The sequence below is a fragment of the Pseudophryne corroboree genome, chromosome 4 (genome assembly GCF_028390025.1).
Source record: "Pseudophryne corroboree isolate aPseCor3 chromosome 4, aPseCor3.hap2, whole genome shotgun sequence".
NCBI lineage: Eukaryota > Metazoa > Chordata > Amphibia > Anura > Myobatrachidae > Pseudophryne > Pseudophryne corroboree.
This window is the reverse complement of record NC_086447.1, coordinates 20,886,928-21,157,217: the sequence shown is the minus strand read 5'-3', so window position 1 is coordinate 21,157,217 and position 270,290 is coordinate 20,886,928. Positions and strand designations below refer to the sequence as shown.

Sequence of the window (270,290 nt, the reverse complement as noted above, 5' to 3'; positions counted from 1 at the left end):
CTTCATCTCTGTTCTCCAAATTACTCTGACTTACTACAGAAACCCTGATAATCTCATTCATATCTCTCTCACTAACTCTGTCCCTCTGCTCTGTGCCTTATGGAATGCCAGATCTGTCTGTAATAAATTGTTACCCACCAATTACCATTTTTCCTCTAACTTCCTGAACCTCCTAGCTATCTCTCAAACTTGGACTTCCCACTCTGACACCTTCTCCTGCAGCTCTCTCCTTTGGGGCTTCACATTCCCTCATACCCAATTGGCCAAAGGTAACCGCAGTGCTGATGTGGGGATCCTTCTATCACCCTGTTACTCTTACCACCACATACCCTCAGAACCACCCCTCTCATTCTCTACTTTTGAGGTTAATGCTATCTGCCTCTTCATCTTCGAGTAGCTGTTATGTATTGTCCCCCTGGCCCTATCTCCATATTCCTGGAAAACTTTGCTTCCTTGATGCACTACTGCTTCTGTTCAGACCTTCCCTCACCCTACGTTTCTTCAGTATCCCTATTGATGTCCCCACTCTCCCCTCAAACTGCTTACCCTCACATCATCATTTGATCTCTCTCAATGGACCTCCTAACTCTCCAATGTAAGTGGACACTTATCTGGTTTTCACTCACTGTTGTGGTATTTTTTTATTTCACTAACTTCACATTCCCCTTTTCTGACCATCATCTTTTAACTTATCCTTCACTCCTTCTTTATCATCTTTAAGTATAACTTTGAGGCTGTCAATGCTGTATCCTTTTCCTCCTTGCTCAACTCAGTTCTCTACCCCATTGTCTCACTCTCCTGCCCTGATCAAGCCATTTCTTTATACAATGTCTCTCTTACATTTGCTCTTGATTACATTGCTCCAGCAGTCATGCCTTACCCTTGCAGATCACCCTCAGCCATGGCATTCCAAATGCACAAAATACCTGCAAAAATATACAAGAATTGTTGAGCAACAGTGGGGGAAATTGTGCTTCTATGTAGACTTCATTTTGAAATATGTGCTCTCAACCTACCATGTTTCCCTCTCCCTCTCTAAACAGTGGTATGTCAAGGAACTTACCTCCTCCCAGTCCTCAAACCACTGCCATCTCTTTGCCACTTTTAATGCCACTTCTGTCCCTTCCTCCTCCCCTCACTCTTTGCCCTTGACTTTGCCACTCATTTCACATCTAATGTTAACTCCCTATGCCAGTAAATTACATCCTACAAGTCACTCAGCACCCCTCCCCATACATTTTACCAACTCTGACTTCTTTCTCCCCAGTATCTGGAGATGAAGTATTCCTCCGGTCTTCCCACCTTTTGACCTACACCTTTGACCTAACCCCCTCCTGCCTCCTCAGTTACCTCTCTTCTATTGCCTGTTGCCATCTTGACCATCTATTTAATCTGTCCCTTTCAACATGCACTATCCCCTCTGCATTTAAGCATCCCCCATTTTTTAAATTCCACTAACGCTTTATAGAACAACAGCCTCATTTATTTCCTCACATTTGCTTCCTAGTCAACCTGGGCCTGCACTACATTCTACAGCACCTAGACATTCCCGGTACCTACGCGAGGGTCCTGTTTGTCGATTTCAGCTCGGCCTTCAATACAATCGTCCCCAGCATCCTCCACCCCAAATTACTTCACCTAGGGGTCCCAGAAGCTACCTGTTCCTGGATAATAGACTTCCTGACAGATAGGACACAGGTGGTGAAAGCGGGGGAATTCACCTCTCAAGCGCGGTCCATCAGTACAGGGGCCCCTCAGGGCTGTGTCCTCTCACCCCTGCTCTTCTCCCTGTACACAAATGACTGTACCTCAGAGGCGCAATCAGTAAGGATCATCAAATTCGCAGATGACACCACCGTCATCGGCCTCATCAAGGATGGGGACGAATCGGCCTATAGACGGGAAGTAGACCGGCTGGCTCAGTGGTGCATCCACAACAACCTTGACCTCAACCCCCTCAAAACTGTCGAGATGATAGTGGACTTCAGGAAGAAGTCATCTAGTGCACCTCCGCTAACGATTGCTGACAGTGTGGTATCGCTAGTGGACTCCTTCAAGTTTCTAGGGACCACAATCTCCAGGGACCTTAAATGGGGGTCCAACACTGACGCCACTGTTGGGAAAGCGCAGCAGAGGTTGTTCTTCCTCAGGCAACTAAGGAAGTTCAACATCCCACAGAAGTTCCTGCTCCTCTTCTACTCCGCGATTGTGGAGTCGGTACTGTGCTCCTCGATACTCGTATGGTACAGCTCCGCCAGCGCGAGGGACATATGCAGGCTCCAAAAGGTGGTCAGAACCGCAGAGAAGATCATCGGGGCCGACCTTCCCTCAGTCCAGGACCTGTACTTGTCCAGAGCTAAAAAGCGGGCAATGAAGATAGTAAAAGACCAGCTACACCCCGGCCACAGCATGTTTAACTTGCTTCCTTCAGGCAGGCGTTACAGGGCTGTCCCCGCCAGATCCACCAGAAGCCTCAAAAGTTTCTTTCCCCAAGCTGTCCGCCTGCTGAACTCCTGAACATTGACTGACTAGACGTACATGTAACTCACTTGTGTCCCTACGGTATACCTATCTGTGTAACTTTACTTGCCCCCCCCCACACACACACACACACACACACACACACACACCTGCTTACCTGTTACCTACTTGGCTGTTGTATAGCAAACCGAAGACAAATTCCTAGTATACGTAAGTATACCTGGCCAATAAAGCTGATTCTGATTCTGATTCTGATTCTAACTCCTTGAGCAAATACACTACATCTGCTTTACTGCCTTTCTATCATTCTACTCCCTGCTTGATCCATTTCAGTCTGGTTTTCATGCCCTCCACTCCACAGAAAGTACCCTCACTAAAGTCAGCAATTACCTGCTTACTGCCATATCCAAAGGTCATTACTCTTTGTTCATTCTTCTCAGTCTCTCTTCTACTTTTTACACTGTGGACCACCCTCTTCTCCTGAATTTCCTTTACTTCCTCAATCTGCATGATACTGCACTTTACTGGTTTATCCTACCTCTATGACCATTCTTTCTCCATCTTCTATCATGACTCCATTCCCCACCTTTCTCTAACTGTAAGTTTCCTCTGAAGTTCTGATTTTGGACCTCTTCAATTCTTACTCTATGAATCCTCTGTAAGTGAGATCATCCACTGTTTTGGCTTCCACAATCATCTGTATGCCAATGACACCCACATCTTACTCTCCTCTGTATTCCCTTGACTCCGCACTTGTATCTCCAACTGCCTCTCTGCTATTTCTTCCTGTATGGTCCTCCACTTTCTTAAACTCAACATGTCTAAGACTGAGCTGATCATCTTCCCACTCTCACCTCCCACAATTCCAATATGTATTAACAGCATCACCATCTCCTACAGCCCACATGTGCACTGTGTTGGATTTTTCCTTGTTTCCTCCCTGTCCTTCAAGCCACACATCCACAGTCCTGCCATTTCCATCTCAGAAATATTCCTTTCAAAATCCGATTCAAACTTCTCTCACTAGTTTTCAAAGTCCTCTCCCATTTTTCTCATATTTACATCTCTGACCTTATTTAACTTAACACTCCCTCACACCCACTTCACTCCACAAAAAATTAGAGATGAGCGGGTTCGGTTTCTCTGAATCCGAACCCGCCAGAACTTCATGTTTTTTTTCACGGGTCCGAGCGACTCGGATCTTCCCGCCTTGCTCGGTTAACCCGAGCGCGCCCGAACGTCATCATGACGCTGTCGGATTCTCGCGAGGCTCGGATTCTATCGCGAGACTCGGATTCTATATAAGGAGCCGCGCGTCGCCGCCATTTTCACACGTGCATTGAGATTGATAGGGAGAGGACGTGGCTGGCGTCCTCTCCGTTTAGAATTAGAATAGATTAGAGAGACACTTGATTTACTAATTTTGGGGAGCATTAGGAGTACTCAGTAGTGTACAGTGCAGAGTTTTGCTGATAGTGACCAGTGACCACCACTTTTATTTATAATCCGTTCTCTGCCTGAAAAAAGCGATACACAGCACACAGTGACTCAGTCACATACCATATCTGTGTGCACTGCTCAGGCTCAGGCCAGTGTGCTGCATCATCTATTATCTATCTATATATAATATTATATATATCTGTCTGACTGCTCAGCTCACACAGCTTATAATTGTGGGGGAGACTGGGGAGCACTACTGCAGTGCCAGTTATAGGTTATAGCAGGAGCCAGGAGTACATAATATATTATATAGTGAGTGACCACCAGACACACAGTGCAGTTTATTTAATATATCCGTTCTCTGCCTGAAAAAAGCGATACACACAGTGACTCAGTCAGTCACATACCATATCTGTGTGCACTGCTCAGGCTCAGGCCAGTGTGCTGCATCATCTATATATATTATATATCTGTCTGACTGCTCAGCTCACACAGCTTATAATTGTGGGGGAGACTGGGGAGCACTACTGCAGTGCCAGTTATAGGTTATAGCAGGAGCCAGGAGTACATAATATTATATTAAAATTAAACAGTGCACACTTTTGCTGCAGGAGTGCCACTGCCAGTGTGACTAGTGACCAGTGACCTGACCACCAGTATATAATATTAGTAGTATACTATCTCTTTATCAACCAGTCTATATTAGCAGCAGACACAGTACAGTGCGGTAGTTCACGGCTGTGGCTACCTCTGTGTCGGCACTCGGCAGCCCGTCCATAATTGTATATACCACCTAACCGTGGTTTTTTTTTCTTTCTTTATACATACATACTAGTTACGAGTATACTATCTCTTTATCAACCAGTCTATATATTAGCAGCAGACACAGTACAGTGCGGTAGTTCACGGCTGTGGCTACCTCTGTGTCGGCACTCGGCAGCCCGTCCATAATTGTATATACCACCTAACCGTGGTTTTTTTTTCTTTCTTTATACATACATACTAGTTACGAGTATACTATCTCTTTATCAACCAGTCTATATATTAGCAGCAGACACAGTACAGTGCGGTAGTTCACGGCTGTGGCTACCTCTGTGTCGGCACTCGGCAGCCCGTCCATAATTGTATATACCACCTAACCGTGGTTTTTTTTTCTTTCTTTATACATACATACTAGTTACGAGTATACTATCTCTTTATCAACCAGTCTATATTAGCAGCAGACACAGTACAGTGCGGTAGTTCACGGCTGTGGCTACCTCTGTGTCGGCACTCGGCAGCCCGTCCATAATTGTATATACCACCTAACCGTGGTTTTTTTTTCTTTCTTTATACATACATACTAGTTACGAGTATACTATCTCTTTATCAACCAGTCTATATATTAGCAGCAGACACAGTACAGTGCGGTAGTTCACGGCTGTGGCTACCTCTGTGTCGGCACTCGGCAGCCCGTCCATAATTGTATATACCACCTAACCGTGTTTTTTTTTTCTTTCTTTATACATACATACTAGTTACGAGTATACTATCTCTTTATCAACCAGTCTATATATTAGCAGCAGACACAGTACAGTGCGGTAGTTCACGGCTGTGGCTACCTCTGTGTCGGCACTCGGCAGCCCGTCCATAATTGTATATACCACCTAACCGTGGTTTTTTTTTCTTTCTTTATACATACATACTAGTTACGAGTATACTATCTCTTTATCAACCAGTCTATATATTAGCAGCAGACACAGTACAGTGCGGTAGTTCACGGCTGTGGCTACCTCTGTGTCGGCACTCGGCAGCCCGTCCATAATTGTATATACCACCTAACCGTGGTTTTTTTTTTTTTCTTTATACATACATACTAGTTACGAGTATACTATCTCTTTATCAACCAGTCTATATATTAGCAGCAGACACAGTACAGTGCGGTAGTTCACGGCTGTGGCTACCTCTGTGTCGGCACTCGGCAGCCCGTCCATAATTGTATATACCACCTAACCGTGGTTTTTTTTTCTTTCTTTATACATACATACTAGTTACGAGTATACTATCTCTTTATCAACCAGTCTATATATTAGCAGCAGACACAGTACAGTGCGGTAGTTCACGGCTGTGGCTACCTCTGTGTCGGCACTCGGCAGCCCGTCCATAATTGTATATACCACCTAACCGTGGTTTTTTTTTCTTTCTTTATACATACATACTAGTTACGAGTATACTATCTCTTTATCAACCAGTCTATATATTAGCAGCAGACACAGTACAGTGCGGTAGTTCACGGCTGTGGCTACCTCTGTGTCGGCACTCGGCAGCCCGTCCATAATTGTATATACCACCTAACCGTGGTTTTTTTTTCTTTCTTTATACATACATACTAGTTACGAGTATACTATCTCTTTATCAACCAGTCTATATTAGCAGCAGACACAGTACAGTGCGGTAGTTCACGGCTGTGGCTACCTCTGTGTCGGCACTCGGCAGCCCGTCCATAATTGTATATACCACCTAACCGTGTTTTTTTTTTCTTTCTTTATACATACATACTAGTTACGAGTATACTATCTCTTTATCAACCAGTCTATATATTAGCAGCAGACACAGTACAGTGCGGTAGTTCACGGCTGTGGCTACCTCTGTGTCGGCACTCGGCAGCCCGTCCATAATTGTATATACCACCTAACCGTGGTTTTTTTTTCTTTCTTTATACATACATACTAGTTACGAGTATACTATCTCTTTATCAACCAGTCTATATATTAGCAGCAGACACAGTACAGTGCGGTAGTTCACGGCTGTGGCTACCTCTGTGTCCGCACTCGGCAGCCCGTCCATAATTGTATATACCACCTAACCGTGGTTTTTTTTTCTTTCTTTATACATACATACTAGTTACGAGTATACTATCTCTTTATCAACCAGTCTATATATTAGCAGCAGACACAGTACAGTGCGGTAGTTCACGGCTGTGGCTACCTCTGTGTCGGCACTCGGCAGCCCGTCCATAATTGTATATACCACCTAACCGTGGTTTTTTTTTCTTTCTTTATACATACATACTAGTTACGAGTATACTATCTCTTTATCAACCAGTCTATATATTAGCAGCAGACACAGTACAGTGCGGTAGTTCACGGCTGTGGCTACCTCTGTGTCGGCACTCGGCAGCCCGTCCATAATTGTATACTAGTATCCAATCCATCCATCTCCATTGTTTACCTGAGGTGCCTTTTAGTTGTGCCTATTAAAATATGGAGAACAAAAATGTTGAGGTTCCAAAATTAGGGAAAGATCAAGATCCACTTCCACCTCGTGCTGAAGCTGCTGCCACTAGTCATGGCCGAGACGATGAAATGCCAGCAACGTCGTCTGCCAAGGCCGATGCCCAATGGCATAGTACAGAGCATGTCAAAACCAAAACACCAAATATCAGTAAAAAAAGGACTCCAAAACCTAAAATAAAATTGTCGGAGGAGAAGCGTAAACTTGCCAATATGCCATTTACCACACGGAGTGGCAAGGAACGGCTGAGGCCCTGGCCTATGTTCATGGCTAGTGGTTCAGCTTCACATGAGGATGGAAGCACTCAGCCTCTCGCTAGAAAACTGAAAAGACTCAAGCTGGCAAAAGCACCGCAAAGAACTGTGCGTTCTTTGAAATCCCAAATCCACAAGGAGAGTCCAATTGTGTCGGTTGCGATGCCTGACCTTCCCAACACTGGACGTGAAGAGCATGCGCCTTCCACCATTTGCACGCCCCCTGCAAGTGCTGGAAGGAGCACCCGCAGTCCAGTTCCTGATAGTCAGATTGAAGATGTCAGTGTTGAAGTACACCAGGATGAGGAGGATATGGGTGTTGCTGGCGCTGGGGAGGAAATTGACCAGGAGGATTCTGATGGTGAGGTGGTTTGTTTAAGTCAGGCACCCGGGGAGACACCTGTTGTCCGTGGGAGGAATATGGCCGTTGACATGCCAGGTGAAAATACCAAAAAAATCAGCTCTTCGGTGTGGAGGTATTTCACCAGAAATGCGGACAACAGGTGTCAAGCCGTGTGTTCCCTTTGTCAAGCTGTAATAAGTAGGGGTAAGGACGTTAACCACCTCGGAACATCCTCCCTTATACGTCACCTGCAGCGCATTCATAATAAGTCAGTGACAAGTTCAAAAACTTTGGGTGACAGCGGAAGCAGTCCACTGACCAGTAAATCCCTTCCTCTTGTAACCAAGCTCACGCAAACCACCCCACCAACTCCCTCAGTGTCAATTTCCTCCTTCCCCAGGAATGCCAATAGTCCTGCAGGCCATGTCACTGGCAAGTCTGACGAGTCCTCTCCTGCCTGGGATTCCTCCGATGCATCCTTGCGTGTAACGCCTACTGCTGCTGGCGCTGCTGTTGTTGCCGCTGGGAGTCGATGGTCATCCCAGAGGGGAAGTCGTAAGCCCACTTGTACTACTTCCAGTAAGCAATTGACTGTTCAACAGTCCTTTGCGAGGAAGATGAAATATCACAGCAGTCATCCTACTGCAAAGCGGATAACTGAGTCCTTGACAACTATGTTGGTGTTAGACGTGCGTCCGGTATCCGCCGTTAGTTCACAGGGAACTAGACAATTTATTGAGGCAGTGTGCCCCCGTTACCAAATACCATCTAGGTTCCACTTCTCTAGGCAGGCGATACCGAGAATGTACACGGACGTCAGAAAAAGACTCACCAGTCTCCTAAAAAATGCAGTTGTACCCAATGTCCACTTAACCACGGACATGTGGACAAGTGGAGCAGGGCAGGGTCAGGACTATATGACTGTGACAGCCCACTGGGTAGATGTATGGACTCCCGCCGCAAGAACAGCAGCGGCGGCACCAGTAGCAGCATCTCGCAAACGCCAATTCTTTCCTAGGCAGGCTACGCTTTGTATCACCGCTTTCCAGAATACGCACACAGCTGAAAACCTCTTACGGCAACTGAGGAAGATCATCGCGGAATGGCTTACCCCAATTGGACTATCCTGTGGATTTGTGGCATCGGACAACGCCAGCAATATTGTGTGTGCATTAAATATGGGCAAATTCCAGCACGTCCCATGTTTTGCACATACCTTGAATTTGGTGGTGCAGAATTTTTTAAAAAACGACAGGGGCGTGCAAGAGATGCTGTCGGTGGCCAGAAAAATTGCGGGACACTTTCGGCGTACAGGCACCACGTACAGAAGACTGGAGCACCACCAAAAACTACTGAACCTGCCCTGCCATCATCTGAAGCAAGAAGTGGTAACGAGGTGGAATTCAACCCTCTATATGCTTCAGAGGTTGGAGGAGCAGCAAAAGGCCATTCAAGCCTATACAATTGAGCACGATATAGTAGGTGGAATGCACCTGTCTCAAGTGCAGTGGAGAATGATTTCAACGTTGTGCAAGGTTCTGATGCCCTTTGAACTTGCCACACGTGAAGTCAGTTCAGACACTGCCAGCCTGAGTCAGGTCATTCCCCTCATCAGGCTTTTGCAGAAGAAGCTGGAGGCATTGAAGAAGGAGCTAAAAGGGAGCGATTCCGCTAGGCATGTGGGACTTGTGGATGCAGCCCTTAATTCGCTTAACAAGGATTCACGGGTGGTCAATCTGTTGAAATCAGAGCACTACATTTTGGCCACCGTGCTCGATCCTAGATTTAAAGCCTACCTTGGATCTCTCTTTCCGGCAGACACAGGTCTGCTGGGGTTGAAAGACCTGCTGGTGACAAAATTGTCAAGTCAAGCGGAACGCGACCTGTCAACATCTCCTCCTTCACATTCTCCCGCAACTGGGGGTGCGAGGAAAAGGCTCTGAATTCCGAGCCCACCCGCTGGCGGTGATGCAGGGCAGTCTGGAGCGACTGCTGATGCTGACATCTGGTCCGGACTGAAGGACCTGACAACGATTACGGACATGTCGTCTACTGTCACTGCATATGATTCTCTCAACATTGATAGAATGGTGGAGGATTATATGAGTGACCGCATCCAAGTAGGCACGTCACACAGTCCGTACTTATACTGGCAGGAAAAAGAGGCAATTTGGAGGCCCTTGCACAAACTGGCTTTATTCTACCTAAGTTGCCCTCCCACAAGTGTGTACTCCGAAAGAGTGTTTAGTGCCGCCGCTCACCTTGTCAGCAATCGGCGTACGAGGTTACATCCAGAAAATGTGGAGAAGATGATGTTCATTAAAATGAATTATAATCAATTCCTCCGCGGAGACATTGACCAGCAGCAATTGCCTCCACAAAGTACACAGGGAGCTGAGATGGTGGATTCCAGTGGGGACGAATTGATAATCTGTGAGGAGGGGGATGTACACGGTGATATATCGGAGGGTGAAGATGAGGTGGACATCTTGCCTCTGTAGAGCCAGTTTGTGCAAGGAGAGATTAATTGCTTCTTTTTTGGGGGGGGTCCAAACCAACCCGTCATATCAGTCACAGTCGTGTGGCAGACCCTGTCACTGAAATGATGGGTTGGTTAAAGTGTGCATGTCCTGTTTTGTTTATACAACATAAGGGTGGGTGGGAGGGCCCAAGGACAATTCCATCTTGCACCTCTTTTTTCTTTTCTTTTTCTTTGCATCATGTGCTGATTGGGGAGGGTTTTTTTGGAAGGGACATCCTGCGTGACACTGCAGTGCCACTCCTAGATGGGCCCGGTGTTTGTGTCGGCCACTAGGGTCGCTAATCTTACTCACACAGTCAGCTACCTCATTGCGCCTCTTTTTTTCTTTGCGTCATGTGCTGTTTGGGGAGGGTTTTTTGGAAGGGACATCCTGCGTGACACTGCAGTGCCACTCCTAGATGGGCCCGGTGTTTGTGTCGGCCACTAGGGTCGCTAATCTTACTCACACAGCTACCTCATTGCGCCTCTTTTTTTCTTTGCGTCATGTGCTGTTTGGGGAGGGTTTTTTGGAAGGGACATCCTGCGTGACACTGCAGTGCCACTCCTAGATGGGCCCGGTGTTTGTGTCGGCCACTAGGGTCGCTAATCTTACTCACACAGCTACCTCATTGCGCCTCTTTTTTTCTTTGCGTCATGTGCTGTTTGGGGAGGGTTTTTTGGAAGGGACATCCTGCGTGACACTGCAGTGCCACTCCTAGATGGGCCCGGTGTTTGTGTCGGCCACTAGGGTCGCTAATCTTACTCACACAGCTACCTCATTGCGCCTCTTTTTTTCTTTGCGTCATGTGCTGTTTGGGGAGGGTTTTTTGGAAGGGACATCCTGCGTGACACTGCAGTGCCACTCCTAGATGGGCCCGGTGTTTGTGTCGGCCACTAGGGTCGCTTATCTTACTCACACAGCGACCTCGGTGCAAATTTTAGGACTAAAAATAATATTGTGAGGTGTGAGGTATTCAGAATAGACTGAAAATGAGTGTAAATTATGGTTTTTGAGGTTAATAATACTTTGGGATCAAAATGACCCCCAAATTCTATGATTTAAGCTGTTTTTTAGTGTTTTTTGAAAAAAACACCCGAATCCAAAACACACCCGAATCCGACAAAAAAAATTCGGTGAGGTTTTGCCAAAACGCGTTCGAACCCAAAACACGGCCGCGGAACCGAACCCAAAACCAAAACACAAAACCCGAAAAATTTCAGGCGCTCATCTCTACAAAAAATGCTGCCTCTCCTTCCAACGTATTTCTTCCAAACCATTCACTGTACTAAGATTTTGCATGTGCTGCTCCCTACCTTGTTATTCTCTACATCCCAATAAGACTGTCCACCTCTTTACAAAACATCAAATGGACTCTTCACTACCTCTGTCAGTTGGAGTACCGCAAGGCTCAGTTTAGGTCCTCTGCTTTTCTCAACCTATACCACATCTCTTGGCAACCTAATCAACTCTTTCAGATTTAGGTATTATCTGCATGCAGATGATACTCAAATCTACATATCCTCCCCACATGCATCACCATCTGTATTGGTCCACATCACTGAATGTCTTTCTTCCATTTCATCTTGGACAGCATCTCATTACCTCATATTATATATTTTCAAAACAGAATTAATTATATGTCCACTGGCCAATAATACTGTATTTAACAGCCTGATATCTCTATCACTATTGATAACTCAACAATCAACCTTACCCCTTCGCTGCCTAGGTGTCATTCTTGACTCTGAACTGTCCTTTGTTCCTTACATTCAATCTGTCTCAAAATCTAGTTACATACTTCAAAAAAACGGTTGTAGTAGGAAATGTTGGCGGCCGGGCTCCCGGCGGCCAGCATACCAGGGCCGGAATCCCGACCACCGGCATGCCGACAGTGTGGTGAGTGCAAATGAGCCCCTTGTGGGCTCACTGCGCTTGCCATGCTGCAGGCACGGTGGCGTGCTATGCATGCCACACTATCTATTCTCCCTCCAGGGGGTCATGGACCCCCAAGATGGAGAATAGGTGTCGGTATGCCAGCTGTCAGGATTCCGGCGCCGGTATACTGTGCGCCGGGATTCCGACAGCCGGCAAACTGAAGACCACCCCTAAAAAACATATCCAAAATATGACCATATCTTACACAAGACACTGCAGAAACTTTAATCCATGCACTCATTAGCCGGGATGTAATGTGAGCCGATATTGCCGGCCGGGGGGGCACTCACTCCCACTCAAATTGACAAGATTTTTTCTGGGCTGGACCCACTCTGTGGAATGCCCTCAAACACACAATAAGACTCTTCTCCAAACCCTCAAGCATTCAAATTCCCTATCTAAGTACATCCCCTCAGTACAGTCCACACATAGCCTCACATATTTTGTCTTTCTTCACCAACATTGGCCAACATTGCTGGGTGACAAAACAGTATCTGTAATACACCAATCTTAAGCCATTTTAGGAAGAATCATCTTTTTTGCAAGTTAGAAAAGTGCACCTTTGAGGTACAGTAGGTAGCACCAATCCTTGTATATCAATGCCTACTTCTCTGTAGAGTGTATGCTTGTGAGCAGGGCCCTCCTACCTCTATGTCTGTCTGTTATTACCCATTTGTGTTCTATTACTGTTGTTCCAACTAAAAAGCACAACTGAATATGCTGCCCTTTATAAAAAAAACTTATGAAATAATAATAATAATAATAATAGTAAAATCTGGGCTCATTGTCTTTACCATTTAACCCAGCACCCCCAGGATGACTGCAATCTCTTTCTTTGTCCCCAAGACCCCTGCCTTGATAACATAATAACATAATTGTTTTTCCTTAGATTCACTCCACACATCCGCTCTTTCTCTCAGTCCTCTAACCAAAACCTAGAGAACCTTCTCATCCTCACTTGCCTCAATAAGCACAGTGGAAAGATTAATCTTACTCTTGCATCATTCATCTTTTTACACCTGTGTAACAAAACCAGTTGAATATTTATTTTTATACCCCATATCAGGTTGCTGCTCACCCCATACTGTGCATGAATCAGCCATAATATTGTTAATATATGAGATTGTGTAATGTTATCTATTACACTGTATGTTGGCTATTTATGTTAGCATTACAGCTTCCAATTGTTTTTCTTATACCAAAGTGTGGCCGGAGAGCCCCAGCCACGAGGGAAATGGCCGCCGCGGCACTGAAGGGGTTAACCCCTAGTGCCCGGCGCCATTTTAAGAGACAATGGGCGCTTGGCGCCAGGTTTAAATAGTGTGGGCGCTAGGCGCCGTGTGTATAAAGTGTAAAAAAGTACCTTTAAAATGTGCCGTGGTCCCGGACCTCTCCGGAGACAACGGCAGTGAGGACAGCCCCCGGCGCGCTCAGCAGTGTGTGCCACTGAGTAGTGCCACACTGGGGGGACAGGGAGAGCCAGCTCCCTGGACCCCAGTGGCAGGCAGGCAGGCTGGAGGGTGGGGGAAGCCAGCCCCATACCTCCAGCACTGAGAGAGCCCTAGCAGCCAGGCTGCAGGGCTAGGGGAGCCAGCACTGGGCACAGGGTTTAACAAACCAGATATTGTGTAAAAAATGTAAAACATGTACAGTGTGATCCAAATGTAATGTATTTAAAGGTAAATTGCACTTACTTGGTTGTGTGTCCCAGGAGGGGGGAATCCATGGCTGTGTAGGCTGATGGATTCTCCCAGACCTTTTCCCCAAAAACGGAATGCTTTCCCATCCAGCCTCACACTTCCAAGGGGCACAGGGAGAGAGAGAAGCAGCTCAGCTATGAAACAAGCTGAGTGGTTTCTTGGAGCTCCATGGAGATCACCCGTAGTGGCCAAGAGACCTGGACTGGGGAGCCAGGCTGCCCAGCTCTGGAGCCCAAATCCAGGCTGCAGGCAGTGAGCTGGGTCCCGGGCAGGTTTCTGGAAGTCAGATTTAGGAGGGAAAACTTCCCCCAGCCAGACTGAACGGCACCGGGGCGTATCCTGATCCTCCAAGATGGGAGAGTCAAAGGAGACCGACCACTCCCCACTGTCCATAGGGGACAATGTAAGCTGTGCATGAGACCAAGGCATGCACAGCTCATGGGTAAACATTGATTGGTTGTGCACCACAGGGCGGGCTTACCCCCTGTGGTAAGGGGTCTTGGAGAGGGATAAAAGGAGGGCAGTTGGCCCATAGGATTGTGTATTGTAACATCTTATTCTGCTGAAAACATCTGATTGTATGCTGTTGCCCCTAGCAATAGGGAGGAGCCTTTTTAAAGGTTATTTATCATTGAGCAAATAAACATCATTGCCTCAAGAAGACTGCTTCATCTTGTGACCAACAGGGTTAGGCCAAACCTAGCCCCGTCCTCCGGCTGTCCAGGGAAGCACCTAACGTCTCCAAGCTCCGCCTTCTGCCAGCTACCGGTAGAGGCCTAGCAAGTGGCTAGTGGGGATTCGTCAGCACCACACAGCTGTGGTAAAGCAGTGCGTCGGCACATACAGAGCAGAACCATGGTTCCAAACGCCACGGCAGGTTAGGAGTTTGGTGGTGGCAGCGAGAACCCGCCCACAGCGCAGTGGGTGGAGTCAGTAACAGGCGGTTACTGGCGGTAAGCGGGAATCCCCTATGTGGTCAGGCCTCGTGCGGCTTGACCTTCCATTCTGTGCGCAGCCAACGGGACGCGAAAACGGCGAGTGCTTTCGTACGGGACCGTTCTGTCACAGAAATTGCACCGACCGCTGCCGGGAGCGGAGCTCCCGGACTCCGGCGGTCAGCGGCTCCCTCTCCCCCGGCGTGCACACACTGCTGAGCGCGCCGGGGCTGTCCTCACTGCCGTGGTCTCCGGAGAGGTCCGGGACCACGGCACATTTTAAAGGTACATTTTTACACTTTATACACACGGCACCTAGCGCTCACACTATTTAAACCTGGCGCCAAGCACCCATTGTCTCTTAAAATGGCGCTGGGCACTAGGGGTTAACCCCTTCAGTGCCGCGGCAGCCATTTCCCTCGTGGCTGGGGCTCTCCGGCCACACAAAGGAACAAGTCTGTACATCAATAATTAGATAGCCAGGTCAATTATCCCAGACTACTGATCAACAAAAGTGATCTTTGTTTACTTAAACTACAGGGGACACTCAAAGGTTGAGTGATGACAGGTCCCAGTGTCCCTTTTGTTTACTCCCTATTGTCCAACAGTGAGCTATGGAGACAGCCATGAGTCGGTCACCTGAGAGAGGTACTGTAGTGGGGGCTGGATATTGCAAACATCCTACCAAACTCTAAACCTTTGGTAACTCCCCTGGGCAAAATAATCCCTTGGGGCAGATTAAGAGTGTGATAAAGGTGGACTATTGTGAGGGCTGGGGAGTTGAGTGACAGTCCCTAGACAAAGAGGTGATGGTCTGCCAGGGATCGGCTGTGGAACTCTTTTTAGTTGATTATCTGGGACCCTGTATTGCTGGAGAAGATCACTGACCTAGGCTAAGAGATGATGGTCTGCCAGGGATTCATTGTGGGGCTGCCATTTTAGATTGTATTACTGAAGAGTGATAAGCTCTTTATTACCCATTCTGTTCAATAAACTACAATTGCTCTTCACCTACTGTCATGCCTGAGTGATCTAAAACCCTGTATTGTCACAACCTTCTCTCAAAATTACGTCACTGATTCTCCAATTTCTCCAAATCTCAATTCAAGTTGCCCGAGAACACTTACAAAGCCCTTATCAATGTGTCCTGTTCCTACATCGATAATCTTGTTTTTAGCTATGCTCAGTCTCTCCATGACCTGTGACCTATGCTTCATCTCCACTCATTTAGTCTTCTGTCATTCCTCCTCACCTGTGGAACTCCCTTCCTTGTCCAAACTACAACCTCAAGCAATCTATCTAAATATATCTGTTTACTTTTGGCTTCTCTACCCACTCCCAGACCATTCCTGAGCAGAGCCTCTGCTTTGCAAATCTACCATGTACCAATTGCTCCTACTGACTCCTGTACCTCCTTCTAGACTGTGAGCTCTTACGAGCCTGTCCCTATACATGCCATATCACATATCTACACTTTCTTTGTTTCTTGCATATATCAAGTATGTTTTGTGCCATATTTTTTAATGTGAATATCATGCTGTTATGTTCACCTTCCAAGTTCAGCCGCCATCCCGCCAGGCCGCCAAAATTGGACTTCATTACATCCCGCCCATGGAATTTTAATTGTGTTTCTGCAAGTTCTAGTTGTTTACATGTGACCTGTATTTGTACCATGTCTTAATATCATTTTTAAATTATATTCTTGTGATTAGTATGTTAACTGTCTGGTAAATCATCATTTGTAGTACCTTACAAATACATGAGCAAAATGATGACAATTACAGAAATTTCCTCTGATATCCCGCTCTCGTAGGAGAAGTGTTTCTCTGATTCTGTTCATCTGATCTAAATAAAAAATATCAATAAACCCTTATGCAGTTTTTTGTACGTGGTGCGACTACTTCAGCTGGCAAAATGTTACATTCATGAAACTGAACTTCTCTATATTGGGGGTCATTCCGAGTTGTTCGCTCGTTATTTTTCTGTCGCAACGGAGCGATTAGTCGCTAATGCGCATGCGCAATGTCCGCAGTGCGACTGCGCCAAGTAAATTTGCTATGCAGTTAGGAATTTTACTCACGGCATTACGAGGTTTTTTCTTCGTTCTGGCGATCGTAATGTGATTGACAGGAAGTGGGTGTTTCTGGGCGGAAACTGGCCGTTTTATGGGTGTGTGTGAAAAAACGCTACCATTTCTGGGAAAAATGCGGGAGTGGCTGGAGAAACGGAGGAGTGTCTGGGCGAACGCTGGGTGTGTTTGTGACGTCAAACCAGGAACGACAAGCACTGAACTGATCGCAGATGCCGAGTAAGTTTGGAGCTACTCAGAAACTGCTAAGAAGTGTCTATTCGCAATATTGCTAATCTTTCGTTCGCAATTTTGATAAGCTAAGATTCACTCCCAGTAGGCGGCGGCTTAGCGTGTGCAAAGCTGCTAAAAGCGACTTGCGAGCGAACAACTCGGAATGACCACCATAGATTGCTCATTAATAATAAATGCCAACAGATGTATGAATTTCATTAGCATTCAACATAGTCCAAAAAAAAACCCAAACAAATTCTAAATGGATATAGATGCAAACCTTATATCTCATATGTGCATGAGTGCTACACAGATTAAATAAAATATTGTACTATGGGTACTTAATATACAATTATTATGGTACCTAAACAAAATGTAGAAGAGTCTGTTTTGTAAGTGAAATCCTAGCATCTATACTAAAAATTATATTTATAACAATGCACTGTGGTCTACAACTGACGTCACATAAAACTCTTGAATATTCAATAAGAATCATATACTGACTGAGTGTATCTCCAGCTCATCCTAAAATTCTAATGATAGTAATGGTCCTTTTTATGTACAGGTGTTTTCAGAGGTACCAGCAAATATGAATTAGCCCCCAAATTGTATGTACAGGGGACCACAATGGATGTGAGATACAGTATCTACAGTAATCCCCCATTTCTAATCACAAAACCATCCCCCACAGATACCTATGTGGGCTGCTTGTTTGCTAAATTTACCAAGCTTGACCCCTGTGGCTAATGCCATCTGCAGATGGCATTAGCTATTGGAGCCTATGTGCTACTTTCTATAGTAATTACCAAAAAGGGAGCCATATGATCCTTCCTTGGCACTCTATACTCGGGCATGGTTGACCAGCAGACAGCACATCGGCACAATGACACTGGGTCCCGAAGGAGAAGTGGGATTATCTGATTATTTGTCACTTCTAATACCCCTTTCAAATTTCCCGGGTTATTGCACCTGAACGCGCATCATCCTGGGAAATTGCTCAGTGTGAAAGGGTACAGGAACATTATCCCAGGATGAGCGTCCTGGGATTTCATCCCAGGTCTTGATCAGGGTTGAATCCGGGATCGTCCCGGGATGCAGTGTAGTGTGAATGGGCCCTACCGGGTATTCAGTACCCGGGACTGTTAAAAGGCCTTTCATTGGAGCTTCTGCAGGCTCAGAAAAGATGATGTCATCACCAGAGCCCGGGGAAGCGTCCAGGAAGCGGAGGAGACAGTCATGGCGACCTGGACAGATCAGGAGGTGAAAGAGCTGCTCAGCATAAGGGGTGAGGAGGAAATTAAAAAACAGATCACAGGCACAGTGACGGATGCAGTCATTTATAAAAATATTGCAAAGCTGCTTGAAGCAAGAGGCATTATACGTACACAACAGCAATGAGCAGGCCCCACCCCTCCCTTTGCTTTCCTATTGTGATCTCATCTATGTGAGCCAGAAAAATGTTCACTTCTAATGACATACATATGCATTTGCAGGGATTTCCCGGGATCAGTGTGAATGGGGCTGTCCCGGGTCGATCCCAGGTCTAATGCTAGCCATACATCAGACCAACTTTTCTCCAACACTCCAAACTTCCAACCATCCAACTTGTCTGTTCAACTAAAACAGTGCCCCACACATCTCACCAACTTTTTACCAGTGCTCCACACATCTAACCAACTTTTCATCAGACCAACCAACCTTCCAACTTCTGTCCAACTTGTGATGTCACCGAAGTAGGCGGACAGTGCCTGCCTACAGTTCTTCAGTTTTGTTTTGTTTTTGTTTGCTCCCACACACTGCCAGATTATCTTTCCAACCAGCCAACTAGTTGGCTGGTTGGAAAGATATCGTCCTGATGTATGGCCAGCTTAAGTGCAGTCTGAAAGGGGTCAATCCCGGGATGCATCCCGTAACACATTCCCGGGTGTGACCCGGCTCTGTCAGTCTGAAAGGGGTATAACATACATCGCAGGGAAGGGCTCCATTCAGAGCAGTTGCTTGTTATCACACCAGTGACTCTGGCAACAAGTGCTAGAGGGGTCCTTCTCTGAATCACACCCTGAAATTAGTTCTTACATGACAAAAATATATACTGGTGACAGAGAAACATGATAGTGAGACAGGGAGCAGAAACGGGTCTCACTAACATTCACCAGCACTGAGACAGAAGAGCAAATGTGCCAAGCTCCTCAAGAAGGGTATAGCGAAATGAGGTAGCAGGACAGGCAGGAGAGGGTACAGTAGGGGTCATTCTGAGTTGATCGCTCGTTATTTTTTTCGCTACGGAACGATTAGTTGCAAACTGCCCATGCGCAATGTACGCAGTGCGCCTGCGCCAAGTAAATTAGCACAAAAGTTTGGTATTTTACTCACGGCGTAACAAAGTTTTTTCATCGTTGAAGTGATCGTAGTGTGATTGACAGGAAGTGGGTGTTTCTGGGCGGAAACTGGCTGTTTTCTGGGAGTGTGCGGAAAAATGCAGGCGTTTCAGGGAAAAATGCGTGAGTGTCTGGAGGAACGGGGGAGTGGCTGGGCGAACGCTGTGCGTGTGTGTGACATCAAACCAGGAACTAAACTGACTGAACTGATCGCTATTTGTGAGTAGGTCTGGAGCTACTCAGAAACTGCTAAGAAATTTCTATTCGCAATTCTGCTAATCTTTCGTTCGCAATTCTGCTAAGCTAAGATACACTCCCAGAGGGCGGCGGCTTAGCGTGTGCAATGCTGCTAAAAGCAGCTAGCGAGCGAACAACTCGGAATCACCCCCCGTGTTCAGGCCAGGGTCAGTGCAGATGGCTCGTAGACCAGTGGATATTTAGGATTCTGTTACCACCTATAAGTGATTTTTTTTATGAATGTATTATTATCATTAACTAGTCTGGCTTCACACATGTTACTCATTTGAACAAAATCAAATCAAATACACTGAAAGGGATATTTAAGTGCTGATAAATAGACCAATGGATACCACCTAAAAATAAATAAAAAATACATTGTAGTGTGACAACAGAAATAAAATGTGCATATTTGTGTCATATGATGCACTTGTCACAGGGTTTATGTGTTGAAGCTCTATACAGACAATAATGAATTCTGTGGTGGTATAGGTAGGAACCAGGGCCGTTCTTGGGCCAGGCAAGCTGTGCGATTGCATGGGGAGCAGCATCCACTATTTGCAGCTGTTTGTCTGTGGACTGGCCATCCGCATGCAGTACAGCTAAAAATTTCCATGCCAAAATGGCGCCTGCCTCATTGGAGACATGCTAGAAGTTCTGCTGGACCTCTAGTTACATGTACATGATGCAAAAGCTCACAGCACTACCCGGAAGTGCTGGGATCGCACTCACCCACCAGCAGCTGGGAGAAAGAATGAGGGGGGACAGTGTCACCAACCCCTGGCAATGAGCTGGGGGAATGGGTGGAAAGATGCTGACACCAACCCCTGACAATGATCTGGGAGAATTGGGGAAGACACGGGCACCAAGCCAACAATGAGCAGACAGTTTACAAGTAAGTAGGCTCATTGTGTGTGTCATAATGCATAAGCGGCATTACAGTGTGGGGCATATTATGGTGTCAGGGGCATAACTGTATGCCATAATTTGTAAGGGGCATTACTGTGTAGGGCTTAATATGGTGTCAGGGGCATAACTGGTATGTAATGTAGACTTTTCCTGCAAGAACACACCACTTTTGTTGAGACCACACACCCTTTTGCATGCGAACTTTAGGCACACACAATTGTATTTATTTTTAAATGTTTTGGGGGAAGGTAACTATTTTACTGTTCGCACTGGGAACTAAATTGTCTGAAAACTGCCCTGGTAGGAATTACAGTACATCTAACCTGAAATATCACTGTGACCTAATTTTGCCTCAATGCCAGATATAACAAGCAAAAAATGGAAACAATAAAGATTCACCATATATTTGGTCATAAAAGGAGTGTAAATGTAATAACAACATTCAGATATCAAGCAAAAACAAATCAAAACTATCCACTATGACTTCAAACACTGTTTATAGCACTGTAGTAAAAAGTCTCGGGAACAGGCTTTTCTGGTAATTTATCAGGAACAAATAAAAGTTCCTAGTCCAGGTCCCTCTAGGAATAAATGGGTGCTGTATGATTTGAACAGACGTGCCATGTGCCACTGAAGTCGGAAGCAGTGCTTTGCATGATGTTGTATTTGTCTGTTGCGCACAGTTCTTTCACAATCTCGTTCCAAAAAAGACAGCACATATAAATAGTTGCGCAAAAAACAGATAGAGCAGCTCGTATTACTGTTAACAAAGGTTTCTCAATTAACCTCCAAATACAATATACAAAAAGAAGATGTAACAGAGATACAACAGCGCTAATCCATAATTAAAACTCGCGCCGTCATAACCGGAACCGGAACTCCTTGCGTTCCGCTATGCATTCCACAATCCATGCGCATATGGGGGATGTTCGTATTGGACACCATGGGATCATTTTAATCACTAAATCAAAGGTTTATGTGATTCCTATTATCGGAATATATTAGTGAACACTTATTTGGCATGGTGGAACCAATATGAAATGTAATCTATTTCCCCTATTGTGAAGCGCGTATTGAAACGCAAGAACTTCCGGTTCCGGTCGAGATTGTCATGTCGTAAGATACTTCCGCATATATGCGAGGACGGTGGAACGCAAAAACTTCCGTTTCCGGCGATGACGATTATGCTGTATGATGTAAATGGACACTTCCGCATATGCGCATGGATTGTGGAACGCATAGCGGAACGCAAGGAGTTCCGGTTCCGGTTATGACGGCGCGAGTTTTAATTATGGATTGTAATTGATTCTGATTAGTTTTGGGTATAAAAAGAGGGTATTGTAGAGTTACCACACATGCTTCTGATGAAGGATCGAGGAGGATCCGAAACGCGTTAAGCACGGTGTGGTCTGTGAGTCCAGGACGGTTTTGCTGTGGTGATCCCCGGTGGTTGACACTTTTCACCCGGGTTGTGTCAAATCCCTTTTCCATCTTGGGAGCACCGGAGAGAATCCCCCTCCGGACCAGAAAGGACCCTATGTGGAGTGATGTATTATATGCTTTCATTCATTTTTTACATTGTGAGTGCGGTATTGTAAATAAAAACTATCCTTTTAATATAAAAGGTATTGCACTATGATCTTTTTTCTGTGTATCCACTTTATCCTACTTTGAAACGGTGGACGCAGATTTCTGTTTTATCAGGTTTTTATGAAAACCAAAGGAATATTCATAAATTGGCTATCCTGATCTGGGGAGACATCTGAGGATGGATTGATGATATGCTCTTAAAACACTTCATTATTGTGAGTGCAATGGTCTATTAACAAAGTAATATTCCCTATACTTGCGTTACTGCACGATCATCTGTCCTCTGTGCCTATAACACATTTTGCCTCAAATTGAGTTTTGATGCTGTGGGCACAGTTTTTTCTTATTTTATTAGAGTTCAGAATTTCGTATGGACTGCCTTCCCTCATTTGAGAACTGACCTACGTTGAAGAATAATATAAGGGTGATTATCCGTATTGCTCTTTATGGTTCAGATTTAGCGCTGTTGTATCTCTGTTACATCTTCTTTTTGTATATTGTATTTGGAGGTTAATTGAGAAACCTTTGTTAACAGTAATACGAGCTGCTCTATCTGTTTATTGCGCAACTATTTATATGTGCTGTCTTTTTTGATCTATTGTCTTTTCTCAAATTTCATATATTGTTGCTGCAACCATGTTTTCATATAGAGAAAATAGAAAAGAATTGGCTAAAAGAACCTTCTCACATGTTAGAGATAACACAGATATTGTTCTATGTGATGAAGATCTTGGTTCAGTTTTTAAAAAACTAGAAACCATTATGGTGAAAGAAAATAAAATCTGGTGGGAGGTCTTAGCCTTAGAACACTATCAGGCGGAGGGTATTATCCCTAAAGGGTTAAAATTAATAAAACCACCCTCTTTTACCTCTTCAGGGGAAGAATTCAAAGTTGAGTGGAATTCAATTTTGGATAAATGCTCCCTTGCTCTCATTGATTTAATAATTCGGGAGAGAAGAGGAACATTATTTACCCTGAATGATCAGATCAATGAATTGCAATTATTGGTTTTACCTTTCAAGGATTTAGAGGACTTTAGAGAGGCAGAAAAAGAACTCCTTAATAAAATCAAGAGGAATACAAAAGAACTAAGAGATAAGAAACAAAAAAAGTACATAAGAGATACAGGATATCACTGACCTGATTTGGGAGTGTTGTGGACTCGGGGCTTCTTCCGATGACCGGGAAGAGGAACCGCTACTGGGTCGCAGTAGAGATGGCCGGATGTAGGTCTTCCTCATGCAGGATTAAGACGGCAGGCAGGAAGCACGGAAGAATTATTGAAGGTTTCCTGAAAGACAAGACTTGTAGAAATACTGAATGCTGAGGTGTTGGAGGCACTGTGGTGTTGGAGGCACTGTGGTGTTGGAGGCACTGAGGTGCTGGTAGTACAGGTACTGAGACACACAGGTGCCGGGAGCACAGTGAGACTGAATGCTGAGGCACTGGAGGCACTGAAGTGCTGGAGGCACAGAGGTGCTTGGAGGCACGGAGGTGCTTGGAGGCACGAGGTACTTGGAGGCACGGAGGTGCTTGGAGGCACGAGGTGCTTGGAGGCACGGAGGTGCTTGGAGGCACGAGGTGCTTGGAGGCACGAGGTGCTTGGAGGCACGGAGGTGCTTGGAGGCACGGAGGTGCTTGGAGGCACGAGGTGCTTGGAGGCATGGAGGTGCTTGGAGGCACAAGGTGCTTGGAGGCACGGAGGTGCTTGGAGGCACGGAGGTGCTTGGAGGCACGGAGATCACAGGAACGTGGGAGCTCTGGAATCACAGCTTCTGCGGGAGAAACGAAGATACTCAGGCACCGGATCTCTGCCTGGCGTCTGGTTTTGAATTCCCCGCCCTTGCCTGATTGGCGGAGCAGGCAGGTGACGTCAGTCCTGCTCCGCCTCCTTGACCTCACTATGATGGCGGCGCCCTCGCTCCGGGAAGCCGCCGGAGGAACGCGCCGACCCGCCGCTGGAACCGGAGATCGCCGGGAGAAGAGAGGCGCCGGGCAGACCAGGTGACCCGCAGGGACAAGCGCGGCCGCCGCTGCCCGCGGTGAGTGACAGTACCCCCTCCTCCAGGAGTGGCCCCTGGACACTTTCCGGGCTTAGTTGGATGTCTGGAGTGGAAGATCCGAACCAGTCGAGGAGCCGTTACTTCAGTAGCCTTAATCCAACTTCTCTCCTCAGGACCATAACCCTTCCAGTCCACCAAGTACTGTAATTTTTTATGAAGATAACGAGAGTCAAGAATAGCTTTGATTTCAAACTCCGCTCCAGCTTCTGTCACTACAGACGTTGGCCTAGGGGATGCTGAGTGGAACCGATTCAGAATGAGGGGACGGAGTAGAGAAACATGAAAGGCGTTAGGTATTCGAAGGTGGGAAGGCAAACCCAGTTTACAGACCACAGGATTTAAGACTTGTAGCACAGGGTAAGGACCGATGAACCTTGGAGCGAACTTCATGGTGGGCACCTTCAACCGGAGATTACGTGTGGACAGCCATACCCTGTCCCCAACTTTATATTGAGGTGCGGCTCGCCGTTTCTTATCTGCGAAGAACTTGTACTGGACTGAAACCTTCTTAAGATTAGCATGAACCCTTCTCCAAATTTGTCCGAAGTGTCGTAGAGTGGACGTTACAGCTGGAACCTCTTCTATCGGAAGGCTTGGAAATTCTGGAACACATGGATGGAACCCGTAGTTGACGAAGAATGGTGATTCCCCAGTGGAAGAATGAAACAAATGGTTATGGGCAAACTCCGCCCAAGGCAACAACTCCACCCAGTTGTCCTGTGAAGGGGAGAGATACAAACGAAGGAAAGTCTCTAGATCTTGATTGACTTGTTCCGTTTGACCATTTGTTTGGGGATGATAAGCGGACGAAAACTTAAGTTTAATTTGTAGAGTTGAACAGAGGGCTTTCCAAAACCTGGCGGTGAACTGTACTCCACGGTCAGAAACAATTTCTTGTGGCAACCCATGCAATCGAAAATGTTCTTGGATGAACAGTAGAGCCAGTTTCAGAGCTGTCGGGAGACCAGTCAAAGGCACGAAGTGTGCCATCTTCGAAAAACGGTCAACGATTACCCAAACGGTGTTGCAACCCTTGGAACAGGGCAAGTCAGTGATGAAGTCCATGGAAATGTGAGTCCATGGTCTCACAGGGATAGGCAAAGGACGAAGTAACCCTGCAGGAGGCAGACGAGGAGATTTATGTTGTGTACATTGTGGGCAAGAATTAACGCAATCTTGTACATCCTTCCTCATGGTGTTCCACCAGTAAGACCTTTGCAGAAACTTGTACATCTTCTGGGCACCGGGATGACCGGAAAACTTGGAGTTATGGACCCACTGTAGTATTCTTGGCCGGAATCTAGCTGGTACGGACATTCTTCCAGGAGGAGGAGCTGGAGTAGTTAAAGCAGCAGAGACAGAAACTGGATTTAGAATTAAACCCCGCTCAGGAGATTAATCCTCGTCTGTGGAAGCTTGTGAACGGGAAAGCGCATCTGCTTTAATATTGAGAGTCCCGGCCCGGTACTTGATAACAAACGAGAATCGAGAAAAGAAAAGTGCCCATCTCGCTTGGCGAGGATTCAAGCATTGTGCAGATTTGATGTACAGCAAATTTTTGTGATCCGTGTAGATGGTAAACACATGTTTAGCCCCTTCCAAAAGATATCTCCACTCTTCCAAGGTGGATTTAATTGCCAAGAGTTCCTGGTCTCCAATAGTGTAATTTCGTTCGGCCGGAGAGAATTTACGAGAATGGAAGCCACACGGATGTAATTTCTATTCAGAGGAGTACTGAGAGAGAACAGCCCCAACCCCGACTGAAGATGCATCAACCTCTAGGAAGAAAGGTTCATCGAAATTTGGTTGTTGGAGAACTGGAGCCGTCATGAAAGCTAACTTTAAGTGGGAAAAAGCCTCAATGGCTTCCGGAGGCCACAAACTTGGATTAGAACCCTTTCTCATCAGGGCAGTAATGGGCGCAACAATGGTGGAGAAACCCCTAATGAATTTCCTGTAGTAGTTCGCAAAGCCCAGGAACCTTTGTATTGCTTTCAAAGAAAGAGGCTGAGTCCAGTCACAAATGGCAGACAGCTTTTCCGGATCCATGCAAAGCTCCGTCCCCGAGATGATATAACCGAGGAACGGAATTGATGTTACTTCAAAGGTACATTTGGAAAGCTTGGCATAGAGATGATTCTCTCGTAAACGGTGGAGCACCTCTTTGACTTGAGTCCTGTGTTCGACAAGATTCTTGGAAAAGATCAGTATGTCGTCCAAATATACCACAACACTCTGATATAACATGTCACGAAAGATTTCATTGACAAATCCCTGGAAAACAGCGGGAGCATTACTGAGACCGAACGGCATCACCAAGTATTCGTAATGCCCATCTCGGGTATTGAAGGCAGTCTTCCATTCATCCCCTTCTCGGATGCGTATAAGATTATAAGCTCCCCTCAAGTCGAGTTTGGAAAAAATGCGGGCACCACGAACCCTATCAAATAACTCTGTGATTAGTGGCAAGGGGTATTTATTCTTGATAGTAATATCGTTTAAGCCGCGGTAGTCGATGCATGGTCTCAACCCCCCGTCCTTTTTCTTCACGAAAAAGAAGCCCGCTCCAGCAGGGGAGGAAGAGGGGCAAATAAATCCCTTGAGCAGATTGGACTTAATATACTCCGACATAGCTTGAGTCTCGGGAAGTGACAGAGGATATGTGCGACCACGGGGTGGCGTCTTCCCTGGGACAAGGTCAATAGGGCAGTCCCAAGGCCTATGAGGTGGTAACAGATCAGCTGCTTGTTCCGAAAATACATCCTTGTACCCTTGATACGCCTCCGGAATGTGCTCTTCATCCGTCTTGGAGGAGACACGGAGCGGACAAACAGGAGTGAGACAATTAGTGTGACAAAAGGAACTCCAGGACAGAATTTGTGAAGACTTCCAGTCGATGTGCGGATTATGACTTTTTAGCCAAGGCATTCCAAGAACCAGATCATGGTGCATTTCTGGGATTACCAGGAGTTCCAGACCTTCCTGATGTAGAGCCCCGACCTGCAGCTTAACTGGCCCCGTGCGCCACATTATAAGACCTTTGGAAATTCTAGTCCCGTTGATAGCCATCAGTGAAATTGGCCGCTCGATAGGCCGTAACTTTAAACCCAAGCTTTGGGCACAGAAGGAAGATACGAAGTTCCCCGCAGCCCCGGAATCCAACAGGGCTTCACAAGACTTGGAGACTGAATCGGAGACTAGAGTTACAGGAAGCAAACAGTCCGAAGTTGGAGAAGCTTTTGTCGTAACTCCCAGCTTGACTCCTCCGGAACAAGCTAGGCCTGCCCGTTTCCCGGACGGGATTTACAAGATTTAAGAAAATGATCTGCGGCTCCACAGTAAAGGCAGAGTTTACCCTCACGACGACGCTGTCGTTCTTCCGGAGACAGTCGGTATCGGTTAATTTGCATGGGCTCGTCCGAGCTAGGTGAGGCCACTGGTCTAGGAGTAGGATTCCGGAACCTGGAACGATCCGAACGGCTACGTTCCCTTCCACGCTCCTGCATCCAAAGATCCACCTTGACGCAAAGGGAAATCAAATCTTCTAATGGATCCGGCAGATCTCTGGAAACCAGCTCATCTTTCAGCCGGTCGGAAAGACCGTTCCAGAAGGCAGCTCTCAGGGCATCATTATTCCAGCGTAGTTCGGAGGCAATGGTCTGGAAATGAACCACGTACTGACCCACGGAACGGGCGCCCTGTCGAACAGGGAGCAAGTCGGAAGAAGCAGTGGTCATTCTGCCGGGTTCGTCGAAAATTCTTCGAAAGGACGTGATGAAGTTGGTATAGTTGGAAACCATGGGATCAGATCGTTCCTATAATGGAGACACCCAATCCAAGGCAGACCCTTCCAGCAGAGAAATAATATATGCTACCTTGGACTGGTCTGTAGGAAAGTTGTGTGCAAGTAGCTCGAAATGTACCTCGCATTGGTTTAAGAAACCACGACAATTTTTAGGATTCCCATTATAGCGGGACGGAGTAAGCAGCTGAAGGCGTGGGGTGATACCGGCCGATGGTTGAACATTGCTGGCAACGGCAACTGGTGCGACTACTGGAACAGGTGCCGGAATTACAGAGGCTAGAGACGCCTGAATCTGATCCAGACGCCCGGACAACTGCTGGAGGTACTGCATCACCTGGCCTTGTGCCGCTTCCTGACTTTGTACTCGGAAAGCCAGATTCTGGATGGCACTTGAGTCCGTGTTCCGATTCCCCGGGTCCATCTGGCCTGAGTATACTATCACTGACCTGATTTGGGAGTGTTGTGGACTCAGGGCTTCTTCCGATGACCGGGAAGAGGAACCGCTACTGGGTCGCAGTAGAGATGGCCGGATGTAGGTCTTCCTCATGCAGGATTAAGACGGCAGGCAGGAAGCACGGAAGAATTCTTGAAGGTTTCCTGAAAGACAAGACTTGTAGAAATACTGAATGCTGAGGTGTTGGAGGCACTGTGGTGTTGGAGGCACTGTGGTGTTGGAGGCACTGAGGTGCTGGTAGTACAGGTACTGAGACACACAGGTGCCGGGAGCACAGTGAGACTGAATGCTGAGGCACTGGAGGCACTGAAGTGCTGGAGGCACGGAGGTGCTTGGAGGCACGGTGGTCTTTGGAGGCACGGAGGTGCCTGGAGGCACGGAGGTGCTTGGAGGCACGGAGGTGCTTGGAGGCATGAGGTGCTTGGAGGCACAGAGGTGCTTGGAGGCACGAGGTGCTTGGAGGCACGGAGATGCTTGGAGGCACGAGGTGCTTGGAGGCACTGAGGTGCTTGGAGGCACGGAGGTGCTTGGAGGCACGAGGTGCTTGGAGGCACAGAGGTGCTTGGAGGCATGGAGGTGCTTGGAGGCACGAGGTGCTTGGAGGCACGGAGGTGCTTGGAGGCACGGAGATCACAGGAACGTTGGAGCTCTGGAATCACAGCTTCTGCGGGAGAAAAGAAGATACTCAGGCACCGGATCTCTGCCCGGCGTCTGGTTTTGAATTCCCCGCCCTTGCCTGATTGGCGGAGCAGGCAGGTGACGTCAGTCCTGCTCCGCCTCCTTGACCTCACTATGATGGCGGCGCCCTCGCTCCGGGAAGCCGCCGGAGGAACGCGCCGACCCGTCGCTGGAACCGGAGATCGCCGGGAGAAGAGAGGCACCGGACAGACCAGGTCACCCGCAGGGACAAGCGCGGCCGCCGCTGCTCGCGGTGAGTGACACAGGAGGTTTATCTTAGGTAGAGGATTCACAAAATATGGTGAATCCTCAATTACAAAAGGAAAGTAAAGTTCCTAAATGGAGGAGGAGAGATAATTCAAGGACCAATAAGATAGGAATCCATAATCAAGTAAATGAAACCCCACCACAAAATCCTAGAAGGAGATGGATAGAATATCCTAGAAATCATCAAGGTGATGGGACCCCATTCCAGTACCCTCAAAGGAAGTGGAGGGAACGTCATTTTGATGGAAAGGATACTTCCTATGGGAATAATTACCATAGGAATAATAGGTTTAACTATCATCAGGGGAGACCCAAGATAAGGACTTTACCTAATGTGGATCATTCTATTGAGGTCAGAAACAGATTTTCTCACATGAATCCAGATGTCCATTTGGGAGTATCCCCCGATTTTTTAGATTGGGACCCGAGAACCCCCAGAGGAATCTAAAGGTTAAGAAAACAAGGAGGGGAGTGAGAGCAGGTAATACTAATAAAATATTGCATAAAAAGACAAAGAAATTATGTGCTAATAATAATAAAAAAAATGGACAGGCAAATAATGATGAGAAAAAAGAGATTCAAATATTTAATTTGAGTTCGCATAAACTTACCATTGATGAAGAGAAGGTTTTGAAAAAAGGCTTAAAATTCGCCCCCTCAAAATCAATGAATAGTTTTGACCTGTTTGTAGACATACAAAAGTTTATGAGGAAGTTGACTGTGAAAAGGTTCTTTAAAAACAAAAAGGATGGTATTGAGACCCCAATTTGTGATGAAGAGAGATCAAAATTCAAACCTGTATCCACTTTCTATCCGACACATTGTAAGGGTAGCCAGATAGACTGTTTTTCAAAACTAGTGGTTGAAGAAACAGAATTAGCCTTAAAAGAAAGGAATGGTAGGAAGAAAAAACTTAACTTAACGAAAAAGGAATATGAAGCTATGAAAGCACTTAAGGACAATAAAGATTTAATAATTAAACCGGCAGACAAGGGGGGAGGTGTGGTTCTTGTGGATCGAGATAAATATATTGAAGGTATAAATAAGCAATTACATAGTGATGGTACCTATAAGAAATTAAAAGGGGATCCAACTTCAAGGATTGCAAAATCCTTGAGGGAACTAACATCAAAGGCATATGAAAAAGGCACCATAACAAAGAAAGAATTTGATTATTTAAATATTACTGAACCATCGATTCCTACTATTTATACACTGCCGAAGATCCACAAGAGCCAGACCGACCCCCCGGGCAGACCCATAATTTCAGGCTGTAATAGTTTGACAAGTAATTTGTCCGCATTTATAGATTTTCACTTGCAGCCCATTGTGAGTACCACTAAGGCTTACCTCAAAGACACAGGGGATATATTAAGGAAGTTAAGTACTGTCCAATGGAATGACAGTTATACATTGTGTAGTGCAGATGTTAGCACATTATACACAATCATAGACCATGATCAAGGTTTACTTGCTGTCTCTCATTTTCTTAATAAAAGTGACTTGGGGGAGGATTTGAAATTGTTTATTTTAGAAGGTATCAGTTTCATCCTGAGAAATAATTATTTTAGTTTTGATGGATCCTTTTATTTGCAGTTGATCGGGACTGCCATGGGGACCAGGTTTGCCCCCAGTTATGCTAATTTATTTATGTACTTCTGGGAAGAAATGAATGTATATACACCGGATGGACAACTGGGGATAGACCTGGTCCTATGGCATAGATTTATTGATGATATTATATTTATAAAGGCAGGAAATATGGAAGTCATGGATTCCTTTTGTAATACATTAAACAACAATCCATTTAATATTAAATTAACGTTTGATAGAAGTAAAGAGAAAATTGTTTTTTTAGATTTAAATATTTATATCGAAGAAGGACAAATAAAAACCAAAACCCATAGAAAAGAGACGGATGTGAATGGATATATAGAAAGATCAAGTCAACATCATTCAAGCTGGTTAGATGGAATTCCATTCAGCCAATGTCCGTATAAAAAGAAACTGCTCAGATGCAAACATATGTAAGGAACAAATGGCAAATGTTACAGAAATATTTAAGGGTAAAGGATATATGGAAGATGTATTATTAAAAACAAAAGATAGAGTTATACAAATGGAGAGAAGTGATTTACTTAAAGAGAAAAGAAAGGGAAGTAAAAACGAACCGAATAAATATGATTGGGCATTCATCAGCCAATATAGTTCTGATTTTAAGGTTATAGAAAAGATTTTTTCGAATAACTGGAAAATATTAAAACAGGATCCAGTAATTGGTAATGATCTACCAGAGAAACCGGTTTTTATATATAAAAAGGCACCATCCATTAAGTCTCATTTGGTTAGAAGTTCAATAGATAGTGATATAAGACAAAGCATTCGCACTTTAGGTTTTCACAGGTGTGGTACCTGCCTTATGTGCAGGACCATACCATCAGAAGACAGAGTTGTAAAGAATTTTATGGTTAATGGGGTAGTTTATCCCATATGGGAATTCATTACATGTCATTCAAAAAACATCATTTATCTATTGGAGTGTACCTGTGGTTTACATTATATAGGAAAGACCACAAGAAATTTAAAGGTACGTTTGGCTGAACACATTTATAATATCCGTAAGGGGTTGTTAACCCATTCGGTATCTGCACATTTTAAAACTACACATGGGTCTAAAGAATGTCATATTAAGAGATTTTGCGGTATACAACAAATATTACCAAAATGGAGAACGAGAGACATAGATTCTCGCCTCTCAAAATCTGAAATGAAGTGGATCCATTCTCTCAAAACCCTAGTACCGAATGGCCTTAATACAGATTTTGAAGTGTCCTGTTTTTTAAAGTAAAATATGTTTTAAAGTTTATATTATTATATCTTTTATATTACATTTATTTATTTTGAACATTGATGCTGCTTTTTCTTCTTTTTCTTTGAGGGGATGTTCGTATTGGACACCATGGGATCATTTTAATCACTAAATCAAAGGTTTATGTGATTCCTATTATCGGAATATATTAGTGAACACTTATTTGGCATGGTGGAACCAATATGAAATGTAATCTATTTCCCCTATTGTGAAGCGCGTATTGAAACGCAAGAACTTCCGGTTCCGGTCGAGATCGTCATGTCGTAAGATACTTCCGCATATATGCGAGGACGGTGGAACGCAAAAACTTCCGTTTCCGGCGATGACGATTATGCTGTATGATGTAAATGGACACTTCCGCATATGCGCATGGATTGTGGAACGCATAGCGGAACGCAAGGAGTTCCGGTTCCGGTTATGACGGCGCAAGTTTTAATTATGGATTGTAATTGATTCTGATCAGTTTTGGGTATAAAAAGAGGGTATTGTAGAGTTACCACACATGCTTCTGATGAAGGATCGAGGAGGATCCGAAACGCGTTAAGCACGGTGTGGTCTGTGAGTCCAGGACGGTTTTGCTGTGGTGATCCCCGGTGGTTGACACTTTTCACCCGGGTTGTGTCAAATCCCTTTTCCATCTTGGGAGCACCGGAGATTCCCCCTCCAGACCAGAAAGGACCCTATGTGGAGTGATGTATTATATGCTTTCATTCATTTTTTACATTGTGAGTGCGGTATTGTAAATAAAAACTATCCTTTTAATATAAAAGGTATTGCACTATGATCTTTTTTCTGTGTATCCACTTTATCCTACTTTGAAACGGTGGACGCAGATTTCTGTTTTATCAGGTTTTTATGAAAACCAAAGGAATATTCATAAATTGGCTATCCTGATCTGGGGAGACATCTGAGGATGGATTGATGATATGCTCTTAAAACACTTCATTATTGTGAGTGCAATGGTCTATTAACAAAGTAATATTCCCTATACTTGCGTTACTGCACGATCATCTGTCCTCTGTGCCTATAACACATTTTGCCTCAAATTGAGTTTTGATGCTGTGGGCACAGTTTTTTCTTATTTTATTAGAGTTCAGAATTTCGTATGGACTGCCTTCCCTCATTTGAGAACTGACCTACTTTGAAGAATAATATAAGGGTGATTATCCGTATTGCTCTTTATGGTTCAGATTTAGCGCTGTTGTATCTCTGTTACATCTTCTTTTTGTACAATCTCGTTCCAGACAGTGGCACAGGAGATTTTTAGTCACGGGGACCAATATCATACAGCGATGTACCATAATGCAAGGTTTACCGGTATTCCGACCAGTGATGAAACAAACTAGAGGTCATAATTCTGATGCGTTTCCCAGTTAGTATATTACTGCTTCTACAGGGATTAACAACATATCTCTGAACAAGCCGCAGTGGTCAATAAAAGATTTCAGCATGAAACAACCAAACATAGAAAATATATTTTACTGTGTATTGTTACAAGAAAAGAATTGATTAGACACTGTGAATTATGCACCACTTTTGTAAACTGTGACTGGTAATAATCTCTTGAAGTTTTCTGTATCTAATCTTGAGGACATGTCCGTGGTCATCCCAGGCAGTAACCAGAAAGGTAAAGAAAACTACAGAGTACACTGATGTGATAAGATAATAATGGGGTACAGCCTTACTTACCCACGAGAGGCGATAGACAAGCCTTTGTAATATTTTTTTTTTTGTAAAGAGATTTTATTAATTTCCACAAATAAAGATACAAAACACCTTGTACAGCATTATACTGCAAATCAAATTACAATTGGTAAAGTAATTCATAAGAAGAGAACATGAAGATGTCCATCTTCTGGAAAGAGTCAATCAGTTTGTACGAAAATCAACTCCATTTTACACATCAATGTAAAGTAATACAACTCTCTGCGGATGAAAAATGAATAAACTAGACATTGAATGAAATTCCAACTTAGTATAATGCCCATCAATTATCATTAAAGGAAGCCTTTGTAATATTTAAAGCATTAGACCACAGTACGTTCATGATAGTGACATTTGTGAAAATCAGAATTTTTTTAACAAAAATGTCTAAAACTGCTGGTGGTATATTATGTAAATTACTCATTGGAATACATTGATACAGTATAAAATCATGAATTTATCATTACAATTTCATCAAAATACTGTAATTTTTCGTTATTATTCCAACATTAAGGTTTACCGTGTTGTATGCAAATTGAATATAGAAGTGGACAGGTATACTCACAAACGTTATTTGAAATAAGTGTCTTGAACAAATGCCAGTGTGGATATAATACCATGGGCCCTTCTATTTTCTATGAATCTGACAACCAGTCCTTGTATTTAATTACATTCAACATGTTTAACAGATACTGAACTGCCTGCGTCTTCAGGAAAGCTAGAAAGATTAAGAGTCCTCGGTTTAAATAATGAGTGACGATCTGTAATTAATTTGCTGAAGAATTATTAGCCTCATCACTGAACCAAAGTTTTAATGTTCTATACTTTGTTAATTTACCTAATAGGCAATCAATATAAATGACACAAACAGATAAATGAAATCATCAAACAATACATGTCATAGTGTAACCATGACAGTTCTAATTTTAGCATACTTTGTGTCACAGATATGATTTTATTAAATTACAAGCGTCTGGACTACCTGTGATCCCCCAGTGGTTAAAAATTATTAAAAATAATTAACAAAACTACCGTTAAAAAAAAACTTCATAGTGTGTAAAATCCTGGCCCTTAATTACATGAATCGGAGTGACAGATTCATGTTATTAAGAGGGATATATGCACTAGGTACTCCTTTTGATTGGATTACAGCACCAACATGATGTAACATGGACTACACAAGCTCTCTGAAGTCCTATGTAGATAGTGTACACCATGCCTCCAGAATAATGGTCTATAATTGATTAATATTCGTGAGTAGCGTAACCCTGCCATTGTACGAGTACTAGATTACATAAATAAAAAAGCAATATATAATGTATGTATAAAAATATATGCACTATAGACTCATCAACTAAAATTAAAGTAAGATAAATTATAAATAATATGATAATATATTAGCAAAAAATAAAATAAAAAATTAATAAGATACAATTATTTATTATTATTATTATTATTATTATTATTATTATTATCCTCCTTTATTTATATGGTACCACAAGGGTTCCGCAGCACCCAGTTACAGAGTACATATGCACATAATCAAAACAGGAAAACAGTGACTTACAGTTGAAGACAATATAGGACAAGTACAGGGTAACTAAGCATAACTACACCAGTAAATGACATAGAGATAAGTTATAAGGTGGCCGAAAAACTGTGGGATCTGGACAGTTGAGGATTATTAAAGTAAGAAAAGGATAAGCACTAAAGTAAGAAAAGGATAAGCACATTAGGGAAGAGGGCCCTACTCGTGAGAGCTTACATTATAAGGGGAAGGGTAGACAGACAGCGGTGACTCAGAAGGGGTACATAGAGAGTGTGGAACAGAGGGTTAAGATGAGATTTGGCTGGGTTTGGTAAAGAAGTGGGTCTTAAGAGCCCGTTTGAAGTTCTGTAGAGAGGTGGAGAGTCTGAAGGGGAGAGGTAAAAAATTCCAGAGAAAGGGAGCAGCACGTAAAAAATCTTGGATATAGGCGTGGGAGGAAGTAATCAGAAGACAGGAGAGTCGACATGCATTAGCAGAGCGAAGAGGACGGGTGGGAGAGTAAAGGGAGATAAGGTCAGAGATGTAACTGGGAGAGGAGTGGGTGAGGGCTTTGTAAGTAAGTGTGAGAAGTTTGAATTGGATTATGAAAGGGAATGGAAGCCAGTGAAGGGCATGTAGGAGAGGGGAGGTGGATGTAGTGTGTTTGGTGAGGAAGATGAACCGGGCAGCAGCATTGGGGATAGATTGGAGTGGAGAGAGGTAATTGTCAGGGAGGATAGTTAGGAGGAGATTACAGTAATCCAGTCTGGAAATAATCAGTGAGTGAATAATGGTCTTAGTGGCATCCTGGGTGAGAAAAGGTCTGATCCTGGAAATGTTTTTGAGATGAAAATGACAGAGTTTTTGAGAGGTGATGAATGTGTGGTTTGAAGGAGAGGAGGATTATGCCAAGACAGCGCACTTGTGGGCTAGAGGAGATAGTCATGCCATCAATGGATAATGAGATCGTGGGAGGTGAGGTTGTGCGGGAGGGTGGGAAGATGATCAGCTCAGTCTTAGACATGTTGAGTTTAAGAAAGTGCTGGGACATCCAGGAAGAGATAGCAGAAAGTTGGAGGTACGAGTGAGGAGAGCTGTGGAGAGATCAGGGCAGGAAAGGTGGATTTGAGTGTCATCAGCACAGAGGTGGTATTGGAAGTTAAATGAATTAATGAGTTCACCTAAAGAGGACGTATAGAGAGAGAAAAGGAGAGGACCAAGAACAGAGCCTTGGGGGACACCAACAGTTAGTGGAAGTGGGGGGTAGGTAGCATCATGAGGGGAGACAGAGAAGGAACGATCAGAGAGGTAGGAGGACAGCTAGGAGAGGACAGTATCATGCAAACCAAGAGAGTGAAGGATTTGCAGAAGGAGAGGGTGGTCCACAGTGTCAAAAGCAGCAGAGAGGTCAAGAAGAATAAGCAGAGAGTAGTGGCCCTTAGATTTGGCTGCATGGAGGTCAATGCAGACTTTTGTGAGGGCAGTTTCAGTGGAGTGGAGAGAACGGAAAGCAGACTGGAATGGGTCAAGTAGTGAGTGAGAGGAAAGAAAGGCTGTGAGGCGATTATAGACAATACGCTCAAGAAGTGGCAAAATGGAGGAGAGAGATGGGTCGATAGTTGGAGAGAGCATTTGGATCAAGGGTAGTTTTTTTAAGAATAGGGGAGACAAAAGCATGCTTGAAGGCAGAGGGGACAGTGCCTGATGAGAGGGAGAGATTGAGAAGGTGGGCAAGATGGGAACAGGCAGAAGGAGAGAGGTAGCGGAGGAGGTGGGAGGGGATAGGGTCAAGTGGGGAGGTTGTGGGGTGGAGGAACGGATGAGGGCCATGACTTCCTCACCATATACAAGGGAGAAAGATGTCAGAGTTGGTAAGAGGGAAGGGGAGGGGTGGCAAGGGATGGGTGGTGGCTGTTTGCTGGTCTGGTGGGATGTGATGTCCTGACATATGGAGTCAATCATGGATGTGAAATAAGTGGCAAAGTCAAGATCAGACAATGAGGAAGGGAAAGGACGTGGTGTTGGGCAGAGAAGGGAGTTAACAGTGGCAAAGAGGCGCCTGGGGTTGGAAGACTGGGTAGAGATGAGGATTTTGAAGTATGATTGTTTAGCGAGGGAAAGGGCAATACTGAAGGATGAGAGCATGAATTTGAAATGGGGGAAGTCTGCTTGAGAGCGTGATTTCCTCCACTGTTTCTCTGCAGAACGTGAGCATTTTTGAAGATATCTGGTGCATTTGGTGTGCCAGGATTGAGGTGTTGTTCTGCGAGGGTGAATAGTGGTTGGCAGAGCAACAGAGCCAAGGGCAGAAGTAAGAGATGCATTGTATAGGGCTGTACCTTGTTCAGGGCATGTGAGAGAGAGAAGAGGAGAGAGAAGTGAGTCAAACAGGGAGGATAGAGATGAGGTGTCAATAGCCACAATGTTACGCTTAGTGATGGTAGCCTTAGGAGGGAGAGATGGGGAAGCAGATATAGAAAAGTTGAAAGAGGGCAGGTGGTGATCAGAGAGGGCAAAATGGGAATTGGAGAAATCAGAAATATCACAGCAGTGAGTGAAAACCAGATCCAGTGAACTCCCGTTCACATGGGAGGGTGAGGTGGTCCACTGGGAGAGACCAAGTGAAGAGGTGAGGTTAAGGAGTTTAGAGGCAGGTGATTTTGTAGGGTTATCGATAGAGATGTTGAAATCACCTAGGATAATGGAGGGAATGTCAGAAGAGAGGAAGTGAGGAAGCCAGGAAGCAAAGAAAGTTGTCGAGGAATTTGGAGGAAATGCCAGGTGGACAGTAAATGACAGCAACTCGAAGATTAGTAGGTTGGTAGAGGCGTATTGCATGGACCTCAAATGTAGAGAATGTAAAGGATGGTTCTGGAGGTATAAGTTGGTATGTGTAGCTTGAGGGTAAAAGGATCCCAACACCACCCCCATGGTGACCCCCGGGTTAGTTAATTATTAACTGATGCATTAAATATGATTACCTTATCTCTCCCAACAAGATTACAAAAACTCTATTCAATTACTTTAAGTCCATTACAGACACTGTTAGAGTTTCTGAAGGTATTTTTGAATGTTTCTTAAGTGCATTTATTTATTTTATGCAATTTTTATGACATTAATTTTTATCACACTTAAAAGACATAAATCTTATAATAAGACTGACAAGTAATACTGTTCTTTATTTTATAATTGTACAAATATTGCAATAAATGTAAATAAAATGATTTAAAATATAAAGTTTAACCAATTCTTGGTTCCATTTTTAGTAAACTTAGTATATATTTAAATTAGGTGCTCCTTTTAAAAAGTAGCTTTAGATCTGGAAGGCATGGCAGTATTTAAAAGTCAGTTATTTCGTACATTTGATGTCATTTGTGTATATATTTGTTTCATTCACATTGGATGATGGAAACTTGTAGGAATCAAATAGTATTTTGAATTTATTGCATTAAATTAGATTTTAATTTCAGTACTGTTACCATTTGAATATACTTCCAAATATAGGAACACACATTTCTCATAATCACTATTGGATTCAGATTTTCTAATTAAGGAAATGTATTTACATCCAGTAAACAGATAGCAATGTATTTTTACAAAAGCTCAATGTAAGCATATTTTCTGGTATACCTGGTATGTAAACTGGATCTTTGTGGAATTTAGGTAAACAATGAAAATATGTGATTTGTCAGTGAATAATATGTTGAAAGTCAAAATCTCCATTACTGAGAATTTCAGAATGTAATGCTATCTTTATTTAAACATATTAGTGGCAAATATAGGAAATCATGTCATAATAATGTGTTATGTATAAATTGTCAGTATGTTTAATGATAATTATGTAATTCATAATCATTTCATTTAAGGTTTCTTTTTGTTTTCATTGACTTTTATTCTCTAAAATAATGATTTATGTTTTATTCGTTTTTTCATGTGTCCTGTATTAGATAATAAAATGTATCAAACTGTTCCATTTATATGGATTTATTTTAATATTTGTGTTAGAAAATCAATCCAGTGTTTTCACAGCTGTAGCACTATAATAAACAATCTGTGTGGTTGCAACATTTTATAAAAGATCATTTCTTTAAGCTATTCTTTTATCCTAATTAAGATTATAGATGTTCTAAATGGAGTTAAAGTACTGCATATCACAAAAATGGACAATAGAGAGTTTTTATTAACAAAAATGTAAATTATTTAGGGTGAAATCAGTGAGTTTAGAAATTATATATTAGAACTAATCTGAACTAAGTCTTTTCTTTTTTTCTTTATTTAGTAATTTATTTTTAAGCATCTGTTTTATTTTTGACTCTTCATTTTTTCCATGCAGATGCATACATGCAAGGGTTCATTTTGTTGGAAGCCAATTAACCTACCACTATATTATTGGATTGTGGGAGGAAACTAGATTAAACAGAGGAACTCATGCTAGCACGGAGAGAATATACAAACTCCACACAGTTAGGACCATGGTGGGAGTGAGAATCTACTCCTCATGGTAAAGATTGCCCTCCTCTAATAAATGGGTTTCATTATATCTATTATTTCTCATAGGTTTATTATCAAACTTACAAACAAAGAGGAAGGGGGGTGCAAATCCCCACCCCCAAATTCCCTTCCGCACACTGAAAATTACCTGTAACCATCCCTGAATCTATCTGGTAATAAAATTCAGAGAATTTGTCACAAATGTTTGCAAACACATGTTTAGCTGCTGGCCACTTCACGGCTTCTCTGATACAGCAGTCCTAACTACTTGATAGCAGTGCCCACATTGGGCTATGTAATTTGCCACAGTATGCCTCATAATAAAGGCCATTACTAAAACAGTTCCAGACTGAGAGCTAACTTACCAGGGAGCCACCCCCAGGATTTCCCATTGGCACTACAAGGAACAGCATGCCTTCCAAATGCTGCTCCCATTCAATGCCTCATGCACACAAGCAGACAACCAATTTGGAAGCTGCTCAATCATACCTGGAGATAATTATATATCAGGTGCTGGAAGGGGGAGGGGTCACAGACAAACAAACAAAGAGGAAGGGGGGTGCAAATCCCCACCCCCAAATTCCCTTCCGCACACTGAAAATTACCTGTAACCATCCCTGAATCTATCTGGTAATAAAATTCAGAGAATTTGTCACAAATGTTTGCAAACACATGTTTAGCTGCTGGCCACTTCACGGCTTCTCTGATACAGCAGTCCTAACTACTTGATAGCAGTGCCCACATTGGGCTATGTAATTTGCCACAGTATGCCTCATAATAAAGGCCATTACTAAAACAGTTCCAGACTGAGAGCTAACTTACCAGGGAGCCACCCCCAGGATCTCCCATTGGTACTACAAGGAACAGTTCCAGACTGAGAGCTAACTTACCAGGGAGCCACCCCCAGGATCTCCCATTGGCACTACAAGGAACAGCATGCCTTCCAAATGCTGCTCCCATTCAATGCCTCATGCATATAATTATCTCCAGGTATGATTGAGCAGCTTCCAAATTGGTTGTCTGCTTGTGTGCATGAGGCATTGAATGGGAGCAGCATTTGGAAGGCATGCTGTTCCTTGTAGTGCCAATGGGAGATCCTGGGGGTGGCTCCCTGGTAAGTTAGCTCTCAGTCTGGAACTGTTTTAGTAATGGCCTTTATTATGAGGCATACTGTGGCAAATTACATAGCCCAATGTGGGCACTGCTATCAAGTAGTTAGGACTGCTGTATCAGAGAAGCCGTGAAGTGGCCAGCAGCTAAACATGTGTTTGCAAACATTTGTGACAAATTCTCTGAATTTTATTACCAGATAGATTCAGGGATGGTTACAGGTAATTTTCAGTGTGCGGAAGGGAATTTGGGGGTGGGGATTTGCACCCCCCTTCCTCTTTGTTTGTTTGTCTGTGACCCCTCCCCCTTCCAGCACCTGATATATAATTATCTCCAGGTATGATTGAGCAGCTTCCAAATTGGTTGTCTTATTATCAAACTTTCAATGTTTTTTTGTATTTTATTCTTTTTTGCGTTTTTTAATTTATAATCTGTACCATAGGATTTATTATTAAAATGATTATCGATAAATAAACTTTGAACATTTGTAATAAATGTAAAGAAGCGTATGTAATTTAATAGTTTTAAAATGGAATAATAAAGACTTGATACAGTATTTTAAATAATTTATTTTTTAATCCCAAATTTACCATTGAAAATAATTAACTTTTATCTTTTTGATTTTGATGTAATCACATACAATAGTGCAGAAATATTTGTCCAACACCTGAACACCAATATATAATAAAAAATGTATGATCGGGAAAAAAATGCATTTGACTTAATTCTTAAGCAATATCAAAAAACGAAAAGACAAATGACTCAGCATCACAACACTATAAAGCGATTCATAACTCTTCAGATAATATACTTGTGTTGACATGCAATGATTACATCAATAGTTCATGGAGAATTAAAAATATAGAAAGTTAACTACCAAAAATATAGGGGAAGTGGATATTTAATTTAAAATCATAAAATCCTTAAGGTCTGAACTCTGAGTTTGAAGTAAAATAGTTTAAATTCTCTTTAAGTATGTTGCGCTTTATTCTCAGAGATAAGGAAAAAATAAGTAATGACTAAAATATATAATAGTTAACTTCTGTCTAGTGTATATAGATATAAAGTGGGCGCTACAAATTAATAAATTAAATACAAAATACGTTAATAGATGGCTGCTCACACACAGAGGATCTGGATATCCTCCAAAATAAGGGGACACTACACCTAGAAAATTTATGTTTCAAGTGTGAGCGCACAGAAGATTATGGATTTTTCACTTAATAGAAAGCTGCTGGTTTAATAAAATAATCCTTTATTTCTTAAAAACAAGCACTGTATAGGCATTACCAGAAAAAAGACATCACAATTGAAATCACAATAAAAATATAAGATAAAATACATAATATATATAGCTCTGGCCAGTTAGACTTTTTGGTCAATTAGTAATTGGCATGCATACCGGTAGGTTAGTAATTGATTTAAGCAAAGCACAGTCTTTTAATGCAGTGTTAATGGTTAGTAATCTGTTATCTCCCTCCAGGGAATTTTTGATGTCAGTGTTAGCATTGGTTAGAAAAGTTGTTAGGACTGCATATTTAGCACTCTCAGAGGAAGTCACAATCCTATGATGAAAGTTGGTAACACAGTTCATTAATGTGTGACAGCTCCGTTTAGGTAATAGTGTGTAGTACTAATTCACACTGGTCAAGGGATGCAGTGCTGGTGAGCTTTGTGGTCACTTGTTCCCCGGCATGACACTCATGTGGGGAGTGCTTACCCTACCACTCTGCGGTGGTTATGGTGTCTCCGGCTGGGCAAGATACCACTGGTAGCGTGCAGCTATCTACGGCTGAGCGATGGCACGCCGGAAGCGTGTAGTGGAGCAGGGAGCGCTTGGCAGCGTGCCGTGACTTCTGGGTTGGTCGGAGCTTCCGGTCTTCGGTACGTTCCACCTGACATCTTTTGATCACCGGATGTGTTTCTCCGCCTTTGTGGGTGCCGGTTTCCTCAGAGGTTTGAAAGTCCATTAGCACAATCTCTATTTATCCCCCTCGGGGACTCCTCATTGGCCAAAGATTTATTAACCATTAGTGGTAACATCTATTTGGTTCTTCCTTGAAGTACCATGATTAGACCAGCTGTTTTGATTCAATCGTACCATTTTAATATAGTCTTTTGTGATAAGTATATATAACATTAAAAAAAAATATATATATATATATAGATTATATATAGAAAGTATACAGGAACTATAATATATTCTAATGACCACATTGAGGTGTCTTATCGGTCCTAAAATATATATCTTGTTTATACAAATTCATCTAAATTATCATTCAGATGATTTAGACCATTACTTATAATCAATTATAATTATAATTATATTACAGAGGGAGAAATAGAATACTTTCAAACCTTAATGGCCAAAAAATATTTTAAACCCATTTGGTCCTCAATAAGCGACTATAGATATACCAAGACTAAAATAGCATAAGGACATACACATTAACACACATATAGATATGTATAGGATATAGAGATATATTTAAAGGGACATAGTACAAATATGTAGATCTATAATAAAAACATATATAATATATATATATATATATATATATATATATAAGTAAAAATCATAGGGTTATATATAGTTTATAATAAGATAACCTATTAATATGCATGGAATTAATAATTTATAACTACCCCCTCTAATTTTCTACCCCAAAGGTAGTATTATCCATACAATCTGGAGAATCATCAATTCAGTGTAGGAAATAATGTGTACCACAGAATGCCTGCCATTGAAGTATAGAGGATGCAATATTTGATGAACGGGAAGATATGGGACAAAGGATTATCAACAAAGGATTATGACTACCCCCTCTGGTTCTCTACCCCAAGGATAGCATTATCCACACAATCTAGAGCATCAACATATCCTATGTAGAAGATAGTATGTACTATGCAGTACTTGTTATCAAAGTATGGGGGATACAGTATTTTATAGACGAAAAGATATAAGACAAAGAATTATCAACCTAGTATTTAGAGTTGAGGAGTTCTAGAGGACACATCTTTATACAGAATATTTAGTTGAAGTAACACATGGAGAGACAGTTTATATATACCATTATAACTACTATATATTATTAAGCTCTATATTTTTGTTTAAGCCATAGGGCTCCAGAGTTTTCAGATGAAAAATCCAAAAGGCTTCTTTTCTGCATAGGGCGTTGAATCTATTGCCTCCTCTTTCTGTTAGCCCAATCTGTTCAAGAGCCTTTAGTCGAATATTGGAAATTTCTCCTTCTTTGCACTGATTTGTGTGTTGTGATACACTATGTGAAATGCTCTTATTTATAATGTTTCTTCGATGCTCAAGAAACCGTACCTTCAGTTTTCTAATGGTACCTCCTACATATTGACACCCACAACCACATTCGACAAGATAAACCACATACATGGATTTGCAGTTCAAAAAACCATCTATAACAAAAGATTCACCTGTCACCCTGGATTTAAATGTCTTATTGCATGAATTCACATTCATGCAAGTAAGACATTTTGTTCTGGCACACCTAAAGAAACCCCTGGGTTTTTCTCTCAATCCATCTAAGGGGTTACCTGTTGTTAATGGTCGTATCGCCCTATTTTGTATCGGGAATCTTTTCTTTTTGTCTATATTAAACATACTTGGTGCTAGTTTCACCGGTAATGTCTCAGATTTCTTATATAAATTTTTTATATTTTTCCCTATTTCTGGTTCTAACAAGGGATCTATTAATAGAAGTGGATTGTTTTTCATTATTATTTGATTAATCTTAGTGGCATGGGCATTATATTGTGCTACAAAGACACATTTTTCATTATGTGTCTCCCTTTTCAAATTTTCGTTTTCTTTTTGGAGATTTCTTAGTCAACAGACAATTCCTATCCTGTTTTTCCACATCCTTCAATGCTTTTCCAAGGATATGATCTGCATAGCCCTGTTCCTCAAAAGAAGAATGTACCCTCATAACTTGTTCTTGGTATCTATGATCTCTAGAGCAATTTCTTTTTATTCTCAGAAATTGCCTCTTTGGGATATTGTCCCGCCAAGCCCTTAGATGACTACTACTGTATTTTAGGAAGTTATTGGTATCGACCGGTTTAAAGTAGGTTTCTGTATGTATGTTTTCGCCATCGGACAGGAGAGCAATATCCAGGAACGTGATGTGGTGAGGATCACATGTGTAAGTAAATTTTAATCCATAGGTGTTGTTATTCAAATGTGATAAAAGTGATGTGATAGAATTAAGATCCCCATCCCAAATAAAGAATAAATCAACTATATATGTGCCATAGAGGACCAGGCTCCCCCAGAGGTCCGCCCCCCAAATGAGCTCATCCTCAAGTGCACCCATATAGAGGTTGGCGTAACTCGGGGCAAACCTGGTCCCCATGGCAGTCCCCCGTGACTGTAAATAAAATTTGTGATTAAACGTGAAATAATTGTGCTCAAGGATAAATTTTATGGATGTCACCACCAGGGTTTTCAGATTATCGTCAACCAATTTGTCTTTTTCCAAAACATCGGTTATGACCTGTAGTCCTTTCTCATGTGGTATGTTGGAATATAAAGACTCTACAACACATGTTAGAAAATAATATGTACTTTTCCACCTAACTGTCTTCAACATATTTAAAAATTGTGTGATGTCTTTAATATATGATTTCAATTGGACTACATACCCCTGGGGGTGAGCATCCACAAAGTGCGACAAATTAAAAGTGATTGACCCTATATCAGAAATAATAGGGTGCCCCGGGGGTGATGTGAGTGATTTCTGCAGTTTGGGCAAATTATAATAAACCGGAGTGATGGGATAAGGTGTAAACAGAAATTGCCATGTGTCCTTGGATATTGCTCCCCTGCCCAATGCCTCATCTAACATGACCTTTAATTCACCTTGGAATTTGGCAGTGGGGTTGGAGGGTAAGACCTTATAAAAAAGGATGTTATTCAACTGTGTATTAGCCTCCTTAATGTAGTCTACTGTGTCTTGCAGTACTACACCACCCCCTTTGTCCTCTATTTTGATAGTAAGATTCTCATCTGCCATCAGAATTTTAAGAGCTCTCCATTCGTCATGAGTTATATTATCCCTTAGGGGTTCTCACTCTGTGGTCTCACAAAACTTCTTGAAGTCTTCCATGGTTATATTATAAAAACCCTCAATAGAGGGACCCCTAAATTGTAGGGGGTAAAAATCTGATTTCTTTTTGAAAATGTTATCATCTTTTTTGGCTTTATCTATATTGTATAACTGAATGGTCCCTTCATTCGTGCTCTCCAATTTTAACTCCTCTAGAATGTCTAACGCACCTTTGTCATCCTCATCTAAAAGTATGGGCATTAAATCCTCACTACTATTCAACTTTTTTAGTTTTTTTGTTGCAAAGTAACGTTTACGACATAGATTCCTAGTGAACCTATTAAGGTCCACAAATAATCCAAACAGATTAGGGTTTTTTTTGCAGGGGCATATTTTAATGCCTTGCTAAGTAACTGTTTCTCTGCTAAAGTTAATTCTCTAGAGGACAAATTAAAGATTCCCTTACCACTTATACTTTTATTTGAATTTTTTCTTTTTTGTTGTAGTCTTCCACCCCTGCATCCTCTTAAATCAATTTCCCTTACTCTTTTTATGTAGTTGGTATTCAGTCTGCTGGTATGGTTTTGTCTTATTGGACTTTTCTCTAAAATATTATTTTGTTCATCGTCTTTACAGTTGTCATGTGAAGGCCTCTTGGGTTTGGCCCCTCCCCTTTTTAGGGTTTCTGGTGAATGATCAACCCTAGTTTGTCTATCATTTTTATGATTGTCCCAATGGTGGGGTGGCCTGTTGGGTTTAGCCCCTCCCCTTTCTATGGTTTCTGGTGAAAAATCTTCCCTATTGAGACATTCATACCTATTTTGTGAATGAAACCTCCCAGATCTTTCTGTGGAGTAATGGGCTGGGGAACCTTTTCCCATTTGTAGTCCATCTATTTTGTTTACTTCTTGATCTATTTCGTGTGTTGCTATTCCATCTTTTATTAGAACAATCTCTATACCATTGTCTATTTTGGGATCTGGAATAATCTCCCCTTTTCCTACTATAAGTCCTCACTGTATCTGTTTCATAGATATAGCTATAGATATAGCTATATATAACCATATAATTTTTACTTATATATATGATATATGTTTTTATTATAGATCTCCATATTTGTACTATGTATATCCTATACATATCTATATGTGTGTTCATGTGTATGTCCTTATGCTATTTTACTCTTGGTATATCTGTAGTCGCTTATTGAGGACCAAATGGGTTTAAAATATTTTTTGGCCATTAAGGTTTGAAAGTATTCTATTTCTCCCTCTGTAATATAATTATAATTGATTATAAGTAATGGTCTAAATCATCTGAATGATAATTTAGATGAATTTATATAAACAAGATATATATTTTAGGACCGATAAGACACCTCAATGTGGTCATTAGAATATATTATAGTTCCTGTATACTTTCTATACATAATCTATATATATATTTTTATGTTATATACACTTATCACAAAAGATTATTTTAAAATGGTACGATTGAATCGAAACAGCTGGTCTAATCATGGTACTTCAAAGAAGAACCAAATAGATGTTACCAATAATGGTTAATAAATGTTTGGCCAATGAGGAGACCCCGAGGGGGATAAATAGAGACTGTGCTAATGGACTTTGAAACCTCTGAGGAAACCGGCACCCACAAAGGCGGAGAAACACATCAGGTGATCAAAAGACGTCAGGTGGAATGCAGGTGGAACGTACCGAAAAACCAGAAGCTCCGACCAACCCAGAAGTCGCGGCACGCTGCCAAGCGCTCCCTGCTCCACTACACGCTTCCGGCATGCCATCGCTCAGCCGGAGATAGCTGCACGCTACCAGTGGTGTCTAGCCCAGCCGGAGACACCATAACCGCCGCAGAGTGGTAGGGTAAGCACTCCCCACATGAGTGTCATGCCGGGGAACAAGTGACCACAAAGCTCACCAGCACTGCATCCCTTGACCAGTGTGAATTAGTACTACACACTATTACCTAAACGGAGCTGTCACACATTAATGAACTGTGTTACCAACTTTCATCATAGGATTGTGACTTCCTCTGAGAGTGCTAAATATGCAGTCCTAACAACTTTTCTAACCAATACTAACACTGATATCAAAAATTCCCTGGAGGGAGATAACAGATTACTAAACATTAACACTGCATTAAAAGACTGTGCTTTGCTTAAATCAATTACTAACCTAGCGGTATGCATGCCAATTACTAATTGACCAAAAACTCTAACTGGCCAGAGCTATATATATTATATATTTTATCTTATATTTTTATTGTGATTTCCATTGTGATGTCTTTTTTCTGGTAATGCCTATACAGTTGGTTGTTTTTAAGAAATAAAGGATTATTTTATTAAACCAGCAGCTTTCTATTAAGTGAAAAATCCATAATCTTCTGTGCGCTCACACTTAAAACATAAATTGTCTAGTGTATATAGCAAATCAAAATCAGTATGCTATATTAGTCTATGTTTATATTAGAGCTCTTGTTCTTGAAAGATTGTTGAATATCAATATAACTGTACATTTGAGATTATGTAATCCCTATATAGGGATAAAAAAAAACTATTGAAATACAGTAGTCTTCTTTTCTTTATTTTTCCTATTCTTTTCCAAGACCCCGTCATATAGTGTACTTACCAAATCCCAGTTAGACCAGTGTATTGTATGCAAACAAAGGTTCAAGGTAACAGGAGCCAATACTCCCATGATATCGTACTCCCCATCTGACCTTGCAACCTAAAGGATGCATTCCTTATTTGGGAAAAAATGTAAACAAAGAAGAGTATCTCTAGGGAGAAACCCAGAAACCAAACAGGGTCTAGGGAAATAGACAACAAACATCTTAAAATATAAAAAATTGCTTATTAAAAACAATGTTAATTGTGTTAATATAGGAAGAAGCACAAAAAATCAGTCTTTGTTAGTATTAATGGGGTACCTTAATTAGAGCAGCATGTAACATGCAATTAATAGAGTTAGATCTCACACAGTTCAAAACCGCTGTTTGGCCACAGTGTTAGTAAAAAGCATTCCAATATACAGCCTTAGAGGGAATTTGTAGCAGTTTCTCACCCATATCATTTACCACATTGCCAGTTTTTTTTTTAAAAGCTCCTTTTTGCAAATTGCACTGTTCCTCGGTATTGCACTAGCACTGCATCTGAGGTCCACTAAAAGGTGTCTATCTGACTGGAGTCATACGTGGGACATATTTTGCTTCCTCCGGTCTTTATAACTGAACCCCCTGTGAGAGATCATTAGCACAGGGTCTTCTTCAAAGTTTGTTTGATCTATCTACCCATATTCAGTGGTTCCTACTTCTCCTCATTACCTTCTTTGCTCCATGAGTAGAAACTGATTTTAACCACCTAGCTTCCAACACACTACCTCTAAGTCTGCTCCAGCCACTTACGCCACTCCTAACCAAACCCAAACCTAACTCATGTCAGTTTGTACTGGCCATATGGAACCAACGAGGGATCAAGCTCAGTCTGCAGTTTCTGTACAAGATTTAGTGAACTGACTCAAAAATCAGAAGTCTACAAATGGGCATGTGATGCAGTTTCTGCAAGAGCTGTCTGCATGCCTGGATAGCATTCAAGCTTTATCAGCTGAATCATTATTTTAAATGCAATATATAATAAATGTTATGTTTTAATAGCAATTTTGTCCCCATATTGACTTTAGGGGAGTAGGGTGCCCCAAACAAAAGAGTACCTTTCTTTCCTTTTCAAAACTTAGTATTCAATCTTCTCAAGAGCTCAGGAGCACTGTCTACAGCAGCTCAAAATATTCCTGCATCAGTTACAGTAGCTTTCCCTTGTCTTCATTTAATAACCCCAGCTAAATTTGATGGGAATCTGAAAGCATGTAAAGGTTTCTTAAACCAATGTGGGATCAACTTCAAACTCCAGCCTAATAACTTTCCTACTGACAGAACTTGAGTGGTTTACATGATCTATCTCCTCTCCGAGTCTGCCTTAGCTTGGGTGTCACCTTTCTTGGGAGAGATCAAATTAAGTTTGTATGAGCCTTCCGACACATCTTTGATATACTAGGGAGAACCACATCAGCCTCTGCTGACATTCTGCATTTGGAACAAAGCTCTCAGTAGGACAATATTTGATTCAATACAAAATATTGGCATCCAAACTGAGATAGAATGATGAAGCTCTGTATGCAGTCTTCTGGAATGGATTGTACAACAAGATAAAAGATAATTAATTTACTCAGGAGCTACCCTCAAAACTTTGTCAGTCTTGTGAGGAACTGATGCAAGTTAATCGCTCTGGACTGACACAGGAGGAAAATCAAAGATGCCACTAAGAATACCTCTGTCTCTTTTGTGTGGCTTGACCCCTGTCCCAAGCATCCGGGGAACTCCCATCCCTAACCTGTTACAACCTGCTATAACCTAACTTGCTATACATCATTGTAGTCATGTATCTAGATGATATTTGAATCTTTGTCAATAATCTGGAAGAACCTCATCTACAAGTCAAATAGGTTCCCCCCTTGTCCATGTTATTCAGTTTTTTGTAATTTGGAAAAATTTACCTTTTTAGGCATCCTCCATTCCTTTCCTGGGGTACATCATATCAGGAACAGATCTTAAAATGGATATAGAGAAACTCCAGGCCATATTGTATTGGCCACTACCAATGTCTCTTAAGGCAGTACAGTAATTCCTCAGATCACTAATTACTACAGCAAATGTATTAAAAACTTTTTTCCTATCAATGCTCCCATTACTGCTCTCACCCGACAGAGCTCCACCCCATCTCATTGGACAGAAAATGCTAAAGCTGCATTTCATTGCATCAAGCAGAGATTCATTTCAGCACCTGTTCGACAACCTGATGTGTCTCAATCATTTATTCTAGAGGTGGATGCTTCCACAATGGGAGTAGGGGCAGTACACTCGCAAGGCTTCAGTGAAGGACATCTCTATCCTTGTAGATTTTACTCTCACAAGTATACTCCTTCAGAAAGAAACTACTCCATTGGGGATCAAGAACTCTTCGCTATCAAGTTAGCCTTGCAGGAATGGTGGTAATTGATGGAGGTTGCTGAACATCCAATCTGCATTCTAACTGACCACTAAATTGTTTTTGTATCTTAAATCAGCACACTGTCGTAACCCAAGACAGGCCAGATGGGCAATATTTTTTCTAACTTTAACTTCAAGATGTCCTACCATCCTGGATCTCAAGATGGAGAGTTTGTGTTCTCCAAAAAACATCCCATTATTGACTTAAAAACATAGAAACATATAATTTGACAACAGATAAGAACCACTTGGTGCATCTAATCTGACCCTTTTATAACCATATTGTTGATTCTTATTTCATTATAAGGATATCCTTATGTCTATCCCATGCATGTTTAAATTTGTCTACTGTCTTAGTCTCTACCACCTCTGATGGGAGGCTATTCCATTTGTCCAATACCCTTTCTGTGAAGTAATTTTTCCTCAACTTTCCCCTGAACCTCCCCCCCTCCAGTTTTATGTACATGTCCTCGTGTTCTAATACTTCTCTTACTTTGAAGAATGTTTCTCTCCTGGACCTTGTTAAAACCCTTGATATTGTATATTAAAAAATTTATATCATGACCCCCCTTTCCCTTCTCTGCTCCAAACGATACATAATAACTACTTAACTGATGATTTTTCCCGAACAAAACCGTTCATAAAATATTTTTTTTGTTTTTTTTTATTTAATATAGTTTCAAAAGTATTTTTTTAAATATTTAAATATAATATTATGCACATCTGCAGAATGGATCTCCTTGTCAAAACTGGGGGACACAGTCTAGTGGCGCTGCCGCATGTGATCTGACCATGTCAGTTAAGTGGTTTCGATTTTTTAGTCTTTCTGGGTAAGTTTTGTGATGTAGGCCATGCACCATTTTAGTTGCCCTTCTTTGTACAGTTTCTAATGTATTAATATCCTTTTGAAGCTATGGCCTCTGGAATTGAACACAGTATTCTAGATGTGGCCGTACCAATGACCTATACAGTGGCATCATTACTTCTCTTCTCTCTGCTGCTTATTCCTCTCTCTATGCACCAAGCATCTGACTAGCCTTCCTCATTGCTGTGCTACATTGCTTACCTGCCTTTATGTCACCTGAAATAGTGACTCCTAGATCCCTTTCCTCCTCAGTAGTTTCCAGTATAGTGCCATTAATACTATATTTATCCTTTATGTCACCTGATATAGTGACTCATAGATCCCTTTCCTCCTCAGTAGTTTCCAGTATAGTGCCATTAATACTATATTTATCCTTTATGTCACCTGAAATAGTGACTCCTAGATCCCTTTCCTCCTCAGTAGTTCCCAGTATAGTGCCATTAATACTATATTTATCCTTTATGTCACCTGAAATAGTGACTCCTAGATCCCTTTCCTCCTCAGTAGTTTCCAGTATAGTGCCATTAATACTATATTTATCCTTTATGTCACCTGAAATAGTGACTCCTAGATCCCTTTCCTCTTCAGTAGTTTCCAGTATAGCACCATTAATACTATATTTATCCTTTATGTCACCTGAGATAGTGACTCCTAGATCCCTTTCCTCCTCAGTAGTTTCCAGTATAGTGCCATTAATACTATATTTATCCATTATGTTACCTGAAATAGTGACACCTAGATCCCTTTCCTCCTCAGTAGTTTCCAGTATAGTGCCATTAATACTATATTTATCCTTTATGTCACCTGAAATAGTGACTCCTAGATCCCTTTCCTCCTCAGTAGTTTCCAGTATAGTGCCATTAATACTATATTTATCCTTTATGTCACCTGAAATAGTGACTCCTAGATCCCTTTCCTCCTCAGTAGTTTCCAGTATAGTGCCATTAATACTATATTTATCCTTTATGTCACCTGAAATAGTGACTCCTAGATCCCTTTCCTCCTCAGTAGTTCCCAGTATAGAGCCAGTAATACTATATTTATCCTTTATGTCACCTGAAATAGTGGCTCCTAGATCCCTTTCCTCCTCAGTAGTTCCCAGTATAGTGTCATTAATACTATATTTATCCTTTATGTCACCTGAAATAGTGACTCCTAGATCCCTTTCCTCCTCAGTAGTTTCCAGTATAGTGCCATTAATATTATATTTATCCTTTATGTCACCTGAGATAGTGACTCCTAGATCCCTTTCCTCCTCAGTAGTTCCCAGTATAGTGCCGTTAATACTATATTTATCCTTTATGTCACCTGAGATAGTGACTCCTAGATCCCTTTCCTCCTCAGTAGTTCCCAGTATAGCGCCATTAATACTATATTTATCCTATATGTCACCTGAAATAGTGACTCCTAGATCCCTTTCCTCCTCAGTAGTCTCCAGTATAGTGCCATTAATACTATATTTATCCTTTATGTTACCTGAAATTGTGACTCCTAGATCCCTTTCCTCCTCAGTAGTTTCCAATGGGTGTAGCATGTTATGCCAGCGCTTGAAATTCCGGTGCCCAGCATACCAGCACCAGGATCCTGACCGCTGGCATGCAGGCAGCAGGGTGAATGCAAAAGAGCCCTTTGCAGGCTCGCTGCGCTCACCATGCTGCGGGCACGGTGGCATGCTATGCGCGCCACGCTATTTATTCTCCCTCCAGGGGTGTCGTGGACACCCCAAGAGGGAAAATAGTTGTCGGTAGGCCAGCTGTCGGGATTCCGGCATCGGTATGGTGAGCGCCGGGATCCCGACAGCTGGCATATCAAATGCCTCCTGTTTCCAGTATAGTGCCATTAATACTATATTTAGCCTTTGGATTTTTGAGACCCAAGTGCATGATTTTGCATTTTTTGGCATTAAACTGTAATTGCCACACTCTTGATCATTCCTCTAGTCTACTTAGATCCTCATTCATTTGTTTCACCCTTTTTGGTGTGTCTACCCTGTTGCATAACTTTGTGTCATCTGCAAATAGACATACTTTACCTTCAATAACCTTTCCAATAATGATATTAAAAGCACTGGTCCACATAAAGATCCCTGGGGTGCTCTACTGGTAACATCTCCCTCCTGTGAATGCACTCTATTTACTACAACTCTCTGTTTCTCTCTATTTTCTATCCTGCAACCAAGATCTTATCCATTCAACCAACTTAGTATTCAGTCTTATACTTTTGAGTTTATTTAGCAGTCTGCAATGTGAGGCAGTGCCAAAAGCTTTACTAAAGTCTAGATAAGCTTTATTTACAGCCTCCCCATTTATCTATGGGTTATCCAAAATGCTTGGGACCAGAAGTATTTTGGATATCAGATTTTTCCGTATTTTGGAATAATTGTATACCATAATAAGATATCATGGCGATGGGACCCAAGTCTAGGCACAGAATGCATTTATGTTTCATATACACATTATACACACAGCCTGAAGGTAATTTTTGCCAATATTTTTAATAACTTTGCGTATTAAACAAAATTGTTTACATTGAGCCATCAGAATACAAAGGTTTCACTATCCCAGTCTCTGTATTTCGGAATATTTGGATATGGGATACTCAACCTGTATTACTTTAGTCACACAGTGAAAAAAGTCAAAAAGGATTTTTTTTTACATGATCTCCCCCCAGTGAATCCATGCTGTTTGGGATCCTGTAAATTGCTGGATTTGAGATGATCTAGAACTCTTTCTTTTAAGAGTGTTTCCATCAATTTCCCTACTACTGATGTAAGGCTCACTGGTAGGTAGTTGTTTGCCTCTTCCTTACTTCCACTTTTGTGCAGTGGGACTACATTTGCTCTTTTCCAGTCCTCTGGAATTACTCCTGTAGCTAGTGGCTGGTTGAATAATTCTGTCAATGGTGCTACCAACATCCCTTTAAGCTTTTTTAGTATCATTGGATGTATCCCATCTGGCCCTATTGATTTATCCACTTTCAGTTTTGAGAGTTTTGTTAGGACCTTCTCCTCTGTAAATGTACTTGTTTGTACCTAATTTTTCTGAATATCCCTGCAATTTAACTGTGGCCCTTTCCCCTCTCTTTCAGTAGTGAATACTGAGCAAAAATAATTATTAAGGTGATTTTCTATTACAGTGTCTCCCTCAACAAGATTCCCAGTCTCTGTCTTTAGTCTTATTTTTCTGCCTTTTGTTTTTCTCCTTTCGCTCACATACCTAAAAAAAAGTTTTGCCTCCTTTACCCACTGACTGGGCCATTTTCTCTTCAGCTTGTGCCTTTGCACATCTCATTACCTTCTTATACTTCTTCTGTTTAACACGATACATCTGTTTGTCTTCATTATTTTGCATTTGCTTATATTTCCTAAAGACCCAGGGCTTTCTTAGCACTTTATGTAGTCCCTGAACAGGGAAAACCTTTATGAAACCTGCTCTTTTCAAGAATTACTGAATAAGGCACATGCCTCTTCATTTGCTGGATACCCAGTAGTTCAAAAGACTCTCAAGTACATCAACCCTGGACTCACTAGTTTAGAGTTTTTATTACAGACCTACCTGCCTCTATTAAAATCACTGCTATTTGGGTTGTAATTGACCAGTTCCTTTTTATTTAGGACATTTTCAGGCTCCTTTGATTACCCACAGAAATTATATCTGACTGTGAAGTCCATTCATCACCAAGTTCTGTATGGATTCTGTTCCAATTAAATAAGGTGATCTATTTATTCTGTTAGTCCAGACCATACATATGGGCTAGTCCTCACAAATCTACTTCACAATTATTCTGATCTATCTACCCATATCCTATGACTCTTATTCCTCCTCATTATCTTCATTGTTCCATGAGTAGAAACTGAATTCGATTCCCTAGCTTCCAACACACTGCCTCTAAGTCTGCTTAGCTAATCATGCCACTTCTAACCAAACCCAATGCTCAGGGATGACAACAATGTTTTGACAGTGAGCCAAGCATTGGAGTACAGATCTACCTCAGAATACAGCAGCAGACCTGAAGCACCTCTCTATCCAGGACTGGCAGCAGAAGCAGCTAATGAGACACCAGCAGAAAAGCCGGTAGAGCAGACAAACTTATAACTTGGGAAAGCCACTGGAAGAGGGAGGGCGAATTTGAATATTTAAGAGGCATGATGTAGTAAGCACACTTGACCCAGCAATTCAAGCATAGAATCCATAGCACAACTTTCACCCAGACTACCAGCAAAAGGGAAAGGCTGTGTTAGCTATATAGATGTGAGTTGACTAGGAGATATGATGGGTGGTGAGAATGAATGAGAGTGGATCACATCTGTATCAGATGAAATCAGAGCATCTTTCACAGCAGGAATGCCATCTAGCAAAGCCCAACTAAGTGGAAATTGAGGAAAGGTTCAGGCAATCAGTAACATATGTTGCCATGAGGTATCTAAATCTAGCTGTGATAATCCCTCCATGAAAAGTGTGAGACACAATGGATAAAATCAGGATTTAATATGCAGCAGGCACAGAAGTGGTGGATGCAGGGTGGACTGCACAAGGGAAGTTGGGAACCTAACAGCAGCTGGAGAGTCAGAGACCCTCCAGTAGATGAGAAGAGGGGATATTGGTACCTTTTGGTGTTCAATATAGATAGAAGCTAGAGGAACACAAAAGATTATGTCCACTCACTAGCCACGCCTCCCTTAATCAACATCTTAAAGTATTAACCAAAGAAGGTACACTTATATAGAAGTTATCTCATGCCAAGAGTGGATGCGTCCAGGCTGAAGTCTGTGCATTGATCAAATAAATAGTGTAATCAACATTTGCTTTCTCTTAAGCAAAGCTGATTGGCAAAACTTCAAACTGAATAGAAGATTTATTTATAAAGCTCCTGCAAACTTTTGTATCACTATCAGATTTTGGTTGAGTGGGATTCTGCAAGTAAGAGGAGAATCCCAAAGCCGGGTTGTGATTCCCTGGATATGTATTAGTAACTGGGACTGCAGCTAAAACAGGCAGTGCTTCAACATGATACACAAGGGTCTGTAATCAGTGCATTATCTCTGCTTCTTCATTTTATTGTTTCTCAATATGGGTAACCAAAACTGCAAAAGCTCTGTAGAAGAAGGACTTCCAGTGAATGAATTCTATTTAACAAGAGTATGCTGTCACAGACCTGTAGAGAATGCTGGATTCTTAAACTCCCAGCTAGTATTTGTGCTAAGACACAGTCTAATGCACTAGTGACTTTCCCCAGGGACCACACAAGAAGTTTTGGGTTTCAATGTGTCCAGTACACAGTTTGCAGACCCCAGCCCTGTTTCTTTCTATTATAGGATGATAGGGGTATATGCTAAGAGAAATCAGCAAGCTAACGTCTGGTATACTTAAATAAAGAGATCAGCCACAGCGAATTTGCAATGAAGACCCATGAACAATACCACAGTCAGGACAGTAGGAAGTCTCAGATAAGCCACAGGTAACAAGCCATGTCGTACACTGTGCAATTACTAATATAGGGTAGCTGGGGTAAGGTAATGATCATAATACTGTGGCAGCTTGTGCAGCCAGAAATGGGCCTACATACGCTAGCCTCGCTTGCCTTGACCACCTTAATGATCCCAGTGGTTACATGGCCATATGAATAACGTTACAGAAGTGCGGTGTGACAGCCCTATAGAAGAGGAGAATAGAGCAAACAATGTGGAGAACAAGGAAGTTGCAAGGAGAACAACAAGGGATGGAAGCAACAAGAGCATTTTAAGTGCCGAATGTTGTGTTTCGTGATAGTATCTTGCTAATGGCCTCAGATTTTATAGAATGGTTAAAGAAGAAAGACATTGGTTTTTGGACTATGGGGGTTATTCCGACCCATTCGCACACAGCAGTTCTACGCTGCTGTGCAAACGGGTCTGGAATGCGCATGCGCGGCATGCGCATTGCGCATGCGTGTCGATGTCTGGCGACAGAGGTCACCGGGCAATGATGCTGACAGAGAAGAAAATGGTCGCAGCGGCGACCGCAAGAAGATGGACAGCAAGAAGGCGTTCCGGGGCATCAACTTACCGTTTCCTGACATTTTCAGGGAGTAGTAAGTAAAATGCAGGCGTGTCCATGTGAACGGAGGGCAGAGGTGTGACGTCAAAGCTGGCCCCATCATCGCTGGATTCGTCACACAGGTTAAGAATGGCCAGGGCTGGTCTTGTTTTGAGTGAAACTTTTCTGCACCAGCGAACGCAGCCCTGCTATGCTAAAATACAGTCCCCCATAAGCGGAGATTAGTTGATCGCACCAGCAGCAAAAAGTTGCTTGGGGCGATCAACTCGGAATGAGGGCCTATGTGTTAAGATGGCATATAAAGAGTGGATAATGTATTTGAATTATTGTTTTATTTCATGTGACAAAAATAAAGTATATGTCACTTGTTTTTCCCTCTCAGAATACAAGCGACAATTAGAAACCTTAAATAAATCACCTAATTCATTATGATGTCAGTGACATGTCTCGTTCATTTATTCCCTGGTCAGTGTGAGGATCTTCCAAAACACAAACACTAGAATTTATAAGGAGATGGAGTTGAGGGACCTGTCTCAGTGTCAGAAGACTCCACGGAACACCTGCTGACGCTGCCAGAGATCCATCACACGTAAGTCACATCTCATCCTGTATGTATGTGAGGCGCAGAGGTAGTGTGTGTGTGTGTGTGTGTGTGTGTGTGTTTGAGGAGCAGAGGTGGTGTGTGTGTGTGTGTGGGGGGGGGGGGGGAGTCCTGCACGGAGGTCCTACAGAGTTCTCATCCATGGTACTGTCTTATTAAGTGTCACACATCTGGGGGTCTCAGGCTCCTTACTGACTGCAGACTAACATTACATTAATAGCAGAATATTTAGATAACATACAGTAGCCATAGGTTAGACTAGGACATTGCAGCTTGTACAGACACCCGTTTCTTGTGTCATTCAGTAACTCTGAGCCTTGAGATGGGAGAGTGTGATGCACTATGGAGCCTGATTCACGTTTGTACGCAAAGCAAAAAAAGACAGTTTGTGTCTGGAAGAAACCATGCCGCCATGCAATGGGAGTGAATACAGTAATATTTTTCTGTGAAGGGTAAATGCTGGCTTGTTTTGCATGCAGCCCACACATGTTAGACAGCTTTATTTTTATGCTGCAATTTAGCTTTCAGTTTGCACACCCCACCCAAATCTAACTCTCTCTGCACATGTTACATCTGCCCCACCTGCAGTGATTTTTTTGCTTTGCCTAGAAACCTGAATCAGGCCCAGTGGGGGGTAGTCAGTAATATCTGCACCTGGCAGTGTGTGATAGTGTGTGTGTGTGTGTGTGTGTGTGTGTGTGTGTGTGTGTGTGTGTCAGTGTAAGCAGTGAGATGGGAGAGTGTGAGACACTGTATCAGGTAGTCAGTAATATCTGCGCCTGGCAGTGTGTGACAGTGTGTGTGCGTCAGTGTAAGCAGTGAGATGGGAGAGTGTGAGACACTGTATCAGATAGTCAGTAATATCTGCGCCTGGCAGTGTGTGACAGTGTATGTGCGGCAGTGTTAGCAGAGGGATGGGAGAGTGTGAGGTGCTGTGTCAGGTAGTCAGTAATATCTGTGCCTGGCAGTGTGTGACAGTGTGTGTGTCAGTGTAAGCAGTGAGATGGGAGAGTGTGATGTCAGGTAGTTAGTAATATCTGCACCTGGCAGTGTGTGACAGTGTGTGTGCGGCAGTGTAAGCAGAGAGATGGGAGAGTGTGAGATACTGTATCAGATAGTCAGTAATATCTGCGCCTGGCAGTGTGTGACAGTGTATGTGTGTCAGTGTTAGCAGAGGGATGGGAGAGTGTGAGTAGCTGTGTCAGGTAGTCAGTAATATCTGCACCTGGCAGTGTGTGACAGTGTATGTGCAGCAGTGTAAGCAGTGAGATGGGAGAGTGTGATGTCAGGTAGTCAGTAATATCTGTGCCTGGCAGTGTGTGACAGTGTGTGTGTGTCCGTGTAAGCAGTGAGATGGGAGAGTGTGATGTCAGGTAGTTAGTAATATCTGCACCTGGCAGTGTGTGACAGTGTATGTGTGTCAGTGTAAGCAGTGAGATGGGAGAGTGTGATGTCAGGTAGTCAGTAATATCTGTGCCTGGCAGTGTGTGACAATGTATGTGTGTCAGTGTAAGCAGTGAGATGGGAGAGTGTGATGTCAGGTAGTTAGTAATATCTGTGCCTGGCAGTGTGTGACAGTGTATGTGTGTCAGTGTAAGCAGTGAGATGGGAGAGTGTGATGTCAGGTAGTCAGTAATATCTGTGCCTGGCAGTGTGTGACAGTGTGTGTGTGTCAGTGTAAGCAGTGAGATGGGAGAGTGTGATGTCAGGTAGTCAGTAATATCCGTGCCTAGCAGTGTGTGACAGTGTGTGTGCGGCAGTGTAAGCAGTGAGATGGGAGAGTGTGATGTCAGGTAGTCAGTAATATCTGCGCCTAGCAGTGTGTGACAGTGTATGTGCGGCAGTGTAAGCAGTGAGATGGGAGAGTGTGATGTCAGGTAGTCAGTAATATCTGTGCCTGGCAGTGTGTGACAGTGTGTGTGGGTTAGTGTAAGCAGTGAGATGGGAGAGTGTGATGTCAGGTAGTCAGTAATATCTGTGCCTGGCAGTGTGTGACAGTGTGTGTGTGTCAGTGTAAGCAGTGAGATGGGAGAGTGTGATGTCAGGTAGTCAGTAATATCTGTGCCTGGCAGTGTGTGACAGTGTATGTGCGGCAGTGTAAGCAGTGAGATGGGAGAGTGTGAGACACTGTGTCAGGTAGTCAGTAATATCTGCGTCTGGCAGTGTGTGACAGTGTATATGCGGCAGTGTAAGCAGTGAGATGGGAGAGTGTGATGTCAGGTAGTCAGTAATATCTGCGCCCGGCAGTGTGTGACAGTGTGTGTGTGTCAGTGTAAGCAGTGAGATGGGAGAGTGTGATGTCAGGTAGTCAGTAATATCTGTGCCTGGCAGTGTGTGACAGTGTATGTGCGGCAGTGTAAGCAGTGAGATGGGAGAGTGTGATGTCAGGCAGTTAGTAATATCTGCACCTGGCAGTGTGCGACAGTGTGTGTGCGTCAGTGTAAGCAGTGAGATGGGAGAGTGTGATGTCAGGTAGTCAGTATTATCTGCACCTGGCAGTGTGTGACAGTGTGTGTGCGGCAGTGTAAGCAGTGAGATGGGAGAGTGTGATGTCAGGTAGTCAGTAATATCTGCACCTGGCAGTGTGTGACAGTGTGTGTGCGGCAGTGTAAGCAGTGAGATGGGAGAGTGTGATGTCAGGTAGTCAGTAATATCTGCGCCTGGCAGTGTGTGACAGTGTGTGTGCGGCAGTGTAAGCAGTGAGATGGGAGAGTGTGATGTCAGGTAGTTAGTAATATCTGCACCTGGCAGTGTGTGACAGTGTGTGTGTGTCCGTGTAAGCAGTGAGATGGGAGAGTGTGATGTCAGGTAGTTAGTAATATCTGCACCTGGCAGTGTGTGACAGTGTGTGTGCGGCAGTGTAAGCAGTGAGATGGGAGAGTGTGATGTCAGGTAGTCAGTAATATCTGCGCCTGGCAGTGTGTGACAGTGTATGTGCGGCAGTGTAAGCAGTGAGATGGGAGAGTGTGATGTCAGGTAGTCAGTAATATCTGCACCTGGCAGTGTGTGACAGTGTGTGTGTGTCAGTGTAAGCAGTGAGATGGGAGAGTGTGATGTCAGGTAGTTAGTAATATCTGCACCTGGCAGTGTGTGACAGTGTGTGTGTGTGTCAGTGTAAGCAGTGAGATGGGAGAGTGTGATGTCAGGTAGTCAGTAATATCTGCACCTGGCAGTGTGTGACAGTGTGTGTGCGGCAGTGTAAGCAGTGAGATGGGAGAGTGTGATGTCAGGTAGTCAGCTTTATCTGCGTCAGGCAGTGTGTGACAGTGTGTGTGCGCGCAGTGTAAGCAGTGAGATGGGAGAGTGTGATGTCAGGTAGTCAGAAATATCTGCACCTGGCAGTGTGTGACAGTGTATGTGTGTCAGTGTAAGCAGTGAGATGGGAGAGTGTGATGTCAGGTAGTTAGTAATATCTGCACCTGGCAGTGTGTGACAGTGTATGTGTGTCAGTGTAAGCAGTGAGATGGGAGAGTGTGATGTCAGGTAGTCAGTAATATCTGTGCCTGCCAGTGTGTGACAGTGTATGTGCGGCAGTGTAAGCAGTGAGATGGGAGAGTGTGATGTCAGGTAGTCAGTAATATCTGCACCTGGCAGTGTGTGACAGTGTGTGTGCGGCAGTGTAAGCAGTGAGATGGGAGAGTGTGATGTCAGGTAGTAAGTAATATCTGCGCCTGGCAGTGTGTGACAGTGTGTGTGCGGCAGTGTAAGCAGTGAGATGGGAGAGTGTGATGTCAGGTAGTTAGTAATATCTGCACCTGGCAGTGTGTGACAGTGTGTGTGTGTCTGTGTAAGCAGTGAGATGGGAGAGTGTGATGTCAGGTAGTTAGTAATATCTGCACCTGGCAGTGTGTGACAGTGTGTGTGCGGCAGTGTAAGCAGTGAGATGGGAGAGTGTGATGTCAGGTAGTCAGTAATATCTGCGCCTGGCAGTGTGTGACAGTGTATGTGCGGCAGTGTAAGCAGTGAGATGGGAGAGTGTGATGTCAGGTAGTTAGTAATATCTGCACCTGGCAGTGTGTGACAGTGTGTGTGTGTCAGTGTAAGCAGTGAGATGGGAGAGTGTGATGTCAGGTAGTTAGTAATATCTGCACCTGGCAGTGTGTGACAGTGTGTGTGTGTCAGTGTAAGCAGTGAGATGGGAGAGTGTGATGTCAGGTAGTCAGTAATATCTGCACCTGGCAGTGTGTGACAGTGTGTGTGCGGCAGTGTAAGCAGTGAGATGGGAGAGTGTGATGTCAGGTAGTTAGTAATATCTGCACCTGGCAGTGTGTGACAGTGTATGTGTGTCAGTGTAAGCAGTGAGATGGGAGAGTGTGATGTCAGGTAGTCAGTAATATCTGTGCCTGCCAGTGTGTGACAGTGTATGTGCGGCAGTGTAAGCAGTGAGATGGGAGAGTGTGATGTCAGGTAGTCTCGTAATATCTGTGCCTGCCAGTGTGTGACAGTGTGTGTGGGTTAGTGTAAGCAGTGAGATGGGAGAGTGTGATGTCAGGTAGTTAGTAATATCTGCACCTGGCAGTGTGTGACAGTGTATGTGTGTCAGTGTAAGCAGTGAGATGGGAGAGTGTGATGTCAGGTAGTCAGTAATATCTGTGCCTGGCAGTGTGTGACAATGTATGTGTGTCAGTGTAAGCAGTGAGATGGGAGAGTGTGATGTCAGGTAGTTAGTAATATCTGTGCCTGGCAGTGTGTGACAGTGTATGTGTGTCAGTGTTTGCAGTGAGATGGGAGAGTGTGATGTCAGGTAGTCAGTAATATCTGTGCCTGGCAGTGTGTGACAGTGTGTGTGTGTCAGTGTAAGCAGTGAGATGGGAGAGTGTGATGTCAGGTAGTCAGTAATATCCGTGCCTAGCAGTGTGTGACAGTGTGTGTGCGGCAGTGTAAGCAGTGAGATGGGAGAGTGTGATGTCAGGTAGTCAGTAATATCTGCGCCTAGCAGTGTGTGACAGTGTATGTGCGGCAGTGTAAGCAGTGAGATGGGAGAGTGTGATGTCAGGTAGTCAGTAATATCTGTGCCTGGCAGTGTGTGACAGTGTGTGTGGGTTAGTGTAAGCAGTGAGATGGGAGAGTGTGATGTCAGGTAGTCAGTAATATCTGTGCCTGGCAGTGTGTGACAGTGTGTGTGTGTCAGTGTAAGCAGTGAGATGGGAGAGTGTGATGTCAGGTAGTCAGTAATATCTGTGCCTGGCAGTGTGTGACAGTGTATGTGCGGCAGTGTAAGCAGTGAGATGGGAGAGTGTGAGACACTGTGTCAGGTAGTCAGTAATATCTGCGTCTGGCAGTGTGTGACAGTGTATGTGCGGCAGTGTAAGCAGTGAGATGGGAGAGTGTGATGTCAGGTAGTCAGTAATATCTGCGCCTGGCAGTGTGTGACAGTGTGTGTGTGTCAGTGTAAGCAGTGAGATGGGAGAGTGTGATGTCAGGTAGTCAGTAATATCTGTGCCTGGCAGTGTGTGACAGTGTATGTGCGGCAGTGTAAGCAGTGAGATGGGAGAGTGTGATGTCAGGCAGTTAGTAATATCTGCACCTGGCAGTGTGCGACAGTGTGTGTGCGTCAGTGTAAGCAGTGAGATGGGAGAGTGTGATGTCAGGTAGTCAGTATTATCTGCACCTGGCAGTGTGTGACAGTGTGTGTGCGGCAGTGTAAGCAGTGAGATGGGAGAGTGTGATGTCAGGTAGTCAGTAATATCTGCACCTGGCAGTGTGTGACAGTGTGTGTGCGGCAGTGTAAGCAGTGAGATGGGAGAGTGTGATGTCAGGTAGTCAGTAATATCTGCGCCTGGCAGTGTGTGACAGTGTGTGTGCGGCAGTGTAAGCAGTGAGATGGGAGAGTGTGATGTCAGGTAGTTAGTAATATCTGCACCTGGCAGTGTGTGACAGTGTGTGTGTGTCCGTGTAAGCAGTGAGATGGGAGAGTGTGATGTCAGGTAGTTAGTAATATCTGCACCTGGCAGTGTGTGACAGTGTGTGTGCGGCAGTGTAAGCAGTGAGATGGGAGAGTGTGATGTCAGGTAGTCAGTAATATCTGCGCCTGGCAGTGTGTGACAGTGTATGTGCGGCAGTGTAAGCAGTGAGATGGGAGAGTGTGATGTCAGGTAGTCAGTAATATCTGCACCTGGCAGTGTGTGACAGTGTGTGTGTGTCAGTGTAAGCAGTGAGATGGGAGAGTGTGATGTCAGGTAGTTAGTAATATCTGCACCTGGCAGTGTGTGACAGTGTGTGTGTGTGTGTCAGTGTAAGCAGTGAGATGGGAGAGTGTGATGTCAGGTAGTCAGTAATATCTGCACCTGGCAGTGTGTGACAGTGTGTGTGCGGCAGTGTAAGCAGTGAGATGGGAGAGTGTGATGTCAGGTAGTCAGCTTTATCTGCGTCAGGCAGTGTGTGACAGTGTGTGTGCGCGCAGTGTAAGCAGTGAGATGGGAGAGTGTGATGTCAGGTAGTCAGAAATATCTGCACCTGGCAGTGTGTGACAGTGTATGTGTGTCAGTGTAAGCAGTGAGATGGGAGAGTGTGATGTCAGGTAGTTAGTAATATCTGCACCTGGCAGTGTGTGACAGTGTATGTGTGTCAGTGTAAGCAGTGAGATGGGAGAGTGTGATGTCAGGTAGTCAGTAATATCTGTGCCTGCCAGTGTGTGACAGTGTATGTGCGGCAGTGTAAGCAGTGAGATGGGAGAGTGTGATGTCAGGTAGTCAGTAATATCTGCACCTGGCAGTGTGTGACAGTGTGTGTGCGGCAGTGTAAGCAGTGAGATGGGAGAGTGTGATGTCAGGTAGTAAGTAATATCTGCGCCTGGCAGTGTGTGACAGTGTGTGTGCGGCAGTGTAAGCAGTGAGATGGGAGAGTGTGATGTCAGGTAGTTAGTAATATCTGCACCTGGCAGTGTGTGACAGTGTGTGTGTGTCTGTGTAAGCAGTGAGATGGGAGAGTGTGATGTCAGGTAGTTAGTAATATCTGCACCTGGCAGTGTGTGACAGTGTGTGTGCGGCAGTGTAAGCAGTGAGATGGGAGAGTGTGATGTCAGGTAGTCAGTAATATCTGCGCCTGGCAGTGTGTGACAGTGTATGTGCGGCAGTGTAAGCAGTGAGATGGGAGAGTGTGATGTCAGGTAGTTAGTAATATCTGCACCTGGCAGTGTGTGACAGTGTGTGTGTGTCAGTGTAAGCAGTGAGATGGGAGAGTGTGATGTCAGGTAGTTAGTAATATCTGCACCTGGCAGTGTGTGACAGTGTGTGTGTGTCAGTGTAAGCAGTGAGATGGGAGAGTGTGATGTCAGGTAGTCAGTAATATCTGCACCTGGCAGTGTGTGACAGTGTGTGTGCGGCAGTGTAAGCAGTGAGATGGGAGAGTGTGATGTCAGGTAGTTAGTAATATCTGCACCTGGCAGTGTGTGACAGTGTATGTGTGTCAGTGTAAGCAGTGAGATGGGAGAGTGTGATGTCAGGTAGTCAGTAATATCTGTGCCTGCCAGTGTGTGACAGTGTATGTGCGGCAGTGTAAGCAGTGAGATGGGAGAGTGTGATGTCAGGTAGTCTCGTAATATCTGTGCCTGCCAGTGTGTGACAGTGTGTGTGGGTTAGTGTAAGCAGTGAGATGGGAGAGTGTGATGTCAGGTAGTTAGTAATATCTGCACCTGGCAGTGTGTGACAGTGTGTGTGTGTCCGTGTAAGCAGTGAGATGGGAGAGTGTGATGTCAGGTAGTCAGTAATATCTGCACCTGGCAGTGTGTGACAGTGTATGTGTCAGTGTAAGCAGTGAGATGGGAGAGTGTGATGTCAGGTAGTCAGTAATATCTGCACCTGGCAGTGTGTGACAGTGTGTGTGTGTCCGTGTAAGCAGTGAGATGGGAGAGTGTGATGTCAGGTAGTCAGTAATATCTGCACCTGGCAGTATGTGACAGTGTGTGTGTGTCCGTGTAAGCAGTGAGATGGGAGAGTGTGATGTCAGGTAGTTAGTAATATCTGCACCTGGCAGTGTGTGACAGTGTGTGTGTGTCAGTGTAAGCAGTGAGATGGGAGAGTGTGATGTCAGGTAGTCAGTAATATCCGTGCCTAGCAGTGTGTGACAGTGTGTGTGCGGCAGTGTAAGCAGTGAGATGGGAGAGTGTGATGTCAGGTAGTCAGTAATATCTGCGCCTAGCAGTGTGTGACAGTGTGTGTGCGGCAGTGTAAGCAGTGAGATGGGAGAGTGTGATGTCAGGTAGTCAGTAATATCTGTGCCTGGCAGTGTGTGACAGTGTGTGTGTCCGTGTAAGCAGTGAGATGGGAGAGTGTGATGTCAGGTAGTTAGTAATATCTGCACCTGGCAGTGTGTGACAGTGTGTGTGTGTCAGTGTAAGCAGTGAGATGGGAGAGTGTGATGTCAGGTAGTCAGTAATATCCGTGCCTAGCAGTGTGTGACAGTGTGTGTGCGGCAGTGTAAGCAGTGAGATGGGAGAGTGTGATGTCAGGTAGTCAGTAATATCTGCGCCTAGCAGTGTGTGACAGTGTGTGTGCGGCAGTGTAAGCAGTGAGATGGGAGAGTGTGATGTCAGGTAGTCAGTAATATCTGTGCCTGGCAGTGTGTGACAGTGTGTGTGTCCGTGTAAGCAGTGAGATGGGAGAGTGTGATGTCAGGTAGTTAGTAATATCTGCACCTGGCAGTGTGTGACAGTGTGTGTGTGTCAGTGTAAGCAGTGAGATGGGAGAGTGTGATGTCAGGTAGTCAGTAATATCTGCACCTGGCAGTGTGTGACAGTGTGTGTGCTGCCGCAGTGTGTAAGCAGTGAGATAGGAGAGTGTGATGTCAGGTAGTCAGTAATATCTGCGCCTGGCAGTGTGTGACAGTGTGTGTGCGGCAGTGTAAGCAGTGAGATGGGAGAGTGTGATGTCAGATAGTCAGTAATATCTGCGCCTGGCAGTGTGTGACAGTGTGTGTGCGGCAGTGTAAGCAGTGAGATTGGAGAGTGTGATGTCAGGTAGTCAGTAATATCTGCGTCTGGCAGTGTGTGACAGTGTATGTGCGGCAGTGTAAGCAGTGAGATGGGAGAGTGTGATGCCCTGTGTTACCTATAGATTGCCAGCTCATATCTATTCCACTATTTCTTACCTATAGATTGTCAGCTCTTCACCACCCCACTGCCTTACTTATGGTATATTAAATTGTCAGCATTGTCCAATGCACTATAGTCTATAAGTTTTTTTTATCTACTGCCTGTCCACTAAGCTGTGTCTCTAGTTAGATTGTCAGCTCTTGTCCTCCCTGCTCTCTCGCCTATACTCTCTTTGTTTATAATCTCCGTTGTTCCCCATTTTCTGTAATTTATGGTCTATTAGAATGTCAGCTCTTGCTCCCAACACTATCTCTAACCTATAGTCTATAAGAGTGTCAGCTCTCATTTATATCTCTGTCTCTTAGCAAGTATCATTTATACTGTCACCTCCTTTAAATTGCACTCTCTTTTATCTATTGTTTATTAGAGTTCTAGCTCTTGTTCGCCCAACTGCAATATCTATCTTAGAGTGATAATTATTGTATACCCACCTATCCCTCAACTTTTATTTTATTACAGTAATAACTGATGTCTGTCCACTCTCACTCACCTATAATGTATTAGATTGTCCACACTCCTATGTCTCACCTGGAGTATATCAGACTATCAGCTTATGTGTATTTCATTATACTGTATTTTACCAATTGTCTATTAGACTGCCAACTCTTGTCCTACTCATTAGAGAAGTGAGAGAGGTGAGGGAAAAAAGAGACAGAGAGAGAGAGAGGTGAAGACTAGAGAGAGTGAGAGCTGAGGACTGAAGAGAGAGAGGGGGTGAGGACTAAAGAGCAAGGTGAGGACAAGAGAAAGATAGGTGAAGATGAGAGAGAGAGAGAGAGAGAGAGAGAGAGAGACTAAAGATAGAGAAAGGTGAGGACTAAAGAGAGAGAAAGAGGATGAGAGAGAGGTGAGGACAAGAGATAGATAGGTGAAGATGAGAGAGAGAGAGAGAGAGAGAGAGAGAGGTGCAGACTAAAGAAAGAGAAAGGTGAGGACTAAAGAGAGAGAAAGAGGATGAGAGAGATGTGAGGATTAAAAAGAGAGAGCGGATGAGAAAGAGAGGCGAGGACAAAAGAGAGAGAGGATGAGAAAGAGAGGTGAGGACAAAAGAGAGAGGATGAGAGAGAGAGGCGAGGATGAAAAAGAGAGAGCATGAGAGAGAGAGAGAGAGAGAAGAGGACAACAGAGAAAGAGAGGACGAGAGAGAGAGAATCCTTAAGCCCATAGGAAGAGCGGGCCATGAGCCAGATAATCAATAGGCAGTTAGGAAAACATTGTTTTTTATTTTGATAGTGCAGGAAGTTACATCTATAATGTCTAAGTGTGTCACACTGGTGCTGTAACCCTAAGTGTGCCACACTGGTGCTGTAACCCTAAGTGTGTCACACTGGTGCTGTAACCCTAAGTGTGTCACACTGGTGCTGTAACCCTAAGTGTGCCACACTGGTGCTGTAACCCTAAGTGTGCCACACTGGTGCTGTAACCCTAAGTGTGTCACACTGGTGCTGTAACCCTAAGTGTGTCACACTGGTGCTGTAACCCTAAGTGTGTCACACTGGTGCTGTAACCCTAAGTGTGTCACACTGGTGCTGTAACCCCAAGTGTGTCACACTGGTGCTGTAACCCTAAGTGTGCCACACTGGTGCTGTAACCCTAAGTGTGTCACACTGGTGTTGTAACCCTAAGTGTGTCACAATTGTGCTGTAACCCTAAGTGTGCCCCACTGGTGCTGTAACCCTAAGTGTGCCACACTGGTGCTGTAACCCTAAGTGTGCCACACTGGTGCTGTAACCCTAAGTGTGCCACACTGGTGCTGTAACCCTAAGTGTGCCACAATGGTGCTGTAACCCTAAGTGTGTCACACTGGTGCTGTAACCCTATGTGTGTCACACTGGTGCTGTAACCCTAAGTGTGTCACACTGGTGCTGTAACCCTAAGTGTGCCCCACTGGTGCTGTAACCCTAAGTGTGCCACACTGGTGCTGTAACCCTAAGTGTGCCCCACTGGTGCTGTAACCCTGAGTGTGCCACACTGGTGCTGCAACCCTAAGTGTGTCACACTGGTGCTGTAACCCTAAGTGTGTCACACTGGTGCTGTAACCCTAAGTGTGTCACACTGGTGCTGTAACCCTAAGTGTGTCACACTGGTGCTGTAACCCTAAGTGTGTCACACTGGTGCTGTAACCCTAAGTGTGCCACACTGGTGCTGTAACCCTAAGTGTGTCACACTGGTGTTGTAACCCTAAGTGTGTCACAATTGTGCTGTAATCCTAAGTGTGTCACACTGGTGCTGTAACCCTAAGTGTGCCACACTGGTGCTGTAACCCTAAGTGTGTCACACTGGTGCTCTAATCCTAAGTGCTTCACCCTGCTGCTGTAACCCTAAGTGTGCCACACTGGTGCTGTAACCCTAAGTGTGCCCCACTGGTGCTGTAACCCTAAGTGTGCCACACTGGTGCTGTAACCCTAAGTGTGCCACACTGGTGCTGTAACCCTAAGTGTGCCACACTGGTGCTGTAACCCTAAGTGTGCCACAATGGTGCTGTAACCCTAAGTGTGTCACACTGGTGCTGTAACCCTATGTGTGTCACACTGGTGCTGTAACCCTAAGTGTGTCACACTGGTGCTGTAACCCTAAGTGTGCCCCACTGGTGCTGTAACCCTAAGTGTGCCACACTGGTGCTGTAACCCTAAGTGTGCCCCACTGGTGCTGTAACCCTGAGTGTGCCACACTGGTGCTGCAACCCTAAGTGTGTCACACTGGTGCTGTAACCCTAAGTGTGCCACACTGGTGCTGTAACCCTAAGTGCTTCACCCTGCTGCTGTAACCCTAAGTGTGTCACACTGGTGCTGTAACCCTAAGTGTGCCACACTGGTGCTGTAACCCTAAGTGTGCCCCACTGGTGCTGTAACCCTAAGTGTGCCACACTGGTGCTGTAACCCTAAGTGTGCCCCACTGGTGCTGTAACCCTAAGTGTGCCAGACTGGTGCTGTAACCCTAAGTGTGCCACACTGGTGCTGTAACCCTAAGTGTGCCACAATGGTGCTGTAACCCTAAGTGTGCCCCACTGGTGCTGTAACCCTAAGTGTGTCACACTGGTGCTGTAACCCTAAGTGTGCCACACTGGTGCTGTAACCCTAAGTGTGCCACACTGGTGCTGTAACCCTAAGTGTGCCACACTGGTGCTGTAACCCTAAGTGTGCCACAATGGTGCTGTAACCCTAAGTGTGTCACACTGGTGCTGTAACCCTATGTGTGTCACACTGGTGATGTAACCCTAAGTGTGCCACACTGGTGCTGTAACCCTAAGTGTGCCCCACTGGTGCTGTAACCCTAAGTGTGCCACACTGGTGCTGTAACCCTAAGTGTGCCACACTGGTGCTGTAACCCTAAGTGTGCCCCACTGGTGCTGTAACCCTAAGTGTGCCCCACTGGTGCTGTAACCCTAAGTGTGCCACACTGGTGCTGTAACCCTAAGTGTGCCACACTGGTGCTGTAACCCTAAGTGTGCCACACTGGTGCTGTAACCCTAAGTGTGTCACACTGGTGCTGTAACCCTAAGTGTGCCACACTGGTGCTGTAACCCTAAGTTTGCCACACTGGTGCTGTAACCCTAAGTGTGTCACACTGGTGCTGTAACCCTAAGTGTGCCCCACTGGTGCTGTAACCCTAAGTGTGCCACACTGGTGCTGTAACCCTAAGTGTGCCCCACTGGTGCTGTAACCCTGAGTGTGCCACACTGGTGCTGTAACCCTAAGTGTGTCACACTGGTGCTGTAACCCTAAGTGTGCCACACTGGTGCTGTAACCCTAAGTGTGCCACACTGGTGCTGTAACCCTAAGTGTGCCACACTGGTGCTGTAACCCTAAGTGTGTCACACTGGTGCTGTAACCCTGAGTGTGTCACACTGGTGCTGTAACCCTGAGTGTGTCACACTGGTGCTGTAACCCTAAGTGTGTCACACTGGTGCTGTAACCCTAAGTGTGCCACACTGGTGCTGTAACCCTAAGTGTGTCACACTGGTGCTGTAACCCTGAGTGTGTCACACTGGTGCTGTAACCCTAAGTGTGTCACACTGGTGCTGTAACCCTAAGTGTGTCACACTGGTGCTGTAACCCTGAGTGTGTCACACTGGTGCTGTAAACCTGAGTGTGCCACACTGGTGCTGTAACCCTTAGTGTGCCACACTGGTGCTGTAACCCTTAGTGTGCCACACTGGTGCTGTAACCCTAAGTGTGCCACACTGGTGCTGTAACCCTAAGTGTGCCACACTGGTGCTGTAACCCTAAGTGTGTCACACTGGTGCTGTAACCCTAAGTGTGTCACACGGGTGCTGTAACCCTAAGTGTGTCACACTGGTGCTTTAACTTTAAAGGTGCCCACACACGGAGTGATGTGTCCTCCAGGGATACATCGCGAGCAATGGGACCCGGTGGGGTACCGACATCAGCAAGTGTGCACACACTTGCCTATGAGTGAAAGTGGAGGGGGAGCAAGGCTATGCTGCATTCGGCAGCATGGCATCATTTGCCACCTTCTCAGATCCTTCTGCATGTTCGAGAAATCTGGAGAAGTGATGAACTATCGCCAGGTGCGCACATCGCATCATTGACATGCCCACACACAGACTGTTTTTAAATGATTTGTTATTCAGATTGGTCAGAAATGCCCACATTGTTTAAAAAATAATTCTGTGTCTGGGCACCTTAAGTGTTTCAGACTGGTGTTGTAACCTTAAGTGTGTCACACTGGTGCTGTAACCTTAAGTGTGTCACACTGGTGCTGAGACTTAACCCTTGGTGCAACCGCACACTGGTGTTTTTTGTCACTGCCTACATTGCAGCCCAGAGTTCCTAATACAGGGCAGCATTAACCCTTTATTGTTGTAGAGTGCACACTGGTGAAGTTGTAATTTGTGAAAAAAAACAGAAAAGTGTTTTTCTTTGTAAAACTCTTGTGTGTTTAATAATGTTCAGTAGGTGTGTGCTACTTCATTAATAAATATAAGCACTGAGTCTATATGGATCACGATTAGTCAATCGAAGAGCAGGAGCAGCAACCAAGTACTAGTGCTGTGTCTGTTGCCAGTCCTGATGATTGTGATCAGCGGTGGCTGCAGCCCCTGGGCTGCAGTGCTGACTACCTTGTGCAGGGGGAGTGCTGCTAAGCACATATAAGCATACATGTGTAGATGTATGTAATATATGTGCTGAGCCTGACAGTGTGTCCTAATTGTCAACTGCGCTGTGTGCCATAGCTGCCATGATGAATCCGGGACTCGGCATTAGGCTTTACTCTCCTGAATCCACCCCCAGACTCTTATTGGCTACTTTAACAGGAGTCTAGTGGTGGTTTTAGGAGTGTGAATTCTAATGCAGAGTCCCGGGTTCACCAGCTATTGTACACAGTGAAGACGCCAATCTAGACTCACTGCCAGCACATATAATACATACATCTACACATGTATGTTCATATGTGTTTAGTGGCACCCCCTTTCACAAGTTAGTCACCGCTGCAGCTCAGGGGCTGCATCCACTGCTGATTGTGATAGTAGTACTTCAGCATCTACTAAAACCAGTGCTCAAGGGCATAGGCGGTTTTAAGAAAACGCACCTGAAAACAACACAATACTTTAAAATGCTAAAATAACATGACCTCTAATGCAGGGAAAGTTTACCACCAAAAACATAAAATTTCCACTATACCATATACCACACGCAGTGACAAAGAAAGGCTCAGACCTTGGACTTTATTTCTGAGCGGTGGTTCTGCAACTCAGTCAGGTATCTTCTTTTGCCTCACATGACAATGCAAGACCTTCTCATTCAGAGTTTAGAAGAGGTGTAAAAAAAATGAAAATCAGAAAATCAGTGGTGAAAAAAACACTAAGGCATTAGAACACACTGTGTGTTCAAAAACATCACAAATCCCTGAGGAGAATCTGTGTCCACAAGTGCAACAGATGGAGCCGCGTTCATCTGAGGCGGCTTCATCGCAAACGAGCACTCCCGGTGTGACTAGGCGATCCGTCCACCTAGTCACGCCGGGAGTGCACAGAGACGCTCCCATTCACAATGTCTTTGTCTGGGCGCGCGGACGGAGACGCCCTCCATTCAAGTGAATGGGGCACATTTCCATCACTGACGTGCGCGCCCAGGCGGACGGGGACACTGTAGGCAATAGGGGCGCCCGGGCAGGTGCACCTAGTCACAGATGGAGCCACAACTAGCGTGGTTCCATCTGTATGTGTGAGCCTGACCTTTCTGATACTGTACTCATAAAGAAGCCTTCTTCTACCATTTCTGCAGCCTCTGAAAATGTGGGGATGTGCAGCAGAAGTCCACATGCTGACAGAGAAATTGAGGATGTTATTGTGGAAGTGCAACAGGATGAGGGGGATGTTTGCGTAGCTGACACTAAATTTTGATGATGAGGATGTTGTTTGTGTAAGACAGGTACCATTGCAGGCAGTTGTTGCCTGTGATAAGAAGTCCTTGTCATGCCTAGGCATGAGACCACAAAATCCACCTCTTACAGTATGTGTGGAAATATTTGTACCCATATTTTGAGAACAATTGTTAAGCCATTGTTTGTAAAGCCACAGTAAGTAGAGGTTATGTAATTTCTAGTGAGTTCATGGAATGTTTGTGGTAAAATCAGAAAATTATGCTAAAAAGATAACAAGCAGTAACACCCTTCTCTCAGCTAGATCCCAGCACCTGCAATCTCCACCGCCAACACCTTCATCATCCATATACTTGCTAATGACCAGAGGATTGACAGCTGTAACCCAGTCACACAGCAGATCACTGATGCCATGACAGCTATGCTAGTATTAGATCTGTGTACGATATCCACCATTAATGTAGTGGGTTTTAGACAGTTAATTGAGGTCCTGTATCTCCGCTGCCAAATTCCATCTCTATTCCATTTTACTAGAAAACCAATTCCTCAGGATGTTAAAAATTAATTATTAGCCTAGAAAATAACATTGTAGCCACAGTCCACTTAATCACAGATATGTGGACAAGCAGAACTGGGCAAAATAAAGATTACATGACTGTGACAATATCTAATAAACATCACCAGATCAGGCTACTCTATATCACCGTCATTAGTAAGAGGCAAACCTCTGACAAACTCTTCGAAATACTAAGGGATGTCATAACAAATTGGCTTATCCCGCATGGACTCTCCTCAGGATTTATATTTTCTGATAACATCACAAATTCTGTGATAGCATTACAGCTGGGGGAATTCCAACGTGTCCCATGTTTTGCTCAAACAATCAACTTGGGGGTACAGAGTTTTTTTATTTTAATGACAGGGACGTGCAGGAGATGCTGTCTGTGGCCCCCAAAAATTCTGGATATTTGAAGCATTCGGTTATAGAAGATAGGGCTGACCCTGCACCAATATAGTATGTATAAAAAAATATTTAGACCAACAGTAGTATTTCGTGGTAAGATAGCAAAATTTCTCATAGTTGGTGGTGTTCCTCAGAGGTAAATATGACAATTTGTATCACATAGGGTTCTTTTGCAAGAGAGCAAAGACTACAAAGTTACCTCTGTTTGGGGGACACTCTTTATCTCAATGTTTATGGTTTAAAATATAATATTTATTTAGCATGTATTAAAATAATGTTAAAAATGGTTAACTCCTTTTGTGTGTCAAATAAAGAGCAGGGCTATTTCTTGACCAATTCCACTTCTATATTCAAAGAGAGCAAAATGAGTATAAAGTGTATTAACCTCTCACCTAATGTTAGTGTCATGGAGGTATAGTATTTAATTATATATCACTGGGTGAAAATGTCTTCTATTTGGCTATATTCAATATACAGTATGGTCAGTAATACCAGTAGCCATAAAACAATAGGCACTTTAATAACTTATCAATTCATTGTAAGAGTTTTGTGTATCTATCACCAATTTATCAAATAAATAATCATCAGAGGATTCAGTTTTTTATATATAATGATAAAATTCTAATTTCTTATAGAATACAGTTCATACTTCACCTATGTAGTCTGCTTTTTGCATCTTAAAATATTCTCAGATATCAACACATTTCTTTTCCCTTTGACAAATGTAAATGTTTTTTAATTATTCAAATTCATATTAACTCTGTATCGTACAAGCAGTGGTTCATACTCAATTTTGTGCACAACAGGTTTTCACACCAAATATATCCTGGACAGTTGTAGTCGATTTGCTCAATTAAAAAACATGCGCTGTCACCTCTGAGCGGATATCAGACCTCACAAACCATGCGTAGGTAGCCCAGTGTATGTCAGGTACTGTTTCTCAACGCTATATGGAGCAATTAATCAGATTATTACTTGCAGTCAGTACATACAGAGAAATATAAGACAATGGATGTTGGTCTACTCGTTCAGAGACCATGCGTTTTCTCCTATAAGTTGTTGTATATAACACTAAGGGTTCTTACACTGGGCTACCTAAGCTGAGAGGTCTGATATCCGCTAAGAGGTGACAGCGCATGTTTTCTAATTGAGCAAATCGACTACAACTGTCCAGGATATAATTGGTGTGAAAACCTGTTGTGCACAAAATTGAGTATGAACCACTGCTTGTACGACTACTGATTATACAGAGTTAATATGAATTTGAATAATTCAAAAACATTTTCATTTGTCAAAGGGAAAATAAATGTATTGAAATCTGAGAATATTTGACATCCAAAAAGCAGACCCCATAGGTGAAGCATGAACTGTTTTCGATAAGAAATTCAAACATATAAATATAAAAAAACTGAATCCTCCTCCGATAACTTATTTGATAAATTGGTGATAGATACACAAAACTCTTTACAATTAATTGACAAGTTATCAAAGTGTCTTTTGTTTTATGGCTACTGGTATTACTGACCATATATTGAATATAGCCAAATAGAAGATATTTTCACCCAGTGATATATAATTAAATACTATACCTCCACGACACTAACATTAGGTGAGAGGTTAACACACTCTTTTTTTTTGACACACAAAAGGAGTTAACCATTTATAACATTATTTTAGTACATACTAAATAAAGATTATATTTTAAACCATAAACATTGAGATAAAGAGTGCCCCCCCCAAAAAAGAGGTAACTTTCTAGTCTTTGCTCTCTTGCAAAAGAACCCTATGTGATACATATTTTAAGCATTCAGCAACTGTGTGAAGAAGATTGGAGCACCTGCAAGAACATTTCAACTTGCCCTGACATGAAGCAAGAGGTGGTAACCAGTTAGAATTCCACCATTTATATGCTTCATTGGATGGAGTAACAGCAAAAAGCCAACCGAACCTATACAACAAACCATGACATTGTGAGACGAGGGGGAATTTACCTTAGTTCAGCTCAGTGGAGAATACTTTTCATCTTGTGCAAGATGCTGAAATCATTCAAAATAGTCACCTGTGAAGTGAGTTCAGCCTCAGACATATGATTCTCCTAATAAGACTTCTGGAAAAGCAGAGGTAGAGGTGAAATGATGCAATTCAGGTATGTCGGATTTGTAGATGAAGTCCTTTATTCACTTTGCCAGGATCCAAGGGTTGTCATTATCTTGAAATTGGATCACTACATTTTGGTCCACTCCATACATACTCCACCTCCCTCTGGCCTCTGATTTAGTTCTTGATTAATGAAAACATTCTTGGTTTCACTTTTCTGTGGGGTCATATAGTTTATTAAACTGCCATCTAGTCTGCCACTGCAGTGTCACTCTGTTTCCTAGATGTGCCATGTTTGAAGTTGTACTGCCATGTGTCTGTGGCGCCCATAGCTGTTAGCTTAGTCAGCCAGCTACTGTAGCTTGGTGTAACGTTTGCCTAAACTGGATGAAAACAACATTGTGAACCGTGAGGTGGTCAAAATTGACTGAAAATGACAGGAAATTAATGCTATTGAGGTTAATAATACTGCAAGAACAAAAATGTTTCCAAATTATGTGATTTTAGCTGTTTCTATCAATTTTTGAAGAAAAAAAAATCAGACCCAAAACTATAACCTGTGAGGGCAGTTTTGGCAAAACCAAAACCTGACAATAAATTAGAACAAAAAAACAAAACAAGGGAGTCAGCACACATCTCTAATGACAATTCAAACAATGTGAACAATGAAAACCATCAAATAAACTAAACACATTAAACTAAAAACATAAATCACTTCCCTTCTTAAAGAGGAGTCCATGTTTTAGAATCCTTCCAATGTAAGGGTTCTCCGTTCATATTGGATATTTTGGGGGGTACAACTCCCATGTGTATAAAAAAGAAATATTAAAATAGCATAGTATATGGGGATAAAATCACATTTATTTCCAACTTCCAGAAAAGAACAACAGACGATCATAGTAAGCAGTGGGAGCTTTACTAGAATATCTGTTGATTAAGGCATGTATATATTATTAGTGGAGGCTCCGAAACCAGATTCACCATTTCTTGTATAGCACATATCCAGGCTCTTCGTTGTCCACTACTTACAGATCATAATATCCCTTTAAATGGGGTCACTCATACATAACAGAGGTTCTTTAGCTTACCAAAACTAGGCTTGCTAATTATTAATTATAAATTATGAATGAATTAATTATGAATTACAGTGGTTCTTTAGCTTACTAAAATCATGCTTGCTTACCTAGGGCCTAAATCAGAGTTGATCGCAGCAGCAAATTTGTTAGCAGTTAGGCAAAACCATGTGCACTGCAGTTGGGCAGATGTAACATGTGCAGAGAGAGTTCGATTTGGGTGGGGGGTGTTCAAACTGAAATCTAAATTGCAGTGTAAAAATAAAGCAGCCAGTATTTACCCTGCACAGAAACAATATAACCCACCCAAATCTAACTCTCTTTGCACATGTTATATCTGCTCCCTTGCACTGCACATGGTTTTGCCCAACTGCTAACAAATTTGCTACTGTGATCAACTCTGAGTTACCCCCCTAGTGTTGACCCTGAACATAGCCCTCTGTCTGATCCTTTTCACAGTTGTACAGCGTTCCTCTAAGCAGCATTTATGGCTGACAAAGAGATTATATATTAGTGTTACAATAATCTTTATTTTTACTAATAAAGTATCCCATAATGATACGCTATCGAGCTGATTCAGAGTTGCATGAAAAGTCTAATTTGTAGATGGATCAGGATATGTTTACTGCTGTGTATGCTCTGTTGCTGAGCACATGCAACATCGAGCAACTAATACCCCTTTTCCACTGCCACAATAACCCTGGTGAGTGCCTTGTTAACCCTGGTTGTGGCTCAGTAGAAACGGGTAAACCTGGATCTTGTGAGCTTGCAGGGTTGGTCCCAGGAAAGGCCCAGGTCATGGTGCAGTGTAAATGCGACCCCGGACCTGTTTCAAGCATAGGAAGAGCCAGTGCTAGGAGATTATCTCAACTCCTAGCACCCTGCTCTACACGTGGCAATAAGATGGTTAAAGCCGCCAGTCTGAAAGGGATCTCAGCCCGGTCGTATCAGAGTTGGAGCCGCGTACAAAACCCCAAGTGCAACCTGGCATTTTGATCTAAAAGGGGCATAAAATAGATAGCCATACTATGTTATCTCATAAGGGTGATTTTAAAGGAATTGCTGAGGGAGATTTTATCTGTGTAGCTGAATATTGTGAAAGTATAGGATGAAAATCTTGAATTTCCATTAATGAAATTAGAAATATGCATCTGAAAAGAAAATCGGGTGTGGTGGGCGATATCTTACTGATACTTTTTCTTCAATACTATTGTAACAAAATAAATTGAATATTCACTTTTATATCTCACTGACCCCATCACATGTTGCTGCTCACCCACTTACTGCTTTTTAACCAGCTTTAATATTGGTAATATATACAATTGTGTTATGTTATCTGTTACACTGTAGGTGACATACTCATATTAGACCTAGTTTTCTACTGCTTACTTAAGCCAAACGAGCAAGTCTGTACACCAACAATTAGATTATCAGGTCAGGAGGACCAGACTTTGTGCAACAGAAGCAATACTTATTTACTTAAACCAGAGGGGACCCTCAAAGGTTGAGTGATTTATGGTGCCATTGTCTCTTCTGTGTACTACCTAGAGTTAGGCCTAGTAGGGGAACACCTGAGAGATGGCACATGGGGTATGGAGTGGGGGCTCGATATTGCAAAGACTCCACCAATCTGAGCCTTTGGTAACTCCCCTGGGCAGGACATTCCAATGGGGGGATAGGAGTGTGATAAAGGTGGGCTATTGTGAGAGATGAGTCACTGACCCTTGGCTGAGAGGTAATACTCTACCAGGGATTCAGTATGGGAGTGTGGAATTGTGTTACTGAAAGTGTGCTGTGCTGTTTATCACCTATTCTGTTCAGTAAACCACCACAGTTCTCATCTACCATCATGCCCAAGTGATCTCAAACCTCTTATCTTACCAACTATGATCCTTTATGGGTTAAAAATAATTCAACTTCCATTCTTCTCCACAGCATCACAATATTTTGAAGAGCAATGGGATAACATTTTCAAATCTTGTTCTTTCTCAGTTATGGATTTATTTGTGAATGAATAAAGGGCAGAATTGAAGAGAGTGAATGAAAAACAAATAGCCAAATTAGTTAGTCCTTTACTGAATTGGATTATTTTTACGGTTAAAAATAAAATAATAGCACAGTGTGTAGAAAGAACATGATAAAGGTGAACCCAGGAAAGGGCACCCTTTGCTTAACCAAGTTCAAGCACGCATTCAGTCAGTCAGCATCAGGTTCATACACGGCTGCAGCCAGTGACCAGTCAACAAATTAACATTTGTAATAACTAGCCACGTGTGTTCAGTGAGGAATAATAGTGCAGAGCTGCTTTATTTCCTGAAAACATTACATTATAAAGAGGTACATATTTGCATACAGTGGCGTAGCTTCCTTACACAAAACATAATCCTATTGGTTAATGATCTCTTTAATTCTATTGGTTAACATACTTTTCTTATCCTATTGGTTAATAAACTGCTATCTTCTTAGCAAAGCTATAATTCCAGTTTGCGGTTTGATGTGGGGCAACAGAGGACTTTTGTTAAACTCATAATCTACATATGTCTGGTTTTGCTTCCATTCCTGTTATACCGCAAACTGACAAATGCCTTTGAAGCCTTCACATTTAGCTGCTGACAATATAATTGTGCAAGGAAAGTATATCTTAGATAAAGATCATAGCTTCACAATATGGGTTCAAACAAAGTACAGGTCTATACTCTTTCCTGTGTCAGTTCTAAGCTGAAAAACAATTTGAAACAGCTTGTAAGATGTCAATTATAAAATGGAGTCCTATGAACAAATATGGCTTCCATCTTTACCAACTTCCCCTCTTTGTTTCTAATTTTATTTTACCCTTCCTTTACCTGGTCATTGATTCTATAGGGACACCTACTTTCACAACTGGTGTACCATAAGGGCACTCCAGGCATGGGCTAGTCCATTCAACATCCCTATGCTCGGGTAGAACCAATGTTCCCTATCCTCTTATTCCTAACCACAAGAGAAAGTTCACAAAAGAGAAGCGGTTTCTCAAGATGAGATTATTATAATTGTTCATAGTCCTTGAAAATGTTAATAACTTCATATTGTGACAGCAATGTTCCTTTAGATCACATCATCATAGCAATAGGGACAGCTGGAAGCTTCTGTGTATCTGGTGTGGCAGGTATCACAGTAGAAGAATGTGGAATTGTATATTATAGCTCCTCCAATAAGTTTCATATAAATTGGTTGCGGTTTAGCAGTTTCAGCAATGCCTTAGGTAGAAAAACATTTTAGTGTCAGTATCCACATAATAAGCCTTACCATAAAATATGCAATTAACAGCAAAACAAGTCCCTTAGCAACAATAGATAATATTCTTGAAAAGCAATTGGTTGTATAGTGTTTATAAAACCAAGAAAAGAAAGAATCTTGAAATACACTGGTATAATTATGATTAGTAGCAAACTGATTTTTCAACTGTATTACTTCATTCATCTTTTCATCAATAATATCTTCTGGGTTAGTATCATTAGTTAAATAAGTGCAACATTTAACTACATATACAGTTTGTAACGTGACACAATAGCCTGCAGATACAGTAAACAATTGGTGACAACTGTTTATATTGGTCCTGTTTTACATTCAATGACTAGCATCTTCTATGCCTATTTGTCTTTACCTGGGTAATTGTTGACATCCTATGTGTATTCCCTTTTGTTCTGTTATTTTTGGCATAGTTACTGATTATTGCACTATCACTTGACTCCTCATATAAGTAAGATTCAATCATTACTGTTTATATAAGAATAACCATGCTAACAAGAAGAACTAAGTTACACATTATACATCCGCCAGACCCTTATATGGCCTGGGGCCTATTAAATTGTATCTATATATTTTGATTGTGTATCGTGATTGGATAATACTTCCTTTGTCACTTTCTTGCAATGAGATGCGTTTATTTACGAGTTTCTTTCACTCAACGTGACTGAAGTGGCGGTAGTCAACAGAACTTAAAACGGTCCTTTGAATTTGGGTTCAAGAGACTTTCTCTTTCTTAGTGGACACCCAATCACCTTGCTTTAGTTCATGTGAGTCTTGGGAACAGTTGGAATCTGGGAATAGAATCAAAAACTTGCCATGCAATTTGGTTAGTTGCTGTTGTATATGCATTACATAATAAGTTAAGTCACCATGTTCATGTTGCAGTTGCTGTGGAAAATAGCATACTGTCCTAGCAACAATACCAAAATAAGATTTCATATGGTATTAACCCATGCTTTTCACTTGAAGTATTTGTGAGAACAAAGCAATGGGTAAACCTTCTAGTCATGTTTTGCCTGTTTCTGTAACTTATTTTTATAGCTTTAGTTTTAAGGTAATAAGTTTTTATACATGTTTACTACTTTGCCTATAGGGAGTGTAAAAGGCCTGAGTAACACCTAAATCTGACAGAATTTTGCCTAATACTTTTCCTGTGAAATGGGTACCTCTGTTGCTTTCAATAACTTAAGGTACTCCATATCTACATATTACTTTTTGCATTAACTTCTTTGCAACTGTTTTTGGCGTTTGCTGCTCTACAAGGCCAAGCTTCAACCCAATTTGAGAATAGGTCTTTGCACACAAGTACATTTTCATACCCAGAACATTTAGGTAACTGGATAAAGTCTATTTGTAATCTCTGAAAGGGGTAGCAAGTTTGTGGGGTACTTTTTGCTGGTACCTTTACAACCTTTCCTGGGTTATGTAAAGCACAAGCTACACACCCTGCAACATAAGCCTGTGCTGCTTGTGTGAAATCTTGTGCTACCCAATGCTGGTTCAGAATCCTCACCATTGCATCTCTGGATTGGTGCGTTTTTCCATGCAATATTTGGGCTAAGACTGGGTAAAGTGAGCGTGGTAAACAGATACGGTTTTCCACCATCCATCTGTCACCGTGTATTCGCCCACCTAATTTTTCACAATCTTTTTCTCCTTGCCTAAGGCTTGTGCTTGTAATTTGCACAATAACTGTAAGTCTAATGACTCTGGTGTGACAGTTAACATCACCTGAGTGTCTGGCAGAGGCTGGACTGCTGCAGCTTTTGCAGCCTGATCAGCTAGAGCGTTTCCTCTGACCTCTGCAGTATCCTCTTTAGTGTGCGCTTTGACCGTTATAATGGCTAATTTCTTTGGCAATTGAAAGGCAGCAAATAATGCCCTAATACAGTCTGCATGTTTTATTGGTTTTCCTGAAGAGCCTATAAAATCTCTGCTCTTCCAGATAACCACATAGTCATGAGCAATACCAAAGCAGTACCTTGAGTCTGTATAAACATTAACTGTTTGACCTTCAGCATAAATACAGGCTGCTATCAGTGCCCTAAGTTCTGCCTCCTGAGCTGAACTACCTGATGGCAAGGGTTCCTGTATTAAGATGTCTGTTTCTGTGGTAACTGCAAAACCTGTATGAGGTTCCCCATCCACATAGTACCTGTAGCCATCCACAAATAAATGTAAATCTGCATTTAGTAGAGGATGTTCCTGTATTTCTGGTGTACTTGCAGTTTAAAGATTCATAACAAATCCAGGTTTATCCTGCACCAGTCTAAGTATAATTAATTGACTGAATAATGATAACCAACTAAACAAGGAAAAAAATGTAAGCCCCAATGAGCGACAATTCTTGCGATGGAGGTGCTCCAAGGAATAGTGTATCAAATACAAATTGGTTTGGTGGGTGTAGAAAAACCCACACCTCACCAAAAGAAAAGAAATTCCTTTGTTTGGAGCACTCTTTTAAATGATGTATATGAATAATGAAAAAAAAAAATTTGATTAAAACTTAACTTTTATTTTTCAATACTTGACTAAAAAATGAAAGGGGTATAATACATATATCAATTGGTAAATCCCCTTATGAACAGTGGTAAAAATCTATGAGTGAGAGCAAATACTATCGTTTTAAAATTATGTATTTTGCTCAAAAATAATAAAAAGGGACAATGATAGTGATCTATCAGACTTTTGAACAAGCAGCAGTAATGATATTTTTTATATCTGTTCGCATTTAATCAGACAATTCATTGGTATTCAAGTATTAAACCTTAAATATTTCATATAAGGTCCAGACCAATAATATGTGTCTGGATTTTACCAAGCAGTATGAGTGGTACTGAAAGTCTTCTTAGGATCGGCTTCTCCCCATACTTCAGTAAAACGTATGCATATAAGACTGATACCTCTTCCATAAAAATGAATCAGTAATAATGTCCATGTCTGTGTTGATGAAAAAAGAATGAAAGAAAGAATACATGGTTGCAGTTAGACTATAATGGGCACCTCATCTGCATTGTTAGTTCAATATAACTTTTTTATCTCCTAAGGCAGGGACCTGTCACATAGGTATTTGTATCCAATTGTATGTGTGACAGATGCAGTTGCCTAGGCAGCCACCTTATGTTTGACCAAAATCTAGTCACAGTATAGCAAACTACGTAAATCAATCAACACTTAATCATATTCAGAATAAGGTGACGATACACATAGCAAATCCTGTGCATCTTAGTAATTATCTGTATTCTGAGATCACATTAATTCATATAGGAAAAAATTATATTGTGATGTAACATGGGCAGTGGCGCGTCTAGTCACAGTATAGCGAACCACATAAATCAGTCAACACATAATTATATCCAGAAAAAGGTGACAATATGCATAACGAATCTTGTACATCTTGGTGATTATCTGTCTTCTGGAATCTCATAAATTCATGTAGAAGAAATTATATTGTGATATAACATAGACAGTGAAAAGAATAAATAAATAGTATAGACACTCTAGTAAACTAATCCCATCTGCTGTCTGACCTCATCCATGAGCTGAGGAAAGATAAGAGTAGGACCGTCGACTGTGTCATAGAAATAAGAAAGACAAGCGCACTGGCTGAAGACCCCGTTGTGGTGTTAGATGGGCCCTGGTGCTTATAGGCCTTGCAGGGTCTAAATGCGCCACTTGGGTCTGAGCCAGAGTCCGAAATGAAAAAAAGACAATAAACAGGGATCAATTTAAATTGTGCTGTCAATTTTATAATCTACGAAATGAGATAATTAATTCTTAATCTTAAAGAAAAAAAGAGGGGTTTAAATTTACACTGCAATTGCTCACACCAAAATTGCTCCTTGTAGATAGTATTGTTGTTAGAGAATAATGGTGGTGTATATATTTGTGAGCACAGACTAAATGATATCACAGGTATTGATATGTCCACATTGGTTACACATTGCACATTGCCATACTGCTCAAAAAGATTGATACCTATTAGCAAATATATACTGATAAATCCTATCTAGTGAGAGACTGAAAAAAAGGGATATTGGGCACTCCAGTTCACTGATCCCATCTGCTGTCTGACCTCATCATTTGAGCGGAGGACAGATGAGAGTAGGATCGTGGGTAGTGCCGTTGAAAAAAGGAGAAGACGGGTGGTAACTTGAGAAGCCGTAAGTGGTGTTAGGCGGACACTGGTGCAGATGGCCTTGCAGGGTCCGGATGCGCCACCGGAAACCAAATGTCCGTCCGTTGAGGGGAGAAGAGAGAGGGGGGGAGAGAGTATCGGGAGTACCGGACTGTTGTATCTGAAGCGCAAGTTACTGTATGTCACCGCTGTTGACCGCGGTATCTCCAGATTCAATCGATCCAAGCCGCTCATCCACTGTGAAATTACTGCTGCTGATCACGGCTCCCCCTGCAGTGGGGAGTCCGTGCGTTGGGCCGTTATTGGACGTACGTTTCACCACCTGGGCTTGCTCACCTGGCAGCCCTGGATTGTATGGTTTCAAGATTAATTAACTCTATACAATCATGTTCTTGATCGTGTATAGAAATTGAAAAATTTGATTGGTTTTCTGTGCCTGTCATTTCATCATCACTCGCACCATTCCCCTTTTTTGAAACCAGCGGCAATAATGTAGCTGGGTTCAAAGAAGTACAACGTTTGATAGTGACATTGGATGGTGTAAGCAATGCTACTTCATATTTGGTTAGTCTAGCAGCAGATAAATGTTTAGTCTGCGCTTGGTTAAGAATTTCAGTCACTGAGTGAGGCACCTGTACAGTTAAGGGATGACCCAGAACAATATCAGCAGCCTTGTCTAACAGTAACGCTGCTGCTGCTACTGACTTGACACAGGTTGGTGCTGCCCGTATGACTGGGTCTAACTGTACTGAGTAATACGCTGGGGGTCGCTGTTTGTCACAATGTACCTGCGTTAATATTCCTTGCGCATGGCCTGAAATTTCACAACAAAACAAATTGAAAGGCCTTGCATAATCAGGAAGTCCTAATGCTGGTGCTGATATTATGTCTGTTTTTAGCTGACAAAAAGCATTTAGCTGTTCTTGTGTCATGAGTAATGCACCTTGTGCATTTTGTCCCTTTAGGGCATCATATAACACTTGTAGTTTCTGTGATGCGCCTACAATCCACTCTCTGCAATAAGTGATTAGTCCTAAAAGGATATGAGTTGTTTACATGTTTGAGGAGGTTTAACTTCTGAAATAATTTTCCTCCTTTTTGTAGTGATATGCTTACTATAAGCAGAAATGCAGTGCCCTAGAAATTGTACTTTGTCTTGTGCATATTATAGCTTATTTTTATGTACCCTACATTTCTTTTTTATATATGAATAGCAATAAGGCATGACATTTGGGTTCTATTTAAAAATACCTTACACTTGTTGTTATGATGGCATCATATAAAACTTAGTTTTCTGTGATGCCCTTGGAATGTATTTTGTACAATAGGTGATTAATTCTAGAAATGACTTAAGCTGTTGTAAGGCGCGTCATAGAGATATTTCTAAAATAAACCTCCCTCCTTTACTGTTATATGCCAAGCATCAGCAGTAATGCAATGTTAATGTATGTTCACCTAACATCTTTCAGAGGTATCATTTATGCATTGTTACAGTTTACAGTTACAATCTTGATTTTATACCATGTAAATGTAATTGTATCATGAGGGCAGACTTCTATCTTAGGGGTATGGACTATGACTACAGTTCTGCCCACTTCTCATACCTAGTTTACTTCATTACTTGTCCCCACCCCTTGTAATAGTTACCCAAACACTTCCTGATTCTCTGACATTTCATTACACACTGTACCTGGAACAGTAACGAGCTGTACATTAAAGAAAATATTTTCTTACATCTGTAACATGTTTCTAATTATTTGCCTATGAACTGATACTGTTTTAGACACAGAGATATTAATGTTACTGTGGAGATTTTTTTTTTAATGCAAATACATGTCATATTTGTAGTCTTATGACAGCCCTTTGCTATTGGCTGGGGCAATATTCATTTGGCCACAACACATTTTATTATACTTGTCCAAAACTTTATATTAAGATAATACTATTTTACACACACAAATAAAACACTGAGAGTGAGCCAGCACTCTCCCAACTCCGAACAGGGGTTAGCTGGAGACAGAAAAATGTACAGATGGCGCTTCAAATCAAAGGTGCTGCAGTCCTCCAACCGGGATGGTCACCACTATCCCAAGAAAGTTCAGTTAATGTTCTAAGGTTTTGTTGGGGTGCGCAAAATCCTCCGTCCAGACAGAAAATTGAAGAGCTCTCTATTCAGCAACACTTCCCCGCTCCAATTTCAACGGTGTTCCCAAAATAGAAAGAGAGCAATATATAGTGAAGTGAACAGGGGTTAGCTGGAGTTTAATGATAAACCATTAGAACTTACATAATACACTATATTACACACTTCCATTGAAGTCTACAAGTCATTTGTAGCCACTGATTCAAAACATATTTACCAATGTAATTAACAGACTATATATTTTGCTATTCTGTGGCACAAAATGACAGAAAAGTGCAAACACACTGATTACAATTTATGAATAATTTCTTTACACAATTTGATAAGTATGCAGTTTCAGAGACAAAAGCAGCCTGAAACTGAGACTTTTGGACCCCAGTTTTACCTAATGACGGACCAGACCAGCCCACATGGGAAGGCAAATAGGAGTAAAGAATAGATTACCCACCAGCTGGTTTTATGTTTGCATTTCCATGCCACCTGAGTCCAATTGTCCATCACTAAGCAGGATCCAGAAAACTTATAACCCTTTTTGGATTCTATTTCTAGGTTTAAATTATTTTTAATTTTTTTAACATGTTTAATGAACTTCATAAATTGTTGTTTAACATCAGGGAGTTCTGTAACTGTTATGTTAACAGTTCTGAATTTGTTTATGGCTTGTACCATGTTGTGGTTTTGCGCCACTCTGCCTGCGCTGCGTTACCATCCGCAGCTGCTACAGCAGTTGTGATTGAATCTTGTGTACATACTGGATACAATCCATAGGGGACTGGTCCCTCGGGTTCAGTATATGCTGGAGGTGCAGATGCCAATGTATAAGTTTAGGGCATCCGCATCTCCAAGTATATTTTGTAGGTTTGTTATTTTTAAGTAATGGCAACCATTCAATGATTAACTTTTTAGATTTAACAGATTTCCTAACATTTGGTCTTTTACAGGGTTTACATTTGTAAGACCAGGGTGTCTGACAAACTGGACATATTGTGTCTGGTGGGTTACAATGTCCACAATTTGGACATGCCCAGTAAGGATACCCTTTGGTTTTCTTGGGACCTCTATGTATCATTGTTTCCTGTCCAAATATGTCTGCATCTTTAAAATCATCCATATTAATTAGAGCCAACTTTTTCTTATACTGAAGTAATTTACCTGTTTTAATCCACAAATCAAGACTCCAGATTATTATCCTTCACATATCTCCCATAGGTTACTCTAATTTGTTTCAACCTATCCGGGTCTAGAGTGCCATTAGTAGTCACTTTTGCCCATTGAAACAATCGTCTCATACCCTTCAAGCATTGCTCACCATGTACATTCTTCATAATGTCCATGGCACTCCGAGGTGCTTCATCCGAAGGATACGTATTTGTATATCCCATTCTTATGGCCAGTAAGAATTCAAAAATCCGGGAAATATCAGTAGCCTGGATCTAACGGATCCTCAGAGATACAACTGTGAGGATAATTGCCTGAAACAGAGGTGATTTGTAACCAATTTTTACCTATGTCACTATCCTTTGGAATGAAATGACATCCCATCAATATGAACACATCATCTGGGTTTTCTCTATTTTCCCAAACCCCTTCTTCTGCAAAGTACACTACTGCTTTTAAAACAAATGGATGTCCCTCTCCTAACCTATGTATAATAGCTATGCAGACACAATTCTGACAGGACATTCAACTTGCATTTATTGCTTGCAGCAGTCTGTGGTTACAGCTCACGGAAGAGAGAAAAAAAAAAGGAAATTTTAAACGGCTTCCGTTTCTGATTTTTTTTTCTTAACTCTGTACGCTATAATTTTTAAAGCGACAGGACGTGGTTTTATGGTACTAACAAGGTATGCAAGTCAGATGCAATGATATTCTACTGTGAGTACAACTTAGACTTTTATATTATGTACAATATATTGTTCTGAACCTTCCAATTCAGTATACCTGACCAATGATTTCCAATATTTCTTACTTTAAGAATAAAATGACAACCTATTGGTACAAAAATGTTAAACCCCTCTTCCCACGGTTCAGAGAATAAGGGTGATTCTCCTGGATTACAAATATAATGTAGATAAAATTTCTGAGTGTGGTGTGCCTTTACTAAGAGTACTACACACTTACAAACGGGACATGTCTGTTTCATAACTCTGACTTATTTTTTTTAAAGTCCTTCTACAATATTTTACATATATAGACTGCAGTAACACAAACTTAACCTACGTTCTAATTTTCAATATAAGACAAAACAAGACAGTGGTCGCAGCAACGTTTAGTTTAACAACCCATCAGTTGGTTATATGCAGACACACTCTAAATACTCAGAATCCATTTACTTCCAAATTCATTCATTGTTACACCTTTATAACACATATATAAGCACATATAAGCAAGAGATAGAATGAAAATGAGAAAAACCTGTTTACTGAGTGAACTTTGTGCGTGCGATCCCGATGCCTGTCTCCCAGCGGAACAGAGTGGACAGTTAGCAGGAATGATAGTCTACAGAGAAATATCTCTACGTACCATGCATGGGTTTTGAGTCTCAGTCTAGGAACCATACGCTCAGTCGTCCACTGTTCAACAGGTGATGTGGGATCTCGGATTCGGAACCTCCATATGATAAAGGTGAACCCAGGAAAGGGCACCCTTTGCTTAACCAAGTTCAAGCACGCATTCAGTCAGTCAGCATCAGGTTCATACACGGCTGCAGCCAGTGACCAGTCAACAAATTGACATTTGTAATAACTAGCCACGTGTGTTCAGTGAGGAATAATAGTGCAGAGCTGCTTTATTTCCTGAAAACATTACATTATAAAGAGGTACATATTTGCATACAGTGGCGTAGCTTCCTTACACAATACATAATCCTATTGGTTAATGATCTCTTTAATTCTATTGGTTAACATTACTTTTCTTATCCTATTGGTTAATAAACTGCTATCTTCTTAGCAACGCTATAATTCCAGTTTGCGGTTTGATGTGGGGCAACAGAGGACTTTTGTTAAACTCATAATCTACATATGTCTGGTTCTGCTTCCGTTCCTGTTATACCGCAAACTGACAAATGCCTTTGAAGCCTTCACATTTAGCTGCTGACAATATAATTGTGCAAGGAAAGTATATCTTAGATAAAGATCATAGCTTCACAATATGGGTTCATACAAAGTACAGGTCTATACTCTTTCCTGTGTCAGTTCTAAGCTGAAAAACAATTTGAAACAGCTTGTAAGATGTCAATTATAAAATGGAGTCCTATGAACAAATATGGCTTCCATTTTTATCAAACACAAGGTAAAAATTATGGCTGAAAACAGAAGAAATATATTCAGTATTGAAATCCATGAGTTGTAGAGAAATCTTCAAAATGTAGAAACAAGATTAAGTCTTATATTGACTATATTGAGGATTATCCAACAGGAAAAAAAGAAAAAAAAAACATTTGACATTCCCAAAAAGGGACTATCAAAAAAGTAGGTAGTGGTCTATTGGACTCAGAAGATATGAAAATAAGAAATATGGGAAATAACTTTATGCACATCTAAGAGATAAAACATATTGGTGAATATGTAAAAGGCTCAGTGTAAGATTCTGGTGAGTAAGGCCATATTTTTCAAGTGACATTCATCTTAACTATATCTCCAGGTTGGAATTGCCCTTTAAATAATTGTCACTTTAAAAATATGTCCAGATTCCCCAGAATATCATCATTACCTGCATCTTGCAGCCTATTACATGAGCCCCTTAAACATTTTGGAGAAAGAAATTGGAAAAACAGAAAAAAATGATTTTCATTTGTTCTTTTTCCCATCATCTGAAAATTCTTTATGAGGTTTACACAAAAATAGATACATTACATTGAAAGACCAAGAAGAGGTAAACAGGGAGATAGACAGAGTTACTGTAATTAGCAGAAAACTAAAAATGTAAGATGAATTAAAAAAGTGAAAACTCTTGAAAAAAGAGTTTGAAAAAATACAAATTTCAATACTGAATAAATGAAAGACATCTATAATTTGATTTCAGAGTACTTTCTAAAGATGAAAAGGAGTTTCTTTAAAAAAGACCAAACCTCTCTCCATACTCTCTTATAAGATCCCTTTTCAGTGTGTATAGAGCTTCAGAACTACATTCAAAATGTTATAATATGTTTTTCTTATAGCAATGGATAAAAAAATATTCATCAAATTTAATTTAAAAAATCTAAATTTGTTTCTTTATTATAAGAAAAGTATTTTCTGGAAACTTAAAATTTTAACAAAATAGTGGAGAATGATGAAGAAAAATTAGGAATGGTTACTAACAATAAAAAGAAAATGATTTGTAACTTTACAAAAGGTAAAAATGAATAAAATAAACTAAGGGATGATACAAATTAAAGAATTAAGCTGGCAGGAAAAGGGGTTGCATTCTTGGATATGGAATTGTAAAATATGAGGAAACAATATAATCTCACCACTAAAGCCTTAGAAGGTAGTATTATTATAAAGAGCTATAAAATATTGCCTAATGCCAGTAATTTATAATACAGGTGCCTCAAAATCCCACGGTAGGTCATTCATTTCAGATGGTACAATTATAACTAGTAAATGTACTGCTTACATCAATTTTAATTTGCAGTCTTCGGTTTTGAAAAATCCATCTTATATTATAGGTAAACATCAAGAACTTAAGTAGAAAAAGAGGCATTTTTTTGGTTCAGCAGATATAGTTTATAATTATTGAATCCTGTCAATGAGGTCATTTAATTAGTCAATTTTGTTCTCTATTACAGAATGAGGCATAACTAATTATATATCCTCTAATAACAGTCTTGTGTACTTCCCATACCAATGGAGAGCAGAAATATTGTTGGAGAAATAATCAGTGATAGCCACCTTAATTATTATCCTGAAATAAGAGGACCTTTAAGATGTTCTCGATCCCCACAATGGCTGGTCAATCATGGAATTTAAGAGATTAAACGAGGAAGTGATCCGACCAAATATTGGGTTTAATGGTGGTGTGAACAAGATGTTTAGAAATGAGAGGCCGTCTAAGTAATTCTAGAGTACGACTCATGATGGTAAGAGTAGAATGAAAGATAGTAATAACATCCATATAGTAATTTGATTTCAGATTACTTTCTAAAGATGAAAATTAGTTTCTTTAAAAGATACCAAACCTTTCTCCATACTCTCTTATAAGATCCCTTTTCAGTGTGTATAGAGCTTCAGAACAACATTCAAAATGTTATAATATGTTTTGCCTATAGCAATGGATAAAAAAATATTCAACAAATTGAATTAAAAAACTCTAAATTTGTTTCTTTATTATAAGAAAAGTAATTTTCTGGGAAACTTTTAACAAAATGGTGGAGAATAATGAAGAAAAATTAGGAGAGGTTACTAAAAAGAAAAAAAGAAAATAATTTGTAGCTTTACAAAAGGTGAAAAAATTAATAAAATAAACTAAGGGGAAATATTATTTAAATAATTAAGCTGGCAGGAAAGGGGCGTTGTATAATTGGAATTTAAGAGATTTAAGAGATTAAGGGCTAGACGTGTCATCGCTTGGAGAGTGATAAAATTAAAAGAGAAAAAGTACCAGCCAATCAGCTCCTAACTGCCATGTTACAGGCTGTGTTAGGAGAATGACAGGAGCTGATAGACTGGTACTTCTTCTCTTTCCATTTTATCACTATCCAATCAATGATGCATCTAGCACTCTATGAGGAAGTGATCTGACCAAATATTGGGTTTGATGGTGGTGTAAGCAAGATGTTTAGAAATGAGAGGGCATCTAAGTAATTCTAGAGTATGACTGAAGATGGTAAGAGTAGAATGTATAGTCTCTGGATGTTTGATTTTGGGCACACACCAGGTATCAAAAAGGTTAGATTCCTTTACATGTTTATTCAGAGCTCTAGTGTCTGCAAAACAAGTGCAGTGTGTCGAGTCACTGGACCAGATTTCTGTCAAACTCACTGCCTATCAAGAGGTTACTTTTCGGATCTTGTTTAATGAAACAAAAAATGTGTTAAAAAATGGAGGTTGGGATATTTTGGGAGCATACAGAATGTAGGAAGGTATGTCAGTGTGTATAAGTTTACCTGTCAGAATGACAAAGTGTCAATCCATGTCCACACATATGTATGTAGGGTAATTTGTTGTGTATTAGTATGTCTATTCCATAGTGCTTTGAAGGGCCAGAATAATACTGTAGAATACAGTTGGAAATTGTTGAGAGATGATGGAAGAATGGTTTAAACATTTAAAATGGGTTCTGTAAGAAACAGGTAATCAGCTTTGATAACACAGATTGTGTGAAACATGAGGGATCTTTTTGTACAGGGTTGAGACTCTTTAAATTCAGAGTGGCAATGATCAAAGGCATCATGCAAATTACAGTAAGCCACGGACAATGTGTGGACACTGGCTCCTAGCATGCACAGTGTAAAGGAAGTAGGATAGCGAGAACTTAAGGAGGAAGGGAAGGGACACAGGGAAGGATATAACTGTGAGGAAGTATATTGAGCACAAGGGTTAGAAGAGAAGACATGATTCAATAAAGTAGGAAGGTATTGTCCATAGAAGTGAGTCCAGATATAACATGACAGTAAGTGGCTGCTAAACATTTTAAAGGAAGTATGTAGAGTGAGACCAATAAATGGCTTGAAAAAGTCCACTGTCAGAATGGAGTGAGTAAATGTATATGAGGACATACAGTACATAGAAATTACATGGCAAACCATAATTAAACATAGCCCAAGCAGCCCGATACTGCAGAATTTTGAAGGGGAGGTAGAGGGTGAAAAAGGGTGAGAGGAAAGGGTGACCAGAGTATGAGAAACCAAAGGTCATAGCATGCAAAACAGTGTGCGGGAAATGTGTGAGAATCCAAAGGAAGTGCTTGTGAGGAGCATCAATAGGTACCACATGTATATAAGAAAGATTGCATGGAGTGTGGATGGAGGGAGAGCAAAAAGCATAAATATATATCTCGCATTTCCTACCACCCACTCCCATAACAGCCAAGGATATGGACATGGAAACTCAGACAGATGTCATGTAATAAAGAGCATGGTACAATTTAGTCATAGTGAGACATAAATATAGTCAATAAACAGAACTTTGCCAACCCCCACATGAGTGCCAAAAGGAGTTATAGAAACTAAAGAACATCAATATCATAGAGTAGGATATAATTACTGCCTTACTGCCAGTGACTTTGCCTCCTTTCTCACTTCCAAAATTAAGGCCATCCATCATTAAATGTACTCCTTCTATGACTCTTCTTCTGCCCTTACCACACCACCCACCCCTCCTTCCTGCCAACTGCCCTTCTGCTCCATCCACCCCACCACAGATGAAGCCCATTCCCTTATTATATCCTCTACACCCTCTACCTGTCCCTTTGATCCTATCCCCTCTAACCTCTTTTATCCCTCTCCAACATTGCTTGCTCCCACGTTTCTCACCTATTTAATCTATCCCTCTCCACTGACATCTTCCTGTCATGATTCCGAATTGATCTTGTCTCACCCAATCTAAAAAAAAACAACCTGGATCCCTTTTTATAATCTAATTATGATCTCATTTAGCTTCTCCTTTTTGCCTCTAAATTACATGAATGGCTTGTATACAACCTTCTAACTTGCTAACTCTCTGATAACTCTATCCTTGATCCTCTCCAATCTGGCTTCTGCCATCTCCACTCCACTGAAACTGCTCTACCCAACCTCACCAACCACTACTTTTCTGTCTTTACCTCTGGTTTCACCTGCGAAAACCCAGAGTATTGGAGCCTAAACTCACAGAGTGTACCCTGGGACTTCTGGGTCAGGTCATGCAGACAGGAGACATATAAAGATAAGTCAATATATTTATAAGAGGTTTACTTAAAACAAGTTCTTCAAATCAGTTAAAAGATTAACACATTTGAAATTAAAACTAGAACAACAAACACCAGTTTGCTGTTAGACTCCCCAGCACCCACACTGTCATGTCCGGATGCAATATAATTGTGAAGGATCACAGGAGTTTGATAAAGTTTCTGTATAGCAGAGCCATCATGTCTGCAAGTCTACAATTGTAGCATTAACCAGGCAGAGCCAACAAGTCTGAAAATCCCAAAGAAGTTTGAAATCCAGTACCCACAATGCTCCCAGGCACAATCCTCAGCTTCTTCCAATCCTGGATGAAGCTGATATTCCACAACCAGTAGCTTTCAGAAACAAAATTACACACCCCTTGGAGCTCTCGTGCATCCTCTTCTTAGAAAGGATTCCAATTTCCACCACTAAAGTCACTCCTGCAAAGGGTGATCTTAGGAAAAGTTCTCTCCTGACTAGTAGAGCTGACTAGATAGCTAGTATCTAATTGGTTGCCATGGGAAACATCTCCACTTTTAAAAACTCATACCTTAGTAAATATACCTCTTGTAGTAATTTGTGACATAGGGCCTCCAGCTGCTCCCAGCTTCCTGTTCTTAGTGTCTTTGCAGGAAGTGACTGACTCAGAATAAAACATCACACCTGGCCCTGTTTAAGAACAATAGCTGACTGCTGACTGCTCAATTCTGTACTACAACATTGTCAGATTAGGTGTGGGACAGTCCATTCTGTCAGTCCTCCTCCAGTGCATCCATCTTTCCCATGGGTGTCCCTCTATGTCTATGACACTCAATACTAAATGATAACTACTTACTTCAACTAATTGAGGAACCAACTAGGTACAATGCAATCTTAGACCTGTTATTAACAAACAATGGGGATTTAATATCAAATATTAGTAGGGGAGCCCAGAGCCGGATTAAGGGGGGGGCACAGGGGGTAAATACCCCGGGCCCCCCTCTCTGACAGGGCCCCCCATTATCCACCACAGATCAGACCTTTTGCTGTTCCGATCTGCAGCGCTACAGCCATCAGCCGCTATCTCTCTGACAGCCGTCATACCGTCAGCACCACAGAGCAGTGGCAGAATACCGGCAGCTGTCCAATGGGATGCCAGCGAGTGTCTGTATCAGCCGCGTGGGACACTGAGAGGAAGGGGGAGGGCAGATGGAATACGCTGTTGTTTGCTTCATCAGCAGCCCTACATCTGTTACTTCATCACCTGGGTGGCGGGTGCTGGCTTTTGTGCTGTCCTGCATCAAGCCACTTCTCTCCATGGCTCAGGCAAGACCCCCTATATATACTAATATATGTGTGTGTGTATATATATATATATATATAGTGTTTAGATGTAGATGTGTATACATCTATTTATTTGTATATGTATGTAAATGTATGTATCTCACTATATGTATATATATATATATATTTCCAAAAGCATCGCTCCTCAAACCTTAATAAATGTAGCATACTGCTTTAAAAATCAGTGCCCTCCAAAATAGGCTGTATGATTCCATGCAGCATAATACAACGTCTTCCAATGGTGGCACTCAAAATAACCACACCAGGTAGTACACTTCTACCAACTTTTCAATGCTCCATGTTTGGTATTTTCGTTATACACCCTGACGAAAATGGCAAACATGGAGCATTGAAATGTTGGTAGAAATCTATATGCCTGGTGTGGTTATTTTGAGTGCCGCCGTTGGAAGACATTTTATATATATATATATATATATATATATATAGACACAAACTGGTGGCCTTCTAGAGAGGGGTATGCATCCTTCCACTCTCAATCCATAAAGAACCAGGCGGCACTCCAGAGGACTTGTGAATAACAAAGTGTAATGAGCAAATTAGTCAAAGAGGTGGCATAACTCCGCCAACGTTTCAGCGCCACGCAGGGCGCTTTTCTCAAGGCTGTATGCAGTGGTACAAACTTCATACAGCCTTGAGAAAAGCGCCCTGCGTGGCGCTGAAACGTTGGCGGAGTTATGCCACCTCTTTGACTAATTTGCTCATTACACTTTGTTATTCACAAGTCCTCTGGAGTGCCGCCTGGTTCTTTATGGATTGAGAGTGGAAGGATGCATACCCCTCTCTAGAAGACCTCCAGTTTGTATATATATATATATATATATATATATATATAAAAACAATACATCAAACACGCAGTGACACTCGGAGACGTAATGAAGAAATAACGGTATATTTATAACATCACTTCAATCCATCCAACATTTTGGGTTTTGCCTTGTAAGTGACTGACCCTTTAAAAAACGTCCGAGATCGGCCAGCATCCCGCACCTCCGACGAGCTTGCACTACATTACATCCCACCCATAGAGAGAGAGAGAGAGAGAGAGAGTCACAAACACACACACACACGATATGAAAATACAATAGGCAATTCAAAAAGCACTACCTAGGTGGCAACCAGAATAGGAGCACTTGAGGGGGATCCTCAAAAACCCCTAAGGATAAACACTGTAATACAAAGGTAAGTGATCTTTTTTTCTGGCGCTCACAGAAAACCAGGTCTTATTTCTCCTTTATAAATGGAATGTCCTTCTGTTCTTTATGGGATGTCCACTAGGACCAAAGTTCCAGAATTCAGTCTATGCTTGACTGTGTGTGTAAACATACACGTTGGTCCATTCTCATGCAATTTCCTCCAGTACATATGAAAAAAAGCAAGAGAGAAAGGACCATGGCATAGTACATTCTTTTAATGGCACACACAAATTGTTATAACACACAAGTGATATAAAAACACTTTAAAATATGTGACAACACTCAGATTTAGATCAGGGTTATAGGGGTGTGTTTATAGGACAATTACCGGATTTGCATGGAACTGGTGTTTGTGCAGTTCCTTTGGGGCATAAGAGATTGAATCCTCAGGTGGTCTCCTGGGTTAGACTCCTGGTCTCCAGCGCCTTTCTGGAATTGCCCACTCCACAGCCTCTGCGTCCCCTGTCTCTACCGACCGGTTTCAATGAACTCATTGTCTTACCTGCATCTAGAGCAGGCATTCCTCAAGGATATCCATGTAATATCCATGCTTTAGCACAGGTGACTTAATTAGTACCTCAGTTACTTTGATTTAATAATTGGAGCTGAAGCCTGGATATCACTAAAACCTGGTCTGTTAGTGGGACATGAAGACCAAGGTTGGGAATACCTAAACTAGAGTGTCCACCCTTCCCGACCTCTCAATCATTGTCAACAACAACCCATCTCCTCTGTTCCCCAACTCCGATGTCTGGGAGTAATCTTTTGCTCTTCCCTCTCCTTTGCATTGCACATTCATTCTGTTGCCCTGTCAGTTCCAGAGCTGCAACACCACTTGAATCGGATCTTCCTTTTCCAGGATGCCACCAAAACCAATGTCCACTCACTGGTCATCTCTAACCTTGACTACTGCAACCTTCTCCTCACTGGAATCCTCTACTCCTATATTGGTCCTCTCCAATCTGTAGTCAATGCTGCAACGAGACTTATAGTATCTTCGTCTCTAATTGCTCCAAATCTGCCAAGACATTCACTAGCTTCCCTTCTACTACAGAATCCTCTGCATACTCATCACCATCATGTTCAAGGCACTCTAATACTCCAAAGTTTTGGGATAAATTGGGCTGTTTTCTGCAAATCACGAGAGCTGCACTCTGACCTGCATTATGTCTTGTAACAGTAGCCAGTATGCTTTCAGATACTTTCACTGTGACTCAAAAAATATTCTTTTAGCCCATTGTTTCAATAAAACTACAATAAACAGCTTTCCAGGAGTAGTGTTGTTTCCGGTACATATCTGCCATATCAATATTAGGCTGCTTGCTCCACACTAAGGAAACCATTCTCTACATACTGCTGCCAGAAGGGCTACTACTTACAAGACACCCTTAGCCCATCCACTTTAATTTTCTATGCCATCACCAGAACACAAAAACCCCAATCTGAGGCCAACGGTAGAATTAATATGATAGTAATTAAATAAAGTTTAGAAAATGTACTTATGTCTAGGCAGATCTAAGAAAACGTGTGCAATAATTGGAGTTTTTTGTCCTTGGTCCTGATTAGAATTCCATTTTGCAGACCTCAATTTCCAACTTGTACATATCATCCTGGAGCTTCAAATCCATTGCAGTGTTGATGGTAACATCAAGCTCCCCACTGACCATGGATAAAATATGAATGAGCATGATCTTGAAGAAATGTGAGTGGCAGGCACTTGGGGGCCATTAGGTAAGAGGCCATATTGAGCTACTTAGCCCAGTCGCAGTGGCCACCCCTGAAACCCCAGAAGTTACACCACTGATTTCAGTATTTTTTTTAACTAGACATAATTTCTTCCAGATAAAAATGCTGAAGAAGATAATTCCATCTTTATTACTCCTGTATATACATCCAGTTGTTGAAAACAATTATGGCAAAAGACCTGCATGTAGTTTGGAGGCAAGTCAAAAAACACACCTTTCCTATATTAAAGGAGGGGACCTGATTATTGGAGGCATACTACAAACATCTCTAATGAGAGAAAAAACTGTTGTACATTTTGGTGATAGACGCAGACCTACAGAAGATAGGTGTGTGACGTAAGTATTTTATGTAATTTCTATAAAAAACACTACTCGTCATAAAAATGATCCTGCTGAGAGTTGTTGGTATTGAATTTTTTTTACAGTTTTCATGGGAATATTACACACATGATGTTGTATACTGTATATTATAAACATGTACTTATACTTTTACAGCATGCAGTAAATATTTCTGTGCATATACTCTAATTTCACGTCTGTTGTCTTTCCGCAGTCCCTCCTTTTCCTACCTGAGACATCTGCTGGTGTTCATGTTTGCCATAGAGGAAATAAATAATAGATCAGACTTGTTACCAAATGTCACACTGGGATTCCAGATTCATGACACCTGCAGTAGAGAATATAAAGCTCTGCAGAGTGCGATGAATATACTATCGGGGCTGAAGAATGCCGTTCCAAACTACGATTGCTATGAGAAGAGGAAAGTGGTCGGGTTTATAGGTCACAGGCTTACTGCTCCTTCCATCTCATTGGCTACACTGACCGGAGTCTACCACTATCCTCAGGTAGTGGGGGTGATGTTACCTTTATATGGCTTATTTACTACTATAATCAATGTTTAATTTTGGTCATATTGTCATAGCACCTTCTGTAGTTCAGCTCACAAGACTTTAATTAAACTGTTCTTGCAGCTGTTACCTTACTCACTCTGCTAATGAAATATATCACTGGGTGGCCCGAAGTCTGAGGAGAAATCTGTACATGCCCAAGAACAGTCCAAGGAAGTGGTGGCTCTCTGATGGTGTGGGTCGTTTTCTTCTGATATGCATTAGCACCCCTGATACATCTGGGTACTTCAATGATTGGCAGGCACTATGTAACCATGTATGTGTATCATGTCATGCATTCACTAAAATGGGAGCAGGTTTTTTCAGCACCCCTGAGGTCTGTAATAATAAGATTGTGGCTGAATGGGCATTCTCTTAGTTTCTCCCTCTTGGTCTTGAGATATGAACCCAACAGAACACATGTATGGTGCAGTTCAATGTGCCATGAATGACAGGGAGGTCCACCACCGCAGCAATTTTAGGGATTTGTGGACTTGTATCTATGTGACTTGTGTTATGGATGATGTTCAATAGATTTATACGCAATAGGTATGTGCGTGACAGGAATTTATTTAGGTGCAATAAAACATCAAAAGTTTACACAGTAACACAAAGTTATATGGTGTGGTAAGCAACAACAAAAAGTAAAAGTAAAAAAGAAAAGAAAATGGCAAAATAAAAAACAGAGAGTAAAGCAAGTTTATCCATTTCAAGTTCATAAAGGAAATTTCAAAGTTACAATGTCAGGGTTGGAATCCGGTAGGATGATACTGGTGGCAGTTATCTTCCATGGATTAATAATGGTTATGAGGGTGGATGGTATGGGTTCTGTGTGGGAAGACCAGCATCTCATACCCTCCACTCTCCACATACCTTACCCCCTCTGATGTACAGGATGTACGTTTCCTGGATATTATTGATGTTAGCCATGATTTGTTATCCTCTGTCCACCAGGCATCCGGTGAGTGTCTCTTCTTGTGTGGCTGGTTGCCTGTCTCTGCACTGACTTCCGGAAACTCACACTATCGCGAGATCATGCTGGTCCTGTGGTCAGTCACCTGCTGGTGAGTCGAGTACTCACCAGCAGGCGAGGAGACTTGCGGGGCTAGCGGTCGGTGGTTGGTGTTAATTTGTGCTCCAACGCATTTCTGCCTTAGCAGGCCTGCCTCAGGTAGTAGTATCATTGTAACATATAGTAACAAAGTTTCTGAGATTGAAAAAAGACAATTTGTTCATCGAGTTCAATCTATTTGTTTTCCTTCTCTGTATTATTTTTAGGACTAATTTTGTCTGCTGCTAATGTCGGCCGTTGTGTTTATTCCTCATTTTTTTTTATAACTATAGTGCATGACTATACGCATCTTAACCCTGTATATCCTTATCCATTAGGAATTTATCTAGCCCATTCTGAAAAGTGTTGACCGAGTCTACCATTACAACTCTCTCAGTTAGGGAATTCCAAACACGTATTGTCCTTACTGTGAAGAAACTTTTTCACCTCTGTGTGCGAAATCTCCTCTCCTCTAACCTAAGTGGGTGTCCACGTGTCCTCTGTGTTGATCTTACCAAAAACAAATCCCCTGCAATATCTGTGTATTGTCCCCTCATATATGTGTAAATGTTGATCATGTTCCCTCTTTGTCTTCTCTTTTCCAGTGTAAACATGCCTAGCCTTGCAAGCCTTTCTTCGTATTCCAGCTTGTCCATCACCTTAATTAGTTTGGTCGCCCGCCTCTGAGCATTTTCTACTTCCAAGATATTTTTTTGTAGTATGGTGCCCAAAATTGTGCACAGTATTCAAGATGTGGCCTCACTAGTGATTTATATAATGGGAGTATAACACTCTGGTCCCTTGCATCAATTCCCCATTTTATGCATGTTAATATCTTATTATCCTTCTTTGCCGCAATCCTACTTTGGGTACTGCTGCTTAGTTTGCTATCTATGTGAACACCTAAGTCTTTTTCCAGTACAGAATCCCCTAATTTTACCCCATTTAGTATATAGATGTTATTTTTGTTCTTGCTACCACAGTGCATTACCTTACACTTTTCTGTATTGAAGCTCATTCTCCATTTGGCTTCCCATGCTTCCAGTTTAACTAAGTTGTTCTGAAGAGACTCAGCATCCCCCTGCGTATTTATAAAATTACACAATTTGGTATCGTCTACAAAAATTGACACCATGCTCTCTAGACCTACTGTTAGGTCATTTATGAAAATATTGAACAAGAGTGGTCCAAGTACAGACCCTTGTGGCACACCACTTAGTACTTCAGTCCAATTTGAAAAAGTTCCGTTAACCACAACAAGCTACTCTCTATTATCTAACCAATTTCTGACCCAGATGCATATTGTGCTCCCTAACCCTAGTTCTTGTAACTTATAGATAAGTCTCCTGTGCGGTACTGTCTAAAGCTTTAGCAAAGAGCTTGCATTCTGACATAAGGGGGGGTTAAGAGGCCATCTTGGTTCCAGTGCTTGTTCTTGATTGGTCAGAATTGTAGGTTTCCTATTGGTCAGTTAGGTTGTCAGTCTTTGCTGGGTTGCTGTTGCCATGTGTAGGTTTCCCATTGGTCAGTTAGGTTGTCAATCTTTGATGGGTTGTTGTTGCCATGTATAGGTTTCCCATTGATCAGTTAGGTTGTCAATCTTTGCTGGGTTGCTGTTGCCATGGCTACAGTTCCTGTTTATGTTGCTGTTGATTTGAAAAGGGCTTTGCTGAATGCTCATTGCTTTGTGTTTTCTAAGTTAAACTCTGCACCTCCATACTCTTTAACATCGGGAATTAAGCAACTCATAGAGTGCTATGTGAGGTTAAACCATTAATAATGCTAATTATTTCTAGGTGAGCAGAATGAAGATATTGCTTTGTTTGCCATAATGTAATGTTAATGTTGTTTCGAGGTTCTTATGTGTTTATGTAGTATTCCAGGGTTCTAGATAGGGTTTATTGAAATGAAATAAGATCGATTTAATGCAAATAGTATACATCATTGATTCTTAGACATGCTAGAAATCTTAGAAATGTTAGCAATCCAGACACCACTTCCTGTCATAAACCCTCCCAGCCAATCACTCTGATCAAAAAAAACCCACATACATTACTCCACATCTAGAACCCTGGAATACTACATACACACCCACACACACATAAGAACCCTGAAGATATCAAGGGACTTCACTCTCTTCCGTGACTTGGACCACAGCCAAAAGTTTCAAAAAATCGTCTAGTCCCTTCTTCTCCTGTCTGTCTAACAGTCTGAACAGATGACAGCATTGCTGCAGAATGAGTCCAGAAAAGTTCCATATTGGAGGAGTGGGCAGCACCATAATCCATGAACCAATACTGCTCTCTGTCCTTAGGTTCCTCCTTATATACTGTAGACAGTTTTAGTATAGGTTCCTCCTTCACAAGCCCATAAAATACCTGCCACACTCCAAGTAAAACAGAAGGGTCATGTCCGTCCATGTATGCCCTTTCTTGTGAGTACAATCTTCTGTCGATTGATATCTTTCCTGTCAGTGAATTTGCTTTGTACGTCAGCTGTTGCAGGAGAAGTGACTGAGAAAGTTATGGGAAATACACTGGTGTCTGAGCTTTCTTACCACTCACAATTGGCATTGACTGAACTGCAATACAAAAAAAGTGTTTGCAACCCAATTGTTTTATCTGTTATCAAACAGAAATCCCCCAATCAGTTTGTCTGTTATTCGTATGTTGATGCTCATCTTTTTTTCATGGTAGAAAGCAGTATTGCTGCATTTATAGTTATAACTAGACAATAACATATCGTTTCATGTATTTACCTGTTCTCAAGGCCACTTTGTTATGAGAAGTATCTTGTTACTAATTCAGCAATCTCTATGATCAATAACAACCCATCTGTGCATGTCTGAACAGCACCCATGGGAACGGGCAAATTATTTACTGAACAAAAAACATATGCAGCCTTATACAGGCAATAAATGTGGGGCAAAGGTCCTATGAATTTTAACATTAACCCTACTGGTTACACTCCCCTGCTGCACTTCATCTTTGTATCTGCTCTAAAAATTACCCCGTCCCTCTCTTTTCATTACATTTGATCAGCTCAATTGATTATATGTTTCATATATTTGTTTCCACATATCTATTTATATCTACTTAAGTTTGATTAAAAAGATTAAAACACTTTATGTTGATTTCATTATTGGCTTATATCTAAATAATCTTCCCTGCATTATTTTGCAATGATTTGCTGAACTATGGGGGTCATTCCGAGTTGATCGCTCGCTGCTGTTTTTAGCAGAATTGCGATTAGGCTAAAAACCGGCAGTTCTGCACATACGTATGGGCCGCAGGGCGCACGCGCTAAGTAATTTCACACAAAACTATGCAATTTTACACAGGGGCAAGCAACGCTTTTCAGTCGCTCTGCTGATCGGTGAGTGATTGACAGGAAGTGGGTGTTTCTGGGCAGAAACTGAGTATTTTCCGGGAGTGTGCTAAAAAACGCAGGCGTGCCAGCCAAAAACGCAGGAGTGGCTGGGGAAACGAGGGAGTGGCTGGCCGAACGCAGGGCGTGTTTGTGACGTCAAACCAGGAACCAAACAGTCTGCAGTGATCGCAATCTAGGAGTAGGTCTGGAGCTACTCAGAAACTGTAGGGAAATGTTTAATAGCAGAACTGCTAACCTTTCGTTAGTAATTCTGCTAAGATACACTCCCAGAGGGCGGCGGCCTAGCATGTGCAATGCTGCTAAAAGCAGCTAGAGAGCGAACAACTCGGAATGAGGGCCTATATGAAGGAGTTGAGGCACTAGATTTATGGAACATTTGGCCAATAATCTTCTAGTTCATTTGCAGTCTGTTCTCAGTATTGGTATATGGTTAATATAAGGAAATTTTAATTTTAGTCCGTTTTCTTTTACCCAATAATTTATAATGCATTTACAATGTATTAAAAATAAATTATTTGTTGTCAAGTTTTATTAACTCTAAATCTTGTGAAGTTAAGTATAATCCACCAATATCAGGTGATTGTTTGATGTTATATTGCAGATCAGCTATGGAGCGATGGATCCGGTATTTAATGATGAGATCCGGTTTCCCTCCTTTTACCGCACGGTCCCTGATGAGACAGCCCAGTACAGGGCAGTTGTCCTCTTATTACAGCACTTTGGCTGGACCTGGGTGGGGATTGTGTCCTCAGATGATGAGAACAGCCAACGAGCTAGTATGGGATTGCAACGTGTGATGTCCCAGAGCAGAATCTGCATTGAGTATTCAATCATGATCAAAGAGAAATGTATAATGTCCAATAATTTAGAAACTTCTCATATCATTTCTCATTCATCCTCCAATATAGTGATACTTTGTGGCAGCTCGGATAATTCTAGGTTGCTCAAGTTTCTAAGAAAATTTCCAAACTTCTGGAAAGTATTTATAACATTTGGAACTTTTCAATTATTTCAAAATGTTGAAGACACAATCGTTCTTAATGGGTCACTGCTGCTTCACTTGCACAGAGGGGAGATCCCGGGTCTGAAGGATTATCTGCTCAATGTGAACCTCGAGAGGTACCCAGAGAACCAGATTTTACATGATTTTTGGATGAGCCACTTTGATTGTTTACCTAAAATGCTTGAAAATGTCTCAGGTTCGGGAGTATCCCCATGCGAAGAGGCGGACAACCTCCGAGCGGTCAGTCCCTCTCTGTATGACGTGGACAATTTCCGGTACACCTTCAGTGTGTACTCTGCAGTCTACTCTCTGGCTCACGCCCTGCATGCGATGTATTCCCACAGGAGAGGACAAGGTGTGGAGAAACGGGCGGCATGGCAGGTAAAGACACTATAAACAGCTGCCTCATGTGCGATCTGCACTTGCTAGGACTATACAGCTGCAAACTGTACAAATGGTGTCTTTTTTTTAATTAAACTCACTTTATTTCTGAAAATTTTTATAGCTAATCATTATAAATCAAATAAAAATAAAAGGTTCAGGCAAAGTATAGTATTATATTGAACTGTAGTTATTTTTCTACGGGTTTGTGCTGTCCTCCAATCTACAAATAAAATAGTATAATAATAATAATAATAATAATAATAATATGTAGTGGTATATTTGAATAAGATAAACACCCAAGCGACAGGTGTAAAATATTTGGAAAGAGAATATACACACTGCACCCCCATACCCCTCCATATAGTGCTCCCTATACACAGGGCTCCCGCCATATACTGCATACTCTGCACCCCCTCCTCCATACACCATGCTGCAACCCCAGTTTACTTGCCTTCCTGGCACTTGGCAATAAGTAGCAGCAGTAACCAGGAAACAGATGCAGGAACAACAGCAATGCCCTGCAGCGCTCAGAACGGAGGCACCGGGGACACGTGTGGCCACTTGCTGGTGGGGGGAGAAGGTGAATCAGTCTGGCAGGAAGGGGTGAGATCCAGTGTGAGGTGAGCAGTGTGGTGACTAGGAAGAGGAGGGGGTCGGTGCTGGGGCTGCAGATGAAGAGTAGGCAGATAACCGGCTCTAATAGCAAAGGAGATGAAGTTCCCAACAGTGCGCAAAGGCAGCTAGTAATACAGTACACCACAGGAGACTTCTCCCACCTCCTACAGAGAATACAAGCAAAACGTTTTAGATACGTGGGATACCGCTCAACCAGCGCCTTACTGAACATCAACAGCTTTTTTGTTCAGCTTGTCGGAATCCATGCACCTCCTTCAATATTTCCGTGTGAAGTGGGGTTTTCAGACCTCAATCACGCAGTAAGTACCGGAAAGAGAAATTGGTGCATAATAGTGTAATACTGTTTAAAAATTTAATAACATATAATACATAAAACTGGAAACAACAGGTATTGCACAGTGAACCACAAATGTGGTGAATGAGAATTGTAGGGGCTGACACTCTGGGTATCGACAGAAGGTAGGCTAATTACCGGCTCATGGAAAAAAACAGGCTCATAGATGTTACTGGATAACAGTCCATACAGGGTGTATCACCAGGCTGCAGCACCGGGATTCCTCAATGGCAAGATTCTCACGTCAGCCGGGTCAGTCTCCACTCCTCGTCATCCACACCAGGGGTAAGTCCCAAACAGAGCACCTACGCGTTACGACCCTCCCCGGGTCTTTCTCAAGGTCAGCTCAAATGTGAATATCTCTCAAGGTTCTCTGTTCCGGTTTAAAAAGTCCCGCAATTGGATCCTATTGGTCCCAGCACAGCTGATCCCTATACATACTCCAGCTAAAAGTCCGTGGATACAAGTGCTAGGACAGCCTCTCATTATCCCCCGGAGTCCCTAGCAACCCCAATCATGATCTGTATATCGGATGACACGTCCTTCCGGTTCCGCCCAAGCGTGTTCTCATTTAGTGACGTGCATAAGCTCACGTCATGCGTTCCACTAGTTTTGCGTTCCAGCCGTATTTACTGTGGGGATCTCTTCACACGCTGTCATTGCCGTTGTTGTCGGAATCCCCTCCTGGTTTGCCGGTCATGCGACCTTTTACTCTCACAGGTCGTAGTCAGGGAGAGGCACGCGTCATCCGTTGTCATGGAGACGTATTTGTAATCCCTAAACACGGGATGTGGCATCATGCAGAAGGGATGCTGGCCTCCATAGTTAAGATGTTTACCAATCTATCATGATAAAACAATTGTACACATCAGAACAAATACATATAACTTAAATAAAATAAGCATATGAATAAATAAGCATACTAATAAAAGTAAGGATTGTAAGGCTGTGACAGAATAGATAAGAACCACTAGACGGGGTCTATAGGAACCACTTGACCTCAAATTCTAAATTCAGGCCTTTTGGTTGGAGGGTCCCCCATTCGTAAATGGCCCTCATTTCTGCTTTAGCCAGTTGGCTCGGAAGGTCTCGCCTTCTCCAGTGCCCTCTCACCCATTTAACACCTACAAAACGTCTAATGGCTGCCGTGGAGCATCCATGTTGTTTTTTGAAGTGATTTGACAGGGCATGGGTTTCGAGGCCCTTCTTGATGTTCCTTAGGTGTTCTCCTAAGCGCACCTTAAGGGCCCTTGAAGTTCTCCCTGTATAAAAGAGACCACAGTCGCATTCTATCACATACACAACACTTTTGGTGTTGCATGTTATGAAATACCTGATGGTTAGTTTTTTACCATTAATGGTGATATCACTGGTCTTGCTTTGGTTCTCCATTTTAATCTCCCTACATGCTATGCAACTCATGCATCTGTGGAACCCCTTAGATGTAATTCCCACTGGTATGGTTGGGGGCATCGCACTGCGGACAAGACAGTTACCTAAGTTGGGGGCTTTTCTATAAATGCACCTGGGTTTAGTTGGGAGGCATTTTCCCAAAACAGGGTCCTTCTGTAGCACCCCCCAATGTTTGGAAAAGATCTTTTCTATTGTCTTAAACTGGCTGCAAAAAGTAGTCACAAAAGCCCATTCAAATTTATTCTGCTCCCCCCTTTGGTCCCTTCTCTGCTTTCTTTCTAAAAGGGACTTCCTCTCGATCCTATCTGTATCTTCTGCTGCTCTGTGAACTGCGCTTTCTTTATATCCACACGCAACAAAATTAGATTGCATCTCTTTGGCCTGCTCATGGTATACAGCTGTTTTGGAACAATTCCTTTTCACCCTCTTAAGTTGTCCAAGTGGGATGGTCTGAAGCCAGTTGGGGTGATGACAGCTGGTAGCATTGATATAGCTGAGGCAATCGGTGGGTTTAGTAAAGGTTTTTGTCTGGATGGAGCCTCCTTCTATGTAGATCGTAATATCCAGGAAGTTAATGGATTCTTTACTACTTGTAAAACTGAATTCGATGTTTAATGAATTGTCATTCAAATACATACAGAATTCTTTTAAAGAACTCTCATCCCCTTTCCACAGGAAAAGAACATCATCTATGTATCGGGACCGCGCAACCAGGTTCGCCCCAAACTGATGGTCGTTCCAAATATGCTCTGCCTCCCAGCTGCCCATGAACATATTGGCATAGCTTGGGGCGAACCTGGTGCCCATCGCGGTCCCGACCTTCTGTAGGTATAAATCATTTTCAAATGAGAAGTAGTTGTTATTCAATATGAAAGCTACTCCTTCCAGGATGAATTCTTGCAAGCCTCTGTTCAGATCGCTTTTCTGTAAGAAATTCCTGACGGCTTTAATTCCTTCCTGGTGGTCTATGATTGTGTACAGAGACCGAACATCGGCCGTCACCAGGTATGTCTCCCACCAGATGATCCCTAAGGGACTTGTCATTACCAAAAATGCTTCGTTTACCATGGCAAGTGAGAGTTTCAAGAAAGGGTGGCAGTCAATTCTTAAGGAATGCTCTATCTCCTTAATGAACTTGATTATTGGAGACAGAAAGGAGGAGTTAGGTAGATTAGAAGAAGAGATTAGAACTTTGAGAGATTTGACTATACCTTTTTGGATATGCAGGAGTACAAAGATCAGGAGAAAAGGATAGAGACTAATATCATCAAAAACAAAAGGGTCTTAGTTGACCGCAAAGTCAAAAAATTTAAAAGGGACGAAGTACTTACCAAAGAACGTGAAATAATCAAAGATACGGGGAAAAAAGGAGATCCAAGTGAGAGGCTCTCAACTTATGGGAGGAGACTTCCTGAAAGGGTGTTGAGGACCCCTGCACAGGATAAAAATTGGACCCCACGACCTATAAAAAAAGGAAATTCCCCAGCCAAAAGGTACAGACCCCCTTATAGACAACTTAGGGAGAGACCCCGACATTATAGTGGCAACCCTAAAGAAGGTACCTCCTGGTATAGAGAGGAAGGGGGATCTGATCATAGGCCAAAAAACACCTACGGAAGGGAGGAACCACGTTCCCATTGGAGAGGGAGAAATGTGGATTTTGGAGGCGAGATAGAAAATAAGACTCCCAGAAGGGGAATGTGGGGGACCAACAGATTCAAAGAGTTAAGGGAGGAAAATGAAATCCCACAGACCTCTTTTTTAGAATGGGACAGGAACAGGAACAGATAGAGATGATCACACGCAGACAAAGAGGGAAGAGGGGGGAGGGGATAAGGAAAAAGTTCAAACAACAGTCCAGAAGAAGAAAATTTAAAAAGGATAGAATTAAACGAAAAAAGGAGAGGGCTAAGGATAAGGAAATCATCAATACTACTCTGGAGAAGGGGAAGGTGAGGATTTTCAATCTTAGTTCTCACCTTTTGACAAGGGAAGAGAACTCGGTTCTGGAAAAGGGCTTAAAATACGCCCCCTCCAACACCATTAATAAGTTTGCTACTTTTGTTGATTTACAAAAATATATAAGAAAATTAACTGTAAAAAAGTTCTTCTTAAGCAAGGAGACTGACACACACATGGTGGAAGAGCAAGAGGTAGCAACCCCCTTTAAACCCAGATCTGTTTTCTACCCAGCCCATATGAAAGGCAATTTTTTGGAAACCTTCTTTACATTGGTACATGATGACCTGACCAAATTAGATGCCAGCAGTGGCAAATTCAATCTCACTTATAAAGAGAGACAGGCGCTTAAAAACCTAAAGGACCTTCCAAATTTGGTCATCAAACCCGCCGACAAAGGCAGGGGGGGTGGTCATAATGGATAAGATCAAATATGAGATGGAAGTGTTACGCCAATTGGGTGATAGAACCACCTACCACAGACTAAGGTCCGATCCAACTGGGAATATTATGGACAAACTTAACATTTTGGTAGAGAGATTTGTATCACGGGGAGTTTTAACTGAGAAAGAACAAAAATTCCTCATTATTCCTGAACCTGTGATCCCGGTGCTGTATGTTCTCCCCAAGGTCCATAAGGATAGTAATAATCCTCCGGGGAGACCTATAGTGTCCGGGATACATTCTATTACATCAGGATTGTCAGAATTAATTGACTACTATCTCCAACCCCTGGTGTTAACTAACAAATCTCATTTAAAAGACACCACTGATGCTTTGAGGTCATTGGAAGGGATCATGTGGCATGATGATTATATCCTGGTGACGGCCGATGTTCGGTCTCTGTACACAATCATAGACCACCAGGAAGGAATTAAAGCCGTCAGGAATTTCTTACAGAAAAGCGATCTGAACAGAGGCTTGCAAGAATTCATCCTGGAAGGAGTAGCTTTCATATTGAATAACAACTACTTCTCATTTGAAAATGATTTCTACCTACAGAAGGTTGGGACCGCGATGGGCACCAGGTTCGCCCCAAGCTATGCCAATATGTTCATGGGCAGCTGGGAGGCAGAGCATATTTGGAACGACCATCAGTTTGGGGCGAACCTGGTTGCGCGGTCCCGATACATAGATGATGTTCTTTTCCTGTGGAAAGGGGATGAGAGTTCTTTAATAGAATTCTGTATGTATTTGAATGACAATTCATTAAACATCGAATTCAGTTTTACAAGTAGTAAAGAATCCATTAACTTCCTGGATATTACGATCTACATAGAAGGAGGCTCCATCCAGACAAAAACCTTTACTAAACCCACCGATTGCCTCAGCTATATCAATGCTACCAGCTGTCATCACCCCAACTGGCTTCAGACCATCCCACTTGGACAACTTAAGAGGGTGAAAAGGAATTGTTCCAAAACAGCTGTATACCATGAGCAGGCCAAAGAGATGCAATCTAATTTTGTTGCGTGTGGATATAAAGAAAGCGCAGTTCACAGAGCAGCAGAAGATACAGATAGGATCGAGAGGAAGTCCCTTTTAGAAAGAAAGCAGAGAAGGGACCAAAGGGGGGAGCAGAATAAATTTGAATGGGCTTTTGTGACTACTTTTTCCAGCCAGTTTAAGACAATAGAAAAGATCTTTTCCAAACATTGGGGGGTGCTACAGAAGGACCCTGTTTTGGGAAAATGCCTCCCAACTAAACCCAGGTGCATTTATAGAAAAGCCCTCAACTTAGGTAACTGTCTTGTCCGCAGTGCGATGCCCCCAACCATACCAGTGGGAATTACATCTAAGGGGTTCCACAGATGCATGAGTTGCATAGCATGTAGGGAGATTAAAATGGAGAACCAAAGCAAGACCAGTGATATCACCATTAATGGTAAAAAACTAACCATCAGGGATTTCATAACATGCAACACCAAAAGTGTTGTGTATGTGATAGAATGCGACTGTGGTCTCTTTTATACAGGGAGAACTTCAAGGGCCCTTAAGGTGCGCTTAGGAGAACACCTAAGGAACATCAAGAAGGGCCTCGAAACCCATGCCCTGTCAAATCACTTCAAAAAACAACATGGATGCTCCACGGCAGCCATTAGACGTTTTGTAGGTGTTAAATGGGTGAGAGGGCACTGGAGAAGGCGAGACCTTCCGAGCCAACTGGCTAAAGCAGAAATGAGGGCCATTTACGAATGGGGGACCCTCCAACCAAAAGGCCTGAATTTAGAATTTGAGGTCAAGTGGTTCCTATAGACCCCGTCTAGTGGTTCTTATCTATTCTGTCACAGCCTTACAATCCTTACTTTTATTAGTATGCTTATTTATTCATATGCTTATTTTATTTAAGTTATATGTATTTGTTCTGATGTGTACAATTGTTTTATCATGATAGATTGGTAAACATCTTAACTATGGAGGCCAGCATCCCTTCTGCATGATGCCACATCCCGTGTTTAGGGATTACAAATACGTCTCCATGACAACGGATGACGCGTGCCTCTCCCTGACTACCGGCCGTAAGACGACCTGTGAGAGTAAAAGGTCGCATGACCGGCAAACCAGGAGGGGATTCCGACAACAACGGCAATGACAGCGTGTGAAGAGATCCCCACAGTAAATACGGCTGGAACGCAAAACTAGTGTAACGCATGACGTGGGCTTATGCACGTCACTAAATGAGAACACGCTTGGGCGGAACCGGAAGGACGTGTCATCCGATATACAGATCATGATTGGGGTTGCTAGGGACTCCGGGGGATAATGAGAGGCTGTCCTAGCACTTGTATCCACAGACTTTTAGCTGGAGTATGTATAGGGATCAGCTGTGCTGGGACCAATAGGATCCAATTGCGGGACTTTTTAAACCGGAACAGAGAACCTTGAGAGATATTCACATTTGAGCTGACCTTGAGAAAGACCCGGGGAGGGTCGTAACGCGTAGGTGCTCTGTTTGGGACTTACCCCTGGTGTGGATGACGAGGAGTGGAGACTGACCCGGCTGACGTGAGAATCTTGCCATTGAGGAATCCCGGTGCTGCAGCCTGGTGATACACCCTGTATGGACTGTTATCCAGTAACATCTATGAGCCTGTTTTTTCCATGAGCCGGTAATTAGCCTACCTTCTGTCGATACCCAGAGTGTCAGCCCCTACAATTCTCATTCACCACATTTGTGGTTCACTGTGCAATACCTGTTGTTTCCAGTTTTATGTATTATATGTTATTAAATTTTTAAACAGTATTACACTATTATGCACCAATTTCTCTTTCCGGTACTTACTGCGTGATTGAGGTCTGAAAACCCCACTTCACACGGAAATATTGAAGGAGGTGCATGGATTCCGACAAGCTGAACAAAAAAGCTGTTGATGTTCAGTAAGGCGCTGGTTGAGCGGTATCCCACGTATCTAAAACGTTTTTCAGATAACTGGCTCAGCTGCTTTACATATACTGCATGCTGGCGGAGGGGCGGGGTCCTGTGCTCACCCCTCCCACACCCCACAAAGGCCATGCCCAAAGCCCTCCACCCAGCTGCTGGTGACTACTGGTGTCCTCTATCCCCCAGACTGGCCGGGAGCTGTGCAGGGACTGGTGAGCTTACACATGCCAGTACTGGTGTATATAGTGCAACATCATTATAGCCTGCCCAGTACACATATACAGCATCTATACATTTTTCTCTATAATTGGGTTTGTGAGTGTTCCTACCAGAAACTCAAATAAAACCAGCGTGCCATGCCCAAGATGGTCCAGCTACTGGGACACCTACTATTTATATATATATATATATATATATATATATATATATATACATACAGTAGAAGGTCCGGCTCTCCCTTCATTAGTGTCTGTGCGCCGGGTGCCCGAACGAGGAAGTGATAGCAACAGAAGGTAGATGGTATGGCACTCCAAGCGTCTTTAATAATTCAATCTTACACCAGCATGAAGATAGACAACGTTTCAGGGCTTTTATTATAGCCCTTTCGTCAGGTCAGCATGAGAACAAGTGAATAAAACATACCTTTATAGCAGCCATAAATCACCCAGTGACTGGCGTCTTCCGGAAAGCGGATCACCCGCCCGCTCCGGCCGGCGCTCTAACGATGACGTGCACCTAGGCTCCGTCATCATTGTGCTCCCCATCACCACGGAAACGCGATACAATCTATTGAAACACAATCGGAAGCTAAGCAATAATTGTAACATATCATCCAAGATCTAGATTGATTTAACACTGGCTGATAACCATCCCATATATGAAGATGAATAAGATTATATGCCATACATGCGTATACCAATTAACATACAGACGATATGTGCATTGTTATGTACAACTAACAAACCCTGCTAGCGCCTAACACTTTAACATGAAATTTCCCAATTATATGCGGATATTAGACAATAGATGTACTACCAATACTACTAAAGCATCATGAGTACCAGGAAAATGAAATCACTAAAAAAAGGGCACTAAAAAATATACTAAAAAAAGCAGCTAAGGCCAATGTGATCATTCAGGCCTCTTGGATGCACTGTATCTAATCTATGAATCCATTGGGATTCCAGTTGCAGCAATCGCCTGCCGCGATCCCCTCCCCTAGGCAAAGGTTGGACCTGATCAATCATTCTATAGCGCAATGACGCCAGGGGGTGGCGCACCTGGCAATATTGTCTAATATCCGCATATAATTGGGAAATTTCATGTTAAAGTGTTAGGCGCTAGCAGGGTTTGTTAGCTGTACATAACAATGCACATATCGTCTGTATGTTAATTGGTATACGCATGTATGGCATATAATCTTATTCATCTTCATATATGGGATGGTTATCAGCCAGTGTTAAGTCAATCTAGATCTTGGATGATATGTTACAATTATTGCTTAGCTTCCGATTGTGTTTCAATAGATTGTATCGCGTTTCCGTGGTGATGGGGAGCACAATGATGACGGAGCCTAGGTGCACGTCATTGTTAGAGCGCCGGCCGGAGCGGGCGGGTGATCCGCTTTCCGGAAGAAGCCAATCACTGGGGGATTTATGGCTGCTATAAAGGTATGTTTTATTCACTTGTTCTCATGCTGACCTGACGAAAGGGCTATAATAAAAGCCCTGAAACGTTGTCTATCTTCATGCTGGTGTAAGATTGAATTATTCAAGACGCTTGGAGTGCCATACCATCTACCTTCTATATATATATATATATATATATTTTTTTTTTTTTCAAGGCAGAGGGGGAAAGGGCAGGATTCATGGTATTTAAAGTGCCAATAACTAACTAGAGCCAACCAGATAAGTATAGAATAAATGACCAAAATATTCCATACATTACAAATTCCCCAAAACGGAACTGCATCATAAGTGTAGATCCCAGCACATCTAATAGAACTACCATGTACTCCTACACAGAGGGGAGTGGACAGCGTTTGGAGTCCCAAGACCTTCTTGCATATCACTCTCTTTTCTGTATTTCCAGTAGGAAGACTTAATATAACCAGTTATAGAAATATGGATGCTATGACCACTATGTTTTTATAGCATACTTTCCAACATTTCAATTCCTCGGACCGGAGAGAACAAGCTAGTGGGCAGTGATGGGGGCGGAGCTGGACCAAGCGTGTCATTAGGTCCCGATCCTTCATGGTAAAATGCCATGATTCACAAAGATTTGCATAGAGGGTGGGGCAAAAACGATGCAATTGCATAATTACGCCCCACCCCATCCAGCTGTATTCAAGGTATTTATCTCCCCCATACTGTCCACTGCACTAAGAAGTGGGCGGGATGCCGGAGGGATACCCACTCTTCCGGGGGTGTAGGGGATTACCTAAAAAAAAAATCAGGTGTCTCTCGCAGGATCCGGGAAAGTAGGCAAGTATGTTTTATAGGCATTCATGTTCTATTAATCTTGTAACTCAATACGTAATAAACTTTGTGTTCTAAATGGTGTCCTTAAAGAAAATGAAGATGTGCTGATGTCACCTCAAAAGAATGTTCCAAACCAGTGCATCAATATATTCCATTTATATAGTGTATTTCACAAAATCACATACTGTACAAACACAAAACATTTATTTGGTCACTTTTCAACAGGTCTTCCCCTAACATTGCTATAAATCAATCACAAAAAAAAAAATGGTATTTGAAATACTATAAGAGTATCAATGTGTTGGGTACACAGTATGTATCTTGTTACTGTACAACATAAGGAGCGGTCAACTGAAACCTGTATGTAGCACACAGTAATTGATTGATTGATTGATTGGTTGGTTGTTTGGTTGGTGTTAGGCGCCGGGGTCCGCTTGTCTGCGCGGCCCGGCGCCTAGCAACTAGAGAAGCCGTGCGCGTACAGCCGCTGGCTCCCTAGCAACGCTAGACGCCGGGCGCGCTGAGCCGCACGGACCCTAGCAACGGGGACGCCACTGGCGGACCGCGTTCCCCGTTGCTAGGCTTTAGGAAATTAAGATATTCACCTGCTCTCTGGCCGTGCAGCAAGGCAGCTGCACGGCATTTATTCTAATCAGCCTTTAGCAGCTGATTGGAGGACTCCTTGTTAAATACACTCCCAGGGCTTCTCACAGACGCCGGTAATAGCTTCCTGCATGCTGCCTTTGTTTGCTGAGAGTCTGTTTCCAGTCCTGCTGTATCCGGTCATTCCAGTCCTCTCAAGTCCGGTATTCGGGAGTTGTCATCTCATCCCAAGAGGTCGTTTGGTTCCCTGGAGTCCTGACTGATCACCGTTTTATATCCAGTGGTGTTCGTGAGTTGCGGCTCTGCCGTGTGTTGCGGCTCAGCCGCTTTACCTTTTATATTTTGTGTTTGGAGCATTTGCGGAGGGTTCCGCTTCCACAAGTCCTCTCTGGTACCCGGCGGTGCCGGGTAGGAGAATTGGACAAGTGGATATTTTGGTTGTCCTTTTCCCTGGCGGTTTCTCCGCACATATTATAGTTTTGAGTTTGCTTAGCCCCTGGCCTGGTTGTTTAGTTAGAGGGCCTCTTGTTATTACCCTGTCTCGGGTTTCCCTTTGTCTCTCATTAAGACCGGGGGGCATCGAAGTTGGGCAGACATAATCCGCCCTTCAAACGCGGCTGCCAAGGGCTCAAGAAACCATAGTCTCGCAGGGGATTTCTGACAACACGGGTGAGACAACAGAGTTAGGGCGCCAGGGGCTATTTTCCTGTCCTGCTCCCTTTCCCAGCATTCCGTTCCAGTGCTCCAGTCCTTGCCATAAGATCTCCTCTGACCAGAGTGCTGGAATCATAACAGTTGGTTGGTTGGTTGGTTGGATGGTTGTTTGGTTGGTTGGAGAACTAATTTAGTGTCCAGAGCAGGATAAAAACATACATATTTTATAGCTTGTTATTCGGTACAGTATTCAGAAATATATGTTATCCTTGTCTTCTGGATTTTTCTAAATAAATTGCGTAATAGATTCTGATCCACTTGGAATAAATATTGCAGTTTCCTGGAGTCCGGTAAGATGTATTATCCATCGTGACTTTTAGCACAATTGCATATAGATAAATCCTGGCCAGGTTCTCTGTATAGCCAGCCATACTTTCCTGCAGGACATTCGGAAACTACTAAAGTATGGTGCTAGACCCGTGTGCTGCCTCTAACTGGTCTGCTCCATGGGACCTGATGGATTAGCCGGGAGACAGTACTGTAGGTAGCAGGAGGCACACGTTACTCCATCCTCTGGCTACAAGAGACAGACTTGTGGTGTCCTAATCAATATACAGCAGAGTGGTAATAGAGAAGTTCCATCAGTAAGAGGGCATCCACATGTTTCGTCCACTACTGTGGACCTTTTCAAGTTAAATGCCCTGGTTCTCCTTTACTAGATTAAATAGCACTAACCATACTGTCATTGGTTAAATGGTTTATTCATGCATCACCCTTTATATGCTGGAAACATTTTTGGAGACTGCTTTAGGAAAAGTCCATTTAAAGGAATATGAGCATTATCCTTACATATTACTCAATAAATCTAAGCAACTTGCACCCCAGCTCTGCAGCTTAGTGCACAGTCAGGAGCACTAGTTCTTTGAATATAGAACATAAGCATGTCCAATAATTAGCATTATTCCCTGAATAGGATGTGTCATCTTTACATTCTGGTGTCCTTGTTGTTGGAGTTAGCATTCCTCTCAGGAAACAAGAAAAGACAACAGAGCTTGCAGTTATTCCACAATAGATCAAACCACGATTTAAGGGATAAACCCTTTCTAAACTCACCTAATATCAGTGAGATGCGTGCACATAAAGATAACATTTTAGGGCTTCAGAAAATTTTAGCGCTCAGGTCTCATTTAGCCATGAACCTGGCAGATCCCTTTTTAGATATTGACTCATCTGGAAACAGGTATAGACGTTCCTCAAAAGGTTTCTTTAACACCGGGACAAGGCACCTCTACCAGCACGCTCCAAATTATTGAATACAATGGTAAGAGAACACTCTAGAGATTGACTACATATGAATAATCAATACAGCATATGAGCGGTCCAATAATAATCGCTGCCCCTTGGATAGGCTGTAGATGTCCTCTTTAAAATCTGGTGTCCTTGTTGTTGGAGTTAACGTTCCTCTCAGGAAACAAGTCTGTGCTGTTGGAATTAATGTTCCCCTCAGGATCACACTCCGAGGAAGGTCAGAAATGCATTGGTGGTGATTAATGAACACTCTCTGACTGTGGATTTGTGAATTTTACATCTTTAAGCACATTCTTGATCCTGCTCATTCCGGGTGAGAAGGTTTTAGTTTGTTTGTTGTGTCCACATAGTTATTGAATGTTGATTCTGGGAATTGCTTTTATTCTGTTTTATTCTGTGTCTGGGATAAATTTTATGTTTGGAACATTTTATTTACATTTATTCTGATTCTGGAATAAACATCCTTTTGGAAGAAAATACAATCTGTTGCTAGTATTTATCCCTGTATACCTGTATAAGGATGTGATGGTAGAAATGCCTTTTCCAGGTGTTAAAGTAATCTTTTGAGGAACAAAAGGAGGCATGTCCTTCTATTTAAAGACTGGACAGCCAGTAGCTCTCCTTCCTGATGTCTCAAACTCTCTGTACATGTCCTTAAGGAGTAAGGAGTGCTGGTGCCTTTGATATTAAAGATCTCAAAGAATGCTGATCTGGCTACAGACCTATTACTTTGGTTGTCTAGGATTGCATAAAGTGTGACGGCTTTATCTGGCTGACCTTTGGGGTAGACTAGGACTAAACAGATTTTGGAGCAGGATCTGTTGCTAATGGTATCTTTGCAGACTTCAGTACATTGTGAAGTTACCTCTGGTGTGGCTACAGAAGTGTCTTTTTGCTCTGCATTGTGCTCCCTGCCATGCTCTGTGTCACCATAACTATGCTGTAAATCCATGGGGGAGGCCCAGGTTGTAGAGCTGTATTGTGATCTGTGCAGTTAGCACTAACCTCACAGTCCTTGGCGAGTTGAGATGTGGAAGAGCAGCAGTTGTAGCTGGTACCATTTTCTCTTAAGAAGGCCTTGCAGTTCTCCAGGACCTTCTCTCTAAAGACTCTGCATTTCAGGAGAGGATGCAGTTTGTGATGTAGAGGACACTGCTTGTCAGAAACTTTATCTGTGGTCTCTTGTCGAGCAGAGCTGGTAAAGAATCTGAATAATGCACATTAGTCTTGTGAACTGTGACTGATGTTTTGCGGGGGTTAGGTAGCATAGGGGTAGCACCTGTTAGGGTGAAGGTAAAGCTAGGGTCATTCCTGGTCTCTGTGATGATGTACAAAGTCCACGAAAATGGAGAATGGTGGAAATGGCATCTTATTCCGCGCTTTATATTTGGAGCCATGGATGATCCATTGTTCCTGTAGATTATAACGTAGCTTCTGCACTATAGGGTTGATACCTCTAGCCATATCAAGAAAGTCCTGGTAAGTCTACTTCACATTTGGCTACTTGAAGCTCCATCAGTAAATCACTTAATTATCTAAGTCTCTGATAGCCTTTGTTAGGTAACCTAGGGAAATCATCAAGTCTTTTAAACAGTGCACTTTCTATTATCTCTGGTGAGCCATAGCATTCATTAAGTCTATCCCAGATCATTTTAAGGCCATTCTCTGGGTGGTTAATATTAATCACTCTTATCCATATAGCATGCTCAGCGGATTCATTTCCAAGCCATTTAATTAAGGGGTCTATATCTTCACTATATGAAAGATCCAATCCTCTGCATTTTGGAAAAAGGATTGCCAGGAACTCAAGCTCTTAGGGCGATCATTGAACTTTGAAATTACTTTCGTGACCAGTTTGCGGTGAACAAGAAACTTGTCAAAGTCTAATTTGTCTTGATTGGCTCTAGGAGATGTTGTTGGTGCATTACCATGGTGGGCAAGTAGTGTGTTAGGATTGCTTGGTTCCTGCTGGCTTGTATCATACCACTTTTGTGTTTGGGAGGCTGTGCCTTTGTAACAAATTGCAGGTTTAGACACTTGGCATGGAGGAGAGTTGTCCCTCGTGGATTCACTGTGTCCAGAGTACTCTTGCTTGCAAGTTTGTTGCTGACTTGTGGTGGCACTGCACAGCATGTTTGGCTTGTTTCACTGATGAAATCTGATTTTATACCTTGTACCGACGGAGAGTTGATGCCATTTTTAGAGACTTGGGGGTAAATTTACTAAGCTCCCGATTTTGACCGAGATGCCGTTTTTTCATCAAAGTGTCATCTCGGTAATTTACTAAGCAATAATCACGGCAGTGATGAGGGCATTCGTAATTTTTTGCAAGTCCAAGAAAAAAATTACGAATGAATACACCATCGGTCAAAACGCGGCTGTTTAAGTATGAATCTCGGTAATTTACTAAGAAGTGCAAAGCAAAAAAAAAAAAACACTGCCGTGAAAAATTACAACTCGTAAAAAAGTGCTAAAAAAAAACAGACCTGCTTTTTTTTCCCCCGTGATTGGATAGGCATGCAGGGATCCATGAGATCCGTGCATGTATATCAGTGGGAAGGGGTGGCAAAGTTGTTATTTTATTAAAAAAAATTGCGTGGGGTCCCCCCTCCTAAGCATAACCAGCCTCGGGCTCTTTGAGCCGATCCTGATTGCAGAAATATGGGGAAAAAATTCACAGGGGTTCCCCCATATTTAAGCAACCAGCATCGGGCTCTGCGCCTGGTCCTGGTTCCAAAAATACGGGGGACAAAAAGAGTAGGGGTCCCCCGTATTTTTAAAACCAGCACCGGGCTCCACTAGCTGGACAGATAATGCCACAGCCGGGGGTCACTTTGATATAGTGCCCTGCGGCCGTGGCATCAAAAATCCAACTAGTCACCCCTGGCCGGGGTACCCTGGGGGAGTGGGGACCCCTTCAATCAAGGGGTCCCCCCCCCAGCCACCCAAGGGCCAGGGGTGAAGCCCGAGGCTGTCCCCTCCCATCCAATGGGCTGCGGATGGGGAGGCTGATAGCCTTTTGTGATAATGAAAAGATATTGTTTTTAGTAGCAGTACTACAAGGCCCAGCAAGCCTCCCCCGCATGCTGGTACTTGGAGAACCACAAGTACCAGCATGCGACGGAAAAACGGGCCCGCTGGTACCTGTAGTACTACTACTAAAAAAATACCCAAAAAAAGACAAGACACACACACCGTGAAAGTAAAGATTTATTACATACATGCACACAAACATACATACATACTTACCTTATGTTCACACGCAGGTCGGTCCTCTTCTCCAGTAGAATCCAAGGAGTACCTGTTGAATAAATTCTACTCACCAGATCGTGGGTCCCAGGCTCCTCGGGGCATCCATTTGTAATCCACGTACTTGCATAAAATAAGAAAACGGAAAGCCGAGCCACGAACTGAAAGGGGCCCCATGTTTTCACATGGGACTCCTTTCCCCGAATGCCAGAAACCCCCCTCTGACTGATGTCTAAGTGGGTTTCTTCAGCCAATCATGGAGCGCCACGTTGTAGCACTCTCCTGATCGGCTGTGTGCTTCTGTACTGAGTGACAGGCGGCACACGGCAGTGTTACAATGTAGCGCCTATGCGCTCCATTGTAACCAATGGTGGGAACTTTCTGCTCAGCGGTGACGTCACTTTAGGTCAACCGCAGGGCAGAAAGTTCCCACCATTGGTTACAATGGAGCGCATAGGCGCTACATTGTAACACTGCCGTGTGCCGCCTGTCACTCAGTACAGGAGCACACAGCCGATCAGGAGGGTGCTACAACGTAGCGCTCCCTGATTGGCTGAAGAAACCCACTTAGACATCAGTCAGAGTGGGTTTCTGGCATTCGGGGAAAGGAGTCCCATGTGAAAACATGGGGCCCCTTTCAGTTCGTGGCTCGGCTTTCCGTTTTCTTATTTTATGCAAGTACGTGGATTACAAATGGATGCCCCGAGGAGCCTGGGACCCGCGATCTGGTGAGTAGAATTTATTCAACAGGTACCCCTTGGATTCTACTGGAGAAGAGGACCGACCTGCGTGTGAACATAAGGTAAGTATGTATGTATGTTTGTGTGCATGTATGTAATAAATCTTTACTTTCACGGTGTGTGTGTCTTGTCTTTTTTTGGGTATTTTTTTAGTAGTAGTACTACAGGTACCAGCGGGCCCGTTTTTCCGTCGCATGCTGGTACTTGTGGTTCTCCAAGTACCAGCATGCGGGGGAGGCTTGCTGGGCCTTGTAGTACTGCTACTAAAAACAATATCTTTTCATTATCACAAAAGGCTATCAGCCTCCCCATCCGCAGCCCATTGGATGGGGGGGACAGCCTCGGGCTTCACCCCTGGCCCTTGGGTGGCTGGGGGGGGGACCCCTTGATTGAAGGGGTCCCCACTCCCCCAGGGTACCCCGGCCAGGGGTGACTAGTTGGATTTTTGATGCCACGGCCGCAGGGCACTATATCAAAGTGACCCCCGGCTGTGGCATTATCTGTCCAGCTAGTGGAGCCCGGTGCTGGTTTTAAAAATACGGGGGACCCCTACTCTTTTTGTCCCCCGTATTTTTGGAACCAGGACCAGGTGCAGAGCCCGATGCTGGTTGCTTAAATATGGGGGAACCCCTGTCAATTTTTTCCCCATATTTCTGCAACCAGGATCGGCTCAAAGAGCCCGAGGCTGGTTATGCTTAGGAGGGGGGACCCCACGCAATTTTTTTTAAGGATTTTACAGTGTTTAATTTAAAAATAAAAATAAAAAAAATGAACCCCAGCACGGATCACACAGATCCGGCCGAGATTCATTGTAAAAAAGTCGGCAGTGTTTTGCTAATCACTGCCGTAAAAATAAAAAAAAAAACACGAATGACATCGACATCGGAACAAAAGAAAAACCCGAATACGGCAGCTTAGTAAATCCGTCGTAACAAATTCAAAAAGTTGCAGTTTTACACTTTCGATGTCATTCGTGATTGAACTTTGACCTGAAACGGGAAAATACGAATGTTAGTAAATTTACCCCTTGGTGTACATACTGTATACAATGCGTTGCATGGAATTCTGTGATCCAAGTTCTGCATCAAGTTCATTAATGGTTCCCTTTATGTTGAGGAGTTCTACAGACTCTAAGAATTCAGCTTCAGACGTGGGAGCAGCGGGTTCTTTTTCAATAGCAAACTTCTCACTAATTACTTCTGAATGTACTTTTTCTATACCTTTCTGTTTCCAAATGCAATTTCTCTGCCTCCAAGCATGATTTCTCTGTTTTCAACTGATTTCTTGTTCAGCCAAGTTGGCCCGTACTTTTTGCGGCTTCAGATTTTGCATGTGCAATGATGGCTGTATTACTGGCAGATGCTGATTTTGAGGAACCAGAGACTTGGGACCTTGTTTTGTATGAAGATGTCATTTTCTGAGACATAATGATGGGGTGTAAGTGCTTGACTGTGTAACGACTGCTATGTTGCCGCATGCCGATAACTGTGCTGACAGTGTAGTAGATTTCTGAGAAGTCAGTCACGGCCTTGGGACTGTCGTTAAGCTGTGTGACTATGCAGGGACTGTTGTATTACTGTATGAAGGTGGCTGCACTGACAGTGTGAGGTTTCTGTGACGTCAAATGACGGTACTCCTATTGCTCAGTTGCCACGGTTAGTAGGTTGTATAGAAACTTGTGCTCTTATAAGCAGATAGCTGTGGCTTGCAGTGTAACACATCTGTACGTCAGTATATGTGTCCCACTTGTTGACAGACAATGCTGCTGATGAAGACAGGATATATGTGTCCCACTTGTTGACAGCTTCGATGTTTTACTGTTCAGCCTCTCACTAAGCCGCTTTGGCAAATTCAAAGCTTATAGTATACTATAACCCCCTTTACTTTTCAATAATCCCGCTCAGATGCAATGTCTGAAGAATAGTATTTATTATGCAGTAAAGAAATCACGAATGTATTCAATAAATGATGAGATGATGTAATATGATGTTTGATGTGATGATGCGATACAATGAGATGAGTTGGAAAATGCAATTACAATACGCAAATGGGAAAAGCAACCAAATATATACAGTACATACAACATAAAGTATGCAGACATGAACTGGCTTCTAACATGCTTAAAGAACATTACATGTACAAAGATGGGCTACATAGTAACGAGCGCAGCTAGCATTCATTACTGACTAAGCTGGTTGATGATGGCGCAGTTAAGGTCATACACTCACCATCGAATGCTGGACCAGGCTGGACCTAAGTAAATATGTCTGTCTAAGTTCATGTGAGAAATGGAAAATGGCTCCTCACACCTCCAGAATGCATTGCTAGGCTAGCTACAACAGGTTAAAGGTACAAGAATGGATACATTTGAACTATTTCTATACTGGCCCCCAGAAGGGGTTGATTACACAGATTACTGTCACACAGAAGTAAAATGGATTTAAACAAACTATGCTGGAAGGCATGACAATCTGCGTACAGATGATACTGAAATCCAAAAGAGTTGATTAGTTTACCAAGAGATGAGGTATAGATTGAGAAAAGCAGAGGACCTAAGACTGAGTCCTGCGGTACTCCAGCTGAGAGAGGTAACGAAGAGGAGGTGGATTCAGAGAAGCGGACACTGAAGGAGCAATTAGATAGGTAGAATAGGAACCAAGAGAGGGCCGTGTCCTGAAGACCTGGTAGGGATTGTAGTGTTTGTATGAGGAGAGAGTGGTTAACAGAGTCAAAACTACAACTGCGGTCGCAGAGAGGATTTATTTGCAATGTGAGAGTCAGTCAGGTTCAATTAGAGGTGGTCACAGGGAGTGACGGCAAAAACACAGATGCATCAAGACCATTTCTGGGGCATGTCTCAGCCTTGGACTGTGATTCTGTATGCAGCTGCAATGGATATGGCATCTTACTTCCTGCGGTCATACTGCGCAACCATAGTGCTACACATAAATCCGATAATCAACTAATCTGTGACTGGCGCTACGTCTTTGTATGCAGACGCAGAAATGCCGAAATCCACCAGTGGGCATCTCCATTCAAATCAAGGTGTCTGCAGCACTTGCATATTATTACACAATAGTGTACATCTCATTATCAGGCCCACAGACATTAAGTCAGGGAGGCAGGAAAATACATTATATGGTTAAATTACACTAAAATTCATTAACACTGATTTCCAGATTAACAGATACCTGAGGAAAGTGCGATTTACTACCACAGGAGGAGAGGAAATCCGCTTTGATAAAGGAGATACTCCAGCAAAGTTTGATTTATTAAATGTCATCTTTCTGCCCAATAAAACTTTGGTGAAAACCAAGGTGGGACATTTCCATGATAATGGAGGGGATCACCGATATGAAATTGACAGCAACGCCATTCAGTGGACACCCCACTTTGTTCAGGTATCTCGAAAGTCAACGTCTTTTTTAACTTCATGTAAAGTTCATCATCAAATTCAGATACACGATGAAAGCTCCGAAACGCTTCTCTTACCTCAAATGTTACTTCAGTATGTAATATAACCTTTGGGGCATGATTCAGCGCTACAGGTTGAGTTTCCCATATCCGAAATGCTTGGGATCTGAACGATTTCGTATTTTTCCGTATTTTGAAAATGTTGCATACCATAATGCGATATCTTGGAGATGGGACCAAAATCTAAACACTAAATTCATGTATGCTCTATAAACAATTTATACACATCACCTGAAGGTAGATTTATACAATATTTTCAATTATTTTGTGCATTAAATAAAGTTTGTGTACACTGAACCATCAGAAAGCAAAGGTGGCACTATCTTAAGTCACCCTCCCAAAAATGTGGATTTTGGAATATTTTGGATATTGGATTTTCAGATATGGGAGACTCAACCTGTATATGATTTCCAGGGAGTAATCATCGACCTCACATTATTTCCTGGTATTTTGACAGTTGAATCCTCCACTATAGAACTACTGATACTTTCTACAGAACTAATTTTTCATTTAATAAAAGGTGTTCTACATTCTTTGTCACCTTATTTGTAATATCATTCTAATATATTTTCTATTTCCTTTTTCTTTTTTTGTGATCTAAAACTCTTACTACTTTTCTACATTCTTCCAAATCCCTAAATAGTTCAGTAAGTGTAATTAAATTCCCAACTTCCTCTTCTACCTCTTTTAGAACCTTCCTTCACTCTTTGATAATTCAATTCATCGGTGAGCATGAACATTCATCCAAATTCTGTTGACACTCTACTTGAAATTAAAAGACTTATTGTTTAAATTATGGGTTTTTTCTTAACTACTATGTCCTTATGGCAGTGGTTTCCAAACTTTTTTGAATCACGGCGCCCTAGAATATCAGAATTTTTGTCACGGCACCCCTAGGCCAAAAATTTCTTATTGAGAAATTTAGAAAGAAATATTACATTAAGTAGATCGCGTTTATATGTCCTCCTTAGGGTCAGTTGTGTGGTGAGGGACAAGATTTGCTTCTGTTTGGCCACATATTTTATGACTGGCAGCCACCAGCACTGGTTTTGCCTATTATATTGACCATGAATAATTTGAATTGGTCCTGGACCACCAACCCAGGGCACCCCTGCAAGGGTCCCGAGGCACCCCAGGGAGCCACGGCACACTGTTTGGGAACCTCTGCCTTATGGATAATCAGGTTCACTACAGTCTATGCCTCTCGCTATTTCCCAGCATAGTTTGCTCTATTTTGTTAAAACTAATTGTTCAAAATTATATATAAATCTTTATCTTGTATTTCCGCCTGATATGTGCAATTTTTTTTTAGAAATCCATTATGTCAAATCCATTTTCAAATTTTTTTCTTTCTAAACTCCAACATAATTCAGCAAGTGACACGTACTGTGGGTATAGGGATATGAAATAATGTTTCAGAAGTCATTGATGGTCAGGATGCCCCCGCTATGGAATGATAGTTATCCACCATTCAATAGATAATGGACATCAGGGGCAAAATTTAAGTTTGATTTTTGGATATAAAGGAATATGCTATTCAATTTCCATTCGATTTCCATTTGATTTGGATTGAACAGATTATTTAAAGTCCAAATCGAAAGTCAAATCGATTCAAAAGGCAGATTAAACTCACATCCCAATACAATCTGAAAAACATTGATGTTTTCCCATAGGCCAACATGAAATCTCCTCAGTTACTAAAATTCAATTTGAAATCGAACTCTAAATCGAACTCCAAATCCCCAAACGTTTAGAATGATGTTAGACATTCGATTTTGGCTTCTAACCCCATTCTAATGGTAGGAAATTGATAGTATATTGGGGGTAATTCCAAGTTGATCGCAGCAGGAATTTTGTTAGCAGTTGGGCAAAACCATGTGCACTGCAGGGGAGGCAGATATAATATGTGCAGAAAGAGTTAGATTTGGGTTGGTTATTTTGTTTCTGTGCAGGGTAAATACTGGCTGCTTTATTTTTACACTGCAAATTAGATTGCAGATTGAATACACCCCACCCAAATCTAACTCTCTCTGCACATATTATATCTGCCTCCCCTGCAGTGCACATGGCTTTACCCAACTGCTAACCAAATTCCTGCTGCGATCAACTTGGAATTACCCCCATTGTTCTATGTTCCCCTTACACCAAAAAATGTTATTTAGGCTATGGCTGTTGCTCTTGGCTTCTGGCTCCATTGTCAAATGCACCAACTCCTGCTGAGCATAAGTATAAAGAAACACGTATAGCCACCCAATCCATGACAGAATGCATCTTTGTTTTTTTGTTTTTTTCATTATTCGAAAGGCACATTATTATATAATTTGGAAAAATGTTCGATATTGTGCTCTGCTGCAATCTATTGCATAATCATGCATTAAATAAACCACTCCCCCCAAATTATACAAAAAACAGAGAGCAAGCAGAGGTTTGTTTTTTTAGCAACATCTGATTATAAGGGATATTCAATTGTTTGAAAAGTCGGTTGGGTTTCTGTTTTTTCCTGTATATTAGATAGGAAAAAACAGACACCTAACTGACTTTTCAGACAATTGAATACCCCCCTATGTGTGCACAGGAAGAGGAAGGCAGATTAGGGCTAATCTTATTGTCAACTATTTCAACTGTAAGTATTTAAAAAAATAAACAAACATTACTTACGTTTTGATGTATAAAATATTGTAAAGATAGCGCTTCCCCTTTAATTAGTGTGCATGTGATACATTTGGACCAATATGAAGTAATGAGGAAATTCTGTTACATTTTGCTGGGAATTTTAATGGGGATTTGAGGTTCCATTTGGTAAGGGATTACATAAATTCAACTCAAAATCACTTTCCAAAATTGACCAACAACGATTTCGATTTGAAAATTGATTGCAAAATCGATTTTTAGTAAATAAGGAAAATTTTCACAAATGAAGAAACACAAAAGGACTCAATTTCAATCGATTTTGAAGATTCATTAAGTGGTTTTCAAAATTGAATTTTAGTAAATATACCCCCAGCTTTTGGAAGCAATGAGGACCATGGATTTCAAAAGCAACAGAAAAGTCAGTCTTGAATGGCTCAGGGAAAAGTTTTCAGACAAAGATACAATATAAGTTCAAGGCTATCCCAGATGACGCCAAACAGTGGCATTGCAGCACTGAATGATAAATGCAGAGACAGGTCATGATAATAAAGCTGCTAAATAGAGATAGGGAAGTCCCTTAAAGCAGGCAGTAGTCAATAGATTACTACAAATCCCCAAATCCCCCACACCTCATATTATTCAGAGCTTTAATATAATTATGGATATTTAGGTCCACCAACCATTACTCAAGTAAACTGGAATATTTACCTTCAAATCCTTGGTCCACGCTGGAGACGTTTGGCTTTTGTGCGGCGACTCAGCAGCCCAAATTTGTCCCTGTATGGGTCACCATATGTAAAACGGGTATTAGAAATAAGTACTCGGTAGGTAGGTTTTCCGGTGAAGCACAGTGTCTTTTACCGGCAGCAGACACTGCATAGCATACACAGGCTTGGGCCTGGTCACAGCTACATAACTTAAAATAAACAAACAACACATTCTTCGTGCTTAACAGTTATTCTTCTACAATGACCTGCAGCCATCATCCGCAATGCTCTCCTGGCACAGCCAACATCCACAGTCACTGGCACTATAGAACTGCACCCTATTCGCTGGCCCCTAACAGGCATCACTGCAATGTGCAGTGGGTGTATGGCAGTTTTAGATCCCTCACCTGTTTCTGACTTCCTGCTCTCTCTGGGTGAGCTGGAAAACCTGGACCTCTGTTTTTCCACTTGCAGCTGTGCAATCCAGAAAGCCCAGAGTTATAAATCTTCAGTACCGGTGCAGAATGTGCAAGTCTTATTTTATTCTTCCTTGGCGGGAGCTGTTCCATCCAGAACATGGACATTTGTGGTGAGACACAAGCTCTCGCTCAGGAATAAAAAAGATTGACATCAACATTTCAATGCTCACAATATTTTCATCAGGTCTGAGAGCTTATACTGTACTTCTACACTGCAGAGAAAAATGGAGGGCTATGGGGCAAGTATCATTGTGCTAAGAGTGCCAGATATTGTGTGTGTGTGTGTGTGTGTGTGTGTGTGTGTGTGTGTGTGTGTGTGTGTGTCTGTGTGTATGTATATATATATATATATATATATCTATCAGATCCAAACGCCCCGACACTCCGGTTACCCATCCAGGTATAACTGTGCTCCGGTGCCCTCCTAAGGGGATTGCACCCCTCGATATGCAGGAATTTGGAGAGAGTTGGCACTCAGGAGACTAGAAACATACTTTATTCTATCTACATTTTGGGGTTCATGACCGCTTCCAATATCTCCCAACATGACCCTCTCCATGAGGGACAGAACGCTCTGCTCCTGGACTTCCCTCTTAATTTATGATTGCCATCACTTGTACTGAAACACCTTTCTTATCCATTAACCTGTTCAAAACAGGTGCCAGCAATCATACATTAAGAGAAAAGTCCAGAAGCAGAGCATTGTGTCCCTCCTGGAGAGGATCATGTTGGGAGGTATGCCTTCCTTAGGACATAACACACATCACACAACTGAGCAAACATATAGAAAAATAACCTGTGCAACTTACCCACCCTCAAGACCTTCCCCTGCTAGTTCTCCATGGCCACTGCATGCCAGACTCCTTGCACATGGCACTTCCGGTCGCAGCACCCTCGCAAAACCGGAAGTGACGTCATCCGGCCGGTGGTTGACATGGGAACCGCTGAAATACATAAAAACCAGCTTGACATTGTCAACAAACGTTTATGAACAGCCCATCATAAGAGCGCTGTAATGAAAAAAAACATGCAAGGATAAATATTTCTATAAAACAAAGGGATGTTGTGCATTTATACAATACCAGACATGAATAATAAAAAAAAGCTGAAAACAGTGTTTAACATAACCCGAGCTCTCCAGGATAAACCCATACAAATATGCAGTTCATAATTTATATGGGGACCAAAAATTACCTTATTTACAAGGATCTAGAATACTGTGTTCAGGAAGCACTGAAGGTAAATTTATGGAAAAATACCACCATCTAGTGGTGAAAAAGTAGTATTATATTTAGATAACATATCTAATAGTATAGTACTGAGATATCACGGAAAATTTATTATAACTTAAGGAAGATTAAAGAAAGTTGATGAGGCCTAATGATTCATTTAGACCTTGTGCGGCTAATGTGTCTAATCGGGAGATCCACTTGGATTCTAGTTGTAAAAGTTTTTTTGACCTATTACCACCCCACCCCGTAGGGCATACCTCCCAACTGTTGAGCCACAGCATCAGGGACAGTGAAGCACTGATGTCGTGCAACCGGATTTGGGGGCGTGGCCTCGTAGTAAGGAGATGCGGTCTCATTGTATGGGCGTGGCCTCGTGGCAAACGCCAAGATCGCAAACCACACCCCCTATTTTTGTTACTGTGGTGGCATGAACAGTGAGTTGCTGGCCATGCCCCCTGTCCCTCTCTGATGGGGAATAGATGCTGTGCGCATGCGCACAGCATCTATTCTCCGCTGCTCTGATCAGAGCAGCGAGTGACACGGGGGGATCTCCCAATAGCCCCCCCACCCGCAGGACACCAGGACAGACGGTGAAAAATGGGATTGTCCCACCAAAATCGTGACAGTTGGGAGGCATGTGTAGGGACCCCAGAACATAGTCAGTCATTTTGTATGTTCTGTTGCTGCTGCATGTAATGTCTGGCCACAGGTTGATCACTGTGTCCAGACTGTATCGCCGCACATATAGCCATGTGATTTTGTGACATCCCTGTTTTGAACATGCAGTCTGTTTTCCATACATAATACAGTCCGCAGGGACAAATAATTATGTACTGTAGATCACAAATGAAGATGTACATGTCAGTGGCCATGTAATTTGTAGTCTCTTGCCTGAATGCAGATGCAGGAACAAATCACCTGGACTTAAATATGAGCAGGTGGTACAGCCCAAACATTTGAAGCATCCATTATTCCTACTCAGGAAATTTCTGACTGGTGGACTTTTGTTGAAACCTGTAATATCTGTCTTCACTACAATGTCATTGATGTTTTTACCACATTTATAACTAGGCATGATACGTGTTTGGTGGAAACATTATAACTCAGGGTCAGATGCAATGATATGCCATAGCTCTTAGGTTTTCTTGGAAGTTTGTGAGCTGATATTACTAAATTCATTAACCCAAGGGATTTTAGTTTTAGATAAAGACTTTTTTTTCTTTGCACTTGATAACAGCCACTTGGTCAGGTCGTTGTTTGGCCGTCAAGAGTTTCTTGATATATGAAGCATTTGCTACTTGTGTGCCTGCCGCTGTCATGAAATTTCGGAGGTAACATAGGGCTCCAAATTCATGCACCACTCCAAAAGCATATCAAGAATCTGTGTATATATTAGCTGACTTACCCTCTACCAATTCACATGCTCTGGTCAGTGCTACCAGTTCATCTACCTGTGCTGAGTGGGGTCATCTAAGGGGTTCAGCCTCTATGTTACCTCATTATCTATGACAATGTAACCAGTGCACAAGTCTCCTGAATCCATCCATCTATGACAACTTTCATCTGTGTAAAAAGTCAGGTCTACCTTTCCTAACGGGCTGTCACATATGTCAGGTCTTGCAGTAAAAGTCTGATTTAGATACTTCATGCAGTCATGCATATTGGTATCCATGTCAACTCCTGTTTTGCCAGCATCCTCATCTTCCACCCTCTGTGCCTTATGAGGCACGTATGGTAAAAATGTGGCTGGGTTTAGAGTGTTACACCCTTTTATTGTGATGTTTACAGGTGCCATCAGTGACAGCTCCAACTTTGTAAACCTTGCCGATGAAACATGCCTGGTTTGGGTGGAGTTTAGAAGGGCTGATACTGTGTGTGGTGCATGAACTGTCAAATCATGCCCTAACACTATGTCTTCACTTTTACTTACCAGTAGGGCCATTGCTGCAACACTTCTCAAGCACATAGGGAGTGGTAGTGCCACAGTGTCCAGTTGGGCACTGTAGTCAATACCCCTGCAGCACACCCAGCAGTTTCAGTTCTGTACAAGTCAAAAGGTTTCTCATAATCAGGCATTCCCAATGCAGCGGCTTTTGTCAAGCACTCCTTGAGTTTCTCAAATGTCAGTTCAGATGACTCGATATAAAACACCCGTTCAGGTTTGTTTGATGAAACCATCTCCTGTAATGGAAATACCAAAACAGAGAAACCTGGGATCCAATTTCGGCAGAATCCACACATTCCTATAAAAGTACGAATTTGCTGCTGGGTCTGTGGCAGTGTCATGTTCTGGATGGCCTTTATCCAGTCAATGGTCAAATGTCTTAGTCCTTGAGTGAGACAATGTCCCAAATATTTCACCCTGGTCTGACACAACTGCAGTTTATCTTTTGAAACCTTGTGAAAGGTGAACCAACAATTTTTTAGTATCAGCCACAGAGGACACAAATGAATCGAAACATAACATTAAGTCATCAACATATTGAATTAGAATCGATCCATTTTTAGGTTGAAAAGACTGTAAGCAATCATGCAAGGCCTGGGAGAAAATACTTAGGCTGTCAATGAACCCTTGCGGAAGGCGGGTCCAGGTGTACTGTACCCCTCTGTAAGAAAAAGCAAAGAGGTACTCACTGGTGGGGTGTAGAGGGACAGAAAAGAATGCAGAACAAAGATCAATTACTGTAAAGTAGGTAGAGGTGGAAGGGATTTAGGATGACGGCTGGATTAGGCACTACGGGGAATTGGCTCTTGACTACTTTGTTCACCTCTCTTAAATCCTGGACTAATCTAAAACCCATCCCCCCACTCTTCTTTACTGGAAACATGGGACCATTGGCTGTGCTGGAGGTTCCAATTAGTATCCTCTGATGAAGTAGCCGTTCAATGACAGGATACACCCCTGATTCCACTTCTGGCTTTACAGGGTACTGCGGTATTTTTGGAGCTACCCTTCTATCTTTTAATTGAATTACTACTGGAGCTACATTAGCCATTAATCCAGCGTCCTGTCCATCTTTAGTCCATAGAGAACCCGGTATCTGTGAAATCATTTCTTCAATCTGAGATGGATGTGAGCCTAGAACGGATGAATGCAACATTAATCTTTGGGGAGTGTCCAACATGTCTTGTACTTCTTGAGCCAAATTTCCTGGGGTATCTAGAAACACACCATCAGGGGTACAATAAGTTAGACATCCCATCTTACATAACAAATCTCTTCCTAGTAAATTAATCGGGGCCACCGCTGCTAATAGAAAAGAATGCTTAGTGTGGAGCGGTCCTATAGAAACTTCTGTTCGTTTGTTAAAGGGGAATGTTGCACTGTTCCTGTTACTCCCATTGCTGGAATGGTTTCCCTGTTGTCTGTATATCCAAAGGAGAAGTTAATACTGACCTGTCCGCCCCTGTATCAATTAGAAAAGTTTGTTTCTTGCCAGCTATACCAACAATCACCTGGGGATCTTCCCTAAGATCCTGGGTTAGTCTAACTGGCTGTAAGATACAGATGTTGCCTTCTTCCTATTGTTGTTCTCTCCTCTCTCGTAAGGCATTGGTTGCAATGAGGTGAGTGGTTTTCTGTGGAAGCCTTTCAGGACATCCCATTCTCTCCTTGGTGGGTACCTTTGAACTTCCCCCTATGTGTCTCATGATCCCTTCTAGTTGTATTATAATCCCTTCTATACGTGTTGTGATCCCGTCTATGTGTGCCATACCTATTTGTGTTTCTAGGTGTCAGACAGTTTCTGGAAGTGTGTCCTACTATGCCACATGAATAGCATATGATCGGATCCCTATTGTGTTCCCCACGTGTGTTGTACTGTTTGGGTCTTGTAGGTATGTTCTCTAGAGCCTGGATAATTACCATCATCAGTCTTTCCCCCTGAAACTCCTTTCATTTCCCTATATTCTTATTGTGTTCTACAGCAGACTCCCTAAGGGTATCTACTGAGATTCCTCTCCAATTGGGTAATGAGGTATGTACTCTGGTTTTTAATGTTTCATTGAGACCATCCATTAGATCAGAGACAGCTGCTTCTCTGTGGTGTACATCATCTTTGATGTTGGTTATCCCAGTATATTTAGCCATTGCTGTCAATGCTCTGTTAAAGTAATCAGAGGCTAGCTCAGATTCTTCCTGCCTGATTGTAAATAATTTGCTCCAGTCCACGGTTACTGGGAAAAACACAGCCAATTGGTTATTTATTTGTTTTACATTATTCTAGTTATACTCGTCATTCAAAGACTTTTCTTCCGATCGTCAGTCTTTAATGAATTTCTGGACATTAATAGTGGGAGGGAGACACACCCTCAACACTATTCGCCAATCTTAATTAGTAGGTTCATGAGCATTGTCCAAATCTCTAACAAACTTTTGACAGCTGGCCAAATCTTTCTTAGGAGCTGGTGGGAAATCGGAGATAATGGCTCGTAACTCTGACCTAGTCCAGGGCTAATACAAAGCAATGTTTCTAATAGGGATTACACCATCTCTATATGCTTTACCATGAGGAATTGCTAAAGTACGGACCGGGTGTAATCCCTCCACCTCACTGCTTATGGTGTCAACTGTGGGTATCACTGTCTCTGTGGAATGGATAGTCTCATACTTACCGGCTTGGTTATTTCTAGCTCCCTTACCCGTTTGTGGGGCAGCCCCTCCTTTCTGCTATCCCTGCCCATCTAAGAGGCTGATGGCATAAGAGAGGGCTGCAACCACACTGGGTTCATCTTCGGCCTCCGAACTGGCACCTTGGTTACTTAATACAGGGTAAAGATTACAAGGGTTAGGTTTAATCATTTTGATACCGGCTGTAACTCTGTCGCCATCTACATATGGTGGTAGTGGTGGTGCATTTGCTGTTACCTGTTTGTGCATATTCGCAGCTGTTGTGTATGCTTTTTGCCTTTGTGCTTTGCCCTCTTGTTGCCATAAGTTTAAACAATCATTGTGCTTTACTCACAATTTGTGTGATTTTATCAAGCAAATTTTACTTCTCACCATATTCAATGCCTCAGGATCAAAACTACCAAACTTGGGAAATGAAGTTCTACACTCATCAGTTATACGTTCCCAATCATCACCAAAAGCCACAGCGTATGCACCATACTTCATACGCATAACAAAACAAGCTGACCCTTTTGGGCCCTCAGCAACTTGAACCTCAGTTGCCTTCTCAGTCATTTCACGTGTGCACTTAGCCCCCATTGCAGCATTTAGCAACCCTAAATGCACCTCCTATGAAATGAAGGTGAGAGACTTTCCAAGTAGCTCTCACTCGACTCCTTCTCAGCTGCTAAACCACGTACCAGCAATCAAGTGATAAATGTATCCAGCGAGGTTCCTAACGTGGTCACTTACAACCAGGAATGTGGAAATAGATCTGAATTAGGAATGGTATACTCTTCACTCCTACTCCAATTAGCTATCTCCTCCTAGGTAGAAGCTATATGACCTGTACACTGCACTGAGAGAACGAGCGTATAAGTTTACTTTCAATGCCCACACTTACACACATGGATTTTTTTTTCTGTACAGAAAAGTCACTTTACAGAAACTGGCAATAATTTCCCAGAGGCTGTATCATACAGTTCGCTAAACGTATTATCAAATGATCAGTTTCAGTTTGGATTGTTACCCTATAAAGTTTACAATAATAACCCTTATTCCCTTGTGTACCTCGTGCGTGATTATGCTTGTGCGTGTCTGAGCGCCTGATTACATAGTCAACAGAGGCCCAGGCTGTACCACAAAAGTGTACTCACTTATGGCTTTTAACTTAAAAGCCAACACATAATCTATATATATTACTCTATACAAACAAAACAGCTGCGTATAAATCAATCTCTGTAACCACCGAGCCTGATTGTTTTATATATATATATATATATATATATATATATCCTCCATTGCATAGATGCACTCTCCTTTTCAACATGTAGGGTGCGTCCTTAATAGTCCCTTATGGCGACCACCAATATCTCCCAAAGCAAGTGCACTCACTACTTTTTCAGTTCCAAAAATACACAGTTATTTTATTCAATTCAATCTGCAGGTACAGTTGTATCAATTCATCATCTTCATAAACATGTCCATATAGGAGTTAATACACCACTTCAGGTTTATCCGTTATATCAATCCTCCTTTATCATTCCATTAGAGATACACAAATACTCTCAATATCTCCACGTGTCTTAGACATAGAAAATGATATGATGTACCATAAGAATTCATAACATGCAAAAAGCATAAACAAATGGAGCCATACCATTGATATTAACACGTGGAGATATTGAGAGTATTTGTGTATCTCTAATGGAATGATAATGGAATGGAATGATAAAGGAGGATTGATATAACGGATAAACCTGAAGTGGTGTATTAACTCCTATATGGACATGTTTATGAAGATGATGAATTGATACAACTGTACCTGCAGATTGAATTGAATAAAATAACTGTGTATTTATGGAACTGAAAAAGTAGTGAGTGCACTTGCTTTGGGATATATATACATATATATATATATATATATATATATATATATATATTAGTGATGAGCGGGTTCGGTTCGTCGGAATCCGAACCCCCCCGAACTTCGCCCTTTTTACAAGGGTCCGAGGCAGACTCGGATCCTCCCACCTTGCTCGGTTAACCCGAGCGCGCCCAAACGTCATCATCCCGCTGTCGGATTCTCGCGAGATTCGGATTCTATATAAGGAGCCGCAAGTCGCCGCCATTTTTCACTCGTGCATTGGAAATGATAGTGAGAGGACGTGGCTGGCGTCCTCTCACTTTGTTTCAGGGGGCTGCAGTGCAAATATCTTTATTCTGGGGACCAGCAGTATTATAGGAGGAGTACAGTGCAGAGTTTTGCTGACCAGTAACCACCAGTATTATACGTTGTCTGCCTGAAAAACGCTCCATATCTGTGCTCAGTGTGCTGCATATATCTGTGCTCACACTGCTTTATTGTGGGGACTGGGGACCAGCAGTATTATATAGGAGGAGTACAGTGCAGAGTTTTGCTGACCAGTGACCACCAGTATACGTTGTCTGCCTGAAAAACGCTCCATATCTGTGCTCAGTGTGCTGCATATATCTGTGCTCACACTGCTTTATTGTGGGGACTGGGGACCAGCAGTATTATATAGGAGGAGTACAGTGCAGAGTTTTGCTGACCAGTGACCACCAGTATTATACGTTCTCTGCCTGAAAAACGCTTCATATCTGTGCTCAGTGTGCTGCATATATCTGTGCTCACACTGCTTTATTGTGGGGACTGGGGACCAGCAGTATTATATAGGAGGAGTACAGTGCAGAGTTTTGCTGACCAGTGACCACCAGTATACGTTGTCTGCCTGAAAAATGCTCCATATCTGTGCTCAGTGTGCTGCATATATCTGTGCTCACACTGCTTTATTGTGGGGACTGGGGACCAGCAGTATTATATAGGAGGAGTACAGTGCAGAGTTTTGCTGACCAGTGACCACCAGTATACGTTGTCTGCCTGAAAAACGCTCCATATCTGTGCTCAGTGTGCTGCATATATCTGTGCTCACACTGCTTTATTGTGGGGACTGGGGACCAGCAGTATTATATAGGAGGAGTACAGTGCAGAGTTTTGCTGACCAGTGACCACCAGTATACGTTGTCTGCCTGAAAAACGCTTCATATCTGTGCTCAGTGTGCTGCATATATCTGTGCTCACACTGCTTTATTGTGGGGACTGGGGACCAGCAGTATTATATAGGAGGAGTATAGTGCAGAGTTTTGCTGACCAGTGACCACCAGTATTATACATTCTCTGCCTGAAAAACGCTCCATATCTGTGCTCAGTGTGCTGCATATATCTGTGCTCACACTGCTTTATTGTGGGGACTGGGGACCAGCAGTATTATATAGGAGGAGTACAGTGCAGTTTTGCTGACCAGTGACCACCAGTATTATACGTTCTCTGCCTGCAAAATGCTCCATATCTGTGCTCAGTGTGCTGCATATATCTGTGCTCACACTGCTTTATTGTGGGGACTGGGGACCAGCAGTATTATATAGGAGGAGTACAGTGCAGAGTTTTGCTGACCAGTGACCACCAGTATTATACGTTCTCTGCCTGAAAAACGCTCCATATCTGTGCTCAGTGTGCTGCATATATCTGTGCTCACACTGCTTTATTGTGGGGACTGGGGAACAGCAGTATTATATAGGAGGAGTACAGTGCAGTTTTGCTGACCAGTGACCACCAGTACTATACGTTCTCTGCCTGAAAAACGCTCCATATCTGTGCTGCATTGTAGTATATAGTAGGAGTACAGTGCATAATTTTGCTGACCACCAGTATATAATATATAGGAGTACGGTACAGAAGGCCACTGCTCTACCTACCTCTGTGTCGTCAAGTATACCATCCATCCATACCTGTGGTGCATTTCAGTTTTGCACAGTTTGCTGACCACCAGTATATAATATATAGCAGTACGGTAAAGTAGACCACTGCTCTACCTACCTCTGTGTCGTCAAGTATACTATCCATCCATACCTGTGGTGCATTTCAGTTTTGCAGTTTGCTGACCACCAGTATATAATATATAGCAGTACGGTAAAGTAGACCACTGCTCTACCTACCTCTGTGTCGTCAAGTATACTATCCATCCATACCTGTGGTGCATTTCAGTTTTGCAGTTTGCTGACCACCAGTATATAATATATAGCAGTACGGTACAGTAGGCCACTGCTCTACCTACCTCTGTGTCGTCAAGTATACTATCCATCCATACCTGTTGTGCATTTCAGTTTTGCACAGTTTGCTGACCACCAGTATATAATATATAGCAGTACGGTACAGTAGGCCACTGCTCTACCTACCTCTGTGTCGTCAAGTATACTATCCATCCATACCTGTGGTGCATTTCAGTTGTGCGCAGTATATATAGTAGTAGGCCATTGCTATTGATACTGGCATATAATTCCACACATTAAAAAATGGAGAACAAAAATGTGGAAGGTAAAATAGGGAAAGATCAAGATCCACTTCCACCTCGTGCTGAAGCCGCTGCCACTAGTCATGGCCGAGACGATGAAATGCCATCAACGTCATCTGCCAAGGCCGATGCCCAATGTCATAGTAGAGAGCATGTAAAATCCAAAACACAAAAGTTCAGTAAAATGACCCAAAAATCAAAATTAAAAGCGTCTGAGGAGAAGCGTAAACTTGCCAATATGCCATTTACGACACGGAGTGGCAAGGAACGGCTGAGGCCCTGGCCTATGTTCATGGCTAGTGGTTCAGCTTCACATGAGGATGGAAGCACTCATGCTCTCGCTAGAAAAATGAAAAGACTTAAGCTGGCAAAAGCACTGCAAAGAACTGTGCGTTCTTCTAAATCACAAATCCCCAAGGAGAGTCCAATTGTGTCGGGTGCGATGCCTGACCTTCCCAACACTGGACGGGAAGAGGTGGCGCCTTCCACCATTTGCACGCCCCCTGCAAGTGCTGGAAGGAGCACCCGCAGTCCAGTTCTTGATAATCAAATTGAAGATGTCAGTGTTGAAGTACACCAGGATGAGGATATGGGTGTTGCTGGTGCTGGGGAGGAAATTGACAAGGAGGATTCTGATGGTGAGGTGGTTTGTTTATGTCAGGCACCCGGGGAGACACCTGTTGTCTGTGGGACGAATATGGCCATTGACATGCCTGGTTAAATTACAAAAAAAATCACCTCTTCGGTGTGGAATTATTTTAACACAAATGCGGACAACAGGTGTCAAGCCATGTGTTGCCTTTGTCAAGCTGTAATAAGTAGGGGTAAGGACGTTAACCACCTCGGAACATCCTCCCTTATACGTCACCTGCAGCGCATTCATCATAAGTCAGTGACAAGTTCAAAAACTTTGGATGACAGCGGAAGCAGTCCCCTGACCACTAAATCCCTTCCTCTTGTAACCAAGCTCCTGCAAACCACACCACCAACTCCCTCAGTGTCAATTTCCTCCTTACACAGGAAAGCCAATAGTCCTGCAGGCCATGTCACTGTCAAGTCTGACGAGTCCTCTCCTGCCTGGGATTCCTCCGATGCATCCTTGAGTGTAACACCTCCTGCTGCTGGCGCTGCTGTTGTTGCTGCTGGGAGTCGATCGTCATCCCAGAGGGGAAGTCGGAAGACCACTTGTACTACTTCCAGTAAGCAATTGACTGTCCAACAGTCCTTTGCGAGGAAGATGACATATCACAGCAGTCATCCTGCTGCAAAGCGGATAAGTCAGGCCTTGGCAGCCTGGGCAGTGAGAAATGTGTTTCCGTTATCCACCGTTAATTCACAGGCAACTACAGACTTGATTAAGGTACTGTGTCCCCGGTACCAAATACCATCTAGGTTCCATTTCTCTAGGCAGGCGATACCGAAAATGTACACAGACCTCAGAAAAAGAGTCACCAGTGTCCTAAAAAATGCAGTTGTACCCAAGGTCCACTTAACCACGGACATGTGGACAAGTGGAGCAGGGCAGACTCAGGACTATATGACTGTGACAGCCCACTGGGTAGATGTATTGCCTCCCGCAGCAAGAACAGCAGCGGCGGCACCAGTAGCAGCATCTCGCAAACGCCAACTCATTCCTAGGCAGCTACGCTTTGTATTTCCACTTTCCAGAAGAGGCACACAGCTGACAACCTCTTACGGAAACTGAGGAACATCATCGCAGAATGGCTTACCCCAAATGGACTCTCCTGGGGATTTATGACATCGGACAACGCCAGCAATATTGTGCGTGCATTACATCTGGGCAAATTCCAGCACGTCCCATGTTTTGCACATACATTGAATTTGGTGGTGCAGAATTATTTAAAAAACGACAGGGGCGTGCAAGAGATGCTGTCGGTGGCCCGAAGAATTGCGGGCCACTTTCGGCATTCAGCCACCGCGTGCCGAAGACTGGAGCACCAGCAAACAGTCCTGAACCTGCCCTGCCATCATCTGAAGCAAGAGGTGGTAACGAGGTGGAATTCAACCCTCTATATGCTTCAGAGGATGGAGGAGCAGCAAAAGGCCATTCAAGCCTATACATCTGCCTACGATATAGGCAAAGGAGGGGGAATGCACCTGACTCAAGCGCAGTGGAGAATGATTTCAACGTTGTGCAAGGTTCTGCTACCCTTTGAACTTGCCACACGTGAAGTCAGTTCAGCCTGAGTCAGGTCATTCCCCTCATCAGGCTTTTGCAGAAGAAGCTGGAGAGATTGAAGGAGGAGCTAAAACAGAGCGATTCCGCTAGGCATGTGGGACTTGTGGATGGAGCCCTTAATTCGCTTAACCAGGATTCACGGGTGGTCAATCTGTTGAAATCAGAGCACTACATTTTGGCAACCGTGCTCGATCCTAGATTTAAAACCTACGTTGGATCTCTCTTTCCGGCAGACACAAGTCTGCAGAGGTTCAAAGACATGCTGGTGAGAAAATTGTCAAGTCAAGTGGAACGTGACCCGTCAACAGCTCCTCCTTCACATTCTCCCGCAACTGGGGGAGCGAGGAAAAGGCTAAGAATTCCGAGCCCACCCGCTGGCGGTGATGCAGGGCAGTCTGGAGCGAGTGCTGACATCTGGTCCGGACTGAAGGACCTGCCAACGATTACTGACATGTCGTCTACTGTCACTGCATATGATTCTGTCACCATTGAAAGAATGGTGGAGGATTATATGAGTGACCGCATCCAAGTAGGCACGTCAGACAGTCCGTACGTATACTGGCAGGAAAAAGAGGCAATTTGGAGGCCCTTGCGGAAACTGGCTTTATTTTACCTAAGTTGCCCACCCTCCAGTGTGTACTCCGAAAGAGTGTTTAGTGCAGCCGCTCACCTTGTCAGCAATCGGCATACGAGGTTACTTCCAGAAAATGTGGAGAAGATGATGTTCATCAAAATTAATTATAATCAATTCCTCCGTGGAGACATTCACCAGCAATTGCCTCCAGAAAGTACACAGGGACCTGAGATGGTGGATTCCAGTGGGGACGAATTAATAATCTGTGAGGAGGGGGATGTACACAGTGAAAGGGGTGAGGAATCGGATGATGAGGAGGAGGTGGACATCTTGCCTCTGTAGAGCCAGTTTGTGCAAGGAGAGATTGATTGCTTCTTTTTTGGTGGGGGCCCAAACCTACCAGTCATTTCAGTCACAGTCATGTGGCCGACCCTGTCGCTGAAATGATGGGTTTGTTAAAGTTTGCATGTCCTGTTTATACAACATAAGGGTGGGTGGGAGGGCCCAAGGACAATTCCATCTTGCACCTCTTTTTTCTTTCATTTTTCTTTGCATCATGTGCTGTTTGGGGACTATTTTTTTGAAGTGCCATCCTGCCTGACACTGCAGTGCCACTCCTAGATGGGCCAGGTGTTTGTGTCGGCCAGTTGTGTCGCTTAGCTTAGCCATCCTGCGACCTTGGTGCACCTCTCTTTTTCTTTGCATCATGTGCTGTTTGGGGACTATTTTTTTTAAGTGCCATCCTGTCTGACACTGCAGTGCCACTCCTAGATGGGCCAGGTGTTTGTGTCGGCCACTTGGGTCGCTTAGCTTAGTCATCCAGTGACCTCATGCAAATTTTAGGACTAAAAATATTATTGTGAGGTGTGAGGTGTTCAGAATAGACTGAAAATGAGTGTAAATTATGGTTATTGAGGTTAATAATACTATGGGATCAAAATGACCCCCAAATTCTATGATTTAAGCTGTTTTTGAGGGGCTTTTGTAAAAAAACACCCGAATCCAAAACACACCCGAATCCGACAAAAACATTTCAGGGAGGTTTTGCCAAAATGCGTCCGAATCTAAAACACGGGCGCGGAACCGAATCCAAAACCAAAACACAAAACCCCAAAAATGTCCGTTGCACATCACTAATATATATATATATATATATATTTATATCTATCTATGCTTATGCCATTAAATGCTCTCACAGATTCCTGCTAACACACAATCCAAACTGAAGCAGACCCACTCTATCAATATGCACTTATTCATCCTATGGCAACAATACAACAATATACGTCCTCTTTAAAATATATATGTTTATACGTAATAGAGAAAATACATTTTCTTTATCGTCCCTGAATTTACGCTAGCGCCTATTCAGAGCACACAAATGGACGCTGTTTTTCAGCATCAGATGCTAACTTTAAAATAAAACCGAAATTGTTTTTACCTTTAGATGACGTCCACCCTCTGCTGATAAATGATAGTTTGTTTGATTTGTGCACTCCCTTAGGTCGTAGCACCTGGAAAGAGCCCCCAACTGTGAAATTTCAAATATTAATAACAAGGCAAAGTATATTGTTGCGGATGCGGTTAGCGTAGAAATATGGCGCGTACCTTATGTGTCATTATGTGCACGTAAATACCTTAAGGAATCCAACTATGAAACCATATACATTTGTAATTTGGTCCAACACACATACAGATTTAATACTAACAGAAAAAGGTAAAATAACACAAGTACAGAAATACAGGAAAACAGCAAGTACAATACAATAATAAACACGCTGTTCTTATTGGTCCGTGATGTAAGCATTTAGTAACTCGTGGTCCATTGGTCCATTCAAAGGTATTGTTCTCAGGAATGTGACTGTTGTTGCCCTCAGGCTCCCTCCGTGCAGGTAATTCAAACAGGCTAGTTGCACGCCCCTCACAATGCACAATATTTCACCTATAATACATTTCTCCCAATAGCGTGAGCCCACAATATGCGATATTGTATCCGCACCTGCCGGGATGCAGCAAATGGAGAACTGAACACGATGATATTGCTACGTTCCTGGTGCTCAGAACAAGAGAGATGTTGCGTAGTGAGTCCAGAGCACCAGGATGTGACGCTGAAATAAGGTGTGGTATGGAAATAGCCCCTAGCACCCTACCTCCATTGTTTCACCCGTGTGGTCAGTTCACGCCTGCGTGACTTTGGTTTCTTGGACCCACGGCAGCCGCGTTTGAAGGGCGGATTAGGTCTGCCCAACTCCGATGCCCCAGGTCTTAGAGTGAGACTAGGCGTGAACCGAGACAGGATAATAACAAGGGGACCTCTAACTAAAGCAAACAGAAGGCTAGGGGCTACTAACAAACCTAAAACTAAATATATGTGCGGCACGCCGCCAAAGGAAAAGAACAACAAAAGATACCACTGTCCACACCCCACACGGCACCGTCGTGTACCGGGGAGGACAGTGAAAAGCGGAAACCTCCGCAAAAACACCAGTACAAAACAAACGCAAAGGACTAAGCGGCCTAGGCCACAACACGCGGCAGAAGCCGCTACTCACGAAACCGGGAGAGAACCCCAATAAGCAAGAACCCCCAGATGACTGCAACAGGTTCACTTTGACTGGAAGGATTCCCAGGACCGGCTTCAGAACTCCAGGACTCAGGAGCACGGGGAGCAGGATCGACCAGATACAGCAGACCAAAAACAAACTTTGCAAGGCAGGAACAGCATACAGGAAGCTATCACCGGCGAGGCTGCAGTGTGCTGGCTCCCATAAAAAGGCCCTGCTGGCCAATGACAGGAGGGCCAGCAAGACCAGCCCCAAGACCCTAATTAATAGTTGCCGTGCAGCTGCCCTGCTGCACGAACAACTAATCAGTCTTATCTGGCAACGGGGAACGCGGTCCGCCAATGGCGTCCCCGTTGCCATGAACCCGGCGTCCTAGCGTTGCCAGGGACTCGGCGGCTACAGTACGCATGGCGTCCTGGCGTTGCTAGGCGCCGGGCGGGCAGCGAGGGAGGTGCGGTGGCCGTGAGCGTCGCTCGGAAGCAGACCGAGCGGCGCCGCGGACCGCGGCACATAACAGTACCCCCCCTTGAGGAGGGGTTAAAGAACCCCTAAAGCCGGGTTTCTGAGGAAATTCCTGAAAGAATAATTTCTTAAGTTTAGGGGCATGTAGATCCTTATCCAGGACCCAAGACCTTTTCTCCGGGCCATAGTCTTTCCAGTGAACCAAAAAATACAGCTGGCCTCGAGAAACTTTGGAATCTAAAACCTTCTCCACCAAAAACTCTTGTTGCCCCTGAACATCCACCGGAGGTCTACCCTGAGAAGTTTTCTGAGGGAATCTCCTGGAAGAAATATATTGCTTCAGAAGGGAACAATGAAAAGTATTGCCAATTTTGAGTGATTTAGGCAAGCGTAGCCGAAAAGCAACTGGATTGACCTTCTTTACGATAAGGAACGGTCCAATAAATGTGGGTCCCAATCTAGCCGAGGGTTGTCAGAGCTTGATGTTGTGGGTTGACAACCACACCTTATCTCCCACCTTAAAAGTGCATGGGCGTCGGAACCTATCTGAAAAAATCTTTCCTCGGAAGGCAGCCTTCTTAAGGGCAAGGTGAACCTTTTTTCCAAATCATTCTGAGACGGGAAGTTAAGGTCAACGAAGAGACTGGAAAATGAGGGTAAAAAGAATTGGCTCTAGGATGAAAGCCCAGGACCGAAAAGAATGGAGACTCCTTGGTGGAAGAATGACAAGAGTTATTATAGGCAAACTCGGCCAAAGGAAGAAATTCAGACCAATCATTCTGAAGTTTGGCCGAATATAGTCGTAAATACTGTTTTAATGACTGATTAACACGTTCAGTTTGTCCGGTAGACTGTGGATGGTACCCAGATGTTAAAGAGAGTTTCATATTTAATGAGGCACAAAAACGTTTCCAGAAACGGGCAATGAATTGTGGTCCCCGATCAGAGACAATATCCATGGGTAGAACAAAAAAAATTGAATCCTTCAAAAGCGCTGTAGAATCAACAGCAGCTGTATCACCAAGCAAGTGCTGATCGGCTAATCAGCGTGTCACATATGGAAACTAGGAAAAATCTTGGTGATGTATACAGCGCTATTTCTTGAATGATTTTAAATATGCTCAGTTCTTCTTTCTTAGAAGAAAAGGAAATATCAGTCCGAAGAATACAACATATCCATCCAAATTTAAAAACCAAAAAGAAAGTTTATTATTTAAAATGTCACTAAAACATCAGTAGGTGGATCTGGTCACTTCAAGCGTAAGGAAGGAGCAGGACGTGTGTTTTATCACAGACGCACCAGAGTGTAATAGGAGAGCGGGACGTCCCAGTACAGACTAGCCGCATAGCAGCGGTAACAGGGGGATAAGACAGACGCCCCACGTGCAGTGAGACCGGAGGACGCTTAACGGTGGTGAAGCCCTCAGACGCATAGCTCCGGTATAAGTAACATCTCCGGTAGCAGAGGGAAGGCCAGAGCAATCCGTTCAACGTCCGGGAGGTCCGGTGAGATAAACCCCTTTCTTTTTGTCTGGTGACTAACGCTGATCTGTGAAAATCATCTGATTAGTTGTGACGTTTGAGCCAAGGATGTTTTAGTGACATTTTAAATAATAAACTTTCTTTTTGGTTTTTAAATTTGGATGGATATGTTGTATTCTTCGGACTGATATTTCCTTTTCTTCTAAGAAAGAAGAACTGAGCATATTTAAAATCATTCAAGAAATAGCGCTGTATACATCACCAAGATTTTTCCTAGTTTCAATATCCATGGGTAAACCATGGAGTCTGAAGACATGGCGGAGAAACAAAACTGCCAACCCTTGAGCGGAGGGTACTCGGGGAAGAGCAATGAATTGGGCCATCTTACTAAAACGGTCTACTACCACCCAAATGACTCGGAACCCAGCTGAAAGAGGAAGGTCCACCACGAAATCCATGGATATATGTGACCATGGCCTGAGAGGAATGGCTAGAGGCATAAGTTGCCCGACCGGCAACGATCGAGATACCTTGTACTGAGCACAAACCTGACAGGAACGGACAAATTCCCTAACATCTTTAGAAAGATTAGGCCACCACACTGAGCGAGAGATTAACTCCAAGGTCTTAGTGATACCCTGTCAGGTCCGGGTGTTTTTGTGAATCCGTTAACCCGGGACCAACCACAGGTGTAGATGCTGGGGTATGAAGAAAGCAGGGAGGACGAAGAAAGTTCCGTTTCATATATTTATTGAAAATAACAATTCAGTAAAGTGGTAAATGGCAAGTTATTAATCACCATAGTATACTGACGTATTGCATGAATAATAGAAATAATATGCAGGATATATCTTAAAGAAAAAATAAAAGAAATGTTCATGGAATTGCGTTTAAAACAGGCTGGAGAATAAATGTTAAATTGTCCAAATATAAACAAGCTTTGATGCTGAACTGTAGAATGTGTTTAACTGGATAATGCAGACATGAAGAAATAACTGTGAGGATTTGCAATGAAGTTTTGAGAGGTAACTGAGAGACTGTGAAGAATTATCCTTGTAATGGCAACATAGAAAGTAAAAGTACTAAATTGGGTTACTTGCGAGTTCCGGAGATCACTGTGAGACTGTAGCAGATGATATAAGTGATGAACGGGTTAAATGCAGAGCAGAACAAACGAACAGCTGAAGTTAGTGGAATCCTCCAAACTCTGTATGGTTGAAAGCAGGCAGACAGGGTTTCCTCATGCAAGACTCTGGGAATCCAATTGTTACCAGTAGGTGCGTGATTAACTGACAGCACAGCGGGGAGCCGGTGGATCTTTTAGCAGTGAAGGCTGCAGACGGACCTCTGGGAACGGAGGCGATATCTGGACCACGGGAATCACACTGAATGCACGGAGAGAGCTCAGAGCTAGAGCACAGCGTTGATACAACAAAGCACTGGCCCAGAGTAACATAATCCCAGCCTACTTAAAGGCAGCACAAGCACGGGATTGGCTTACACCTGCCCACAGGTGTTTTCACAAGTGCTCTGTATTATCTATTTGGTCTCCAACATGGCCACCTCCTATACAGCAGACACACCGCAGTGCCTTAGGCCATTTGGTCCCCGCACTCACAGTTCCCAGACTCTGCATTACCTGTGCTACTGATCACGCCGCGTCCCCACACGGGCGCACAGCACCGCGAGCAACCGCACTGGCAACGGATGAACCCCAGAACCCGCAAAGGTGAGAGACCGGTTCGTGACAGTACCCCCTCTTCTACGGGTGGTCTCCGAACACCTTTGAACCTTGTCAGGATTTTTGGAGAAGTATTTCTGTACCAGTCTTGGAGCATGAACATCTTCAGAGAAAACCCAGGATCTCTCCTCTGGACCGTAACCCTTCCAGTCGACCAGAAACTGTAAACGTCCATATTGGGAACGTGAGTCCACAATCTCTTTAACTTCAAATTCCTCATTCTGCAAAGAGTGAACTTTAGGAGATTTGGACTGGGTAGTACGGAACTTATTGAGAATCAAAGGCTTCAATAAAGATGTATGAAAGGCGTTAGGAATTCTCAAAGATGGTGGCAACTTGACTTTGTATGACACAGGATTGAGTACCTTTACAATGGGAAATGGACCAATAAACTTGCGAGCAAATTTCTTAGAAGGTACTTTGAACCTGAGATTGCGCGTAGACATCCAAACTTGGTCTCCCACCTTGTAATTCGGTACAGCTTTACGTTTTCTATCTGCAAAAGATTTATAACGAGCGGAAGTTTTGACCAACGACTTACGCACACAACTCCAGATTCTAGATAGACGTTGAAGCTCTTGATCTGCTGCTGGAACCTCTAGGGCTGGCAATGGATGGAACTCTGGCACACGAGGATGAAAGCCGAAGTTAATATAAAAGGGCGTAGATTCTGAAGATGAATGGAAGAGATTATTATGAGCAAATTCTGCCAATGGAAGGTAGTCAACCCAGTCATCATGTGAGGACGATATATATAGCCGGAGAAATGTTTCAAGGTCTTGGTTGACTCTCTCAGTTTGTCCATCTGTCTGAGGATGATATGCAGAAGAAAAATTCAACTTGACATTTAAAGATGAACAAAGCGACCTCCAAAACTTGGCCACAAACTGTGTTCCCCGATCAGAGATAATCTCTCGAGGAAGGTCATGCAACTTGAAGATTTCAGAGATGAACAATCTGGCTAGTAAAGGGGCTGATGGTAACCCAGTTAATGGAATGAAATGTGCCATTTTCGAAAATCGATCCACTATCACCCAAATGGTATTTCGCCCTTTTGATGGAGGTAGATCGGTCACGAAATCCATTGAGATATGAGTCCATGGTTGTTTGGGTATGGATAATGGATGTAATAAACCTGGTGGAGAACTTCTTGGACTCTTATGTTGGGCACATTTAGGACATGCTGCTATAAACTCTTGGACATCGGCTTTGAGACGTGGCCACCAATAAGACTGTTGAATAAATTTAAGAGTCTTTAGAACCCCAGGATGACCCATGAAGGAAGAGGAGTGAGCCCAGGTAAGCAACCGTTTTCGAAGATTTGTGGTGACAAAGGTCTTGCCAGGCGGAGGAACTGGAGAGGTTCGAGTCATTAAAAAGGACGTAGGATTCACAATGGCTTGATTCGTGGTAGCATCATTTAATTCAGAAGAAGCAAAGGACCGGGAAAGGGCATCCACCTTTTTGTTCTGAGACCCTGGACGATAGGTGAGCTTGAAATCAAATCGTGTGAAGAAAAGCGCCCATCGAGCTTGTCGTGGATTCAAACACTGAGCTGACTGCAGATATAGAAGATTCTTATGATCAGTATAAACTGTAATGCGATGTTGTGCTCCTTCTAGAAGGTATCTCCACTCCTCAAATGCCAACTTGATGGCAAGTAATTCTTGCTCACCGATTGCATAATTACGCTCGGCCGGGAGGAACTTTTGGGAGAAATATCCGCAGGGATGGACTTTTTTATCTTCAAAGACTTGTGACAACACAGCTCCTACTGCTTCTGTAGATGCATCCACCTCTAGTAGAAAGGGACGATTGAAATCAGGCTGTCGAAGAATGGGGGCTGACACAAAGGCTTGCTTTAAATCAGAGAAGGCTTTGATTGCTTCAGAAGACCAGTTCGTAGGATTTGCTCCCTTGCGAGTTAGGGCTGTGATGGGAGCAGCTAACGTAGAATAATTCTTAATGAATCTCCTATAGAAATTAGCAAAGCCAAGAAATCGCTGAATTCCCTTGAGAGTTGTAGGAGTGGACCAATCTCGGATAGCTTGTACCTTACCGGGATCCATACATAGCTCTGATCCAGAAATGATGTAACCAAGGAACGGTATGCAAGATACTTCAAAAGTGCACTTCTCTAACTTACAATAAAGTTGATTTTTCCTCAGACGTGTCAGTACCTCTTTAACTTGGTGACGGTGAGACTTTAGATCCTTAGAGAATATTAGGATATCATCCAGGTACACTACTAGACACTTGTAGAGAAGATCACGAAAAAGTTCATTCACATAGCTTTGAAAAACTGCAGGTGCATTACAAAGACCAAAAGGCATTACAAGGTATTCGTAATGCCCATCCCGGGTATTAAAAGCAGTCTTCCACTCGTCCCCTGCCCGGATGCGGATTATATTGTAGGCCCCTCGGAGATCCAGTTTTGTAAACACAGTAGCTCCCTTTACCCGGTCAAATAATTCTGGAATTAAGGGTAATGGATACTTGTTTTTCACAGTGATCTCATTGAGTCCACGGTAATCTATGCATGGTCGTAACCCACCGTCCTTCTTCTTAACGAAAAAGAATCCGGCTCCTGCAGGTGAAGAAGATGGTCTGATAAATCCTTTGGTTAGATTTTCCTGTATATAATCAGACATAGCTTGCGTCTCTGGGATGGATAGCGGGTAAATTCGTCCCCTAGGAGGGGTTTTGCCCGGAACCAGGACGATTGGGCAGTCCCATTCGCGATGAGGAGGTAGAGAGTCTGCTGCTTGTTTACTGAAAACATCCGCAAAGGATTGATATACCGGAGGTAGGTCGGGAAGGCTAATTGACCGGAGAGGTACAATTGAGGCTAAACAGTCCTTGGTACAAGATTTACCCCACGAAAGGACTTCCATGGTTTGCCAATTAAGTTGAGGATTATGTTTCTGCAGCCAAGGTAAACCAAGTATCACATCTTGAGAGGATTTGGGAATCACGTAGAAGGAGAGGTATTCGGAATGGAGCACACCAACTTTCATCTTGAGACATACGGTTCGATGAGTAATTATACCATCTGGAATTCGACTTCCATCCACTGCTGTAACAGCAACTGCTGCTTCCAGAGGCATGGTTTGAACTTTAGACCGTATGACAAAGGCTGAGGAGATGAAGTTCTCGGCTGCCCCGGAATCTAGGAGGGCTGAAACTTTCACTGTAGAACTTGGAACTTTTAATTGAATAGACAAGGTCGGCTCTTTCCCAGAACGTGATTCTAAAGTAACTCCTAGCTTAACCTCCCTTGGATAAGCTAGGAGCGAGAGTCTCCCAGGCCGGAGTTTGCAGGATTTAACTAAATGTTCGGAGGACCCACAGTACATGCAGAGGTTACCCTGTCGACGACGAAGTCGTTCCTCCTCTGTGAGGCGAGAGCGCCCAATCTGCATAGGTTCTTCTGTCGTCACCGGAGACTGTGATGAAGAATCTTGTTGAGGCCTAGGATGATAACGTGGACTGGATCTCTCTGCCCTGGATTTCTCTAAACATCGCTCCCTGTAGCGTAGGTCAAGTTTGTTACAGAGAGAAATCAATTCATCCAGTTTAGTTGGCACATCCCGGATAGTTAAATCATCCTTGATTCTCTCTGAAAGTCCATTCCAAAACGCGGCGATCAGGGCCTCCTCATTCCAGTTTAACTCTGAAGACAACGTGCGAAACTGAATAATATATTGACTGACAGGACGTAAACCTTGACATAGACGGAGAATCTCCAAAGATGCTGAGGTGGTCCTGCCTGGTTCGTCAAAGATTCTCCGGAAGGATGATACGAATTCTTTGTAATTAGAGAGGATAGGATCACCTCTTTCCTATAATGGTGATGCCCACTCCAGAGCCTGACCGGAGAGGAGGGCAATAATATATGCAACCTTAGAACGAGCTGATGGGAAACTGGCGGACAACAGTTCGAACTGGATCTCGCATTGATTCAGGAATCCTCTGCAAAGTTTTGGAGTTCCGTCAAACTTACTCGGAGAGGGTAACTGCAAGCGGGACGTAGGTAGCGTCACAGGAGAAGCTGTAGTGGTAACTGGGACAACCGGAGTTGGAATCTGGACTTGAGACGTTTTAATAGCCGTATGAAGAGTCTCTAAACGGTCTGCCATAGTTTGCATAAACTGCACTATTTGTGTCTGTATAGACTCCTGGTTTTCCAGACGGGAAAGGATATCTGACGTAGCACCGCCTCCTGCGAATTGGTCACTTGACGGATCCATGTGGCCAGTGCTTACTGTCAGGTCCGGGTGTTTTTGTGAATCCGTTAACCCGGGACCAACCACAGGTGTAGGTGCTGGGGTATGAAGAAAGCAGGGAGGACGAAGAAAGTTCTGTTTCATATATTTATTGAAAATAACAATTCAGTAAAGTGGTAAATGGCAAGTTATTAATCACCATAGTATACTGACGTATTGCATGAATAATAGAAATAATATGCAGGATATATTGTAAAGAAAAAATAAAAGAAATGTTCATGGAATTGCGTTTAAAACAGGCTGGAGAATAAATGTTAAATTGTCCAAATATAAACAAGCTTTGATGCTGAACTGTAGAATGTGTTTAACTGGATAATGCAGACATGAAGAAATAACTGTGAGGATTTGCAATGAAGTTTTGAGAGGTAACTGAGAGACTGTGAAGAATTATCCTTGTAATGGCAACATAGAAAGTAAAAGTACTAAATTGGGTTACTTGCGAGTTCCGGAGATCACTGTGAGACTGTAGCAGATGATATAAGTGATGAACGGGTTAAATGCAGAGCAGAACAAACGAACAGCTGAAGTTAGTGGAATCCTCCAAACTCTGTATGGTTGAAAGCAGGCAGACAGGGTTTCCTCATGCAAGACTCTGGGAATCCAATTGTTACCAGTAGGTGCGTGATTAACTGACAGCACAGCGGGGAGCCAGTGGATCTTTTAGCAGTGAAGGCTGCAGATGGACCTCTGGGAACGGAGGCGATATCTGGACCACGGGAATCACACGGAATGCACGGAGAGAGCTCAGAGCTAGAGCACAGCATTGATACAACAAAGCACTGGCCCAGAGTAACATAATCCCAGCCTACTTAAAGGCAGCACAAGCACGGGATTGGCTTACACCTGCCCACAGGTGTTTTCACAAGTGCTCTGTATTATCTATTTGGTCTCCAACATGGCCACCTCCTATACAGCAGACACACCGCAGTGCCTTAGGCCATTTGGTCCCCGCACTCACAGTTCCCAGACTCTGCATTACCTGTGCTACTGATCACGCCGCGTCCCCACACGGGCGCACAGCACCGCGAGCAACCGCACTGACAATGGATGAACCCCAGAACCCGCAAAGGTGAGAGACCGGTTCGTGACAGTACCCCCTCTTCTACGGGTGGTCTCCGAACACCTTTGAACCTTGTCAGGATTTTTGGAGAAGTATTTCTGTACCAGTCTTGGAGCATGAACATCTTCAGAGAAAACCCAGGATCTCTCCTCCGGACCGTAACCCTTCCAGTCGACCAGAAACTGTAAACGTCCATATTGGGAACGTGAGTCCACAATCTCTTTAACTTCAAATTCCTCATTCTGCAAAGAGTGAACTTTAGGAGATTTGGACTGGGTAGTACGGAACTTATTGAGAATCAAAGGCTTCAATAAAGATGTATGAAAGGAGTTAGGAATTCTCAAAGATGGTGGCAACTTGACTTTGTATGACACAGGATTGAGTACCTTTACAATGGGAAATGGACCAATAAACTTGCGAGCAAATTTCTTAGAAGGTACTTTGAACCTGAGATTGCGCGTAGACATCCAAACTTGGTCTCCCACCTTGTAATTCGGTACAGCTTTACGTTTTCTATCTGCAAAAGATTTATAACGAGCGGACGTTTTGACCAACGACTTACGCACACAACTCCAGATTCTAGATAGACGTTGAAGCTCTTGATCTGCTGCTGGAACCTCTAGGGCTGGCAATGGATGGAACTCTGGCACACGAGGATGAAAGCCGAAGTTAATATAAAAGGGCGTAGATTCTGAAGATGAATGGAAGAGATTATTATGAGCAAATTCTGCCAATGGAAGGTAGTCAACCCAGTCATCCTGTGAGGACGATATATATAGCCGGAGAAATGTTTCAAGGTCTTGGTTGACTCTCTCAGTTTGTCCATCTGTCTGAGGATGATATGCAGAAGAAAAATTCAACTTGACATTTAAAGATGAACAAAGCGACCTCCAAAACTTGGCCACAAACTGTGTTCCCCGATCAGAGATAATCTCTCGAGGAAGGCCATGCAACTTGAAGATTTCAGAGATGAACAATCTGGCTAGTAAAGGGGCTGATGGTAACCCAGTTAATGGAATGAAATGTGCCATTTTCGAAAATCGATCCACTATCACCCAAATGGTATTTCGCCCTTTTGATGGAGGTAGATCGGTCACGAAATCCATGAGTCCATGGTTGTTTGGGTATGGATAATGGATGTAATAAACCTGGTGGAGAACTTCTTGGACTCTTATGTTGGGCACATTTAGGACATGCTGCTATAAACTCTTGGACATCGGCTTTGAGACGTGGCCACCAATAAGACTGTTGAATAAATTTGAGAGTCTTTAGAACCCCAGGATGACCCATGAAGGAAGAGGAGTGAGCCCAGGTAAGCAACCGTTTTCGAAGATTTGTGGTGACAAAGGTCTTGCCAGGCGGAGGAACTGGAGAGGTTCGAGTCATTAAAAAGGACGTAGGATTCACAATGGCTTGATTCGTGGTAGCATCATTTAATTCAGAAGAAGCAAAGGACCGGGAAAGGGCATCCGCCTTTTTGTTCTGAGACCCTGGACGATAGGTGAGCTTGAAATCAAATCGTGTGAAGAAAAGCGCCCATCGAGCTTGTCGTGGATTCAAACACTGAGCTGACTGCAGATATAGAAGATTCTTATGATCAGTATAAACTGTAATGCGATGTTGTGCTCCTTCTAGAAGGTATCTCCACTCCTCAAATGCCAACTTGATGGCAAGTAATTCTTGCTCACCGATTGCATAATTACGCTCGGCCGGGAGGAACTTTTGGGAGAAATATCCGCAGGGATGGACTTTTTTATCTTCAAAGACTTGTGACAACACAGCTCCTACTGCTTCTGTAGATGCATCCACCTCTAGTAGAAAGGGACGATTCAAATCAGGCTGTCGAAGAATGGGGGCTGACACAAAGGCTTGCTTTAAATCAGAGAAGGCTTTGATTGCTTCAGAAGACCAGTTCGTAGGATTTGCTCCCTTGCGAGTTAGGGCTGTGATGGGAGCAGCTAACGTAGAATAATTCTTAATGAATCTCCTATAGAAATTAGCAAAGCCAAGAAATCGCTGAATCCCCTTGAGAGTTGTAGGAGTGGACCAATCTCGGATAGCTTGTACCTTACCGGGATCCATACATAGCTCTGATCCAGAAATGATGTAACCAAGGAACGGTATGCAAGATACTTCAAAAGTGCACTTCTCTAACTTACAATAAAGTTGATTTTTCCTCAGACGTGTCAGTACCTCTTTAACTTGGTGACGGTGAGACTTTAGATCCTTAGAGAATATTAGGATATCATCCAGGTACACTACTAGAGACTTGTAGAGAAGATCACGAAAAAGTTCATTCACATAGCTTTGAAAAACTGCAGGTGCATTACAAAGACCAAAAGGCATTACAAGGTATTCGTAATGCCCATCCCGGGTATTAAAAGCAGTCTTCCACTCGTCCCCTGCCCGGATGCGGATTAAATTGTAGGCCCCTCGGAGATCCAGTTTTGTAAACACAGTAGCTCCCTTTACCCGGTCAAATAATTCTGGAATTAAGGGTAATGGATACTTGTTTTTCACAGTGATCTCATTGAGTCCACGGTAATCTATGCATGGTCGTAACCCACCGTCCTTCTTCTTAACGAAAAAGAATCCGGCTCCTGCAGGTGAAGAAGATGGTCTGATAAATCATTTGGTTAGATTTTCCTGTATATAATCAGACATAGCTTGCGTCTCTGGGATGGATAGCGGGTAAATTCGTCCCCTAGGAGGGGTTTTGCCCGGAACCAGGACGATTGGGCAGTCCCATTCGCGATGAGGAGGTAGAGAGTCTGCTGCTTGTTTACTGAAAACATCCGCAAAGGATTGATATACCGGAGGTAGGTCGGGAAGGCTAATTGACCGGAGAGGTACAATTGAGGCTAAACAGTCCTTGGTACAAGATTTACCCCACGAAAGGACTTCCATGGTTTGCCAATTAAGTTGAGGATTATGTTTCTGCAGCCAAGGTAAACCAAGTATCACATCTTGAGAGGATTTGGGAATCACGTAGAAGGAGAGGTATTCGGAATGGAGCACACCAACTTTCATCTTGAGACATACGGTTCGATGAGTAATTATACCATCTGGAATTCGACTTCCATCCACTGCTGTAACAGCAACTGCTGCTTCCAGAGGCATGGTTTGAACTTTAGACCGTATGACAAAGGCTGAGGAGATGAAGTTCTCGGCTGCCCCGGAATCTAGGAGGGCTGAAACTTTCACTGTAGAACTTGGAACTTTTAATTGAATAGACAAGGTCGGCTCTTTCCCAGAACGTGATTCTAAAGTAACTCCTAGCTTAACCTCCCTTGGATAAGCTAGGAGCGAGAGTCTCCCAGGCCGGAGTTTGCAGGATTTAACTAAATGTTCGGAGGACCCGCAGTACATGCAGAGGTTACCCTGTCGACGACGAAGTCGTTCCTCCTCTGTGAGGCGAGAGCGCCCAATCTGCATAGGTTCTTCTGTCGTCACCGGAGACTGTGATGAAGAATCTTGTTAAGGCCTAGGATGATAACGTGGACTGGATCGCTCTGCCCTGGATTTCTCTAAACATCGCTCCCTGTAGCGTAGGTCAAGTTTGTTACAGAGAGAAATCAATTCATCCAGTTTAGTTGGCACATCCCGGATAGTTAAATCATCCTTGATTCTCTCTGAAAGTCCATTCCAAAACGCGGCGATCAGGGCCTCCTCATTCCAGTTTAACTCTGAAGACAACGTGCGAAACTGAATAATATATTGACTGACAGGACGTAAACCTTGACATAGACGGAGAATCTCCAAAGATGCTGAGGTGGTCCTGCCTGGTTCGTCAAAGATTCTCCGGAAGGATGATACGAACTCTTTGTAATTAGAGAGGATAGGATCACCTCTTTCCCATAATGGTGATGCCCACTCCAGAGCCTGACCGGAGAGGAGGGCAATAATATATGCAACCTTAGAACGAGCTGATGGGAAACTGGCGGACAACAGTTCGAACTGGATCTCGCATTGATTCAGGAATCCTCTGCAAAGTTTTGGAGTTCCGTCAAACTTACTCGGAGAGGGTAACTGCAAGCGGGACGTAGGTAGCGTCACAGGAGAAGCTGTAGTGGTAACTGGGACAACCGGAGTTGGAATCTGGACTTGAGACGTTTTAATAGCCGTATGAAGAGTCTCTAAACGGTCTGCCATAGTTTGCATAAACTGCACTATTTGTGTCTGTATAGACTTCTGGTTTTCCAGACGGGAAAGGATATCTGACGTAGCACCGCCTCCTGCGAATTGGTCACTTGACGGATCCATGTGGCCAGTGCTTACTGTCAGGTCCGGGTGTTTTTGTGAATCCGTTAACCCGGGACCAACCACAGGTGTAGGTGCTGGGGTATGAAGAAAGCAGGGAGGACGAAGAAAGTTCAGTTTCATATATTTATTGAAAATAACAATTCAGTAAAGTGGTAAATGGCAAGTTATTAATCACCATAGTATACTGACGTATTGCATGAATAATAGAAATAATATGCAGGATATATCTTAAAGAAAAAATAAAAGAAATGTTCATGGAATTGCGTTTAAAACAGGCTGGAGAATAAATGTTAAATTGTCCAAATATAAACAAGCTTTGATGCTGAACTGTAGAATGTGTTTAACTGGATAATGGAGACATGAAGAAATAACTGTGAGGATTTGCAATGAAGTTTTGAGAGGTAACTGAGAGACTGTGAAGAATTATCCTTGTAATGGCAACATAGAAAGTAAAAGTACTAAATTGGGTTACTTGCGAGTTCCGGAGATCACTGTGAGACTGTAGCAGATGATATAAGTGATGAACGGGTTAAATGCAGAGCAGAACAAACGAACAGCTGAAGTTAGTGGAATCCTCCAAACTCTGTATGGTTGAAAGCAGGCAGACAGGGTTTCCTCATGCAAGACTCTGGGAATCCAATTGTTACCAGTAGGTGCGTGATTAACTGACAGCACAGCGGGGAGCCGGTGGATCTTTTAGCAGTGAAGGCTGCAGACGGACCTCTGGGAACGGAGGCGATATCTGGACCACGGGAATCACACGGAATGCACGGAGAGAGCTCAGAGCTAGAGCACAGCATTGATACAACAAAGCACTGGCCCAGAGTAACATAATCCCAGCCTACTTAAAGGCAGCACAAGCACGGGATTGGCTTACACCTGCCCACAGGTGTTTTCACAAGTGCTCTGTATTACCTATTTGGTCTCCAACATGGCCACCTCCTATACAGCAGACACACCGCAGTGCCTTAGGCCATTTGGTCCCCGCACTCACAGTTCCCAGACTCTGCATTACCTGTGCTACTGATCACGCCGCGTCCCCACACGGGCGCACAGCACCGCGAGCAACCGCACTGGCAACGGATGAACCCCAGAACCCGCAAAGGTGAGAGACCGGTTCGTGACATACCCGGATGACCAGAAACCTTATTATCATGAAACTCAGCTAGAACAGTGCCTCTCAGAAATTCAGGGACGAAGAGACGATCTACAGGAGTGACATTGGGAGCCTGCTGCTGAAGATGGACTAGCTGTGTAAATAAATCCTGTGTGAGGCCAGCCCGGATGACAGACGATGGGACTATGGGGGTAGTAGCCGAGTGGTTATTGTGAACCGGAAGAAAACAACGTGACAGGGCATCGGCTTTCGCATTCTTGGAACCGGGCCTGAAGGTGATGATAAACCTGAAACGAGTAAAAAACAGCGCCCAACGTGCCTGTCGAGCATTAAGCCGTTTAGCTGACTCAATATACTGCAGGTTCTTGTGGTCAGTGAACACAGTAATGGTATGCCTTGCTCCTTCCAACCAGTGCCTCCACTCCTCGAAAGCCCATTTAACTGCCAACAATTCTCGATTACCAACATCATAGTTGGATTCTGCGGAGGAGAATTTTCTGGACATGAAGGCACATGGGTGTAATTCCAGAGACTCCGGGTCTTCCTGAGAAAGGATAGCCCCCACTCCAACCTCTGAGGCATCTACCTCGACAATAAAGGGGAGTTCCGGGTTAGGGTGTCTGAGTACTGGAGCTGAGACAAAGGCCTGTTTCAAGGCCAGGAAGGCAGACTTGGCTTTAGGTGACCAATTGGAAGGGTCCGCTCCTTTTTTAGTCAATGACACAATAGGAGCAACCAAATCTGAGAAGGTATGAATAAAACGCCTATAATAATTTGCAAACCCTAAAAAGCGCTGGATTGCTTTTAAGTTCGTGGGTTGTGCCCAATTTAGGATTGCATGGAGTTTTTTTGGTTCCATGAAAAACCCCTTTGGAGAAATAATATACCCCAGGAAGGACACTTCTGTGATGTGGAAATCACATTTCTCCAGTTTGGCGTACAAATGATTTTCCCGTAACCTCTGAAGGACCAGTCGCACATGGGTAATATGTTGTTCAAAGAACTCAGAGTAAATCAAAATGTCATCTAAATAAACGACTACGAACTTTCCTAGAAAGTCGCGAAGGACGTCGGTAATGAGATCTTAAAATACAGCAGGAGCATTAGACAGCCCAAACGGCATCACCAGGTATTCATAATGTCCCGACTGTGTGCTGAAAGCCGTCTTCCACTCATCCCCAGATTTCATTCGGATGAGATTGTAAGCCCCTCTAAGATCGATTTTGGAAAAGATAACGGCAGTACGGAGCTGATCAAATAGTACCGAAATCAGTGGCAAGGGGTAGGTGTTTTAAACAGAGATCTTATTCAGAGACCGATAATCAATACATGGTCTGAGCGACCCATCTTTTTTCTCAACAAAAAAGAACCCTGCACTCAATGGAGATCTCGAGGGCCTAATGAAGCCCTTCTTCAGGCTCTCCTGTACATACTCATCCATTGCCGTAGTTTCCGGCCCAGACAGGGCATATAGTCTCCCTTTAGGCAAAGAGGCACCGGGAACTAAGTCAATGGTGCAGTCATAGGACCGATGAGGGGGCAGAATATCCGCATTACCCTTGGAGAAAACATCGGCAAAGTCCTGATATTCCAAAGGAATAAGTTCTGGGGTGACTGCCGCAACCCGGACTGGACGGGAAATACATTCCTTAACACAGAAGGGACCCCATCGGGAAATCTCCCCAGATCGCCAATCTATGGTGGGATTATGAAAGGCAAGCCAGGGGTGACCCAAAACTAAGGGGACTGCCGGACAATGGGTAAGGTAAAACTCGATTTTCCCTGAATGTAGGGCCCCCACTGTCAGTTGTACTGGAGGTGTGCGGTGAGTGATTACCCCATTAGAAAGCGGACCACCATCCAAGCCATGCATAGTGATACGTTTATCCAAAGGTATCTGTGGAACGCCCAAAGCCTGAGCCCAACCAAGATCCATGAAGGCCGACACCAACGAACTGAGACTACCAAAGGAAATTTTTACAGGAACTAACAAGGAATCATTAGAGGAGATCAATTGCAGACCCAAGTGAACCCCCTCACAATTCACTTGGTCAGAGCGTTTCCCTGCTTATTCGGGCAATTGCGCGCGACATGTCCCTTGCCACCACAATACAAGCAGAGACCAGAATTTAGCCTTCTGGTTCTTTCCTCTGGGGACAGCCGGGAGAGACCCATTTGCATGGGCTCCTCGACGTCCTCAGGGAAAGTATACACACATGGACTAGGCCTGAAACTAGCTCCTCTTTCAGCCCTCCGCTCACGGAGACGACGATCAATTTTAATAGCGAGCTCCATGAGTTTGTCTAAAGTCTCTGGAGCAGGGTACTGAAGGAGACTGTCTTTAATAACTTCAGACAAACCGAGGCGAAACTGACTGCGCAGGGCCGGGTCATTCCAGCCACAGTCGTTCGACCAACGGCGAAACTCGGTACAATACGCCTCTGCTGGATTTTTCCCTTGCTTAAGTGTACGCAGGTGGCTCTCAGCCGACGCTTCTCTATCAGCGTCATCATACAAAAGGCCTAAAGACTTAAAAAAGGCATCTACCGATAGCAAGGCTGCGTCATCGACTTTTAACCCAAAAGCCCAGGTTTTCGGGTCGCCTTGAAGCAAAGACATCACAATCCCGACCCGTTGAGACTCAGTACCAGAGGATCGGGGCCTTAACCGAAAATAAAGTTTACAAGCTTCCTTAAAATTAAAAAAATCCTTTCGGTTACCCGAAAAACGGTCAGGAGATGCATCTTTGGTTCTGGAATCATACTCGGGGAGGCTCGCAAAAGATCTTCCTGCGATCTCACCCGAAGAGTAAGATCCTGAACCATCTGAGTTAGTTCCTGAATCTGGTTGGCCAAAAGCTGGCTGGGATTCGGTCCTAATACTGCCGGATTCATGAGGCCGAATCTCAAGGCCCACCAAATACAAATAACTCTTTATTCTTTTTGGGCCGGTGATAATGTTACGTTCCTGGTGCTCAGAACAAGAGAGATGTTGTGTAGTGAGTCCAGAGCACCAGAACGTGATGCTGAAATAAGGTGTGGTATGGAAATAGCCCCTAGCAGCCTACCTCCATTGTTTCACCCGTGTGGTCAGTTCACGCCTGCGTGACTATGGTTTCTTGGGCCCACGGCAGCCGCGTTTGAAGGGCAGATTAGGTCTGCCCAACTCCGATACCCCCAGGTCTTAGAGTGAGACAAGGCGTGAACCGAGACAGGATAATAACAAGGGGACCTCTAACTAAAGCAAACAGAAGGCTAGGGGCTACTAACTACCCTAAAACTAAATATATGTGCGGCACGCCGCCAAAGGAAAAGAACAACAAAAGATACCACTGTCCACACCCCACACAGCACCGTCGTGTACCGGGGAGGACAGTGAAAAGCGGAAACCTCCGCAAAAACACCAGTACAAAACAAACGCAAGGACTAAGCGGCCTAGGCCGCAACACGCGGCAGAAGCCGCTACTCACGAAACCGGGAGAGAACCCCAATAAGCAAGAACCCCCAGATGACTGCAACAGGTTCACTTTGACTGGAAGGATTCCCAGGACCGGCTTCAGAACTCCAGGACTCAGGAGCACGGGGAGCAGGATCGACCAGATACAGCAGACCAAAAACAAACTTTGCAAGGCAGGAACAGCATACAGGAAGCTATCACCGGCGAGGCTGCAGTGTGCTGGCTCCCATAAAAAGGCCCTGCTGGCCAATGAGAGGAGGGCCAGCAAGACCAGCCCCCAGACCCTAATTAATAGTTGCCGTGCAGCTGCCCTGCTGCACGAACAACTAATCAGTCTTATCTGGCAACGGGGAACGCGGTCCGCCAATGGCGTCCCCGTTGCCATGGACCCGGCGGCTGAGGACGCCCGGCATCCTAGCGTTGCCAGGGACCCGGCGGCTACAGTACGCACGGCGTCCTGGCGTTGCTAGGCGCCGGGCGGGCAGCGAGGGAGGTGCGGCGGCCGTGAGCGTCGCTCGGAAGCAGACCGAGCGGCGCCGCGGACCGCGGCACCTAACAGATAGAAAATAAGATGTGATATCACGCTTCTAAACCTGTGCTAAGTGAAATGATGTCTCCTAATCTAACCTTAATGTTGCTAGCTACTAACGTCTGTTATTAAATCATCTTATGACTGTGTAATTTATGTGTAAGTTTGGAGTATGAATAATATGTGTAACAATATGGCTTTCATTAGAAACTGCATGTTCGACCGTAATAGGGGTAAGATGCGGTCATCCGCAAAGTACTGTGGTACTCAAAAAAATGCATATGTACGCATGCTAATAAATGCAATATTGCATTCTGAGAGAAAAATGCAATTTTGACTTTCTCAATATATACACATGTATTCCAACATAACTCTGACCCTGAAACATTTTGTTGATGCTGATCGATTTTAGGTCCATTTTCAATTACAACTAGAATTGACTATTAGTAAATACGCAATTTAGACCCTGAAGCATGCTGCTGATGTTGATCAGTAGAACGAATTTAAAAATGAATTTGGAAACAATGAGCTGTATGAAATCTATTTCTCTATCTCCCCAGACCCCCCGCTCGGTGTGCGCTGAGAGCTGTCTCCCTGGATATCAAACACTGCGTAACAGAAGAGAACAACATTGCTGTCACCACTGTGCCCTGTGTCCAGAAGGCGAGATCTCCAACACAACTGGTTAGGAGCATTGTCTTCATTACTCTCTCTTATTATTAAGCTGCTAAAACATGAAAGTCATATCTTACTGGGGATAAGGCATAAAGGAGAATGGACAAACTGGGGTAAATTTACTAAGTTGCTGGTTTGCTGTGGGTTCCCTGCCTGATTGCATCCCAAAGATTTTCTAAGCTCAAGTATGTCACAAAACTGCAAATAAACCACACTTTAGAATAAAACTAAACATCAAAGCACCAACAATGTTTTTTCCCCATTAAACATATAGAAACCCAGGTGCAAAAATTACCCCTCACTCTCCATCACTGCCAGACCTCATACCTCACCCACTATAATACCCCTTGCTAACCATGACTCTCTGACCCCATATCTCATTCACTGAAATACCCCTTGCTCACATCACTACCTGACCCCATACCTCACCCACTGAAATACCCCTCGCTCACATCACTGCCTGTCCCCATACCTCACCCACTGAAATACCCCTCGCTCACATCACTGCCTGACCCCATACCTCACCAACTGAAATACCCCTCGCTCACATCACTGCTTGACCCCATACCTCACCAACTGAAATACCCCTCGCTCACCATTACTGCCTGACCCCATTCCTCACCCACTGAAATACCCCTTGCTCACCATCACTGCCTTACCCCATACATCACCCACTGAAATATCCCACACTCGCCATCACTGCCTGACCCCATTCCTGATCCGCTGAAATACCCCTTGCTCACCATCACTGCCTGACCCCATACCTCACCAACTGAAATATCCCTCGCTCACCATCACTGTCTGACTCCATACCTCACCCACTGAAATACCCATTGCTCACCATCACTGCCTGACCCCATACCTCACCAACTGAAATACCCCTCACTCACATCACTGCCTGACCCCATACCTCACCAACTGAAATACCCCTCGCTCACATCACTGCCTGACCCCATACCTCACCAACTGAAATACCCCTCGCTCACATCACTGCCTGACCCCATACCTCACCAACTGAAATACCCCTCGCTCACATCACTGCCTGACCCCATACCTCACCAACTGAAATACCCCTCGCTCACCATTACTGCCTGACCCCATTCCTCACCCACTGAAATACCCCTTGCTCACCATCACTGCCTTACCCCATACATCACCAACTGAAATATCCCACACTCACCATCACTGCCTGACCCCATTCCTGATCCGCTGAAATACCCCTTGCTCACCATCACTGCCTGACCTCATACCTCACCAACTGAAATATCCCTCGCTCACCATCACTGCCTGACCCCATACCTCACCCACTGAAATACCCCTTGCTCACCATCACTGCCTGACCCCATACCTCACCAACTGAAATACCCCTCACTCACATCACTGCCTGACCCCATACCTCACCAACTGAAATACCCCTCACTCACATCACTGCCTGACCCCATAACTCACCAACTGAAATACCCCTCACTCACCATCACTGCCTGACCCCATACCTCACCAACCGAAATATCCCTCGCTCACCATCACTGCCTGACCCCATACCTCACCAACTGAAATACCCCTCACTCACATCACTGGCTGACCCCATACCTCACCAACTGAAATACCCCTCACTCACATTACTGCCTGACCCCATAACTCACCAACTGAAATATCCCTCGCTCACCATCACTGCCTGACCCCATACCTCATCAACTGAAATACCCCTCGCTCACATCACTGCCTGACCCCATACCTTACCAACTGAAACACCCCTTGCTCACCAGGACTTCCTGACCCCATACCTCACCCACTGAAATACCCCTTGTCACCATGACTCCCTGACCCCACACCTCACCCACTGAAATACCCCTTGCTCACCATGACTTCCTGACCCCATACATCACCCACTGAAATACCCCTTTATTACCATCACTACCTGACCCCATAAATCACCCAATGAATTACCCCTCACTCACCATTACTGCCTGATCCCATACATCACCCAGTGAAATACCCCTTGATCACCATTACTGCCTGATCCCATACATCACCATCATGCCCTGACTCCATAACTGACAAAAAAAACCTTTCCAAAATTTGACAGAAAAGAAAATGCCAAAATAAAATAGTATAACATATCAATTCCTTAAATGACATGGTCCTACTTCTCATTGGACCCATCGTGATTCATTCCTCCTCCCGCCGGTTGTATTACTCAGAAACTTCTTGTCAGTTCGAGGCTGTTGCTGTATTTCCTGGGACACAGTGTTTGGCAGTTTTGGAGGGGTTCACAAAAAGCAAATGTTGTATAAAGACTAGTGATGAGCGAGTTCGGTTCCTCGGAATCTGAACCCCCCCAAACTTCACCCATTTTACACGGTTCCGAGGCAGACTCGGATCCTCCCGCCTTGCTCGGTTAACCCGAGCGCGCCCGAACGTCATCATCCCGCTGTCGGATTCTCGCGAGATTCGGATTCTATATAAGGAGCCGCGCGTCGCGCCATTTTTCACTCGTGCATTGGAAATGATCGTGAGAGGACGTGGCTGGCGTCCTCTCAGTTTCTATGTTCAGGGGGCTGCAAATATCTGTGCTCAGTGTGCTGCAAATATCTGTGCTCAGGGTGCTGCAAATATCTGTGCTCAGTGTGCTGCAAATATCTACGTTCTCTGCCTGAAAAACGCTCCATATCTGTGCTCAGTGTGCTGCAAATATCTGTGCTCACACTGCTTTATTGTGGGGACTGGGGACCACCAGTATTATATAGGAGGAGTACAGTGCAGAGTTTTGCTGACCAGTGACCACCAGTATTATACATTCTCTGCCTGAAAAATGCTCCATATCTGTGCTCAGTGTGCTGCAAATATCTGTGCTCACACTGCTTTATTGTGGGGACTGGGGACCACCAGTATATTATATAGGAGGAGTACAGTGCAGAGTTTTGCTGACCAGTGACCACCAGTATTACACGTTCTCTGCCTGAAAAACGCTCCATATCTGTGCTCAGTGTGCTGCAAATATCTGTGCTCACACTGCTTTATTGTGGGGACTGGGGACCACCAGTATTATATAGGAGGAGTACAGTGCAGAGTTTTGCTGACCAGTGACCACCAGTATTATACGTTCTCTGCCTGAAAAACGCTCCATATCTGTGCTCAGTGTGCTGCAAATATCTGTGCTCACACTGCTTTATTGTGGGGACTGGGGACCACCAGTATATTATATAGGAGGAGTACAGTGCAGAGTTTTGCTGGCCAGTGACCACCAGTATTATACGTTCTCTGCCTGAAAAACGCTCCATATCTGTGCTCAATGTGCTGCATATATCTGTGCTCACACTGCTTTATTGTGGGGACTGGGGACCACCAGTATTATATAGGAGGAGTACAGTGCAGAGTTTTGCTGACCAGTGACCAGTGACCACCAGTATTATACGTTCTCTGCCTGAAAAACGCTCCATATCTGTGCTCAGTGTGCTGCAAATATCTGTGCTCACACTGCTTTATTGTGGGGACTGGGGACCACCAGTATTATATAGGAGGAGTACAGTGCAGAGTTTTGCTGACCAGTGACCACCAGTATTATACGTTCTCTGACTGAAAAACGCTCCATATCTGTGCTCAGTGTGCTGCAAATATCTGTGCTCACACTGCTTTATTGTGGGGACTGGGGACCACCAGTATTATATAGGAGGAGTACAGTGCAGAGTTTTGCTGACCAGTGACCACCAGTATTATACGTTCTCTGCCTTAAAAATGCTCCATATCTGTGCTGTATTGTAGTATATATACTTATATAGTAGGAGTACAGTGCAAAATTTTGCTGACCACCAGTATATAATATATAGCAGTACGGTACAGTAGGCCACTGCTCTACCTACCTCTGTGTCGTCAAGTATACTACTGTCAAAGTCAGAAAAATGTCTCAATGCACGTTGCCATATTTGCACCGCACACTGGTCCGTGCTGCGCATGCGTACGCTCTCCCGTGGAAGCGCATACCCGCAATAGCGTGCACTCGCACGCGCAGTATGCGCATTTACGGTAGAGTTTATGTGATCGTAGCGTGCGACTCATTAGTTACAAATGTTCACAATTAATGTAGTTTATAGATCATGATCCCTTTGATAGTTTCTGTAAGTTTGGTTAAAGTATAATGTCCCAGAGCTGAGGAATCCCTCTTTGCATCGTACGAAGGGTTTAACAGGAATCATACAGCAGTGTTTGGTACCCATCGGAAGAGTATTTAATTAGCAATATTCCGGTGTTGGTTTGGAGCGTATTAATCGCTCGTGCGAATAGTTATGGACATAAGAAGTTTATGTCCATTTCTATTAATTACACATACTCAGGTATGCGGCGGGAAACCCAGTTTCCCACCCACCTGAGCTGTTGGAAATCGTCACAGCCCACCTGTATGAATCACCCTATGACCTTTTGTTATGATGCAGGGCCGAATTCCTTCGGCCAATGGACAATGGGATTGTAGGACCAGGAGATTGCATTGTGTGTGGAGCATAAATAGGCAGGCCGACCACATCCAGCTCTCACTCTCTCATCAACGGTTATCTGCTGATAATCGGGAGCTGGATATCGAGGCGCTGGCGATCATACCCTTTGTGCGTAAGTTCTCTCCATAATCATTGTCTTTCTGCGAGCCAATCTCTCTCTCTCTCTCTCTCTATCTCCCTCTCTTCTCTTTTTCTCTTGAATACCTTATAGTATTATAGTATTGTATCGTATTGCATTTAGGTCAGTGTAGTATTGTCTTTTTGTATTTATTGTTTAGTTCTGTGGTTAGGAAGTCTCTGTTATATTGTAGTGTATCATATGTACTGTTATCCCCTTTTACAAGTATATTAGACATAATACAGTTAATAGGCCTTGGAAACCTAAACCAGTATCTGTGTATTTCCTATAGTGATAAGTGTTCATTTGAGCGTCGGTGACGCTCATGCAGCTTTGTAGATAGTCAGGTTCCACAAGGTTGCACTTACACCCTGTACTCACATTAAGGTATTCAGTGTATTTCATCGGTATAAGGTTTAACATAAAGGTATAGTGTTGTGAGCGTCTGCATCGCTGGTGACCTCCTCGTGGTCTCTAGCGTACGCTACGTTACAGCGAATCTTTCCCCTAGACATAACCAATAACGTGTCCTGTGATCACTGGGCCGTGAGCGAACGTGACGCTTGAGCGTCTCGCCTACGGCTGAGCGATCGTTACGCAAATAGCGTATCATTACGGTATTTCTTAAATAAACAGCGTACAGTGTTCTTAGCTTCATAAGGGTTGTTTATACGACAAGGAATTTAGCATTGTCAATTGCGGGCTCGTCCGGTCCTTTTCACATCTGCACTGGGTAGATCAGCAGACATTATCCCTCCAGCAAAGGGTGGGAGGTTGTCTCATAGTGCTGGCGGGATAAGCGTCTGCTTCGCTTAGGTAAAGAGTGCTGAAGGAATCCGGTAACCGGAAGTAAGAACAAAACGCTTGTGTCTTTTAAAACTGTTTATTTTTCTTTTGTCTTGCGTACGCACGCATATATCTGCATTTCTATTTCATTTTTTCGTATATCACTATTCCTGTTTGCCAAATTTTATAGTTGATAGAAAGGGCTAAAAGGAGATTTGCTGTTATTTAATAGTAGAGGTAATAGTTAAAGTATAGAACAACACACGGTTTGTCTGAGATACAAGGCAGTCAGTGTGGATTGCGGTAGATGATCAGGGATCATCTACATTGATAAATAAATATATTGTGTTACGGTGGATCCTTTGCATTGCGTACACGTGTCGCTAACAAAGACTAGCGTACGCAATCCAAAAGGCAGACGCACGCAGCGTACATTACGCAACGTAGCGTCCGGTTACGCTCACGTAGCTCAAGTCACGAAAAAGTTGAATTAGCGCAAAGCGATAATTAGCGCAAAAGCGATAAGTAACGCACAGCGGTAGATAACGCGAAGCGGTAAATAACGCAAATCTGTTTTTAGAAAATCTGAAATTTAGTTTAACAGATCCTGCTCCTAATTGGTAACACTCTTGGCCTGAAGACAATTTCTGCGCAGAAATAGATATAGAAACAAAGTGTACATGTGTTGAGTGAGTGTGTTTTGTATACAAAAGTTTATATAACTTTAAGGTGGAACCAAAAGGAAAGTCGGGTACTCGTCAAGGAACATACGTGTAAGTGACATATACGGTGGCCAGGGAGGCATCCCTGGTTAAATAATATTTGAGCATTAGAGTATAGCGGACCATAAGGTAACAAGACCAGGAGGTCATAAGGAACAAGACCAGGAGGTCGTAAGGTAAAAGGTCCGCTATAAAAGTCCAGTGGCACAACGCCTGGGGTGTTGGTGCAGAACCCATATAGGCCATAAGCTCTTGCTGAAGGAATCGCGGCCGGAAACATCGATTCCATTGGTCTTTCAGTACATGACAAATAGTGCTCGTGTACTGAACGATTGGACCACACGTAATTGTGTGCAGTAGTTAGTAATCTGACCTAAATACCATTAGAGTAAAGTGGTCACAAACGCTATTTGTACATTCTGACGTGATTTGTGTAATTTTTTATTTTTGGAAGGGAAGTTCGCTGGTCACTCAGGAACTATCTAACAACCCCAACTTTACTGGAAAGAGTAAGTGTCCTGCGGGTAACCCTCATATGTTCCAGTAAACTGAAGGTTCCATAGGGGCCCTGTATCGAGTACGCTGGCATCATAACGGTGTTTACAGGTCGTATTGGTCGAGGTGGGCGAGTGAGTGGGGTACTCGGTAAACCGCCACCGCCGGCCTACTGTGGAGTAATTTGGTTGTCTGAAAAGGCTTGCTGAAAACCTTGATACAGAAAATCCAAGGAGGATTAAGCAACACCTACAGACTATGGGGGCCAGTTGCTCAGGTAGGGGGCGATCAACCCTGGTTCAGGTTGATTCTGTGAACCGACCAGTTGGGTCGGCACGATATGTAATGTGTGAAAAATATGGAATTCACACCGAATCTTTATGTGATGAATGGGAGAGAATGACTGTACAAGACAGGGACAAGTTCCCAAGAATAGGTAGCTTCAGTCCAGAGGTGTTACAAAATTTAAGGAGGAGGATATGTCTCGTAAAATCAGCAAAGAGACGAATTCAGCATCATGATTATTTACAGTTATGGCACCAGGAAGGTGAGATACAGAGAGGTTTGGCTCTGGCGGCGGGATCTGGGGCAGTCAGGAAGTTGATTGCCACAGCTCCTCCCCCACCATACATTGCAGGAGAGAAGTTGATTGCGGAGAGAAACGCACTGGGTTGTAAAACACAAACTCTTAGTAACACTGTAAATGTTAATGATGTTAACCAAATAACTCATGCAAGTATTAACCCGTGCAAGATGTACCCTGTTTTGAACCTTCCTCAGGAGTGTGATCAAGAAGACGATTCAGCAACAATTTCAGCTCTCTCTCTTGCAGCCACCATAGCAGAGACCACAGTAGGCACAGCGACACCCACGAGATTAGTGAAAGCCCCTAGCGGAGGGATAGGTGAGGTCGTGTCAACGGGTAAGTACGGCACCATGCACTACACTGAAACAATTGTACCACAACAAGCTGTAGAATCTACACAGGAAGAGGCTGTTAGAATTGCTCCTGTAAGGGTAATAGCAGTTCCCAATGGAAAAACAGATGTGTCTGGAGCCACTCCCATAAGGAACATTGCCATGTACACTCCATTTTCCAGAATGGAATTAAGAACAATAGTGTCCGAATTTCCTGACCCCAGGAAGGATTTAGTTGCTAGCCAAAAATACATCAGGGATTTAGGTAACACGGTAGAACCCAACAACAAGGATTGGCAGATACTGCTAAGAGCTTGTTTACCTTCCAATGTTGATGCAACTCAGTTTTTAGCTGATTGTGCATTGGATAAAGATGTACCGCTTACAGACGTGTACAACAAGGATAATGTAAAAAGGATAAATTTACAGCTAAAAGAGTATTTCCCAGCCGTTGTTAAATGGAATAAAATATTTTCCATTAAGCAAAAGGAGTCCGAAACGGCAATAGAATATTTTCACCGGGCACTATTAGAAATGGCAAAGTACACTGGTATAGAAGACATTAAGACCAACCCAAACCATCGAGAAGTAGCAGTATCTGTACTGATGGATGGTTTGAAAGAAACATTAAAAGCTAGGGTACAGACCACGCAGCCATGTTGGCGAGGTCTGTCAGTGTCCACCTTGAGAGAGGCTGCTATTGATCACGACAGAAATATCACTAGGCACAGGGAGTCGCAAAGTGATAAGTTGATGTCCGTAAGTATACAGGCGCTGACCACAAGGCAGCCTGCGTATGTACCACCGAATCCTGTGGGTAAGGCAAGTGTAATAACATGTTTTTCTTGTAACAGACCGGGACACTATGCACGAGACTGTAGAGTAAGAAATGTACAAAGATCTTTTCAACCCCCTAGACAACAACACCACACACGACATTGGGAGCAGGGTCCACAGAGGCGGAGTTTTGAGCCACATACAGGGGAAACAAAAAGATATCCCCCACACAGAGATTGGCATGCCTCTGGTAGTTCCCAGCTAACTCCCTCACAAGTAGTTGCTGCCAGCGGGATTCAGGGAGGTCAGCATACCCAATAGGGGTGTGGCCATACCTGTAATCTGCAACCAGTTAAATTGATTGCCAGTCTTGGAAGCGAACCAGAGATTGCAATCAATGTAGCCGGTAAAACTTTAAACTTTCTTGTAGACACAGGGGCGGCCAAGTCAGTGATCAATTCGACAGTGGGCATGAGAACCACTGGTAGGACAGTTCCAGCCATAGGGGTAACAGGAGTAGTCCAGCACTACCCTGTTAGCAAACCAGCCGAGATTACAATAGGGCCTTTGCATACCAAGCATTCCTTTTTGCTGGCTGCATCGGCACCGACCAATCTCCTGGGAAGAGACTTACTATGTAAAATGGGTTGCGTCATTTATTGTACTCCTGAAGGTGTATTCTTGGACATCCCTGAGAATCACGCTCAGGAAGTACGAGACATGTTAGACTCCCCATCAAAATTAATGTCACATTCCATTATGACAAATAGGAATCCATCCCAAGTAGAAGAGATGACATCTCAGATACCAGAGTCGCTTTGGACAAAAGATGGACAGGACACTGGATTAATGGCAAATGTAGCTCCAGTAGTTGTACAAGTAAAAGATGGTAGGATAGCTCCAAAAATCCCACAGTATCCTCTGAAGCCAGAGGTGGAGTTAGGAGTTTTCCCGGTAATAGAGCGCTTGCTACAACAGGGCATTCTAGTAAGAACGTCCAGCACAGCAAATAGTCCCATCTTCCCTGTTAAAAAGAGTGGGGGGAGGGGTTACAGGCTAGTGCAGGATCTAAGGGGGATTAACAAAATAGTTGAGAGTCAGTTCCCCGTAGTGCCTAATCCAGCTGTCATCCTAATGCAAATTCCTCCCACTGCCAAATTTTTCACTGTTATTGACCTCTGCTCCGCTTTCTTTTCGGTACCTCTGCACCCTGACAGCCAATATTTGTTTGCATTCACATACAGAGGAGTCCAATATACGTGGACTCGGTTACCCCAAGGTTTCATAGATAGTCCAAGTATATTTTCTCAGGCTTTGCATGATTGTTTACAGTCTTTCCAACCGGAAAGTGGATCAGTGTTGATACAGTACGTGGATGATCTACTGCTGTGTTCTGATTCATTGGAGGCATCCCTGAAGGATACGAAACAGCTCCTGTTTCATCTTTCAGACACAGGTCACAAGGTCTCCAAAGACAAGTTGCAATTATGCCAAGCTAAGGTAAAATACTTGGGACACTGTCTAACACAAGGACTGAGACACCTGACCGCTGATAGAATCCAAGCCATTAGAGACATGACACTGCCACAAACCCAGCAACAGATCAGGACGTTTTTAGGAATGTGTGGGTATTGCCGTAATTGGATCCCAGGGTTTTCCATATTGGCGCTACCTTTGCAGGAAATGGTCTCTTCAAACAAACCTGATCGGATTTCGCATACAGACGAATCCGAAACAGCATTTGAGAGACTCAAACAGTGCCTAACGCAGGCACCAGCATTAGGTATGCCAGACTATGGGAAACCCTTTGAACTATACGGAACAGAAAGTGCTGGGTGCGCAGCAGGTGTACTAACACAAAAACACGGTGATGCCAGCAGGCCAATTGCATACTACAGCGCGCAGCTAGACACGGTAGCGCGATCCCTCCCCACATGCTTGCGTAGCGTTGCAGCGATAGCATTGCTAGTGACGAAAAGCGAAGATGTCGTGCTAGGCCACAACCTCACAATCCATACACCACATGCGGTATCGGCCTTATTGAATTCTGCCCAAACCAGACATGTCTCATCAGCAAGGTTTACGAGATGGGAATTGGCATTAATGGCCCCAGTAAACATCACCATAAGGAGATGCAGCGCATTAAACCCTGCAACATTTCTCCCAGGTGTGCCTGGACAGGCACAAAGGGTGGGAGGTGAGAGTGATGGGGAAGGAGGATTTAATGCAAAGGAAGATACACATGATTGTATGGAATATTTGACCCAAAATTTTTCCGCAAGGCCTGACATCAGTGACAATCCACTAGAAGATGCAGAACTCACGTTCTACACGGACGGTAGTTGTCACAGACAGTCAGACTCGGGAGACTTGTGTACTGGATACGCAGTCGTAGATGACCAAGACACCATAGAAGCGGAACCGCTAGGCCCACCTCACTCAGCCCAGGTTGCTGAACTGGTCGCCCTAACCAGAGCATGTGAATTGGCTAAGGGTAAGTCTGCCAATATCTACACCGATTCTAGATACGCGTTCGGGGTAGTCCATGATTTCGGAGCGCTATGGCGTCTCAGAAATTTCATGACGGCAGCTGGTACACCGATAGCGCATGCAGCTCACATAAAAAGGCTTCTAACAGCGATACAGGAACCCGACAGAGTGGCTGTTATCAAATGTAAAGCACATACATATAGTCAAGACCCAGTATCCCTTGGTAACAGCCGAGCAGACGAAGCTGCAAAGCTTGCAGCTGCTACCCCCATACGGACAGACACCACACAACTGATGGTATTTAATACCATCAACACACAAAAGTTGTGTGAAATGCAGAATTTGTGTTCCACTCAGGAGAAGGCAGTCTGGAAGGCAAAGGGATATGGCCAGGAGTCCTCAGGGCTCTGGACGGAGGGACATGGTAAACCAGTGGCCCCCAGGGCATACCTTCCATGTCTGGCTGAAGCAGCTCACGGGCTGACTCATCTAGGCAAGGAGGGGATGTGCAAGTTGGTAAGAGCATACTGGTGCGCCCCAGGATTCTCCTCTCATGCTAGTAAAAGAGCAATGTCATGCCTTACCTGTCTGAGAAAGAATATTGGAAAAGCAATACCAACAGAACCATCCCATATCCCACCTGCCGGCGGCCCTTTCCAAGTAATACAAATTGACTTCATTCAATTACCCCCATGTCGAAATTTGAAATATGTACTTGTTTGTATAGATGTTTTCTCGAATTGGGTTGAAGCTTTTCCAGCAGCTACAAATACCGCTATGTTTACAGCTAAGAAAATTGTGCAGGAATTTGTATGTAGATATGGTATCCCTAGAATCATTGAAAGTGATAGGGGTACCCATTTTACAGGTGATGTCTTTCAAGGAATGTGTAAGTTGATGGGAATTGATAGTAAGCTGCACACTCCGTACCGTCCACAGGCGAGTGCGAAGGTCGAAAGAGTGAACAGCACTATTAAAAATAAATTGAGTAAAGTAATGGCAGAGACAGGATTGACGTGGCCAGAAGCTTTACCCATTGTTTTGTATAGCATCAGAACCACTCCCAGGTCCCCTCTTAATCTGTCTCCTTTTGAAATTCTGTTTGGTCGACAACCGCATGTCATGATTAACCCTCAGGATGATTTGAAATGTAACAATGAAGTAACTGTAAAGTACTTGATTAACATGAGTAAGCAGTTGAGGAATCAAAATGATAATCTGAAGTTGGTGATTCCTGATTTACCAGATAGTAATTGTCATGACATTGAACCTGGGGATTATGTAATGATACGAAATTTTCTACGCTCAGGTTGTCTTATTGATAGATGGGAAGGACCATACCAGGTCTTATTGACTAGCACCACAGCATTGAAGGTTGCTGAGAGAGAGACTTGGGTCCATTCATCCCACTGCAAGAAGGTTGCTGATCCAGAGAAGTCCCGTGATAAGGAACAGACGGTAGAGGTTGTATCACTAGAGTGTCTGTTCCAGGAGGACTGAGGCGGCACCTGAGCCTTGAAGACCGAAAGCAGCTGTCGACTCCCCTCTCCCTTTTATTGTTTTCTCCACTTCCCATCCCCTCTCCTTTAAAATTTCTTTTTCCCCCTTCTCATTCTTCTCTATTTTCCTCCTCAAAGATGGACTTGCCCCAAGAGACTGTGGTCCGGATTTTGATGTTAACCATGATGTTGACCAGAGCAGTCTGTTCCGGCGAGAGTACCATAGAGGTCGAAAGAGGTTCTGGAATGGGTTCCGATTATGATGATGGAGGCGTAGTTTTCCAAGATCAACCAAGCCAACAAGCAAAGGCGAGTATCAGAAAACGATCCGATAGAAGAAATTGTGATGGATTGATAGCTGAGGAAAATTGTATCTGTAGGCTCTGTGATAATCTGGTTGAAGATGGATGCATAAAGAAATGCCAATCTAGTTTTAATATCCATATGGACCGGCATCCATTGAGTGACTATCACTCTCTAGTGGGTAACGTGCTAAACCAAACAGATTGTTGGGTATGCTCTCAAGTACCTCAGGGTCACAGCAAATCAGGGCTAGTACCATTTCCTTTAACGTTAGGGGAGGTACTTGAGCTAAGTGGTGGGAGACCGGTGGACCGGAGGTTTAATATCTCCAGCCCTCCTAGTTTGAAGCTCCACCAATACCATGTGGATAGGTCCCTCATATGTTTTAACATCTCCAATCCCAGAAAACCGGGAAATTGGGAAGTGTCATGGAGCAACCTTACCATGACCTTTTCACACAGAGCAGATAGAATGCCTACAGATACAGAACTCGTACGCCACATAGCCAGTAGAGGAAAATCTTTCCGGTATCGATATACCTTAGGAAATAGGATTACTAAAGTTGGAGAGGTATCACCAGGATACTGTGCACATATCGTACAAACCGATACGTGCATTAGGCAGATGGAAGAATTAGGGTCAGGAGATTTCACCTGGAAGGTTTGTAACATGGTCATGTCCTTCTCCGTCCCTTATGTTCTCCCCGATGATGCATATTTCATATGCGGGAGAAAGGCGTACAAGTGGCTTGCCCCAAACTCTGAAGGATTGTGTTATATTGGAAAAGTATTGCCTGAAGTGATGACTTTTACACATGACAAAATGAAGGACATACACCGTGGTGCCCAAACTCCTTATACTCACACTCACTACGAGCACCTTGTTAAAAGACAACTGTCAGAAAGGTTAGAGCATCCGGCCTCTGATCTTATCCATGAATCCACCGGGATTCAGGTTCTGGTAGCGTTAGATTTCACTCGCACCGCTCGAGGTGTGATGAATTATAGATACATTTCCGCACTCGCCAATTTGTTAGATAATATCACTGAAATGTATGATGACACGTTTAGATACACTGGAAGAGAACTTCAAGCTTACAAAACAGAACTAGTTCAGCATAGGATGGTTCTTAATTATCTTACAGCAGTAACAGGCGGATATTGTGTTACATTGGCAACACAGTACGGCATAAAGTGTTGCACGTATATCACAAATAGCACCGAGGATCCGGTAGAGGTCATAGACCAAAAGATGGACGATATTCTGCAATTAAAGTGGGAATTTCGTCGAAAACACAATCTCACCCTTGCTGCTGTAGGTAATGAGCTGACTGGTTGGGTGTCATGGTTGAACCCGCGAAATTGGTTCTCCGGTTTAGGAGACTGGGCTCAAGGAGTCATAATGGATGTTGGAAAGTTTCTCCTATGTATTTTGGGTGTCGTTATATCGTTTGGATTGATATTTAGATGCGGGCAGGCTTTAATAAGGTGCAAACAAAGTACAAAAGTGATGAGCTTGAGGAGTGAGGAAACTGTAATTAACCTGGATTTGATTTATGACCCAATGCTAGAAACCATGACGTAATGATGTAATGAGTATACGGTCCGTCTTTCACCCATTTCTATGTTTTCCTCCGAGGTACAAAGACCCACGTAGACGAAGGATTTGATGAGCCAAGGGGCCGACAACGGAAAGATGGAAAGAAGAAGAGCAGACGACCTGATAAACAAGATTTTGATGGACAATGCCATGGGTACCCCAGTTTCCCTAGGAACTTTAAAATCACGCTAGCCCAACATTTTTTGTAAATCCATGGACGTTGTATGCTTTACTCACGATTTATGAGCAAAAGCACAAAGAAGAAGACTCCAATCAACCGACACCAATCAAGACCCCAATCGACGAACGTACATTAACCTGACATAGAATATCATTGCATTTTTCGTAAGTGTTCTTTATCTTCATCTCTGCAACCCTCAGGTAATAACACACATAGTCGATAGGGAATACAGGCACAGATAGCAGCAACCACATACCCCCCCCAATTCATGTATCATCAACTAAAATGTGCATCCCCATTGTGTTACAACCACAGCCGAAATGAGCTCGGTAGAGTTTGACAGCCCATCCACAGACCTGTACCACAGGATAAGAAGGAATTCAAATGTATACTTCGCAATACCTCGAAGCTTGATTTACCACACGTACGGCACGATGATACATGACCCTCCAAACATGGACTCATACACACATGCTTCTACTTTCTCACTAGGTCATACCCTCTTCACACCTACTCCATTCTTCTTCCTTTCCCCACCATGGAAATCAATTAACCCCTGACTTACATTTTTCTCCTTAAATATTTTGTGGCAGTTATTATTGACTGCCAAAGGGTGGACTGTCAAAGTCAGAAAAATGTCTCAATGCACGTTGCCATATTTGCACCGCACACTGGTCCGTGCTGCGCATGCGTACGCTCTCCCGTGGAAGCGCATACCCGCAATAGCGTGCACTCGCACGCGCAGTATGCGCATTTACGGTAGAGTTTATGTGATCGTAGCGTGCGACTCATTAGTTACAAATGTTCACAATTAATGTAGTTTATAGATCATGATCCCTTTGATAGTTTCTGTAAGTTTGGTTAAAGTATAATGTCCCAGAGCTGAGGAATCCCTCTTTGCATCGTACGAAGGGTTTAACAGGAATCATACAGCAGTGTTTGGTACCCATCGGAAGAGTATTTAATTAGCAATATTCCGGTGTTGGTTTGGAGCGTATTAATCGCTCGTGCGAATAGTTATGGACATAAGAAGTTTATGTCCATTTCTATTAATTACACATACTCAGGTATGCGGCGGGAAACCCAGTTTCCCACCCACCTGAGCTGTTGGAAATCGTCACAGCCCACCTGTATGAATCACCCTATGACCTTTTGTTATGATGCAGGGCCGAATTCCTTCGGCCAATGGACAATGGGATTGTAGGACCAGGAGATTGCATTGTGTGTGGAGCATAAATAGGCAGGCCGACCACATCCAGCTCTCACTCTCTCATCAACGGTTATCTGCTGATAATCGGGAGCTGGATATCGAGGCGCTGGCGATCATACCCTTTGTGCGTAAGTTCTCTCCATAATCATTGTCTTTCTGCGAGCCAATCTCTCTCTCTCTCTCTCTCTATCTCCCTCTCTCCTCTTTTTCTCTTGAATACCTTATAGTATTATAGTATTGTATCGTATTGCATTTAGGTCAGTGTAGTATTGTCTTTTTGTATTTATTGTTTAGTTCTGTGGTTAGGAAGTCTCTGTTATATTGTAGTGTATCATATGTACTGTTATCCCCTTTTACAAGTATATTAGACATAATACAGTTAATAGGCCTTGGAAACCTAAACCAGTATCTGTGTATTTCCTATAGTGATAAGTGTTCATTTGAGCGTCGGTGACGCTCATGCAGCTTTGTAGATAGTCAGGTTCCACAAGGTTGCACTTACACCCTGTACTCACATTAAGGTATTCAGTGTATTTCATCGGTATAAGGTTTAACATAAAGGTATAGTGTTGTGAGCGTCTGCATCGCTGGTGACCTCCTCGTGGTCTCTAGCGTACGCTACGTTACAGCGAATCTTTCCCCTAGACATAACCAATAACGTGTCCTGTGATCACTGGGCCGTGAGCGAACGTGACGCTTGAGCGTCTCGCCTACGGCTGAGCGATCGTTACGCAAATAGCGTATCATTACGGTATTTCTTAAATAAACAGCGTACAGTGTTCTTAGCTTCATAAGGGTTGTTTATACGACAAGGAATTTAGCATTGTCACTATCCATCCATACCTGTGGTGCATTTCAGTTTTGCACAGTTTGCTGACCACCAGTATATAATATATAGCAGTACGGTACAGAAGGCCACTGCTCTACCTACCTCTGTATCGTCAAGTATACTATCCATTCATACCTGTGGTGCATTTCAGTTTTGCACAGTTTGCTGACCACCAGTATATAATATATAGCAGTACGGTACAGTAGGCCACTGCTCTACCTACCTCTGTGTTGTCAAGTATACTATCCATCCATACCTGTGTTGCATTTCAGTTGTGCGCAGAATATATAGTAGTAGGCCATTGCTATTGATATTGATACTGGCATATAATTCCACACATTAAAAAATTGAGAACAAAAATGTGGAGGGTAAAATAGGGAAAGATCAAGATCCACTTCCACCTCATGCTGAAGCTGCTGCCACTAGTCATGGCCGAGACGATGAAATGCCATCAACGTCGTCTGCCAAGGCCGATGCCCAAAGTCATAGTAGAGAGCATGTAAAATCAAAAAAATCCCACAAAAGTTCAGTAAAATGACCCAAAAATCAAAATTAAAAGCGTCTGATGAGAAGCGTAAACTTGCCAATATGCCATTTACGACACGGAGTGGCAAGGAACGGCTGAGTGCCTGGCCTATGTTCATGGTTAGTGGTTCAGCTTCACATGAGGATGGAAGCACTCATCCTCCTGCTAGAAAACTTAAAAGAGTTAAGATGGCAAAAGCACAGCAAAGAACTGTGCGTTCTTCTAAATCACAAATCCCCAAGGAGAGTCCAATTGTGTCGGTTGCGATGCCTGACCTTCCCAACACTGGACGGGAAGAGGTGGCGCCTTCCACCATCTGCACGCCCCCTGCAAGTGCTGGAAGGAGCACCCGCAGTCCAGTTCCTGATAGTCAAATTGAAGATGTCACTGTTGAAGTACACCAGGATGAGGATATGGGTGTTGCTGGCGCTGGGGAGGAAATTGACAAGGAGGATTCTGATGGTGAGGTGGTTTGTTTAAGTCAGGCACCCGGGGAGACACCTGTTGTCCGTGGGACGAATATGGCCATTGACATGCCTGGTCAAAATACAAAAAAAATCACCTCTTCGGTGTGGAATTATTTCAACAGAAATGCGGACAACTGGTGTCAAGCCATGTGTTGCCTTTTCCAAGCTGTAATAAGTAGGGGTAAGGACATTAACCACCTAGGAACATCCTCCTTTATACGTCACCTAGACCGCATTCATCAGAAGTCAGTGACAAGTTCAAAAACTTTGGGTGACAGCGGAAGCAGTCCACTGACAACTAAATCCCTTCCTCTTGTAACCAAGCTCCTGCAAACCACACCACCAACTCCCTCAGTGTCAATTTCCTCCTTACACAGGAAAGCCAATAGTCCTGCAGGCCATGTCATTGTCAAGTCTGACGAGTCCTCTCCTGCCTGGGATTCCTCCGATGCATCCTTGAGTGTAACGCCTACTGCTGCTGGCACTGCTGTTGTTGCTGCTGGGAGTCGATCGTCATCCCAGAGGGGAAGTCGGAAGACCACTTGTACTACTTCCAGTAAGCAATTGACTGTCCAACAGTCCTTTGCGAGGAAGATGAAATATCACAGCAGTCATCCTGCTGCAAAGCGGATAACTCAGGCCTTGGCAGCCTGGGTGGTGAGAAACGTGTTTCCGGTATCCACCGTTAATTCACAGGGAACTAGAGAATTGATTGAGATACTCTGTCCCCGGTACCAAATACCATCTAGTTCCATTTCTCTAGGCAGGCGATACCGAAAATGTACACAGACCTCAGAAAAAGAGTCACCAGTGTCCTAAAAAATGCAGTTGTACCCAATGTCCACTTAAGCACAGACATGTGGACAAGTGGAGCAGGGCAGAATCAGGACTATATGACTGTGACAGCCCACTGGGTAGATGTATTGCCTCCGGCAGCAAGAACAGCAGCGGCGGCACCAGTAGCAGCATCTTGCAAACGCCAACTCGTTCCTAGGCAGGCTACGCTTTGTATCACCGCTTTCCAGAAGAGGCACACAGCTGACAACCTCTTACGGAAACTGAGGAACATCATCACAGAATGGCTTACCCCAATTGGACTCTCCTGGGGATTTGTGACATGGGACAATGCCACCAATATTGTGCGTGCATTACATGTGGGCAAATTCCAGCACGTCCCATGTTTTGCACATACATTGAATTTGGTGGTGCAGAATTATTTCAAAAACGACAGGAGCGTGCAAGAGATCCTGTCGGTGGCCCGAAGAATTGCGGGCCACTTTCGGCATGCAGCCACCGCGTGCCGAAGACTGGAGCACCAGCAAACACTCCTGAAGCTGCCCTGCCATCATCTGAACCAAGAGGTGGTAACGAGGTGGAATTCAACCCTCTATATGCTTCAGAGGATGGAGGAGCAGCAAAAGGCCATTCAAGCTGTGAGGATACGGGGTTCTTCTAATCACTCAGACACAGAGCCGATGAAACCAAAGTGATGGTTTATTTCTCACAGCACACAGGAATAGATAATTCACAGGAAACAGACGTAAATATAGCCCAGAAACAGTATACAGGTAGCAGTCCAGTAAGTAAGTCCTAGTAGAGGGTTTAGATCCACAGCAATTCCGTGCAGAAGTTCCAGATAAACAAGTCCATACAGCAGAACTATCACTGAGTCCACACAGCAGTGATAGCAGATTAGTCCATACAGTAGTAAGTACATATAAGTCCACACAGCACTGTTGATGCGTTCCACAAGGTTCCCTGGCAGAGAATCACCCCTTAGCCAGAGTCCTGCGACTAACATGCGGAGCTGACCTGTGCAACCTCTTTTAAAACCTAATGTTTTTTAAGAGCTAATGTTCTTTTGCAGAGATTAACACGTTGTGTACATTAATAACAAACAGATGCTTTTGTTACAAGCAAGGCTAGGATTTTTTTATTTTTTAAACATATAAACTTTGGGTGTATAATTTAGTAAGTGTGATAATTCTTTTCAGTTACAATGAAAATATAATCTGTTAGCGGATTCTTAAACGCTGTACTCAGCACTTCAAAAATATACCAAATACTTATAATTTACACAGCTGTATTATGTGCAATTGCAGCACCCCAACTTCTTATGTCATGTATTCCCAACATTCATGTTGCTGATTCTATTTAAACTATTGTGCTTTTAAATAAATAAAAATAAAAAAATATATATATATATATAGAAATACAGAGGGGGACGGCACTCAGAGGAATTTTTCAAAGTGTTGTATTCAAATATAAAACCCACTAATAGCCATCAACGTTTCGGTGCTAGACAACACCGTCTTCAGGATGTAAACAGCATAGTGAAATGACAATACATACATAGCGTGACTAACCCTGCTTATAAGTGCTCCCTCTTCTAACTACACCAATGCCACACACGTCCGGATCGTGTTTTGCGCCCCAGCCCCGGGGCGCACAGCGGTGATGTCACGCAGCCTCTCACACCACGTGAGCCGGCACACGCTGCACCTCCTCCAACGCGCTTCCGTTGCCATGGGGACTGGATTACACAACAGTGCGGGTTACTAGGGACACGATCAGTGTCCACTTAGTGCCGTTAGCTGTCATTCTCCAGGGCCCGCGATGTTCACCAATTCCAGACCTATATAGACATAAACATAAATAAAATGTAAAACCGTGGTTGATATGCTACTAAGAACATACCCTCACATATCTGACTAACATCTACTAAGTATAAAGTTCCTATATTATAACTTATATTGAATATATAGCAATTTAAAGGCTATTATATACTATGCTATTTTATAAACAAAGGCTAATAGTGACCCACTTGTATTATAAGACACTACTAATGAGTGTTAACTACATAAATCTATACTAGAGAGTTCCAGCAGATTTTTTCATTTAGGCCCCAGGGCCATACAGTGTCCAACCGTGGGATCCATCTTGCCTCCTTGATTAGGAGCTGTTTGTTCCGGTCACCACCTCTTCGGTTTTCTGGAAGATGATCAATGATCATGTATTTGACACTAGACATGCTGTGTCCTCGGTCTACAAAGTGCTTCGCCACTGGCTGGTCACTATGTCCCGTCTGTATTGCTGCTTTAATGGCGGAGCGATGTTGTCTAGCCCGTTCTTTAAACGGCCGGATCGTTTTGCCCACATAATAGTGCCCACATGGGCATCTAATTATATATATGACAAATGGAGTTGTACATGTCACAGCGTGGTTAATGTCAATGTATTTGCCACTATGTGGATGCCTAAACACACTGCCTACATCCATGTGGCTACATGTGGCGCAGTTGATACATTTGTAGCATCCTTTTCTCTTGCTACCTAAAAAGGAAACACATGGTTGTTTAAAGTCAGTAATATCCGTCCGGACTACCATGTCCTTAATATTCCTTCCACGTCTAAAACTAGCCATAGGAGTCTGATTTTTAAAACTCTGCAGTTCTTTGTCCGTACTTACAATGGGCCATAAGGCCTTGGTAGCCGATTGTGTAATACAGCTAGTAGTAGAATACGTGGAAGTCCATATTATGCGATCATCTTTTGATTTATTACAGGTTTTTTTATTTGCAGCTGATGGAAAAAGGGATTCACGTGGGGTGTTTAATACTTTCTGTTTATGCTGTAACAATAACTGTGTAGGGTATCCCCTATGGGAGAATTTTTTAATCATTTCATCTAGTTGTACTTCCAATAGCCCTTTGTCATTATTTATCCTTGCCACCCTTAACATCTGGGAGTAAGGTAATCCAGATTTAAGAGCCACCGGGTGGTGGCTGGAGAATCTTAATAATGTGTTACGATCGATTGTTTTACTATATAAAGAGCTGGTCAACCGTCCCCCACAATTAACCAATTTAACATCTAGATACTCAATCTCCTGAAAGCTGCACTTGCTGGTAAACTTAATTGGACCATTTAATACATTAATGGATTGTACCAACTGTTCAAACTCCAATTGTGTACCTGCCCAAAAAATGATCAAATCATCTATGTATCTAAGGAACAGTCTCGCATGTTGTATAAATAATGGATTTTCAAAGAATAAGACCTGTTCCTGTAGGTACATATAGATGTTAGCATACATGGGGGAGACGTTCGACCCCATGGAACAACCAGATTTTTTCAAATAGTATTGCCCATCAAACAAAAAATAATTCCTGTACAGTATTAATGTAAGTAACTGCAAAATAAATGATATAGGAGGTCCACAGTAATACTGACTTGCCCCTAAGAATTTTTCTACGGCTTTGAGCCCGTCCTGATGGGGTATTGACGTATATACATTTTGCATGTCTAGTGTGCACATGAATAAACTAAATGGTGCACTACAAAATGGCTAAATGTGTTCCAGAAAACTGGTGGTATCTTTTACTTTGGATTTCTCATGAATAATACATGGCTGTAACAACGTGTCTAGATATTTGGACACTGGTTGGTACAGGGATCTCATGGTGGACACGATAGGGCGACCTGGGGGATTGAGGAGATCCTTGTGGATCTTGGGGGTGGTGTATAGTACTGGGGTGACCAAAAGTAACCTCATCGCTGACCACAAAGTTCCCACCATTGGTTACAATGGAGCGCATAGGCGCTACATTGTATCACTGCCGTGTGCTGCCTGACAGACACTACAGGAGTGTCACAACTGAGGGCTGGTGCTGACCAGGGGGAAGCCTCAGTTGTAGGGGCTGAGGTATGTGTGTACCTGGGAGGCAGTACAGGGTTCTTAGACATGCAGGGAACCTTTAGAACAAATGCCCAAAGGCGTGACCAAGACAACGAAGGAAAGTTCAAAGGTTTATTAAACACAGTTCAGAGGAATACTGATGTCTTGGTACAGGTAACAGGAATCACAGTTCAGAGAAATACTTGGGATCGATGACGGAACACCGATGGTGACTTGGAATCTATGACGGAACACCGATTGTTACTTTGGGATCGATGGCGGAACACCGATGGTTACTGGCAGGGCAGGGCACCACTGGAAGCCGGTCTCAGGTAACTGCCAGTCACAGGTAGCAATGTAGACACTGCAGAGTCAGGCTGTACTGCAGAGAAAGTCCATGGAAGAACTGCACACTGGAATCACTGTAGACAATTGAAGCACTGACAACTCTTTCCAGCCCAGGAACAAGATATTTATACCAGCTGGGAAACAGGGATTGGCTGGCTGATTAAGCAGAGTCCAGAGTGCAGCTGCTGGGTAATCAGGCCGAGAGCAGAGTACAGCTGATAGGCTGAAAAGTAACATGTGATGAAAACAAACATGGCTGCGCCCATGTTTGAACTTGGAGGGAAAGACTGTTTGTAACTTGCATGTGAAACTTAACCCTGATGCTGCCAGAATCACAGTAAAGAGATTAGAAACAATGAGATGCAGTGTGCTGCACACAGACAGTGCAGATGGAATCCAGGCTTGGAACACTGGGATAGTCTCAGGAGACATTTGGAAGGTAAATACTGATAAGGAATTACCTGGATCGTGACAAGGAGCACACAGCCAATCAGGAGGGTGCCACGACGTGGCGCTCCCTGATTGGCGGAAGGAACCCTCTTAGACAGAAGTCAGGGGGGGTTCCTGGCAGTCGGGGAAAGGGGTCCCATGTGAAAACATGGGGCCCCTTTCAGTGCGTGGTCGGGTTTCCGTTTTTTTTATTTTGCAAAGTACGTGGATTACAAAAAAAACAGAAGAGGACCGATCTACACTGGATTATGTGAGTATAATTTTTCCCACAGGTACCCCATGGATTCTACATGGAGAAGAGGACCGACCCTCGTGTGAACACAGGTAAGTATGTATGTTTGGAGGTGTGCATGTATGTAATAAACTTTTACTTTCAAGGTGTGTGTGTCCTGTTTTTATTGGGGTATTTTTTTAGTAGTAGTACTACAGGTACCAGTGGGCCCGGTTTTCCTCTGCATGCTGGTACTTGTGGTTCTCCAAGTACCAGCTTGCGGGGGAGGCTTGCTGGGACTTGTAGTACTGCTACTAAAAACAATATTCACATTTTGACAAAAAGGCTATCAGCCCCCCATCTGCCGCCCTTGGATGGGGGGGACAGCCTCGGGCTTCACCCCTGGCCCTTGGGTGGCTGGAGGGGGGGACTAGTTGGGTATGTAATGCCAATATAAAAGTGTCCCCCGGCTGTGGCATTATGTACTTGGCTAGTGGAGCCCGGTGCTGGTTTCAAAACTACGGGGGACCCCTATGCTTTTTGGTCCCCCGTATTTTTGGAACCAGGACCAGGCGCAGAGCCCGGTGCTGGTTGATTAAATATGGGGGAACCCCTGTCATTTTCCCCCCATATTTTTTCAACCAGGACCGGCTCAAAGAGCCCGAGGATGGTTTTGCTTAGGAGGAGGGACCCCACGCATTTTTTTTCAACAAATTTAGCACTTTCCCACTGATAAACATGCGCGTATCTCATGGATCCGTGCATGCCTATCAGAACACGGTAAAAAAAAGCAGGTCTGCTTTATTTTAGCACTTTTTTACGATTTGTATTTTTTCACGGCAGTGTTTGGCTATTACCGGCAGTGTTTGTGAATTACACTTTTTAGTAAATTACCGAGTTCTACCAAATAACAGGCGTATTTGACCGATGGTGTATTCATTCGTAATTATTTTCTTTGAGTTCCAAAAAAATACGAATGCCCTCATCACTGCCGTGATTTGAGTTTAGTAAATTCCCGAGATGACACTTTGACGAAAAAACACCATCTCGGTCAAAATCGGGACTTTAGTAAATTTACCCCATTGTGTACATTAATTTTTGAAATTGTGCTGTCATGGGTAGTCCGTAGATCTAAGGCTTTTGAAATTGTGCTGTCATGGGTAGTCCGTAGATCTAAGGCTTTTGAAATTGTGCTGTCATCATTAATCATGCATGGTCATTAAAATCAATATGCTTTTTAAATCAGTGCCATGTGTGATGTTTCCGTGCATCTAAGAAAATGGACACGGTCATTAGTCATTATGCTTTTTAAACCTGTACCATGTGTGACATAGTGTGATTTTTAAATAGTACCATATGTGCCATGCATGAAGTTTCAATTGCTGTAATGTGTGAACTATAACACTGTGTAATGTTTTGTTAACAAAAGAGTACAGACTGGTAAAGTCAAAATAGTGAATTTTTTCATCACAAGCTGATTTGTGATACAGCTTTATGGCATATTCTGCAACTGGTGTTACGTGACACTCTTTTCAAAGCAATTATCTTTTAATACAGTTTAATATCGAGCTCTATAAATTTGATATTACATTTTATATAAAAGCGATATCAAACACTATAATTTAATATTAAAGGGGGCGTTCCCCAGGAGAAAGGGGTGTGGCAACTGTCAGTTTGACAGAAAGGTGGTCTTTCTCTACATCTCTCTCTCTCTCCGCCATCTCCCCCTATTCCTACTCTCGTCTATTCCTATTCCTCCTGTCTCCATATTTCTCCTCTCTCTCTCCGCCATCTCCCGTATTCCTACTCTCGTCTATCTCTATTCCTCCTGTCTCCATATTCCTTCTCTCTCTCCCATCTCCCCCTATTCCTACTCTCGTCTATCCCTATTCCTCCTGTCTCCATATTCCTCCTCTCTCTCTCCGCCATCTCCCGTATTCCTACTCTCGTCTATCCCTATTCCTCCTGTCTCCATATTCCTCCTCTCTCTCCCATCTCCCCCTATTCCTACTCTCGTCTATCTCTATTCCTCCTGTCTCCATATTCCTCCTCTCTCTCCCATCTCCCCCTATTCCTACTCTCGTCTATCCCTATTCCTCCTGTCTCCATATTCCTCCTCTCTCTCCCATCTCCCCCTATTCCTACTCTCGTCTATCCCTATTCCTCCTGTCTCCATATTCCTCCTCTCTCTCCCATCTCCCCCTATTCCTACTCTTGTCTATCCCTATTCCTCCTGTCTCCATATTCCTCCTCTCTCTCCCATCTCCCCCTATTCCTACTCTTGTCTATCCCTATTCCTCCTGTCTCCATATTCCTCCTCTCTCTCCCATCTCCCCCTATTCCTACTCTCGTCTATCCCTATTCCTCCTGTCTCCATATTCCTCCTCTCTCTCCCATCTCCCCCTATTCCTACTCTCGTCTATCCCTATTCCTCCTGTCTCCATATTCCTCCTCTCTCTCCCATCTCCCCCTATTCCTACTCTCGTCTATCCCTATTCCTCCTGTCTCCATATTCCTCCTCTCTCTCCCATCTCCCCCTATTCCTACTCTCGTCTATCCCTATTCCTCCTGTCTCCATATTCCTCCTCTCTCTCCCATCTCCCCCTATTCCTACTCTCGTCTATCCCTATTCCTCCTGTCTCCATATTCCTCCTCTCTCTCCCATCTCCCCCTATTCCTACTCTCGTCTATCCCTATTCCTCCTGTCTCCATATTCCTCCTCTCTCTCCCATCTCCCCCTATTCCTACTCTTGTCTATCCCTATTCCTCCTGTCTCCATATTTCTCCTCTTTCTCCCATCTCCCCCATTCCTAATCTCGTCTATCCCTATTCCTCCTGTCTCCATATTCCTCCTCTCTCTCCCATCTCCCCCTATTCCTACTCTCGTCTATCCCTATTCCTCCTGTCTCCATATTCCTCCTCTCTCTCCCATCTCCCCCTATTCCTACTCTCGTCTATCCCTATTCCTCCTGTCTCCATATTCCTCCTCTCTTTCCCATCTCCCCCTATTCCTACTCTCGTCTATCTCTATTCCTCCTGTCTCCATATTCCTCCTCTCTCTCCCATCTCCCCCTATTCCTACTCTCGTCTATCCCTATTCCTCCTGTCTCCATATTCCTCCTCTCTCTCCCATCTCCCCCTATTCCTACTCTCGTCTATCCCTATTCCTCCTGTCTCCATATTCCTCCTCTCTCTCCCATCTCCCCCTATTCCTACTCTTGTCTATCCCTATTCCTCCTGTCTCCATATTTCTCCTCTTTCTCCCATCTCCCCCTATTCCTAATCTCGTCTATCCCTATTCCTCCTGTCTCCATATTCCTCCTCTCTCTCCCATCTCCCCCTATTCCTACTCTCGTCTATCCCTATTCCTCCTGTCTCCATATTCCTCCTCTCTCCCATCTCCCCCTATTCCTACTCTCGTCTATCCCTATTCCTCCTGTCTCCATATTCCTCCTCTCTCTCCCATCTCCCCCTATTCCTACTCTTGTCTATCCCTATTCCTCCTGTCTCCATATTTCTCCTCTTTCTCCCATCTCCCCCTATTCCTAATCTCGTCTATCCCTATTCCTCCTGTCTCCATATTCCTCCTCTCTCTCCCATCTCCCCCTATTCCTACTCTCGTCTATCCCTATTCCTCCTGTCTCCATATTCCTCCTCTCTCTCCCATCTCCCCCTATTCCTACTCTCGTCTATCCCTATTCCTCCTGTCTCCATATTCCTCCTCTCTCTCCCATCTCCCCCTATTCCTACTCTCGTCTATCCCTATTCCTCCTGTCTCCATATTCCTCCTCTCTCTCCCATCTCCCCCTATCCCTACTCTCGTCTATCCCTTTTCCTCCTGTCTCCATATTTCTCCTCTTTCTCCCATCTCCCCCTATTCCTAATCTCGTCTATCCCTATTCCTTCTGTCTCCATATTCCTCCTCTCTCTCCCATCTCCCCCAATTCCTACTCTTGTCTATCCCTATTCCTCCTGTCTCCATATTCCTCCTCTCTCTGCCATCTCCCCCTATTCCTACTCTCGTCTATCCCTATTCCTCCTGTCTTCATATTCCTCCTCTCTCTCCCATCTCCCCCTATTCCTACTCTCGTCTATCCCTATTCCTCCTGTCTCCATATTCCTCCTCTCTCTCCCATCTCCCCCTATTCCTACTCTCGTCTATCCCTATTCCTCCTGTCTCCCCCTATTCCTCCTCTCTCTCTCTGCCATCTCCCCCTATTCCTACTCTCGTCTATCCCTATTCCTCCTGTCTCCATATTCCTCCTCTCTCTCCCATCTCCCCCTATTCCTACTCTCGTCTATCCCTATTCCTCCTGTCTCCATATTCCTCCTCTCTCTCCCATCTCCCCCTATTCCTACTCTCGTCTATCCCTATTCCTCCTGTCTCCATATTCCTCCTCTCTCTCCCATCTCCCCCTATTCCTACTCTCGTCTATCCCTATTCCTCCTGTCTCCATATTCCTCCTCTCTCTCCCATCTCCCCCTATTCCTACTCTCGTCTATCCCTATTCCTCCTGTCTCCCCCTATTCCTCCTCTCTCTCTCTCTGCCATCTCCCCCTATTCCTACTCTCGTCTATCCCTATTCCTCCTGTCTCCATATTACTCCTCTCTCTCCCATCTCCCCATATTTCTCTGTTCTCTCTTCCATAAATGTATAAACATTGACAATATATTAGCCGCCTACTCATCACAAGTTTGATGAGCAGGAAGGCTGCAGGCACTGGCGGCATCAGACTGAGATGCAGGTTAGCAGCTGGGGGTCGGGCAATTGATGGCGGCGATTTTGTAGGCCATTGGCAGGGCAGCGCCCATTAGTGGTGGCAGTAGCGGGCATTCGCTCGGTGGTGGTAGATGACATCGGCGGAACTCGACAGAGATTATGGCTACAGTGCCTCACCAGCCACTGACCCCACCTCATGCCACTGCATAATATAGAAGTTGTAAAAGTTTTTATTTTATCTCCAATATGGACGGAACTGAACGCTTTGCCCATCTGATTAATATACATTTTTACCTAGTATATGTATAACACTAAGTAAAGGAAGGACCTCTGGTTTCAGAGACCAGTTCTTATAATTTAAGCAAAGACAAGCTAGTGGATCATGGCTTAAACGAATTGAGAACAATTGAGAGACATAAGGTAACAGTTTATACCAAAAACGCTTTAGTTTCCTGCACTCCCACATACAATGTATAAATGAAGCTGAGGACATTCCACATTTAATACAGTGTCCAGATCCGTAATGAATCATATGTTTACATTGTAAAGGAGTGATATATGCCCTGTGTAAGGTTCTTAAATGGACTTCTTGTAAATATGAAGAGACTAAGGGGGTCATTCAGACCCGATCGCACACGGTGCAATTGTTCGCAGTGGTGCGATCGGGTCAGAACTTGGCATACGTCGGCGCCGCAGTGCACCGGCGCATGACATACAGCCGAAGGCCGTCATTGTCTAGCGATCACCCCTGCCTGATTGACAGGCAGAGGTGGTCGCTGGGCGGTAGGGGGTGGCTTTTGGCCATCATTTTAGGGGCGTGGTCCAACCAACGCAGGCATGGCTGGACCGTATGGGGGGCAGGCCACAGCGACTGCGTGACATCACATGCAGCCACTGCGACCCAGGGCAGCGACTAGTAACTCCTGGGCAGCCGCAGGCGCTGGCCGGGAGTTACTCTGTAAGTACAAAAGCATAGCCGCTGTGCGATGCTTTTGTTCTTTTGGCGGGGGGGGGGGGCTGACATGCGAGGCGGACTAGCTCTGTGCTGAGCATCCCCCCGCACGTCTGGGAAGATGATCGTAGCTGTGCTAAATTTAGGACAGCTACGATCAGGTCGGAATGACCCCCTAAGTATTTGAGAGGTCTTTCACAAGGATCAGTAAGATCTGAAATATCTGTTAATGTAGGAATATCAACTTTCCATTTAAAAAATAGATTATCCCATTGTGGAGTGGAGGAACATGTTAGCAAAATAGAATAAATATGTTTTACCTTAAAGGGGTGGATTTGTGAAGATTTGAGTAGATTATCAATAGCTTTGGAAGCCGATTTTGAGTTTTGTTTCATGTTGGGATTGGAAGAGGTATATGAAAGTATAAAGTGACGCACCTGGAAGTACATAGACATATGTCGTTTAGGAAGGTTATATTTGTGACATCAATCTGAAAACGAATATAGAGAACCACCCGGTCAACAACCTTGGTAAATGAGTCAAGACCTTTGGCTTTCCAGAGAGAATAAGTGGAATTATGCAGTGATGGGGGAACGCTGGGTTACCCCATAGAGGTATGCAAGGAGAAATATGAGGATTCCTTTGGCATTTTTAATGAATAAATGTCCAGGCTGCAAAGGTATCTTTAAATAGAATATGTTCCTTTATTTTTGATGGAATTAAAGAGGGTTTCAAATGGAGAAGGGCACTAGGTGAGTAAGGAGAGAATACCGCTAATTCTAAATCAGAGTCTGTATAAAGGGATTAATGTAGGAGCCAGTCCATTATGTAGTGAAAATGTACTGCCATGGAGTAAGCAGAGAGGTCTGGTGCTCCAAAACCACCTTCTTTTTTAGGGGATTTAAGTTTTTGTCTGGCAATACGTGGCCTTTTACTTCGGCATATACATTTTGAGAAAAGAGCTTCCAACTTTGGATATCTGTTTGTGTCAGGGCTATTGGGAGCATTTGAATGTAATAAAATATTTTAGGGAAGATAATGTTTTTTATGACCTCAAGTCTACATAAGAGCGACGAAGGGAAATTTTTCCACGACTCCAATTTCAGGGCTATATTTGATATAGTGGGAGAGAAGTTTATTTTGTATAGGTTTAAAAGTTCTGAACAAAGATTAATACCTAGATATTTAAATTGGGATTGTGTCAATTTAAAAGGAGGGATGTCGGCATGAGACAGGATTGACGGAGGTGTGTTACCCAATAATAAATTTCAGACTTAGTTATATTCATTTTATAACCAGACGCTTTGCTGAATGAATTTATTAGAGTCATTAATGCTGGAAGGGATTGCTCTGGTTTCACTAAGAATAAAAGTGTATCATCGGCGAATAATTCCTCCGAACCTATTTTGATTCCCTGGATTAATGGAGAATTACAAATAGCTATGACTAGGGGTTCAATTGATAAATCAAAAGAAGAGGGGAAAGGGGCCAATCTTGTCTTGTCCCTCTTTTTAACAGAAAATAAGAATTTACTTACCGATAATTCTATTTCTCGTAGTCCGTAGTGGATGCTGGGGACTCCGTCAGGACCATGGGGAATAGCGGCTCCGCAGGAGACAGGGCACAAAAATAAAGCTTTAGGATTAGGTGGTGTGTACTGGCTCCTCCCCCTATGACCCTCCTCCAAGCCTCAGTTAGGATACTGTGCCCGGACGAGCGTACACAATAAGGAAGGATATTGAATCCCGGGTAAGACACATACCAGCCACACCAATCACACCGTATAACTTGTGATCTGAACCCAGTTAACAGTATGACAAACGTAGGAGCCTCTGAACAGACGGCTCACAACAATAACAACCCAAATTTGTTTGTAACAATAACTATGTACAAGTATTGCAGACAATCCGCACTTGGGATGGGCGCCCAGCATCCACTACGGACTACGAGAAATAGAATTATCGGTAAGTAAATTCTTATTTTCTCTAACGTCCTAAGTGGATGCTGGGGACTCCGTCAGGACCATGGGGATTATACCAAAGCTCCCAAACGGGCGGGAGAGTGCGGATGACTCTGCAGCACCGAATGAGAGAACTCAAGGTCCTCCTCAGCCAGGGTATCAAATTTGTAGAATTTTGCAAACGCGTTTGCCCCTGACCAAGTAGCAGCTCGGCAGAGTTGTAATGCCGAGACCCCCCGGGCAGCCGCCCAGGATGAGCCCACTTTCCTTGTGGAATGGGCCTTGACAGATTTAGGTTGTGGCAAGCCTGCCACAGAATGTGCAAGTTGAATTGTGCTACAAATCCAACGAGCAATCGTCTGCTTAGAAGCAGGAGCACCCATTTTGTTGGGTGCATACAATATAAACAGTGAGTCAGACTTTCTGACTCCCGCCGTTCTTGAAATATATATTTTCAATGCCCGGACCACGTCCAACAACTTGGAATCCTCCAAATCGTTAGTAGCCGCAGGCACCACAATAGGCTGGTTCAGGTGAAACGCTGACACCACCTTAGGCAGAAAATGAGGACGCGTCCGCAGTTCTGCCCTGTCCGTATGGAAAATCAGATATGGGCTCTTATATGATAAAGCCGCCAATTCTGATACTCTCCTGGCTGAAGCCAGGGCCAGTAGCATGGTTACTTTCCATGTAAGATACTTCAACTCCACCGATTTGAGCGGCTCAAACCAATGGGATTTGAGAAAATCCAAGACTACATTAAGATCCCACGGTGCCACTGGGGGCACAACCGGGGGCTGTATATGTAGTACTCCTTTTACAAAAGTCTGGACTTCAGGAACTGAAGCCAATTCTTTCTGGAAGAAAATCGACAGGGCCGAAATTTGAACCTTAATGGACCCCAATTTGAGGCCCATAGACAATCCTGTTTGCAGGAAATGTAGGAATCGACCCAGTTGAAATTCCTCCGTGGGGGCCTTCCTGGCCTCACACCACGCAACATATTTCCTCCAAATGCGGTGATAATGTTGTGCAGTCACCTCCTTCCTGGCTTTTACCAGTGTAGGAATGACCTCTTCCGGAATGCCTTTTTCCCTTAGAATTCGGCGTTCAACCGCCATGCCGTCAAACGCAGCCGCGGTAAGTCTTGGAATAGACACGGTCCCTGCTGAAGCAGGTCCCGTCTTAGAAGTAGAGGCCACGGATCCTCCGTGAGCACCTCTTGAAGTTCCGGGTACCAAGTTCTTCTTGGCCAATCCGGAGCCACTAGTATCGTTCTTACTCCCTTTTGCCGTATAATTCTCAGTACTTTTGGTATGAGAGGCAGAGGAGGGAACACATACACTGACTGGAACACCCACGGTGTTACCAGAGCGTCCACAGCTATTGCCTGAGGGTCTCTTGACCTGGCGCAATACCTGTCCAGTTTTTTGTTGAGGCGGGACGCCATCATATCCACCTTTGGTTTTTCCCAACGGTTCACCATCATGTGGAAGACTTCTGGATGAAGTCCCCACTCTCCCGGGTGTAGATCGTGTCTGCTGAGGAAGTCTGCTTCCCAGTTGTCCACTCCCGGAATGAATACTGCTGACAGTGCTATCACATGATCTTCCGCCCAGCGAAGAATCCTTGCAGCTTCTGCCATTGCTGTCCTGCTTCTTGTGCCGCCCTGTCTGTTTACGTGGGCGACTGCCGTGATGTTGTCCGACTGGATCAACACCGGCTGACCCTGAAGCAGGGGTTTTGCCAGACTTAGAGCATTGTAAATCGCTCTTAGCTCCAGTATATTTATGTGAAGAGACATCTCCAGGCTTGACCATACTCCCTGGAAGTTTCTTCCCTGTGTGACCGCTCCCCAGCCTCTCAGACTGGCATCCGTGGTCACCAGGACCCAGTCCTGTATGCCGAATCTGCGGCCCTCTAACAGATGAGCACTCTGCAACCACCACAGAAGAGACACCCTTGTCCGTGGCGATAAGGTTATCCGCTGATGCATCTGCAGATGTGATCCGGACCATTTGTCCAGCAGATCCCACTGAAAAGTTCGCGCGTGGAATCTGCCGAATGGAATCGCTTCGTAAGAAGCCACCATCTTTCCCAGGACTCTTGTGCATTGATGCACAGACACTTTCCCTGGTTTTAGGAGGTTCCTGACAAGTTCGGATAACTCCCTGGCTTTCTCCTCCGGAAGAAACACCTTTTTCTGAACCGTGTCCAGAATCATTCCCAGGAACAGCAGACGTGTCGTCGGGGTCAACTGAGATTTTGGAAAATTCAGAATCCACCCGTGTTGTTGCAGCACTAGTCGGGTTAGTGCTACTCCGTCCTCCAGCTGTTCTCTGGACCTTGCCCTTATCAGGAGATCGTCCAAGTAAGGGATAATTAATACGCCTCTTCTTCGCAGAAGAATCATCATTTCGGCCATTACCTTGGTAAAGACCCGAGGTGCCGTGGACAATCCAAACGGCAGCGTCTGAAACTGATAATGACAGTTTTGCACCACGAACCTGAGGTACCCTTGATGTGAAGGGCAAATTGGGACATGCAGGTAAGCATCCTTTATGTCCAGGGACACCATAAAGTCCCCTTCTTCCAGATTCGCTATCACTGCTCTGAGTGACTCCATCTTGAACTTGAATTTTTGTATGTACAGGTTCAAAGATTTCAGATTTAGAATAGGTCTTACCGAGCCGTCCGGCTTCGGTACCACAAATAGCGTGGAGTAATACCCCTTTCCCTGTTGTAGGAGGGGTACCTTGACTATCACCTGCTGAGAAAACAGCTTGTGAATGGCTTCCAATACCGTCGCCCTGTCTGAGGGAGACGTTGGCAAAGCAGACTTTAGGAACCTGCGAGGGGGAGACTTCTCGAATTCCAACCTGTAACCCTGAGATACTACCTGCAGGATCCAGGGGTCCACCTGTGAGCAAGCCCACTGTGCGCTGAAATTCTTGAGTCGACCCCCCACCGCTCCTGAGTCCGCTTGTAAGGCCCCAGCGTCATGCTGAGGGCTTTGCAGAACCCTGAGAGGGCTTCTGTTCCTGGGCAGGGGCTGCTTGCTGCCCTCTCTTACCCCTTCCTCTGCCCCGAGGCAGATATGACTGTCCTTTTGTCCGCTTGTTCTTATAGGACCGAAAGGACTGCGGCTGAAAAGACGGTGTCTTTTTTTGTTGGGAGGGGGTCTGAGGTAAAAAGGTGGATTTTCCGGCAGTTGCCGTGGCCACCAGATCCGATAGACCGACGCCAAATAATTCCTCCCCTTTATACGGCAATACTTCCGCATCACCTGACCACTGTCGCGTCCATAAACTCCTTCTGGCAGATATGGACATCGCATTTACTCTCGCTGCCAGAGTGCAAATATCTCTCTGAGCATCTCGCATATAAAGGAAAGCATCCTTTAATTGCTCTATAGTCAATAAAATACTGTCCCTATCCAGGGTATCAATATTTTCAGTCAGGGAATCCAACCAGACGACCCCAGCACTGCACATCCAGGCTGAGGCGATGGCTGGTCGCAGTATAACACCAGTATGTGTGTATATACTTTTTAGGGTAGTTTCCAGTCTCCTATCAGCTGGATCCCTGAGGGCGGCCGTATCAGGAGACGGTAACGCCACTTGTTTTGATAAGCGTGTGAGCGCCTTATCCACCCTAGGGGGTGTTTCCCAGCGCGCCCTAACCTCTGGCGGGAAAGGGTATAATGCTAATAACTTTTTTGAAATTAGCACTTTTCTATCTGGGTTAACCCACGCTTCATCACATACATCATTTAATTCCTCTGATTCAGGAAAAACTACAGGTAGTTTTTTCACCCCCCACATAATACCCCTTTTTGTGGTACTTGCAGTATCAGAGATATGCAAAGCCTCCTTCATTGCCGTGATCATATAACGTGTGGCCCTACTTGAAAATACGTTTGTTTCATCACCGTCGACACTAGATTCAGTGTCTGTGTCTGGGTCTGTGTCGACCGACTGAGGTAAAGGGCGCTTTACAGCCCCTGACGGTGTCTGAGACGCCTCGGCAGGTACTAACTGGTTTGCCGGCCGTCTCATGTCGTCAACTGATTTTTGTAACGTGCTGACATTATCACGTAATTCCATAAACAAAGCCATCCATTCCGGTGTCGACTCCCTGGGGGGTGACATCACCATTATCGGCAATTGCTCTGCCTCCACACCAACATCGTCCTCATACATGTCGACACACACGTACCGACACACAGCAGACACACAGGGAATGCTCTTATCGAAGACAGGACCCCACTAGCCCTTTGGGGAGACAGAGGGAGAGTTTGCCAGCACACACCCAAGCGCTATAATATATATGGGAACAACCTTATATAAGTGTTGTTCCTTATAGCAGCTTAAATATATCAAAATATCGCCCAAAAATGCCCCCCCTCTCTGTTTTACCCTGTTTCTGTAGTGCAGTGCAGGGGAGAGTCCTGGGAGCCTTCCTCACAGCGGAGCTGAGCAGGAAAATGGCGCTGTGTGCTGAGGAGAATAAGCCCCGCCCCCTATTTCGGCGGGCTTTTCTCCCGGAGTTTTAGATATCTGGCATGGGTTAAATACATACATATAGCCTCAATGGCTATATGTGATGTATTCTTTTGCCATAAAAGGTATTATATATTGCTGCCCAGGGCGCCCCCAGCAGCGCCCTGCACCCTCCGTGACCGCTTGGTGTGAAGTGTGTGACAACAATGGCGCACAGCTGCAGTGCTGTGCGCTACCTTCATGAAGACTGAAGAGCCTTCTGCCGCCTGTTTCCGGACCTTCAATCTTCAGCATCTGTAAGGGGGGTCGGCGGCGCGGCTCCGGGACGAACCCCAGGGTGAGACCTGTGTTCCGACTCCCTCTGGAGCTAATGGTGTCCAGTAGCCTAAGAATCCAATCCATCCTGCACGCAAGTGAGTTGAAATTCTGTCCCCTAAGTCCCTCGATGCAGTGAGCCTGTTGCCAGCAGGACTCACTGAAAATAAAAAACCTAAAAACTTTTTCTAAGCAGCTCTTTAGGAGAGCCACCTAGATTGCACCCTGCTCGGACGGGCACAAAAACCTAACTGAGGCTTGGAGGAGGGTCATAGGGGGAGGAGCCAGTACACACCACCTAATCCTAAAGCTTTATTTTTGTGCCCTGTCTCCTGCGGAGCCGCTATTCCCCAAGGTCCTGACGGAGTCCCCAGCATCCACTTAGGACGTTAGAGAAAAGCGGATGATACAATATCATTACAGGAAATGCTAGAAATAGGCGCAGAATAAAGGGTACTAATAATTAATACAAAGCTTTTTGGAAAACCACATTTTTCTAAAGTACGAAATAGGTGAGGCCACAATAAAAGGTCAAAGGCCTTTTCTGCGTCTAGGGTAAGAATTAAATTATTGGGAGAATATGAAGACGAATTAGAAAATAAATGTTGGATAACCGATAGGACTCTCCTGAGGTTCACTACTGAGTGCCTACCTGTTATAAAGCCCATTTGGTCTGTGTGTATAACTAGCGGTAGGATTGGTTTAAGTCTCTCCTCTAGAATTTTTGTGAAAACGTTGAAATCTACGTTTAATAACGAAATCGGTCTATAAGAGCCTGGTAATGATAGATCCCTACCTGGTTTTGGTAAGACTTTTATCACAGCGGCAGTGAAGTGGTCAGGTAGAACCCCATCGGTCATAATTTGGTTATAAACTGCTTGTAAAGAAAAAATAAGATTTTAAACCTACCAGTAAATCTTTTTCTCCTAGTCCGTAGAGGATGCTGGGGACTCCGTAAGGACCATGGGGTATAGATGGGCTCCGCAGGAGACATGGGCACCTATAAAGAACTTTTAGTATGGGTGTGCACTGGCTCCTCCCTCTATGCCCCTCCTCCAGACCTCAGTTAGATCTTGTGCCCAGAGGAGATAGGGTGCATTACAGGGAGCTCTCCTGAGTTTCTCTGTTAAAAGAATTTTGTTAGGTTTTTTATTTTAAAGGATTTTGTTAACCTAAGGGCAAGATTCATACCAGCCCACACCAATCATACCATATAACCTGGAGTACACGTAACCAGTTAACAGTATGAACAAAAAACAGTATCAGTCAAAGACCGATTCCAACTGTAACATAACCCTTATGTAAGCAACAACTATATACAAGTCTTGCAGAGGTATTCCGCACTGGGACGGGCACCCAGCATCCTCTACGGATTAGGAGAAAAAGATTTACCGGTAGGTTTAAAATCTTATTTTCTCTTGCGTCCTAGAGGATGCTGGGGACTCTGTAAGGACCATGGGGTTTATACCACAGCTCCAAACCGGGCGGGAGAGTGCGGATGACTCTGTGGCACCGATTGAGCAAACACGAGGTCCTCATCAGCCAGGGTATCAAACTTGAAGAATTTTGCAAAAGTGTTTGAACCCGACCAAGTAGCTGCTCGGCACAACTGTAAAGCCGAGATGCCTCGGGCAGCCGCCCAAGAAGAGCCCACCTTCCTAGTGGAATGGGCCTTTATCGAATTTGGTAACGGCAATCCAGCCGTAGAATAAGCCTGCTGAATTGTGTTACAGATCCAGCGAGCAATAGTCTGCTTTGAAGCAGGCGCACCAATCTTGAGGGCTGCATACAGGACAAACAGAGCCTCTGTTTTCCTAATCCAAGCCATCCTGGCTACATAAATCTTTAATGCCCTGACTACATCCAGGGACTTGGAGTCCTCCAAGTCACTCGTAGCTACAGGCACCACGATAGGTTGGTTCATATCAAGTGAAGACCCACTTTAGGCAAAAATTGAGGACGAGTCCCCAACTCTGCTCTATCCACATGGAAAATCAAATAGGGGCTCTTATGAGACAAGGCCACCAACTCGGACACCCGCCTTGCAGATGCCAAGGCCAATAACATGACCACCTTCCAAGTGAGAAACTTTAATTCAACTGTTTGAAGAGGTTCAAACCAGTGTGATTTAAGGAACTGTAACACCACATTCAGGTCCCATGGTGCCACTGGGGGCACAAAAGGAGGCTGGATGTGCAGCACTCCCTTTACAAAAGTTTGGACTTCTGGCAGAGAAGCCAATTCCTTCTGAATTAATGTAGATAGGGCCAAAATCTGTACCTTAATGGAGCCTAACTTTAGGCCCATATCCACTCCTGTCTGTAGGAAGTGGAGAAAACGGCCCAGATGGAAATCTTCCGTAGAAGCATTCTTGGTTTAACACCAAGAGATATACTTCCTCCGGATACGGCAGGTACTCCCTGAGAGGAAGAGGCCAAGGATCTTCTGTTAGCATTTCCTGAAGATCTGAGTACCAGGCCCTTCGAGGCCAGTCTGGAACAATGAGTATTGTCTGTACTCTTTTTTTGTCTTATGATCCTCAAAATTTTTGTGATGAGATGAAGAGGAGGAAACACATAGACCGACTGAAACACCCATGGTGTTACCAGAGCGTCTACTGCTATTGCCTGAGGGTCCCAGGACCTGGCACAATACCTCCGAAGCTTCTTGCTGAGGCATGATGCCATTATGTCTATTTGAGGAATTTCCCAGAGACCCGTTATCTCTGCAAAGACTACTTGATGAAGTCCCCACTCTCCTGGATGGAGATCGTGCCTGGTGAGGAAGTCTGCTTCCCAGTTATCCACTCCCGGAATAAAGACAGCTGACAGAGCGCTTACGTGATTTTCTGCCCAGCGAAGAATCCTGGTGGCTTCCGACATCGCAACTCTGCTCCTTATCCCGCCTTGGCGGTTCACATGAGCCACGGCAGTGACATTGTCTGATTGAATCAGAACCGGTAGGTTGCGAAGAAGATTCTCCGCCTGTCGAAGGCCGTTGTATATGGCCCTTAATTCCAGCACGTTGATGTGCAGACAAAACTCCTGGCTTGACCATAGTCCCTGAAAATTTCTTCCTTGCATGACTGCTCCCCATCCTCGGAGGCTCGCATCCGTGGTAACCAGAACCCAGTCCTGAATGCCGAACCTGCGACCCTCTAGAAGGTGAGCACTTTGCAGCCACCATAGGAGAGACACCCTGGCCCTGGGGGACAGTGTCATTTTCTGATGTATTTGTAGATGGGACCCGGACCACTTGTCCAGAAAGTCCCACTGAAACGTCCTCGCATGAAACCTGCCGAAGAGCATGGCCTCGTATGAGGCCACCATTTTTCCCAGAACTCGAGTGCATTGATGAACTGACACTCTTTTTGGCTTTAGCAGGTCTCTGACCATGTTCTGGAGGTCCTGGGCTTTTTCCGACGGGAGAAAACCTTCTTTCGTTCCGTGTCCAGTATCATGCCTAGGAACGATAGTCGAGTCGTTGGAATCGAATGTGACTTTGGCAGATTGAGAATCCAACCGTGCTGTTGGAGCACTCTCAAGGAGAGCGACACGTTCTTCAGTAATAGATCTCTGGATCTCGCCTTCATCAGGAGATCGTCCAAGTATGGGATAATTGTGACTCCTTGTCTGCGCAGGATCACCATCATTTCCGCTATCACCTTGGTGAAAATCCTCAGGGCCGTGGAAAGCCCAAACGGCAACGTCTGAAACTGGTAATGACAGTCCTGTACAGCGAATCTCAGGTACTCCTGATGAGAGGGATATATGGGGACATGAAGGTAAGCATCCTTTATGTCTAGCAACACCATAAAGTCCCCCCCTTCCAGGCTGGATATTACAGCTCAGAGTGATTCCATCTTGAATTTGAATTTTTTTAAGTACAGGTTTAGGGATTTTAGATTTAAAATGGGTCTGACCGGACCATCTGGTTTCGGGACCACAAACAGGGTCGAATAATACCCTTTTCCCTGTTGGCCCAGGGGAACCCTGACAATCACTTGCTGTTGACACAGCGTTTGAATTGCAGTTAACACTACTTCCCTCTCTGGGGGAGAAGATGGTAAGGCCGACTTGAAAATCGGCGCGGGGGTACCTCTTCAAATTCCAGCTTGTAGCCTTGGGAAACAATTTCCATCGCCCCAGGATCCACGTCTGACCGAACCCAGACTTGGCTGAAAAGTCGAAGGCATGCCCCCACCGGTGCGGACTCCCGAAGGGGAGCCCCAGCGTCATGCGGTGGATCTTGTAGAAGCCGGGGAGGACTTCTGCCCCTGGGAACCAGCCGAAGCAGGTGTTCTTTTTCCTTTACCCTTACCTCTGGTAAGGAAGGAGGAACCCCGACCTCTTCTGGACTTTTTGCGACCGAAAGGACTGCATCTGATACTGTGGAGTTTTCTTTTGCTGTTGGGGAACAAAAAGGTAAAACGGTAGATTTACCTGCTGTAGCTGTGGAAACCAGGTCCGCGAGCCCCTCCCCAAACAACACTTCACCCTTGTAAGGTAAATCCTCCATATGCTTTTTTGAGTCCGCATCACCCATCCATTGACGGGTCCATAAGGCTCGTCTCGCAGAGACCGCCATGGCATTGGCTCTGGAACCCAGCAGTCCAATGTCTCTCTGAGCATCTCTCATATATAAGACTGCGTCCTTAATATGGGCTAAAGTTAATAAAATGGTATCCCTGTCTAGGGTATCCAGGTCAGCTGACAAGGTATCTGTCCAAGCTGCAACTGTGCTACATACCCATGCCGACACAATTGCCGGCCTGAGCAAAGCACCAGTATGTGTATACATAGACTTTAATCTAGTCTCCTGCCTGCGGTCCGCAGGATCTTTGAGGGCTGCTGTGTCTGGAGACGGCAGCGCCACCTTTTTGGACAGGCGTTTTAAAGCCTTGTCCACTGTGGGAGAGGATTCCCAACGTACCCTGTCCTGCGTAGGGAAAGGGTACGTCATAAGAATCCTTTTGGGAATCTACAGTTTCTTACCTGGAGTTTCCCAAGCTTTTCCAAATAACTCGTTAAGTTCATGAGATGGGGGAAAGGTTACTACTTGCTTCTTCCCCTTAAACATGTGTACCCTCGTGTCAGGAACAGAGGGTTCCTCAGTGATATGAAAAACATCTTTTATTGCAATAATCATACACTGAATACTTTTTGTCACCCTAGGGTGTAATCTAGCTTCACCGTAGTCGACACTGGAGTCAGACTCCGTGTCGGTATCTGTGTCTACTATTTGTGATAAGGGACGTTTCTGAGACCCTGAAGGCCCCTGTGAGTCGGTCCAATCCGTGGATTGACCCCCTGTTGTCTCCCTGGACTCTGCTTTGTCCAGTCTCTTATGTAGTGATGCCACACTTGCATTTAACATATGCCACATATCCATCCACTCTTAAGTCGGTACTACCGACGGGGACTCACCACTCCACCTCCTCCTTGGAAGAGCCTTCCGCTTCAAACATGCCGACACGCATGTACCGACACCCCACACACACCGGGATATAACTATAAGGGGACACTTCCCCAACCAGGCCCTTTGGAGAGACAGAGAGAGAGTATGCCAGCACACACCCAGCGCCCACTTTTACTGGAAAACCAGATAGCGCTTTTATTTTATAAATAAGAATTTCCCCACTCACTGCTCCAATATTGTGCCCCCCTCCTCTTTTTCAGCCCTCTGATCTGTTGTTATGATTCCAGCACTCTGGTCAGAGGAGATCTTATGGCAAGGACCGGAGCACAGGAACGGAATGCTGGGGAAGGGAGCAGGACAGGAAAATAGCCCCTGGCGCCCTAACTCTGTTGTCTCACCCGTGTTGTCAGAAATCCCCTGCGAGACTATGGTTTCTTGAGCCCTTGGCAGCCGCGTTTGAAGGGCGGATTATGTCTGCCCAACTTCGATGCCCCCCGGTCTTAATGAGAGACAAAGGGAAACCCGAGACAGGGTGATAACAAGAGGCCCTCTAACTAAACAACCAGGCCAGGGGCTAAGCAAACTCAAAACTATAATATGTGCAGAGAAACCGCCAGGGAAAAGGACAACCAAAATATCCACTTGTCCAATTCTCCTACCCGGCACCGCCGAGTACCAGAGAGGACTTGTGGAAGCGGAACCCTCCGCAAATGCTCCAAACACAAAATATAAAAGGTAAAGCGGCTGAGCCGCAACACACGGCAGAGCCGCAACTCACGAACACCACTGGATATAAAACGGTGATCAGTCAGGACTCCAGGGAACCAAACGACCTCTTGGGATGAGATGACAACTCCCGAATACCGGACTTCTGAGGACTGGAATGACCGGATACAGCAGGACTGGAAACAGACTCTCAGCAAACAAAGGCAGCATGCAGGAAGCTATTACCGGCGTCTGTGAGAAGCCCTGGGAGTGTATTTAACAAGGAGTCCTCCAATCAGCTGCTAAAGGCTGATTAGAATAAATGCAGTGCAGCTGCCTTGCTGCACGGCCAGAGAGCAGGTGAATATCTTAATTTCCTAAAGCCTAGCAACGGGGAACGCGGTCCGCCAGTGGCGTCCCCGTTGCTAGGGTCCGTGCGGCTCAGCGCGCCCGGCGTCTAGCGTTGCTAGGGAGCCGGCGGCTGTACGCGCACGGCGTCTCTAGTTGCTAGGCGCCGGGCCGCGCAGACAAGCGGACCCCGGCGCCTAACAGTACCCCCCCCTTGAGGAGGGGTCAAGGAACCCCTAATGCCAGGTTTCTAAGGAAATTCCCGAAAAAATGCCCTCTTGAGCCTCGGGGCATGAAGATCCTTATCCAGGACCCAAGACCTTTCCTCCGGACCATAGCCTTTCCAGTGAACTAGAAAATACAGCCGACCCCGGGACAATTTGGAATCGAGAACCTTCTCTACCAAGAACTCCTGTTGTCCCTGTACATCCACTGGAGATCTACCCTGAGAGATCTTCCGAGGAAATCTACTGGAAGAAACGTATTGTTTCAACAGGGAACAATGAAACGTATTTCCAATCCTGAGAGATCTTGGTAAACGTAACCGAAAGGCAACTGGGTTGACTCTTTTAATAATAAGAAATGGCCCAATAAATTTGGGTCCCAGTCTAGCCGAGGATTGTCGAAGCCTGATGTTGCGAGTCGACAACCACACCCTATCTCCCACCTTAAAAGTGCAAGGACGTCGGAGCCTGTCAGAAAATTTCTTCTCTCGAAAGGCCGCTTTTCTGAGAGCAAGGTGCACCTTTTTCCAAATGGCTCTGAGATGGGAGGTTAAGGTTAGCGAGGAGACTGAGGAATGATGAAAAAAAGAATTAGCTCTGGGGTGAAAACCAAAAACTGAAAAGAATGGAGACTCTTTAGTGGAGGAATGACAAGAATTATTGTAAGCAAATTCAGCCAACGGAAGAAACTCGGACCAATCATTCTGGAGTTTGGCTGAATACAAGCGCAAATATTGTTTCAATGATTGGTTAACTCGTTCGGTTTGCCCGTTGGATTGTGGGTGGTAACCGGATGTTAACGACAATTTCATCTTCAATGAGGCACAAAAACATTTCCAGAATTGTGCGATGAATTGTGGACCCCGATCAGAAACAATATCAGTAGGCAACCCATGAAGCCTGAATACATGGCGGAGAAAATAAACTGCCAACCCTTGGGCAGAAGGCAATCGGGGAAGAGAAATAAAATGAGCCATTTTACTAAAACGGTCCACTACCACCCATATGACTCGGAATCCGGCTGAAAGAGGAAGGTCAACCACAAAATCCATGGAAATATGAGACCACGGCCTGAGAGGAACATTTAAGGGCATAAGTTGCCCGATGGGCAAGGAACGGGGAACCTTATGCTGTGCACAAACCTGACATGAATAAACAAATTCCTTGACGTCTTTAGAAAGACCAGGCCACCATACTGAGCGAGAGACTAACTCCAATGTCTTAGAGACTCCTGGATGCCCTGAAACTTTGTTATCATGGAATTCCGTTAAAACAGTAGCTCTCAAAAACTCAGGGACGTAAAGACGACCAGCAGGAGTAATTCTAGGAGCTTGGTGTTGAAGCTGTTTTAACTGGGTAAATAAATCTTGTGTGAGGCCCGCCCAGATGACCGAAGATGGAAGTATGGGGGTAACAGGATTGTTATTGTGAACCGGAAGAAAGCTACGTGACAGGGCATCAGCCTTAGTATTCTTGGAACCAGGCCTGAAAGTGATTATAAATTTGAAACGCGTAAAAAATAATGCCCAACGTGCTTGCCGGGCATTAAGCCGCTTAGCCGATTCAATGTATTGCAGGTTCATATGGTCAGTCAATACCGAAACAGTATGTTTTGCTCCCTCCAGCCAATGCCTCCACTCCTCGAAAGCCCACTTTACCGCCAGTAACTCCCGATTACCAACGTCATAGTTGGATTCAGCGGAGGAGAATTTCCTGGACATAAAGGCACAAGGATGTAACTCCAGAGACTCCGGATCCTTTTGAGAAAGGATAGCCCCCACTCCAACCTCCGAGGCATCAACCTCCACCACAAAGGGCAATTCCGGATTAGGATGTCTGAGGACTGGAGCCGAGACAAAGGCTTGTTTCAAGGCCCGGAAGGACAACTCAGCTTCACGTGACCAGTTGGTAGGATCCGCTCCTTTCTTTGTAAGAGCTACAATGGGAGCAACCAGGTCAGAAAAAGAATGAATGAACCTCCTATAATAATTTGCAAACCCTAAAAAGTGCTGAATTGCTTTTAAATTGGTGGGTTGCGCCCAACTAAGGATGGCCTGGAGTTTCTTTGGTTCCATGGAAAATCCCTGAGGGGAAATTATGTACCCTAAAAAAGATACTTCCGTGACATGAAACTCACACTTCTCCAGCTTGGCATATAAATGATTCTCACGTAACTTTTGAAGAACCAGACGCACCTGGGTAACATGTTGTTCCATTGATTCATAAAAAATCAGGATGTCGTCTAAGTAAACGACAACGAATTTCCCTAGGAAGTCACGGAGCACATCGTTAATGAGGTCTTGAAAAACTGCCGGAGCATTGGACAGGCCGAACGGCATCACCAGGTATTCGTAGTGACCCGACTGAGTACTGAAGGCCGTTTTCCACTCATCTCCAGATTTAATTCGGATGAGGTTGTACGCTCCTCTAAGGTCAATTTTAGAAAAAATCACAGCAGAACGTAACTGATCAAAGAGTACAGAAATCAACGGCAAAGGATAGGTGTTTTTAACTGAGATTTTATTCAGGGCTCTAAAATCAATGCAAGGTCTAAGCGAGCCATCCTTTTTCTCCACAAAGAAGAAGCTTGCACTTAAAGGAGATTTTGATGGTCTAATAAATCCTTTCTCAAGGCTCTCCTTTACATAATCATTCATAGCCGCAGTTTCTGGCCCGGATAATGCATATAATCTTCCCTTTGGCAATGCGGCACCAGGAATTAACTCAATAGCACAATCATAAGGCCGATGGGGAGGCAGAATGTCCGCATTGCCTTTGGAGAAAACATCAGCAAACTCCTGGTATTCCACCGGAATGAGTTCTGGAATGATAGCTGCTACTCTGACTGGAAACGTGATACATTCCTTATCACAAAAAGTACCCCATTGTGAAATCTCCCCCGACCGCCAATCAATGGTGGGATTATGAAAGGCCAGCCAAGGGTGACCCAGAACAACTGGAACTGCTGGGCAATGTGTAAGAAAGAACTCGATTTTCTCAGAATGTAGAGCTCCTACTGTAAGTAGTACAGGGGGTGTATGGAGAGAAATAATCCCATTAGACAGCGGACTCCCATCTAAGCCATGCATGGTGACACACCTACCCAAAGGTAACTGAGGAATGCCTAAGGCCTTAGCCCAAGTTAAATCCATAAAGTTTCCTGCAGCTCCACTGTCAACAAAAGCCGACACCGAAGAACTGAGGCTGCCAAAGGAAACTTTAACAGGGACTAAAAGGGAGTTATTCGAGGAGATAAGCTGCAGACCTAGGTGAACCCCCTCACAATTCACCTGGTCAAAGCGTTTCCCGACTTGTTCGAACAATTACGAGCAAAATGTCCCTTACCCCCACAGTACAGACAAAGACCAGAATTTTGCCTTCTGGCTCTTTCTTCAGGAGACAGCCGGGAGAGACCTATCTGCATGGGCTCCTCTACGTCTTCAGGAATGGAATATACTCACGGACTTGACCTTACAGGTGCTCCTTTTTCAGCCCTCCGCTCTCTGAGACGACGATCAATCTTAATAGAAAGCTCCATGAGTTTATCGAGAGTCTCAGGAGCGGGGTACTGAAGGAGACTGTCTTTTATAGACTCTGATAAGCCGAGGCGAAACTGACTGCGCAGGGCTGGGTCATTCCAGCCACAGTCGTTCGACCAACGGCGAAACTCCGTACAATAAACCTCCGCAGGATTTCTACCCTGTCTGAGAGCGCGCAACTGACTTTCAGCGGACGCCTCTCTATCAGGGTCATCATACAAGAGCCCTAAAGACTCAAAAAAAGCGTCAACTGACAACAATGCCGGATCCTCTGCTCTTAAACCAAATGCCCAGGTCTGAGGATCCCCCTGGAGCAAAGAAATAATAATCCCGACCCGCTGAGATTCAGTACCCGAGGAAGTCGGTCTTAAACGAAAATAAAGTTTACAGCAGGCTTTCCCAACCACGGTCCTCAAGGCACACCAACAGTGCAGGTTTTAGTGATATCCAGGCTGCAGCACAGATGGTTAACTCAAAATAACTGAGCTACTAATTAAGTCACCTGTGCTGAAGCCTGGATATCACTAAAACATGCACTGTTAGTGTGCCTTGAGGACCGTGGTTGGGAAAGCCTGGTTTACAGGATTCTTTAAAATTAAAAAACTCTTTTCTATCACCAGAAAAACGGTCAGGCAAATGCATCTTTGGTTCAGGGACTACCCTTGGGGAAGCTCGCAAAAGATCTTCCTGCGACTTCACCCGAAGAGAAAGATCCTGAACCATCTGAGTAAGTTCTTGAATCTGGCTGACTAAGAGCTGACCAGGATTTGGCCCTAAACCTGTTGGATTCATGAGGCCGATAAACTCTCACAAAACTGAATGAGAAAAAATTAAACCCCGTTTAATTTTAGGTTTTGGTATGGCCGGTAATAATGTTATGATTCCAGCACTCTGGTCAGAGGAGATCTTATGGCAAGGACCGGAGCACAGGAACGGAATGCTGGGGAAGGGAGCAGGACAGGAAAATAGCCCCTGGCGCCCTAACTCTGTTGTCTCACCCGTGTTGTCAGAAATCCCCTGCGAGACTATGGTTTCTTGAGCCCTTGGCAGCCGCGTTTGAAGGGCGGATTATGTCTGCCCAACTTCGATGCCCCCCGGTCTTAATGAGAGACAAAGGGAAACCCGAGACAGGGTGATAACAAGAGGCCCTCTAACTAAACAACCAGGCCAGGGGCTAAGCAAACTCAAAACTATAATATGTGCGGAGAAACCGCCAGGGAAAAGGACAACCAAAATATCCACTTGTCCAATTCTCCTACCCGGCACCGCCGAGTACCAGAGAGGACTTGTGGAAGCGGAACCCTCCGCAAATGCTCCAAACACAAAATATAAAAGGTAAAGTGGTTGAGCCGCAACACACGGCAGAGCCGCAACTCACGAACACCACTGGATATAAAACGGTGATCAGTCAGGACTCCAGGGAACCAAACGACCTCTTGGGATGAGATGACAACTCCCGAATACCGGACTTCTGAGGACTGGAATGACCGGATACAGCAGGACTGGAAACAGACTCTCAGCAAACAAAGGCAGCATGCAGGAAGCTATTACCGGCGTCTGTGAGAAGCCCTGGGAGTGTATTTAACAAGGAGTCCTCCAATCAGCTGCTAAAGGCTGATTAGAATAAATGCCGTGCAGCTGCCTTGCTGCACGGCCAGAGAGCAGGTGAATATCTTAATTTCCTAAAGCCTAGCAGCGGGGAACGCGGTCCGCCAGTGGCGGCCCCGTTGCTAGGGTCTGTGCGGCTCAGCGCGCCCGGCGTCTAGCGTTGCTAGGGAGCCAGCGGCTGTACGCGCACGGCGTCTCTAGTTGCTAGGCGCCGGGCCGCGCAGACAAGCGGACCCCGGCGCCTAACATCTGTGTTCAGCAGGGGAGAGTCCGGGGAGCCAGCGTCTCTGCAGCTTCTGTGGAGAAAATGGCGCTGGTTAGTGCTGAGGGATCAAGCTCCGCCCCCTCTAGCGGCGGGCTTCGGTCCCGCTTCAATTTATAAAAAATGGCGGGGGTTTATCTATTTACTGCCTTGCAGCCTAATATATACCAACATTGCCAGTCTTGAGGCTTATTGCTGCCCAGGGCGCCCCCCCCTGCGCCCTGCACCCATCTGTGCCTGCTCTGTGTGTGTTGTGTGGGAGCAATGGCGCACAGCGTTACCTCTGCGCGCTTACCTCAGTGAAGATCTGAAGTCTTCTGCCGCCTTGAAGTCTTCTTTTCTTCTAATACTCACCCGGCTTCTATCTTCCGGCTCTGCGAGGAGGACGGCGGCGCGGCTCCAGGACGAACTGCAGGGTGAGACCTGCGTTCCGACTCCCTCTGGAGCTAATGGTGTCCAGTAGCCTAAGAAGCAGAGCCTATCATTTAAGTAGGTCTGCTTCTCTCTCCTCAGTCCCACGATGCAGGGAGCCTGTTGCCAGCAGCGCTCCCTGAAAATAAAAAACCTGACAAAATTCTTTTAACAGAGAAACTCAGGAGAGCTCCCTGTAATGCACCCAATCTCCTCTGGGCACAAGATCTAACTGAGGTCTGGAGGAGGGACATAGAGGGAGGAGCCAGTGCACACCCATACTAAAAGTTCTTTATAGGTGCCCATGTCTCCTGCGGAGCCCGTCTATACCCCATGGTCCTTATGGAGTCCCCAGCATCCTCTAGGACGTAAGAGAAATAAATTTTTGGAGATAACATTTTATAAAATTAATTTGAGTAGCCAGGAGCTTTAGAACATTTAAGCTGCTTAATAGCTTTTGAAATTTCTTCTAACGTGATCGGAGAAGTTAAGAAAGGAATGAAGGCTGCGGGAATTTGGGGCAAGGGAAGATTTTCCCAAAGTTGAGAAGAATAAAGAGAATGGGGTCCCGGAGCTTCCGGAGATGTATTGGGCAAGGATGAGGGAGGAGGAGAGTATAGACTCACATATTAATCTTGCATAATTTCTGTTATTTGACTATTGGAGGTAGAAAGAGAACCATCTGAGGTTTTTAGTGGGTGCACAACCATCGGTTTTCTAGATCCTACTAGTAGTGTGGTAAGAAGTTTGCCTGTCTTGTTTCTATAACGGTGGAATCTATAACTGAAATTAAAATTATATTTATCACCTACTGATTGTAAGAGGTCATTGAAATTAGTTTTTGTTGTTATATATGAATTTCTGTTTACTATGGTGGGATTTAGTTTAAAGGTTTGGTAAAGCAATGTCAATAATTGTTGTTTTTCTAAATATAAGAGATTATGCTGTTTTTTAATATGCGAGCAGTAGGAAATTGTTTCACCTTCTACCAAAAGAGAGACAGATTTTCTGTCTCATGAATGAAATTGGTCAGTTTGAAACTTTCCCATGCTGATTCTAATTTAGATCTAAAGCTCATCGATTTCTCTAAGTGGGAGGGAAATTTCCATAAAGGATTAGAGTTTTTTTCCTGTAGATAAGTCATTTCAATCCAGACCAATCCGTGATCTGATATAGATACAGGCTTTATGATTGCTTGTCTAATATTCGAGAAGAGTGAAGAGGCAACTAAAATATAGTCTATCTGGGTTCATGTATTATGGGCAATGGAGAAGCAAGAGAACTCTTTCTCGGCTGGATTTATCGCTCGCCATGAGTCTTTTTGCTAGCCAGAGAACCCCTATTTTTGGAAGAGGTCTAAGTGATTTACTGTAATGAGATCTGTCTTAGTAATGAGATCAGACTAAATTAAGGTCACCACACAAAATTAAGGAGGAAAGATCATAACTATATCATTTGGCCATAAGGGAAGCAAATACATTTTTATTATGAGCGTTAGGTGCATAGAAATTACATATTTGGTATTTTTTATCACCCAATTTAAAGTCTATTGGGACACAGCATCCTTCAGGATCAGAGACAACTAATAGTAGTTCTATAGGAAGTGAAATTCTTGCCAATATGGCCGCTCCACAAGACTTTGAATAAAGGGATGCAGCTCCCAGTAATGACTAATGCAGCATCTGTAATTTTTTAGTTTCTTGTAAGACCTGGTGCATCTCTTGTAAACATACTATATCAATAGATTTTTTTACTGAGATATTACAAGATTTTACGATGTTTAACTGGGGTATTTATACCCCCTACATTAAGAGTACCAATTTTAATGCTGGCCATAAGATATACAATGTAAGACAGATACCTGGCATTGTTGTGTCATGTAAACTTTCAATATCCGGGTTGGGGGGGGGGGGGTGGAGTAAGGAAGTGGGTGGAAGGACCAGGAGGGAAAACCACAGCAGGAAAGAGACAAGACATCAGACTGGGGAGATCACAGAGAGAAAAAATAAACAGCACATATAACAATAGCGATGTAAACATCGGTAAAAATGTGTGTAATTGGACTTTGGCTGAAGCGGCAATATCTAAATATAACAGAAAGTTAGTAACAGTATAGTGGTGGAGCTACCTTCTCACCACCAGTACCCATAAAAGATAAAAGTGAACCACAATGTTATACCAAAAGGAGATCAAGTAATTTCAAAGATAATCGCAAACACTGAGAGTAATTAAACAGTGAGTACAGTATTGAACCAGATAACCAGATTGGAACATGAAAGCCGTTGCGTTAAACTGCTGGAGTGTCATAGATATCTTGAAGAAGAGACTAGCTTTCTTCTTTCAGGAATGCTTCAGCATATTTGGGATTAGTAAAATCAATAAAGGGTGACCCTTTGAACAAACATAAGCGTGCAGGGTACAGCATAGCAAACTTGTGCTTTTCTTTGATCAGGAAGGCACGTATAGGGGCGTAAGCTTTGCGAATTCGAGAAAATTCTACTGAATAATCTTGGAAGAGCCTCAGAGTGTTAACTTCCCATTGAAGAGTGTCAGCTTTACGTGACGCTCTCCAAATAGCTGTTTTATGTAAAAAGTTCATAGTCTTAAAGATTACCACACAAGGTTTGTTTGAGCCCGTGCGTGTTTGGTCTTCTATCCTGTGTACACAGTCTATAACTATGTCAGTGCATTCCGCTTCAATGTGCAATGGTTTTGGAAGGGTATTGCGAATGATGTTCTCGAGCCCTGAACCCTTAATTGATTCCGGCAAACCCACTATACGCAGGTTATTGCGGCGTGTGCGGTTTTCAATATTATCAATCTTATCAAGAAGACGTTTATTGTCTCTGGGAGTGTGAGTGTATTTTTCAGGAGAGTAACATCATCAATTGTTGTACCTAAACGCTCCACTGTTTCTGACACCCTGTGAGTGAGCTGCTGCAGCTGCGTGGTTATTTCACTGACTGCTTTCTGCAGCAGTGGAGTCATAGTGTTTTGTATAGCAGCCACTATTTCAGAGTAAGTGACTGGGTTAGCTGGGTTAGCTAAGTTTTCATGCACCTGTGGCTGATCAGGGTCTCCAGTGGCAGCCGTTTTAGCTTTTTTTGCTGCTGGCGTTCCTGGAACAGAATGCACGCTGGGTGCCATATTGTGATCAGAGCAGCATTTCTCTGTCTGGGAGGAAGAGTTGGTGGCGGTATTTTGGCTTGAGCTGGCGCACCCAGATATTTCTCCATATGAGCGGGTATCTGTACAGAGCGGAGTCAATGAGCTGTGAGTGGCTTTACAGCTCGGCAAGTAGCGGGTAAGCTGGCGGTTACGGTGGAGCTCACGGGAGCTGCTGCTTACTCCTCCATGCCGGAACTGGAAGTCCCCCTCCTTCATCATAATTTCCCGAGGCAGCCAGCAGCAAATTTGCAGGTACAGCTGATAATGCTGCCGGCCCTTTCATTGCGGTGGGCCCCAGTGTGCTGCACCGGCAGTAGCGCTGCCACTGTCTAGAATGTACTAATTGTACATAATGTTAATTGAAAGTGAAATAATACCAGTAAGACACTGTCAAAAGAATATACTGCAAACAATTTGGTTTATGTTACAATTTCTCCTTTTTCAGATATGGAAAAATGTTTGAAGTGTCCTGAGCATCAGTGGTCAAATGTCAGAAGAGACGCCTGTATAGAGAGAATAGCCGAGTTCCTGTCTTATGGAGAGATATTAGGAGCATCTCTTCTTTCCATCTCTCTATTATTCTGTTGTCTTACTGCTGTAATCTTGGGCACATTTATCATATACAGAAAAACTGTTGTGGTGAGAGCCAATAACCAGAACCTCAGCTTCATCCTCCTCCTCTCACTCATCTTAGCCTTCTTGTGTCCTCTACTATTTATTGGATACCCCACAGAGATGTCCTGTCTCCTCAGACAAGTGGCTTTTGGGAACATTTTTACTCTTGCTCTCTCTTCACTTTTGGCCAAAACCGTCACCGTTGTCCTCGCCTTCAGAGCCACCAAACCCGACCAGAAGTTGATGAGGTGGCTGACCAAACATTCATCGAGATCGCTACTTGCCATCTGCTCCTTTGGGGAGGCTGTGATCTGTGCCCTCTGGCTAGGCTTATCTCCACCATTCCCAGATCATGACACCCAGGCAGAGGTTGGGAAGATGATATTACAGTGTAATGAAGGTTCTGTCGCTGCGTTCTACATTGTGATTGGCTACATGGGAGGTCTGGCTGCCTTATGCTCTTTTGTGGCATCTTTAGCCAGGAAGCTGCCAGATACATTCAATGAGGCTCAGTACATCACATTCAGCATGGCGGTCTTCTGCAGTGTCTGGGTCGCCTTCATCCCAGCCTACCTCAGTTCCAAGGGGAAATACATGGTGGCTTTTGAGGTATTTGCCATTTTGGCTTCCAGTGCTGGACTCCTGGGCTGCATCTTCATCCCTAAATGTTACATTATTCTTATCAGACCAGATTTGAATGTCAGGGCCAATTTAATCTCAAGTAGAAGTAGAAAACATTTTAGCATAAACCCAAAACTGAAAAGATAGATTATTAAAAATTGAATATTTTGTGTATGTGCAAGAATATAGTTCATGGTAGTTTCTATTAGTACCTGTGATGACATTTTAGAGGCATCTTGGTTACATTCCTAGGAAATATATGAACGTGTTTAGCCTCACATAATTTGCAGAATTAATGTAAAACCGGACATGACTTAATTGGTAGTCCTCCCTCTAACCACTGCTGCATGAAATTCCTCCATTCTCCTCCAGGTCATCTGCGCCCCACAGTTGTCCCCATAGGTTCAGGACCTGCTGAATGCCACAAGAAAAACTTTAGCTGTCACTGCATTACCTATTAAAATAATCTACGTCTGATCTGTGTCATTATAATATAACAAGATGTACATCATGGATGGTTAATTCAATGTTATATGTGTGACATTTGTATAAGTCACCATGGTATAAGAGCACATATTAAGTATTTAGAAATATGAAAATGGAACTAGAAGATCATGTATAGATGGCTTCTGTTTAGAACTAGCTAAAGCAATCATTATGGCGTGTTAATAAGCAGGCCTATATCTGTCTTAGGTTTACATGTAGGAGAATATTTACTAAAAGTCAATTTTGGGTCTATTTATTTAACCAACATCCCCACAAAATCGACCACAGTGTTTCTATTTCAAATAGCTCATTTACTAAAAGTCAATTTTTAGTTTCATTTTAAAATCGCTGGGTGATGTGAAATCTATTTGAAGTTCTAAATGTGTTCTATTCACCAAAAATCCATAAACATCGACCCAAAATAGACAAAATGGTACAAAAGCATTCCTATTGGCCAAAACAGGTCACATGCACTATATTACCCACAAACACCTTCGTTGCTGTGCTAATTCACATATCCATGATTATTTTTATTCATATTCTGCGTGTTCCAATGCCGTGATGTATGCAGCCAGAACACCCCACAGGCTTCTCTCACATGTTTCTTTCCTATCATATTGGGGTTTCAGACAATTCCACATGATATAAAATCAAATAGACCTGTTTCTGAGGGTTCTATTGAACAAGGTGATTTTGGGTTGATTTTTGGTTCTATTTTCAAATCGACTGTTAGTAAATGAGCTTTTCCTATTGATGTCTATGGGGAAGTACTGAAGGTCTATTTGAAGTTCTATTTGTGTGTGAAGTCGAATTTATGGTGATTTTGAGTCAGTTTTGCCTTTAGTAATTACCTGAATGTCAAATGCACCTCAAAATAGGCTCAAGCTGAAAATCGACCTTTAGTAAATATACCCCATAATATTTTCTGATGAAGCCACTAAATTGCTATTTTTAGCATTCATGCAGGGCCATCTTCACAGCATTCTAGACCCTGGGCAAAGAAATGCACTGGGGCCCCTACACACTTGAACCACTTAACTAAAATCACACCATGCCCCTCTTGTGGTCCTCCACATGCTTCCATAAAATGAATGTCTGTCAGCACTCTGATTTGTGGATAGCTCCAGCTATCCACCAATCAGCAAGCTAGCTGACAGTCATTCACTGACTGGCTGCAGGCCGGAAGACAGGTAGAGAATGCTGCCTCACCATTCTGATTGTGTGGCCACCACCTGCCCTTGCTCGGAGGCCCCGAGAATTGTAGGCCCCTGGGCAACTGGCCAGTGTTCCTATATGTTTAGATGACCCTGCTGCAAAGGACTTTCTCAACCACAAGATGATAATACTCAAGCTTGAAAACAACTAAAGTTGGCACTATGGAGGGACAACTTAACATGTGATGAACTAAAAGAGGACAACCGAACACTTCCAAGAAAAAAAATAAAAGCTGAAGGACAATCTCAGACAGGCTGCTTTACATAATGAGCTCTTAAGGACAATTGTAAATGAGTCCGTCTCCTTTAAAGACTGATTTCTGTCGATTTCTTGGAATTGCAGTGACGTGCTATGAATAGTTATACATCTGTATTAATCTAGGTAGTCTGAAGTGAATACATTTGTGTGTCGAGATGTGGTAAGATTTTTGGATTGAAACCCTATCTTGGGTAAGCCTGAGCTGTGACTTTAAGATGACTGATTCTGTAACCCCGGTTTCCTTTCATAATACATTTTGGCCCTCATTCCGAGTTGATCGGTCGCAAGGCGAATTTAGCAGAGTTACACACGCTAAGCCGCCGCCTACTGGGAGTGAATCTTAGCTTCTTAAAATTGCGACCGATGTATGCGCAATATTGCGATTACTAACTACTTAGCAGTTTCAGAGTAGCTTCAGACTTACTCTGCCTGTGCGATCAGTTCAGTGCTTGTCGTTCCTGGTTGACGTCACAAACACACCCAGCGTTCGCCCAGGCACTCCCACCGTTTCTCCAGCCACTCCTGCGTTTTTTCCGGAAACGGTAGCGTTTTCAGCCACACGCCCCTGAAACGCCGTGTTTCCGCCCAGTAACACCCATTTCCTGTCAATCACATTACGATCGCCGGAGCGAAGAAAAAGCCGTGAGTAAAAATACTTTCTTCATAGTAAAGTTACTTGGCGCAGTCGCAGTGCGAACTTTGCGCATGCGTACTAAGCGGATTTTCACTGCGATGCGATGAAAAATACCGAGCGAACAACTCGGAATGAGGGCCCTTATTTTTACTTGAATCAACTGAGGACATTTAATTATTTCACTTTAAAAACCCTGACATCAAGCCAAACAATAAAGTTTTTCCTCTTGTGTAAGCCAAAGTCCTGGTCTTTTATTACCATGAATAGTGTTCCGATGACTATGCCCCATTATATTGGTTATACTTCTTATTTATAGAAGCTCATCCTCATTCCTCTTTGATACACTTTTCGTTTGACCTGACCAAAGTGACATTTGTAATGAGCGCAAAACATCTTACCTGGTGATTGTCACCAGTCAGCGATATGGGAAACAGGACGGGTATGCTATTAACCTCACTCCCAGTGGCTGATGGGATCCGGACTGAAAGTCGACAGTAACTAGGTCGACAATGTCTAGGTCGACCACTATTGGTCGACAGTAACTAGGTTGACAGGGTGTCTAGGTCGACAGGGTCTTTAGGTCGACATGTTCTAGGTCGACAGATCAAAAGGTCGACATGAGTTTTTCACAATTTTTTCCTTTTTTTGAACCTTTTCATACTTAAGGATCCACGTGGACTACGATTGGAACGGTAATCTGTGCCGAGCGAAGCGGTAGCGGAGCGAAGGCACCATGCCCAAAGCATGGCGAGCAAAGCGAGCCATGCGAGGGGACGCTGTGCACTAATTGGGGTTCCCGGTCACTCTACGAAGAAAACTACACCAAAATAACATTAAAAACTCATGTCGACCTTTTGACAGTGGCTGATAACCGCTATGTAGAACATATGGTACAGGCTGATACTCAGGTGCTGCCTAGACTAGATCTCAGTGGTGTACATTTGTTATCAGCTGGGAGTGGGGTAGAGTCTCGGAGACTCACAGCTATGGCATCACACATTGATCAAACTAGACAGAAAGTATACAAAAGACAATATTGAAGAGAAATGAGCACTGTCCGTGAGGATATTTTCCTAAAATAAATATTTTTAAGGTAGAAATTGCGTACCACATATGGAATATACTTACACATTAAAAAACAAATATCATAGAATACATATACATACTACACATTAAAAAACATATACATATGGAAATTAATGATTTGATGGCTGCAGATTAAGCTGTTAAATGTAATAAAGCCACTAGTTTGGGAAGTTCTCCTTAAGAGAACAGTCAACTGGCAGGCCGAGTCAGAGGGCAGAAGCAGAAGTACACAGGTCAAATATAGGCAGAGAGTTCAGGGGCAGAGATCCTACAGCAAGGTCCAGTAAATACATGGAATCCATCAGCAGGAGAGTATAGCAATCTCTCTGGGACACACATGGAATCCATCAGCAGGACAGTATAGCAATCGCTCTGGGACACACATGGAATCCATCAGCAGGACAGTATAGCAATCTCTCTGGTACACACAGGGAATCCATCAGCAGGAGAGTATAGCAATCTCTCTGGGACACACATGGAATCCATCAGCAGGACGGTATAGCAATCTCTCTGGTACACACAGGGAATCCATCAGCAGGACAGTATAGCAATCTCTCTGGGACACACAGGGAATCCATCAGCAGGACAGTATAGCAATCTCTCTTGGACACACAGGGAATCCATCAGCAGGACAGTATAGCAATCTCTCTGGTACACACTATTGATTTATGGAATCATATTTATGAATATTAATATTTAATATATCATATATGGTATTTAATATATGGATATATTTCAATTAATATGCATTTATCATATATATCTGCAAATATATTATGTCAGGCTTACAAACTAATTGGCTGATACATATATGCAGTCCTTATACATATGACTTATGAAGTTATTAAGTTAAGATTCCTTTAAAGAGAGTTCAAGCTTGAATATTACCGCTCTTTTTATATGATTCTTTATTTACAGGCAGATCAAATCGTACAGAATAAGATATACACAGTAGTGATATATATACTAATTATAATTATATATGCTTCCTTCGTTACATAACATAAAACAACATGACATAAGTTTCACAAACAGTTTCAATTGCTAACATAAAATGTATACTTGCAAGTTAAAGATTGCCATCCCAAGAATCATTCCTTCTGCATGTTCTCCATGACTTCTCCTCCTGACTGACTTCCTTCCTTCTCCTTCTTCTTCTCCCTCTCCCTCTTCCTTCTAACTCCTAACTACAAGTCTGGTCCTTTTATCTCATATTTTACCAATTCAAACTATCATATTCTCATAGTTTCCAATGGAATAGGTAATTATAGGTTTGTCAGATTCCAAGGTGTAATAAAACAAACATTGAACTGGGCTGTCGTGTCCTGTTCACGGAGGCATGGTGTCATAAAAGTGTGGTGTCCACACTGCCTTAAGCAAGTATAGTATTGTAAAATCTGGAATGTCTTTTCATCCAAAGTTCTGTTGTATTGACAAGTTTTCCTGGGGTCGGTTACACAATGTTTTATCAATGGATGTGATCTCTTTTCATAGTAGTTAATTTATACTCCCTAGCTTTTAACCTTCACTGGACAATAGACAAACCAGTAGATTCTGATCTACTGTAAGCACACCTGTGAATTCCAATGACCAGCAGAGCTCTGTCACATACCTATTATCATTTATGGCCTAATACCTTTTCTCTACAATGACTCTTGATCTTACTGTAACCTCTCTGGCCTTATTTATGACTAGAGCAGAATAAACCTGTTCCCTACACTATTTTTTACCATCTTGCTGTAAAACACAAATATACAGTATATCTATATAAACACATACACAAACCTAATCTCTTAAATCAGCTAAACATTACCTCATACATTCAAACTTATTTCATATCTATTCCTTACTATATATATCCAGTATACTGTCCACTATGGTAACATCGCCTATTTATAATGAATTATATTTTGATTCAGACAATATCCATTGCCCTAATATTATACTAAGTGCAGACAATTACCTATAAGGCAACAGTCGCCCCCTTGTGGCCATGAGAAATTCTTTTGATTGGCCACACATTAAACTAGCGTAATTGCTTCCAAATACATTTCAAAATATTCCTTCAAACATAACTTTCGTTGTAACCATAATATATACCATAAGTGTAATAATAATAACCATTATGATTTTAAAAATCTCTAAAAATTCTTAGCTTACCTAACCTTATTCTACTTTTAACTAAAGCAGACAAAACTGAGGTTTTTATTCAGTATTCATGAGGAAAACTAATTTCTACAGACATTTGGAATACCATAGCCCAATTGTAGACCTTTTTTCTGTATCTGGATCAGTACGTTTGGACATTTTTGCTGTTCTTGTATGTAGCAATTTACTGGGATAAGACTGTCATCTGCGTGGTTTGCTTGCAATTGGAGATGCCTTGCGTTTGCATTATGGCCTTGCGTTTGCAACATTTGCACCATTACTAGAAGTAGAATTCTTCGTAGCAGCTGCTCCTTTGCTTGCCATTTCGCTGTTTGAGGCAGAGGGCTGTGTACGTCGAGTGCTGTGTCTTGAACATTCAGTACTTGTGACGACCCTCAGTAATAGTAATAGTCTTTATACAGTCTTTAGCAGTTCTGTTTCCTTTGCGTTTATCCAATGCCGCAGTTGTGACCAGTGTCCATATTGCTTTTGCACAAACAGGTTGTGATTTTGAATAGAACAGGCATATATGAAACAGTCTTTTTTTTCTTTTTTCTTTCTTTCTTTCTTTCCTTGCTTGTTAATAGTAGGTCTTAATTGTCTTCGGGCAATAGTACCACAAATGGCTGTGAGTAGTACACCTACTCTGTTCTGTATTTCCTCACTGAATAAATTACCATGCAGTCTTAAATCTCCTTATTCTACCTTGTACCTATTTATACATCTCAATCTTACATAAACTTATACCAGTTTAACCCATATAAAGGCGTTTTCTATCCTACCTATATTTTGACTAATAATTATTTAAAATGCTTTTGATGTGTATATAGTAACATCCTATCAATACAATAAATGAATATAATTTTGCTTCAAACAGATATTAAATATCATTTAGGAATGGCTTTAAATATATCTAATTCCATCCAATATTATTTTATATGCAGCCATGTGCATATACAGTGACCCTGTTATGCTACAAATAATTATCTTAGACTTGTGACAGTCTTTATTAAGAGAATTATTCATCCCACTTAATAATCTCGGCCCAATTTGTTATAACGTGGTATACCATCCTGTATTAGATATTTAATTACTTTTGAAGCTTTTACGAAGGAAGCATAGGTAGTATCTATTGTGTAATATATAAAAAAAACATAAAATATTTACAAGGTATATATGCAATGATATAAAATATATCTCAGACAAATGTTTACATATATGTGATTAAGGTATATGAAGGGATGAGACAGTTCTGTATAATCACAGTGATGAGATGTGCTGTACACTGTTGTGGGAGTGTACATGTAGTTTGAAAGACAAGTAAATGATTACTTGTGATGAAAGGGTTAATGAAAACCTTCCCCTTTCTTGTGAAACTGGAAAACTCCTTGAGGATTTGTCCATATATCAGTCTTTAGGGATGCTATGTAGATTTTGCTGGATAGCAGCGATGAAAGGGTTAATGAAGACCTTTTCCCTTGTAAATTGGAGTCTTTTTGGAGTCTTGCACCATTCTGTATACAGGTTGCCAGGATTACTATGAATCAAACAAAAATACATACAATGACTATCACAGATATTTATACAGTGATTTAACATAGCTTGCTATGCATTCTGTCCTATCTGCTGCATGTTATCAGGTACAGAATTTACAAATGTGTCTTTTAACGATTGAATAACAAACAAACAATTGTTTCTGGCCTGTGCCAATCTTTCCTGTCACATTGTGTGTCAATGACAGCACAATTGTCGCTGCAGATATGATGCAGGTTTAATTTGGAAACTGTGGCTGTTTGAACATCAAAGCAAACAATGGCTTCATTGGATCTAACAAGTAAAGGAATGATACTACCGTATTCACTTGTGACCATACTCCCTTGTGATGCAGCCTGGTCCCAGACTGTCTTTAACCATAGCGTTTGCTGCTTGGTGTGGCTCCTTAGTTTGGAAGAATCTTGGAGCTTCTGAAAAAACCTACTTTTGTGGGGAGAGAAACTTGTTAAACTTTGCCAAATATGTATTGCAGGTCCCAGGGCTTTCTGTCTTTCCACACCTGTAATAAAATGGTTATGGCACCAGGGCATAAAAACATTTTCATCCTGGTGATCCTTTTTGTCATTGTTAATTGGTGTGTGGTTTGCAGAATGACACTCTGCATGTGGTCTCTCTGAGAGCATGCAAACATTTGCACCATCACTAGAAGTCTCTGAGTGCTCTGTGGGGGTTACATAAGTTTGGGAACTTTGTTTGTAAACATGCATTCCTGAATTAATTTCATGGATTTTCCCTTTAAACATGTTTCCAGGTGAATACATTTCAAGGTTTGCAACTCTGGTTGCCATGGGAGTTTTCACCATGGGGAACTTCCCCACCCCTGTGTGCACTGTACTGCTGCTATCAGTGTTTAAATCTGCTGACAATTCACCTTTGCCTAAGGGCATAACAAATTCTTCATTTACATTGGGAACTCTGAGAGTGTATTCAGCAGAATACTCATAATCTGAGTTACAATGATCTTCCCCCTTACTAGACACAGTATAGGGGACATCTCCTATTGCTGCTACCTCCTTTACATTAATGTGCTGTCTGATGATAGACACATCCGGCACATTGCTACTTTCTTCCTTTACCACAGAGGCTGTTCTGCTGGTGGTCTGTGTGACCATAGCAGACTCCATGCGCTGCACATTGATGCAGTCCTGCAACATGTAACTTTCCTTAATTTTAGGATCTTGACTGATTAAGTCATTTCTGACTCCTGTAGACTCTGTGTACAGAGTTTCACATACCTCAACACTATTCCTGTTTGGTGTTTCTATCTCAGCTTGCTTGCTGGATGTTATCTCTTCATCAGAGATCTTGACAATTTGATTACAAACTGTCAGGCTTTTCGCTTCTGCCCCAAACTTTTTCTGTTTATTTTTCTGTTTAAGGGACTTAAATAACGAATGCATTTTTGCATTAATGGTCAGGCACGCCTTACGAAGACGTGAACCTGATTCTTCTTTACATTTCTGTTTGGCTTCTAGAGCCGCAGTTCTGCGCATTTTTCTAAATGCTACAGAAAACTTTTGCATTTTTAACATTTCAATGCTAAATTTATATATTCTTTGTTTTTAGTACTGAAGGTATCCTCTCCTTAAGATTGACCGGTGTCTTAAGGTTAAACTCTAATACCTGGTACATTTATACATTTATTTGGAAATACTCTTTTCCACTGTGCACATTTTCTATTCTAGGCCTTTAAATTCTTTATTCTCATTTGTAACCTATTCCACTGTGATCTTGTATTTTGCCAGCAGGCTTATAGCCTTTGGTGCTGCTTCCTAATAGATATTATGTTAGTTAAAATAACGTATATTGCACTAACACATTTATCCTAGGTTATACAGAATACAAAATTGACATTACACAATGGTAATAAATTTTCATAGATACATCCCCACCGTGATTCTGCAGATTTGGTAGCCAGCTTATAGCATCTGCTACTCCTCATAAATATTATAGATCAGATAATCAGATTCAGTAATAACAAGTCCCTTCATGGTCGCCAATATTGATTTATGGAATCATATTTATGAATATTAATATTTAATATATCATATATGGTATTTAATATATGGATATATTTCAATTAATATGCATTTATCATATATATCTGCAAATATATTATGTCAGGCTTACAAACTAATTGGCTGATACATATATGCAGTCCTTATACATATGACTTATGAAGTTATTAAGTTAAGATTCCTTTAAAGAGAGTTCAAGCTTGAATATTACCGCTCTTTTTATATGATTCTTTATTTACAGGCAGATCAAATCGTACAGAATAAGATATACACAGTAGTGATATATATACTAATTATAATTATATATGCTTCCTTCGTTACATAACATAAAACAACATGACATAAGTTTCACAAACAGTTTCAATTGCTAACATAAAATGTATACTTGCAAGTTAAAGATTGCCATCCCAAGAATCATTCCTTCTGCATGTTCTCCATGACTTCTCCTCCTGACTGACTTCCTTCCTTCTCCTTCTTCTTCTCCCTCTCCCTCTTCCTTCTAACTCCTAACTACAAGTCTGGTCCTTTTATCTCATATTTTACCAATTCAAACTATCATATTCTCATAGTTTCCAATGGAATAGGTAATTATAGGTTTGTCAGATTCCAAGGTGTAATAAAACAAACATTGAACTGGGCTGTCGTGTCCTGTTCACGGAGGCATGGTGTCATAAAAGTGTGGTGTCCACACTGCCTTAAGCAAGTATAGTATTGTAAAATCTGGAATGTCTTTTCATCCAAAGTTCTGTTGTATTGACAAGTTTTCCTGGGGTCGGTTACACAATGTTTTATCAATGGATGTGATCTCTTTTCATAGTAGTTAATTTATACTCCCTAGCTTTTAACCTTCACTGGACAATAGACAAACCAGTAGATTCTGATCTACTGTAAGCACACCTGTGAATTCCAATGACCAACAGAGCTCTGTCACATACCTATTATCATTTATGGCCTAATACCTTTTCTCTACAATGACTCTTGATCTTACTGTAACCTCTCTGGCCTTATTTATGACTAGAGCAGAATAAACCTGTTCCCTACACTATTTTTTACCATCTTGCTGTAAAACACAAATATACAGTATATCTATATAAACACATACACAAACCTAATCTCTTAAATCAGCTAAACATTACCTCATACATTCAAACTTATTTCATATCTATTCCTTACTATATATATCCAGTATACTGTCCACTATGGTAACATCGCCTATTTATAATGAATTATATTTTGATTCAGACAATATCCATTGCCCTAATATTATACTAAGTGCAGACAATTACCTATAAGGCAACAACACATGGAATCCATCAGCAGGACAGTATAGCAATCTCTCTGGGACACACAGGGAATCCATCAGCAGGACAGTATAGCAATCTCTCTTGGACACACAGGGAATCCATCAGCAGGAGAGTATAGCAATCTCTCTGGGACACACATGGAATCCATCAGCAGGACGGTATAGCAATCTCTCTGGTACACACAGGGAATCCATCAGCAGGACAGTATAGCAATCTCTCTGGGACACACAGGGAATCCATCAGCAGGACAGTATAGCAATCTCTCTGGGACACACAGGGAGATGTGTGCAGGACAGTATAGCAATCTCTCTGGGACACACATGGAATCCATCAGCAGGAGAGTATAGCAATCTCTCTGGGACACACAGGGAATCCATCAGCAGGAAAGTATAGCAATCTCTCTGGGACACACATGGAATCCATCAGCAGGACAGTATAGCAATCTCTCTGGTACACACATGGAATCCATCAGCAGGACAGTATAGCAATCTCTCTGGGACACACATGGAATCCATCAGCAGGACGGTATAGCAATCTCTCTGGGACACACATGGAATCCATCAGCAGGACAGTATAGCAATCTCCCTGGTACACACATGGAATCCATCAGCAGGACAGTATAGCAATCTCTCTGGGACACACATGGAATCCATCAGCAGGACAGTATAGCAATCTCTCTGGTACACACAGGGAATCCATCAGCAGGAGAGTATAGCAATCTCTCTGGGACACACATGGAATCCATCAGCAGGACGGTATAGCAATCTCTCTGGGACACACAGGGAATCCATCAGCAGGACAGTATAGCAATCTCTCTGGGACACACATGGAATCCATCAGCAGGAGAGTATAGCAATCTCTCTGGGACACACAGGGAATCCATCAGCAGGAAAGTATAGCAATCTCTCTGGGACACACATGGAATCCATCAGCAGGACAGTATAGCAATCTCTCTGGGACACACATGGAATCCATCAGCAGGACAGTATAGCAATCTCTCTGGGACACACATGGAATCCATCAGCAGGACGGTATAGCAATCTCTCTGGGACACACAGGGAATCCATCAGCAGGACAGTATAGCAATCTCTCTGGGGACACACATGGAATCCATCAGCAGGAGAGTATAGCAATCTCTCTGGGACACACAGGGAATGCATCAGCAGGAAAGTATAGCAATCTCTCTGGGACACACATGGAATCCATCAGCAGGACAGTATAGCAATCTCTCTGGTACACACAGGGAATCCATCAGCAGGAGAGTATAGCAATATCTCTGGGACACACATGGAATCCATCAGCAGGACAGTATAGCAATCTCCCTGGGACACACAGGGAATCCATCAGCAGGACAGTATAGCAATCTCCCTGGGACACACAGGGAATCCATCAGCAGGACAGTATAGCAATCTCTCTGGGACACACATGGAATCCATCAGCAGGACAGTATAGCAATCTCTCTGGGACACACAGGGAATCCATCAGCAGGACAGTATAGCAATCTCTCTGGGACACACATGGAATCCATCAGCAGGACAGTATAGCAATCTCTCTGGGACACACAGGAAATCCATCAGCAGGACAGTATAGCAATCTCTCTGGGACACACATGGAATCCATCAGCAGAACAGTATAGCAATCTCTCTGGGACAAAAGGAGCAGGAAATAGTCCAGGCAAAACCTAACACTGGCAAAGCAGGGAATGCACTGAATGTATTTATATGGGTTTCACCCAATCAGCTGCTGAGATGAAGTCATGTGAGTATCCACAAGCAAACAGTGCTGATTGAACAGTTCTGAAACAGAAGCCCTGTAAGCTAGAGCAGGTGCTGCCTAATCACTCTCAGAACTGCTGAGCTGTAGAACCTGGATGGCAAGTAATTCTGGCAACCTCAGTACACACAGAATAAAGGCCGATCAGTGTAACATAGGCTTTTTGTATCTGAAAGCCAGAAGCACAGTTGTGGCCCACTTCTGCCGAAGATCCTAAGTAGAGCACCATGTGCAGTGTAGAGCAACAGGAGTATCCATAAAGACTACATAAAATACAAAGGGGTGAGTAGATGAGTAGTCAGGCAAATAAAAACTCAGAGCTACAATCTTTAATATTATAGAAAACTGTCATTTATTTATAAAATACCACAAATAGTCATACAGTAGGTGGGACTTCTGGTGGATGGGGTATCTATCATCTTAGACCAGCTCCGTGCTCTCTCTATCCCCTTCCATTTAATGAGCTAAAGCAGACTTTAGCCACCCTGGAGTGGGGGTTCTTCATCTACCCCTGCTCTCCTTTTACCAGCTTGGGGTCATGATGTGGGGCCAATCTCTTTGTCTCTGAAGTCCTGCCCAAACAAAGGGCCTATCTATGGACCTGGACATGCCATCTTGCCTTCTTACACGTGGAAGCATAGTTTATATTCCTCTACCCCAAGTCCTGATTTTCCCCTCACTTGCAACTCATTTTCTATTTCTGCTCTTCTCCATGACTGACCTGATTTCTCCTCTGGCATCTAGCACAAATTGGGATGCATGTGTCCCTTGGCATTGCTCTTCTGTGCTTGATGGGGACAGACAGGTTCCGAGTTCACAGCAGTCAGCCGTCACTGACTTTTGCTCCCCAAATCCTACAGACTTATGTTACTTTGGGCAGCTCCACATTCATCTACCTCAATGACCTTACTCTAGTATAGACAGTTACTGTATCTATCCTAGTCGAGGACATGTCTACTTCGGGTTTTGACAAAACTTTATTTTTTTTGTGTGTCCACCATGTGAGGACCCTGGGTTCATATGTGCATTATTTTCACCTATTGCTCCTCTCCGCCTTGAGAAGACGCTTTTGGTCTGATGGTCCTCTACCCGCCAAAGGTAGGACGTGCTGACTAATCACCCTCTCCGCAGAGCAAGGTCTCCAGATAAACAGGCTGACAGGATCTCCCGACTCCTGCCATCAGCCTCATTCCAAACCTCCTCACAAGGCAGAAGCTTCACTCCACTAACTTGAAAAGCACTTCCGCTTGACCTTTTAAAAACCTCTGTTGCTTGTGGAGTTAGGAGACAACTCTGCCTCTGAGATTGGTGAAATTTTCAATCCTAATATTTAAACGTGTCCAGTGACACCAGTGGACCCCCCGTGGGGATGGTGCCAGGTCATCTGCTGAAAGGCGATCCAGAACAAAAGACACCTAAGTAGGGTGATAAGAAGGTTGGCTGCCCTGGGGCCATAACCTGAGTAACTAATAACCTACTGTAGTAATTTGTGATGTCACAAGCCATTCAGCTGATCAGGGCTTCCTGTACATCACATAGCCAGATGTCCTAGAACAGCTTACCTGGCTGGGCACACACCTGACAACAAGCCCTTACACCCATTAGTGCAATACAATACAATCACACGTATACATGTCATAGGCATTTTGTAGGGAACAAATCAGGGCTAGAAAGATATTCCCTGACAGGCACAAAATTATAACCAGGGCCGGATTAACAATGGGACGGATGGAGCTGCAGCTCCAGGCCCCCCATCAAAATAGGCCCACAGGATCTGGAAGTGGTTGTGCTGAAGTAGACCTGATTTTTTTTCCTGTTATAGCCAGCCATCAGACAGCTGACAAAGTTCCGCTCACTTTCTTCAAATACCGGGTGCACTGACTCACACACTGACATGTGTCGTGCAGGGGGAAGCTTCACTATCCCTCCCTGCGCTCCATAGTGTTTGGGGATGGTGGGTCCTCCGCGCTGTTTGATGTCTCACAGGTGCCGTCCCGCAGTGCTCTAAGGAGGGTGGGGCAAGCAAGAAAGTACTGTCGGCGACAGTGTAGATGAGCGCTAACACAGGGCTTACATTCAGCGTAGGTCCAGACACTCTGCCTAGTATAATTCTGTGGAGCGCCTACCAGTGCCCTGTGCTCTGCCTTCTAAAAGTGCGGTTGCAGATGACCTTTCTGCAATGTTCTCTGCAGTCCAGGTGAAGATGTCTCAGAGGAGCCGGCAGAAGGAGAGCGCTTTCAGGAGCATAGTATACAAATACTTGTGGTCGGCTGGCATCTGCCGGCACACTGATGCATTTGTGATTGGTGGTTGCTGTATTTTCCCCCTCTCAGTTGGCTACACTAAGGTGACGCTGTCCCAACACTCTGGCTCCCTCCTGTTCCCAAAACCTTGCCCTGTCCTTCTCCTCTGTCACCTACAGCTACCTATTTCCTGCTTCCGCTCTGCAGCCTGATGAGCCTCTCCTCCGCAGCTCTGCAGTCATGCGGTATACTGGCCTGAGATCCTGTTTCAAGGTTTAGTATCCGTGGTGGAAGTGCATTAATATAAACTAGAAGGGGAGTGGTATGGGAGAATATGAATGTTGTCTAGGAGGCAGTATTGTGCTGTAGGGGTGTACTGAAGTGTCTCTGGGAAGGGGTATTGTGCTGTAGGGGTGTACTGAAGTGTCTCTGGGAAGGGGTATTGTGCTGTAGGGGTGTACTGAAGTGTCTCTGGGAAGGGGTATTGTGCTGTAGGGGTGTACTGAAGTGTCTCTGGGAAGGGGTATTGGGGGTGATTCCGAGTTGTTCGCTTGCTAGCTGCTTTTAGCAGCATTGCACACGCTAAGCCGCCGCCTACTGGGAGTGTATCTTAGTATAGCAGAATTGAGAAGGAAAGCTTCGCTAATTTTCTCGTAACGATTACCCCGCAGTTTCTGAGTAGCTCCAGACTTACTCAGCCATTGCGACCAGCTCAGTCCTTTTAGTTCCTGGTTTGACGTCACAAACACACCCAGCGTTCGCCCAGCCACTCCCCCGTTTATCCAGCCACTACCGCGTTTTGGAACTCGAACGCCTGCGTTTTTCCGCACACTCCCATAAAACATCCAGTTTCCGCCCAGAAACATCCACTTCCTGTCAATCACACTACGATCACCACAGCGATGAAAAAGCTTCGTAATGCTGTGAGTAAAATACCTAACTGTTGTGTAAAATAACTAAGCGCATGAGCTCTGCGAACATTGCGCATGCGCAGTTAGCGGATAATCGCAGTATAGTGAAAATCGGCAACGAGCGAACAACTCGGAATCACCCCCATTGTGCTGTAGGGGTGTACTGGTTTCTCTGGGAAGGGGTATTGTGCTGTAGGGGTGTACTGAAGTGTCTCTGGGAAGGGGTATTGTGCTGTAGGGGTGTACTGAAGTGTCTCTGGGGAGGGGTATTGTGCTGTAGGGGTGTACTGAAGTGTCTCTGGGAAGGGGTATTGTGCTGTAGGGGTGTATTGAAGTGTCTATGGGAAGGGGTATTGTGCTGTGGGAGTGTAATGAACTGCCACTACAAAAATTCATAACCTGCCGTGGCGTTTGGAACCACGGTTCTTCTCTGTATGCATCGACACGCTGCCTTAACACACCTGTGTGGTGTTGACGAATCCCCAAACGTTGCTTGCCTAAGCACAGCACGGTAGCAGGCCAAAGGCAGAGCTTGGAAACGCTGGTTACACCCTGGGCAGCTGGAGAACGGGGCTAGGTTTCGCCTAGCCCTGCAGGTCACAAGATGAAGCGGTCTTCTTGAGGCAGATGATGTTTAATGCTAAATACAGCCTTCAAAAAGGCTCAGCAATACAGCAAGTTGTTACAGCAGAATTAAACTGGTATAATACACTCTGAAGCTCACAGGCCTCCTCTTTTTATAGTTATACCACAATGCATCTCAGTGGGTAGTTTCCCCCTGAGTCCTTTCCATCCAATCAGGATAACTTACAAAATATAAATAAATTACATTTTAAAAGGATATAAGTGCATGAAGCAATTTCCTCCTTCCTGTCACACACGTTTGGTGTCGTCTTAAACTCCATCCTTTCCCACCTGGCAGTTTAACATTCACTATTTATCACATAGCTTCAAAATACGGTTTGTATTTGATTTCCCAAACAAGTGTTTTTCCTTCCTGCATCTAGCATTCAGGATTCATATATCAGTTATACCAGCTACATAAATACTGGTTTCCATACCCTTACCAATCCCCATACCACTGTACATATGGGATAAGGTAATTCCCTGTGATTAACATCTTTCTCTGAGGAACTCACACCCAGCCTTTACCTGCCGTGCACTGTCCAACATCAAAAAGGTTTTGTCATTCACACATCTGCTAGCAGAGGGCAATTAGCATGCCATTTCCTAGTCACAGAAGATAGGGGATGTTTATTCAGACAGATATAGGGGGTCATTCCGACCCGATCGCTCGCTGCAGTTTGTCGCAGCGATCGGGTCGGAACTGCGCATGCGCTGGTGCCACAGTGCTCCGGCGCATGGCAGTTGTCGCTGCCTAGCGATCGCCTCTGAGACAGAGGTGATCACTGGGCGGAAGGGGCCTGCACGGCGGCGTTAAGCCGCCATTTAGGGGGCACGGTCCGGCCAACGCAGGCGTGGCCGGACCATTGGGGGGCAGGCCGCGGTGGCTGCGTGACGTCTGACGCAGCCGCTATGGCCAGTGACAGCGACAATCAACTCCCGGCCAGGCGCAGGAGCTGCGCTGGCCGGGAGCTACTCCACAAATACAAAAGCAACGCCGCTGTGCGATGCTTTTGTATCTGTGCGGGAAGGAAGGGGCCGGCCTGACATGCGGGGCGGACTAGCCCTGTGCTGGGCGTCCCCCCGCATGTCAGGGAAGATGATCGTAGCTGTGCTAAATTTAGCACAGCTACGATCAACTCGGAATGACCCCCATAGTAAGTGCATTTAAACATGCAGTCATACAACTCTGCACAGAGCACTACATACAACATGTTAAAACACATAATTAAACATATTTTTAAACAGTCCGCGCCCAGCGCCGTAAGTACGTTTAACAGTGGCGCCAAGCGCCTATTGTCCAAATGGTGCCTGGCAGCTGATGATTAAACCCTTCAGTGCCACGGCCACCATTACACATGTGGCTGAGGGCTCTCTCTGGCCACACCCCCTACATGTATAACCTCACCAGAGAGTAAGAGAGAGGACATCACCAAACGAGGGGCAGATAAAGGGGGCTCCCTGGTGGTACAAGACACCGCAGATTATATTTGTGAATGTAATCGCCTATTATGTGACATGAACACCTACTGTCCTTTAGAGAAAGATACAACAGAGATTTAGAAAAAGGAACTTTCCATACTGCTTAAAACAGCTTATGATCAGGGATTGATTTCAATGATGATTCTACAGAAATTGTATAATGAGTTTCCGGTTGTACCGGTCTTTTATACATTGCCAAAAGTGCATAAGGACGCACAGAGACTACCGGGTAGACCGATTATATCTGCCCGTGGTTCTCTGTACGAGCCTTTAGCTATCTTTTTGGATGCCTATTTGCAACCATGTGTGCAACAAACCTTTACGCATTTAGAAGATTCAAATGCCCTTCTTAGGAGATTTCTGTGTATTGAATCTGTACCTGATGAGATGTTAATGGCCACGTTAGACGTGGCCAGTTTATACACCTGCATCCCTCATGGTGAAGGTTTGCAGGCTGTAAGAAGGCTGATAACCGGAAATGTGGCGTATAAGGGCCCAAATGTTGATTTGTTCATACAGCTACTAGAATTCACATTTGCACATAATTTTTTGTTTGAGGATAAATTCTTCAGACAAACCACGGGGTGTGCCATGGGATCGGCGGTGGTGCCAGCCTTTGCCAACACATACATTTGGGAGGTGGAGCGCAGACTGTTTTATGAAAACCCTGCTATAACAAAATGTCTTTTTTTGTATTATCGTTATATTGACGATCTGTTAATTTTTTGGGTAGGTAGTGAACAGTCCTTGAATGACATTATTACAACACAAAATTCGTCTGCCAGTCCCATTAAATTATCCATGTGTTGCAGCCAGACGGATATCAACTTTCCGGACATTTCGATAAGCCTCTGTGAGGGCAAAATTATAACAAATTTGTTTGCTAAACCCACAGACAGGAACATGATCCTAAGATATGATATCTTTCATCCAACTCCAACCATTAAAGGCTTAAATTTCCTGAGAGTATGCAGGGTGACCAATGTAGCAGCTAATCTAGAAGCACACTTGGACATTATGGAAAATAAATTCCTAGAGAGAGGATATCCCCTCTTGTTAATTAAAACAGCAAGAACAAAAATAAGAATTTACTTACCGATAATTCTATTTCTCGTAGTCCGTAGTGGATGCTGGGAACTCCGTAAGGACCATGGGGAATAGCGGCTCTGCAGGAGACTGGGCACAAAAGAAAAGCTTTAGGACTACCTGGTGTGCACTGGCTCCTCCCCCTATGACCCTCCTCCAAGCCTCAGTTAGGATACTGTGCCCGGACGAGCGTACACAATAAGGAAGGATTTTGAATCCCGGGTAAGACTCATACCAGCCACACCAATCACACCGTACAACTTGTGATATGAACCCAGTTAACAGCATGATAACAGAGGAGCCTCTGGATAGATGGCTCACAACAACAATAACCCGATTTGTTAACAATAACTATGTACAAGTATTGCAGATAATCCGCACTTGGGATGGGCGCCCAGCATCCACTACGGACTACGAGAAATAGAATTATCGGTAAGTAAATTCTTATTTTCTCTGACGTCCTAGTGGATGCTGGGAACTCCGTAAGGACCATGGGGATTATACCAAAGCTCCCAAACGGGCGGGAGAATGCGGATGACTCTGCAGCACCGAGTGAGAAAACTCCAGGTCCTCCTCAGCCAGAGTGTCAAATTTGTAAAATTTCACAAAAGTATTTGACCCTGACCAAGTAGCAGCTCGGCAAAGTTGTAAAGCCGAGACCCCTCGGGCAGCCGCCCAAGATGAGCCCACCTTCCTTGTGGAGTGGGCTTTTACAGATTTTGGCTGTGGCAGGCCTGCCACAGAATGCGCAAGCTGAATTGTACTACAAATCCAGCGAGCAATAGTCTGCTTAGAAGCAGGAGCACCCAGCTTGTTGGGTGCGTACAGGATAAATAGCGAGTCAGATTTTCTGACTCCAGCCGTCCTGGAAACATATATTTTCAGGGCCCTGACAACGTCCAGCAACTTGGAGTCCTCCAAGTCCTTAGTAGCCGCAGGTACCACAATAGGCTGGTTCAGATGAAACGCTGAAACCACCTTTGGGAGAAATTGAGGACGAGTCCTCAATTCTGCCCTGTCCGTATGAAAAATCAGGTAAGGGCTTTTACAGGATAAAGCCGCCAATTCTGACACACGCCTGGCTGAATCCAGGGCCAACAGCATGACCACTTTCCATGTGAGATATTTTAAGTCCACAGTGTTGAGTGGTTCAAACCAATGTGATTTTAGGAAACCCAAAACAACATTCAGATCCCAGGGTGCCACTGGAGGCACAAAAGGAGGCTGTATATATAGCACTCCCTTAACAAACGTCTGGACTTCAGGCACTGAAGCCAGTTCTCTCTGAAAGAAAATCGACAGGGCCGAAATCTGGACCTTAATGGATCCTAATTTTAGGCCCATAGACACTCCTGCTTGCAGGAAACACAGGAATCGACCCAGTTGAAATTCCTCCGTCGGGGGCCTTTTTGGCCTCGCACCACGCAACATATTTCCGCCAGATGCGGTGATAATGCTTTGCGGTTACATCCTTTCTGGCTTTTATCAAAGTAGGGATGACTTCGTCTGGAATGCCTTTTTCCTTTAGGATCCGGCGTTCAACCGCCATGCCGTCAAACGCAGCCGCGGTAAGTCTTGGAACAGACAGGGTCCCTGCTGGAGCAGGTCCCTTCTCAGAGGTAGAGGCCACGGGTCCTCTGTGAGCATTTCTTGAAGTTCCGGGTACCAAGTCCTTCTTGGCCAATCCGGAGCCACGAGAATAGTTCTTACTCCTCCCCGCCGTATAATCCTCAGCACCTTGGGTATGAGAGGCAGAGGAGGGAACACATACATTGACTGGTACACCCACGGTGTTACCAGAGCGTCCACAGCTATTGCTTGAGGGTCCCTTGACCTGGCACAATACCTGTCCAGTTTTTTGTTGAGGCGGGACGCCATCATGTCCACCTTTGGTTTTTCCCAACGGTTTACAATCATGTGGAAGACTTCTGGGTGAAGTCCCCACTCTCCCGGGTGGAGGTCGTGCCTGCTGAGGAAGTCTGCTTCCCAGTTGTCCACTCCCGGAATGAACACTGCTGACAGTGCTATCACATGGTTTTCCGCCCAGCGAAGAATCCTTGCAGCTTCTGCCATTGCCCTCCTGCTTCTTGTGCCGCCCTGTCTGTTTACGTGAGCGACTGCCGTGATGTTGTCCGACTGGATCAGCACCGGCTGACCTTGAAGCAGAGGTCTTGCTTGGCTCAGAGCATTGTAAATGGCTCTTAACTCCAGGATATTTATGTGAAGTGATGTCTCCAGGCTTGACCACAAGCCCTGGAAGTTTCTTCCCTGTGTGACTGCTCCCCAGCCTCGCAGGCTGGCATCTGTGGTCACCAGGACCCAGTCCTGAATGCCGAATCTGCGGCCCTCTAGAAGATGAGCACTCTGCAACCACCACAGGAGAGACACCCTTGTCCTTGGGGACAGGGTTATCCGCCGATGCATCTGAAGATGCGATCCGGACCATTTGTCCAGCAGGTCCCACTGGAATGTTCTTGCGTGGAATCTGCCGAATGGGATTGCTTCGTAGGAAGCCACCATTTTTCCCAGGACCCTTGTGCATTGATGCACTGATACTTGGCCTGGTTTTAGGAGGTTTCTGACTAGCTCGGATAACTCTCTGGCTTTCTCTTCCGGGAGAAACACCTTTTTCTGGACTGTGTCCAGGATCATCCCTAGAAATAGAAGACGTGTCGTCGGGATCAGCTGCGATTTTGGGATATTGAGAATCCAACCGTGCTGCCGCAGCACTACTTGAGATAGTGCTACTCCGACTACCAACTGTTCCTCGGATCTTGCCCTTATCAGGAGATCGTCCAAGTAAGGGATAATTAAAACTCCTTTCCATCGAAGGAGTATCATCATTTCGGCCATTACTTTGGTAAAGACCCGGGGCGCCGTGGACAATCCAAACGGCAGCGTCTGAAACTGATAGTGGCAGTTCTGTACCACAAACCTGAGGTACCCTTGGTGAGAAGGGTAAATTGGGACATGGAGGTAAGCATCCTTGATGTCCAGAGACACCATATAATCCCCTTCTTCCAGGTTCGCGATCACCGCTCTGAGTGACTCCATCTTGAATTTGAACCTCTGTATGTAAGTGTTCAAAGATTTTAGATTTAAAATAGGTCTCACCGAGCCATCCGGCTTCGGTACCACAAACAGCGTGGAATAATACCCCTTTCCCTGTTGCAGGAGGGGTACCTTGATTATCACCTGCTGAGAATACAGCTTGTGAATGGCTTCCAATACCGCCTCCCTGTCGGAGGGAGACGTCGGTAAGGCAGACTTTAGGAAACGGCGGGGGGGAGACGTCTCGAATTCCAATTTGTACCCCTGAGATACCACCTGAAGGATCCAGGGGTCCACTTGTGAGTGAGCCCACTGCGCGCTGAAATTCTTGAGACGGGCCCCCACCGTGCCTGAGTCCGCTTGTAGAGCCCCAGCGTCATGCTGAGGTCTTGGCAGAAGCGGGAGAGGGCTTCTGTTCCTGGGAACTGGCTGTTTGCTGCAGCCTTTTTCCTCTCCCTCTGCCACGGGGCAGAAATGAGGAGCCTTTTGCCCGCTTGCCCTTATGGGGCCGAAAGGGCTGCGCCTGATAATACGGCGTCTTCTTATGTTGAGAGGCTACCTGGGGTAAAAATGTGGATTTCCCAGCAGTTGCCGTGGACACTAGGTCCGATAGACCTACCCCAAATAACTCCTCCCCTTTATAAGGCAATACTTCCATATGCCTTTTGGAATCAGCATCACCTGACCACTGCCGCGTCCATAACCCTCTTCTGGCAGATATGGACAGCGCACTTACTCTTGATGCCAGTCGGCAAATATCCCTCTGTGCATCACGCATATATAAAAATGCATCTTTTAAATGCTCTATAGTCAGTAATATACTGTCCCTATCCAGGGTATCAATATTTTCAGTCAGGGAATCCGACCAAGCCACCCCAGCACTGCACATCCAGGCTGAGGCGATTGCTGGTCGCAGTATAACACCCGTGTGAGTGTATATACATTTTAGGATATTCTCCTGCTTTCTGTCAGCAGGTTCCTTAAGGGCGGCCGTATCAGGAGACGGTAGTGCCACCTGTTTAGACAAGCGTGTGAGCGCTTTATCCACCCTAGGGGGTGTTTCCCAACGTGCCCTATCCTCTGGCGGGAAGGGGTATGATGCCAATAACCTTTTAGGAATTATCAGTTTTTTATCGGGAGAAACCCACGCTTCATCACACACTTCATTTAATTCCTCAGATGCAGGAAAAACTACAGGTAGTTTTTTCTCACCAAACATAATACCCTTTTTAGTGGTACTTGTACTATCAGAAATGTGTAAAACATTTTTCATTGCCTCAATCATGTAACGTGTGGCCCTACTGGAAGTCACATTCGTCTCTTCATCGTCGACACTGGAGTCAGTATCCGTGTCGGCGTCTGTATCTGCCATCTGAGGTAGCGGGCGTTTTAGAGCCCCTGATGGTCTTTGAGACGCCTGGACAGGCACAAGCTGAGTAGCCGGCTGTCTCATGTCATCAACCGTCTTTTGTAAAGAGCTGACACTTTCACGTAATTCCTTCCATAAGCCCATCCACTCAGGTGTCGACTCCCTAGGGGGTGACATCTCCATTATAGGCAATTGCTCCGCCTCCACATCATTTTCCTCCTCATACATGTCGACACAGTCGTACCGACACACAGCACACACACAGGGAATGCTCTGATAGAGGACAGGACCCCACTAGCCCTTTGGGGAGACAGAGGGAGAGTATGCCAGCACACACCAGAGCGCTATATATATGTTGGGATAACACTATACAGAGTGTTTTTCCCCTTATAGCTGCTGTTTATATTATACTGCGCCTAATTAGTGCCCCCCCCCTCTTGTTTTACCCTTTTCTGTAGTGCAGGACTGCAGGGGAGAGTCAGGGAGACGTCCTTCCAGCGGAGCTGTGAGGGAAAATGGCGCCAGTGTGCTGAGGAGATAGGCTCCGCCCCCTTCTCGGCTGACTTTTCTCCCGCTTTTTTCAGGAATCTGGCAGGGGTTAATATACATCCATATGGCCCTGGGGGTTATATGTGATGTATTTTAGCCAGCCAAGGTGTTCATATTGCTGCTCAGGGCGCCCCCCCCCCCAGCGCCCTGCACCCATCAGTGACCGAAGCGTGTGGTGTGCATGAGGAGCAATGGCGCACAGCTGCAGTGCTGTGCGCTACCTTGGTGAAGACTGATGTCTTCTGCCGCCGATTTTCCGGACCTCTTCTTGCTTCTGGCTCTGTAAGGGGGCCGGCGGCGCGGCTCTGGGACCGGACTCCGAGGCTGGGCCTGTGTTCGGTCCCTCTGGAGCTAATGGTGTCCAGTAGCCTAAGAAGCCCAAGCTGGCTGCAAGCAGGCAGGTTCGCTTCTTCTCCCCTTAGTCCCTCGATGCAGTGAGCCTGTTGCCAGCAGGTATCACTGAAAATAAAAAACCTAAAACTAACTTTTTCTAAGAAGCTCAGGAGAGCCCCCTAGATTGCACCCTGCTCGGTCGGGCACAAAAATCTAACTGAGGCTTGGAGGAGGGTCATAGGGGGAGGAGCCAGTGCACACCAGGTAGTCCTAAAGCTTTTCTTTTGTGCCCAGTCTCCTGCGGAGCCGCTATTCCCCATGGTCCTTACGGAGTTCCCAGCATCCACTAGGACGTCAGAGAAAGCAATCTCCCAAGACAGGGTTGAGTTGACTAAAGACATCTCACATAAGACACAAGAGGAACTACCTTGAGTGAAGACAAAGAGTTATGGCCCATAACAACGACTGACCCTGATCTGAAAGTATTAAAAAATACCTAGATCATGCCAAGTTACAGGCGTGGTAAAAATATCAAGGATCTGGTAGTCAAAACTGACCTGAGTAAATTTAAAAAAAAAAGCTCCTAAACATTTCCTTAGTCGAGGTAATGGTTGCTTTAGGTGTATAAAATGGGAAAAAATAGAAGCGCTCAACACTTTCTGACACTGTATTCCTGGACCAGTTCACAACCAAAGGGTCAAAAAATGTTTTTTGATATTAAAAAATAATTTATTATGATACAGTATAAAATACACTATACACAAGATATATATCTAACATAAAAACCCTATCCTCACTGAATTGCTACATAAGTAATGTTTTGAACTCACATCAATTGCATATGTGTATCAACAGACAATGCCAACTAGGTGACTAGCAGCAGAGTGATTGTAACAACTGTTGCAGTAATGTTACCAAGGCTGTTGTTTGACACTGTTAAAGGTAAAGTGAAACACAGTTGCTAAATGTGAAAAATAAGATTATTGGGTGTAATCATGGACTCTATAATCAAGAGCAATAGTCTGAAAACGTCTCAAAGTTCCAGGAGCCGATGTAGGTGAAAGTAAATTGTTAAATTACCTCTCCAATAGGGCTGAGAGGTCCCGAGCGTCCTCGGGTGAGTCCGGAAAGCTCAAAAAGGATTGCAGATTTGAAAAGCCGTGCTGGCCGAGATCCCGCTGTTTAGACCTGTTTTCCCTGGGCGTGCGCCGCCCGCTGCAGTGTGTGGGGAGAAACAGGTGTGCGGCTGCTGTAATGAGAAGCCCGCTGCAGGGACCAGATGCTTGGTGGGACGCCTCGATCTCCCTGGACTGGCACCGTCCGTTAGAAGTAGAGGGGAGAGAGGCTGATGGTTATCCACTGACGCCGCACGGAGCTGAGAGTACGGCTTTGTCCTATGCTGGAACCCGCACTGTTTGCTCTTGCGGATGATAAACTGGAGCCGTGCGAAGAGTCCCAGAAACTGCAATCAATCAGTGAGGAATAAGGGGGAGGAGTCCTGAGGCGTTTCGTCACGTGACCCGTGACTTTTTCAAAGTCGGGTCACGTGACGAAACGCCTCAGGACTCCTCCCCCTTATTCCTCACTGATTGATTGCAGTTTCTGGGACTCTTCGCACGGCTCCAGTTTATCATCCGCAAGAGCAAACAGTGCGGGTTCCAGCATAGGACAAAGCCGTACTCTCAGCTCCGTGCGGCGTCAGTGGATAACCATCAGCCTCTCTCCCCTCTACTTCTAACGGACGGTGCCAGTCCAGGGAGATCGAGGCGTCCCACCAAGCATCTGGTCCCTGCAGCGGGCTTCTCATTACAGCAGCCGCACACCTGTTTCTCCCCACACACTGCAGCGGGCGGCGCACGCCCAGGGAAAACAGGTCTAAACAGCGGGATCTCGGCCAGCACGGCTTTTCAAATCTGCAATCCTTTTTGAGCTTTCCGGACTCACCCGAGGACGCTCGGGACCTCTCAGCCCTATTGGAGAGGTAATTTAACAATTTACTTTCACCTACATCGGCTCCTGGAACTTTGAGACGTTTTCAGACTATTGCTCTTGATTATAGAGTCCATGATTACACCCAATAATCTTATTTTTCACATTTAGCAACTGTGTTTCACTTTACCTTTAACAGTGTCAAACAACAGCCTTGGTAACATTACTGCAACAGTTGTTACAATCACTCTGCTGCTAGTCACCTAGTTGGCATTGTCTGTTGATACACATATGCAATTGATGTGAGTTCAAAACATTACTTATGTAGCAATTCAGTGAGGATAGGGTTTTTATGTTAGATATATATCTTGTGTATAGTGTATTTTATACTGTATCATAATAAATTATTTTTTAATATCAAAAAACATTTTTTGACCCTTTGGTTGTGAACTGGTCCAGGAATACAGTGTCAGAAAGTGTTGAGCGCTTCTATTTTTTCCCATTTTCTTTCCAGCTCATCAGCATAGGAGTAACACACTACTCCTTATAGAGGCGCACACACATTCGACACCTGTAATCCCATGTTTAAGACATTAGTTCTGTTTTAATTCATTTAAGATAATTGATAGACATAGCGCAGCAAAATATCTCCCTTCCCCCTTCTTGCTTTAGGTGTATAGGCTGCACCACCTGCAGCTATATGTCGGCAGGCTATAACATTGTGCACCCCCACTCGGCTAAGAAATATACAATCAATTGGCCATTGCCATGTCATTCAAAATTTGTGGTACATGTAATCATGTGCCCGTGTGGCCTCTGCTATGTAGGCAAAACCGAGTGCCAGTTTAAAACCAGAATGAGCCAACACCGACAGGTCATCAGAACAGCTTTAAATACAGGTACTAGTGGCCAACCGGTGGCATGCCACTTTTTTAATTTAAAACATAGCATGGCCACATGAACATATCGTATTATCGACCGTGTACCAGAGTCACTACGTGCTGGAAATAGAGCAAAAAAGTTGCTCCAGCTTGAAACAAGACGGATGTTCAGATTGGATACCATCCGGACAAAGGAATTAAATGAGTCACTGGGACTCAGTCATTTTCTATAGCTAAGAATGATGCTCCTCTTTTTTTTTTAAATATAAAAAGGTGCCTGTGATAGACATTATGATTTAACATTTAGACATATAGACGAAATTAACACATAGGATATTGATCCGTTATTGGTATTATTAAAGGAGCAGAGTCTACATATAGCTTGATGTGGACATCTGTGCAGAGTTTGTATGTTCTCTAATTAATATTTCCTTTAACAACATTTTATGTTCTTATGCAAGGGTATATGTAATTTTTTATGTATTGATATAGATTTGTAGTTCTGTATTGGGTTATTATGATGGTATTGGATGGAGTTAGCATTAATCAGTGCATGGTTTTTAAGATACTGGTTTTAAACACTGTATAAGTTATGCACCTGTTTCACAATATTTTTGCAGCATTGACTGCATCGTTTATTATATTGATATAGACACTTTACACATAGTCAAATTAAAGCTTTATATACCTGTAAGTTAAACTCTCACATATGGCCTAATTCAGACCTGATCGCTCGCTAGTGTTTTTTGCAGCGCTGCGATCAGGTCAGATCTACGCATGCGTATGCACCACAATGCGCAGGCGCGTCGTACGGGTACAAAGCAGATCGTTGCTGGGCGATGAATTTAACGAAGAAACCATTCGCACAGCCGATCGCAAGGAGATTGACAGGAAGAGGGCGTTTGTGGGTGGCAACTGACCGTTTTCTGGGAGTGGTTGGAAAAACGCAGGCGTGTCCAAGCGTTTGCAGTGCGGGTGTCTGACGTCAATTCCGGCCCCGGACAGGCTGAAGTGATCGCAGCGGCTGAGTAAGGTCAGAGCTACTCAGAAACTGCACCAAATATTTTTGTACCGCTCGGATGCACATGCGATCGCACACTTGCAAAGCGAAAATACACTCCCCAGTGGGCGGCGACTATCTGCTCGCAGCAGTGCTAAAACCCCTAGCGAGCGATCAGATCTGAATTAGGCCCATTGATCTAAAGTACTGTCTGTGTAGCAGACTTTTATGCACAATTCCGCTGCACTGTTTATTTATCTCCATGACGACCATGCAATGCCTTGCAGGATCACCGTGGTTATGCAGCCGGTACCCGAGACATCACTTCCGGTGGAAGTTGTGATACCAGAAGAACGGAGAACAGGACCGGGGCGGCGTGGCTGCGGTATCCAGGTGGGGGGAAGTCCAAAGGGGTGAGTGTACCTATATATACGTCACTTTTTGCACAATTGTGTTATCCTGATGAAGGGGTGTATAACCCCGAAACATTGATGTAATGCAGTGTTTTCACTAAAAGTTTAACACTGAACAAGTCTCTGAGTGCCGCCTCGTTCTTGTTGGAGATATAGATATACACTGCTCAAAAAAATAAAGGGAACACTAATATAACACATCCTAGATCTGAATGAATGAAATATTCTTATTAAATACTTTGTTCTTTACATAGTTGAATGTGCGGACAACAAAATCACACAAAAATTATCAATGGAAATCAAATTTATTAACCCATGGAGGTCTGGATTTGTAGTCACCCTCAAAATTAAAGTGGAAAAACACACTACAGGCTGATCCAACTTTGATGTAATGTCCTTAAAACAAGTCAAAATGAGGCTCAGTAGTGTGTGTGGCCTCCACGTGCCTGTATGACCTCCGTACAACGCCTGGGCATGTTCCTGATGAGGTGGCGGATGGTCTCCTGAGGGATCTCCTCCCAGACCTGGACTAAAGCATCCGCCAACTCCTGGACAGTCTGTGGTGCAACGTGGCGTTGGTGGATGGAGCGAGACATGATGTCCCAGATGTGCTCAATTGGATTCAGGTCTGGGGAACGGGCGGGCCAGTCCATAGAATCAATGCCTTCGTCTTGCAGGAACTGCTGACACACTCCAGCCACATGAGGTCTAGCATTGTCTTGCTTTAGGAGGAACCCAGGGCCAACCGCACCAGCATATGGTCTCACAAGGGGTCTGAGGATCTCATCTCGGTACCTAATGGCAGTCAGGCTACCTCTGGCGAGCACATGGAGGGCTGTGCGGCCCCCCAAAGAAATGCCACCCCACACCATTACTGACCCACTGCCAAACCGGTCATGCTGGAGGATGTTGCAGGCAGCAGAACGTTCTCCTTGGCGTCTCCAGACTCTGTCACGTCTGTCACATGTGCTCAGTGAGAACCTGCTTTCATCTGTGAAGAGCACAGGGCGCCAGTGGCGAATTTGCCAATCTTGGTGTTCACTGGCAAATGCCAAACGTCCTGCACGGTGTTGGGCTGTAAGCACAACCCCCACCTGTGGACGTTGGGCCCTCATACCACCCTCATGGAGTCTGTTTCTGATCGTTTGAGTAGACACATGCACATTTGTGGCTTGCTGGAGGTCATTTTGCAGGGCTCTGGCAGTGGTCCTCCTGTTCCTCCTTGCACAAAGGCGGAGGTAGCGGTCCTGCTGCTGGGTTGTTGACCTCCTACGGCCTCCTCCACGTCTCCTGATGTACTGGCCTGTCTCCTGGTAGCGCCTCCATGCTCTGGACACTACGCTGACAGACACAGCAAACCTTCTTGCCACAGCTCGCATTGATGTGCCATCCTGGATGAGCTGCACTACCTGAGCCACTTGTGTGGGTTGTAGGGAGGTCATACAGGCACGTGGAGGCCACACACACTACTGAGCCTCATTTTGACTTGTTTTAAGGACATTACATCAAAGTTGGATCAGCCTGTAGTGTGTTTTTCCACTTTAATTTTGAGGGTGACTCCAAATCCAGACCTCCATGGGTAAATACATTTGATTTCCATTGATAATTTTTGTGTGATTTTGTTGTCAGCACATTCAACTATGTAAAGAACAAAGTATTTAATAAGAATATTTCATTCATTCAGATCTAGGATGTGTTATTTTAGTGTTCCCTTTATTTTTTTGAGCAGTGTATATATATTGTACTCGGAGTGCCCAGCACTCACCTTAATACATCTGACCAGAAATAAACAATGAGATCTTAGGGGGTGATTCCGACCCGTTCACACGCTGCTGTTTGTCGCAGCGGTGCGAACGAGTCGGATCTGAGCATGCGCGTCGGCCGCATTGCGCAGGCGCTTCGTTGCCGGGCAGCGACGCCGCTAACGACAAAAGCGGTCGCAGCAGCGACCACAAGAAGTTTGACAGGAGAAAGGCGTTCCGGGGCGTCAACTGACCGTTTTCCGGGAGTGGTTCAGCAAACGCAGGCGTGTCCAGGCATTTGGAGGGCGGATGTCTGACGTCAATTCCGGGACCTGCATCGCTGGAATGATCGCACAGGGTAAGTAACTCTTACTCTGGTCTACTTTTATGTGAAACTTTTTTGGCATAGCAGGGTTGCACAAGCGTTCGCAGCCCTGCTATGCAGAAATACACTCCCCCATAGGCGGCGTCTTGTTGATCGCACGGGCAGCAAAAAGTTGCTACTTTCGATCAACTCGGAATAACCCCCTTAGTCCATGGCCTTTACAACGCATTGCAGCTTGCAGCCCAACATAAAGGGACCCCATCTCACTGCAAGTCGTCCTCTATCACCCTGATATCTGAGGCCACTGCTGTCACATCAGAGACACATTGCAGCGCTCCACTTAGTAAACAGGTCACAGAGACGGCCTCTTCTCCAATGAGGTAAGTGCGCGGAGCGCTGCCGTCCACGTGAGCATCAGCCGGATACCTCCGGCTGTGCACCCTGGCAATTAAAGCTTACATTAGAGTGCCGGTCTCCCTGACTACATACAGTAGTTTCAGTATCCAGTCTAAGGGGTCTATTCATGAAGCAGTGAAACGTGCGGAGAAGTTGCCCATGGCAACCAACCTGTGTACAAAGTGCTCACCCTCCAGCATCCTTAAACAAGATATCGGTAGAAATTCTGAATGGAGCCGCAGCCCCAGGTAAAGGGGTGTGGCCACAGGTAGATGTTGTGGCCTCAGGTAAAGGGGCGTGGTGCTGCCATAGGAATCTACAGGACCAGGGAGAAGCGGAAATCGGTACAAGGCCCCTTTTGGCCGGTACAGACCATAAAAAAGGGTACTCTGAGCCAACGAGATACGAGGGTATGTAACTATAAGTAGTACGATGGCGGCAGTTGTTTCGGCAGTGACGGCGGCAGGGTGTAGTAAGATGGCGGCAGTTGTTCCGGCAGTGGCGGCGGCAGGGTGTAGTAAGATGGCGGCAGTTGTTCCGGCAGTGGCGGCGGCAGGGTGTAGTAAGATGGCGGCGGGACTTCGGCAGTGGGGGCGGCTGGGTGTAGCAAGATGACGGCGGCTGGGTGTAGTAAGATGGCGGCGGCTGGGTGTAGTAACATGGCGGCTGCTGGGTGTAGTAAGATGGCGGCGGGTGTTCCCGCACTGGCGGCTGGGTGTAGCAAGATGGCGGCGGGTGTTTCCGCAGTGGCGGCGGCTGGGTGTAATAAGATGGCGGCGGCTGGGTGTTATAAGATGGCCGCGGGAGTTCCGGCAGAGGGCGCTGTAAGCAGCAGGAGGAGGAAGCGGGTGACGTGTCCCTCTGGTCGGAAGTAGCTGTGCGACTGCGGAGACCGAGACAGCGAGCAGGTACCGTGCGGCGGGGTGTAGAGGTGTGCTGGGGCCGGGGGAGCACGGAGATGGGGCGGCCAGAAGTATTGGGGTGCGAGGCGCTGGTGGATGAGGTGTGAGGCGCAGGTGGATGAGGTGTGGGGGATCACGAGCTGGTGGGATGTGACGTGTAAGAGGTCTGAAGGTGTTAGGGAATGAGGTGTGAGGAGCCAGTGTATGAAGTGAGATGGTGATGGGATGTGAGGTATCAGAAGCTGTTGAGGTGTGATGGGATGTGAGGTGTGAAGGGCCAGTGGATGAGGTATGAGGTGTCTAGGTATGAGGTGCCGGGTTCACTACGATATGCCGGCGGTCGGGCTCCCGGCGACCAGCATACCGGCGCCGGGAGCCCAACCGCCGGCTTACCGACAGTGTGGCGAACGCAAATGAGCCCCTTGCGGGCTCGCTGCGATCGCCACACTATGGGCACGGTGGCACGCTACGCGCGCCACACTATTTTATTCTCCCTCCAGGGGGGTCGTGGACCCCCACGAGGGAGAATAAGTGTCGGTATGCCAGCTGTCGGGATCCTGGCGCCGGTATACTGTGCGCCGGGATCCCGTCAGTCGGCATACTGAAGACCACCCGAGGTGGGGTTCACTACAATATGCCGGCGGTCGGGCTCCCGGCGACCAGCATACCGGCGCCGGGAGATGTGATGGGGTGTGAGGGATCAGAAGGTGTTAGGTATGAGGTGTGAGGAGCTAGTGTATGAGGTGAGATGGTGATAGTATGTGAGATATCAGAAGGTGTTGAGGTGTGAGGGGCCAGTGGATGAGGTGTTTGGGTGTGAGGAGTCAGAAGTTTTGGGATATGAGGGACTGGTGGATGAGGGTCAGAAGGTGTTGGGATGTGAGGTGTTTCTTGTAAGGATGTCAGGTGTTGGGGTGTGAGGGGACAGTGGGTGAGGTATGAGGTGCCATAAGGTGTTGGGATGTGAGGTTTTGGGGTGTGATGGATCAGAACATGTTTAGATATGAGGGATCAGAAGGTGTTTGGGTATGAGGTGTGAGGGGCCAGTGTATGAGGTGTCGTATATGAGGTGAGATGGTGATGAGATGTGAGGGGCCAGTGGATGATGTGTGGGTGTGAGGGGTCACATATGTGTTGAGATATGAGGGACTGGTGGATGAGGTGTGAGGGTCAGAAGGTGTTGGGTTGTAAGTGGTCAGGTGTTGGGGTGTCTGGGGATGGTGGATGAGGTGCAATAAGGTGTTGGGATGTTAGGGGGTCAGAACATGTTTCGGTGTGAAGGGTATGAGGTGAGATGGTGATGGGGTGTGAGGAGCCAGTGTATGAGGTGAGATGGAGTGTGAGGGATCAGAAGGTGTTGGAGTATGAGGTGTGAGGGGACAGTGTATGAGGTGTCTAGGTATGAGGTGAGATTTGATGGGGTGTGAGGGATCAAAAGGTGTTGGGGTATAAGGCGTGAGGGGCCAGTGTATGAGGTAAGATGGTGATGGGGTGTGAGGGATCCGAAGGTGTTGGGGTATGAAGTGTGAGGGGCCGATGTATGAGGTGAGATGTTGATGAGATGTGAGGGATCAGAAGGTGTTGGGGTGTGAGGAGCCAGTGTATGAGTTGAGATGGTGTTGGGGTATGAGGTGAGATTTGATGGGGTGTGAGGGATCAGAGGGTGTTGGGGTATGAGGAGCCGGTGTATGAGATGGTGATGGGATGTGAGGTTTGAGGGATCAGAAGGTATTTGGGTATGAGGAGAGATGGTGATGGGGTGTGAGGGATCAGGAGGTGTTGGCGTGTGAGGTGCCAGTGTATGAGGTGAGATGGTGATGGGATGTGTCGGGGTATGAGGTGAGATGGAGTGTGAGGGATAACATACCTCCCAACATGACCCTCTCCAGGAGGGACACAATGCTCTGCTTCTGGACTTTTTTCTCAAATTTGTGATTGCCAGCACCTGTTTTGAACAGGTTAATGGATAAGAAAGGTGTTTCAGCACAGGTGCTGGCAATCATAAATTAAGAGGGAAGTCCAGGAGCAGAGCATTCTGTCCCTCCTGGAGAGGGTCATGTTGGAAGGTATGGGATAGATGGTGTGGGGTTGAGGTGTTATGGGGTAGATGGCGTGGGGGGGTGAGGTGTTATGGGGTGAGGTGTTATGGGGTGGGGGGGGTGAGGTGTTATGGGGTAGATGGGGTGGGGCTGTGTGAGGTGTTATGGGGTAGATGGTGTGGGGGGGGTGAGGTGTTATGGGGTAGATGGTGTGGGGGGGGTGTTATGGGGTAGATGGTGTGGGGGGAGGGTGAGGTGTTATGGGGTAGATGGTGTGGGGGGGTGAGGTGTTATGGGGTAGATGGTGTGGGGGGGGTGAGGTGTTATGGGGTAGATGGGGGGGGGAGGTGTTATGGGGTAGATGGGGTGGGGGGGTGAGGTGTTATGGGGTAGATGGTGGGGGAGGGTGAGGTGTTATGGGGTAGATGGTGTGGGAGTGGGGGTGAGGTGTTATGGGGTAGATGGTGTGGGAGTGGGGGGGGGGGTGAGGTGTTATGGGGTAGATGGTGTGGGAGTGGGGGGGGTGAGGTGTTATGGGGTAGATGGTGTGGGGGCGGGTGAGGTGTTATGGGGTAGATGGTGTGGGGGTGGGGGGGGGTGAGGTGTTATGGGGTAGATGGTGTGGGAGTGGGGGGGGGGTGAGGTGTTATGGGGTAGATGGTGTGGGGGCGGGGTGAGGTGTTATGGGGTAGATGGTGTGGGAGTGGGGGAGGGTGAGGTGTTATGGGGTAGATGGTGTGGGAGTGGGGGGGGGGTGAGGTGTTATGGGGTAGATGGTGTGGGGGCGGGGGGGGTGAGGTGTTATGGGGTAGATGGTGTGGGAGTGGGGGGGGGTGAGGTGTTATGGGGTAGATGGTGTGGGGGCGGGGGGGGGTGAGGTGTTATGGGGTAGATGGTGTGGGAGTGGGGGGGGGTGAGGTGTTATGGGGTAGATAATGTGGGGGCGGGGGGGGGGTGAGGTGTTATGGGGTAGATGGGGTGGGGGTGTGTATGGTGTGGGGGGGGTGAGGTGTTATGGGGTAGATGGTGTGGGGGGGGGGGGTGAGGTGTTATGGGGTAGATGGTGTGGGGGGGGGTGTGTATGGTGTGGGGGGGGTGAGGTGTTATGGGGTAGATGGGGGCGGGGCATAGGGTGTTATGTTTCTGTGGGTGCACACATTCTTGTCATTAATCAGACACCGCAGCACTTGTGCCGCCCTGTTGGAGAACAGCTGGGGGTGCATTGTGTGTACAGTGTATATAGTGCAGAGCTGCTTTCTTCTCCCATCTCGGGTGTATGCTCTGCACTGTGTGTGTGTGTATATATAGATGTGAGGTGTTATTGGGTAGATGGTGTGGGGGGGGGGGTGAGGTGTTATGGGGTAGATGGTGGGGGGGTGAGGTGTTATGGGGTAGATGGTGTGGGAGCGGAGGGGGGGTGAGGTGTTATGGGGTAGATGGTGTGGGGGCGGGGGGGGGGGGTGAGGTGTTATGGGGTAGATGGTGTGGGGGCGGGGGGGGGGGGGGAGGTGTTATGGGGTAGATGGTGTGGGGGCGGGGGGGTGAGGTGTTATGGGGTAGATGGGGTGGGGCTGTGTGAGGTGTTATGGGGTAGATGGTGTGGGGGGGGTGAGGTGTTATGGGGTAGATGGTGTGGGGGGGGTGTTATGGGGTAGATGGTGTGGGGGGAGGGTGAGGTGTTATGGGGTAGATGGTGTGGGGGGGTGAGGTGTTATGGGGTAGATGGTGTGGGGGGGGTGAGGTGTTATGGGGTAGATGGGGGGGGAGGTGTTATGGGGTAGATGGGGTGGGGGGGTGAGGTGTTATGGGGTAGATGGTGGGGGAGGGTGAGGTGTTATGGGGTAGATGGTGTGGGAGTGGGGGTGAGGTGTTATGGGGTAGATGGTGTGGGAGTGGGGGGGGGGTGAGGTGTTATGGGGTAGATGGTGTGGGAGTGGGGGGGGTGAGGTGTTATGGGGTAGATGGTGTGGGGGCGGGGGGGGGGGGGGTGAGGTGTTATGGGGTAGATGGTGTGGGGGTGGGGGGGGGTGAGGTGTTATGGGGTAGATGGTGTGGGAGTGGGGGGGGGGTGAGGTGTTATGGGGTAGATGGTGTGGGGGCGGGGTGAGGTGTTATGGGGTAGATGGTGTGGGAGTGGGGGAGGGTGAGGTGTTATGGGGTAGATGGTGTGGGAGTGGGGGGGGGGGTGAGGTGTTATGGGGTAGATGGTGTGGGGGCGGGGGGGGTGAGGTGTTATGGGGTAGATGGTGTGGGAGTGGGGGGGGGTGAGGTGTTATGGGGTAGATGGTGTGGGGGCGGGGGGGGGGTGAGGTGTTATGGGGTAGATGGTGTGGGAGTGGGGGGGGGTGAGGTGTTATGGGGTAGATGGTGTGGGGGCGGGGGGGGGGGTGAGGTGTTATGGGGTAGATGGGGTGGGGGTGTGTATGGTGTGGGGGGGGTGAGGTGTTATGGGGTAGATGGTGTGGGGGGGGGGTGAGGTGTTATGGGGTAGATGGTGTGGGGGGGGGTGTGTATGGTGTGGGGGGGGTGAGGTGTTATGGGGTAGATGGGGGCGGGGCATAGGGTGTTATGTTTCTGTGGGTGCACACATTCTTGTCATTAATCAGACACCGCAGCACTTGTGCCGCCCTGTTGGAGAACAGCTGGGGGTGCATTGTGTGTACAGTGTATATAGTGCAGAGCTGCTTTCTTCTCCCATCTCGGGTGTATGCTCTGCACTGTGTGTGTGTGTATATATAGATGTGTACCCTACACGTGTGTGTGTGTGTGTGTGTGTATATAGTATACGTGTCTATATATTGATGATGTGCTTGTGTCGCCCCCCTCAGCATGATCACGGACGTGCAGCTGGCCATCTTTGCCAATATGCTTGGCGTGTCTCTCTTCCTGCTGGTGGTCCTGTATCACTACGTCGCTGTCAACAATCCCAAGAAGCAGGAGTGATGGAGGACGCCGGGCGCTGTGTAAGTGTGGCGGGGGTCATGCATTTTGTGTCCTTATAACACCGCGCCGCTGCTCATGGGAATAGCCAGTAATAGCATCATTGCAACACACGTGTGAGGTCTGGGGCACCTGGTAACATGAGGCCTCAGTCAGTGAGGATACGTGTGAGACCGACCCCCTCCTGCCCACATTATTTTATTTACTATTATTATCACATGGTGTATATAATGGGGGGGTAAACAGAAAAACATGTGAGGTCACAGAGTAACGGTGCATAGTAAGTACTACACTCACCAGCCATCTGTAGCGTATGTACAGACATTACTATAGCAGCATAGGGTCTGGCCATCAGAGCAGGATTCAGCGCCTCCGTATGGGCCTGCTGGAGACACGGGAACAAGAGTACTGGCCACATGGATATCGCCAGGGCGTGAACGAGAGGGCGCTGTCTTAGAAAGGGGAAGAGGTGAGCTAAAATGGGTCCATGGTGAACAGGCAGCGGAGAGGGGGGCACGTTATGAGGGGAAGGGGTGAGCTGAGATGGGTCCATGGTGGACGAACAGCGGAGAGGGGGGCACGTTATGAGGGGAAGGGGTGAGCTGAGATGGGTCCATGGTGGACGAACAGCGGAGCGGAGGGCACGTTATGTGGAAATGGGTGCATGGTGGATGGGCAGCGGAGAGGAGGACACATTATGTGGAGATGGGGTAAGCTGAGATGGGTCCATGGTGGATGAGCAGCAGAGAGGAGGGCACGTTATGAGGGGAAGGGTGAGATGGGTGCATGGTGGATGGGCAGCGGAGAGGAGGGCACGTTATAAGGGGAAGGGTGAGATGGGTGCATGGTGGATGGGCAGCGGAGAGGAGGGCATGTTATGAGGGGAAGGGGTGAGCTGAGATGGGTCCATGGTGGATGGGCAGCGGAGAGGAGGGCACGTTATGAGGGGAAGGGGTGAGCTGAGATGGGTCCATGGTGAACGGGCAGCGGAGAGGGGGGCACGTTATGTGGAGATGGGTCCATGGTGGACGGGCAGTGGAGAGGGGGGCACGTTATGTGGAGATGGGTCCATGGTGAACGGGCAGCGGAGAGGGGGGCACGTTATGTGGAGATGGGTCCATGGTGGACGGGCAGTGGAGAGGAGGGCACGTTATGTGGAGATGGGTCCATGGTGGACGGGCAGTGGAGAGGGGGGCACAATATGTGGAGATGGGTCCATGGTGGACGGGCAGCGGAGAGGGGGGCACAATATGTGGAGATGGGTCCATGGTGGACGGGCAGTGGAGAGGAGGGCACGTTATGTGGAGATGGGTCCATGGTGGACAGGCAGCGGAGAGGGGGGCACAATATGTGGAGATGGGTCCATGGTGGACGGGCAGTGGAGAGGGGGGCACGTTATGTGGAGATGGGTCCATGGTGGACGGGCAGTGGAGAGGAGAGCACGTTATGAATGGTTACTAAGCTTTGCTATAGAGATGTCTTTAGGGCATAGTTATAGTTGGGAGCCTGGGGTAGAGAGGGGACAGGAAAGAGTGGAGGAAGTTTTGGAGAGGAGGAGGAGCAGAGAGGGTGGGTGACAGTGTGTGCTGAGACATGGGGTTGGGGATACAAGGGGAGGCCGCAGTGGTTTAGTGTCCTCTATGTGAGGAGCTGGGAGCCAGTGCGGAAGGTTACAGGAGTGGGGGGGGGGGATGCTCTATGTAAGGAGAGGGCAGTGGGGAGCGATTAGAGCGAGGGGGGCAGAGAGGAGACGATTACGGTAATGGATCAGGGCAGATGGAGGGCCGGACCGGGAAACGTTCAAGAGGTGGAGACAACAAGCTTTAGAGACAGCTCCTCGGGTGTGGGGAGTGCAGCATAGGGTGAGTAAGGGAATGGGGGTGTGTAATTACACCGCAATGTGTCACTGCGCACTGTGTGGTCTTTCTATGGGACGTAGTTGGGGACAGTGCGACACTGTGGAACAGACCGGTTGCTGCTTATTACATGTGGCCAGCATTTACCGACATGCAGGGTTATACTGAACTGCAGATTCCCTGTACAGTGCCTGGATTATAACTGACCGGTTACTGCTTATTACATGTAGCCAGCATTTACCGCCACGCAGGGTTATACTGAACTGCAGATTCCCTGTACAGTGCGTGGATTATAACTGACCGGTTACTGCTTATTACATGTAGCCAGCATTTACCGCCACGCAGGGTTATACTGAACTGCAGATTCCCTGTACAGTGCCTGGATTATAACTGACCGGTTGCTGCTTATTACATGTAGCCAGCATTTACCGCCACGCAGGGTTATACTGAACTGCAGATTCCCTGTACAGTGCCTGGATTATAACTGACCGGTTACTGCTTATTACATGTAGCCAGCATTTACCGCCACGCAGGGTTATACTGAACTGCAGATTCCCTGTACAGTGCGTGGATTATAACTGACCGGTTGCTGTTTATTACATGTGGCCAGCATTTACCGCCACGCAGGGTTATACTGAACTGCAGATTCCCTATACAGTGCCTGGATTATAACTGACCGGTTACTGCTTATTACATGTAGCCAGCATTTACCGCCACGCAGGGTTATACTGAACTGCAGATTCCCTCTACAGTGCCTGGATTACAACTGACCGGTTGCTGCTTATTACATGTAGCCAGCATTTACCGCCACGCAGGGTTATACTGAACTGCAGATTCCCTGTACAGTGCCTGGATTATAACTGACCGGTTACTGCTTATTACATGTAGCCAGCATTTACCGCCACGCAGGGTTATACTGAACTGCAGATTCCCTCTACAGTGCCTGGATTACAACTGACCGGTTGCTGCTTATTACATGTAGCCAGCATTTACCGCCACGCAGGGTTATACTGAACTGCAGATTCCCTGTACAGTGCCTGGATTATAACTGACCGGTTGCTGCTAGCGCAGGAGACATGGTACGCCAGGCCCTCTGATCTCATCTCTGTTTTCTTTCACAGGTTGGACATTTCGGACGCCTCCCAGCGGTTCCCGTATCCCACCCTGTCGGCATTCCTGTCTGCTCACTATAATGTACATATATTTTCTATCATTAGTGTCTCTTGTATCGGATACGGACGTTTGGGAGGGGGAATAAACCTGAAGGATGTAGTGTGATCGTCCTCTTGCCTCTCTGCTTTATGGGTCTGTATGGGATATATAAATGTACACAGTGCCACCAGCTGGAGAAGGCAGGGTACTGCACATCATTCAGTCCTGACCTGTACATGGCTGGGGGGGTGGTCTTCTGTATACCGGCGATCGGGCTCCCGGCGCTCAGTATACCGGCGCCGGGAGCCCGACAGCCGGCATACCGACACTTATTTTCCCTCGTGGGGGTCCATGCGCGCCACCGTGCCCGTAGCGTGGCGAGCGCAGCGAGCCTGCAAGGGGCTCATTTGCCCTCGCCACACTGTCGGTAAGCCGGCGGTCGGGGTCCCGGCGCCGGTATGCTGGTCGCCGGGAGCCCGACCGCCGGCCAGCCGTAGTGAACCCGGCTGGGGGACAGACACCCACATACGTGGGGAGGTGAATGTACTGCACACGCCAGGGCACATTGTGGAAGGAATACTTTGTTCTGGTTGCCGGGGTACATATTAACGAGTAAAGGAGGATTTCCCAAACTCCTCCTCAATGCACCCTAACAGTTCAGGTTTTAAGGATATCCATGCGTAAGCACAGGTGACTGATTATGTCTTAAGTGCCGAAACGTGGATATCCTTAAAACCTGGACTGTTGGGTTGACGTGACGGTTGCGTTTGTGAAACCCTGGAGTAAAGGAATTTAACGGTAATAGATCTTAATTAATTGAGCAGTTTGTTACTAATGGAAGGCAGAGTTTCCCAGAAATCTGGCAGTGTCCGGTGAACACCTGAATGATTCTCTGGGTGAAATGAGAGATCCCCCGATGCTTTGGGACCCGTCAGGGCCACAGCCTGGATTGTATCCGTAACAAATAACACTATAATAGTGGTTCCCAAACGCAGTCCTCAACAGTCCAGGTTTTAGGGATATCCCTGCCTGTGCACAGATGGAACAATCAAAGTGACTGATAAAGTCACCTGTGCCTAAGCATGCATATCCTTAATATCTGGACTGTTGGGTACCACTGCACTATAAGCGTAGACAGAAGCTCTGTGCCGGAGGAGAGGACAGACCTGAAGGAAGGTAAAGTGTGTAACAGGCTCTCTTACTGATCAGAGGTGCTGGTTGCTGACCGCACACTGCCATAGAAGTGTCACACTGGAGGTAATAATGGCCGCTGTAGCTGATGTCAGGGGGGGGTGGTTGTGGTACGGTGCCGGCAGTCAGTCACTATTATAATAAATGGTTGTTTGGCTTCATGCAGCGAGACGCCAGCCATATGTTTCTTCACATTTCAGGAAGCGCGGCGAGGGTACAGGTTTGTGCTGACGGCTGCCAGATAACGGTAAACATCCAACATATAGCACAAATATAACCCAAAAAAACGCGTCGACGATGTTGCCCTTTTGTAGCTGCCGACCTATGAATCCACACATCATATAATCACCACCAGTCCTGGCTGCTGTAGAGCGCAGTAAAACCCGCCAGGCGGCCATTTATCCCATAACGAGGATTTGTGTGATAAATATTGCCATGAAGGTCATACCGCTCATAGAACCCTGGTACAGAGTGACGCGAGACCCCCGACTCCGTATAGCCGACCCCTGTGGGTGAAGACCCCCGCCCCTGTACACTGGAAGTACGTATGTGCTGCAGCCATCACTGTCAGTGGGGGGAGATGCGTCACGCAGTACAGAGCGGAGACACGGCTCCAAGGCAGCATTTGTCCAGTACATTCTATAAAGTGGTTGGTAGAAGTATATTTGTTGCTATGGGCAACGTCTCCGCTCTTCTCTCTGCTTGATACATCAACCATAGCAACCCAAATATCAGGAGGTATCTAGAGGTCTCCCAACTGCTGGATTCATAGCACAGAGTGTTGGATCTATGATTTATACCATAGCTTCTCAGACTGTCCCCGCAGGGCATGTTTTCCAGGTCTCCTCACAGAATTACAAGTGAAATAAATTAGCTCCACCTGTGGACCTGTTAATGTATCACTGAGTAATAAATACACCTGTGTGCCTGCTGGGTTACCTGGAAAACATGCACTGTGTGGGGTTCTGAGGACTGAGTTTGAGAACCTATGATCTATATAAAGCGGTCTGCCTGCCCACAGGATCCCTGCACTGCGTTCTGTGCGACAGGATCCCAGTAACGTCAGCGGGGAGCCCCCCTGCCGGAGACCCGGACCCGACCTCTTATTCCTCCTTTCTCTTACGTCCTAGAGGATGTTGGGGTCCATGTAAATACCATGGGGTATAGACGGGTCCTGTGGAACCTTCAGCACTATAAAACTTTAATAGTGTGGGCTGGCTCCTCCCTCTATGCCCCTCCTCCAGACCTCAGGGGGGGGGGGGGGGAGCAGGAACCAATGGCTCTTGCTGACAGGACACCATTAGCTCCTGAAGGGTACTGATCGCATAGCCCCCGATGGCGAACGCTCACTCCCACAGCAACAGCCGCCACCCCCTGCAACTGCCAGAAGTCGACAGGTGGTGAGTATGAAACACCAGCGATCTGTCAGAACGGAAAGCTGGTGTAAATGGCGGCTGAGAGGGAGAGAATGCAGCAGGCTGCACTCCGCTGGTTCAGACCTGCAGTCCACAGGGTGCAGAGCGCGGGAGGGGCGCTCTGAGCTAGCATAAATCCCCATACTGGTCACAAATGTAAACGGGGGTGAAAACCCCTACTATTTACAATAAATCCTTCACGCCAGTCTACATAACAAAAACACGGGAGGGCCGTGCCATTTTGGGGGCGGGGCTTCTCATTTCAGATCCAGCAGTCACCAGCTCCATTTTAAACCTGCAGCACCGCAGAGGACAAGCTGCACGGAACGCTGACCTCCTTCATAACTCACTGTGGTACCAGGGTGTTATATGAGAGGGGAAGAGAACAGTTGGTGCTCTGTAAGAGAGAGAGATATTATATATATACACTGCTCAAAAAAATAAAGGGAACACTAAAATAACACATCCTAGATCTGAATGAATGAAATATTCTTATTAAATACTTTGTTCTTTACATAGTTGAATGTGCTGACAACAAAATCACACAAAAATTATCAATGGAAATCAAATTTATTAACCCATGGAGGTCTGGATTTGGAGTCACCCTCAAAATTAAAGTGGAAAAACACACTACAGGCTGATCCAACTTTGATGTAATGTCCTTAAAACAAGTCAAAATGAGGCTCAGTAGTGTGTGTGGCCTCCACGTGCCTGTATGACCTCCCTACAACCCACACAAGTGGCTCAGGTAGTGCAGCTCATAACGAGCGAACAACTCTGAATGAGGGCCATAAGACCATTTTATCTCAAAAAGAAGTTATGGACACATTGTTCCAGGTGGACAAGCCCACATGCAGTGGCAAAAAAGCCCCGGTTGGTTCCGAGGGCGTTTTAGTTAAGGAAAGTATTCCCTCCGGTTCCACTAACAAGATCACAAAATCTGATCATGGCCCCAAGAGGGATAAGGAGAGTTTGCTATCTGACTCTCAGATTATTTCAAAGAGTTCCAAGAATTCTTCCTCGTCAAGAAGACTTGAGTCGGCAGGAACCAGTTCTTTGCCGAGACTTACCGCAACTAAGTTTGATGGGATGGAGGTCGAACGCCAGATCTTGGCTCGGAAGGGTATTCCGAACAAAGTCATTTCTACGCTTATTCAAGCTAGAAAAGTGGTAACGTCAAAACATTACCATCAAATTTGGAGAAAATATGTATCTTGGTGTGAATCCAAGAAGCTTCTTACGGAGGAGTTCCAATTAGGTCGCTTACTCCTTTTTCTACAGTCAGGTGTGGATGTGGGCCTAAGATTAGGCTCGCTCAAGGTCCAGATTTCGGCCTTGTCTATCTTCTTCCAGAAACAATTGGCTGCGCTCCCTGAGGTGCAGACCTTCTTACAAGTAGTTCTGCACATCCAACCTCCTTTTGTGCCTCCTACGGAGCCATGGGATCTTAATGTTGTATTACAATTCCTTCAATCGGATTGGTTTGAACCTTTAAGGGAGGTAGATTTAAAGTTTCTTACATGGAAGGTGGTCACTCTGTTGGCCTTGGCATCCGCAAGGCGAGTGTCAGTATTGGGGGCCTTGTCTCATAAGAGCCCCTACTTAATTTTTCATGAGGATAGAGCTGAGCTGTGCACGCGTCAGCAATTTCTTCCTAAGGTTGTATCGGCTTTTCATATCAACCAACCTATTGTAGTGCCAGTGGCTACTGACACGCCTACTTCAGCAAAGTCCTTGGATGTGGTCCGGGCTTTGAAAATATATGTTAAGAGGACTGCTCCTCTTCGAAAGATGGAAGCACTGTTCGTGCTTTATGATCCCAAAAAGATTGGGTGTCCTGCTTCTAAGCAGACTTTCCCTCGCTGCATCAGATGTAAGATTCAGCATGCTTATTCTACGGCAGGATTGCCGGAACAGAAATCGGTAAAAGCTCACTCTACTCGTAAAGTGGGTTCTTCCTGGGCGGCTGCCCGGTGTGTCCCGGCTATTCAACTTTGCCGAGCAGCTACTTGGTCAGGGTCAAACATGTTTGCTAAGTTCTACAGGTTTGATACTTTGGCCTCTGCTGACCTTCAGTTTGGTCATTCAGTTTAGCAGGGAACATCTGCACTTACCCTCCCCTAGTGGGAGCTTTGGTATCATCCCCATGGTATTTATATGGACCCCAACATCCTCTAGGATGTAGGAGAAAACAGGATTTTATATACCTACCGGTAAATCCTTTTCTCCTAGTCCGTAGAGGATGTTGGGCGCCCACCCAGTGCTTCTGTTTCCTGCAAGGTTATTACTTGTTAAGTAATGGCAGCTGTTGCTGCCACCTGTTGTTCATGCATGTTGGCACGTTTTCGTTTGGTTATATGCTGGTTGCATTGTTATAAATGCAGTGTGAGTTGGCGTGAATCTCGCCACAAATATGTAGTATACTTCTCTTGAAGTTGTCTGTCTCCTCGGCATAGTTCCTAACTGAGGTCTGGAGGGGGGGCATAGAGGGAGGAGCCAGCCCACACTATTAAAGTTTTATAGTGCCGAAGACTCCACACGACCCGTCTATTCCCCATGGTATTTATATGGACCCCAACAGCCTCTACGGACTAGGAGAAAAGGATTTACCAGTAGGTATATAAAATCCTGTTTTCCACTGCTGCTAAAACCCGGGTTGGTGCCGTGTAAACCCAGATCACGGCTCGGTGCAAATGGCTCCCCCAGTAAAACTCAGGTCATGGCTCAGTGCAAATGGCTCCCCCAGTAAAACCCAGGTCACGGCTCAGTGCAAATGGCTCCCCCCGTAAAACCCAGGTCACGGCTCAGTGCAAATGGCTCCCCCCGTAAAACCCAGGTCACGGCTCAGTGCAAATGGCTCCACCAAAAATACCTACATCCAGAGAGAGGCGGAGATCAGGCACTGCTCCCTTACACAGTATCTCAGCCATCCCCGCCCCTCCCTTTTGTTACCTCCTCTTTGTGAGCCTGAAAAAATAGGATTTTAATTACCTACTGGTAAATCCTTTTCTCGTAGTCCGTAGAGGATGCTGGGGTCCACATTAGTACCATGGGGTATAGACAGGTCCACTAGGAGCCACTGGCACTTTAAGAGTTTAACAGTGTGGGCTGGCTCCTCCCTCTATGCCCCTCCTACCAGACTCAGTCTAGAAACTGTGCCCGAGGAGACGGACATACTTCGAGAGAAGGAATTTACACAGATAGTAGTGAGAGTCACACCAGCTCACACAAGGCAAACTAGCTTAAAAACTCAGCAACAGCTGAATAACATCACTGAACCAAGTAATACTGATTGGCTTCTGAGGACCTCAGGTTTGGTCAAAGTATTGAACCTGTAGAACTTAGCCAACGTGTTAGACCCAGACCAAGTAGCCGCTCGGCAAAGCTGTAAAGCCGAGACACCCCGGGCAGCCGCCCAGGAAGAACCCACCTTACGAGTAGAGTGGGCCTTAACAGATTTTGGACACAGTAATCCTGCCGTAGAATACGCATGCTGGATAGTGAACCTGATCCAGCGAGAGATCGTCTGCTTAGAAGCAGGACACCAATTTTCTTGGGATCATACAGGACAAACAGAGTCCGATTTTCTGTGACGAGCAGTCCTCTTCACATAAATTTTCAGAGCCCTTACAACATCCAAGGACCTTGACGGAATTGAGGAGTCAGTAGCAACTGGCACCACAATAGGTTGGTTGATATGAAAAGCCGACACAAGCTTTGGAAGGAATTGCTGACGTGTCCGGAGCTCAGCTCTATCTTCATGGAAGATCAAGTAGGGACTTTTACAAGACAAAGCTCCCAACTCTGACACAAGTCTAGCAGAAGCTAAGGCCAACAAAGTGACAGCCTTCCACGCGAGAAACTTGACCTCAACCTCCTGTAGAGGCTCGAACCAATCCGAGTGGAGGAACAGCAATACCACGTTAAGATCCCAGGGTGCCGTAGGCGGCACAAAGGGAGGCTGGATGTGCAGAACCCCTTTCAAAAAAGTCTGAACCTCAGTTAGGGAAGGCAGTTGTTTCTGGAAGAAAATGGATAAGGCCAAAATCTGGACCTTTATGGATCCCAAACGCAGGCCCATATCCACACCTGCTTGCAGGAAGAGGAGAAAACGTCCCAGTTGAAACTCCACCGTAGGAAACTTCTTGGATTCACACCAAGACACATACTTTTTCCAAATGCGATGTTAATGTTTAGACGTAACACCTTTCCTAGCCTGTATCAGGGTAGGAATAACCTTGTTCGGAATGCCCTTCCGAGCTAATATCTGGCGTTCAACTTCCATGCCGTCAAACGTAGCCGCGGTAAGTCTTGATAAGCGAACAGCCCCTGTTGCAGAAGGTCCTCCCGAAGAGGAAGAGGCAGAGGCCTCTGATCTTCCAGTAGTAGATCCAGAAGATCCGCGTACCAAGCCCTTCTTGGCCAGTCCGGAGCAATGAACTCTTTTTCTATTTATGATTTTTAGAATCCTTGGAACGAGTGGAAGAGGAGAAAACATGTACACTGACTGGAACACCCATGGAGTCACAAGGGCGTCCACCGCCACTGCTTGCGGGTCTCTCGACCTGGAACAATACCTCCGAAGCTTCTTGTTGAGACGGGAGGCCATCATGTCTATTTGAGGTACACCCCAAAGATTTGTCACCTCCGTGAACCCCTCCGGATGGAGGCCCCACTCTACTGGATGGAGATCGTGTCTGCTGAGGAAGTCCGCTTCCCAGTCGTCTACTCATGGAATGAAGATTGCTGACAGCACCAGCACGTGCCTTTCTGCCCAGAGGAGGATCCTTTTTACCTCTGACATTGCAGCTCTGCTCTTCGTTCCGCCCTGTCGGTTTATATAGGCCACCGTCGTTACATTGTCCGACTGTACTTGAATGGCACGATCTTGCAGAAGATGTGCCGCTTGGAGAAGACCGTTGTAGACGGCTCTTAGTTCCAGAATGTTTATTGGAAGACTGGATTCCAGACTTGACCACCTTCCTTGGAAGGTTTCCCCTTCAGTGACTGCGCCCCAACCCCGGAGACTTGCGTCCGTGGTTAGAAGGATCCAGTCCTGAATCCCGAACCTGCGGCCCTCCAGAAGTTGAGACATCTGCAGCCACCAGAGGAGTGAAATCTTTGCTTCTGGCGACAGACGTATCCTCAGGTGCATATGTAGATGAGACCCCAACCACTTGTCTAGGAGATCCAGTTGGAAGGATCGAGCATGAAATCTTCCGTACTGTAGAGCCTCGTAGGAGGCAACCATCTTCCCCAGAAGGCGAATGCACTGATGAATCGATACCCGGGCTGGCTTCAGGACATCCCGGACCATTGTTTGAATCACCAACACTTTTTCCTCCGGTAGAAACACCCTCTGCACTTCCGTGTCGAGGATCATCCCCAGGAAAGACAATCTACTTGTCGGCTCCAAATGTGACTTCGGAAGGTTCAGGATCCAACCATGTTCTCTGAGCAGACGAGTCATGAGAGCAATGGACTGCAACAAGGTCTCCCTGGTCGACGTCTTTATCAGCAGATCGTCCAGATATGGAATTATGTTCACTCCCTGTCTGCGGTGGAGAACCATCATCTCTGCCATCACCTTGGTGAACACCCTTGGTGCCGTGAAGAGGCCGAATAGCAGTGCCTGAAACTGATAGTGACTGTCTAACAGTGCAAACCTGAGATAAGCCTGGTGCGGTGGCCAAATCGGAATGTGGAGGTACGCATCCTTGATATCAAGGGATACCAGAAACTCCCCTTCCTCTAGACTTGAGATCACCGCTCCCAGAGACTCCATTTTGAACTTGAACTCCCTCAGAAAAGGGTTTAACGATTTCAAGTTCAAAATCGGTCTGACCGAACCATCCGGTTTTGGTACCACAAAAAGGTTCGAATAGTAACCCTTGTTTTGCATATGCGGTGGAACTGTAACTATGACCGGTGACCTTTCCAATTTTTTAATGGCTTCCTGTAGGATAGCCCTGTCTGTCAGTAACGTTGGCATGCCTGATTTGAAGAATCGTGAGGCGGGAGTTCTTGAAACTCCAATCTGTACCTGTGGGATACAATATCCTGTACCCAGGGGTCCAGGCCGGACGACACCCAGACATGGCTGAAACGTCTAAACCTCGCACCCACCAGACCGTCGTCCAGGCTGTGCGGTCCACTGTCATGCTGAGGATTTTGAGGAACCAGAAGCGGGCTTCTGGTCCTTGGAGCCTGCGGGTGCAGCTTTTTGCACACCCACCTCTAAAGAAAGTAGTAAGGGGCTTGGACTTTGTTGTAGTAGCGGTCCGAAAGGACTGTGATGTGGATGAGGAAAGCAAAGCTGAGGGAAGAAACGGTGACTTGCCCGCGGTTGCAGTGAATCCACGCATCCAACGCTTCCCCAAACAGAGCCTGAACTGTGTTTGGTAGGTTCTCCACACTTCTCCTGGATTCTGCGTCTGCCGACCATTGGCGTAGCCAGAGTCCCATGCGAGCTGAGACAGACATGGAAGATACCCATGCATTCAGCGTACCCAGGTCCTTCATGGATTCCACCATGAACCCCGCAGAATCCTGTCTGTTACGTAAAAACAGTTCAATGTCACTTCTAGTAATGTACCTGACCACTTTACTATAGCTTTTGAGATCCATGCACAGGCAATAATAGGCCTTAATGCCACCCCTGAAGCAGTGTATATGGATTTGAGCGTAGTGTCAATCTTACGATCAGCCGGTTCTTTCAACGCGGTAGATCCAGGGACAGGTAAAACCACCTTTTTTTTGACAGTCTGGAGACAGATGCGTCAACTATGGGTGGGTTTTCCCATCTTTCTCTATCCTCCTCAGGGAAGGGAAAAGCAACCAGAACCCTTTTTGGGATCTGGAATTTTTTCTCCAGGTTTTCCCAGGACTTTTCAAATAATGCGTTTAATTCTTTAGACGCAGGGAAGGTTAGCGAGGCTTTCTTATTTTCAGTGAAGTAAACCACCTCAACCTGCTCAGGTGTTGTGTAAGTAATGTGTAACACATCCCTAATGTCCTCAATCATGAGCTGCACCCCCTTAGCCAGGGACGCCGGTCCCCTCAGCACATCCCCATCACAGTCTACCGTGTCAGAGTCGGTATCTGTGTCATCTTGCATAATCTGGGCAAATGCACATTTCTCTGGGAATATCTCTGAGAAGGAATAGGAACAGAACCTGACCAAACAGCCATATAATTCTTTAAAACCTGAGTTTCTGTCTCAGAATGAGCTACCCTAGTAGAGATCTGAGAGATCATTCCCTTAATAGAAGTCAGCCATTCTGGCTCAGTAATAGGAATCTGAGACAATGCATTACATTCCTGTGCACATGGAATGGATTCTTCTGGAGAAGAAACATCCTCTGCAGCATAAGACACAGAGTCCCTGGACATGGCTATGTGAGAAACATACACCACACTCACACAGGAAAATGTCAGACACAGTTTTTTCCCAAGAACTTTCAGAGAAACACAGAGCTTGGAGCCAGCACACACACAGCGCTTAATAAGGTAGATATAACAAAATACCTGCGATGTCTGTGCACCCTTAATAGACTACACAGGAATTCACAGCACCCCCCTCCCTTCTACAACCCCCTGGTACCGCACAGGATAGCTGGAGTCGTGTGGAGGGACAGCTCTCCCTGTCTGTGTCTCTGCAGCTGGATCTGCAGGAAGGAAAATGGCGCTTAACGCTGCTGGGTCCGCTCTGAGAAGCTCCGCCCCCTGAAACATGGCGCTGCTTCCCGCTTTCACATCTTTATACTGGCTTGAGGTATGGTGCTGGCAGCGTTACCGAGGTTCCTGACAACCTGAGTGACCAGTGTAGGGTATAGGCGCTGGCTCAGGGCGCCCCTCATAGCGCCGCACAGTGTACTGCTGAGCCTCCAGAGTGCAGTTAATACTGCGCTCCCACCCTGTTGCCGCCATCTTCACACCGGCTCCCCGCTTGCCAGGGCGCCGGTGACTCACTCGCCACCGGAATCTTCTGGCTCTGTTAGGGGGTGGCGGCAGTGCTGCGGGAGTGAGCGGTCGCCTGGGGCGGCTAACGATCATCACCCTCAGGAGATCAGTGTCCTGTCAGTGGAGATAGTGGCCATTAACCTCTCAGGGTTGGACACTACTTCCCCCCTAAGTCCCACGAAGCAGGGAGGCTGTTGCCAGCAGCCTCCCTGTGCTTAAACTAATGAAAAAATAAAACTAGAAAAACTCCTAGGAGCTCCCCTAGCTGTGACCGGCTCCTCCGGGCACATTTTGTAAACTGAGTCTGGTAGGAGGGGCATAGAGGGAGGAGCCAGCCCACACTCTCAAACTCTTAAAGTGCCAGTGGCTCCTAGTGGACCAGTCTATATCCCATGGTACTAATGTGGACCCCAGCATCCTCTAGGACGTAAGAGAAAGGTAATTTTTAAGGACATTTATAGGTTTTGCAGGGTTCCCCTGGTCCAAGGTGCAGTGGGAACAGGGTCTGACCCGGCTTCGAGCCAGGTCTGATCAGGGATTTTGGTGGAAAATGAGTATTAGGCACAGGCATTAGTAACAGATCCCTGCAGAACAGGTCCAATAGTGACAGCTGTGCCACGCTCTTGCAGGGAAGGTATTAGGGCTGAACCCCTCAGGGGGTTCTTCTACTGGAGCAAAAATAGGATTTTGGTACTTACCAGGTAAATCCTCTTCTTTGAATCCATAGGGGGCACTGGAGTACTCTTGGGATATGTACGGCTTTAGCAGAACAAGGCACTGAATATTTAAATTTAGTAACTCTCCCCCCCTCCATATTCCCAGAGTACCTCAGTGTTTTTTACTGAGCCGAACAGGAGCGATAGAGAGGATGACAATGGAGAATTACATATAACATAACGGACAACAATAAAGTTGACACATAACGTTACTGACAACTAAACAGTTGACACCATAACCGATAGAACTTGAAAATTTGAACCAGTCGGTGAGAATGTGTTACCATAAGATCCCCTGAACTTACCACAAACCAGGTAAAACTGCTCTGGGTGGGCGTCCAGTGCCCCCTATGGATTCAAAGAAAAGGATTTACCTGGTAAGTACCAAAATCCTATTTTCTTTTTCATCCACTAGGGGTCACTGGAGTACTCTTGTGACGTACCAAAGCTTCCCCCGTGGGCGGGAGAGCCGTTTGGCACCTGTAACACCAGGCGGCCAAAGCTAGATGCTGATGCCGCAAACGTATCAAACTTGTAAAAGCGCACAAACGTGTGCACTGATGACCATGTAGCCGCGCGGCAAAGCTGCGTCGTAGAATCCCCACGACCAGCTGCCTATGAAGTTCCCACAGAACGTGTGGAATGAGCTGTTACTGATGTAGGCGGCTGTAACCTAGCATGAAGGTAAGCCTGACGTATGGTCAGTTTTATCCATCTGGATAAGGTCTGCTTAGAAGCTGGCCAACCCATCTTGGCAGCATCATAGAGAACAAACAACGTATCCGTCTTACGAACTGTAGACGTTCGGGATACATAAACGCAGAGTTCCAGAATCTCCTGTTAACACAGGAACTACTATTGGTTGATTGATGTGAAAAGATTACACTACCTTTGGTAAGAAAGCGGGATTCGTCCAAAGTTCCGCTCTGTCATCATGAAACACCAAATACGGCGGCTTGCATGACAAAGCACCCAAATCTGAAACACGCCTTGCCGAAGCTAAGGCTAGGAGAAAAATTGTTTTCCAAGTGAGAAACTTAATATCCACTTGTTGTAAGGGTTCAAAATATGAAGACTGTAAAAAATCTAAAACCAGATTCAAGTCCCATGGCGCTGTAGGTGGAATGAATGGAGGTTGTACTCTGAGGACACCTTGCAGAAAGGTGTGTACAGACGGCAATAGAGCCAATCGTCTTTGAAAGTAAAGTGACAAAGCAGAGACCTGCACCTTTAGTGTAGATAAACGCAATCCTCCATCTAACCCCGTCTGTAGAA

The 270,290-nt window shown here is 44.4% G+C and overlaps 2 protein-coding genes across 3 annotated transcripts; both read left to right on the top strand.

The window, feature by feature from the left end:
* Window positions 1-100,107: 100,107 nt before the first annotated feature.
* Window positions 100,108-218,179, top strand: LOC134910757 (vomeronasal type-2 receptor 26-like). The gene is made up of 5 exons (XM_063919140.1): window positions 100,108-100,133; window positions 100,730-101,021; window positions 126,832-127,053; window positions 165,452-165,575; window positions 217,242-218,179. The coding sequence occupies exons 1-5, from the start codon at window positions 100,108-100,110 to the stop codon at window positions 218,177-218,179; spliced, it is 1,602 nt and encodes a 533-aa protein (XP_063775210.1).
* A 31,464-nt stretch (window positions 218,180-249,643) lies between these two features.
* On the top strand, window positions 249,644-257,857 carry OST4 (oligosaccharyltransferase complex subunit 4, non-catalytic). Of its 2 annotated transcripts, none has more exons than XM_063919452.1 (3): window positions 249,644-249,750; window positions 254,612-254,746; window positions 257,701-257,857. In XM_063919452.1, the coding sequence occupies exon 2, from the start codon at window positions 254,613-254,615 to the stop codon at window positions 254,724-254,726; it is 114 nt and encodes a 37-aa protein (XP_063775522.1). In that variant the 5' UTR covers window positions 249,644-249,750; window position 254,612; the 3' UTR covers window positions 254,727-254,746; window positions 257,701-257,857. The 2 variants fall into 2 exon arrangements, with proteins under 2 accessions (XP_063775522.1, XP_063775523.1); XM_063919453.1 differs by lacking the exon at window positions 249,644-249,750 and adding an exon at window positions 249,751-249,773.
* The last annotated feature ends 12,433 nt before the right edge of the window (window positions 257,858-270,290 follow it).

Coding starts and splice junctions, on each gene's coding strand:
- OST4 (XM_063919452.1), top strand. CDS start 254,613: ATGATCACGGACGTGCAGCTGGCCATCTTTGCCAATATGCTTGGCGTG.
- LOC134910757 (XM_063919140.1), top strand. CDS start 100,108: ATGAATGAGCATGATCTTGAAGAAAT. Junction 101,022..126,831: donor GAGTCTACCACTATCCTCAG/GTAGTGGGGGTG, acceptor ACTGATTTCCAG/ATTAACAGATACCTGAGGAA. Junction 165,576..217,241: donor CGAGATCTCCAACACAACTG/GTTAGGAGCATT, acceptor CTCCTTTTTCAG/ATATGGAAAAATGTTTGAAG.